Here is a 250,748-nt window from a genome sequence, read left to right on the forward strand (position 1 = left end):
ATTAAATTGACCTCATGAGCTGAGTTCTTTCTTCGGACTTCAAACTGGACTTTGGCAAGGAGAAGGCGATCAGTGGGGCTTGCTGTCTGATGATACCTTGGATTACTCAGGGGCAACTCAGAACAAAGAGAGGCTGCCGTGCCCTACTCACCATCCTGACTGCATGTATTCTGCCTTCCCTCCTTTAACTATAAATGAACTAACCGTGTTTATATTTAAGACCAACTCATCTACTTGTTAGCTAGAGGCTATCACCTCTCACCTATTCAAGGATGTTAGTCAGGCAAACTATACACTTTCAAGCCCCAGCAGCTCTACTGTTATCTTCATCCAAGCAAAACCATTGAACCACCTCTCAGTCTGATCACTGTACCAGCCTCTTAACTGTTCTCTTTGCTTCCACCCTTATCTTTCCTCACCTCTTCAGTTTATTCTCAACATAGCAGTCAGATCATGTAATTTTGTATAAATCATGTCATTCTTCCACTCAGAAGCCTCCAATGCTCCCATGTCACTCAAAGCAAAAGCCAAAGTTCTAATTGTGGTCTGCAAGAGCAGCCATGATCTGGCTCTGGCTTATTTCTCCTGCCTCATCTCCTTCTACTCTCACTTTGTGCCCTGTACTTTATTGTGCTTTTTGCTTTTGCCAACACACTCCCACCCTAGGGCTCTCGAGTTGCTATCTCCTCTGCACACCTTCACACAGATATTCATACAGCTTGCTCCCTCCTTTCTTTCCTTCAACATCTGCGCGATGTCACCTTCTCAGTGAGTCTCTGATGATTCTATGCACACTCTAACTCCTCTGTTCTGTTTTATTTTTTCTTATAATTGCACTTATTGCAGTTTAATGTTGCTTATTTTCTCTCTCCTTCCACTGGAATGTGGGCTCCATGAGAGCAGGGATGGTTTCTGTTTTGTCCCCTGTTGTGTTCTCAGTGCCTAGAGCAGTGCCTGGCACACAATAAGCACTTGATATATGTTGAATGAGTGAACAAATAAATGAAGGAAAATAACATTAATGAATGTACAAAGCACATTCAAAGAAATCATCCCATAGAATATGCATGACAAACCTATTAGATAGATATTATTTTCAGCATTTTGTTGATGAATAAACTGAGTCTCAGAGAGGTTAAATAGTCTATCAAACTGGGAATTCTCTGGCGGTCCAGGGGTTAGGACTCTGTGCTTTCACTGTAGGGACCTGGGTTCTATCTCTGTTTGGGGAACTAAGATCCTGCAAGCTGCGCAGCGCGGCCAAAAAAAAAAAAAAGTCTATCAAACCCAAGCCTTCATTTGCCCAATACCGTCTTTCTTCTGCCTCTATAAGTGTAACTGTACATTCCTTGGTACATTTTCCTATTCTTCTCCGAAGTCATCATCATTGAACTAACTCATCTTTACCACGTCTCATTAAATATGAATGTGCCCTGAGGCTCCCTGCTACATGGGGTTCTCAATGCACACTCTACACCTCTATTCACTCCCAAACTTTTGCACAAACCATGTTTTGTTTTTTTTTTAAACCAGGCCTATACTCAAGCTTTCAAACTCTTCATATTCTGAAAATGTTTCTGATCAGTTCTCTCTAGATATGGACCCTCCCCCGATTAAAGTGATGACCCATATGCAGAAGCAGGAGAGCCTCTTGCAGGCTGCCTGATAAAACCACCCCCCGCTTGTTGAGAGTTTTAAAGCCAATAAAATTTATTTTACCTTGATATGTTAAATTTTATCATAGTGCCTCTAGTTTTTAAACTCTATGTCTAAAAATTAAATTTGTTGCTTTCTGAGTCAAATATTTCATTTTTTTGACTCATAATTAGTCGGTCAGTCTCATTTTAAGTTCTAAATAAAGCTTTTCTCCGCTTTTAGAAAGAACTGTCTGCCAGTAGAGGAACAGACTGACCATTCACTGTGGAGTATTTTTTAAATTACAATGTGTATTATTTCATTTTTTAGGGGTTCTGTTTTTATTATTAATGAGAAGGTAGCCTCAGAAGGGGTTAGAAGTTCTGATACAAGAATCGTTGGTGATTCGTCTCACTTTTGAATCTTCTGTATAAGATGCAAACTCTCTTACCAAATAGTTTTTTGCATTTGTTAACAGCTTCAACACCAGAAAGAAAAAAAATTTTTTAAATTGAGTTAGCTTTACTTTCTTGTGACTTTTGGAGTTAGACAGAATCTATTTTCTCTTCCACAGGCCACCCTTCAAATATTTGAAGACAGGTGTGTCGGTGTTCAAGCTAAGCACCCCCGGTCCCCCCTTTGTTCTTACCAGACTTTGCCCCCAGACCCTTCTCCATCTCGCTTTCCTCTGCACATGCGCTCGTTGACAACTTCCTTTTGTACAATGTGACACCCTGAACTGATCATAGTGGTCCAGATTTGCTCTGAACCACACAGGGGGACTGCCCCGCCTTTGTCCTGCAGTGTACATCTGATAACGCAGCCCACGTTTGCACTTGCTTTCTTGGCAGCCACGTCCCACTTTTGATTCATTCTGAATTTTCAGTCTGATGTACTTACCCTCTGTAATGGGCCATGAGCTTCTAGAGGGCAGGAACTATAAGTCCAGGCCTGCGTGTGGCCTCCAAGGTGCCCCCCAATCTGACCCCCCCCTCATTTTTTGTTTTTTTGTTTTTTACTTTTTTTAATTTTGTTTTTATTTTATTTTACTTTTTTATTTTTTATTATTCTCTCTTTTTCCCCTTCTCATTTTTAACTGTGTGTCTCCCTCTCCTCCTTGGGTGAAGATCATCGCCCCAGCCCCGTGGTCAGCTCACCGTTCTCCTCCTTGCTGCTCCATCCTCCACCGTGCATCAGAATTACCTACATTTTCCATAAAACACAGATATGATTACGTCTCTCTAAGGCTTTAAAACATGTGACCCCTCCTATTGTGAAGGGCATACAGAGGTCTTCACAACATGGGTCCGATCTACCTTTCTGGCCCTAAGTCTCACCATCCTTCTCTTCCTCTCTTCCCAGCCCAGCCAGGAATAACTGCCTCTCCTCTAGTGTGTCACTCACCATGGTCTGGTTTAACGACAGGAGTATGTGTTCCCTGCTAGACTATAAATGTCTTTAGGGCGTGAAGCGTGTTTTATTCATCTTTGTATCTCAGCGTCAGGCCTGGCATAGAGTAGATCTCTGTGGGTGCTGGTGGAACGAAGGGGTGCATGGGTGGTTGATGGATGGATGCATGGGTGCCCTGTTTCCCACCTTGACTCTAAGACCTTGAGGGCAGAGCTGAGGTCCGAGCTGTACCACATCCCTGCTGCTTTCGGGGAGGCTTTCAGTCAATGCTGCCTCATCCCTGCCCGTTGTGAGAGGGTGTACCTGGGGAGACACGTACATGTGCACGCTATTTTCCAGTTTGTCTCATGATTCTGCCTTCTCTGTCTCTCCTCCCTCCCTCCTTGGTCTCCACTGCCTCTCCCCTAACACCTCCTGTCCCTTCCCTGGCGTCCGGGCTCTCCCCAGCTGGCGTCTGCTTCCCTGTGTGTGTGGAAGTGCCCTCGGAGACGGAGGCCGTTCAGGGCAATCCCATGAAGCTGCGCTGCATCTCCTGCATGAAGAGGGAGGACGTGGAGGCCACCACGGTGGTGGAATGGTTCTACAGGCCCGAGGGCGGTAAAGATTTCCTTGTATGTCTGACTGCTGACTCTGCCCTTTGTTTTGCTGGCCTCTGCCATTGTGTGCCTGGCTCCCGACAAGTCTGGGGAATGACATCTGACAAACACCGGCTCTTTCTCTCCAAAGCACTGACAGTTCCTCTGCAGATAACTGACAGCCTTAGTTTAGCCCAGCCTCTGGGAAAGGGAGGGCTCCAGGCCAGCTCTGGGCACTCCTGGTTACAAGCAGGGTAAGGAGGAGAAAGGCATAAATAGTATTTAGAGCCTGCTGTGTGCCAGTCACCCCACTAGGCACTGTGCAGGTGTTTTCATCGAATCTCTGCACCATCCTACTGGATGGATTAAATTCATAGAAACATTGAAATAACTCCAAGGGTCATTAAATGAGATAGCATAAGTTAACTCATTTAAGTCTCACAATCTCAGTGAAATAAGAATGTCAGGCACAACCAAAACTGATGTGGAACTGGTACACACACATCAGTGGGTAAAATATTCAAATAGTCCTATAGTGGTTACTTGTGCCAAATCTCCCAAGTGGCTTCATCACCATCCTTCCCACTAGGAACCTCCAGACCTCCCATGATGTAGGAACTAAGGGATCAGCCATGGCCAATGTCAGTTCTGATTGGTTGGTGCCAGTGCCAAAATGGTTGTTATATACTTTGAACAACAGCTTGGGGATGACCATTATTCACACTGTCGCTGTCTTTGGAGCCAGGCTGCCTGGGATTGATTCTTGACTCCACAACTTATTTTAACTCTGTGTCCTTGGACAAATTGCTTAACGTCTCTCTCTGTGCCTCAGTTTCCTCATCTCTGAAATGGGGATATAAGCCATAGCTACCTCACAAAGCTGTTACCAGGACTCATGTGCTATAATTTTTAATGCGTTGAGAATAGTTCCGGAATACAAGAAGTACTGTATAAGTGTTTGATAGAGAATACACACACACACACACACACACACACACACACACACACAAATGGGGCAACTAAGGATCAAAGAAATTAAGTTAGTAAGACAGCTTAGATTTGAACCAGGTCGTCTGACAGCGGATACAAAGCCCTTTTTACTGCACTGCCTCATCTTCCTGGGGGCAAGTTTTTCCCCACAAAGACCTAATGGAGACACAACATTAGGATGAAATTGAGTTTTGCCTGCTCTTCTGTCTAGCTCTCCTAAAGCTGGACTCATTTCTCACTCGAGGCTGGATGTGCCATTCTGATGTGGCTTTGCTGCACTCAGGTGCCAGGCCTGGGACAGTAGGCTTCCTAGTGCCTGGCTCAGGGCTGACCACAACTGAGGCTAGTGCGTAGGTTACAGGAGCCTGGACGTCTTGACCAGATGCAAAGGTCCCCACGAGCCTCAGGTCTGGTCATATGCCAGCCACCTGCTCTGCTTCCAGGCCTGCCCAAAGTGAGGAGAAGGTGGCTCAGATGGAGGAAAAGAAACTTAAAAAATTGTGCTGGAAATACAGAACAACACTAATAGAAATTTTTGTGACAATGAAAATGTTCCATATTCGTGCTGCACAATTCAGTAGCCACCAGCCACAGGTGGCACTGAACACTTGAAATGTGGCTAGTGCAACTGAGAAACTGAATTTTACATTTTATTTCATTCCTAGTAAGTTAAATTTTAATGTAAGTAGCCACACGTGGCAAGCAGAAACTAGATGGACTGCACAGCTGTAGAAGGAAGCAAAAAAAAAGCTATGTCAGAAGGTGGAAGTGTTTGAGAAGAGAAATGTAGAGACCAGATTTCAGATCTCATTTCGCCCAGAGTGGAAGAGCTGACGTGTGCACATTGCCTGGCAGCTCTCTGCTCACGTGGGCCACTTAAGCAGCCTGGGTCCCCTTCCTGTGGCCTGGCCCTGACTGCTCACATCCCCTCCAAGGGCACCAGCTCCAAGAGACACTTTTGGAGGCCAGAGCTCTCAGACGTCTTCATGACAAATGAAGCTGCCTCTCTGCTTAATCTCTCCCCGGCTGCCCCCATGACACACCTTTCTCTCTTGTTCTCTCTGCCTCTTTCCAATCCTTCCTTTCTCAATTTCCCTCTCCTGATCTCCTGTACACTTCACTCACCTTCCTCTGTCCTCTTTCTTTCCAGCCCTTTTTTCCTGCCCACCCCTTCCTGCCGTGTCCACGTGCCCTGACACCTGTGTGCCTTTGCCCGTCCTTCCCTGTCTTTGCTCTCTTCCCTGCCCTCCTCTGAGCCGCCCATCCCACTTCCACATTTGGGAGCTCCTGGTAACATTGTCTCCGTCCCCGCGTCCGAGCACCATTCTGGTCCTTTTCTCTGCCCTGTCCCCACCTCTACCCTGTCTTCTCTCCTACTCCCTCTGCTTCTCTACCTGCAGATCTATGAGTATCGGAACGGCCACCAGGAGGTGGAGAGCCCCTTCCAGGGACGCCTGCAGTGGAACGGGAGCAAAGACTTGCAGGACGTGTCCATCACTGTGCTCAATGTCACCCTGAACGACTCCGGCCTCTACACCTGCAACGTGTCCCGGGAGTTTGAGTTTGAGACACATCGCCCCTTCGTGAAGACCACCCGGCTGATCCCCCTCCGTGTCACCGAGGAGGGTAAGGCTAGGGCACAGGCTCCCTTGGGTGCGCTGCTCTCGGGGGAGGGAGGAGAGCGGGTTTCCACACAAATGAGCCCCTTGCAGAATCCAAAACCCCATGTATCTGGAGTGGTGATATCTAAAAATGTCACCACTGGCTTGTCTTCCTGGGGTGGCCAGCTTTCTGCAAGCTGCCCGAGAGCTTGCCTCTCTGTGTCTTTCCTCAAAGCAGAAAGGCTTGGAGATGATAGTGCAGTAATCTTGACCCGGTCCCTGGACTCTCACCCTTAGAGAAAGAGGACAGCCTCCCTGAAGCCTAAAACTGCCAAGACAGTTACACCTACTCTGGCCTGCGCTGAATCTCCGACTCAATGGGCTCAGAGAAATCTCCTGAGGTTCTCTAGAGGTCATCTACCCTCTTGTCTGTGACTCATACAAACCTCTAAACCAGCGGTGCTCAAACTTCAGCCAGCCTCAGATTCCCCTGCAGGACTTCTTAAACCCGGGCTTTCTGATTCCGTAGGTGGAGCCTGAGAATTTGCATGACTAACAAATTGTCAGGAGATGCTGATGCTGCCGGGGACGCACTTGGAGAACAACTGCTGTAAACCAAAGTCTGACAGTCTTTGTCTTCTGTCTCCCTCCACTGTAATCATACAAGCAACCCCCTCCCCATCCGTGGCGTCTCTCATTACATAACCTCACTTTCAGCTACGAGAAGGGGAAACGTGGTTTGCTCTCCAGTCTTTAAATTTTCCCCATTTCCTACAGCTGGTTCCTTGTTAGGCTGGGAAGTTCTTTCATCAACCTAACTCAAAAGTTTCTGTTGCGATCGAACCCAGAATCTTGCGGGTGAACTTAGAACTGTTCTTGTGCTGCTTTCAATGGACTCATTGTTCAGAGCACTGTGGCTCCTCGCCCCTTGCAAATGTCCCTTCATGCGGCAGAAGAGCGATATATGCATCTCCCTTTGTGTTTTCTCACCCAGGCTAAATGAGGACTCCAGTTTACGTAGCCCTTCCTAGACAATCTATTTCCAGCACGTTCTCAGCATCTGCATCTGCCTCAAGATGCAGGTCAGTGAACAGGCAAAAGGTGTGGGGCAGGAAAGAAAGGAGAGGTCAGATTAAAGCCAGGCTCTTCCTAGAAAAGGATGCCAGGAATCCCGACTTCCAGGTCACAAGTGTATTTATTTTTTTATCGTGTTATGGTGATAAAATTCATGAAGCAAACGAGAGTGCACAGCAGAGTGGGCGATGTCATGATGTAGACAAGACGAAAACGGAAGGTAGGTCCATCCAGATGGTGCACAGGGACTCTCAGGCCACTTGGCTCAGACCTGATGAGCCTCTTCCCCTCTTTGAGCCCGTCTCCTCTTGTGTGAATCGAAGGGGTTGGACTGGGAGCTCTCTAAGCTATATTTCTGTTCAGAAGTTCCATTATCCTCTTCTGTTTACACACCTGTGCCCCCGGGGGAAGGGAGCCTGGCGCCCTCTGCTGTTCACCCTCGGGACTGTCGGCTGGTGACAGCCAGGCCCTAGGAAGCTGCCTCTGTCTCCACCTTGTGCTCTCAAAGGCTTTTGCCTCCAGAGACCTTCGCGCAGCCAGTGGAAAGGGTGGCAAAGTGGAGCCAGTCCGCCTGCCTGCCGGGCACCAGAGCCAGACTTGGGTAAGAATAGAGGGGAAACAAGTTTGTCATCAGAGCCACAGAGCCCCTCGGGACGTTAGGGCTGGAAGGAAGCTTGGCTCTCTTTCAGTCCAGGGGTCTGAACAAAGAGCTGGCATCGGAATCACCCAGGGGGCTTTCCTTCAGTGCAGACGGCTCCATACCACTGCTGTGGTGTGAGTGCAGCAGGTTGGGGTGCGGTCTGGCGAACGTCAGTTGAAATGACTCCGCAGGTGGTGGGAGGGTGCAGCTCTGATGCCTCATGTTGTGGCTGGGAGACAGAACTCTGGAAGAGGAGGGCTTGCCCAGACATGAAGCACATTAGTGCCAGAAGCAGGACTGCGGTCCAGATCTTTGCCTCTATTAGCTGTGTTTCCACTGCCTCTATTCCCTCCACCACCGCCCACTCCCTGCCACTTTTTCTTTTTCTCTCTTCCCCACCCCCTGTGACGCCTTTGGCAGCCCCCTGCATCCCCACCCCCAGATATTCACTGCTCTCATACTGCTGCACGCTCCACCGTGATACGTTCCCCGTGTCTGCTCCATCCCTGTGGTCCCAGAGAATCTCCCTGCTTCTCTTTGCTCAAGCTGGACTGATCCTGGCATAGGCTCTCACCTCCTGGCTCTAAGACAGAAATCTGAGTTCTCTTCACCTAGAGGTAAATAAAGCTACTGAAGACAGCTTCCTGCGGTACTACTGCTGGCTACTGCATTTAAAAAGAAATAGGGGGCTTGAAGTTGAGCACACCGCAAACCAGCCCGTTGTCAGACCGTGAAAAGACATTTGATGTGTCCGGCATTCTCCTGTGCCTCAAGCTGCATCTGTGACCTCCAGCTCCAGTTAGGAAACCTGGGTGATCCTGGAGCCCTTGGACTGCTTCTCTGAGGTGAAGGTCATGGCTGTGCCTATATTGCGCTTTTAATGAGCAAGGCCTTGGGGATGACTTATGCCCTATGAATAACCATGAATCTAATTTGCTGCTGAGAGCTCGCAAAGGGAGATGTGGCTGCAGCCTTCCTTGCCACTAGGAAGGAATATATGTCAGGACATTTGCCATGTATTATGTTTCATTTATTTATTTATTTTAAATGAAAATAATTTTTTTTTTTTTTTGGCCGCACAGCACAGCTTGTGGGATCTTAGTTCCCCAACCTGGGATTGAACCTGGGCCACGGCTGTGGAAGTGCCGAGTCCTAACCACTGGACCGCCAGGGAATTCCTTATCATGTTTTATTTGTCATTTTTGTTGGTTAGGAAACAAGGAAGATCAATATTTATTTATATTCATTCATTCCACAAATACTTATTGAATACTTCAAGTATTCTAGGATTAGGCAACAGGCTGTTAATTCAGAAATAAATGTTCTTAGTAAGCACACAGTCAGTAGAGAAGAGAGATAAATACATCACAGTACAATCTGGGAAGTGTTATAATAGATGGATGGAAAAGTGCCTGGAGAAGAACGTGAATAATAACTGCACGAGAAGTTGAGGAAGGTTTCACAGAGGAGGTGACTTCAGTGGAGTCTAGAAAAATGGTTGGGAGATTGAAAAGCAGGAGGCGATGTTGGGACAGAGGTAGCACTGGGGTGTGAGATACAATCTAGGAAGAGGGAAGAGAAAGAAGAAACGTCCACAGATTCCAAAAGACCACAGCGTGTATGAGTAGAGAGGTTTTGCTGGCCAACCGAATGGAAATGAGGTGAGGAAGGCTGCACAGCGAGTGGCCTCCTGTGCCCTGTTAAGAGAGTCAGGTCTCTATGCTGAGGGCGGTGTGGAATACTGGAAGGTTTTCAGCAGGGATAAGGCAGGATCAGATCTGTGTTCGGAAGTAGAACTCTGAGGACAGCCTGGTTAGTATGTGGAGTTCTCCAACCCTCATTTCTGTTTGGGTTTGGGATGACCTGGAGGGAAGATGAGCTGGGAACGTCCTTGCTTCTCATCCAGACTTGCAGAAAACATGCTCAGGTCACTGGGCGGGCTGACGGCACTGTCCACATGGCCCTGTCCGTGTTTTCCGACGCCCTCTTCCTGGAGATACCACACTCCACCACCCTAAGCTCAGGGGACTGAGAGTCGGCTGAACTAAGACATGTGCCTCACATCTGTGCAGACTTTTACATCTCACAAGGTATCTTTAAATACATTAGGTAATGTATGGTATGAATTATTATCCTCACTTTACAAATTAAGAAACTGAGTCTCAAATCAGGGAAATTGACTGTTCACACACCAGGAAGTAGGAAAACTGGGACCCAGCTGTATGTATCTCACACAGCTCCAGGACTCCTTCCAGTGCTCTGTGACTTCTTCCTCCACCCATCATTCTCCCTCATCCCTCCCTCCAGAGCATCTGAAGAAAGTCAGTGAGAAAGCTGACAGACAGGAGAATTAGGGGATATTAAATCTCATTGATACCCTCTTGCGTTCCTTTAGACCGAGTGCTTATTTAAGACATACCTAAAAATAGGCCTCATATATCTCAGACCTCAGTGACAGCTCTGGGTTTGTTGGACATGCATACTGTGAGCCTCACTCTCCCCCTTGCAGCTGGAGAGGACTTCACCTCTGTGGTCTCAGAAATCATGATGTACATCCTCCTGGTCTTCCTCACTCTGTGGCTGCTCATCGAGATGATATATTGCTACAGGAAGGTCTCAAAGGCCGAAGAGGCAGCCCAAGAAAATGCGTAAGTCCAAAGATGCCAAAATAATGATAGCTCGCACCTTCCGAGCGCTTGCTCTCATAGTTGAGGTGGTGAGCAATTTACACAGTCCTCCACTTTCCTCACAACAACCTTTGAGGTAGGCAGCATGAATATACCCATTTTACAGATGCGAAAGCTGAGCCTGGGAAAGTTTGCCCAAGACCATTATAAGAGGCAAAGCAAGATTTGACTTCGTGCCTGCTAACTCATGCCCTGCACTCTTAACCAGTATGTAAAGCCCATCAGCTGCCACCACAATCCCATGACATTAGCATTATTATGACCATTTTATAGATGCTGAAGCAGTTCATAGAGCTTAAGTGGCTTGCTGGGGCCACACAGATAATGCGAAGAGAGGCTGGGATTTGAACTGAAGCCTGTCTCTTGTCCTTCCTGTTCCGGTCACATTCAGCTGTTTGCTGTAAACCACAGAGCTCATCAGGCCACCTGGGCTCTGCCATCTATTAGCTAAGGAGCTCCAAACATGTTCTTCCCCCTGGAGCTTGGCCGTGATTGAAAACCCAGAGAGGGGCTCTTCTGCTCCAACGTCCAGACTGTACCTTGGCCATTTTCGCCAAGGCCCTAGTCACTCGAGCACAGGTAACAGATGATGGGGTCTGAGAGTCTAAGGGGCCGTGTTGGCTTGTTATGTGGGGAGAGGAAAGATAGAAAATAACCCTCACAGATTTACACAGTGGAGGTGATAAGCTAAAAACCCTAGGCTGTTATCACCTAGAAATGCTTGATAAAGTATCATTTTTCATGATATCTATGATCTCAGGAAAGTAAAAAATTATAACTGACCAGATAGAAGGAAAGAAGGGATATGCTGGGGAGGTTGTCATTCCTGGTGACCTGGGTGATCAGGTTTCAGTGCTTGAGCACAGGAAGTGCCCACACTTGGACAGGAAGTGCCCACACTTGGACAGGAAGTGCCCACACTTGGACAGGAAGTGCCCACAGCTGGCCTTGCACAAGAAACAGAGTTGGAACTGAGGTCACCAGGAGAACCAGGATCCTCAGAGGGCTACAGCTCGTGCAAAAGATAGATCAGTAAATAATCATCAGTCCACCAGCCCAGAGAAAAGCCAAGGAAACATATCTACTTGGCCTGACTCCAAGTAGAAACATAAAAGATTCTTGAGAACTGGTAACCACAAGCCTGCTCTTACAATGTTTGGGATTTAAATTTATGCTACCCACATGATCCAGGAACCTCTAAGCTGAGAAAGTCAATAAAAAAAAAAATAGTCCCCAGACAGTGATAACCATGTAGACGCAAATGAAAAACTATTCTGAAGGGACCCGCTTTTAGCTGGGGCTTAACAGTGCTCCCCAGATAAAGCACTGCTGAATCTGATTCCACAGTCTCATCCAAAACTAAAAGACACAGCAGGAAATAATCCAGCGTGAGCAAGAGAAGTAACAAATGGCAGGATTAAACCCCAGGAGCTTCAGACACAAGAAGGACCTGGTGGAATATAGAAAATAAATTTGCTTAAAAGAGTTACAACAAGAGGAGGAACCAAAACATAAGAATACAATAAGTTATTAAGAAAAAAGAACAGGCAGATTTGAACAGGAATAAAGAAAAACCTGGAAATGAAAAATACAGTCAATAAAATTCAAAACTCAATGGATTGGTTCACCAGAGATTAGATACTGGTAACCAGAAGATAAACATAAGGAAGTTTCACAGAATGAAGCACAGAGATATTAAAAAAAATGGAATATCACAAAGAAATAGGAAGACGAAAATTGAGAAGATCGATTAGAATAGAAGAGAGAAAATGGAGGAGAGACAATATTCAGAGATACAGTGGCTAAGGAAAGGTATGACTCTTCAGATTCAGGTAGCACAATATGTCCTGAGCAAGATAAATACATATAAATCTAAACCTAAACACCAACCATCTTTAAACTGATTAATGGCAGCAACTAATATAACCTACAGCAAATATCATCTATGTTGTAACTTTAGAAGAACTGCCTATAATATTAGAAACATGTTAAGGATACCTGCTTCTATTCTATACTGGAGATCCTAGGTGGTGCACTAAGTAAATACAAAAAAAGAAAAAGAAAAAAAGAGTAAGAATTGTAAAGAAAGAAACTAAATTATCATTCACAGCCAATATGATTACCTATATAGAAAATCCAAGGGAATCTATGACAAACTATTAGAACTAGTAAGAACATTTCATAAGATTGTTGATACAAATCAAAATATTTATATTTATAAATATGAAAGCACCTATATTCCAGCCACAAAAATTTAGAGGAACATCTCAATATTTAAAACATTTTAAAAAATTCAATTACAATAGCAACAAATACTCTCCAGTACCTGGGAATAAATCTGATAAAAACGTGTAAGATATTTAAGGAGAAAATTACAAAATTTTACTGAAAGATTTGAGTTAAATAAATGAAGACTAAAACCTCACTGTTACAAACATGGCAATTCTCTTCCAAATTAATCTGCAAATTCAGTAAAATTCCCATCAAAATACCCATTGGATTGTTCAAGGAACTTGATAAGCTGATCTTAAAAGTCATACAGAAGCCCAAAGGCTAAAACTAGTCTAAGCCAGAGGATGGCCAGATAGTAAATATTTTAGGCTTTTCAGGCTACAGAGGGTCTCTGTCCCCTATTGTTCTTTAGTTTTGTTTGTGTGCAACCCTTTAAACAAGTAACAGCCTTTATTAGCTCATGGGCCATAGTTTGCCTATCTCAAAGAACAATAAGTTTGGGGGAGGTGGCTGGTAGGACTTTTCCTATCAGATATAAAGATTTCTTATACAACTATTAGAGTAAAGAGTTTATGATACTGGACTTCCCTGGTGGCGCAGTGGTTAAGAATCCGCCTGCCAATGCAGGGGACATGGGTTCGAGCCCTGGTCCAGGAAGATCCCACATGCCGCAGAGCAACTAAGCCTGTGCGCCACAACTACTGAGCCTGTGTTCTAGAACCCAAGAACCACAACTACTGAAGCCCACGTGCCACAACTACTGAAGCCCGCGCGCCTAGAGCCCATGCTCCGCCAACAAGAGAAGCCACCACAATGAGAAGCCCACGCACCGCAACGAAGAGTAGCCCCCGCTCGCCGCAACTAGAGAAAGCCCATGCGCAGCGACGAAGACCCGACGCAGCCAAAAATAAAATAAATAAATTTTGAAAGAAAAAAAAAAGATATTTTCAAGACGTGGAATCATCAAAGAAAAAGACAAATGTCTCAGAAGAAAAACTGGTAAACAAATGAAGTCATATTGCAGAAGTACAAACCCAAATTGCTTATAAACTTATGAAAAGATGCTCAACTTCACCAGTAATCAGGGAAAGGAAAATTAAAAGATCTATAAAATGTAATTTCCCGTCCATCAGTTTGGCTGATTTAATCTAACAGTACTAAGTCCTGAGAACAATGTGGATAAATGAGAAGACTCATACATTGCTGGTGGAAGGAAAAAACAAAAGTATTTATTTTTCTAGTCTGCTGAAAGGGCCATTCTCATTTTCTCTTGGGTAACATGGTGAGAAGGAAATGCAGAGGTGTTCTAGAGACATCCTTGTTCCTGTGGCCCTTGCTTCTTCCCTTTTCCTGTGTTCGCACCTCTGGGTACAAATGCACTGATTTTCTTCCCCTGTCTCTCCTTCAACAGGTCTGACTACCTGGCTATCCCATCGGAGAACAAAGAGAACTCTGCGGTACCAGTGGAGGAATAGAAGGGGGCAACCGGAGGTGATGTACAGGGAAGGGAGGGGCAGGTAGATAAGGAGGCAGGTTGTACAAGTGACCTTGACACCCACAAACCAAAATGACTTTAGATTTGGTCCTTTAGATTTCTACCCTACCCAGAGTCCCCACCCTCAGGGTACTTCTTTAAGTTGATGCCCAAGTAGTCATAAAGCTCTGTACGAGGTTCAAGTCCTTCAGAAGGTGAATTGCTTTGGCCTGAGTGTTGGGGCAACTTGAACTCCTTACCCACAGTGACAAAAAATAATTCCCCGTTCTCCCTCCTATGTAAGGATCGTGGATTAGGTCAGAGAGCCTTTGGCTGGGCTGGACTGGGCTGGCAATTCTCAGTGAGCTGTTTTATCGCTGGTAGGTGGCCTGAACACTGAAGCGCTGGCTATCCCATGTTCAGTGATGTCAACAGCGTCAGGAGGGTGCCCCAGGGGCCACATCACTTCCCTTCACGCGTCCATCCTTCAGTTCATTCATCATACATCCACTCACCTCTGAACTGTCACCTCTGACCTGTCACCTCTGACTTGCTAACTCCATCAGACCTCCACACACCACAAGACTTTGCCAGAACCAAGGAGCCAACATTTCTACACGACTCAACCTCAGCCTGCCCTTGCTTTCAAGCAAGCAGCTCCCATGCCAACTGGACCCCTCCCCTGTGCTCCACCCGACTTTGAACACGTGCTGGAGTCGGCAAATCCATGGGCCCCTTTCTTGCTGGAGCCGGCTCATTCTCCATTGCCGCAAGTGAATGGAGGTCTTAACGGAAGGAAGCTGGAGTGATTCGTTTGGGTTAAAGCAAAAGAGTGTCATGAAGTGGGATTCCTTGAAGTCAGTTTTTCTAAGTTCCTGGCCCACTTGGCTGGAGCATCAGAGCAAAGCATGCCTTTCTAGGCCCTCCAGTGATAGAAAGTTCACTAAGCATGGACTAAAAGATTCTCTGGATTATGGTGCTCCAGGGCTAGATCCCAAGAGGTCTCAAAGGCCTGGGTTAGTGTCAGTCCTTCAAGAAGCCGAGGGCAGGGGACTTGGGAAGTCATACAACATGTTCATGATGCTCCCGGGGCAACGTGTGTGTGCCTTGCCAGGGGAGCACACCACCGGAGATGGCTGGGTGCCATTGTTTTCCTGTGGGCACTGGGACTGAAATTCCCAAGTTCTTCCTCTCAAAATTTCTGTGGGTCAGTATTATTACTCATACAGGAGGCAACGGAGACTCAGACAGGACTCCACTGATAAGAGACTTCAAAGGATAAACTGGAGCAGATAGAAGCCTAAGGCGCTGTCCAGTTTACACTTCCCGAGATGGGATAATTTTGTTCTTGAAAAGACTTCGAAATTGAGTTTGGCCATGGCACAGAACTGAGTGGATTGCCTGGCTGAGGTTAGCGCTGATTCAGGTAATTAGAAATTGGCCAAAAAGGCAGAGAGAAGGATGGGAGGTAGATTTGAAGAATTTCTTTAGTGAAAAGATTTGTGAATCTGAGACGTCTTCCAGAAGAGGAACGTATCTGGGAATGGCATTTAACTAAGAAACATGTTTTTAGTCTGAGATAGATGATGGTAAACGAGTGACGTGATAGAGGAGGGACAGGCTAGGTGGCTTCCAAATATTTCACCTGTGAATTCATAATGTCCAGTTTGTTGTTTTTTTTTTTTTTCTCCCTAGATGTTAGGAGAGCGGATGAACACTGGAAACATTTTAGTCAGTATCTCATGTTTCACTTTGAGGCACTGGTGTAAGTGTGGTGTCCTTCCGCACCTTGTGATGAGAGGGGGAAGGATGCTTTACGGGATGTGAGAAGATGAACGGGATTGGGATTCGATGAGCAAGACGTCCCTCAGATCCAGGGGAATCTATGGGGAAAGATCCCACTCTCTTGGCTTTGGGCCTCACCTGACAAACTCAGTTCATCTCTGCCATCCCTGGGAAAGCACTTGAATTAGTCCTTGTTCACATATTCGAGAGTCTGATTTTATTGAAGAAAATACTTCCAATAAATTCAAGGCCGTTCTCATTGGTAATTTACCACACAATCTCTCTGAAATAGGGGACAGAATATAGATTTTCCTTACTTTCCTGTGAGGAAAACAGGCCTGGATTACTGTGAGGTTTTCCCAGTCACGTGGCTGGTGGATGACAAGCCTGCCGCAGAAACTACTTTCTACCACTCCACTGCCCTCTTGCTTCAGTAGACCACGCATCCAACTTGTGATCTAGAATGCACGTTTGCTTTTTTTTGCCTTTATAAAAGCCCAACTCAGATATTTCCTGAGTGATTTTTAATGAAGCTGAATGGTACCTCTCTTTTTTTCTTATCCTTTACAAGTAATCTTCTCTAGTCTTTTCCTCCTCCTAACTTCTCAACTCTTCTCATCTTTAATGCTTTCTTTATTAAGCTATATGATTTACCAAGCATTTTAATTATCTTATTTCTTCTCCACAACTAGCTCTGTGAGGTGGATATTGCTAATACGTTAACAAAGGAAGAAACACGCTGTCTGAGGCTAAGAAGCTTTACCAAATCATAAGTTCATATAGTTGGTAAATGGAGAGCTGGAATTCAGGTCTTCTGAGGCCTAGCCCAGCTCTCTTTCCACCGAGACCATAGCTGCTGCCTTTCCTCTCATTTTTTTTTTTTTTTTTAATTCCATCTAATCTTTGCCTCTCTTGCTTGTCCTGAGATGTTAAACATCTTCGCTCACCCCTAATCCCACTCGATTGCTCCTCTACCACTTTGCTTCTTGGTCCATGCTGAAAATGTGCTTTCAGAGTCTTAATCTCATGTTCGTTTCCCCTTTCTCGTTGGTTTGTACCTCATTATTTCTCCTGAATTGCAATTAAACTCCTTCCTGGGAGACTTGATCATGACTATAAATCCACAAGGTACTGTGGTCACCAGCCCACTTCAGATCCTCACTCACTCCCCGTTCCTCCGCATATTCCTACCAAGGACCCAGATAAACGTGCACTGCTCTGGAAGCTTTATCTGGCATGCTGTTCTTATTAAAGGGCTTAGAAATGTTCTCAAGGGCTATCATCACTCTAGGAACCCCACCTGTTGTCTTGGTGCTGGATATTTCCCCTGACTGATGCTTACTAATACAATTCACTCAAGGCCAGCTCGGCTGGGTCTGGTTTTCCCTTCCCTTGGGCTTAACAGCCATGACCTTCATTGCTCAACTCTGCTGGCCCTGTGAGCACCTTGCCCTACTGACCTTTGCCATCAGCTCAGCCCTGCATCGCAGCCCCAACGCCTGTCTGGAAATACCTTGACGGTCAGCACCTGTCCCAACACCAGCCTTTATTTTCAGGCCATCTAAAAGCACTGTCCTTTAGAGTCACCACCCCCAAACACCCACACACCCGGATTTCTGATTCTCTGAGTTTCCGGTTTCTCCTTAGATGTCAAACTAGAAATGTTAGTAGGACAGGAATTTTTCAAAGCAGGAATATGCTGGAAATATGTATAGAGCTATGAATGGTTAAGAGAAGAGATAGTAGCTCCTTTTCTTCCCCCAAAACTACGGGATCAAAAAGGAAAATATACCCATCTCAGAATCTGTGAACCCACCTGACATAAATCAGAGAGAAAAGGCCATGTAACTGCATCTTGGCAGGAAGAAGCAGCAAGGAGCTAGACCCATTTCAGAATATATCTTGGCTCCCCTTCCCAAGTGGAAATGGAAAAATAAAACAAAAAACACCTTCCTCTCCCCTCCTTTTGTAAATGAAAAGCCCCCAACCCAGTGAACCCTCCTAGTCACGGCAAATGTACCTGTGTGGTACTTGGTGTGTCATTAGTCGGATCATCCATTCATTCTGCATTGCAGCACCCTCTCTGCGTCAGGCACCAGTCTAGACCCTGAGTGTGCCCTGTGCTCTTAGGTTTTAAAAATATCATCATCCAAGCCTTTCCTAGTCTCTAAAACGCTACCATGGTAGACGACTCATGTTTGGCGCCCCTCCCCTTACTTGAGGCTGTAGTAGGACCCAGCAGATGCACACTTGAAGCGAGTCTGAGCTGTAGCTCAGACTCAACCCCTATCATAGGCCAGCTAAGCCTCAAAGCTGGTATTACTCTTTTTGGGGCAGAGTGACAGGGAGGGAGGCACTGAAGGACGAGTGCTTGTAGGTTTGTGAGGCACCAAACACAATCAGCAAACTCGTACAGCCATGGAACTCGTCACCACGTTGTCACCTTCATGTGGCTTCTTCTTGACTTTCCACAGCCAAGTTTTTTCTGAACTTTAGAAATGTTGTTCCTGACCACGCAAGCTCTCAACAACCTAATGCCTGTACGCGGTGTTTTTCAGTGAACTCCCTGTTCACGTCAATAAAGTGTCTCTGAACCCTGCTGGCTCTGGTTTCGCTCTGCTGTGTGTCTGCTACACACACCACGGCTTCTACCTCCCTCCCCAGCCCACATCCACCCCTCAACTCACAATCACTACTCACCTCCCCAGCCCACATCAATCCCTCAACTCACAATCACTGGGTATAGGCCCAGAGAATGAAAACTACATTTAACAGTCTAGAATTAAACATGCTGTCTCCCTTCTTTCCTTCCCTACCCAAATACAAAGGAATCCAAGAGCCAGCGGGTTCTCACCTGAATGACATCAAACAAGCTGGGGAGGGGCTCCCAGCAAGGAAGACGTAGTGAAGGGAGGGGCCCCACTCCCTTAACCAGGTTGGCTAACATGAAGGAAATAAAGCAACGCTGTCCCCCAATGTGTGTCTTCCTAGAAGTGCCAAGGCCCCAAAAGGGAAAAGTTACACAACAAATTGTCACTGGGATTCAGTCTACCATATACTCCTAGAATAACAATACTACTGATTAATAATGATATAAAATCATTAATAATGATTAGTAATGATATAAAATTATCTTCATATAGTAGTAGCCACTATACTAAGAAACACACACACACACACATATATTTTATGTTATCTCTAAAATAAACTGAGGCTGGCAGTAATGGTTGGGGCCCAAGGACACAGCTGGTAAATAGTGATGCTGCAATCTGGACTCAGATCTGATTCCCAAGCTTCTTATCCATTCCGCTTCATCAGGCTGCCGACCTCCCCTGGGAAGGAGGTCCTAGATGGCTGGCTGTGCATGTGTGTCTGTGTGTGCCTGTGAATGAACACATGCCTTCAGGGCTTGCTGTGATCACACCTGGGAAGAGCAAAACCATCTGGGACGATGAGGACTAACGAATCAAGCAATGAACACACACACCATTTATTATATGTAGTTCAATACTTTTTTTCTTTTAATTCATACTGTACTTCCATGGCTCTAGCTACTTTACATTAAGATTTGACCGGGAAGCCTGGTTTGTCTCTAGGTACTAGCAGTTAAGGTTTTAGACCTTGCGCACAGCGCCAGGCAAAGTACAGTTATAGCTCCAAAAACAGATGGCCAGACAACTCAACTGCAATCAACCTGTGTTCTTTCCCATATATGGCCCAGGGCAGGGGTTGGGGATGCTCCCTCTGCCTCACCCCACCACCCCCCCATGTCAGGATTCTCCAGGGGCCGCAATGGCCTCAGACCCATCCCTCCCCACCTTGGAGTCTAGGTTGAGTCGGGGGGAAAGCACCATGGGTTTGGGAAGATGATCTGGTCCATGCAGAGAGTGGTCTGGCCCTAGAGTGCAGGAGACAGAAATGCGGGGAGCCACACACTGTTGTTGGCAAAAATGCTTGCTTTTACTATGCCATCTCAGTGCGTGGCACCCAAGCCCAGGGCCAACTCCCCAGACACAGCCAGCTGTCTTGCCTGGAGCAGAGGCCACCATTTTTTTGCTTCTGCAGTGTCTCATCGTGTTGAGAGAAGCAAGGAGGGCCAAGGGGCAGAGGTGACAATGTTCTTTAATGCCTTCACATGTCGGGTACATCGCCTGGCATCAACTCCTCTTGGCAGGCAAGGTGCTTCTCGCCAGCAGCCAAGGCTCCAGTCCAGGCTTCCAGGCCTGCTGAGGACCTCAAGTTGCAACAGAAAACGATGGCCCAGACCCCTGAGCTTCCCCCGGAACGCCAAAACAGGGAGCTGGCTGGGTCCATCACAGCCACGGCTGGAGCAGGAGTGAGGTAACAAGGTGGGCAGAGAGGTGGGGAGGCGGGGCCAGCTCTCTACACCGTGGGCAAATTCCTGCTCCACATCAGGCAAGCAGGGCCTCTAAAAGATGGCCTTCCAGAAAGTGCTCCTCTCGGACCCAAAAATGCATCTTCTGGAAGAAAACCTAGAGGTGGAGGGGAGTGGGGCCAGCCTGCTGGAAGCTGGGGGATGAGGGTCGAGGATGTTAAGTGGTGGATGGGATGATTGTCCCACAGCCTAGAGACAAAGGTCGGAGGAGCAGAGAGTCAGGAAGAGAGGTTCTCAAGCTTCCTACTGGAGTGGGCAGGTGGAGTCAGGGGGTGCCCTACCACCTGGGGGAAGAGAGGGGAGTGCTATTTCTCCTGGGGGCCCCTAGGGAGGAAGGGCTGGCCTTGGCTGCCCTGAAGAGCTAAAGGCGCAGCATGGTATGGCGCAGAAAGGTTTCTTCTGAGACCACACAGACCAGAAAGATTCTCTCCCTAATCCCTCCTCCAAGACTTCACCCTAGACATGCTGCCTGCAAACGTATGGACATGGTCAAGCTTGGGTCACAGACAGGGCAATGGAGAGAATCCACTTCTATCAAAGCATTCCTCTTGCGCTTTCTTGGTCCTCCCCCTTCCTTGTAATCCCAAGTTCTTAGTGCCAGTGCTCTAAGGCAACCCAAGGATTTTAGCCAAAGCTTCACACTTAATCCAAACCCCAACAAAGTTGGAGACAAAAGAGAGGTGGCAGAAGCAGGAATGACTTCTCTCCACCATTTGCTCTAGCAAGGAGGAGGGAGGATGGATAGATGGATGGAAGGCTTCACAGCCCAGGGACGGAAGATGAGCTTAATCCAAGACGGTGTCCTTCTTGCCACCATCCTCCTCTTCCCAGCTTAGAGAAAGTCCAAAAGGACCCTTTCCAAAGTAAGACTAGGCCAACAAAGGAAGAAACACCCTCCTAGGTTAACACCAAGCAATACAGCAAGCTTCATCTTTCTCCCTCTCCCTCCCCTACCTGCCTCTCATTGGACCTCCCTGCCCCTCCTAGCGCGTAAAGAAGATTTAACTGCCCTGGATTTTCTGGGAACCCAGACTCTGCCTTATGACTCATCTAAACGCCAGGGAGGCTCTAGTCCAGAGGGCTTGTCCTCTCCTGGCAGGGCAACTTCCAAGTTTGAGAAAGCCCAGCCTCGCCAGTCTCTGACCCAGCCTCCAAGATCATGTCAAAGCTAGAATCCACCTTAGGGACAGTCTAGCTCAAGCCCCTCCTGTTACAGATGAGGCTCCAGAGGCTCAGAGACCGGGGCTGTGTGTGGGGGGGTGTGATCTGCCCAACAGCAGAGTCAGGACTCAGGCCCAGGTCCCCTGAACCCCTCAGCTCACTGCCCTTCCAGAGAGCTCTAAGTTGCTGATCTTGCTGTCCTGGAATGTTATCCCTTTGTCCCAGGGAGGGGGATGGGGGAAAGGAGAGAGTTACAGACATGACTGGCCTCTCCAACACCAGTCCCGTCAATTCCCCCCCAGTCAGCAGGAATAGAGTGCAGACCCGCTGCTGTTCTCACCTGTCTAGGAACGGCAAAATCTTTGAAACTGAGTGCTAGCTCTCAAATGTCTCACCACATGAATCCTCGCAGAAAGACTCCTATATGACTGAGTTCTTACATGAAAAAAGCCAAACAACAACAACAAAGAAAACAAAACAAAAAAATGCCCTGGCTGGAAGAAATAACATAAGAAATAGTGGTTTTAGTGCTCCCTTACAAGCCAGGGCTGCCAGCCACGAGTTACAATGTTATTTATGTGTTTCACTCCCAGACCAAGCTGCTAGGGCGAGGCCCCTTCTCTTTGACAGGTTCCTGAATAAAGGGGAAAAGCTTTTGTTTGGGAGTGAACACAGCTGTTGGTTTTCTCCTGGTTTGAAAATCAAAAAATTACTAGACTAGAAAGCTCCCACAAACGATCCCTGATTCTTAGAAATGAGGCAAGCCAAGAGATGCTCCCCATGTGTACACACTGTCTCCCGGGTTCAAAACCCCAGAAATCAAGAGGGTTCCTTGGACATCCCTCCCTGTCACCTACTCCTCCCTGAGAGGGGCCTGAGAGGTGAAGCAAAAGCCGAACGATTCCACGTAGCCAGGCCCACTATACCACTTTATTCCCAGCAAAGAGTCCTTTTAAAGTCATCCCAAAGGTCCCAATATGGTACCTTTAATAATTGAATAATTTAAATAAATAATTACGTATGGAATAAATTAGAGAATTTATCATTTGTCCTTTCCTTTCAAAAGTTTCGGGGAATAATTTTGACTTCTGGCTACTCCAACCGGAAAATTCCTAGCAGCCTGCACTGTTTCTCCTTCTTTGGCTCAGGGCCCATGAACCCTGACCCTCACCAGGGTCTCCCATTCAAAGTCCCAGACAGGGACAGAAATGATCTGGAGCCGCTGGCCTGTGGGCATATGCACACTTCACAAGGATTCCATTCAACTCCATTTGCTCATATCTCCTTTTCTCAAGAAGGGATATCAACAATTCTAGATGACCATTATGGGATCATCCATCTCATCCTACTCCCCCTGCGGGGGATGGCCTGGTAGTGTATCTTTCGGTCTTCTCATCCTGCCCTTTGGGCAATAATGAGGCCCTCTTCTCAGACAGACTGAAGAGTCAAAAACTTTCTTTAATTGCTAAAGTGGGATGCCCAGGCCAGTCCCAGAGAATACAACATGGTCTTCTTTTGGGCTAGATCAGTGATCAAATCTACCTTTCTTTCCTCTGTCCCTTCCACCAAGAGGTCCACTAGAACAAGCAATCTGGAAGAGCTCTCCTTGCCAAACTGGTTTAATCCTTTCCTGATCAAGAATCTCTACAAGCTCTGCCTGGGGCTGGCAGGATTCCTTGGGTCATCACAGGGAGAGATAGTAGTTAGTGTGTGAAGGATGGTAAGCATGCCCAGACGGGCCATCAGTTCTGTGAGCCAACCCCCAAACGGCCCTAGATGGCTCACTTTCCTAACCCATGGTCTTCTTTCTACTCCGTAGTGATCTCATACCTCTCTGGGGCCAGAGACCAGAGAAGGCGCTGGTTGCTCTCTCTGCCAGAACTCCCACTCCCAACTCTCAGAAACAGGGTTTGGAATGGCCCTCTGTGGGGTAGACTCGATCTGGCTTTTTCCTGCCCAAACCTAGGCACCTTTGCCAAATCCATTCCCTCCAAGGCTAAGGTCTTTTTTCATGTGCAAAGTGTCTCAGACGGTTGTCTCCCTTGACTAAGCTGGTTCCTCGCTGAGAGGAAATGAGGCTGGCCGCCAAAGAGTGCTTGGATATTGGTGCTCGCGACTCACAGTAGTTCTGTGGTTAGACCCTACAATTCTTCCATGGCTAGTGCATTCACTCTCTCAAACCCTGGAGGCCCTAGAACACCCTGATTCATCCTAGAAATCAAATGACAGCTCAAAGGGAAGGGGTTAGAGCCACAGACCTGACTTGCTTACAATCACTAAAAGAGGTTTAACAAGATCAAAAATGCTCCACCCTGACGAATAAACAATGTGCTCTTAGGGCACAGAGGAAAAATAGGGCTTTAGGCACTAAAAAGTGACACTTCACCCAGATCCAGCCTGGGAAAAGACCAGAGAGAAGGGGGGGGGGAGGGTGGGAAAGTAAGAAATCCCCAGCCCTTATTGGGTCCACACCCCACGCAGGGTAGGGGAAGGTACAGGGGGTGATGGAGGAGAATGCCCTTCAGAACACAAGCCCTCAGGAGCCTGTGGCTACAAAGCCCAAACCCTCCAGGGCGGCCTCCCCAGCTGTCCCGCGGTCCTCTGCACCCGACTTGTGGTGCGCGGTCCACATGCAGGGGGCGGCCTCATATGGTAGAGTTTAGCTTGCGCTCCTGCTTTTGATGCTTCCTTGTTCCCAAGAGAACACTTGGGGAAGTGTTGGGTAGGGAAAAAAAGATTCTCGTTTATTTTGGAAACAAATCAAAAGGGGATTAGGGAATGAAGCACCTTAAGCAATGCCCCCTTGAGACTTCTTTTCACGACCCCAGGGTCTTCACAGGCATAACTTTGGCTCAACGTTTCCCTTCTCAGAGCCAAGAATGGCCAGCGAGGGAAAGGGTGGGGACGAGAGGATGGGGAGGAGGAGGGTCAGGGGAGGTCGGTGCTGAGAGGTGGTCCCTGCCCTCCTCGGCCCCGCCGCCGGCCAGCACAGGGGGCGGTCCCGCTCCTTCTCCCTGGTACATAGGCATTATCTCTTTTTAAAATCTGTATATAATATATATATTTATATTCTCTCTCTATTTATACACATGTATTTATATGGTCTATGTACACGTATTGCACAGGCCTCCTGCAGCTGCCCCCGCTCCTGCCTGGTCAGTGATAGCGGTTCCTCTTCTCTTCACTTTCTGACGTGTAGTCACGGGCCCTGATGCCGTTCTGAAGATTGATGAGCGAGTCCTTCATCTGTAAGACAGGGAAGCCCACCCCAGCCCGGGTTTGTGCCCTCAGTGGGCTTCTCCATTCAGCAGCACCCACCACGCCCACGTATGGCAGGTCCCCCGCCAGGCCAAGGGAGCTAAAGGGAGCAGGCTCCTGAAACAAGGGTGGTTCTCAAGGGACACGGTCTCAGGCTGAAGGGGGACAGCCGATCGAGCACTGGGAACCCCTGGGGTAAGGGGTGCTGTGTCTCAGTGACTTGTGGTCCTTGCTTCACTGAATTAAGAATTCTCTCGAAGGTTCCATTGCTATCAGGACCCGTGTCCGATGCCACTGATCGGCCTTCTACTCACTCACCTTGGTTTCCCAGTGATCCTGAATACTCTGTCCTCCTCCCTTGGTACCTTTGCCACACTGTTCCCCCAGCTCGGACTCTTCTCTCTTGCCCATTCAACCTCACCCATCTACTATCAAGGCCCAGAACAGATCCAAACTTTCTCTGGCTCACAGCCATCTCTCCTTCTCCTGGCCTCTCATGGACCCCTCACTAGGGCTCTGCGCTGCAGTCATCTTTAACGGCTTTGTTTCAGCTGTGTTGGGACTGCACTGTCTTATCCTTCCCTTGTACACCCCAGGTGCCAAGCAAAAAACTGAGTAGGCTCCTAGCTGTACCCATATCACTGAATTAACCGAATCTTAATGGAATTTCTTAACCTTCTTTAAGAAACAGATACATCCCACATCACGGGATGGAGTTTACATGGGGCAATTCCAGCGGTAGAATCCTACCCTGGTTCTAGGTAAGCTGCCTTGTTAACACAGGACGGGTTAACATTTCACAGGTAAACAGTGATGGATTTTGAGAACCTCTGATCTCTCTGCCTAATCCATCACTTTCTTCTCTTTAGTTCTTCGATATCAGGAGGGATGAGGGGCCCATTAATGTTCTTTTAAAGGGAACAGAACGATGGGAATTCCCTGGCGGTCCAGTGGTTAGGACTACGGCGCTTTCACTGGCAGGACCTGGGTTTAATCCCTGGTCGGGGAACTAAGATCCCACAAACCATGCAGCGTGGCACGCCGCCCCCCACCCCCAACCCCAAAAAAGGGGGAAAAGAAAAACGAAAAACAAAATCAAGGGAACGGAATGAGACACCAATCTTAATGCTTGTACAGTCGAGTCTACGAGGCTACAGGTCTGCCTGCGCCAAGCTCCTTCTGAAGGAGACCCACCCTGAATAGAATTCCATAGCTGGAAGGGGACCGGGTCATCCAGTCCAACTGCCCCCCGCCTTTAATTCATAAGTCCCTCACCCCACATCATCGCATCACCCTCTGAGCACTTTCAGTCCTTCAAAGTAGCCCGTTCCATTGCTGGACTGCTCTACCCGTAAGGAGTCTGCTTTTCGTTGATGACTCAAAAATCCGATTCCCTATAACTTCTGGCCCTAGTTCAGTCCCCTGGAGGTTCACAAGCAGTGTAACCCTTCTTCTAGATGTTAGACCCCAACGTCTGAAGACTGTCCTGTGCTGCTCACCCACCCCAGTCTTCCCTGTTCCTGAGCACATCTTTAATTCTATCAAGCCTTCCTGATAGGCCAGAGCTTCCAAACTCCTTGCTGTGTTGTCTGCCCTCCTTTGGTTAAAAAAAAAATGCCCTCCTTAAACGTGGCTCCAATGTTATGCGTGATACTCTAAACCCATTAAACTGGATCATGATAGCTGCATTAAAATTCTCTCTCCTTAATTTAGAGCTAAGAGACCAAACCATGAAGGGGAAGTAAAGTCGAATATTCACGAGTCCCTCCCATGGGCCATCAGATCAAATGTGACAGCAATTTCACGAAGCAATGATTATAATTCCAATTTTATAAATGAAGAAACCGAAGGTTCCTAATACTAAATCCCTTGCTTGAGGTCACAAAACTAGTCAGTGGCAAGATTAGGATTCCACCTCAGTCTGATAAAATGAAGCTAACTATTGATTTTGCCCCAGAACGACTTTCTTAAATAGACGCATCTAGTTTTTCAGAAAGAAAACTGTACCAGGAAGAAGACGTTATGAAAAGGAGACACACTACCAGCCATCTTCCCAGACTCTCAGCACAGCCCCTAAGGAGGAGCCAGGGCCTGGGCGTTGGGTGTTGTGTGCATGTTTTGAGGGCAGGAGGTGGGGGAGGGGAGCACACATCAAAAGGAATTAGAAAGACACGCTCTCTGGGAAGATAAATCTCTGCAAAAAGGGGGCTATCTCTTTCAAGGCCTGTCAGATGGCTATGGGTTACCAAGAAAAAAAATTAGCTCTCCTTCCATCTAACCTACAGTTTTCCTACTGCAAATCCAGTGTGCTATTTCACTGATATAATTTTGGGGAATACACCGGTGTCTCCAACAGCTCACTCAAGGATGGCTTTAAAATTAGAACAGTGGATGGCCTGGGGGAAGAACGAATGGGAGGAGGGCATCTGGTGGACGGTGATGGAGATGGCGCTCTCAGAGCACAGGGTAGAAGTCCCATCTCCATAAGACCAGGGCCAAGAGGGACGGTGGGGGCATCTCACCTGGTCAAGAAGCATCACCGAGGATTTGATGATCTCCCTCCATTTTTGGAGCTCGGTATCGTGGTACTTTTGCTGGGACTCTAAGAGCTGGGCCCACTCTGTCTGAGACTGGGGTAACCTGTGGGGTAGAAGAAGGGGTACCCCAACAGCTGGAGTTATGGCCCGTCGACTGTCCTAGGCGCCCAGACCCCTGAAGGACAGAGAGCCACATCAGAGTGCTCTGTCCCTTGCTCAGTGCCCTGGTTCCCCTGTGCCCCAAATCAGAAGCAGACTGAAACTACAGGGACAGTTTTCAGAGCCTGCCTAGGGACTCATCCCAAAGGGTTATCCGCCCGCCAAGGGCAGCAGGGCCGTCCCAAGGAGACTGGGAAGCAGGAGCCGGGACACAGTACTGGCTGGGGTGAAGGTGGGAGCAAGGGGGAGAGGCCAGGATTACCTTTCCTGGAGCCTCAGACCCTGCCAGGCAGTGAGGGTCTGGGTGGTATATTCCAACATCCAGAGCTTGTAGAAGAGCATCATGTTGAGGATGACCAGCAGCACCAGACTAAGGAGGAGACAAGGGAAAAAGCAAGAGCCATGAGACGGGATCTGGGAGAGCGTCCGCCCTCTCAGAGCCAGGGCCCCCCTCCCCAGCGGCCGCTGTCCTTGACCACCGGGTCACCTGAAGCATCGCAGTGAGTGATTAAGTGAGCCGGAGGGATGCAGCAAGGTGGGGGGGGGCGGGGGGAAGAGAGGGAGAGAGAGAAGCAGTGTCATCGGGAGGGGCCAGGAAAGGGCTGTGGAGAGGTGTGTGGGGTGAACGCATCAGAAAGGAGAGACATACAAGTCACCCAGACACCTGGGTGCTGGGGGAAGCGAGGTAAGATGGAGAGGAAAAGAGATGAGGGGGTAAAAGAAGCAATCATAGAGCCAGCACCTGAAACAGATCCCAATGGGAGCAAGGAAGAAAAACAGAGAGGAGGCAGAGGTTAGAAACAGGCTCGTGTGGGGAAGGGGAAAGCCGCGCTCAACCCGAGGCAGAGAGAACGTGAGCGTCCGTGACAAAGAAACGCCAGGAGCAGAGACACAGCAGGATGGGGACATCTAGCAGGAAGCGGGGGGCGGGGAGCAACTGTAAAGAGACTCTTAGCACTTCAAGGGTGATCAGTCGAGACAAAGTTCCTCCTACAAACCCAAACCAGGGGAGGAATTCCAGTGGGATTCCCAGCTCTGCCCCTGATACGCCTCCCAGATGTTAGCACAACTGCCCAAGAGCTGCCATCTCCTCCGTGCACCTGCCACAGCCCTGCACGGGGCACGAGGACCAGCCGAGCCTTCTCAGGGATGGGCTGGAACTGCTCAGAGTCAGGGAGGTGGCAGGAAAACCAGGGGCCGGAGGACCCAGTGGGGAATGATGAAGAGTCACTGGGAATTCTCTTCTCTTGGCCTCAGTGGCCTAAAGATCATTTTATAACAGAGGTTCATGGGATGGAGAGATGAACGCTCCGGGAAAGAGAGGACGCAGACACGCAGAACTGGGTACAAAGCCTGGCTCACTACTTAAACATCTCAACTTTCAATCAAGTTTCCTAGCTTCACTGAAACCCAGTTCCCTCAACAGGCTAATAATACCTACCCTGCTGAGGTTGTTATGTGCATGGAAGGAATGTATGTGAAGCCCTCCACAAGGAGCAGTTATTTTCATTAAAGGAGGAAGTACAGACACACAGGAAAAAGAATGACAAAAATGGGAAGATAAAACAAATAGATGGAAAAAAGACCAACATAGAAAGAAAACCTATACTACGCCTCTGACCTTTCAAAGTGTGTGCTGCCTGTGGTGTGTGGTGTGTGGTGCGTGTGGTGTGTGTTACTGCGTTCCTCACCTGGGCTTCCAGCACTATGGACGGCGGCATTCCTTAAAGCCAGCGGCAAATCCCTGGGGCTACTCCGCTGTGTTCTTGGGGCTCTCTGAGTTTTCCATGAGAACTTCTAAATGTTGTATTGAATCTCAATGATACCACCTTTAATTGCATCAGTACGCCTGGACCACCTGAAGGCCGCGTCCTCAGAGTGTGCGGCACACAATCTTAGTACTCGCGTTTGGGTTTGTGTTTACAGTCCTGTCTGTGCTCAGTGGAGGTCAAGGGACACCCCTGCCCGCTTCCCGAGTGAAGGCTTGGGGGTGGTCTAAACAGAGAAGAGGTAGGAGGCTGGGGTCACCACAGGGCAGGCTTATGGCAGCCGGGGCCTCTAAGACGCAGGGCAACGTGCACTGTACCAGAAGGTTCCACTCACAGGCTGGGAGCAGACCCACCGCCTGGACCCTCTAGGGTTGAATGACGAGGCCTAATTATCCTAAACTAACAAAGCGCCAACGTTTGTTAATATGCTATACAATTTACTCAGGCCCCTGGCCTTCTCTACTAAATAATGACAAAACACAGAGAGAGCTTAAACAGAACTAACCCAAGGTTAGAGTTTTCTGTTGACCAAAACCAACATCAGAGATTTAGTTTTAACAATGGCATGAATCACATTAAAATGATGCTGCTAAACATGAATTCTACTGGTTTTACAGTTGTCTTTATATTTAATTTTGTAAAAATATGTTGGCTTCTTATGCCATAGTCAGAAGACTTTTGCATCTACTTTTATGTTACATATTCAGGTAAGGTTAGCAAAAGAGCCCCCCTCGTGACCCTCAAAGGCCCCTCTCCCTAGGTGGTCCCCAGATCTGTCCTCAGCCCATTTCCTTTCTCACGCTCCACACTCTCCTCCGATGATCATCTCATTCCCACCATGGCTTTAACGCTACCGACAACTAAATCTGCAACTGCAGCCTAAACTTCCCTCCTAAGCTCCAGGTCCACATCAAGAAATATCTATCTGTCACATCCGCCTGAACAATCTATGGCAGCGCAGAGACATCGGGACCTGACAGCATCTTCTGTGACAACTTTCCTCTAAGTTCCAGGTTTCTGTCCGTGACACAACCATCTACAGGCACGCAGATCAGGAAGTCCTCTTCCTTCGCTCCATAACCAGGTGGAACGAGCCTTCACCTTCTGGGCCCTCTCAGCCCCAGGAGGCCCTCATCTCAGCGTGACAGCCCCTCCCGCCGAGATCACTGCCTCCAGTCCGTTCTCGTCTAGCCCATGCGCCATATTGCCGTCAGAGTGATTTTTTTTTTTTTAAGTGCAAATCCAACCATGTCAGTCCAGGACTTCCTTCCCAGATTCCTGTGGGCAGAGCTGTGGACCTGCTTCTGCAATCCTGAAAAATGCTTTAGTGAAGGCATGAAGGGCTGGGGGTGGGGCGGGAGTCACAGAAGCAGGACAGAGCTACGCACAGTCTAATGCCTGGTGCACACCTGGTAGAGCCAGCGTCTGGGCAGCTCCTGAGCCCCCCCAAGCCGTGCCGCCATGTCTCACAGCACAGCCCAGGCAGGAAGGGCTGGGCGATCAGGCGGTGGGCCCAACCAAGCGGAAGAGCTGTCTGTACTTAGCTGTCCAAGCTGTTCCTGCTCAAGGTTTACACAAGTCCTGAGCAGGCTCTGGGCTCACACTTCAGAAAGCTGTGTCTTCCCATCTTACACCCTCAATTTTTTCAACGAACTTTCTCCCTGGCCCAGCATCTTTCTGTGCAAGTTACTGAGCCCACAGCTTTACAGCACTATGGCAGTGATTATACATTGCTTATATTAAAATAAGCATACACTTTTCCTGGACTCTAGTCATCGATTGTGTCTGGCCACCCTGCCAAAGGGTGGGCCCCATAAGTGCACAGTCCCGACGCCTGGCACAGAGCAGACACCCAGAACGTCTGTCACAAACAAATGAATGGGCTCCTAAAATGCTCTGTGGCATCTCTATGTTAGCATTTATCCAACAGTGTAGCAACTGTGAATTTCCTGTCTGTTTGACCCACTTGAAACTGAGCTCCTGAAGGGCATGAATGCTGCACGCAGCATCTTCTTCTGAATCCTGAAGGCCTAGCATACAGTAAGTGCTGAGTGAAACAGAGAAAAAGCAGCAAAGAGGCAAGGAAGGACAGACAGAGCAACCGATCTGGAGAGGTACTAGAGGAGAAAGCAAAAACCAGGGCAGCAGCGAGGGTGTTTGGATGCCTGAGGAAGACAGATGGGGAGGAGGTGGCAGGCGAGAAAGGAAGTGGCAGGCGAGAAAGGAAGGCGGCCGGGGCAGGGCGGGGGAGGAGAGCCGGAGTCCCTTACACACAGCTGATAACCAGCAGCAGCTTGGACACACTCTGCAGGTGGAAACCATTGGGGCCGTCCTCAGGGATGTGCCGTGTCTGCGTGGAACCTGTGGGGAGAAGGAAGAGGCCGTCACCATGTGGCCCGCCAGGCCACCAACGGCCGACGTGATGCTGGTCACGCACAGAACTGCCCGTGACACTGTTGCGGCAACGATGTGAGACGTGGACCCGGCCCTCAGGGAAGGGAAGCTCCTCGAGGGCGAGGGGGACAGGAAAGTGACCGAACAAATGAGAAAGTCACCTGACCTCTGTAGCTAGGACATGCAGAGGCAGGACACAGCGACCTGCAGCCGTGGAAGAGAAACAGCACTGGGCGGGGACCAGAGACAGCTTTCAGCTCTGGCTTTATCCATAACTGGCCATGTGACGTTGAGCAAGTCACGTAATCCACTGAGGGCCGGTTTATTCGAAAGCAAAGTTAGCCAGGAGTCCTGTATGTAAATCTCATGAACAAGACGGGAGTGCTCTGGCTGAAGCCAGGCGAGGGACAAGGAAGGCTGGCACCCTCCTCCTCCTCGTCCCCTGCCCCATCAAATCTGATGAACACCCGGGGAAGTGCAGAGCACAGCCTGAAAATCCCTTGCTGCACGTTTCCATGACCGAGCAAAGACGGGAGGTTGTGAATGGCTGGATGGGAGGAGGGAGCCCTACTGCCTGGCAGGGGCCAAGGAGGGGGCTGCCTTGTACTCCCTGACCTTTGTGTCATGAGGTAACCCTGGGGCCTGAGCTTCGGCTTCTCCCTGGGGCATGTCCCAAGAGCGCGGAAGCTGCAGGCTTGAGCCTAGACAAGCAGGGAGCCTCGGAGCTCAGGGAACATGGAGGCAGAAACCCAAAGGCAACTTCTGTTCTGCAGAGCACACAGAGGGGTTCAGCAGGGGCCGAGGAGCTTAAGGGCAAAGGGAAATGGCAGAGCATCCGGAGTCTCAGATTTAATGAGTCGTGAGCCAATTATACGCAGTCCACCCCACGCTGCAAACTGAGCATGCCTGTGTGCCTGGCGTAGGCACGCAGCTCCCGCCCACAGCCCTGAGCCACGCCTCCCCGGCCCCCACCCAGCACACACCTGCCACGTGCTTGATCCTGTGGCCCACATCTTCATCGGTGGGCGTGGTCACGGGGCTCATCGCCTCCTCCAGGTGGGGCACCCGCAGGTGGGCATGGGGACGTTTCCTCCTCCGCACCGACGGGGGCTTACTGGCCTTCTCCTTGGGAGACTGTCTGTGCAGCTCAGCCAGGTAGGTGCTCTCCGTTTTGGTCAGCTCGCTCTCTGTCAGGGTCAAAAGGCCACATCAGAGGACATCTGCCCCTACCTCCAATCCAGCACGCTGGCCTCCAGAAGCAGCGGTCTACTCCTAGTCGAACGTTCTCTAAGGGGTCCATCTTCCCCTACTGTACTCTGGGATGTTGCCTGGGAGGGCGGGGGTCCCTCAGGGATGCCCATGAGCCCCAGGAAATACTCCTGGGACCCAGCCCAGCCCAAAGCCCTCTCTGGGTCGTTCAACAGTGTGTAGAGACAAAGGCTCCCAACATGCATCCTCACGTATGCAATCTGGGGCACGTCACATTTCCCAATGGACGCCTTCACGGGTTACTTCCTTCTCATAACAGAATCACCACCAGTGTGCCTGGATCTCAGGCTCATTTTGGGGGGAGTCATGGATCCCTTCATGATGACGATCTCATAAAGGTTACAGTCAGAATCTCTTGAACGTGCGTATGTTCACATACGTGCTGAACTCTGTACCCATTTCTGGGGCAGACTCAGGGACCCCGTGAAGCCCGCTCACTGCCCCCGTCTCGCCCCGTGCCCCATGCCTCTCACTCCTGAACGGTGACAGCGGGACGGTTCGCCCAGCACCAGCGACGGTGCTCACCCAAGTGGCGGAAGTAGTCCTCCAGCCCACTCCAGAAGTTCTTCTCGATGAACGTTTTCACCAGCCCCCAGGGCTGTTTTCGATAGCGCAGCTCTGTGGAGACCCTGAGAAACAAGCCACAGACAAGATCAGCCGTTTGCTGGGCGGATCTTCCTCTGCCGGGAAAAGGAAACTTCAGGTTTAAGGCCGCAGCAGCTTCACATCTGTGCTGCCCTTTACAAGTTAAAAGAGCCCCTTCACATCCACATCACCTGACCTCCCTGGCCACCCCTTGGGGTAGGTGAAGCTAGTGGATTTACCCTCACTTCACAGAAGAGAAAACTGAGTCTTAGAATTTGTAAGCAGACCAAAGACTAGCAAGAAGGGCTCTGACTCCAAGCCCAGAGCTTGCTCACGATGCCACTCGGCCTCCTCCCAGGAGGGCTCCGGATGGCGGGCAGCCTGCCGGCCCCAGGGCCCTTCTCTCCTTCTCCAGCGACTTTTAGCGCAGGGCAGGCTCTCGGGCTTCATGGCGTCCACCTTTAAGAGCTTCATCAGCTCCTGGCCTGGCCCCTGCCCCCCCACCCTCCCGGGACCTCGCCAGCTCCGGCTCTGTCCCCAGCACTCTCTCCCCGCCGTGGGCGCCTCCGCTGCCCCGTCCCCTGCAGCATCACCTCCCTCTGCTCCTGCACGGTCACGCTGCTCTGCCTCTCCTGAAGGGGCGCTTTCATCGGTTACTAGATGCCCCCAGTTTACGCTCCCCACGCTCAAGGCTCCCTGCTCTGCCCTCAGGAGGAAGAAGGGACCTCACTCCCAGCCCCGGCCCGATGTGTGTGTGTGTCTACGGCCACCTCACCCCCACCCAGCAACTCTTCCCTGGATTGAGGGTGGGCACCTCTCTGTGAAGGTCTGTCTGGGGTCAACCAACTACCTCTGCGTGAGCTGGACAGAAGGGACATCCAACTGGAGGACCCTCCAAGGAAGCTGGAAGCGAGGAACACAGATGCTGCAGGGGAGGGACAGCGGGGCAGGGGGGAGAAGAGAGAAGGGAGGGGGTGGAGGGCGGGAGGAGAAAAGGAAGGAAGGGAGAGAGGGAAGGAGGGAGGAGGAGCGGGGGAGGGAGGGACGAGGAGTTGCTCAGAGAGAAGCACCGAAACCAAAAAAAATGTTTCAAAGATGAGAAAGCTTCAGGCCCTTTTCAAGGTATGGGTATTCAGATCTTCCTGATTCCCCAGAGACCTCTCGCAGCCTTTCACCAAACTCCTATTTTATTTGAACAATGTGAGTGAACTTCTGCTCCGTATAACCAGAAAAACTGGGTCTAAGGTACAGGTACACGATCGGTTGTTTTCAAATGGGTGTGTGTCTTGGCTTTTCGGTCAGACTACAAGCTTCGTGGAATGTCAGGGTCTAAATTTCTTCCTTCCTTGAAGTCACGTTACAGTGCCCAGGTCAGGACTCGAGCCACAAACAGCGTCTAACTAATCATTCAGTCAACCTTTTCTGACTCTGCTGTGTGCAGGCCCCGTGCTGGGTGCTGGGAATGCAGTGGTGTGTGGGCTGGGACTCCTGCTGGCCGGGATGGCCGGAGCTGCCACCATCAGGGAGACGCACGTGCGGGAACTCGCAATACGCCCAGCACCCAGCACCCAGCAGGGTGGGAAGGGCAGAGGTTTGCTTTTCTGAGACCTGGGTTTCAACACTTTTGACTCTTGGAAAAGTTACTTAACTTGTATGACCCTCAGCTTTCTTATCTGAAAAGTGAGGATAAACCCACCTCCTTGGGTTATTCTAAAGAATCCAGTTCTTGGAGGTGAAGTACCTACACAGTATTTTATAAACTGCAGACAATCACTAAAAAGCAGTGCTTGTGACAGGTTTACTAAAGAGACGCACAGAGGGGTAAAGGGAACACGTGGTGGAGAGAAGCATGAACGGTCAGGACGGGGAGGGGTGGGGTCTCGGAGGCTCCAGAGAGAAGACAGAATAAAGGCTGAGGCAGCAGCCAGTACACCCGGCCTCCCCTCCTCCCCAGGAGCACATCCACGCTTTCTGCTGCAGCTCCCCCAGGTGCACAAGGAACTTGCTCCGCACCCGCTCGGCCGTAGAGACAGCACCTGAGTCGACTCTTGTTCCGGGCCACGCGGGTGAGAGTGTAGCGGTTGATGGTGTAGAAGTAGTCGTGATACGGCACGTCGTGCGTGAGGACCTCGGCGTCGACCACGTAGCACTCGCTCTCCTGGCTCGCCTTGTACATGGTCTGTGGGGAGGAAAGTGTCGTGGGACGAGGCTGACGAGAAGCAAGATGGGAAAAGCACTTCCTTCCCAATCTCCCCAGCCCACCCCCAACTCCTGAACGGGGACCCGGAACCACGGGAAATGGCAGCATCTAAGCATGTCAAATGCCGCCGTGTCAAGGCTAAACAACACTGTCACCCAGACACTCCTTCCTGACGTCTCTCCTGAATCCTCCACGACAGAACAGAGGCTTTTCCAGCCCGCCCTTACTGGCCTCTGCCCGGGGCTCACCTGTGTCTCCCTGACAGTGGCAGTTTTGGGAGCCAGAGGGTTGGTAAGGGTGATGGTGTAAAGAATCACTCGGCTCTGGTTTCCATTGTCTTCCTTCTTCCACGGGTGGAAGATGATATCTGAGGGGAGAGATGAGCCGTGGGATGAGGGAGGGAGAGAGGCGCGCCATCCCCACATCTGAACGTCCCCCCCAGTGACCTTCTCTTGACTGTACCGACTGCCGACTGGCCCCCAACAGGAAGCCAACGGGAGCCTGAGGGCCGGGGTAGGAGGGTGAGAGGAGGGGGCGTCAAAGCAGAAAGCAGCTCATTGTAGCACGGCCGAAATCCTACACAGGGCTCCAGAATGCTGATTGTTCTGGGGCCACCTACGGGGCAGCTGGCAACACTGGGGTTACTGTGATGAGGGCCTGGGATCCTTGGGACCAAGTCTTCTGCTCCGAGGCATGACCTCCCCATGCCCTCGGCTCGCCCCTCCTCCTGGCAGAGGGCTTCGCCGATGCCCAAGGGCTCTTCCGCAGACTCGGACCCCAAGCAGCCCTGCCGGTCCCTGCGGTGCGGCCGAGCAGGGGCAAGGAGCACACAGGTGCAAAGCATCAACTCTGAGAGCTTGAGGTTTGAATCCCAGCTGGGCCCCTTCCTATTAGCTGCATGACCTTGGGCGTCTAGTAATGGTCTGAGTTTCAGCGTCCTCACTGGTACCGTGGGGATCACGATCCTGGCACACAGGGCAGACGGGAGGACTGAACGAGACAGTGTAATGCGCCTGGTGGACAGCACATGCCGACAGGACGTGGTAGCTGCTACTCTCTACTAGACGGTGAGCCCTGGAGGATCCTGTTCGCCGCCGAGCCTTTGGGGCCCGGCACCGAGGGTCTGGACACCGAGGGCGAGCGTACAGCCGCAGTGGTGCGGGGAGGAGTAGCCGGCAGGGCCCCGAGGAGCTCCGGCACCGCGTGAGGCCAGAGAGGGGGCGCCCCGGGCCATCAGGCGGCCTGGAAAAGGAGGGCGCTTGGGAGGAGAGGAAAGGAGAGTGGACAGAGAGGGAAGGGGTGGGAGGCACCAGCCCCGGGAGGGACGGACCTGAGAAGCGTCGTTGCTCCATGAAGTCCCGCTGGAAGGGCGAGTCGGTGAACAGGAGGTCGTACAGCTTGTCCACGCTGAAGTTGAAGACTTCGTTCACGTACTGCCGGCCACTCAGGTCCTCGTAGAAGGCCTGGACCTCCCCTGCAGAGAGGATGAGGAGGGAGACAGGGAAGGTGAGGGAGACCCCAGGGTCACCCCCCCAGAGCACTGATGTCTCCGTGGCTAATGTGGGAACGGCCACCAAGGCTCAAAGGAGGCCGCGGAGTGGGGCAGCGGGGCCCTGGCCTCCGCCGTTCGTGGCTTTGTGTCAGTCGGCCTCCTTCCTCAGCGGGCATGCACGCTACGGACTCTAGCTTTACAAAGAGTTTGGGAATGTGCTATTTGCCTTTACACTCTCAAGCCTTCCTAATTAAAGTGATCTTAGACCAAAGTTTAAATAAATGACTACTTCCTGGGCTTGCCGGAACCCAGAGGATCCGTTATCAAGAGTCTGTAAGTTAAACCACAATTGACAGCAAATGTCATCGCAACCCATGGCACCGGTGTGTCCAGGGACGCTGATGAATCTGTTTTTACAAAAGCTTCTGAGGCTGGTCTGGTCTGCAGGGCCGTGATCTCTGCGCAAGGTCTGCTCTCCTTCCATAAGGCAGCCTATACCCCTTTCAAAAAATTTAATTTTCTACAGGAGAGAGTTTCTGAGTACAGGTGAGTTGCTCAAACCCCAGCATTCCTCTTGAGCCCTCGGCACCCCACAGGCCCTAATTACTGCACCTGCAGGGGCTGTTATCTGATCTCAAGCAGAACGCTGCCATTTCTGGCATCCCTGTGACCCTGAGAAGGCCAAGGAGGAGTTCACGAGCATCCTGGAGGGTCCGTGCCCATGACTGTGCAGGATCAGGACCGTGGAGCACAGCTCGGGGGATACTCACTTCTCAGTTTACATGACGGCACCCCGGTTCTTAGGCAGTGCCCACCTGCGCAGTCCTTTGCACCGACCCTGCACCCTAGATGGCAGTGGGCAAGCCCACCACAGGTGAGAAAACCCCTACCAGTGACTCACAGGAGACCGTCCACAGATGGGTAAGTGAGCACTGTCTGCACAGCCTCGCCAGTCAGAACCCACCACCAACTCAAAGGAGGTAAGCCATCAACCATACTCGTGAACACTGAGGATCTGGCCTCCCGCCCTGGAATGTCAGAGGCAGCGTGTTCCCGAGGGAGGGCTAGACGCCAACCCTACGCAGGAGGGAAGTGAGAAGCTACCCACTTAGGAGTATGAGAGAGAAGGGCAGTCTCCTCAGTCTGTCTGACCAGGCAACAGTCTAGGTCCGAAATCCCCATGCTGGAGCCACCAAAGCAAGTGTCTGTTAAAATGTGTTTCCAGGGCCAGCTGCCTGGCACTTTGCTTGTGGCGTATACACGTAAACACTGTGAGGGGCAGAGCTGCAGGGCACGCCAGTGCCAACAGGGGGCACATGGAGTGACAGACTACATGGCAGACAACCTAACACAACACTGTAAAGCAATCATACTCCAAGAAAGATGTTTAAAAACAAACTGAGACAAAAACAAAGGAAAAAGACAAATATGAAACGACGAGGATACTACGGTGAGGACCTGTAAAAAGGGATGTTTGCTAATAACAAGTGCACCTTTTTTAAAAGAGCTGTTTTACCCACCCACCCTTCCGCCAGGAACCCAGACTGACTCCAGTCTCCATATGGGAACATCCGTTAAGACTTCAAAATGTTTGGAGACAGGAAGTGCCATTGTGCCCCCGCTGTCAGACGCCCACCTTCATCGTGGGTGTCGGAAGAGTCACTGAGCTCGGTGGGGATGTCCTCGTTGTCGTTGAAGTCTAGCGAAGGGGAGTTCACGGGCGCGATGATCTCAATCTTCTCCCCGATGATGCTGTCGATGGCGAGCTCCTTCTCCAGGGACCCGTCGCCCTCCAGCACCTCCTCCTCCAGGGGCAGGCCGTCAAACTGGGGTGGAGACAGAGCGGTCAGCCTGGTCTACTTTCCAAGAGGAAGTCAGAGAGCTGGCCGCGGGAGCCCGCGCGTTCAGAATGCAGCTGCTCAGGGGCTGGGCTGTGGGGGTCAGGGGTCTCCCCAGCTCTGCCGGGGAGGACAGAACACAGCACAGGGCCCTGCCCTTCTCCTGACACCAAGCCCCACACGAGGGCAGAGCCAGCTCCATAGTCCAACTCCTCTCCTGGGGCCAGGCCTCCACCGTCCTGTAACAACGTGGGCCTGCCTCCAACTAGTGCCCTGTTTTCTGAGAGGCTCAAAAGGCTTCCTAAGCAGTTTTTGATTCATTCTCCCATTAGCCCTGGGAGGGAATGGGTACAACTCTTTACATTTTAAAGTCAACCTCAGAGACAGAAAATGGAGACTAGGCATCAAATGCATGATGCTTTCACTCTAAGGCCAAGTGGTCCGACCCCTAAGCCACTGGAATACAAGGCTCCCTTTTCTGGGAACCCTTTCTTCTACCTGCCAGCTCACACCCAGACACTTCCCTCACCAAGCTTCTATCCCCTCTATAACCAAGTCCCAGAGGACAGAGTCCTTCTTACACATTTCTGTCTCTTCTGCAAAGTCTAGCACAGCAGGAAAATAAACCGGAGTGTCGACACTAGGAGCTTCATCACGATTTATGGAATGAATGAACAGATAGCAGTTCTGCAGTCCTCTATCCATGTACAACTTTGACTTTAGATCGAGGCAGTGAAAAAAAAGACCTGGAATAGTTCTCCACCAGTGGGCTGATCACAGCAGCCCACCAAGAGCAAAGCTCACACAGTGGACTTGAAATGGCTCTCACCTGCTCTGAAGCCAAACAAAATCTGGTACCCGAAGCACCAAGAACCCAGCTCTGGATTCTACGCTCATTTGAATGGAGAGCGCCCCTCTGCTCCAGGATGCCTCCCTGCATAAACCGAACACAGTGTAACCAACCTCCCCTCTACCTGCTCCCCAGGTTGGGGTCCTGTGGAGTCAACAAGGCTGGGAAACACTGCCGCCGGATTGGGTGGAAGCAAAGGGCTCCCTGCCCGTACCGAGACGGGCGCTTCGCTGCTCCCCGTGGACGTCAGTGTGCTGTTGGTGATGGACTTCTTGGGCAGCTGTGGGCTGGCATCCGGCCTGGTCTCTATGCTGCTTTTGGAAGAGCTGTCATTCACTTCATTCTCCTCTACAGGGATCTCCTCACAGTAGCTGAAAAGGGACAACGTGAGCCCACGTCAGCCTCAGTGGCCAAGACGGCTGGCCCACAAGAAACTCACACCCATCGATCCATCCCAAACTATGGGCTTTCCTGCTTCTTTGCTTTGTGCATGACCTTCCTCAAACCTCGCGCTGCCCCCGAACTGCTCTCCTAAAACCTCCTTCCCACCTGACACCCCCTCCCCATGGTAAAATTCTGTCCCCAAACTCACCTTTTCTAGGCACCCTCCTTAGATTTATCCCTACCTAAATACGAAAACTGTTTGTCTTAAACTTTCTTTTTCCATTGGCTTCCCATCCCACCCCAACCTGACCATGTGAATCAAACATCCGGGCTGCGAGCATACATCTGATTTCCCACAGTGACCAGGACAGGACTCTGGACGTGAGTGCCCTGCGGGGGCACTGCCCCGATTCTGGATCATGACTAGCAAGCTTCTCTGCATTGCACACCTGAGGGAAACCCTCCTCGAGATACAGGCAGGTGCCCTTCTGCGGACACTTCAGGGATGCCATCGGAGCCTCCCCCAAGGGAGAAATCATCATCACCGTGGTCATCAGCATCTAACTTATACTTTCCATGTTACCTCATCTGGATGCATAACAACTGAGTAAATCATTCCATGCGTTTTAGAGATAGTCAAGTAGATATTCACAGAGGCTAAGTGATACTACTAGTAAGTGTCAGAAGTGGTACCTGAGCCCTGGGCTACGCACCACACGTTTGACGTTCTTTCCTTGCTGTCTACTCCTCTTGCCTCTCACATGACCACGAAGCCTCTACCTTCCAACCTCAAGCATATTGTATCACTCTGCAGTCCCATCTGTCTTAGCCTGTCAACAGCACGTGGTACAGCGATAGCCCCTTCTCCTCACAACATCCTTCCCTTGGCTTCCAGGATACGAAAACTCTCCTAGCGTTCCTCCTACCTCACTGAATGTTCTTTTGTGATTTCTTTTGCTGCCTCTTTCTCTTGTTGAGTGTTCCCAGGCCCAGTCCCTGAGCTTCTTCTCATGTTAATTCAGTCACCTGGTGGTCTTAGCCACTAGTAACCCCCAAGGTTATGTCCCTAGCCCAGACCTCCTGGTGAACTCCACACTCATACACACAGATGCTTATGTGACATCTCCACGTGGCTAACAGTCATCTCAAACTCAACCTGCCTAGAATCAAGCTCCTGATCTTCCCCCACATCTGCTCTGCTTATAGTACTGTCCTCTCAGTTCAGAACAACTCTATCCTTCCTGCTGGTAAACCCTTAAAGCCACCGTTGGATCCTTTCTGACCCATCAGCAAATCCTTCAAAATATGTCTGGTTCTATCTTCCAAATATATTCAGAAACTAACCACTGACTGCTGTTTCTACTGCTACCTTCCTGGTCCAAACCACCATCACCTCTCATCTAAATGACCTAAATTATTCAGCAGCCTCTTAGCCAGTCTGCCCTGGCTCCCCTTCACTCTATCTTCAACCCAGGAGCCAGAGTGATGTTAAAATGTTATGTCAGATCTCATCAATTATCTATTCAAAGCCTTCCCTGGCTTCTCATCCCCCTCTGAGGAAAAGCCAATCATCACGCTGACCCAGCGGCCCTCAGAGTCCAGCCCGACCTCCCCAACCTCCCCGCTTCCCACCTGCCCTTTGCCACCTGCCCTTTGCTCGCCGGCCCAGCTGCCGCTTCCCCTCCCTCCGCCTGGGAGGGGCTTCCCGGGGCCTCCCTCACTCCCCCAGGGCCTTACTTAGACGCCATTCCCCAGCCGCCCTCACCCCTCTGGAAAGGCTTCCCAGGCAGCCTGCCCTCTGCCTCGCTCACCCCATCGTGTTGAAGTCATCATCAGGGGGCACGTAGTCCTCGTCATCGCTGGTCAGGCCCAGCTCATTCCCGTAGCACTGGTGAACGAAGTGCCAGAGCTCCTTGGGGCACAGGGGCTGCAGGGGACAGCAGACAGGCTCTGACCCTCCCTTCCTCAGGACCCCACTCTCCACAGAGGCACTGAGTTGAGCTGGACTCCCTCAAGGGTAGGAGAAGCCAAACTCCACCCGCCTGGGCTGGACTAAGTAGAGGGCAGCGCCTCCACGACAACCCCACCCCCTGCTCTTCCCTCCTCTCCGGATCTCAGCAAGACGCCCATCTTCCCCCGAAGAATATGGCTTTTAGTAAAGCCAGGAGCTTGGCCTGTTCCCTCAACTCAGGTTTGCACAGTGGGGCCAACAGGCCCTTGAGGATGGCAACCGCCTGCCTCTTGCTCCCGTGGGTGAGGCCCGGCATTAAGCGGCACAAACCAAAACTCCTCTGGGGCCAAAGTGATCACAGAGCTTCTGACTTGGACTCAGAATGAGTACCAGAGGCCCCTGGGCCGGTCTCGCCCACGCTGCGGAAACCTCCTCATACTAACAGTGGCCACGCAGGTCCTCACGGACCTGATCCAAGAGGGATCAGGTCCAAGAATGAGGTGTGACCTCAAAGGTGGCCCATTCCACAGTTGGGCAGTTCCTGTGCTTGGAAAGAAGTCTACATTCTCACAGTTTCGGGGGCCTCAAAGGTCATTGCATCCAGCCCTCTCTTCACTACTTGAATACTTCCTTCTTTATTCTTAATTACAATCAGTCTGCCTACGGTTCTATGTATTAGTTCCATAAACAGTTTTTCTCATTTCACTGGGTGTCTACATGTCCTCCTCAAAAGCACTGTCCTAAGAAAAGTTAGCTCTCGTTGAGGTTCAGAGTTTTGGAAAAGAGGCAACAGAATGTCAAAGAATGAAGGTCAAAGGTGGAGACCATGGATGAGTCCTGGGTTGGGAGGAGGGAGAGAAGGTGGGAGGGATAAGTATGTGAAAAAGAGAAGCATTAAGAAAAACAGAAGCAGGGACTTCCCGGTGGTGCAGCAGTGAAGAACCCGCCTGCCAATGCAGGGGACATGGGTTCGAGCCCTGGTCCGGGAAGATCCCACATGCCGCGGAGCAACTAAGCCCGTGCACCACAACTACTGAGCCTGCGCTCTAGAGCCCGCGAGCCACCACTACTGAGCCTGCGTGCCACAACTACTGAAGCCCACCTGCCTAGAGCCTGTGCTCTGCAACAAAGAGAAGCCACCGCAGTGAGAAGCCCTCGCACTGCAACGAAGAGTAGCCCCTGCTCGCGGCAACTAGAGAAAGCCTGCGCATAGCAACAAAGACCCAATGCAGCCAAAAATAAATAAATAAATAAATTTATATGAAAAAAGAAAATCAAACTTAAAGAATGTTCCCACCAACTGATTTGATAAGGAGTTTGAACTTTCTCTGACCCTATCCTTTTGAGGTGTGGCTTAAGAAGCATGCAGCTGGCAGGATGCCATGAGCCAGGTCTCCGGGTTCCCAGCTAAGCAGAACTGCCCAGAATGGCATAGTCGGGGCTCTCTGTGGCCCGGAAGGGCCTGGGGTGGCAGCTCTCTGTGCTGGCCGCCCCCGCCCCCCACCCAGTGCCAGAGGGAGGCACCTGCTTCTGTACCTGGACCTCCTCCCTCCTCCCAGCGGCCTTTACATACACCATCCACCCTGCCTAGGACACATCTGCGTCCCTGCCAATCCACGCCCTCCCCTTCTCCACAATTCACCTGCTCCACGCAGCCTTCCCTGACCAGCCCCACCAGGCTCAGCTTGTCTGACCACAGCCAGGACAAGCACAAAAAGCAGACCCTGCTCATCAGGCAGAATTCTGATGTGATTTTGTGAGAGTTTTTGCAAACCATATGGATGACCCTCTGTCTTAGTTAGAAATGACAGTGGTTGTGAGCTGAAAATTCAGACCTGCCAATGGAGACTCAAACACATTCTCATTTTACCATTATCCATGGCTAATAAAGGTAGACGATCAACTCAAAATAAGTTACCAGGTTTTATACGAAGGCTACAGACTTTCAGGTTAGAAGAAACTCTAAAGAATAAATCTATTCAATTTTCTTTAGACAGTAGTAAGTTTGGGCTAGAGTCAAGGTAGATACACACATAAATTTAAATACATACAAGCCATATATATAATTGTAATTACAATATTATATAATTATATTACATAATTGTTCCCCCAGGTCTCTTTCCCTGGCTGGGAGGCTGTTTCTCAACACCCCCGGCATCTGCGTGCACAGGATGCACAGCCACGTCTCCATCTGCATCTCCCACAGCGTCCCCTTCATCCAGGTGATCAACCGGTGGCTGTGTTAACTCTATCTTCCTATTCTCTGTATTTCTTTAAAACTTATTCCATTGAAGTATAGTTGGCTCACAATGTTGTGTTAATTTCTGCTGTACAGCAAAGTGATTCAGTTATACATATACATATGTATGTAGATTCAGTTATATACACATATACATATATATGCTTTCTTTTTCATATTCTTTTCTGCATGGTTTATCACAGGATATTGAATATAGTTCCCTGTGCTCTACAGTAGGACCTTGTTGTTCATCCATTCTATATACAAGACTTTGCATCTGCTAATCCCAAACTCCCAGTCCTATTTTCTGTATATTTGATGCTCTAGCATCTGAGGCCTTGCTGACTGGGGAAGGCCTGCCCCTTGCAGGATTAGCTAATTCCTAGAGAAAGAAGTCACCCTGCCAGGGAGACCACCTTCGCTATGTTACCCGGCCAAGCCAAAGCCCACACACCCAACCACCTCGTTTTTCTAGCTCTTACATTCCAGGCCAATACTCTCTTGCACTAATCACCCCGGGACAGTCTCTCTAGAGACAGTCTCTCTACCCTGAAGCCCAGCGAAATATTCAAATTAGCCAGTCCAGTGAGCTGCTTGGCCAGCTCACTCTCCTCACTCATCCTTTCCCATGAAAACCTGCAACGAGGGCTCTTGCCCCTGCTTCCCCCTCGCTCTCTCTGCCTCCTGACTGACCTCGAGCTTCCCCATGTGGCCCTGCCTGGCATGCTGGGCCTCTGCTTCTAGGGATCTGTGAGTATAAAAACCTCTTCCTTCATGACAGTCATTTCTGTGTCTGTGCGTCTTACCGCACCTGATTAAAACAAACCCCGGTGCCTTTTAAGACAGCGGGAATGCACTGCCCCGTCAACAGGGCCTTGCTCCAGGCAGCAGTGAAGCTGTTCACATAAGGGGATGTGCTCCTCTCAGCACCTGGGTCACCAGCAGTGGAGGATATGTTACCGCGAGCCTGGAGGACTTCCAGAACCAGGAGAGGCACGGGCTTCTTTGGAGCAGGCCAATGTCATGGTAAGAGCAATCACTCCAATGGACCCCCACCCAAGGAAAGAACGTTCCAGGTGGGTGCGCATCCCGAGGCTGAAGAGCTGGGCACGACTCACCTTTTCCAGGAGAGCGTTCTGCCAGAGGCGGAACATCATCATGTACGTCCTATCCCGGGCCCCAAAGGAAGTGAAAAAGTGCTGGATTGAAAGAGAACATGGCAAGAAATGTCTGTTAAGACTTACAATACAGTGACTGGAGACACGGTGCTCCTTCCTTTAGGAAAGGCTCCTGAGTCCGTCCTCAAATACTGCGGACTCTCAGTCACCTGTGATCACAGCACAGGGGCTCTGCAGTGAACGGGGTCAGCACACTGGGGACTGGGGACCAGGGACCTGGGACCTCTGAGTCCGCACTGTCTCCATGTCCTTCAATGTTCACCCACACTTTCGTCAGTGGTTCTCTTTCTGGTTTGAAGTTTCCACCTCCATAAAAAACTTCCTTCGCCTACGTACACGGACTGGGTGAGTGGTGAGCTGGGAACCAGCCCAAGGGAAGGAGAAGGCAAACCCACTAACCCACTCACCCTTTGATTCATCAATTCAGCAAATACTTGAATATTAGTGTGTGCACTCTTCTACATGTACACACAGTAATACACATGCACACACTCTTCTACATGCTTTGGGCACAATCACAAACAAAACAGAAAGCTCTCATGGAGCTTACACATTCGTGGGGACCTTTTATAATGTGCGGGAAGAAAGCGACAGAAAACCAGATTTTACTGAACACGTTCTAGGTGCTTCACAAATGCTCCTTCATTTGAACCACACAAAAGCTTTGCAAAATAAACATAACTGCTAATACTTAATAAAGAGAAACCGGCTGGTGAGGTTAGGTGACCTCTGTCATCACAAAGCTGCTTCGTGCCAGAAACAGAATTCAAAGCAAAGACTATCAGACCCCTAAGTCTCAGGGTTCTTGCCTCTGAAGTGCCTGAGTCCAAGGGCACTGTAGACCTGTGTTCAGTCCACCCCTTGCCCTGAAGCTATCAGTCTTCAGGCTCTGGTTAAAGGTCAAAGATCACAGTGTTCTCTCCACTCTAAATTTTATCCACCACATTTTCCCCATGCTGACGATATGGACAGTCTGTTTCCTATCAGACTCCTCTTCCCTCTTGACGGGCTGTCCTGATACACGATGATACAGCTTACATTTGTACAGCACTTTGCAATTTAGTGTTTTCAAGTGTGTGAGGTCATTTCAGACTGTTAAACAGGCATTGCTGGCTCTGTTTTACATTTACAAACTGGGGCTCAGAGAGGTTACATAACGTACCTACAGCCATGGGACTCTAATTCAGGTGTTCTGGCTCCAAGTCCAATGTTCTGCCACTCCATCTCGCCCCCTGCTCAGACCCCACGCACCCTGCCCACCACGGAGGTGGCTCCCGTAATCTGCATCACCTTACCACCTCTCACCCCAACCGTACTGGCCTCCATATTAGTGCAACTGAAGGGCAGAAATCCAGGAGTAGGGGCACTGGGGTTTGGGGGAATAGAAAGTCCAAGATCAGGCTCTACTTACCTTTTCCGAGTCAGTGCAAACTTGGATGGCATTGGGAATGAGGCGGGCTGTTTTTTCTTTAGTCATGGAGCAGATGTCTTTCAAACGAACGGTCAGCTGGCATCCGCACAGAAACAGAGAATGGATAACAAGCAAGAAGAGGCATATTAATAGAGTCGGGCAAGGAGTGTTCACACGGCACCAGTTCAGACAGAGGAAATCAGATCACAGGCTGCATACTTCTAAACCTGGAAGGGACCTCCTTAGAGATCACCTGGTGTGGCCCCTTATTTCAGAGGCCACACAGCGAGCCTCGCCCAAGGTTCTCTTGATTCTTGGTACAAGGAGCTTTGCTTTCTCATTTCTACACAGTCTGGTAAATGTGCAGAGGTCCCATCACGATTTGCCACTTACAGAAACACAGAACACTGGCACTGGATGGGACCTTAGAGTCATCTAGTCTGTCTTTTCTCACTTTACTTTATAAGATTAGGAAACAGAGGCAAATAAAGAATAAAGGACTAGCCTAAAATCACATAGCTAATTGGCTGCAGAACCCAGAAAGTACAAGCCCGTTCTCCTGAGTCCCAAGGCCAGTGCCCATTTTACCCTACTCTTCTGCCTCCGTGGTGACTCCTGCCAAATATTTACCTGCACTTCCCCAAAATCAAATGCTCACCCCAGGAGGAGGGAGGGGAAGGCATGGTAGAGAGATCTATCCTTCAAGATTCAGGCACGTGCTTTTGTGAATTATGCAAAGGCTTGGGCAGAGTATGAAGTCAACCAAAGGACAAAAGTGAGGGCAGCTTCCTCAGCCACAAGCCCCGGGTCTTTACCAGAGTTTCCCAGCGGAAGATGTTGCTGTAGAAGCAGATCCAGTTTTCAGAGAGGTAGAGTCGGCCCTGAAGAAGAATGTCTCTTTGGAGTGCGCAGGAGTAATCTGTGGTAGAACGGGGGACGCAGCTCAGGGACGGGGAGCGTTCTCGGCAAAGCAGTACAGTCAGGCACGCCATCCCCCAGCAGCCCCGGGAAGCCCAACTGCCCACCATGGACTAGGCGTGTGAAACCCTACCCTAGCGGCCAAGGGAGTCCCTAGCCTCTCCTGATCGGGCACGGGAAGGATGTGAACTACGTTAGAGGCCGAAAGGCCGATACAATTCAACCAATGCCCCTCCCCCTCCACAACTCCCCCAGCCCTTCCTCCGCCGGGCCATCTGCAGGGACAAGAGTGGCAGTGACACCTCCCAGGCCGGGCTCTCTGGAAGCCATCATGCAAGTGGGGCTCAGCCCTGAGTCCCCACCGCTGGGGCCAGCTCTCTGGGCATCCTCGCTCCCTATTCCCAGACAGATGCTCTTACTTGGGGAACCTGTACTCAGAAGCAGCCTGATTGCCTTCCTGCCCCCACATGCCAGGTCGCCCAGCTCACCAACGATGAGGCGCTCCGTGTCTGGAAGTTGCTTAAAGAGCTTTCTGAAGTCTTCATTTCTCTGCTTGTAAGTGGGGCTTAACACCTGCGTGACAATGGCCAAGGTTAGCAGGATGTTCCCAGGTTCGCGGGTTGGGGAGGAAGGTGCGCGAGGAGCACCTGCTTGCGTGTTTCAAGGCAAAGCTGAGGCTCTGTTATGCCAGAGACCCCAGGAGCTGGGCAAAGGGGGCTTGGTACGGGAAAACATGGTGGAGAGAATTTGATGCTGCAGAAGGCTTTATACCCAGCGTCCATCAGTGAGAAAATGTCAAACATACTAAGCAGGGCCCACACAACATCCCAAGTGGACAAAGGAAGGAGGGACGGCTCTGGGCTATTGCTGTTCTGCCTCTGACAGCAGGAAGCACCACTGTGACAGTGAAAAAGGCCCAAGGGGACCAAGGGGAGCCCCCCCGACCCCCCGGCAGGACCGAGGATATGACGGTGCCCAGTGTACCCCTCAGAACAAGCTGTCATCATGAGTAACACAGTTGGCACTTGGCTGTGTCTGAACTTCATGATTGGAAAAAAGAAATCATGAAACATAAGACTAGTACAATGTTATGTCCATTATAGCTCAATAAAACTGGTGGGCGTAGAGCGAGGAATTACACCTTTACAAAGAGTGGACTAAAAAAACCCATAAAACTAGTACTAAAAAAAAAAAAGCACACAAGTAGGGAATTTAAAAGCATATCTGGCGGGCTTCCCTGGTGGCGCAGTGGTTAAGAATCCGCCTGCCAATGCAGGGGACACGGGTTCGAGCCCTGGTCCGGGAAGATCCCACATGTCGCGGAGCAACAAAGCCCGTGCACCACAACTACTGAGCCTTCCCTCTAGAGCCCGTGAGCCACAACTACTGAGCCCGCGTGCCACAGCTACTGAAGCCCGCGCGCCTAGAGCCCGTGCTCCGCAACAAGAGAAGCCACCACAATGAGAAGCACGTGCACCACAACAAAGAGTAGCCCCCGCTCACCGCAGCTAGAGAAAGCCCGTGCGCAGCAACAAAGACCCAACGTAGCCAAAAAAAAAAAAAAACAACACACATATCTGGCAACTTGAGGTACCCAAACTTCACTCCCTCATCATCCCTTAGAAGACGATCTAATCCAAACCTTACGTTACCAATGAGGAAACTAAGCTCGGAGAGAAGTCCCTGCTCAAAGCCCTCTGGCTGGCCAGTTGGCAGAAGTCTCGATCCCTGGTTCTGTGCTCACCTCCCACCAACACCTGTGCTGCCAGACACCCCTGAACTCACCTAGCATTTTGGTGCCTCACTGAAAACTCAAACCCATCAACTGCCTTAGTGAATCCTTCTTGGAAATTCCATGAACCAGGTGAACAGACAGGAAAGGCACCCAAGGCTGATACGCGAAGACAAGCGCACAACCCGGGAAGGGTCAGGCCTCGTGACAGAGACATCTGCACTCCACCCAGGTGACTTGTTGACCTACTTATTTATGCCAGGAGCACACGCAGGTAGACAAACCATCCTGCTATTGCTGACAGATGGGTCTTGGCCATTTATGCTTTCTCGCCCACTTCCCTGGGAATCCACTGGCATACAGCTGTGGTGACAATGGAGTGAACTCTGCACTGTTCGTTTCTTGGCTTTCTGCAAAGCTAACGACCCGTGAGACAGCTGAGGCTGCGGCCTGACCACCCTGGCAGCAGGCACTGACTACCTGAGCCAGAGGGAACCGGAGGATTTCAGGAAGTTGGAGGAGAGAAAACAGCATGACTTCAGTTTGGGGAGGTTTTCCAGGTAAGAGAGGAAGAAGAGGAGTGTTTTCAACTACTTTGTCCATAGTTAATTTGAAATTTAAACTCTTGTTTTGGCTTATTTATAAAATGAGTTTTGTATGTGCAAGTGGACCCTCTGCTACCTTCCCCAAAGCAACAGATATGCTGTAGAATCTCAAACTTCACCGACCATATGTTTGAACCAAGTATCAGGGTCATTGGGAGGGAATGTCTGGAAGCCAGCCCACCCCGTGACTTCTACGGCTAGAAAAGACCTCAGAAGACAACATTCCTCGGACCCATCAAACTGATACTGAGGTATCCAATCTCATGGCCCCCTGGCCTCACAGAACAGAGCCCACACACTGAAAACCCTTGCCTGAGCACCTGATTGTCAGGAAGTTCCTAATTATGACTAACCGACCTTGCAGAGCTAACGTGGAGTGAGATATGACCCTGCACCAAACACTATCATAAGCCCTTCACAACATCCTCTCATCTGACCACAGGGTCGTTTTTATGATCCTGTTTTAGACGCGAGGAAGCTGAGGCACACAGAGGTTAAGCAACTTGCCCAAGGCACGTGGTTACTAAATGCGAGTGTGGAATATGAACCAGGGCGGGCAGTGTGGTCCACAGCTCTGGGTCTGAGCCATCACTCTGCACTGCCTCAGGATCCTTGCGTCAAGAAGGAGACAACAGGGATGCCCCAGCCGAGCACACCCTCTTGTGGATGAGGGGCTAACTTATGTGGGGGGCCCCCACTAGCCTTCCATGCCTGCAACTGGGGCTTTTTTGGGGCGGGGGTATAGTTTCAGTTTTGCAAGTTCTGGAAATTGGGTGTACAACAATGTGAACATACTTAACACTACTGAAATATGTATTTAGAAATATCTAAGATGGTAAATTTTATGTTACGTGTATTTTACCTTTTTTTTTTTTTTTTTTTTTTGGCCGCCCCATGCGGCTTATGGGATCTTAGTTCCCCGACCAGGGATCGAACCCAGGCCCTGGCAGAGTGAAAGCGCACATTTCTGACCACTGGACCGCCGGGGAAACCCCACAATTTTTTAAAAAACTGTATCAGTCAAGTCGGTCTTTAAATTTACAAAGTTCCAATATCAGCCTGAGGACCAGCCTACCAGGTGGCCCCGGACCCCCTTCAGTTGAAACTGGACATCAGGCATCCAATTGCCTGCAGCCTGGAAGTCCTCCCCTTTCTAAATGTTCCCTCCGTGGCGCTCTGTCACCCCTGCTTCTCTCACATCCAGTGGGGACTCAGACATGGACAGAGATGCAGGCGCAGGGAGTCTGGCCCTAATCTCCAAACCAGAGGCAAACGGAGGGAGCCGCCCTCTCCTCCCCTCGGAACAAAGCCATTGCTATGGGGAGGGGAGGGCCCATCCAGCCCTGACCTCAGAAGTCAGCCAGTTCTGCGAGGGCTGCCTCGGGGTGTAGGAACTCCTTAACCCAGGCCCGCAAGTCACTGCCCTGATTCGAGTAGGCTGCCAGCGTGGAAGGCAGGCAGGCTCACCTCCTGGAGTCTAAAGTACAGAGATCTCAGTTGGCCCACCACCATCTACCTTCTTGATGCGGGAGACCCTGACCCTCTCTCCCTGGCACCCTCGTGCTCTTAAAGCCGTCTCCTCCGAAGGGGAGGCACGGCTCACCTATTTCCATTTTACATGGCCAAAGACTTCTGGTCCAAGGCTTGTCAAACCCGGGGCCCTCTCAGGGAGCAGGGCCAGGTGGCGAGCGACAAGGGCGCGGCAGACCTGTCACCCGGCGCAGAGAAGCCAGGATGTGCACTCACGGCTGGGATTTCCTCAGACCCGGGCCGGCAGCAGAGCTCCGCGCCGGCAGGTCCGTCCGTCAGTTCCTCCAAGCGCCGCTGCAGAGGCTGGCTGTCCTGCTCCAGCAGGAGGCTCCAGAGGACCCCCGATTCCGTCAGAGATTCCATCCCGGTCGCCCAACTCCGACCCCCTACCGTCCCCACAGGATGCAAACAGGCAGCCTCGCCCGGGCTGGACGCAGACAGGCGGCCTCTGGCTCCTCAGCAGCGGGTCTGTGTGACCCTCGCTGGCCCCCTTGGCGCCCCTGGAGCCCCGTTCCCGGTGCAGAGCCTCACGGGTGGGAGGGTGTGGTCAGCAAGGTTCTCAGGCGGGCTGGCCGGTCTCCAGGGGCCGGGCTCTGCCTCATCGCACTCGGCTCCCAGCGTGGCAGGTCTCCAGGCTGCGGGTGACCCCGAGGGGACGTGAGGAGGCCCCTCCCCCGGGTCAGCGCGGACAGCCGCTCCGAGGGGCCGGCTGCGGCCAGGACGCGGAGGACGGGGCAGGTGCACGGGGCCGCCAGAGGCCCGCCCCCCGTTACTCACACACGGTAAGTACAGGGGCTCACAGCTGGTCTGAAACTCCAGGGAGGGCAGACGCCCAACTCCCCAGCTCCGTCTGGCCTGTCCCGTAAGGCAGCCTGTTCAACGTGCAGTCGCTGCCCTGGGCGGGCGCTGGGCGCTGTGACTCACGGTCCTCACCCAGGCAGCGCGGCCACCGCTGGCTGGGGCACCAGGGCCTGCCCCCCCCACCCCCCTTCCTCCCAGACCCGCTCCTCTCGGCTGACCAGCAAACAACTTCTTTGTTAGACTCGCCCATGGCAGGAGGGAGGGGTGGGGGAGGCAGGGCGGGTGGGCGGGCAGGGCCGGAGCCCTACACACGCTTCGAGTTACAGGATCTGGGTGATGGTACCGGCCAACGTCCTCCAGTAACCCCCGGCCTAGCCTGGCCTCCCCAGCAGATGTTTCCTGCAATGGAAAGTAGCTGGCCTAGGCTCCGCGTCGGGGAAGGGAGGGGAGGAGGTGCCAGGGGCACTGCTGCTGTGATGAAATCTGAAATGTGAGACCTGAACAGCCAGGGACTTCTTGGAGACACACTCTCCCCTCACTGGCCCATCCATCCACCAACACCCCCATAGCAGCAGCAGCAACAGGAGACTTGGAAGTTTAACACATCCCGTTTCAGATGTGCCGGTGGGGAGAAGCTGAGGTCAACAGCTCCCAGGTGCGTGGGAGGCATTGCCTTCCTTCCCAGGGATGCCGGGAGGGTACCCACGCAGCCTCTCAGACCTTGAGGGCCAAGGAGCCATGCTAAGAGCAGAGAATCTGGGCCAGCTCCAAAGGAGACAGACAGGCTGCAAGGAAGCTGAGACCTCTGGAGAGGAAAGAGAGCCAGGCCAATGAGGGCAAGAAGGGCTCCAGAAAGAGAAGCTGGGGGCAGAGGTCAGACATCACTGGGGCCGGGAAGATTGGATTCCCAGGAAAAGTCAGACTCTGGAGACAAACGGGGCACCTCCCTCGCCCTCCCCAGTTCTGCCCGCCTTGCCAGGAGGGTCTCCAGGCTGCACACGAGGGAGAACGCTGCCTTTGTCCTAGGAGTCTCAGCTATCGATATTTGATGCCGTAACGCTCAAACTGTACCGTACCTAAAAATGATCTAACCATCGTATTAAAAGTATAGATTCCTGACTCCCAAACCCCAAAATTGTGATTCAGAGGAACCTGGGGTCTCCCAGTTAAATCGCGTTGGAGGAAGAGCCTGAGTCCTTCCCCGAACTCCTGTTCGCGTCTCTCACTGTGCACACCCCGGACGCAGCCCCCTCCTCCGCCCGTCTATCACGCAGGGTGATTCCTCTCTCAGACTACCATCTTCTCCAGGAAGCAGCTAACGCCTCCAACCATCTTCTCCAGCACCTGGCATGGTGTGTTTCAAGTATCCGCCGCTCAGAAACTATCTACCAAATGAATGCATTCCTTTTGCACCTCTTACACTGTCCCTATTTACGCAGCATCTTGTGTGTACACATCCACACACATCCCACTCCTACAGGCATGGCTCCTCAGCACCCAGTCCCTGCCAACACTCTCCAAGCCACATATCCGAGCTTCTCTCTGCCCTGCATCAGCCCCATCGTCAGGAGTTGGGTAGGAGAACTCGGCAATCCCGTTTTCCAGGGTGACCGGAATGCTTCTCTCCTGGGCCTCACCAGACCCCACGATCTAGGCAGTACCAGGACCCAAGAGGGCTGAATCCTTACAGAAATTCCCTGGAAACATCTGAGTATTGCTGCGGCCAGATGAGGGGATGACCCTTTGGGGTCCAATGCGGTGAGTCAGGGGCAGGACACACCCAGAAAGATAAGCCCTGGGAGATGAGTCTCAGTGCTCTCAGCCTTTGTCTCCTACGCCCCCTCACAACTGCTGCCGGGCAGGGCAGCGGGGCAGCTTCCAGCCTGGGGAGAGGGAACTGGCCCCAGGCTAAACATTAACTCGAGGGCAAACACTGGGAGCTGGGACCGAGTGGTACCCCCGCCCTGGCTAGAGCAGCGGGAGGGAGAGGGTGGAGGAGTCCAGGAGAAAAACAGATGGATCTTGGTGGAGCAATGGCCTCACCTACGAAGAAAGCAATTAAGACCCTCAAAGGAGACGCTGGACTTTCAACCAGATCTGGGTAGGGAGGAGCCAGATGTGGGATAAGGGGCAGTGGAGACGGGGGAGGGAGGTGACCCAGCAAAGGAAGGAGAGAGGTGGGTGGGTGAGCGTGTAACAGAGAAAGACAGGAGCGGGACTGGGAGAAAGTTAAGACAGCTGTCGGGGGCACGGGGGTCCATGGGTAAACAACACAGGGGAGCCGGACGGAGGCACAGGAAGCAGAGGCCGTCCCCGAAAAAAAAAAAAACGGGCTGCCAAGGTGTCCTCAGCGATGCCTTTCAGCGCTCACTCCCACTTTCCTCACTGTCCCCCATCATTCGAATTTCATTCCTACAAAGCTTCGTCCTCTTGTTCAATAGTATGTCTGCCAGACCTGCCTGGTCATTCCACAGGGCCGGCACCATCTCTCTTCCCCACTGGACAGCCAGCATCCCCAACGGGGACCAGCAAGCCGCTTGGGCCCTAAAGTCTCAGGGCAGCCGCCAGGGTCTGGGCTCCCATCCTCTGACCTCAGAAACCTTCCTTCCCTAGGTTGCCACGGAGACGACTGACCCTCCAGGAAAGAGGTGAGGCAGGTGAGGAAGCACCTTTGTCCACCTGGAGCACCGGGGAAAAGACTTCTGTGACTTGCCTTCATCCAAGATGCGAGAGCCCACTGCGTCCAGTGGGGCCATCTTTGGGGGGCAGATTGCACCCCTCCTGCCCCTAACTCTCCCCTTGGTTCCCTGTTTCTGCTTTTCCTTCCACCTGTGTATCCCCCAAGCTGGGCGCCTTGACTAATAAAACGGGGATAGTCAAAGGGGGGTTCAGGGGCAGTAGATGTGATCAGGCCTGGCAGGGACTCAGGCAGATGGCCCAGCCTTCAAACCCCACTCTTGACCTGAATATCCCTGGCTGGAGACCAGAGGCACTTGCCTCAGTCTTTCCACGTGTCACTGGGGTCCAGCCACCTCCCTCCGTGGGACCCACGCTTTATAAAGGCCAAGATGGTCTGTCATCATGGTGACAGTTCCTCCCTGGCTAAATAGGTAAAAGTAAAATGCAGAAGAGAGGCAGATGGAGGGGGAGGCTGGGGAGGGACAGGGAGGGGTTGGGGGGGCTTCCTCTCACATCAGACCCAGGCTACTACTCCAGTGGGCCTGAGATGTTCTCGCAACGGTCGGCAAGCCTGTGCTGACCCTCCCTGCCCTGAATCCGGCCAGGCATTTCTAACTGTCCCTAGGGCTGGGGACGACAGAGCCTTTGCTTATCTGAAGGACGTCCAGTGCCAACGATGGAGCCTCAGGCAGCAGAATAGCTGGAGAGCCACCACCGGTGTCAGGAGAGGGATCAGAGAGGGCTGTCACAGAGCTGAGAAGGAGACCCGGGGTAGCCTTCCTGATGGCCAAAGTCCAACCCCCTAGGGCAACACAGTGGTGAAGTAGGAAGACCGAGCAGACCAAGGGAAAACAGAGAGCCAGGCCACAGCAACAGGGGCAGGGCAAGGGCCTCCTGAGAAACCAGGAATGGACTACGGGGGGCAGTGCTAGGGGGTGCGGGCGATGAACTGAAGTTTCCTGATGGGGCCTCTGCACACGAGCGCTGACACACACACACAGCATACCGCAGGAGCGCAGGCCCCAGAGGATGGGGGCACCGCACGCCCGTGTGCACGGACTCAGGTGGTTCTGAGCTCAGGCAGGGAAACTCCCAGGACCTGGCTTACCAGTGGAGCCAGAGCATCCAGCCTAGGAGCACAGCCACGCTCAGGCGGTGCCTACGGACAAGCGCACTGGTACTATCAGAGTGGGCATTCATGGGGGTGACACTTGTGTGAACATGCAGCATCTTGTTTCCTCCACAGACACCCAGGGGTGGACCAGCCCAGAGCCGGGGCATCAGCCTCAGGACGAGAGCAGGGTTTTACTTGGAAGAGGGGGGGGTCCCGGTGTTGCTTGAAGCGGGTCTCTCTAGAGCTCTACCCACTATGGCAGCTGATTACCCTCCGGACGTGAAAACACATAAAGAAGAAATGCCAAGATGCACTAGACACAGCCCCTGACATCCGTGGCTCAGGCCGGCTGGAGATCCCTTCGCCTCTCAGCTTCCCTCCATCTACTCAGCTTCTGCCGCTTCCTCCCAATGTCCACCGGCCATTTCTCTCTCCCTCCCCCACGCTGGTCCATTCTGCTCCCTGTCCGGACCACAAGTCAGGACGTCCGCAGTGGAAGTCCGGCAGGACCAGGAAGAAGGCAGCACCCAGGGGCCGGGTGGCAGGCACAAGGGGCCACGTCTGCCTGGCAACCCTGAATCGGGGAGCAGGGGAAGCAGGAAAGCAGCAGGAACACATTTGTGGATGGGCCCCACGTCTGGTAGGGCTGAGCTTCCAGAAGAAGCCCCCACGTGAGAGCGGGAGGCCCGGAGGGGATCTCTGAACGCTGCTCAGCAGAGCCCCTTGTGCACTTGGCCTCTGTGAGTTAATGATTTGTGCTGGGTGGAGAGTCAGTGTCTCTGGAATTCATTTGGGGTGAGGGGTGGAGGGTGAAGGGAGACAGCCTAGGATTAATGGAGGGTGAGGGCAGGAAAGGCCTGGGAACCGGGTGGGTTCTGGAGGACGACTGTATAAGGGGATTTACGGAGCGAGTGAGGGCGGGCTGCTCCGGCACATCTCCGCTGCAGGTGGAATCCACCAGGAAGCAGCGCTCGGCCACGCCGGGCTCCTTTGTCTGTCACTTATCTGCCATCAGAACGCCTGACCTCTGGGCCCCATATGGCAGCTGGCCTACCACCACCGTCCAGCCAAGCGGCGGCATCTATTTCTAGCCTGTTGCTCTGCTGAGGGCTCAGACACCAGTTCTCCTGTGCGGGGCTGAGGGAGAAATTAGGAGTGAAAGGAGGGGAGAAGCGGGGTGGGGAGGGGAGTAAAACCTGCTAGAACCAGAGAGGAAGAGAAAGCCAGCCAGGAGAAGGAAAGTTAGAAAGGAGAGCGGCAAACGGAGGTGGAGAAAAGAAAACGGGGGAGTCAGCGAGGAAAGGGTAGGCAAGGATTCAAGGGAAGGAAGCGTGAGACGGAGCAGAAAAGCTTGCTGGAAAGAGGAAAGGAAAGAAAGGAGTAGATAAGAGGGAGAGGGTGGAGACTAGCAGCAAGGATGAGGGTCTGCCCGTCCAAATCTGGTCGATTTAACCGTCTCCTGGGTCTGCAGCCACGTGTTTCCTGCTCCCCTTTGAGGCACTGATTCTACAGTACCCCTCGGGAGGGTGGAAGATGTCGTGATGACGGAAAGGATGCTGGAGGCCCCACCCACTCCCAGGAAAGCATTCTCCATCCCCTCTACCTCCTCCCACATGGAAGGAGCTCCTCTCCCCTCCAGGATGTCAGCTCTAAGCCACGGGGAGGCCACAAGCCCAGGTGAAGACCACTGTGGGTCCAAGGGGGGCTGAGGGGCTGAAGTCCGGCTTCTCCCACCCACAGGCCACCTCAGCGCTCAACTCCCCTCCTGCCGGCACAGCCCACCAACCTCCGCCTTGTCTGTGCTGGGTGAGGCTAAGGCTGGGATCCACCAACCCTGTCTCCGCTGGTCCCCTGAGCAGCAGGAGGTGGGAAGCCACAGGGCTGACTGACACGTGCTTGACTTTGGGGAACTGCGGAGCCCTGTGGGAAAACACCCTCCACACAGTGATCCTGGCCCAAGTCCCCACGTTCAACCCAAGCCTCTCCCCTCCTCCTCCTCCCGCTCCCCCTCGCCAGGGCGTCCCCAACGCCTGTCTCTCAGGCGCCCGCTCCGGCACCTTCTCCAAGTCCACGCGACCTGCCGCAGCGGGGCCTGGTGCTAGGGGAGCGGGGAAGGTGCGTCCACGTGACCACCAGGGTCAAGCACGGGCAACAGCAAGCTCAGGGATGAAAGACAGTGACCTGAGACCGGGCCACGGCTGCCCGTCCGTCCACTGCGCAGCCGCGGAGGTCGGAGCACGACCGGGCCGGCCGCTGAGACTCCAGCCAGCTGCTCTTCGCGGGAAAAGTTCGAAACCCTGTGGCCCCGGCTCTGTCACCCAGAGGATGTGGCCTCTGCAGGGACCACTTACTCCACGATCGGCTTCCGCGTAGGAGCGCCTGGCTGGACACGGCAGGGACGACCCCAGAGCCGGGGATGTGTTCTGGGAGGAGTGTGCCCATGGGGCTACTGCGGGGACCCAGGGGCAGAAGTCACATTCTGCCATATGAGACCGCCTCGCTACAAATGGGCAACTTGTCTGGCTGCTTTTTCCCCAAAATGTCTTGGTTAAGGGGAGGAAACCTTGGCCCTAAGTTTAGGCCCCAGGACTGTCCCATCCCAGAGTTCTGTCTGGCCTTGGGATGCCTCCCCAGCCTGGTCTCCTCCTTCAGGGCTGGAGGGCCCTTGTCGGGGATTCTGGGGGCAGGGGACGAGGCAGCCCGTCCCTGCTTGGTCTCCGGGAATCGAACCCTTCCTCACCAGCAGTCCTGTCCTGCTACAGAAGAGAACCATGGTGTCTGGTTTTTGAGGGAGGGGGTCTGGTCAGGCGAAAACCCCACCTTTCTAGGCCCCTAAGTTTGCCCGAGCCCACAGGGAAGCCACGCTGCGCCCCCCATGCCTCCATCCCCCAAGCACGGCCACCCCCCACCCACCTTACACGTACCCAACAAGCAGAGAAAAGGGATACTTACATTATACCAACTCTGGCTTTTCTGAAAAAAAAACAAAGTAAAAGAGAAGCAACGTTAGTCAGGGAGAGATGGTGGGAATGGCCAGAGCATCCCTGGCTCCAGAGGGAAGGTTACACAGACAGCGGAGGGCGGGTGGGGAGGAGGAATCCCAAGGCAGCTGAAGGCTTCCCGTGTTGTTGCTCGGGGTGGGGGTCCTCCTTTCTCAAGACAGCTCCCGAAAGGAGGCCCAGGGAGCGGTCCATGCTGGAAGCCCCCGCGGCTGGGATGGCAGGCAGCGCAGCACCAGCTAGAGCTCGACCGGAAGGGAGCAGACCCCATCACAAGGTTCTTCTGATGGGGGCGAGGGATGCACTGCAGGCATCCGAGACGCAGTCCCCAATGGGCCCTGATCAGAAGCAAAGTACCCACAGAGACCAACACAGCCGTCCACCTGAGTCGGCCCCCCTGAAAGGCAGGGCGGGACCCTCTGGTGTCGGGGAGTCAAGGGACTGCCTAGAAACTTCCCTCCAACTCAGTAAATTCCTCCTTCTGCCCAACTGGCTGATCACATAAGTGACAGTGGCCAAGGAGTGGTTGGGGGCTGTGTGTTGGGAGGAAGGCTGAAGCACATAATTGCTAAAGGTCCTTCCCGACTTCATGGGGTTAAAATTCAATACCAACAAACCCTGGTCCGTCCCGACTCCAGAATTCAGGTGCTCTCCATTCCCAGCCCTGAGCAAAGGTAACAAAGTTTTTTAGGGAAAGAGGAGGGATGGCTAAGAGGAGGGATGGCCTAGTCTACCTCCCATCTCACTGGCCAAGAGTCCTTTATACATACACATCCCACTTGGCAGACAGACAGAAAGACAAGCAGATAGAGACAGACACACACACACACACACACGCACACGCACACCCCTGCCCCATCCCTTCAGGGGCTGACCCAACAGGTTTAGATTGCGTAGACTGGGGCTGGGGTATTTTCAGTTTTAAAATGCTTGCCAAGGGTGTATAATTCAGGAGGAGAATCCCTGGGTAGAAGGAAGTTTTGCCTACGGGTCCACATCTTAACTATAGGCACACCTCGTTTTACTGCGCTTCATAGACATTGCATTTTTTACAAATCGAAGGTTTGTGGCAATCGGGCATCAAGCAAGTCTATTGACACCATTTGCCCAAGAGCATTCATTATTTTTTAGTTAATTTAAAATTGTATTTTTAATTATAATTAAATGTACACTGCTTTTTTTAGACATAATGCTATTGTATACTCGACAGACTACAGTACAGTGTAAACGTAACTTTCAGACGCACTGGGAAATCAAAATATCCACGTGACTTGCTTTATTGTAACATTTGCTTCACTGTGGTGGTCTGGAACCCAACCGCAGGCTCTCCGAGCTATGGCTGCACACGCAGAGGTGTGGATCGTGGGAACACTTAGCAACCTTTATCCCGCCCGCCTGGTCTTACGGGGTCCCTACTCCTAAGGGAAGAAGGCAGGTGTGGTCTCAGGAGGTCTGCTGTGCGGTGTCTGGAGAGGCGGGGGGGCAGAGGGTGAGGGTGACTGCAGTGGTGAAGGCCTGGGCGTGCGATCGCCCCCCTTGCTGGCTCTCCCATCCCACCGGAAGAACTCTGTAGAGACCTTCACCTTCGCTCTGAAGAGGAAGCGTGTCAGCAGACGAAGGACAGGCGTGGGTGGTGCTGCCTCTGAGTGGCTTTGTTTCAACCTCACACCCTATCTCACTGGCCAGGGGGCAGATGGCAAGGCAGGCGCTCAACCCTCCTCTGCAAGATGCTCTCCTTGGTCGTTTCCCAACAAAGGCTGTCACCACGGCCCCATCCGGAAGTCACGTATTCCTACCACAGCCTCATCTTCTCCTCCAATCCAGAGGGCTTAGCAGGTAAGGGGCCAAATCCAAATATTCAAAGCCAACTATTCCACCACTGAGGGTGAATGGGAATCGTGGACTGAAAATTCGCCTCTAGTCATTCTGGAGGAGAGTGGATGGGGCAAGGAGGCTGCATCGGACTCTACCCTGCACCTTAGAACATCTTAATTCTTGGGTCCTCATTCTGAGATCATAGGGCACGAGGCTGTGCAGGTATCCATGAAAACAGCTCTCTCAATAGTGGAAAAGCACGCTCTAGAAGCTGCTGGCCTCGAGCACCCGCAGTGTGCCTGCGTTTCATCAAACCAAAGCCAGGTCATCAGACCCCTGCTTCACGGCTGAGAAAACTCTCTGTACCCGCCCCCAGCTCCTCACCTCACTGTCCTGGCCTCCATGTGAGACCCTCGGAGGAAAGGGGGCAGTAGGAATTTGATCCTTTACTTAGGCTCCCCCTCCTAACTCGGGTGAATGGAAGAAGGAGAGTTTCGTGCACTGCCCCACAGATGCGTGGCCCTTCTGAATCTGTTTGGAAAAAGAGCTTCAGAGTGACAAAGAGCCTGCACCAGGGAACCTGGGCCCACCTCTGACTAGCTGTGTGATACCTTTGTGTGTGTTACCTGCTTGTGTAAATACGTGTTCACAAGTACTGCAACGTCAGACACACAGAGCGAGGACTTCTGTCCCTCAGCCTGAGACTCTGCCCTGACCCAGCGCTCTGTGGGCAGCTTGCTGCCAGTCACCACTGAGGGTGTCCACCCCTCCGGCCAAATCCACGGCAGCGCCTGGGAACAGCCATGTGGGTGTGAGTCTCCCTGAACTCAGTTTGATCTCCGTGGCTCCGCTTTCCAGGACTGAGTCCTGGAGGAGCTGCTGGACCAGGAGGGCCCAGCTCACGGGGCAGGGAGGCCAGGGAGCGGTGGCCCCGGAGGGTGAGAGGGGTGTCCAGTGGCACTCGTGAAGTCTCTGCCCTGGTGGGTTCTCGAAAATGTCCTCCTGTGCAGAGAGGGCCAGAGGCAAGGGAAGAACAGAACGAGGGAGTGGGGCGAGGGCTTTCTGACAGGTGATAAGTGGATTTGGGCAAAGCGGGAGGACGAGTCAGGAAAACTGCCCAAAGACAGAGCTGCTGGGGCGGGGCTGGGCTGAGCAGGTTTCTAAGCTCCTCCCCGAGGTCTGAGGAGCGAGCACCTTAGGGACTCCAAGGCCCCTGGAAACAGACAAGTTCCTTACACATCCCCCCAGCACAAAGGCCCGGGAGTCGGGAAGACGGGGCGTGGGCAGAGGAGGGACGGAGGAGCGCTAGCTAGAGGAGTTAGGGGGAAAGAACAATTTCTTACTTTGATCAGGTTAAGTCTGTCATACTGGAAAGGAAACCACAAAATTAGGACTGAACAACAGGGAAAGAGTCAAAGGGGGAAAGGCGTGCCAGAGCCACAGAGCCCGCGACACCGCACACCCAGCGCGGGGAGGCACAATGCGGGGGCCAAGCAAGGACCTGCCTGGGCTCCCGGCACCGCAGCGCCCGGTTCCGGAGTTGGCGGAGCAGGAAACGGCTGCGGGCTCCCCCTGGCGGCCACAAGCCAGCACTACAGAGCGGAAGCTGGGTGGTGGCACAAACTGAGGGGTCCTGGAATAGACCTGGGCCTTGACGTCTAGCCCAGGGCTCTGGGCAGGGCTGCCCCGGGGCAGGGCCCGCCTCAGCAGGACAGCTGCAGAGTCACAGGAGCGGGGCCTCGCCGGCTACCGTGTCCAACCCCAGTGTACTAACACAGGAGGAAATGGGGGCGCAAGAGAAGGGCAGGCGACACTGTGAGCGAGGCCTGGCTTCAGGGAGAAGTGGGGGCACTCTCCAGCCGGCCTGAAAAATATGAGGTCACCTCCTCTAGTGCACAGGACGCAGGGAGCAAGGTGGCCTGGCTGTGAGAATAGTGGCAGTAGCTCTGGCCACCAGACCCCTCGCTGTGGTTGCATTCGGTCAACCTGAGAAAACGCTCCACCGGGGGAGGGGTATCCCCACCACAAGACCCCCCTCCTCTCCTCACCTCACCCCTGCAGCTTTCCCTCGCTCCCTGCTCCGGGACCTGACTGCGCAGAGCCTAACTCCTACACTGGTCCTCGTGTGTCTTCTCTGTCCCGCACGCACATTTCCCAGACCAGCCACGGCTGCTACCACGTCCGCCTGGGGTGGCAGGCCGCCCTCCCCACCACAAGTCAGTCCTTGTTAACTGCTGTGGTGTCGGTCGGTGACGATGGTCACGACTGGGGAGAGGATGGGGTGGGGAGGCAGCTCTCCGAAGCAGGGGACCTCAGTCTGTGGCTGACAGGTTCAGGCACCGCCTCACCCAAGCTCTTCACGGGGAGAGAGAACCTGGACCCCATCAGTCACCTCCCTCTTCAGCTCCTTAGGAAAGGGGCTGAGATGCACTCTGGGTTCACGCTCAGCTCTTGGTCTCTTCATGATGCCTCGTTTTGCCCCTCCACAATCCCACTGGGAGGTCCAGCCTGGTTCCGGGCACCCGCTCCCCGCCTCAGACGTGAGCTCTCCTGCCTCCGACTTCATGAAGCATCCCAACCACTCATGTGGTTCCGAAGGTCAGGTTAGGTTTGTGGATAATCTGGGCACAAATAATCAGGATAATCTGTGTTTCTTATCTCCCTTCCCAGACTAGACGCTGCCTGGGGGTGGGAACCTGGTCTTCATACTCCTTTCTTAAGGAAGACCTACCATTTAGGGGTTTTTAAAAATCCTCATCATTGGCTACTCCCCTCAACCCATCACCTGACCAAAAGAGGCGCTCCGTTAAGTTCTGACTTAAGTGCTGTCGACCATAATTTAAGTATTGCTCTGCTCTCTGAGTGCCTTGCTAGGCACAGGGGTAAGAGGGTAAGGAAGCTTAGAGCTTGACCTTAGGATGGAAAAGTGTGCAAACACTGTGGGCAGAGGCAGAGAAGTAGAATAACTGGATGCCCTGTCCCGCTGCATCTGCCCTCTCCCCAGCCAGAGGCGTGAGGGGCTCAGGAGGGGCTGACGGAGGTCATCTCCAAACCCCGTCTCCAAAAGGCCTGCACCTGCTGAGCCCCCCGAACCCACAGGGGACTCCTGGGGGCCTCCTCGGGGCAGGCAGAGTTCCTCCTGCCCTGCCCACAGCCAGCAGCTGTGGTTTGAAATCCTCAGAGCTAAGATGAGTTTTTAGCCTGAAGGTCACAGACTAGGATTAGCCCTGTAGCCACTCGTTCATCCCTCAGGAACGAGAACAGCTGTTGAACCCTGCTCCTCCCCAAAACCCTTACAGAGGCTTGAGACTATGATTAAGTCATCCCTCAGCTCTCTCTTCTTCAGGCTGTAGCCACCCCCTTCCCCCGTGGGTATCATTTCCTGAGCCCCGCTGTTGTAAAACACCTATTATTCACCCTCCGTTCCCTCCAAGTTCTCCTCAGGCCTCTGAAATCCTGGGGTCCTGGGCAGACTCTGGCACGGGCTCCCTGACCTGGTTGCATCTGTGCAGGGCCTGAGCAGGGACAACTCTCAACGTCCACGACCTCCCGGGGCTGGTGCCACGCCCTCTGAGAGAAGACTTCTCCTCTGATCACCAGCCAGGATCCTAAGAACACCACGAGCCCCAGGCTGGATGGTGGGTGGAAGCATTAAGGGGCGCTCAGGTTGAGCAGCTCTCAGCGGGCAAGCGGAGGGAAGGAGCGGGCCAGGGTGAGCTCCTGGGGTCGCTCTACTGCACCAGGGAACTCGTGTAAGGGAATTCGTGACCCTCAATCAGCTTGCCTGGGGAATCAGGAAATCACCCACCAGAGCAGGTACAAAGGGGTATCAGGACCTGCAGCCCCACCAGATCGGGGATTGGGGGGCCTCCCTTCCCCAAAGGAATGAAACTAAGCCCTGGCAGGACTCTGCTTCTACATGGCACCAGGTAAGTAGGGAACAGACGCCCAGCCGAGGCAGTGTTTGGGGCGCAGGCAGAGACACGGGGGTGGGGGGGGCGGGTCTGGTCTCCGACTCCGGGTGCAGTGGGAATGGTCCGCTCAGTGACCTCAGCCAGCCTGCCAGGGGCAGTGGGGCCGGCCCTTCTGGGAAAGGGGCCAAGCCAGACGCATGGGCCAAGATGGGCGAGGGAAGAGGGAGGGGTGCGGAGCACTACAGACAATTCAACACCGGAGGGGAGACCAAAGACAGAGACAAAAGATGGCTTACTTTTGAGAGGCGCTTGTGAGACTAAGACCATGCATGCAAAGAAGGTATTTGGGAGATGGGGGGGGGAAGAAGAGGAAGAACAAGAAATCAAAAGACAAATTCAGGTGGGAAGCCAGCTCCCGAGCCTCCCGGCGTCCCCTCCCCTCCCCAGGGCCTGTGAGTCCAGCAGGTAAGAGAAGCTTTTGAAGGAGCATCTAGGCAAAGACATCTCCTGCTTCCCAAAGGACTAAGGGGGTGGGGGGTTGCGGAGAAGAACGTCTCTGGGGACCATAAGTAGCCCAGGCCCCCCAGGGCTTATTTTATGCCCCTCCTTAGGCAAAGGCCCAGGGCTCAGGTGGCAACTCGGACACACTTGGGAGGGATGGAGAGCCCTGTCACCGTCCTCTTGGCCGGATGAGTACCAAGTAGGTTATTACCAAAGGCCAGGCAGGGTGATGGCCAGGGTGGAGGTTAAAACGGCATTCCGCAACCTTCCCTGAGGACTCCCTTCCTGGCACTACAGTTGTCCCAAATAATGTTCCCTTCTACCCCAAATTTGGAAAAGGTAGCAGGGCTAAACAGATGACGCCTCCTGACCCCAGAGCACCTCTCCTCCAAGTCTCAAGGCACGTGAGGCTCCCTAGCCCCTAAAGAGAGATAACGGTCATTGCGGAGTCATTTTTCCAGCTCCCGGGGCCCTCTCGGAGTGCTTAGCTGAGATGATAAAATTTAACTAGGGTCTCCCCTGCCGGCCCCGCCTCGCCTCACTGAATCAAGGCTATCTCTGGGACACTAGGGGCCGGCCAATCACACCAGGTCCCTCGATGACGGGGTTCTCTGCCTCACCGTCCCCCCACTGCCAGCTTCCCTGCAGCCGGCTAATGAATTGCGAGGACAGAGTCCCCGGCGGGGTCGGGCTCACCTTGGAGTTCTTGCCAGCGCTGCGGCCCGACTGCGAGGAGCAGCTGCGCTGCACGCCCTGCTCCGGCGTGGACGGGGCCTTGTCCGAGGAGTGGTCTGAGCCCTTCTCCACCATGCTGTCTCCGTCCGGGCTCTGAGGGGGTGGCGAGCGAGACCGCTTCCGGAGGATGGGGGAGCAGGCCGGCGTGCTGCGGTTGGAGTTACTGGCAGTGCTGCAGGGGCAGACGGAGAGAGGGGGCGGGGTGGAGAGAGAGGAGGAGGAGAGACGAGCAGTCAGTGACTGAAGGCCAAAGACGGGTCCCAACGAGCCAGCTCGGGGAGCCAGGGTTCGGGGCTGGGGAGAAATAGGGAGCAAAGGGCCCAGCTACGGACTTGCTGCACCATAATACTGCTGCTGGCCAGGAGGGGGCGGTGGTGTCCACGTGAAATGGAAATAGCAATAGGAAGGGGTAAGTAGGGCAATTAGACATGGAGAGATTCGTTCACCCAGCCATCCATCCGACCATCTGTCTGTCCATCCATCCATCAGATATTGTTAGGACCCCCCCCCGCTCCCCCATTATATGCCAAGAACTGTCTAGGGAACATGGAATTTAAGATCTGAAAGGCTCATTAGAGATCATATCAATACTATCAGCTCATTTTATACATGCTGCAAAATCCAGTTTCTACATTTGGTTTTGGAGATATTTGCCCATAAAAATAACAAAAATAATCCCACTTTCCAAAGCATTCACAACATATTATTTCACTGGGTCCTTAAATCATTCCACCAAGGCAGTAATGACAAGTGCCATAAGTCCTATTTTTAAAATGAAGACCAGTGCATGGCAAAGAGGATCAAGTGTCCTCTGATTACAGGGGGCTTAGAAACAAAATCTGGGTCTTCTGACTTGTAACTCACCCGCACTATTCTATTTCCTTGTAAGCCAGACTGGTTCCTGTTCCCCTCGCCCAGGGCAAAGATGAATGCAGCGGAAGTTCTCACATGCCATGTCTCCTCCCCCAAATTCACTTGCAAAAGGTACCTTGTACATCCCACCGTACCAAATCCCCTCACGCCAAGGCTTATAAACTGTGTAAATATTTAGTTTGTGTTCTTAATGGACTAGAGGAGATGAAGAAAGGAAGAGGAGAGGAAAATTAAGTGCAGTTAAGTTCTAACAGGTGCTTGCTTTGCTCTGAGAGAAAGGGGGAAGGAAAGAGACGGGGGAAGGAAAGGTTATGGAGGAAAGAGACGGGAAACGGGAAACAAAGCCCACGTTGAGACTGGAAAGCCAGAGAAGCAAGAGGGGAGGGGGTGAAAAGCCCAGGGCCTGGCACAGGGCAGTCAGAGCAGGGTCGGGGCTCTGGGCACAGCCGGATGGATGCGAGGCTGTCAGGGCCCCAGGAAGCACCCTGGGAAGCTGCATCCCCGCCTTCCCTCAGCGAGTGGAGTGCAGGGCGGGGAACACTGCCATTTGCATGAAGATCCAGCTGCAACCTCAGATGTCCCATCGGACCCATCTGCAATGAAAACCACGCCCCGTTCAGCAGAACCTTCCACCTGGGGATCCTTGGCAGAGAGAAAAGGAAGGAAGCGCAAAAGCCCAAACCAGCAAGTGCGGGAGGAGGGCAGCAGTGGGGCGAGGGCAGGGCTCTGACTTTTGGAAGGAAACGGATGGAGAGAAGAAGCAAAAGGAGACCAGAGTAAAGGAAGCCAAACGTGACCAGAGGGCGTATGGGGACACATAAGGCCGAATGTTTTGCTTTATCCCCAAACAGAATTTGAATTTGGAAACTCAGTTATAATATCAACAACAACTGTGATTTAGAAAGCGGCTCTTCAAGTTCTCACCCCACCGCCAACATCCTTATCCTCTCCGACTTCTGAACTCATCCACTACCATCTCCAGCCAAACCCTGGACAAAGGAAATTACGTTCTTCTCCCTCGGTTGGAAGAGCTGGGCCTTACTTAGAATAGCAGCAAGTGGCTCCTCGGACCCGTCCTGGGGTGGGGGCTGGGGGCCTCGGGATGGTCCAAGAAGCAGGATCAGGCGCTCCTCTCTCTGGGGGCAGCCCCCCACCTTGGGCCAATCTCAGCCCACGGCCAAACACTCCAGGGCTGGAACCGTCTCCTGGCACGGCTTCACTGGAAAAACAGCAAGGACCGGACCTCTGCCCCTCACCTCAACTAGTTCGCTCAGAGAAGCGAGAGCAAGAGTGTGGATGACACCAAGTGCACGCCTGTCTCGGACACGCGGACCCACGGCTGGGCTCCTGTCTTTTCCCGAGATAAGGGACATCCTCACACAGGGTGATTCCAGACCCAGGAATAGAAAGGAGCTCCCTTTATCCTTCCTCAAACTCTGAATCCCTGAGAAAACTGCCAGTTGAGGGAAGATTCGAGCAAGGGGTGGGCAAAAAATTCCAACCGGGAGGAAACTCACCCCAACTATCCAAAACCGCATGAATCTCAGGCGTTCAAAGTCAACGTGTCTAGGAGATGTCCTCCGCCCCTAGTGACCCCACATCAGCTGACCCTCCATATGCCACCCGACGGGTACCAAAAACTCTGCTTTCAACACTTCAGTCAACCCTGAGAAAACCATAATTCAAAAAGAGTCATGTACCAAAATGTTCATTGCAGCTCTATTTACAATAGCCAGGACATGGAAGCAACCTAAGTGTCCATCATCGGATGAATGGATAAAGAAGATGTCGCACATATATACAATGGAATATTACTCAGCCATAAAAAGAAACGAAATTGAGTTATTTGTAGTGAGGTGGATGGAGTTAGAGTCTGTCATTCAGAGTGAACTAAGTCAGAAACAGATAAACAAATACAGTATGCTAACACATATATATGGAATCTAAGGAAAAAAAGAAAAAAAAAAAAAAAGGTCATGAAGAACCTAGTGGCAAGATGGGAATAAAGACACAGACCTACTAGAGAATGGACTTGAGGATATGGGGAGGGGGAAGGGTAAGCTGGGACAAAGTGAGAGAGTGGCATGGACATATGTACACTACCAAACGTAAAATAGATAGCTAGTGGGAAGCAGCCGCATAGCACAGGGAGATCAGCTCGGTGCTTTGTGACCACTTAGAGGGGTGGGATAGGGAGGGTGGGAGGGAGGGAGATGCAAGAGGGAAGAGATATGGGAACATATGTATATGTATAACTGATTCACTTTGTTATAAAGCAGAAACTAACACACCATTGTAAAGCAATTATACTCCGATAAAGATGTTAAAAAAAAAAAACAACACCTCAGTCAACAGACGAAGTACACTATCACGCGCCATTTTCCTCTCTGTGCTTATAAGGCTGTTGATTTGTGTTGCTCTTGAAAATCTCTCCCCGTCTCCCTGACGACGCACACCTCTCTCTTCCATTCCTCCTCCTGTCTCAGCAGCGGGCTCCCCCCTGGCTCCTCCACCTGAAATTCAGTCCTTCCCCAAAGGTGGGCCCTTCACCACCTGAGCCAGTTCCTGTTTTCCATGACTTCAACTATGCCCGGAAGCAGAGGACTCCCCTACCTGCTTCTGGCCCTGTTAGCTTCAGCCCAGCAACCTGGTGCCACCGTGACATTTCCTCCAAACGGACGTGTCTCACGAGCACCTCAGATTCAAAACGGAGCTTGCCGTCTTTCCTCCCAAGCCGCCTCCCACTACTGCCCAGCCTCGATGGCATCCTCATTTCCTGCTCTCTCAAGCTGCAGGCCCATCTCTTGCATCTCACCCCACAAAAAGTGAGCCACTGAATCCCATCAATTCCATTTCCCTAAAGCTCCCATAACCCATCCCCCTCCCTTCCACCCCCAGGGCTCTAGTTCAAGCTCTCAGTGCCTCCGGCCTAGACTTTTCTAATAACCTTCTAAGTAGTTTTCTCCTCTCCTTTCCTCTTTCGCGCCCATTCACACCTTTGTCCTTGAATCTTTCTAAATAAAAGCGTGATACTATCTTTCTGCCCCCTACTAGCGTTCCTATTAAAGTCCAAAATCCTCAGCATGGAATTCAAAGCTCTCTACTGAAAATAATTTGACACTTCCCTAGATCTCAATACTTTCTCCTTGTACTCGCTCAAAGGGTGCCCATCTTCTCGTCCTACTTATCTTCCCCTGGTTTTCTTAATACACATTCTTCTTCTCCTGCCCCCTACCTCCCCAACTCACCACTTCTGTGTGAAGCGCTCTCTCCCTTCATATGTACCCAATGGAGTCCTGTTCATCTTTTAAGACCCATTTCAAACCCCACCTTCTCCAAAAAGCTTTTGTAAATCTCCACCACTGAACTGACCAAAGCATTTAACACGTTCTGCCTGGTGTTAAAGTGAAGACCTGCACGCTCCTGGGCGCACACCTCTGAGCCTCCCTCCCTGCTCAACGGGAAGCTCTGTAAGTAGTATGAGCTCAGCTAACGCCTGAAGCGAGTCTCATTCTAGCGCACAGCCACGGCTTTAACAACCCCCAGGATCACGACAGCTCCCAAATCTGCACCTCCAACCTGCTAATACTAATACAAATAGCTAAAAGTTTATCAGTGCTTATGAATTCCTGGCACAGTGGCAAGCATTTATTAAGGCATTCTCTCATTTAATCTTCCCAACGAACCTGTGAAGTATTAATGGATATTACCAGTCCTGTTTTTCAGGTGCTAAATCGAACAACTGACAGATTAAGTAGTTTGCCCAGAGTCACACACATGGGTAAGTGGCTGGAGAGGCCTAATCAAACGTAGGCCTATCTGATTATAGAGCTTGTTCGCAGAACCAAGCATTCAGCAACGTCTGTTTGCTGGGTGACGAGACAGGAGGATAGATGAACAGCAATCGATGGGGAGCTGACGGATGGAAAGAAAGAAGGAATCAACTTTCTGCCTCTAGCCTTCAATCCGTTCTCTATTTCACTGTCAAAATGAACTTTCCACAAAAAGTAAATGGGTCATTTTTGGCCCTCCTCTGCCCCTGGTTAAAGCCCTCTGTGCTCTTCTATCTCCCTGGAATAAAATCTGAACTCCAAACTATGGTACAGAAGTTCCCCAACTGTCGACTCCAAGCTGCCTTTGAAAGCTCCGGCTTGGCTCCTCCTCCCAGGACACACTCGGCCTCAGCCATCAAGGCCTATTCACGGGTCCCCTGCCACGCTCCCTCACTCTTCCACATTGTATCAGTCTTTCCCACCCAACACTTACATTCAAGACTAAGCCCAAGTATCACCCTCACGCCCCACCCCATGCTCCACCTCCACTCTGATCCTTCGCTAAACAAGAAGAAATGTTAGGAGCTACTACAGTCCTAACTCGGCAAAATCACAGCTAGACTCGTTCGATTCCTAAAACTCTCTTACTTTTACTAAGCTTTTTTATTTATTATTTTTTCCTTTGGCCACGCTGTGCGGCTTGTGGGATCTTAGTTCCCCGACCAGGGATGGAACCCGGGCCCTCGGCAGTGAAAGTGCCGAGTACTAACCACTGGACCGCCAGGGAATTCCCCCTAAAACTCTTTTAAAAGGCACTCCATCATCCTACAGATTCGGATGTCCTGCTGAGCAAATAAAACCAATTCTTATGAATCTCATAACCTGTAATACTGTTTTTCCAACAAACTCTACGATGTGTGCCATTAATCTGATCCTGCCACCCTTATTAACAATAGTATTACATTATATTTCAAAATCCTTGGATTTTAAAGCTAAAAATGACCTTAGGTTTGCTGTAGAAAGAAAGGAAGACACGGATTTTGGAGGGGCTATTGGAGTAAGACCCCCCTTTCAGATTTCAGAATTAACATAGCCAACTCTTAACTTCACATATAAGAAACCTAATAGAGGTTAAAGGTTAAGTGCCTGGCCAAGGGGATAGGACTTCACATCTGGATCTTCTGTTCCACAAACACTTACTGAGCACCTGGAATAATACTAGACGTTCAAGTTCATACTGATGAGTCAAAAGGATCCTTGTGCTTGGGACATTACCATCGGGAAGAGCTAGACACGTATTCCTCTCATTTTAATATAAGCAACAAGTGGTGTGACAGGAGAGAGGAAAGGAACCTTAGAGGTCAAGAAAGGCTTCCTTGAAGATATGGCCCTTGAGACTTAAGCTGGGTCCTGAAAAATGTGTCAGAGTGAGCCAGGTGAAGGGCGTGGTAGTAGGAGGGAAGAGAACGTTCCTGAAAACAAAAAAAAAGACAACCCACAAAAACCAAAACAACAGCATGAACAAAGGTATGAAGGCCTAAAATAGCATGGAGTACACAGAGCAGTACAAGGAACTGTGTGTTTTTGAAGCATAACACACTTGAGCGAATACTTAAGAGATTCTTGTCCTCATCACCTCTCCCCAGTAACAGGTCAGCTGAGACCCCCCCAACCACCTTTAACCCCTGCGGGGGGTGGGGGGGGCCCAGAGGTCATTCATTCACTTCCCATCTCTCCTATTTTATGACTATTATTTTTTTTGATACGGACCATTTTTAAAGTCTTTATTGAATTTGTTACAATGTTGCTTCTGTTTTATGTTTTTTGGTTTTTTGGCCACGAGGCACGTGGGATCTTAGCTTCCCGACCAGGGATCGAACCCGCACCCCCTGCAGTGGAAGGCGAGGTCTTAACCACTGGAACGCCAGGGAAGTTCCCCATCTCTCCCATTTTAAAACCTCCATCAAAGACTATGTCACTCCTCCCCTGGTTACTTTGCTAACAAACAGTGCTTCCTTAAGTCTGACCACAGTACCTCATGCTACAGTTTGATCCTGCTTCCCATAGTTAGGTCTGGCTGAAGTCCCTGAGAAACAGGGGCACATGGAAAGAGGACCAAGGCTCTTGGGCCTTCTGTGGCGACCCTCCTGGCCGCATCTCCCACCCCCACTCGAGACGTGGGAGCCACGGCCCCGGTCTGCTTGGCCTTCTGTTTCCATCCTTCTGCCAGTGTAGTCCTGCAGGCCAGCTCCCTGATCAGCCACCCACACAGTTTCAGACCCCCGAGCAGAGCAGGATAGTCAGCTGGTGTCCCAGTGCTCCTCATGTTTTTAAAAAATATATTTTATTTATTTATTTATTTATTTTTGGCTCTGTGTCGGGTCTCTGTTGCCGCACGCGGGCTTTCTCTAGTTGCGGTGAGCGGGGGCTACTCTTCGTTTCGGTGCAAGGGCTTCTCATTGCGGTGGCTTCTCTTGCTGTGGAGCACGGGCTCTAGGCGCACGGGCTTCAGTAGTTGTGGCACGCGGGCTCAGTAGTTGCGGCTTGCGGGCTTAGTTGCTCCGTGGCATGTGGGATCTTCCCAGACCAGGAGTCGAACCCGTGTCCCCTGCATTGGCAGGCGGATTCTTAACCACTGCGCCACCAGGGAAGCCCCCCAGTGCTCCTCATTTAAGTTAACTTGTTTGCTTGCAGCAAAGGTAACTGTTTCTGCCCCAGGGATTGCAAGATATGTACCTGTCGCCCCACCCCCAGAGGCTCCTTTCTGGCTCTCAGGTCACTGTGCGTTCCGGCCCTGGCTCATTCCCAATCAGACCCCCTCCTTCCCACCCCTGGACACTTCATGTTCACTCTATGGTTCGCCCTGAGCCCAGCTCTGCCATGACCTGGATGATCAAACGTACGGCTGTCACAACTTCAGTGCCCCATACTGGTAATTTTTTAAAGACTGCCTAATACATTCCAGCGCACCCCACCCTAATAGAAAGAGCATTTAATTAGAAATCTAGAAAGCCAGTTTCAAATGAAACGTTTGTTTGCTGAAGGCCTGCTTGGGCTCTGCAGGGTCAGGATTAATTGCCAGTGTGCAGCGTAAGCAGGCTCAGAGTTGAGTCCCAGCTTTGCCACTTGCTGTGTGACCCTGGCCTCTAAGCCTTATTTTTCTCATTGGACCAATGAGAGATACCAATACCTATCTCAGAGGATTGTTGTGTTAAGTGAAATAACGTAAGTGAAATCTTTAGTGCAGTGCCCAATACATAATGAATGATCAATAACTATTTCTGAGCTGCTGTTATTAAGAAGGTTTTTGTTCCTCTCTGTAAAAAGTGGAATAATTATCCTTGCCCTTTTTCCTCAGAGGGTTATATGGACATGCTTTGAATGCTCCCAAACATTACTTCCCATAGGAGGGACCAAATCCACGTGGGGTGTTTCTTGAAGTGCAAAATCCCAGCCCCACCCCCACTCAATAAATGACAATTTCCAGGGGATGGGCTTATGAATCCGCATTTTAAACAAGCACCATAGCTCATTCTGATGCACCCCAAAATTTGAGAACCAGTGTTCCCAAGGACTAAACCCCATAAGGATCAAGGGATAAGTGACCGTATGTGCCCCAGATGACAGGAACCTGCTTGTAACTCTCTAGAGTGCATCAGCTGTTCAGTGTCCGGCGGGTGGGTGGACTCGCTGTAACAAAATCAGTTGAGCTTGTCAGAGGAAGTGCCAATGGAAGAGACCCCAGGGTTGCTGGGGAGTGGGCATGAAGGTGTGGTTCTCAAGGTAATACTACGACTCAGCACACCTTCTTTTGGTGCAGGAGCCTGACAATTATCATTAGATCCCACGCCCACAGCCATATTACAAACACCGCTCCCCTCCCTGCCTTTAGTAGCATCTAGTTAAAGCGGATTCCGATATCGAGGGCTTCCGAATTCCTAACAGCCGACTATTCTGTTATCTAGCTATGCCCCTCCCATCACCATGCCAATTCTGAAGTTTCATCAGTAATCCTCCTCAGCTCTTTATAATAGCACTGCAAATATCCATGCAAATTAGCCAGCTCCACTTTGAATTTTCCCATAGCACATGTTCCAGTGTCTGAGATAATATGGCCATAGGTGTATTTGCATAATAGTTGCATGAAATGTACATGCTTCCTGCAAATGCCTCCATTAGATCTGTCCACCTAAACTGGTTCCAAATTCAGAGTTGACGAGGATTCCCTGAAGATGGTTGTTTTTCAATCCCTCTCTGTATTCCTACTTGTCACTTAGTGTCTCTGTACCCATAAATCCACAGCACGGTAGATGGGAAGGGCAGACCCAACCAGAACTTTGCAGAGGAGGAAAAACAGCCCAGATCACAAATCCCAGCTGGGCCCCAAATTCCCCTTGGGCCCTCCTCCTTGGAGAGCAAAATACCAAGTCATTTAGAAAAAAAATTTCCCAGGCCTGCTTCAGTTCTTGTTATGATGTCCCGGAGCTCCAGGTCTTGGCCCCCTTTACCCATGAAAATAAAGCCACAGTCTCAGGTGCCCAAGGGATGACTGTTGCAGAGAAAGAGTCAGAGTCCTCTTACTGTTACGGATGGAAGCACAGGCCTGGGGAGACGATGCGACTGTCCACCAAGGGGTTAACAGGCAGCTGGAGAGGATGCTCAGCAGTGTAAGTCTCGGTAGCTTTTTCCCCCCATGCTTTTTAGGGTACTGGATGGGGTGGGGTCTTGAAAGGATGGAAAAATGTACTATTGTTCCTCCTAAGAGGAGCTCCTGGTGACTGTGTATAGAACTCACTCTTTGAGAGCCTATCACTTAGAATCTAAACCCCGCAACAACTCTGCCATTGGGTCCAACTCCTTCTCTTAGGGAGAAAAAGCCAAGTGTGCTTTTTGTGTCAAACTGTGATCACCTGCTTGAAGAAAGGGGCCAGACAGCTTCTGAAGAGATGCCTTTCTGTTGTTGCTGGGGTTTTTTGTTGGTTTGTTTGTTTATGGCATAGAGGTTCTCTTCCCAACTTATGCTAAAGCAGGTCTCTCTCAGCCTGGTCCCAGCATGCCACACTTTGGCCTGGATGTAGCCTCGTGTTGCATTTCAGCAAAGGGCAGGGAAGGAGAGGAATCCTGGGATGATGCCTTTCTTTCCTAACACAGCGCATACAGCGCAACTGCAGAGCCTGACGCTGAGCAGGCCTCCCTCCACTGCTGCAACAGCAAGGTTTACACAGAGATGAACATCTCGCTCCCTCTCTTCTGTTCTAGTAACTTGCTGAAATGCCCCGGGGGCTTTCCAAGTTGGGCCTTTGGGTGAAATATACACAGTGTTCAGGGAAAGGTTCTGTCTGAAATTTGGAACCAAGAAGGTGGAACTAGACTGTTGCCAGGTCAGACCATGGGCAGAGACACCTTACAAATGGAAGCCTGACAATTCTCCAGACTCACTATCTGGCCAGTGGTCATCCAAACATTGGTTCACAGGGTCCACGTGGCCCAGGCCCCACCCTCTCTCTGCACTCCGTCCCTCATTGGTCTCCATCTCTGTAGATATTGCGTAGATAATTCAGGGCACTTCTTATGGTCAATAAGTTCCACGGACCCATTCTTCCTTCCCTATCTTGCTCAAGTACCTATGGAAAGTTAATTTTTTTTTATCTTACAAAGGGAATGAAAGGTGGCAGAGCCCATCCAAAACATCTGCAGCCAGCTGGCTAATTTAATACCTTCTAGGTACATACTAGATACATTCTCATTAGGGAGCTACTTAAGCCTGGAAGGAACTACTTGTGGGGAAAGTCTTAGCATTGACTTCAGTTGTTGATGAACTTATTAACTGAGCAATTAATGAAAGGGCAAGGTACATGGAAAGTGTTTGGCCAAGGAGAAAGGCAGAAGAACATCAGTTACCCTACTACTGGTGTTCTTGGTCCAGAGAGGTGATGGGTGAAGACAGGGCTGGAGAGCGGGCAAAGGTTGTCTGACTTTCCAACACTAGCCAAGGAGAGATCGCTCATCACAATGGCTGCAGCCTCCATCCACCCTACTCCCCCACTCCCTGGCTTTCCTACAGCTTCTGTTCAGCCCAGAGTTTGGAATTCAATCCAGGAACAGGCATGACAAACACTATTTTTCATTTCCATGGAGACCAGGGCCCGCAATAGAACCAAGACTCCATGCCTGAAATGCCAAAACAGGCTGACCCACTTTTCCTCCTTCCTACAAAAACAAAATAAGTTTGTTTGGGTCCTGCCAGAGCTGAGGGAGAAGCCAGGGCTCCAGTTATCTCTACGGACATTTCGAAGAGGTACAAATGATGATAACCTTTGAAAACTCTGATGACGCTACAGAACCAGTGTCAGAAGTCAAAGTCAGACATGAATTCTTTTGCGCAAAGGGTTCACAGGCTGCACCAAATCCATCCTGTGTCCTTGTCGTAACCTTCTGGAGGGATGGACTTAATGACTTGCAATCCAACTCCTGGGATCTAAACTCAGGGATCTGTTTCCTCAACTTTCTCTTGTACCACTTTCTCCCTCAATCTATTCTGGCCTCCTTGGACCTTTCTGTTCCTCCAACACACCAAGTGCACCCCTGCCACAGAACTCTCACTCTAGAGTTTTGAATTTTGATTCCTTTTCAACTTTTAGATCAAAGTTCAAATGTCACCTCCCCCAAGCAGCCTGTCTTGAAGGACCACTGCATCTAATGCAGCCTCCCTGTCTCCAGGCAATCACTATCACATCGTGCCATTTCCCACCTTCACGGCACTTATCAGGAGCTGAAGTAGTCTTATTCTTTGTTGTTGAGTTGCTTACACTAGATTGAACACTCCATGGGGGCCGGGGCCTTGTCTATTGTGTGGTTCCCCAGTGCCTCTAGCTCAATGACTGGGGATCACAGATATGTATTGCATGAATAAAGGAATGCACTCATTTTAAAGCCACCGTTCAGCCACTCTGTTAGATATTTCTTTCTTAAGCCTGCCCCAAATCTGCCTTCTTTTAACAGCCCATTGGTTCTTGTTCTGACTTCTGTATCCATGAAAACTAAAATGTGACATCACTTCCAGACTTTGCTGGCCTGATCACTTTGTCTAGACGTAAGTGTACATGTTTGAGTTTAAATACTGAGCTGTTTTGTGCCCTTGAGAAAAGTCACTTTATCTTTCTGTGTACCTGTGTTCCCTGCCTACTGGACGATCACAATCTAGCTTACTAGGATGACTGGAAGAAGCTAAAAACAAACAAACAAACAAACAAAAAACCCAACTAATTAGACAGTGCATCCCCAAAGTAAAGGGCTTCCTATAATTTGCTCATGGAGGGAAAAAGGGGGTTAGAAGTAGGAAGTCAGTTTCCAGCTAAGGAACTGCATCCTGTTTCTAAATTCTGTCCTGTCCACGAGGCAAAGACAAGGGATGAGAATACAAATTGCTGGTATTCACATCTTCAGCTAGTCCCACTTCCACAGGGCTAGGAGGATAAAGACTTAACATGAAGCTGAAGATGCTGAAATTAAACATAGGAACTTACTGGTGGTGTACAATTTCCTTTCTCTGAGTTTGTTCACAACAGGACAAAACACCTAACATTTGGGAAACAGTCCTGCCGGATTCACAGGCAGTGTTGACCGAACTGCTCTCTGACAGTCTGTAGTCTGGAAGGGGTCTCAGTGGTCATGTAATCTCACCTCCCACTGGACACAGGAATTTCCTCTTTGAGGCCCTGTCAATAGCCACCTCCCCCCACCCCCACTTCAAGTTTCCTAGGAGAGAGCACCCATTAGGTGGTTAGGTTCCAACGCACATGTGTTGGAACAGCTCCAAAGGGACTTAATTTTAAGCGCCATGGTCCTTACTTCTCCACGATTCTCGGTGATCATTCTCCATCCAGCTCTCTCTGAGCTACACAGTTAAGCTGACCTTGTGGATTGGATGTCATTAAACAAGCATTTACTGAACACCTAGTATGTGTCTCCTACTGTGTGATACGTATTCATCCTGAGGGCCCCACAGGGCAGCGACTGTGCCGTTGTTCTTTGTAGATACGCAAGGATTACATACACAGTACTAAACATGCTGGGCACACAATAGGGTCTTTATACTTTTACACTTGACTCACTGTCAATCTCAGTCAAATCTAAGTACAATCTACCCAAAGTATTTCAGAAGCCTCAACACTCAGGAGAACGGGACCTTGTGAAAGTGGAAAGGTGCTAAGCTATTCCAGGAAGCCCCTTCCTTGAAGGAGATTTCCAATCCATTGGAGGCCACAAATCACCAGAACAAGGCAGGGAGGAGTTCAACTGAATAGAACGTCCAGCTTCTTCTAAGTTTGCTCCACAAGGGCCCCCTCCCCCATGCCGCGCAAGAGAAATGTTACTACTAAAACTGAAAGGAACTTGTGCAGGATCCATCCGTCCGTCCATCCATCCATCTAACAAACAGCTGAAGAGAACATACTCCGGATAATGCTCTAGGCATTAGGGAAACAGGCTCTACCTCTAAGGAGCCCACCGTCCATGAGAGAGACAGACATGTAATTAACCCTGCGGTTAAGACCTACTTGGATTCAGTCAAACAGTTCCCCTCATCACCTGTCAAGGGAGCTGGGCAGTCCCGACTCGGCCCCTTCGCTGTGTATGATCTGGGGGCAAACCCCTCCTCCCTGAGCTTCGGTTTTCGTTATGCAAGAAGAGCAAGTGTGAATATATCTTAGCCCCCCACAGAGACAGAGACGTGAGACGGGGTGACAAAGAGCGTATAAAGGACACACCGTGAACTCCTGAGAACAGCGGCTTCTCTGAGACACAGGGACCCCGATCTACATCAGGCAAAGGATCCAGAAACAAGATCCAGGCAGTCTGGGCCCCTAGTTAACTCAGCATCAGCAGCTCTCCCTCTCGTCAGGGCCACACCATCTCAGACACCAAAGGCCACTGCCGTGCTGTCAGGAGAAAGTTCCTAGCCAGGCAGGCAGGCTAAGGGGTGTGCAGGGTGTATATAGGTGGATGGGGTAAAGAGCAGCATTGGGTGCTCCCTTCCCTCCCGTCACTCCTCCCCAACCTCGCCGTCTGAGCCAAGCGTATGGCTCATCCCCTTCAGAACCTATGGATTCAAATCCAGTTCTGACTCACTTTCTGCCAGAGATCAAACAGAAGCAGGCTGAAGAATAACCATTATGTTAAAATCATAGAAATTTTAGAACAAAGAGGTCTGTAAGAGGGGTCGGCCAATCTGCCCGGTTGCAAGCAGATACCTATGTCACCCAAGAGAGGCTGTACCCTCACTTAAAATATATTCAGAGTACAAAATTCCAGGGCTTCCTCCTCTGATCCTTCTCATTGTCTTCTGCTACCATCAGCAAGTTCTTTATGATTAAAAAAAAAAAAACAAAAAAAAACCCTGTTATAATTCCTCTGGGTGGAATGAATCTAATGCCTCAACCCTATTTTTAGAAGTTTAAAATCATTTCTCCTACATCTCCACCTAATCTTTGTTTAGAGTCTACCTCAAGTGACAGAGAGATAATTAAATGATGATGTAACTCATTTCACCTTAGGACAACTCTTCTTATTTTAAGCTCAATCTGTTTCCTGTGGCTTCCCACCAAAGGTCCTATATCTATCTACCCGCGTGGCAGGTGTAGAATAAATCTCACTCCTCTTCCACATGGTGCTTTTGACGTGGCTCTCAGGCTCCCTCAGTCTTTTCTTCTCCAGACTTGCTGGTCCCTCTGGCCATCCCTCACACAGCACGACTATGGATCCCTTAGCCACTGGGTTCGCTCTCCTCTGAATGAATTCCAGTTCATCTCAATCGCCCTTAAACTGTGGAGCCCAGAAACGGCTGTAGGACAGAAAAGAAGTGCTCTGATGACCTCAGAATAGAGCAGAACCACCACTCCATGTGCTCTGGAAATCAGAGTGCACACATATATTTTTGGAGTCATATTCTGAATCAGAGGAATCTGGAATTAGTCACTCTTCTCTTATGAGTCTCTGGCTACAGCCTCTAGGCTAAGGAGAGCGCGGGCACGTGTAACGTATGTATGCATCCCTACAAGGGACACTCCCCGCCCCCACCATTCCTTCCCCCAACCAGACAAACCCAAGTTCCAGTGGGATGAAGAAGAACCCACTCAGTCCTCAGCCCAACTCAGGTGATACTACAATTCGGAACGTTTATATGCATATTTCCAGGCCAGATACAAAACCACAGCCCTTAAGAGATTCTGGAGATGTTATGTCCTTCGCAAATGCTTTCCCTCCTTCTTGTCCAAACATTTGCTCCTTGGACCCTTACTGCCTGACTTACAGAGAAGATGAGGTTTCGCCTGGCTGGCCGAGAGCAATGCTGTGAGGTTCTGTCTGAGGCCATTAGGAAAACTGAATCCAGCCCTGTCTCATCTGTCACCGGAATAGAAGGGTGCGTGTGTGCGAACACGTGCACAGTGAAGGCTGCACACACCCTTCACACTTTCCTAAGGAGGTCTCAGGTGATTATCAGGCCGTTCAAATCAGGACTACTTCATGGGTCAGCAAACTACGACCCACAAGCCAAATCCGGCCTACCACCCATTTTTGTGTGACCCACAAGCTAAAAATGGTTCTTACATTTTTAAACGGTTGGGGGAAAAAAAAAAAAAGAATATCTTGTGACGTGTGAAAATTATATGAAAGGGAAATTTCAGAGTCCATAAATAAAGTTTTATTGGGAAAACAGCCACATGCGTTCATCCTTATACGTCTGTGGCTGCTTCCGCTCTACAAAGCATTACAAGAGAGATGGCCTGGCCCACAAAGCCCAAAGTATTCACTCTCTGGCCCCTTACAGAAACAGCTAGCAAACCCTAGTCTCACAAAATGTGTGACCTTGAAAGGCCTGTTCTGTGAGTCTGCCTCTCCTCCGTCAAGCTGAAGAGGAGGGTACCTGTGTACCACCGACAAGGCACCTGTGCTTGGCGACTCCGCAGTGGAAGGAAGGGGCTGCAGGCTGGCTGCCGCCTGCAGAAGAAATGTGTAGGGCCAGGGAAGAGAGGAGGGGTTTTGTTCCAGGTAGGATGACAGAAGCTCCCACTCCTCCATTCTCTCCCAGTGGGGTACTACCATCCATGGCCTTGACACTGACACTCTCCTGCCAACGGCAGCTCCCCGAAACGTCCCTTTCTCTTCCCTTCTTCCAAAGCCAGCTCTTTCCAGCCCGTCCCGAACTTTGCTAACCTATGGAGTGCTATCCAAGGCAAAGGAGGAAAGCATGCCCACCTTAAGGCTGCCGGGAGAGAAGAGGCGGGAAGCAGAGGAGCCAGGCGGTGTCCACAGAAGCGATCTGCTAACAAGTGTCAGAGAAAGTAAAGAGGCAAAGATCCCTTTCCCCAGCCCTGGCTGGGCGCTTGGCTGAGTCCCCAGGGAGACAGAGCTTCAAGTCCTCCCCTACCCTCCACTTACCTAAATTAAGCAAATAACTAACAATACAAGGAGGCGTGGGGGAGTAAGGCCCCCGCCACTGGGTACCTATTTTCTGAAAACACATGGCAACTCTCTGAGCCAAATGCTGGCTAAGCCAAAGAATAAACAAATCCCTTTATTTCCCTGAGACGGGAGCTATCGACTTCCCCTCTGGTGCCCTCCCCCTGCTAGCCGGACCTATCCACCCGTCCCACGGCTCTTCCCCGCAGGAGGAGCCGGATCTGTCTACATCTGAGAGGGTGGCCTGCCTTCTAACCCTCCAGCCCGCCTCCCCTCCCTTGCCAACCACTGCTCTGGTCACCTCTCCCCCACCAGGGGCACCCCAGAGCTAAGTCGGTGGGTGGAGAACAGGAGCACATGGCCTGTCCACACCTCCCCCAGAAGCTCCGGCCAGCTCTCCGTGACGCACCGCTAATGCAATCCTCTGCCCTCTTTTCTCCGAGTTCGGGGACCCTGAATAAGTCTTGCTGGCCAAGGGGACCCCACCAGCCTCAACCCAACCCCTCCCTCCACCAGCCCCAGGCCCACCCCTCAGTGCTCCAAAGCTCAGCTCGGGCAGTGCTACTATGACAGAGGTGAGGAAGGGGGAGAGAAAAAAGCCAGGGAGGAAAAAGAATGTGGCATCTCTGCAGCATGATGTCACGCTGGCTGCTTTCAGATCCCCCAACACAGAACAGAAGCAAACAACATGGACTCCGGATTTACTGAGCCGGGAAAGGTTTGTGTTCTCGGCAGCTCCAGCCGCCTGCGCCAGCTGGAAAAAGCACGCAGCCAGATAAGACAGGTCCCCCACCCGACCCCTGCATAGGCGCCCCTTCCAAAAAAATGCCTGGAGAAGACAAAGATGGACTGACATATACACACACACAAGCGTCAGCACGAGTGAGCACTAACCTGGCAGCCATTGGGAAGGTAGTGGAGCGCAGGGCAGAGCTCATTCATTCATGCACTGGGCAGTGGGGGGAGGGGGCGGGGAGCGGGGGGCCCTGAGGATGCCGGAGGGCACGCACCTCCATGACCATCCCACAGCCCTGTGGCTAACGGCGGGGGCAGGGCTCTCACAAGCTGGGGGAGCTTCCTTTCTCTGCTGTTTCGAAACGCTCTGGAATTGTAAGCGTGACTCCCCTTGAATGTCTTCCCCCCACCTCCCCAGCGGCCGGCGCTTGGTGTGGTCGTGCGGCCACGCCGAGCCCCTCTCTCCCGGCCCTCACTCCCTTTCTCTCTCTCCCTCGGACTCCCTCCCAGACAGCTGTTCCCGAGCTCCTGCACGCACGCGCACAGCGCACAGACACACTCAGACACGCACCCCTCTGGCGCGCAGACACACTCGCACACACGCACGCAGACACGCGCACGCACACCCCGCCGCCTGTCGCTTTTCATAATGCAACTCTTTGGTGCACAGTCGGCTTGCCAGCTCTCAATTATTCATGCCGTCCTGGAGGACAGGGCCGCTGGGGCGACGAGCGTTATTTCCTCTCCATCCCCAAATCTGACAAAACACAAGATGATGCCCCTGAGAGATTCTGCTCCCTTCACTGCCACCAGTTATTTCCCAGGTGTCGCCTATTAGGTCAACCTGTATCAAGGAGGTGATACTAAATCAAAACACAAGTGCCTGGCTCAGAATAGAGCCTTGCACCTTTCAAAGGATGACAGCTGCTCTTACGGCCTGAGCCTCAGGAACAGGGGAAAGGAGGAAGGCGGCACTGGAGACCACAGTCTTTAACAGAAAATGGCAAGGGCCTCTTCAGGGCAGCCTCCCCGACTTCCAAGGCAGCAGACCGTGATACCTGCAGGTCAGACCCTTAACAAGTAAAACATTTACATTCATGACAAAGCACAGTCATCTGAGTTTTCAAACTCTAAGCAGCACCTCCAAAAATTGTTTTTTTTTTTCCTGTCCATTCACTGGAATGCAGCACTAGTATGGAAGCAGCCCCCAGACGAGTGTTCTTTCAGATGAGAGGTATTCTATTCAACAAGGATATTAATGAATACTTTGAAAGTCATTCACGGCTTACAAAGCACTTTCACTCACATTAATTCATTTGATTTCCACAACAATCGTATACATAGGCCTTGTTACGACAACTAACATAAGGATGCTGAGCCCTGGAAAGGTGGAGGGTCCCCACGGCAAGAAAGGTTGAGCTGGGAATCCAGATCACCTGACCTGAAATCCCATGACACCCCAAGTATGACTGTGAGAATTTTGAGTACCACTGTCATCCTTTGAGGGGAGGAGCAGAGAAACCCCAAACCTGGGCCCAAAACAACAAAAACAATGGTGACAGTTAGCTCAGCGTTTCTCGAACTTTATAATCAGTTGAGGATCTTGTCAAACCACAGATTCTGATGTAGTATCTGTGGGAGGGATAGAGGGCCCAAGAGTCGGCCTTTCTATCAAACTCCCAGGTGATGTCCATGTTGCTATTCCACGGACCACACTTTGAGTAGCAAAGTGTTGGTTTACGCATTCTCACTCTTTGGATGTTCCTAAAGGGCAGAGTTTTATCTGCCTGCTGCAGCTGCACAGGATAACATGCTGAAGGTGAATAATAACTATAATTCATCAACGCCACCTGTGTCCTGCTCACCAGACTCAGGCTGGGAGCTAATACTTCTTGGGCATCTGTTGGCAAAAAGTCTCACTCTGTGATTGCCAAGCCCTACAGGCTCATCAAGAAAGGTCTTTCTAGGATTGTTTCTACCTGCAACCAGTTGAGAGAATAGCAGCTTCATGGTGTTTAGGAAGCACCAGGGTTTGGTAACTGTCCCACCTCAGTTACCTAGAGGAATTTCAGCGCCACAGAAAGGTGTGCTGGCAACGCCCTGGGACACAAGCACTGCCCCAGTTCTACCCGCCCCCGCTTGTCTGGTCAAGTCCCACCTCTTCTGAAATGATGATCTCGCTGTGGACCACCCACCCACCTCCCCTTCTGTTACTCCAGGGAAAGATCTCGGACGTTGGGGGTCAGATCTGCATTCAAAGCTATGCTTTGCTGCTTTCTGGCTCTGTGGCTCCAAGTTGCCCTGCCACCCCCTTCTCAGACACAGTTTGTTCATCTGAAAAAGCCAAAAATAGGTATTTCCTCTCTTACAGGGCCGAAAAAAATGAAAGACTAAAATAAACGTATGAAAAAGCACCCAGGAGAAGCTGGCTACGTCCTCCACCTCTGAGCTTCTAACTGTAGTACAGAATTTAGAACTTAATTGTAGATTCTGTTGTTCATTCTGTTGGTTTTATCTCCCTAAGAAGATTGTAGGCAACTTCCTTCATGTCCCTCCAACTCGTAGGAGTACTGGGTACAGCACAGGTATCAGTAAATATCTTTGCACTGACTGTCCTGTCCTCCATTAAGACAGTAAACAAAAGGGTTGGTGGGCCCGAGCCCTTGTCTTGCCTTCTCCATTCACTTACTCTGTGACTTTGGACAAATCATACTGACTTTTTTTTGGAGGCTTTGCTTCTTCCGCTATAAAAGGCACAGATTTCACCTCTCTTCTGAAACAGCTCTACATAGCCCGATAGTATCAGTATCTTCATGATTTAGATTGATAGCAATGGGTTAAAAGGGCAGACACAGAGATCAGACAAACCTGACTTCAAAAGCTGGTTCTCTCAATTACACTAAGTCCCCTACATACAAACCTTCAAGTTGTGAACTTTCAAAGATGCAAAACGTGCCCATGTGTGCTAGCTGTTGTACTGTACTACGGTACCTTTCAAGGTACTGTACTGTTAAGATTAAAAATGTTTTCATTGTTGTGTTTGTTTTTTATGTATTATTTGTGTGAAAAGTAGTATAAACGTATTACAGTACAGTACTATATAGCCGATTGTGTTAGTTGGGTACCTAGGCTAACTTTGTTGCACTTACGAACAAATTGGACTTCGGAACATACTCTTGGAACAGAACTCGTTTGTATGTAGGGGACTTAATGTACTAATTTTGTGACCCTTGAAGTTAGCCTCTGGCTTCAGACTTTAAATTCTTTAAGTAGTCACAAAAATAACAGAATATTACTGGATTGTGTGAGGATTAAGAGAGGTAAATACAAATAACAAGCTTTTCACTGTATCTGACACAGTGTCTATCCAATAAATGAAAATTATTATCAGTACTGATTTTAAAAATAGCTATTTTTTAAAAACACAACAAAAGATATCTTCTAGTGGTGAGACAGGCATTCAGAAGCCTTCAGTTGAGTCTGGATCTAAGAAAGATCTCAGTTCCTAAAGATGCATGTGGTATGTGCATGATATTTCCTCAGTTTCCAAAATATTCTTTGCCTGCTCCTCCCAAATTGGACCTCATTAAATAATAAGAAAGTTACAGGGGCTTCCCTGGTGGCGCAGTGGTTAAGAATCCGCCTGCCAATTCAGGGGACACGGGTTCGAGCCCTGGTCCGGGAAGATCCCACGTGCCTCGGAGCAACTAAGCCCGTGCGTCACAACTACTGAGCCTGCGCTCTAGAGCCCATGAGCCACAACCACTGAAGCCCGCGAGCCTAGAGCCCGTGCTCCACAACAAGAGAAGCCACCGCAATGAGAAGCCCACGCACCGCAACGAAGAGTAGCCCCCGCTCGCCGCAACTAGAGAAAGCCCGCCCCCAGCAACGAAGGCCCAACGCAGCCAAAAATTAAACACAAAAAAACAAACAAGAAACAGAAATAGAGTACTTTCTACACACAGTGCAATTCGCTAAGTCTCTGATGTGAATGGTCTCATTTAATTCTACCAGCAATGGTAAGAAACAGGTACTCATCATCCCCGCTTTTCTGATGAACGAAAACCATGAGAAAGAGGGTTTAATAACCTTCCTATAGATGGTTAATAAACAGTAGAGCATGTTTCTGAAACCCAGACCCCCTTAGCCGAGTCCTACTCTTAACCATTAATTGTGTATGAAAAGAAGGCTACTGACTTGTCATGAGGAGGGAAGGGGCCTTTTCAAACTCACAGTGTTTACAGATTGCACTGTTCGCCTCATCCTTCCTGAAAGTCACAGCACAAACTCCGAAGAGGCTGGCTGAGCCTCAGAGCGCTTGCTGTGACCAGAACAGAGCCGACTGGACAGATGGAACTCCTGCTCCCGGACTCAATCTCCACGTTTCAACGGCTGAGCTATTTGCTGCCTAAATTCCCAAACTGCTTTCCTGTAAATGAATTTAGGAAATTGAGGTAAAAGTAGTTATCTTTTTCTGAATTAAACCTTTCCCGTAGAGATATGGAAAACTGATGTTAGTTTCTATTTTTGAAAGGAAAAGAGGTTTCTGAGAGTCTTGTGCAGTATCAAAAGCACTTTCCAAAGAGCACCCTGGAGGACTTGGGGAAGAAAAAGAAGTTAATGTATACCTGCAAATCCAATTGAACCAAATGGTCCCATTCAACCCAATCCCATTCAATCACATGCTATAAAAAGAAGGTCGGTGTCTACACAGTATCTTGTTCACCTCAAGTGCTTAACAACTGTTGTGGACAAGAATGGGAGGTAGGGATGATAAAAGATAAGGTCTTATCTTTGAATCCTACTCCCATCCCGACAAAAACAAAAGAATTTTTACATAGCAAATACTTCAAAGATTTTAACTAGATCTGAATTTGTTGAATTATGGGGAATGACAGGCAAAAGTGAACCTGACTCTATCACGACCATCATCCAAAGCACAAGTGCTTTTCTGAAGCATAAGCATCTAGGAGATTCCTGAAGTGTGTGGGGTAAGTCAAAGAAGGAAAAGGAACAAAGATCTAACACTTACTGAGACTCGACCATGTGCTAGTCACATATTTTACTTTATTATATATTTACTAGTAAAACTTTTATTTAATCAAATAAATGAAGAAACTGAGTATAGAAGCCTCTCCTTACCCAAGGTCACACTAGTATTTCTAAAATCCGTGTTTGCACCACACCATGTTATTTCCATAAATAAACACCTACTAAGGAAAAGGCACTTCCCAGGTCACTAGCATTTAATCATAACCAGTTACTATCATAATACCGCATCTAGTCCTCAACACAACCCTGCAAGGTAAGTTCTATCCCTCCTATTTACTTAGGCCAGTTATCCATTTATTGCCCCTCAGCTCCAAATCCACCCTTCTTTGCCTTGCCTTGTGATGCTGGAGCTGTGCCCTGTGAGCGTTTCACCAGCCTCCTGGTGAGCATCACCGGCATCCCATGGGTGGTTTTCGGTTTATGTGCCCCACCCTGCAGCGTCTCAGGAACTTTCTGTGCCATATACTGGGCAACAGCCACTGCCCTCCAGAATGAGCTCTGAATCTCAGCCCTGTGTGGGGACCACCCTTACAAATTTGTTCCTAGAGGCAGTGGCTGCTCCCTACCTCTGTTATTCCTGTGTTCCTTAGAGTCTGCTGCACTCGTTTACACTTGTTAATGATTCTTCATATTAAACTTTCCCTGTTCAACTTATTGGTGTGGTGTCAATCTCCTGACTGATGCTCCCTGATATATTACTACTCTACAGGGATGAGCAAAAAGCAGCTTAGAGGAGTAAGACACCATCCTTGCCCTTGAGTTATTCAGTAAGAAGAAAATGGCTAAAAGCATCTAGAGCACTCTATGAGCCAGACAGATTTTATACATTTAATATGCACTCCCTCATTTAATCCTCACATCAACCCTCCTTTACAGATGAGGAAACGGAGATATCTCAGAGATTAAATAATTTCCCCAGATCACACAGTGGACAGAGAAACCAGAGTTTCTGACCCCACAGTCCATTCTCAGCCATGCCATGCTACAATGCTGCCACCATCAGCTGGCTGCAGTCAAAGAGGGAAAGGGGTGCAGGGAGGCAGAAGTGGGACACAGAAACACAACAGTCTTTCACGAAATTTGGAAGAGCAAAAAAGAAGTTAAATTGTTGGCCAGAGGTCCACCTGTCTCCAAAGAATTTAAAATATGAGAAGGGACCATTAAAGGTCTTTTAAGTCAGTCTCTTAGTGTAAGAGACTTGGTGTACCGTGGTCATCAGGTACTCGGGAGACCGTATTAAATATCTCTTTCAGAATTAATGCTTGTCCATGTTTTATGAACCATTAATGTAGGAGAACTGATGGTCCACAGATTTCCACTCTGCCATCTCTGAGGTCCCAAACCCAGACTTTAATCCATGGAACCTGGGTCAGGGGTTCCGAATAGGTATATTGATTGCCTCTGACCCAGCTGTAACCCAAGACATCTCATGAATACTGCATCTCTCACATGAGGAGCAGTGATGTCTACATAATTAAAACCTGAAGCAAGAAATGGCCAGAAGGGTGGGGAGAGAGGGATGAGGATTCAGATAGCTCTAACACCAATCCCACCCTATGGTAAACCAACACTGCCACTAAAACAATGCCCACCCATTAGGTCAAACTTTAGCAGGATAAAACCTTTCCCTAGAGCCAAATGCAGCCCACTAGGATACAAAGACCTATCCCCTAGCCCACTGGGAAGAGAATTTGCTGGGGATGGGGATGCTTCTATATATTAGTCAAAGCCCGTGTCACCATGCCTGCCAACACTCTCTACCAATTTTCTTATAACTCTATCCAAATAGAATAACTGACTCCTGAGTATCTCCTTTTTCAAAAATGTTCCTGCCCATCAGTCCTAGATTTTCAGCCAGGATCAATTATAAATCCAATGAATGGTCTATGCCAGTGATTTCCAAACTTTACTACACCTAGTAGTTTTTACATATCCCAATGCCTGGTCACACCCTGTACCCGATTAAATCAGAGTGTCTGGGGGGGTGGGGGGGGTGAGAGCTAGGCTTCGGTTTTTTTTTTTTTTTTTTAACATTTATTTATTTTTGGCTGTGTTGGGTCTTCATTACTGCGTGTGGGCTTTCTCTAGTTGCAGCAAGCGGGGGCTACTCTTCATTGCGGTGCGTGGGCTTCTCATCGTGGTGGCTTCTCTTTGTTGCGGAGCATGCACTCGAGGCACGCGGGTTTCAGTAGTTGTGGCACATGGGCTCAGTAGCTGTGGTGCACGGGCTTAGTTGCTCCGCAGCATGTGGGATCTTAGTTTCCTGACCAGGGATCAAACCCACGCCCCCTGCAGTGGAAGCGCAGAGTCTTAACCACTAAACCGCCAGGGAAGTCCCTCATTTAATCTTATTATTCCAGTTTCACAGAAGAGAAATTGAGTCAAGACACTATAAGCACATCTACAAGTTTATTCAGGACACCTGTGAGACTTCAACAAATTTTAAAAGATCAAGTCATCCCATGTTATCTTTTCCCTGATCTTTGGGTTTTAATTTAACCCAATTACCTTTGATCTATTCTTTTGATTTAGAAAACTGCTCTCTCTACACGAAAAGACAACGTCATGTACGTGTTTGGTGACATTCTGAAACACACTGAAAAACAGAATGAAAATCCCTCCATTTCCTAGATCTTCAGAATGAGAGTGAGTGCTCAGGGGCCATGGCAAAAATCTACACAAGAAAGCAGGCACTAGAGATTGGTTCAAGATGGCAGAGTAGAAGGACGTGCTCTCACTCCCTCTTGCAAGAACACCAGAATCACAACTAACTGCTGAACAATCATCGACAGGAAGACACTGGAACTCACCAAAAAAGATACCCCACATCCAAAGACAAAGGAGAAGCCACAATGAGACGGTAGGAGGGGCCCAATCACAATAAAATCAAATCCCATAACTGCTGGGTGGGTGACTCACAAACTGGAGAACACTTATACCACAGAAGTACACCCACTGGAGTGAAGGTTCTGAGCCCCACATCAGGCTTCCCAATCTGGGGGTCCCGCAACGGGAGGAGGAATTCCTAGAGAATCAGACTTTGAAGGCTAGCGGGATTTGATTGCAGGACTTCAACAGGACTGGGGGAAACAGAGACTCCACTCTTGGAGGGCACACACAAAGCAGTGTGCACATCGGGACCCAGGGGAAGGAGCAGTGACCCCATAGGAGACTGAACCAGACCTACCTGCTGGTGTTGGAGGGTCTCCTGCAGAGGCGGGGGTGGCTGTGTGTCACCGTGAGGACAAGGACACTGGCAGCAGAAGTTCTGGGAAGTACTCCTTGGCGTGAGCCCTCCCAGAGTCTGCCATTAGCCCCACCAAAGAGCCCGGGTAGGCTCCAGTGTTGGGTCGCCTCAGGCCAAACTACCAACAGGGAGGGAACCCAGCCCCACCCATCAGCAGACAAGTGGATTAAAGTTTTACTGAGCTCTGCCCACCAAAGCAACAATCAGCTCTACCCACCACCAGTCCCTCCAATCAGGAAACTTGCACAAGCCTCTTAGATAGCCTCATCCACCAGAGGGCAGACAGCAGAAGCAAGAAGAACTACAATCCTGCAGCCTGTGGAACAAAAACCACATTCACAGAAAGATAGACAAGATGAAAAGGCAGAGGGCTATGTACCAGATGAAGGAACAAGATAAAACCCCAGAAAAACAACTAAAGGAAGTGGAGATAGGCAATCTTCAAGAAAAAGAATTCAGAATAATGATAGTGAAGATGATCCAGGACCTCGGAAAAAGAATGGAGGCAAAGATCCAGAATATCCAAGAAATGTTTAACAAAGATCCAGAAAAATTAAAGAACAAACAAACAGAGATGAACAACACAATAACTGAAATGAAAAATACACTAGAAGGAATCAATAGCAGAATAACTGAGGCAGAAGAACGGATAAGCGACCTGGAAGACAGAATGGTGGAATTCACTGCTGCAGAACAGAATAAAGTAAAAAGAATGAAAAGAAATGAAGACAGCCTAAGGGACCTCTGGGACAACATTAAACACAACAACATTCGCATTATAGGGGTCCCAGGAGGAGAAGAGAGAGAGAAAGAACCCAAGAAAATATTTGAAGAGATTACAGTTGAAAATTTCCTTAACATGGGAAAGGAAATAGCCACCCAAGTCCAGGAAGTGCAGAGAGTCCCATACAGGATAAAACCAAGGAGAAACACGCTGAGACACACAGTAATCAAACTGGCAGAAATTAAAGACAAGGAAAAATTATTGAAAGCAGCAAGGGAAAAATGACAAATAACATACAAGGGAACTCGCATAAGGTTAACAGCTGATTTCTCAGCAGGAACTCTACAAGCCAGAAGGGAGTGGCATGATATACTTAAAGTGATGAAAGGGAAGAACCTACAACCAAGATTACTCTACCTGGCAAGGATCTCATTCAGATTCGATGGAGAAATCAAAAGCTTTACAGGCAAGCAAAAGCTAAGAGAATTCAGGACCACCAAACCAGCTCTACAACAAATGCTAAAGGAACTTCTCTAAGTGGGAAACACAAGAGAAGAAAAGGACCTACAAAAACAAACCCAAAACAATTAAGAAAATGGTCATAGGAACATACATATCGATAATTACCTAAAACATGAATGGATTAAATGCTCCAACCAAAAGACACAGGCTTGCTGAATGGATACAAAAACAAGACCCATATATATGCTGTCTACAAGAGACCCACTTCAGACCTAGGGACACATACGGACTGAAAGTGAGGGGATGCAAAAAGATATTCCATGTAAATGGAAATCAAAAGAAAGCTGGAGTAGCAATACTCATAGCAGATAAAATAGACTGTAAAATAAAGAATGTTACAAGAGACAAGGAAGGACACTACATAATGATCAAGGGATCAATCCAGGAAGAAGATATAACAATTATAAATATATATGCACTCAACATAGGAGCACCTCAATACATAAGGCAACTGCTAACAGCTATAAAAGAGGAAATCGATAGTAATGCAATAATAGTGGGGGACCTTAAAACCTCACTTACACCAATGGACAGATCATCCAAACAGAAAATTAACAAGGAAATACAAGCTTTAAATGACACAACAGACCAGACAGATTTAATTGATATTTATAGGACATTCCATCCAAAAACAGCAGATTACACTTTCTTCTCAAGTGAGCACGGAACATTCTCCAGAATAGATCACATCTTGGGTCACAAATCAAGCCTCAGTAAATTTAAGAAAACTGAAATCATATCAAGCATCTTTTCTGACCACAATGCTATGAGATTAGAAATCAATTACAGGGAAAAAAAGGTAAAAAACACAAACACATGGAGGCTAAACAATACGTTACTAAATAACCAAGAAATCACTGAAGAAATCAAAGAGGAAATCAAAAAATACCTAGAAACAAATGGCAATGAAAACACGATGATCCAAAACCTATGGGAGGCAGCAAAAGCAGTTCTAAGAGGGAAGTTTATAGCTATACAAGCTTACCTCAGAAACAAGAAAAATCTCAAATAAACAATCTAACCTTACACCTAAAGGGACTAGAGAAAGAAGAACAAACAAAACCCAAAGTTAGCAGAAGGAAAGAAATCATAAAGATCAGAGCAGAAATAAATGAAATAGGAACAAAGAAAACAATAGCAAAGATCAATAAAACTAAAAGCTGTTTGAGAAGATAAACAAAATTGATAAACCATTAGCCAGACTGATCAAGAAAAAGAGGGAGAGGACTCAAATCAATAAAATTAGAAATGAAAAAGGAGAAGTTACAACAGACACCGCAGAAATACAAAGCATCCTAAGAGACTACTACAAGCAACTCTATGCCAATAAAATGGACAACCTGGAAGAGGTGGACAAATTCTTAGAAAGGTATAACCTTCCAAGACTGAAAAAGGAAGAAACAGAAAATATGAACAGACCAATCACAAGTAATGAAAGTGAAACTGTGATTAGAAATCTTCCAACAAACAAAAGTCCAGGACCAGATGGCTTCACAGGTGAATTCTATCAAACATTTAGAGAAGAGCTAACACCCATCCTTCTCAAACTCTTCCAAAAAATTGCAGAGGAAGGAAAACTCCCAAACTCATTCTATGAGGTCACCATCACCCTGATACCAAAACCGGACAAAGATACTACAAAAAAAGAAAATTACAGACCAATATCACTGATGAATATAGATGCAAAAATCCTCAACAAAATACTAGCAAACAGAATCCAACAACACATTAAAAGGATCATACACCATAATCAAGTGGGACTTATCCCAGGGATGCAAGGATTCTTCAATATACGCAAATCAATCAATGTGATACACCATATTAACAAATTGAAGAAGAAAAACCATATGATCATCTCAATAGATGCAGAAAAAGCTTTTGACAAAATTCAACACCCGTTTATGATAAAAACTCTCCAGAAAGTGGGCATAGAGGGAACCTACCTCAACATAATAAAGGCCATATACGACAAACCCACAGCAAACATCATTCTCAATGGTGAAAAACTGAAAGCATTTCCTCTAAGATCAGAAAGAAGACAAGGATGTCCACTCTCGCCACTATTATTCAACATAGTTTTGGAAGTCCTAGCCACGGCAATCAGAGAAGAAAAAGAAATAAAAGGAATACAAATTGGAAAAGAAGAAGTAAAGCTATCACTGTTTGCAGATGACATGATACTATACACAGAGAATCCTAAAGATGCCACCAGAAAACTACTCGAGCTAATCAGTGAATTTGGTAAAGTTGCAGGATACAAAATTAATGCACAGAAATCTCTTGCATTCCTATACATTAATGATGAAAAATCTGAAAGAGAAATTAAGGAAACACTCCCATTTACCACTGCAACAAAAAGAATAAAATACCTAGGAATAAACCTACCTAGGAAGACAAAAGACCTGTATGCAGAAAACTATAAGACACTGTTGAAAGAAATTAAAGATGATACCAACAGATGGAGAGATATACCATGTTCTTCTTGGATTGGAAGAATCAATATTGTGAAAATGACTCTACTACCCCAAGCAATCTACAGATTCAATGCAATCCCTATCAAATTACCAATGGCATTTTTTTACAGAATTAGAACCAAAAAAATCTTAAAATTTGTATGGAGACACAAAAGACCCCAAATAGCCAAAGCAGTCTTGAGGGAAAAAAATGGAGCTGGAGGAATCAGACTCCCTGACTTCAGACTATACTACCAAGCTACAGTAATCAAGACAATATGGTATTGGCACAAAAACAGGAATACAGATCAAAGGAACAGGATAGAAAGCCCAGAGATAAACCCACGCACCCGTGGTCAACTAATCTATGACAAAGGAGGCAAGGATATACAATGGAGAAAAGACAGTCTCTTCAATAAGTGGTGCTGGGAAAACTGGACAGCTACATGTAAAAGAATGAAATTAGAACACTCCTTAACACAATACACACACACAAAAAAACTCAAAATTGATTAGAGACCTAAATGTAAGACCGGACACTATAAAACTCTTAGAGGAAAACATAGGAAGAACACTCTTTGACATAAATCACAGCAAGATCTTTTTTGATCCCCCTCCTAAAGTAATGGAAATAAAAACAAAAATAAACAAATGGGACCTAATGAAACTTAAAAGCTTTTGTAAAGCAAAGGAAACTACAAACAAGACAAAAAGACAACCCTCAGAATGGGAGAAAATATTTGCAAATGAATCAACGGACAAAGGATTAATCTCCAAAATATATAAACAGCTCATGCAGCTCAATATTTAAAAAACAAACAACCCAATCCAAAAATGGGCAGAAGACCTAGATAGACATTTCTCCAAAGAGGACATACAGATGGCCAAGAAGCACAAGAAAAGCTGCTCAACATCACTAATGATTAGAGAAATGCAAATCCAAGCTACAATGAGGTATCACCTCACACCAGTTAGAATGGGCATCATCAGAAAAGCTACAAACAACAAATGCTGGAGAGGGTGTGGAGAAGAGGGAACCCTCTTGCACTGTTGGTGGGAATGTAAATTGATACAGCCACTATAGAGAACAGTATGGAGGTTCCTTAAAAAACTAAAAATAGAATTACCATATGACCCAGCAATCCCACTCACTACTGGGCATATACCCAGAGAAAACCATAATTCAAAAAGACACATGCACCCCAATGTTTACTGTGGCACTATTTACAATAGCCAGGTCATGGAAGCAACCTAAATGCCCATCGACAGACGAATGGATAAAGAAGATGTGGTACATATATACAATGGAATATTACTCAGCCATAAAAAGGAACGAAATTGGGTCATTTGTAGAGACCTGGATGGATCTAGAGACTGTCATACAGAGTGAAGTAAGTCAGAAAGAGAAAAACAAATATCGTATGTTAACGCATGTTATGTGGAACCTAGAGAAATGGTACAGATGAACCGGTTTGCAGGGCAGAAATTGAGACACAGATGCAGAGAACAAACGTGTGGACACCAAGGGGGGAAGCGGCGGGGGGTGGGGGTGGTGGTGTGCTGAATTGGGCGATTGGGATTGACATGTATACACTGATGTGTATAAAATGGATGACTAATGAGAACCTGCTGTATCAAAAAAGAAAGAAAATTAAAAAAAAAAAAAAGAAGAAAGCAGGCACTAAAGTGCTCTACCCCAGAGAGAAAGCCCAGACCCCCACATGTACCAGAACATTACACCTCACATGTGGAAAGGATCGGAGGCAAGGATCTGGAGTTGATGCCTGGGACGAAAAAATGGGATTGAGGAAAATGAAGATAATCTATGGTCCTGATTCAGTGGGGGAAGCAGGTGGTAAGAGGAGTCTGTGTGGAGCCCAGGGAGCGCTAAGGAGTTAAAGTAGAGAAAGAAAAAGTGAGGAGGCTGACAAATGGGATCCGCAACTCAAGGAAAGGACTCAGTCTCACTGAAAAGGGACCATCCTCAGGCAAGTCTGTCCTCTCTCCAGGCGATCATAACGGCCCAAGCAGGAAGGCCCTGAATGGAGAAACTGCCAGCAGGGGAGCTACAAGTGTGGCTGGAGACCTTGAAAACCTGGGCACAGAGCTAAGCTAATTACTTCATTATGCAAATGAAAGTAGTTTTAAATTGCCCACAACCCAGCGTTAACACGGAAGAGGATTAAATAATAATACACCTGCTCTATGAGAGGGTGATTGTGAGGAAGAAGAGATGTAAGGCCAAGTGCAACGTCCTTGACTCTGAGACATGTGCAAGGACATTACAGTGAAGCTGTTACCTCAGTGCGCTGCTCCCTTCCATAGAGAGGCACTCATCTCCCTGTAGTAAGAGCTGCTGATGGGTCACACCCTAGCTCCTCTTGGGGCCCTGCCCTTGACCAAAGCGAGCAGCCTCACAGGAGAGTATGCCCCCTCCCTGAGGACAGACCACCCCTAATGGCTAGTCCCTCAGGAATACGAAACCTACCCCTTTGAGGATAACTTTTTTGGGAACCTTGCCTCAATTTGGGGTAACTCTGCAGGGGCATCCAGAACCAGAGCTGTCCATGGGATTGGCCCAAGTGCATCAAAGTTTAACTTCTCCCTCTGCCCAATCCTGATTCCCTCACTCACTTCTAGGCTTGTTCCCAAGAGCACTTCCCAATAAACCTCCTGCAGGCAAATCCGTCTCCATGTCTTTCCCAGGGTCTCTTTCCAAACTACGACACACACCAATTACCGCGAAGGAGTGTGTGAATAGGGAGGTGACAGGACACACGGCTGAAGTTTAAGAAAAACGCCAAATTTCAGCCTCAAGAAATCAGTACCAGCCTGGAATTTCTAGAGAGACACCTGGTCCCCTGGGACAGGTGGATGACCACGCTATGGCTTCTACCTCTGTCCACCTCCGGATATTAGGGGAGACTCAGCCCCCCTCCAAATCACCTCTTTGCAGAGGTAACTGACCTCTCCTTAATCCTGGATTAAGGTTTTAGAGAGGGACGCCTGCTTGCTGGTGCCCCAGTTAAGATGTTGACACACTGTACTTAAGGACAGACTTCAAGTCCTTCCGGCTACTGGCCTGAGGCTTGGGCCGCATGACTACCCCCTCCATCTCCCTCTGCCCCCTGCCCACTCTTCCTTTAACGGAGAGAGAAGCAGCCAGCTGTGGCAGCTAATAGAGCTCACGTCATGAAAACACCATGGTTAGGCCCCTGCACCGCACTGGAGCTGGTGAGGAAGAGAGGGGGTCATGATGAGTGAGTTAGGAAGGATCCTCGTCACAGCAATGACCCTGCCCCAGCTGGGGGTCCCCGGTGTGTTCCGGGGAGGCCGCTGTTGCCTCCTGGCCCCACTGCACACACCCCCGCATCTCAGGAGTTTAGTTGGTCAGTGGAGCCGGGACAGAAAACCCAGGTGGAAAGAAAGCACCAGAGCTCACTGGTCACGCACACCCTGACCCAGCTCTTCTTTAATTCACCCCAGACTCTCCAGAGGATAACTGGGAGTGCTCTCACACGGGCACTGAGAGACCTTCCACCATCTCTCTTTCCTTAGGATGGCACAGTGGTCCGGACCCTGTAAGTGCTGCCTCGAGTCTGGCTTCTGCAGACGTGTCCAAGCTGTTCTGTGCGGCTGCCAGACCCTGTTTGGGCTCCCCTATGATGTGAGTTGTTCATATTTATGAACACCTCTTCTCAGTGTCCATTTCTCCATACATGTCCAGCCATGGCAGTTAGTCTGCTCAGCCACCCTTCCCAAGGGCAGCACCTGGGCTGCTTTGGCCATTGTCCCCAGTACAGGCCTCCTCCTAGTTGGGGACAGAGTATACACTTGACTCTCGATGAGGACAATGCAGGCTATGGAAGGAGTTACTAACAAGCCCCAGTCCCAAACTCACTATATAAGACAGCGTCCACCTTCATGAAGTACAGGCACCCAGATGACACTGGTGGTGACCTTGGATGTGTCCCACCTTTTCTCCGGGCCTCAGTTTCCCCCTCTTTTATAAGAAGGGGTTGGTCTAGATGACCCCCATGAAGACCTGTGACCATTCTTCACCCTCACACATCTCCAAGTGCTAATAATGAGAAAAAAAAAAAAAAGAGCTCTGTGGCCACAGACTGAGGTAGAACAAAGCAGCAATGCTGACCACAGGAGACAGGGCCAGTGCCCGGCCATGAGGCTGCTCTCTTTACACTTTCTCTCTTCTGAACACATCGTTGCCTTGAACTACCTGCCTCTCCTCTCCCTTCCTCTGTATCTCCTGTCTCTCCAGAGAAGAAGAGCTAAAACGCTGTGAGGGCACTTGTGCTGGGCATCTGGGAGCCAATGCTCATTAAAGAGTTTGGGCCTGGCCTGACTCTCCATTCCAAGCCTGACGGGGGCTGGAAAGGAACAGGCAGGGACAGATGCGACTAAGGAAGTAAGTAGCCATGTGGCAAGCTGGGGACACCAACTCACCACGTGCATATGCTGTGACACCCTGGCGGTACCATGCGCTCCAACCAAAATCAAATCTAAGCAAAACCAACTTCCTTTCTCATAGCCCACAGGCTGTTAACCAACCATTCAGCCACGCACCCCCGATGCTGGAGGCTCCCTGATGTCAGGGGTACTGCAGAATAAGCCCTGACTTATGGTAAGGGCCTTTTTTCTACAAAGCCTGAAGGAATATAAAGGTAGAGCGGGCAAAGATCACAGTGCTCGGCAAGGGCCAAAACTACAGGGTGGCTGTGAGAATAACCAAAATACACCTGGGCCTCGCCAACAGCAGCCAGTCAAGGTGGGTAATAAACCCCCTGCAAATGATACCTAGAGAGGGCACCGCTCTTTACGAGGTCTATTGCTCAGATAAGATAAATAAGACAGTGTGGGTCTGGACAGCCTGCCCTATGCAAAACTGTAAAGCAACTGGGAATGTTTAGACTAAAGGAGAAATGCCTTAAAGTAAGCAGGATATCAAGTAATTGAAAAGAGGAAGAGAGAGAGAAAGCCAAAGGAGAGAAGAGTCCTTTTTTGTTTCTCTAGAGAGAAGTTATCAGATTACATAATTGGGTTCGAAGTAATATGGAATATTCTAAGAGTTTAGGGTGTGCTTCTAGTCAAGAGGCTGGCTTCACATCTCGATCTCCAGGCTGGTCCAGATGATCTTACAAAACCTCCTGACTCTGAGACATCCCCTGTGCTGAGCAGTGCCCAGTCACAGATGACACCCAGTGAGCCTACAGGGTAGGAGTGAGCACAGCGCCTTCTGATCTTCGTATTGGGAACCAGTAGGGAATCTCCACCTGCTCCTATTCCATGGATCCTTCTTCTCTAGATTGAGAGGGAAGGGCTTCCCTCTATTGTTAGGGGCCAGAGATACATCCACAGACTCCACGGATCTCCAAAGTGGAAACGCCTTTTGATCTCACTCAGCCTAATTTTTCACCCAAAGCAGTGCTTTCCTCTGCAGCTTCCCTGAAGGAGAAGGAAAAGAAACCAAAGGATCTCTTCCATTAGCTTCCAAAATAATGAATCAATATTCTTAGCTAATGGGGCAGGTGAGCCAAACCCTTCTCCCAAGAGAGGTTGACACGTGTCCCTCAATCCACTGAGGTCCTCCTTCTGCCCATCACTGTGGGTCTCAGAACCACCAGAAGTACCAAAATCCCCCCCCCCCCGCCACCAAGAACAGAAATGCACCTGTGAAGCTTCCTGGAAATCTTGTGAAATATGCTCAAGAGGAAGTGAGTGGATGCTAGGAAAGCTCTGCCCACTGCTGGGTTCCCTGTGCACTGACATTTGTGATCAAGATGGAAAATATCCACGAGACATGCCCTGGAGACTGGCTTATTTTCTTCTAAATAATCTTGCATTCGACTCACCAAAAACTCTTGTAACAGGATCTATAAAATACCACCGCCTGGGTGTACGGCATTAGAATGCTCTACTAGACCAATGGCCTTTTGTCCAGCCTTGATTATTTCCCAGAACACCCTGGGGGGAAGGTAGAAAGGAATAGCTCAATCCTCCCAGGTTGGGTGTCTCTCTCCCACCCTCCTCCAGCCACATGCCATGCCCATAAGCAGCCGGATCAATGTGACTCCTGAGTAACGAATGCAAAGAGAAATTAGAAGGCACAGGAAGAAAAAGAAGCCTTGAGCTGGATACTAAACATGGAAAATTTTAGTCCAACAGAATCATTTTCAGAAAAGTAGTGGTTGAGCAAAACCAAAAAGTTATAATAAAAACTTGGATGCATGCTGAACTGTAGCAGTGCCCACTCTGGCTCAGCGGTGCTCCTGAGGGTAGCACCACCCACATACCCCTGGTTACACACACTCCCGAGCCCCCATGGATGCTTGTGTGCTTGTGTCCCTTCTCCTTCCCTGAGGTCAGCAAGGCTATGCAGAGGGCTCAATTTAACTCAGGGGATGGAGCTGGGTGTGGGTAGTAATTAGGATACCTTGTATTTATGTCTAGCTATTTCTGGCCTGCGGCTTGTTTTCTCCTCCTTCAATTCCCTCTGAAGAGGTCAGTCAGCCTTACAGATGTGGATTCTGGCCTTCCTGTGCCAGCGTTCCAGTGCTCATCAGCATCACCTCGCCCAGAGGTGGCAATTAGGCCAGGATTTTTGTCCTCACTCTACTGGCCAAGTGACAGGGAGAGCAGATGGTAGGGCCACCTTCTCAGAGCGAGTCACACAGACGTACTTGAGAACTGCTGCTCATTTACTAAAGCATATAAGGCTTCCCTTCCCAAGGCCAGCTTAGCCAGGGCACACCGCCACTAAAAGACTATTCAAATCGTGATCTCCTGGATGCAACCTGGATGACCAGTTTACCAAAAAAAAAAAAAAGGTTTCACAAAAAAGTCTATAGTACTACTGATGTGTTAGTTCTGTTGTGCTAACTTTATAAATATCAGCTCCTTTCATCCTCATAACCACCCTATACTGTAGGGACTAAATTATCCCTATTTTAACGGGTGAGACAACTGAGGCACACAGAGGTTGAGAAACTTACCCAAGATCACAGAGATAGTAGCTGGTGGGGCCAGGATTCAAGCCCAGCGGACCAGCCCCAGGGTATACGCTCGTAACCACTGAAGAGAAGCCGCCTTGCTTAAATTCGTGGGCCCCGTGCAGATATTCTGATTCAGCACGTCCCCACATGATCCTGAGGACCAACCAGGTTTGGAGATCGCTAATGAAGTCGGTGGCTCTCAAACTACGGTGTGCTTGTGGGTATTCAGATTCCTGGGCCCCAGAAGTTCTAGAATTGGAACCAAGGATCTATAGTTTTAACAGGCGCCCAAGATGAGGCCAGTGCAGGTGGTTCACAGAAGGCCCGTGTAGAGAACTAGTCCCATCGCCTCACCCGGCTCACCTGGGACAAGGAAACAGCTCACTGGGGCACCTCAAGGCTGCCTGCGTTGACTGTCCCTTCTTCACTGGAGCAGCCCTGGGGGAGGGGAGCTGATGGCTGTGTGAGGGCTGCTCTGTTCTTTGGCCTTGGTGACAGGCTGCGTTCAGATGGTGGAGGAGGGGGAGGGGGGCCTGAAGGGAGCTCACCGTCCCTCCACCCTCGACAGGCTGCACATCAGAGCGGCACACGCAGTGGGGAGCGGGAAAAGGAGAAAAGACTGGGTGGCCTGGGCCCCCGTCTCCCGTCACCAGAACAATGGCCTCTTCAAATCCCTGGCATCTGAACTGGCAGTCAGCCACCAGGGAAGAAAAGAGCCTGCTGTCCCTTTAAGGACGCCCTCTCTCCACAAAGGTCAGAAATGCCAGCTCAGCCGGCCCAGCGGCTGCCATTTTGCCGCTTTGGTGCCCTGGGGCCCCGGGGCCGTAAGCCCCGTTCCAGCTGGTTCTCCCGGCACCTGCTGTCTTCGGGAGAAGGCAGAGCACCTGCGTGACAGCTGCGGCTCCAGGCGAGGTTCAGGGATCAGGCAGGAAGGGCCGGTGCAGAGGAAACCCAAGACCTCATTTGTTTCTCAAACTCATCCTCCTAGGGAGAGTTAGCCCCAAGGAAGCGGGACTTGGGGGGGCCAGGTCAAAGATGACCACGGGAGGGGTGGGGGTCAAAAAGAAAACGGACCAAGGAATGGGCGCTCCAAGAAAAACATTTCATCCAAGAGAGCAAAGGCTGACAGATGACAGATCCAGAAACCACAAAGAGAACGGGGCAGGGAGTGGAGGTCGGCAGGAAATACAGGGGAGTGGTCAGGGTTTTCTCCTACAGACTGAGTTCAAATCCTGCCACTTTATGTAATCTGGGGCACCGTTCCTAACTTCGCTGAGCCGCAGTTTCTCTGCAATATTGGCATATATTGAGCAGTGAATAAACATTAGAAACTAATACTGTCTATTATTAGAGTACTAGCCCCTCAGTGTGTTCCTCAAGAGGCCTGAATCCCAGACCACACCACTGGTCCCATCATCCTGCAAATGATGCATAAGTCTTCCTGCAAATATGTGCCGTGAGAAAAGGGGGGGCGCTCATTTAGGAAACTACACGGTGAGGCAAATCATGATTCTCATGAGAAAACAACTGAAAATAAGTCATCTATTCATAATATAATGCAAGGGTTGGTGAACTCTTTCTGTAAAGAGCCAGGTAGTAAGATCACAAAGTCTGACCATCCTACTGAACTCTGCTGCTGCAGGGTTAAAGCAGCCATAGACAACGTGCACGTGAAAGAACATGGCTGTGTCCCAATAAAACTTTATTTACAGAACAGGCAGCAGGCTGAAGCTGGCTGGCCCCTGAAATAAAGGATGGCATTAATAGAGGAAATGACGAGTCCTTATGGTGGCAGAGGCCCATTTCTTGCTCTTCTCATGGGACTGAGAGTATTTTACCCAATTACTTGACGTCCAGGAAGAGATTTTAGCCAACACCAGCTACCTGAAATGACTCCTGTATGCTGGTTTCCTCAGCATCTATGTCTGGAGTTCGCCCAGTACCTCTCTGCACTTCAGAGGGTTCTTTTCCTTGTTCTTCTGCACTTCCTCTAATGCTTGAGATTGGGAGCTCACAGGGCAGGGTCTCCTCCTCCTCCAGCAAGCACGGTGAGAAACTGGCTGAACTGGCCACCCCTCAAGATGTCCTCCTTGAAATCCCTCATTGCAAAAATGCCCGCCCCTCCCCCACTTTCCCAGGCCACAGTGGGTTGGATCCTACAAGTCTGTCCTTCAGCAGCTTCCTGAACAGCTGCGCATCTCAGGGAACCCAAGCAGATTTTCACTCATTCACTGATTTATTTAAATAGGGGAGTGCCCACTGTGTGCTAGGTAAATCTTAGAAAACACAAATTTCCCCTCCACTTTGAGTGGAGTTGGAGAGAGGCTGCTATGGCTGGAATCTTCTCAAAAGGCTGCTCTGAAGTGTATTTATTTCCTGCTCCCGGGTGTCTTTCTACCTGAGAGCTCAAACACTTCGAAAACAACTTTCTCAACACTACTAACAACTTTTAACATGATGATTTCTAAATGGCACTAAAAGCAGGAAGGGGCTTCCCTGGTGGCGCAGTGGTTAAGAATCCGCCTGCCAATACAGGAGACACGGGTTCCAGCCCTGGTCCAGGAAGATCCCACATGCCGCGGAGCAACTAAGCCCAAATGCACAACTACTGAGCCTGAGCTCTAGAGCCTGCAAGCCACAACTACTGAACCTGCGTGCCACAACTACTGAAGCCCGAGCACCTAGAGCCCATGCTCCACAACAAGAGAAGCCACCACAATGAGAAGCCTGCACACCTCAACAAAAGAGTACCCGCTTGCCGCAACTAGAGAAAGCCCGTGCACAGCAATGAAGACCTAACACAGCCAAAAATAAATAAATAATATAAATAAATAAATAAATAAATAAAAATAAAAGCGGGAAGGATAAGAAAAGCTGAGAATGAGGAAACAGTGAGATCCAAAGCAACAAAGGTAGAAAGGAAAGGAAAAAAAAAAAATCACCATTTCAGATTGAAAAAAATACTGCTTACTTACATCATTCTCTCTGCATCAAATGACCTCATTCCACAAGTCCAACCTGTATGGTCCCAGCCTTCCTTCAAAGCTCTGCTTCCAATGCGTCTTCCCCAGGGAGACTCTCAAACTCTCCAGCATCCCTTGGAATTCTCCAGCACGCCTCCCACTTGCTTATGTACCTTAAGTGTGGTGTATGAGAGCCTATGGGCTCTGTCTTAACCCTTGGACTATCACTTCTCAAAACCCCTATCAGGATTTTTCCTTCTTCCACATTCCCCATGGCACACTGTAATTGGCAAACGCTCTCCCTACACTGTTGCTTGGCCAAGGCCCTGCTTCAACGGAAGAGCTGCTGCTATCTTAAAGTATCCTCAGCGACCTGCCATCACTTCTCATACCACCATTTACTCATTCATTCATTCATTCATTCAGTTATTCACTCAACAAAACTGATGCAGACTGATTGTGTGCCAAGCAGTGTGCTGAAGGTTGTCTTATATCTCATTTGCAAATTTATTTAATCCTCAAACCAGCCTATTTAGATAGATATTGTTAATATGTAACTGGCACACAATAACACAGGTGATTTCAGAAAGGATGATGGAAAGTACGGGCGACTGATGGGAAGGGGTAGACTATCATACTCTGGAAAAGAGGTACCCATCTACCTGGGCTGCTGCTCTGATGCTAGGAAAATGAACATGACTTATGATAGTCCCTTCTCGTCCCATGACTGAAAATGTAGTCACCTGAGTTTTATAAAAGTATCAACTGATACAATTTTATATCAAATGGACCAATGCATTAAATTTAAAAACAAACCACAGAAGAACTCAAAGCTTAAGTGAATATGTATACTGATAAGGCTGGGAGGAACTTTCTATGAATAATACCCAACAGGGGAAGGGAGACTGACCTGATCACATTCAAACAAACAAGCTTCAATGTGCTGAAAATCAGCCTGACATTAAAAGACAAAAAATCCAGGGAAAGTAGTTAAAACATGTATGACTAAGGGTTACTAGCCTTATTATGTTGAAGAGTTGTGAGCAAGAAGAAAGACAAACACCTCAACAGGAAGGTGGGCAGAGAACAAAAAAGGCAATTCGCAGAAGAAATATACATGAGTAATAAGGAAATTAAAAGCATGTAGTCAATGATCAAAGAAATGCAAATTAATGCAACTCTGAGACACCGCTTGTGGAGTATCAGATTGGCAAAGACTAAAAAGAATGGTAATGCCAGGCAGGCAAAGACAAGGGGAACAAACACTCTCATAACTTGGGGGTGGGCGGGTAAACTGGAACAACCTTTCCAAGGACAACTTGGCACATGTGTTAAAAGCTGTTGACCTAGAAATCTGGCTTCTAAATTTTTATCTGAAGAACGTTACTATGACATTATTTTTAATCTTGAAGAATTAGAAATAAGCTAAATGTCAAATAAGAGGAGACTGGACAAATACTTGCATATTTGCACTGCTACCCTTAAAAGTAATTAGGTAAATCAATGTTAGTTGATTACAGAGAGATCAGATATTAAAGAACTTAAGAACAGCATATAGAATGAATTATCAATTTCAGCTATTTATATCTTCCTATGAAAAAATAGCTCAAAGGATATAAAGTAAAATGTTAATAGTGATTATCTCTGAAGGGTGGTATTATGATTGATTTTTTAAAAAAATATTTTCTAATTTTTCTACAATGCCCACAATTTTTGTTGCCAAAAAAATCAAACAAGTTAAAAGTACTGATAATTTTTTTCTTCAAAAATTTCTTTAATTTTGATTTTCAAAAGACAAGAAATCTATAAAAGAACTTTGAAAAGCAAAATATAAATACAAGAATACAATCAATTATCCAGCAAATATTTCTTTGAGCACCAACTGTGTGTAAAGCCTTGAAGAAAGTACAGTGAGGGGACTTCCCTGGTGGTGCAGTGGTTAAGACTCCGTGCTCCCAGTGAAGGGGACCCGGGTTCGATCCCTGGTCAGGGAACTAGATCCCACATGCATGCCGCAACTAAAGAGCCCACGAGCCGCAACTAAGACCCAGCACAACCAAATAAATATATATTAGAAATAAATAAAGTCTTAAAAAAAAAAACCAAAAACAAAGTACAGTGAGAATCAACAAGGACCTACTGTATAACACAGGGAACTTTACTCAGTATTCTGTAATAACCTATATGGGAAAAGAATCTGAAAAAGAATGGATATGTGTATACGTATAAGTGAATCACTTTGCTGTACACCTGAAACTAATACAACGTTGTAAATCAACTATACTCCAATATAAAATAAAAATTAAATTAAGGGACTTCCCTGGTGGTCCACTGGGTAGGACTCCGAGCTCCCAGTGCAGGGGGCCCGGGTTCGATCCCCAGTCGGTAAACTAGATCCCACACGTATGCTGCAACTAAGAAGTCCACATGCCACAACTAAAGATCCCGTGTGCCGCAACTAAGACCTGGCACAGCCTAAATAAATAAATAAATAGTAAATAGTAAATAGTAAAAAAAATTAAATTATAAAAAGAAAGTACAATGAGAAAATAAAACAAAAATTAGAATAACTCTCTACTCTCAGAGAAGGCTTAATGTTATAAAGATAGAATGACACCTAATCCAACACAATGTAATTATGGGAATCCAAGCAAAGTGCTCCTATTTGGGGATAAGATAAATCTGGGAAGACTTTTTCAAGGCGGTGACAGTAAAGCTAAATTTGAAGGATAAATAGGATTTCCATAGGCGGAGAAGAGAGAAGCATGAACAAAAGAGCAGCATTTAACTATGACTGTAGTTCTAGGAAAAGGTATGTGAGATGCTCTGCAGAGGATAGGTCTGTTAGGGTGGCGGGGACAGCAGAGGTCATAGAAGGATGGAGTGGATGACGAGGCTGGACAGTCAGGATGGAGCCAGACTGGAAAAGGCCCTGAGTGACACGCCAGGCTGTCAACTGCATTTTGTAGGCGACACGAAGCCAAATTCAGGTTTTGAAGAAGGGTTGGAAATCTGACCTACATGACAGCTGAATGAAAAATGGACCCAAGAGTTACAGAAGAGATTAGATTATTCAGCCACAAAAAAGGAATGAAGTACTGATACATGCTACAACTTGGATGAACCTTAAAAACATAATACTAAGTGGAAGAAGCCAGTCACCAAAGTATATGCATGTGTCTGTGTATATATACACACACACATATATTTCATAAATGGAAAATATGTATGTATATATGTATATGCATGTGTGTATGTATATATACACATGCATATATTACATGAAGTCCAGATTAGGGCAATCTATAGAGACAGAAAGTAGATTAGTAGCTGCCCAGGGCTGGGCTGGGAGGGTTGGGATGTGCCAGCTAAAAGGTATAGGGTCTCTTTTTGAGGTGAAGAAAATGTTCTAAAATTGGCTGTCGTGATGATTGTGCATATCTGTGAATATACTAAAAACTGAATGGTACACTTTATTTATTTATTTATTTTCATTTATTTATTTTTGGCCGCATTGGGTCTTAGTTGCGGCATGTGGGATCTTTTGTTGCAGCGCACGGGCTCAGTAGTTGCAGTGCTCGGGCTTAGTTGCCCCACGGTATATGGGATCTTAGTTCCCCAACCAGGGATCGAACCCGTGTCCTCTGCACTGGAAGGCGGATTCTCAACCACTGGACCACCAGGGAAGTCCCTGAATGGTACACTTTAAATGAGTTAATTGTATGGTATGCGAATTATGTCTCAATAAAGCTGTTCCAAAAAAAAAAAAAGAGGGAGGAGATCAGCCAGGTGGCTATTGCAACAGGCCAAGTAAGACATTCAAAGGTTATGAATTAAATCAGTGGCAGCAGTCATGGGAAAGAGTGGAGGATGATCAGAGACACTGCAACGACGGAAGTAACCATGTGGGGAGTGAGGGAGAACAAGTAAAAAAAAACAGCTCAGAAGTTTCCAATGTGAATGACTAAGAGAGGATGTGAGGGGAAGGCTGGATGGGAGACTATTATAAATTTGCTTTTTACATGAAAAAGCAAAAGTGAGTTTGAGGAGCTTAAGCCCATTCCCGGAAGTAAGGGAACAGAGAGAGAGGTGCAGATCTGGAGTTGACAGCCCTTCTCCTGGCAATGGAGACTAAGAGTCTTTTGTGACTGGTGATGACAATTATTAATTATATTTAGCACTAATGACCCGTTTAAAGTGGTCCTAACTTATGCCTAGAAATATGCTTAGGAGAATTTAGCCAGAGAAAGAAGTTAAGATTGCAGCAAGCAAGGAAAACCAATTCTATAGCTGTACACACAATATTCCAAGCATTGAAAAGAGCTGAGTATTTACTGCTCCAAGTAGGGATTTTTGTAAAAAGGAGTATTATCATTGCAGCTATAAATGTAATGGTTTATACAAAGACTGCTCAATAGCTGAATGGCAGTAGTTAGCTCCTATTACTAGAGGGCCTCACAAGAGCACAAATTTTGCTTGTTTATATCAAAGAAGGAAAGAACATGGAGTAGAAACCTCGGTTCATAAAATCAGAGAGTTTAAAAAAAATCATTTAGACCAAAAAGATGACTAAGGAAAATAAGGTGCAATGAGCAAAGCAGATCACCTTCAAAAGCCCAATGGTCACAGTTCCCAGAATTTTTATCCCGAGGCTTGTCAAGTTAAGCCTCTGGAAGACAAAGGGGTTTTGCATGTCATGTCATAATGCCACCGGATACACACCATGACCATTCAGTCAGGATAAAAAGTTGAAGTCGCTGCAGGGAAGCTATTATGAAAAAATGAAGCTCCCAGTCTCAGGAGAAAGGGTCCAAAAAAAGATCTTAACTGAAAGATAAATCTATTTGCACTACAGCAGGAGAGACATCTGAGTCCCCCTGGAATTTTCCTATACTATGCAGCATCAGTGAGACCCTACAGGGAAGGGAGTCCAAGTCCGGCTCCCCCTCTACTGAAGCCTCACTCCAGGGCAAGGACCAATTCTTCTCATCTTTGTGTTCCTACCACCTAGCCCAATGGGCGCTCAAGAAACGTTCGTCCAGTAAACAGATGAATAAATGAATTAAAGGGAAGATAGGAAGAATCCAGCAGGAACTTGGGAAGAATATTAAAGGGTCTTGTACTCCAGAGATCCTAGCCCGAAGTCCATGGGGATCCAAAAGAGATAAAATCTGCTGCTCTAATCTCGCCTATCATCTTAGAGATGAGGGCACTGGTGCCTTGCCGAAGGTCACACACCCAGTGAGCGGTAGGACAAGTTCTAGCTCCCAGTTAAGTAACCACGTGACCATATCCATGTGGGACAGGAGACAGAAGAGCTCCAGCAATGAGACTCAAACACATGATATTGGAGGTTGTTAACTTGAAAGGAGGGGTGAAACTGACTGATAGTGGCCTAAGTCTACTGTCCCTGGCTATCAGGGAAGAGAAGGATCAGAGTTCTCGGTATCCAGCTAGGGCATGAGAAACAATCTTGGATTTTAGGTGTGGAGAGCAAGGACCATGACCATCCTCTCTCTGAATGATGCCAAACACAAAACAATAAAGATTTTAATAGCAGCTTAACATTTTATAAGGTGGTTACAATGTGCCAGGTCTCCTCCTAAACGCATTAACAGGAATGATCTCATTTAATCCTCCCAATCTTTACAACAGCCCTCCAAGGTAGGTGTGATTAGCCCCATTTTATAGATGAGAAAATCAAGGCTTGGGGAGAGTAAGTACCTTGCCTAGAGTCATACAACTAGAAAGCAGCAGAACCATCTGCATCCGTCCCTCGGGGTCCACATTTACCGAGCAGCCATTTATGCCAGTGTCAGAACAAAGAGGCGCCTGCTGAGAAGCAGAGCCTGCTTCCTCTAGGAAGGAAAGTTCCAAATCCAGATTCAGGAAAGCAGTCAGTGCTCAGTTCCCAAGATTTGCATTTTCTGAGGCTTGACCTCCCAGCCTTTGAATATTTCCATAAATCTTACAAAAGAAACACATAAAAACTGAATGGCTTTCAAAGGTTTACGTAACATTCTAAGCTTAACTGGACGGTGACAATGTTTAGGTATTCTTCTTTAAGCTGTACAGATACATTATACACTTTCTTTTGCATGCATGACATACTTCATACATTAAAAAAAAATTTTTTTTTAAATAAACCCTGACGCAGCCCTGAAGTGACAGCCACCAGAACATCGATGACTAGGGTCATGGCTCACCATGGTGGGGGTGAGTGCACTGGAAAAACTATTCTACTGCATGACTGAAGGACAAAGGGAGCACCACCGCCTAGAAAGGTCGCCCCACCTCCTCAGCAAACCTCTGCTGAAATGCAAAGTTTAAAGCATTTCTACCAAATAAACACTCTTCACACTGTACGCAAGACCTAGAGTATACAGGTTAAGGGCACAGGGCTAAACATCTTCGGTTTTATCCCAGTTCTGCCACTTACCACACGGTCTCGAGCCTGTTACTTAAAACCTCTTTGAGACTCAGTTTCCTTACCTGTAAAATGGGATGAATACCACCTTTCCTGAAGGGTTGCGTGAGGGTTATATGAGATTTTTTTTTTTCACGGAAAGCTCAGAGAAGCATTGTTATTATAATTTCTAACGCTAGTCTTCACACATGCTCCCAAACTTATTCCAGTTCTCGGCCCCAGAGCAGCCTGACCTCCAAGTTGGGAAATGCATCCCCACGCTCTTCAGTCATCCTGAGCCTGAGGGCTTCTCACGGCTGAGCAGAGCAAGCCCACAGCCTCTGCCTCACTTTGGATGCTGTCGGCAGGTGAGCCCCGACTTGCCTCTGAACTTTCTGCTCTGTTCTGATCTCTTCATCCACTAGGCCCTCATCCGGTTTCTGTGGCTCAGTTCTTGCTTCTTCCCTGCCTGAGAGACCCACTAAACCCTCCTGACACCTCAATGGCCTCCACGCTTCAAGGACCAGCCCGCAGCCCACCTCCTCCATTCAGCCCTTCTCCACTGATTTTTGCCCATTACTACTCTTCCCCTGTCTCTGTTCTTGCACATCGTTGGTGCTTATAATTCATATCATTAAATGTCTTCATAAATTACCTTAGAATATTTCTCTAACTTTTCTCAGGTATCAGTCTTCTCTCTTTTCATGGGCAAAGACCTGTCTTCCAACTGCTTTGTAACTGTAGTGGTTAAGAGCACGGGCTCTGGAGTCAGACTGCCAGCTTGAACAATTCTGGGCTGTGTGATCTTGGGCCAATCACTTAACCTCTCGGTGCCTTAGTTACTAATTTGTAAAACCTACATAATAATAGTACAGAGCCCAAATAACTGCTATGAGTTAATATATAGAAAACATTTATAATATGTCATATAGTCAATTGTTATGTAAGTACTAGCTATAATTATTACTATCTTTATCGTCATCACTATTACTATTAAGGTGCCTAGAACAAGACTGCTAGCTAGGAGGTAGCCAGTAAGAACATATCACTTTGTTGCACTTGAGAGGCATCTCTATTTGCCTAAACTAGGGGGCAGCAAACTTTGTGTAAAGGGCCAGACAACAATTATTTTATCTTTGGGGGCCAAAGCTCCGTGTCACAACTACTCACCTCTGATGCCGTGGCATGAAAGCAGCCACAGACAATGCGTAAACAAAACTTCATTCATGGATACTGAAATCTGAATTTCATACAATTTTCACATGTCATGAAATGTGACTCGATTTTTTTCCAACCATTTAAAAATGTAAAAAAAAAACATTCTTAGCTTGCCTTAGCTTGCATAAAAACAGGCGGCAAGCTGAGCACAGCCCTCGGCTGGGCGTGCTGACACCTGGACTAAGGTCACACAAGGTCCCCCTGATATCACAAATTAAGGCCCTTGTTCTCCAGGCGGTAAGAATACATTGCGGGATTTTAAGTAGGGGAGTGCGCCCACACCCACACCTCCATAAAAGCAGCTGTGGTGGGCATTACTGGTGCTCAACAATACTTCTCTTCCTGCCATCAGAAGTCTACATCTCCCAGCTTTCTGGCTGTCAGGCAGGGCCACGTGACTAGTCCTGGCCAATGTGTTAAAAGGGCAATGACAGTGTATTTGCTTCCAAGGAGAAGCATTTAAGAGGCATGCTCTCCTCCCCCTGTAATGATTGTGGAGGAGATGCCAGGAGATTCTACAGCCTGGACCACTGAGCTACCACACGGAGGATGGCATCCCTGGAGAGTTTTCCAGAGTCTCAGAGGGACTTGGAGTGGTCAGAAACTAACTTTCAATGAGTTAAGCTGTTGAGTTTGCGGGCGGGGGTCGTCATCACAGCATAACCTAGCCTATCCAGTTTAATTCAACATCCTTCTGCAAATACAAACCAAAGAACAGCGTGAAGGATAAGTAAACACAAAAACATCTAGCCAATACCTACTTTATCATATGCTTTCACCATAACAACTCATTTAGGAGACCAATGCCCGGCCTTCTGGACAATTTAGCAAGAGATCAGAAGCATTCTTCTCTTCCTCAAGTTCTGTCATGAGAAGCCCTAAATCATCTCTTCCAGCAGTAAACTGCAATGACAAGAAGTCTCATAATAGCCAAGAAGAAGCATTTCTAGCCAGCAGCAAAAAACCTGGAGCGCTCATCATCTCATTTGTTTGACACCATCTCTGCACTCCAGAAGCTTACATTTTAATAAGAGTAAATCTCTTTCTTCTTAAGTAATAATAATGATGACAACAACAACAAAGCAAGGCAAATAATGTTTAGCGTTGCTTATTTCAAGCCAGATGCAGTTTCCCAAAGGAGAAAAAAACCTGGGTAAGAGGTAGGAAAGGCCTATCCTTTTAAGAAACCTGCAGAGTCAGAAGATTTGGTCATTGCCCTAAGCTGTCCTGATACTCAAGGGATTTAAATGCTTAGATGACCAGCACTCAGTGCCCTGGATTTACCAAACCATGGGAAATCGCCAATTCCCATCCCACCAAGTCATAAAGTAAATCTCACACTGTTAGCAAGAGGTGTGCCTGCTGGGGGATGATGGTAAATGAATATTGACTATTTTTAAATGAAGTTTTATTTTTAGTGTCTCCTGCTGGCTAAAGAAGTGCACCAATGGCCCACATCACAAGGGACCCGCTCTGTCGGGACTGCGGCCTTTGTTTAAACCACTGGCGAAAGGAAAGTTGAGAGACCCACTCATCTGCCCAGCACTGTTATTTAACCCCACTTTCAAGACGGCTACCACCCAAGGCAAACGGAAGTTACCTAACACGGCCACACGGCAGGTCAAAAGGCGATGACAAGATTCAGACTCAAGAGCTGGTTTTCCAGAATCTCGAGCCTTCACCGTAGCTCACCTTCTGGTAAACGTGTGAAGAGCTAGGAAGCTTGGGGCTAAAGGGGGTGTGCAGAGGCCATGCCCAAGGTTTCCTCCTCCTCCACTGTAAACCTCACAGAAAGGGCCTCGAGAGATAGATACACGTCCTGAGCTTAATGCTCCAGAAAGTCCAAACTCTTTCCTTACGTCTAGTTTAAATCCTCCCTGCTGCAACCCAACCGTTTCTTCTTTCTTGGGTCTAAACCAGAGCTGAAGAAGGAACAGCACTCCATTTGTTAATAGATTTAAAGAGAAGAAGTACACTGGACCAGTGACCTTGTATGAGATAAAATATGGCTGGCCATCAATCTCCATGAAAGATGGAGGTGTGCAAAACGGACTCTTGTCCCAGTTACCCAGTAAGAACGTAAGTGACTGGGTTCTCTCACACGGCGTTCACATTCCTAAATAAACAGTGTGAAGTCGCACGACTGCTCTCTCACCCGCTCAAACACAGAGACAGACTCGAAATTCCCCTCATCTGTGGACCAAGACTTGGCCACAGAAATGCTTCCCCTGCTATGTGTCTTTACTCTGTTTTTTTTTCACCAAATGAAATTCTTCTGGTACGCTGACTTTCCTGAAGGTCTGTCACAGCCCCCAACAGACGTGAGGACCAGGAACGTGAGGACAGAGAACCGAGACAGATGTCACGACAGGCTGTCAAGTCCTTTGGGGTCAAAACAGTCTGTACAGGGAGCAGCCCCACGGGACTGGAGGCTTCCTAGTGGCTGGGTTTCTGAAGCTCTACAGGAATTAGGAACAGCTTTACATCACACACACATACAAAAAAAATTAACCATGTAGAAGCTAAGGAGGCCTAGTGAAGTGTCCTTTAAAAAACTTACTTGGCTTCTAAACTACGCGTGCCACGCTTCTGCTTGGACACAGCCCTGTCTGCATAGGGACCTCCTTCCACGATCTCCTCCCCGCCGCCTTCACCTTGCTCACCAAGTTGTCAGGAGATGGAATCACAGAAGCATCTTTTGAGAGAGCCTAAAGCCCCTGAACCAGTGAGGGGGAGGTTGGATTGGGGGGGGAGGATTTCTCGCTCACAATCCAGCCACCTGTCAATCACAGACACGTATCTTGATCAGCTTCATCCAAAAGCATCCCCTGTGATAACCTTATAACTCCGAAAGGTGGGGTATCAATGTTGTACACAGTACAGCCTCCACTCACCTGACGCTGTCCAGGCTTCACACCCCCCCCCCATCAAGTGCCAATTACTTCAAGAAGCTTCTCTGCCACCCAAGCAGAAATAAATTCCAACCTCCTCTGGATTTCTAGAGTGCTTGTTGTTCATTGCCCTAACATTTACTGACTTGTGTGTGTGTGTGGTGTGTGTGTGTGTGTGTTTTGTGTGTGTGTGTGTTGTGTGTGTGTGTGTGTGTTGTGTGTGTGTGTGTGTGTGTGGTCGGGTCTCATTCTGCCCAGGAGGCTACCAGTCTCTAGAAGTGGGAGGCGATGTCCTTTACATTTTTTTACCCCCTACAATGCCTAAGCACAGGGCTGTGAAAACAATAATTACTTGGTCAACATTTGTAGAATGAAGGGATGGATGAATAATGAATTTATAGACCTTGACCGTGCTCTCTGGAGAAGTAGGTCTAACCTTGTTGTTGCTGTGATAGTTGCGAAACTGAAATAATGGTCAAGTAATAAGAGTGTGCATCCTGGCCTTCCACTAACTAGTTGCAAGAATCCAAGTCATCCAAGTCAAAACCCTTTATCACTCTGTAGGTCAGTTTCCCTAGCTCTAAAATGGAGATACCACTTGATGGAATTATAGTGAGGATTGGGATGACACATTTCCATACACTTTTAGAAGCCTAATTGGACTTCCCTGGTGGCACAGTGGTTAAGAATCTGCCAGCCAATGCAGGGACACGGGTTCGAGCCCTGGTCCGGCAAGATCCCACATTGCCACGGAGCAGCTAAGCCTGTGAGCCACAACTACTGAGCCCTCATGCCACAACTACTGAAGCCCTCGCGCTTAGGGCCCGTGCTCCGCAACAAGAGAAGCCACCGCAACGAGAAGCCCACGCACGGCAACGAAGAGTAGCCCCCGCTCGCCCCAACTAGAGAAAGCCTGTGCGCAGCGACGAAGACCCAACGCAGCCAAAGATAAAATATAAATAAATAAATTTAAAAATAAATAAATAAAATAAAAGCCTAATCAACTAACAACAACAACAAAAAAAGTAAGGCAAAGAGACAGCAAAAAACAAAACAGCCAATATGTACTAGACGTATATATTCACTTGTATATACATGTAATACAGATGAAAGTGAACAAGTGAATCACTGGGAAAAATTCCCTGCAAACCCAAAGCCAGATTCCTATCTGTACACCTTCAAGCAGGTTACTTAACCTCTCTGTTTCCTCGCTCTGTAAAGTGGGGACCTTAATCGTAACACTGTGGGCACTACGTGACTTAATACATGTAAACGGTGCTCGACACATGGTAAGCACTCAAATGTTAGTTGCCATTATTATTATTATTATCATTATTATTGTCAGCATTTTTTATATCACTAACGCATAGTAGGCATTCTGGAAATGTTTCTAGAAATGATTCAAAGGTTAGAAAGTTAATTCATTCCATCCACTTCCATACGCAGACAGTTTTATCCAGAACAAAACAGCCAGTGTACTTGTCACCTTGTTTCCAGCAAGTCTCCCTGTTGGGAGAGTAGAGGGTGCCCTGACATGGGATCCCAGCAAAGGGAGCCGCATTTCCAGCCCAAACATCCACATCACAACTACAAGGTCTGGCCCCTGGGCCAAAATGGACTGATAAATCTGTACCTAATGACATGGTGAATCACGGGATCTGACAGTACCCAGGCAGACCACATATACAATTTCCCCATCCTGGTAGCATTTTACTTGGCTGAAAAGGACAAGGTTACCCCAATTACAGTTCCCAGCCTAACACTGCTCTCACGTGGAAATGCATCAGGAGGTGCTCAAGGCAGATTTTTAAAGGCGAACATCTCGGCACGTCCCTGAGGGATCAGCCCGGGCTGTGCAGGGAAGCACTCTGCGTTAAAGGGATGCCTCATCCTGCATGACAGCCAAGCACCCCTCAGCTCCAACCCGGGTGCGCTGACAGCAGGGGCGCAGAGGAAGGCAGAGTGATTTCTGATGATGAGGCAGTATCCCCATTCTCCCAGCAGCACCTGGGCTCTCCTTGGAGGCCTCATCCAAGTCACAGACCCAGCTCGGCTCTGCTGAGGAATAAAGGGGCAGCTTTGGATGCTGACCGGGCCTGCTAACGGCTTCCAACCCAGGAGGAACAGGGAAGCTGGCCCCAAGAAAGCAAGGGCAGGGATGGCACCATAGTACCTCTGCCACCCTTTCTCAAACTCAGAGGGGGCTTCAGCACAAGAGTCGATACAAGAGGCAGTGATACCAAATCCTGAGGAGCAGAAGCTAGAGGCTGGGCGGTCACTGACGTGCACCACCGCTCGGGACCTCGCAGTTATGAAGAGTTAAGCTTGCAGGAACTAAGCTCCTCCCCTTCCCTTCCACAAAGTATCTTTTCTAAAGTGCCTTTTCACTAAAGGACCCTCTTGCCTAAGGGAGGAGGGCTGGCGTAGACTGATTCTGTCAGGGTTTACCCTGGCGTACCGGGGTTCTGCAAAGCCAGAGGTGGCCGAGAGCCAGGCTAGGACTCCCTGCATTAAACTGCTCAATACCCACCCGGCCTCTGACAAGCACCCTCCAATCCAGAGAGGTGACCCAACTACCACCCCACCCACGACTGCCGGCCGCAGGGAAGGCGGGACGCAGCCCTGCAGGGAGCGCTCTCACGCTTTTGCCTCCTCCCACCCTCCACTGCCTTCAAGGAGAGGAAGCTCCATCTCCAGCCCAAGGAGCCTTTCTCCTCTGAGCTGCACACGCCACCCTGCAGACAGTGGCAAAGTTTTCCAAGCAAAATCTCCAGTTGCTCAACCAGATAAAAAGCCAATTCACCCACCCATCTGATTCAAAGGAGAAGAGGGAGAGGTAAGGGTTTTACTTTTAAAATGGAAGGTAAAAATGTTCTGACGACTTCTGCGGCTACAATACAGATACCCCACACCCCAAGCAAGAGGAAGAGGGGCTTGCAAAGCCCCAAGGTGCGTCCATGTGGTGGGCAGGGGGGCGGTCCACTCTCCTCTGGACACCAGGCATGCTAGAGGTTGGAGCCTGGCCCCCCGGGACTCTCTCCTCAGAGAGAAGCCTCCAAGAGCTCAGGGACTGTCCACCGGGGGGGGAGGGAGGGTGCCCTAAGCAGCAGGGTGACGAGGGCCCCTCTGGATGTCTGTCGGGACAAGAAAGTTCGCACCGCCAGCTTAATGCGGACGTGCAGGACCTTGTGAAAGGTTTCTTTCTTTAACCAGTGCCCTCAGTGTTTGGCACCCCTCAGCCCCCTCAGAGTCGGAGCCTCTTTTCAGCTGCAGTTTGATTCTCTCCACGGCCACCCAACTTCCACAAAACCCCTCCCCCAGGAAGATGCTGGCAGAAAAAATACTGCAGCGGTGCAGAAGCTGGGGGGAGCCAGAGAGGGCAACCCAACTTTGTAGAGTGTGTGGACCCCACCTTAACCCCTTGATACCCAGCTAGGGAGAGGGGCCTATCTGAGGGAGACCTCTCTTGAGGACGCTGAGGTGCTGGGGGGCGCACAGGGGTGAAGGAAGACAGCGGCAGGGGAAGGTGCCTTATCCCTTCTCTACTCACCAGGACAGCTTGAATCCTTTCATTAGTACAGTCACGATAATCCACTGACCGTGTCCTTAGCATCCCGGGCACAGCTCCGGAGGACCCAGGACATATTTGAAAAGATGGTGAAGTCCCAAAAGAACAGAATCCCATGTAATGTGACTTGAACCCAGAGAGAGAAAGAAAAGAGAGAGAGAGACAGAGAGAGACAGAGAGAGAGGGGCAACCCCAGCCAGAAGAAGTGCTCCGCTGCTTTCCCTCCTTCCCCGTTCCCAGCTGAAAGCTGGGCGAAGAGGCAAGGGACAGCTTCTGCAAACCCAGCCCGGGGCTGGAGCTGCCTGCCTGAGCGGCTGCTGCCACTACCAGTTTCTGATGAGGATGGGTAATGCTGGCAAGGCTGCAAAACAAGCCCTGGAGTTGCCGTCAACAGGCGGGCTGGCCGGCCACCCACCTACCCTCACCTCACGCCGGCTCAGCACAGCCTTGGTAAAGGAACCCAGGGAGAGCCCGGCAGGAGAGCAAAAACCTGGCGGAACCTGCACCTCTCTTCCCCCAGGCGGCAGCTCCCGCAGCTCCATATAATCTCCTAATCAATGCAGTACCCAGGCAAAGCACTGCCAGCCACTTCCGCCCATTTAAAGACACAGCACATGTTTTGTCCCAGGATGGGACAGACAGTCGGGGAGAGGGTGGGTGAGCAACGTGGGCGCTGGAGAAGGAAGAGGAGAGGGGCAGAAGTACCTGAAGGCGAGCACCTCCCTGGGCATCACCAAAGGGTTAAAAATGCCCCACCCCTAGAGGCGGAGGGGAGCCTTGCCCCCAGGCCCTCTGCCAGCCCCGAATCTGAAGCTGAGCCGACCTGAGAGGTCGGATGCCTAGGTGTCCGGAGGCAGGCGAGCTGCGCGGGACCACCTTAAACAGAGTCCTGGCCCTTTCCCAGCGAGGCGGGGCGAGCTCGGGGCTGCGGCTGCAAGCTCCCGGCTGCGAGCTCCCCGAGCTCCCCAGCAGTTCACAGCCCACGGAACACACAGCTCTCCTCCCTGCTGGGGAAGTCGCCTGCCGTGACTTCTGGGGCTCGTGGTGAGGCAGCAGCTTACGGTGGCCCAGCAGTGCCCCCAGTCACCCGGAGCCAGGGAACTCTTAAGGTGGCCACAAAGGCCTGGCGTAGGATTTAAACAACATTTTATCACCAATGCAGGGTGCCGCGAAGATTCAGACCCAGCAGAGCATCGAGATTTTCAACATCAGCTCGGAACACGCAGTTCCCAGGAAAAGGGGAAAAGGCTCTTCTTACAATCCTCCAAGCTGGGGCCTGGGAGTTCCAGCACCAGCAACTTCCCTGGCTAGGTCATTCCTTTTTGTCCTCCCCTAGATTACTGACTATCTGGGTCAGTAATGCGGATGGGTGAGAATGAACAAAGAGGAGATTAATTATGACATGGCAACCTTCAACTGAACCATAATAAGCCTTTACCCTGTAACTTGCCCCAAAGCAATCTAGATACTCATTTGCGTTGTATGCACACCATCTACACTTGACCCTCTAAGGCAATGCTCTTAAGAAAAACTGGAGTGCAGATCCCCGTTGGTAGCACTCATTGTACTTGTAATACTTGTTTATTATCTGCCTTCCTCCTTTTACATGGTCAGCTCCATGAAGGCAGGGGCTGTGTATGGGTTCAGCTCGATCTCCCTGGTGAGTAGGAGGGCTTGCACAGTAGGGGTCTGATGAGCAAGTGTTTAATTGAAGTGACCTCATTCAAACCTAAATGAAACACTGTAGTCTCTCTCTCTAGTGTCCAGATGGTTCTGCAGAAATACTCTTAAACATATCCTTGGGTGATGGAATTTCCCTCCACCCATAGCCCCCATGCCAGACAACAATGAAATGCTTTCAGGACTTCTGAACACATCTGGAATTATGTTTTTAAAGCTCCTCGAGCCTGTACCCAGGCCATAGTGTCAGCCTAGGTATTGTAGGGACGCAACAGATTCCAGAAGTGCATAGAGTTCTCCTTTACAAACTAGATAAGTCACTCGAAGGGCTTCCCCAGGACACGTGACCCAGCCCCTAGACTAACGTCACTTAGAGTACTCCAGGTAGATGAGAATATTCTCATTCTGCTCCATCAACTGCTCTGATCACAAGTGACACATAAAACCTGGACCAAAGCTTTCCAAGTATTACATTAGAGACACATTATTGTAATGTTAAAATTCTTCAGCTTTTACCATTTACGTGTTTTTTTGGTTTGTTTTCTTTTTAACTCTCCTTTGCTTCGCAACTATTAGTATGAATTTATTGAGGGCAAGCATTATCTCATTTAATCCTCACACACATAATGAAGCAGTTAACTATCGTTACTTTCCAGGTAATGCAGCAGAAAACTAGAGTGTAGTATCTTGATTTGTCTAATGCCAGCCAACAAGCTGCAAGCTTGGGATTTGAATGCAGGCACATCCAACTCCAAAATCCACTCTCAGTCATAATGTATGTTTATTAAAAAAAACTTCTCTATCAGACAAGCTGATTATAAGTGCTAACATGCTCCCAGAACAAAAAGAACCCAGGTAACAGGTAAAAAAAGGAGACTAAATCAAGGCAGCTTCCTCTTTCTCTTACTGATGAGTTAGCTGGCTTGCATGTCACTGTACATATGTGATGTGAGAAGCACCCTGAGCTTCCTCATTTAATATATTTTCCCTGTTTTATCTTCTCATAGAGGACAGTGTGTTTTGTATGGTTTGAAAAGTTCCCTGATCAGTAAATTGTCAGCACTGACATAATTCTACGTTACTCTGTATATGATCAGGCAGGTGCATTAGACTCTCCTGCTTCTGCCTGACTCTGCAGTCTGGCTGGCTGCTCCCTGACATCCGTATTTCAGGAAGGGCAATAATTAAAAAAAAAAAACTAAATTCAGAAGACTTCCATTTCTGGCAATATGGCAGACTAGATATCGTGGTAATCCTTCCTGTTAACAACAACTAAGAATGCTACATAAAATAAGATATTAACAAAGGGGGGGGGGAAAAAGAAATTCTTTTAAAAAGCTTGATGAACTATCAAAACAGTATGGAATATTTAGAGACACAAATGTAGCGAGGGCAGAAACCCAGAAAATCAAGGACCGCCTTGAGGATGCATTTTCTAGAAGGCATTTGCAGAAGCTGTGAAATTGGGCTTTGGTTTTTATGGCCTCACAAAGCACAGTGGAGAAGAGACGACTTCTCCAAAAGCCCACTAATGTGAAAGGTGTAAGGGGAGATCTGGTAAAGCAGGCCCTGCTGGCCACACCCTCACCCTAAGGGTGAACTTGAAAGACACAGTCCAGCTGAGGATATAAAAGGAAAACTGTCTGTCTTCAACCTTGACAGTGAGTGAATGAAGAAGGAAGGAAAAACCATCTCCCCTGGTAAGTCATGATTACAAACAGATCCTCACACAGATTGTTGCCTGAGGATTTCCTAAGCAAGTCACCAAAAACCATGTCCAGAAAGAAGACTGTAACCACAGTAAAATTAAGAACATCTGATCGTCAACATTGGTCATAGAAAAGACAAGATTTTTCTGGGAGAAGATATGTGTGACAAATGTAACTGGAAAAGGAGTTGTTCACAGAGTTTATCTTAAAAATTTTACAAATCAATAAGAAAAAGTAACACAATTAGAAAAATAGACATGATTTGAACAAGCACTTTCAGAAGAGGAAATGATCAATAAATATATGAAAAGGTGCTCAACTTCATTAGTACTTAGGAAAATGCAAATTTAAACTTCAGTGAGATACCATCTCATACCCATCTGACTGGCAAAAATTAAAAAGTCTAACAATATCAAGGTTGGAAGGGAGCTAGTGCAGGTGTATATTGGTTTGATTCCCTAAGGAAACTATTTGGTACTATGTAGCCAGGTTGAAGAAATGCGTCCCCTCACACCTAACGGTTCTACCCCACTGACTGAAGAAACTCACATCAGAAACTTCACACGGGGGACTTCCCTGGTGGCGCGGTGGTTAAGAATCCGCCTGCCAAGGCAGGGGACACGGGTTCGAGCCCTGGTCCGGGCATGTCACGGAGCAACTAAGCCCGTGAGCCACAACTACTGAGCCCGCGTGCCACAACTACTGAAGCCCGCGTGCCTAGAGCCCGTGCTCCACAACAAGAGAAGCCACCGCAATGAGAAGCCCGCGCACCGCAACGAAGAGTGGCCCCCGCTCGCCGCAACTAGAGAAAGCCCGCACGCAGCAACGAAGACCTAACGCACCCAAAAATAAATAAATAAATAAATAAATAAATGTATTAAAAAAGAAACTTCACACGGTACTGGATGTAATAACATGGTTTGCAGAAACCAACCAAAAAACTGGGGGGAAAAAATTTCTATCAATAACAGAAAGGAAAAATACCTGTTGTATTTTCTTAATGTGGGATGGTATATAACAAGAGCATACAGAAAATGTATAAATTACTGTCACATGCAACAAGGTGGATGCATCTCAGAAACAATGTGAACAGAGGAAGCAAATCAATGAAGAATGCCTACAGTATGATTTTATATGTATTTTATGTATGTATATAGCTAAAGAACACATAAAATAGATAGACAGATAGATAGATATTTTATATCCATATAGATACAGAATCTGTATAGATATTCTGTATCCTTAAAATGAAAAGTCAAGAGAATGACACACTCAGCATTCAGGGAGGCGGTCACGCCTGGAGCGGGGGGAAGACAATGTGGTCAGCAGGACAGGTAAAAGGTACAGCTGTGTTCACCTGACACCAACCTTCTCCTATGGGTTTTTGTGAGCAGACCTGATGAAAGGGCAGGATGGTAGTGAGGGAAGGATTGACAATGACAATGTTTTGTGTTATCTGCATTTTCAAAAATCTAAGTTCAAAAAATTGATCTTCCCAGCCTCACAAACATTCACAAGTTGGTTGTGTTTACAAGGTGTGGTTCACAGAAGGTTGGTTTGTAACACTCTAAGCTTCTCGCTACAACGGTTCCTTCCAAACGGGTTTGGAATGAAGGCTGGAAAAAGTTCCTTTCTGATTTTAGCTGCTTTGACTTCCTCCTGGCCCCCAGGAGCCTGAAGGTCTCACTCACCCTGGTGCTGTTCCTTTCTTAGTCCAACAAAACCACGACTGGCCTTTCTTGTCTCATCCGTGAGTAGGGGCCAGAATGGTGAGAGAGGTCTTTCAGCCAGAGCACACTGCTGGTGATGTGTAAGCAGACACCCAAGGCCCCCAGCCAAGGGACACCTAGCAGCTGTGAGCCCCCGGGAGGACTCAGCCTCCGTGACTCCCACCTCCCCACCAGCAGCTCTTTCCAGCACCAGACACCAGAAGCGCACGCCTCCTCATGACCTTGGGAAGTCACGGGGAGCGTATCTGGAGCAGAAAATAGATGGACAACGTGGTCCCTGAGGCTCGGCTTCTCTCTCGTTCTTGGATGTGTGCTGCCCTCCCTCTGCCCCTGCTCCTAAGGAGAGGAGAGCTGCAGTACCAGGGCAGAGCCGCATGCCTCCAGGAGCTGGCAAAACTGGGGCAGAGCAGTGCTGCAGTCACACGTTGGGGAATCAAAGCTCCAAGCTCAGGCAGGGGAGTCAACAGGCGCCGAGAGTGTTATATTTAAGGAGCATTTTGGAGGTCAGGAAGCTAGCGAGATCAGCAGCGGGGGAGGGAGCAGCCTCCTGAACATTTCAACAACAAGCCTCCTCCTCGGGCTCCAGCCAGAATCCTCTTCCACGTTCCAACTGCAGCCAACAGAGGCTGTGTGAGGGGACGGCAGATGGCCAGAGCTGCGCCCATCAGGTGCTCCCCGCTACTTCCCTGTCCCCTCCTGCCCCCCCTCCCACCCTCTGCCACTATTAGTCACTGGCTCTGGGGTGACGGCCTGGGCCGCAGGCACTGGCCTGGCCTTCTGGTCTGTTCACCTGTGCCAGCACCCAGCCCGGAGCCTCCTGAGCCTGCCCCACCCCTCCTGTGGTGGGACCTGCACACAGCCCGCCCTCCAGCCCCACCGGCCACTGCAGGGAGAAGCCGGGAGGGGCGGCACAGGCCACAGAGCCGCTGAGGCGGAGAGGCTTGTGGGGAAAGCAAGGCAGGCTCTGTTCACTTGAAGAATGCTTCCTTCTGCCTCTGTGACCCCACGGATTTGCTTAGGGTACTGGACAGACTTACTTCCCCCATTCTTCTTTGCCTCTCCTTCACGATCTGCTAATCCAGAAGGTTCCTTTAGGCAACCAACAGGATGGACAAGGTCAAAGCCAAGCTCCGGTAGGCTTCATCCTGCCCCCAGGTGCTTCACCGACACGGTTGACTGGAGAGGGAGGCAGACAGGATGGAGGCAGCCAGGGCTTCCACCGGGGGTCTGCCCACTCGAGAGTTTAAGCTGGCCTCCCACACGCTGTGTCTGGGGTTCTCACAATAACCCAGTGAGGTGTTACTAAACCACACTGGATGGAAGAAGAAACTGAGGCCCTGGGAGGCCTAGTTCTCATCCTACTCCCAGCCGTGAGATAAGGTGGGAGTTGGTGAAAAGAGCGAGAAAGCTACAAAGCAAAGCCCTACGCCCAGGAACCACAAAGCGCCCGCTCTCTCTAGCCCAGGCACCTCCCCCCTCAGCCAGGCCAGGAGAACTGCCTCCCCTGCCCACCCGGGTACAGATGCCCGCTGAGCCCTCCCTCCCTGCCTGCTGAAGCACTGCTGGACATCCCTTCTCCACGGAGACCCCCTGGCTTGATGCAAGGAGACAGGAGTGTCCCGGGCCCCCCTCTCTGCGACAGTGGAAATCCCAAAGAGGACCCCCTCTCTCTACCCTACCGTTCCCCCCTTCCCTTCCAAAATCACTGCCCGCTTCCCGAACGCCTCTGCCGGACTCAGGTCTCCTTCATTAGTGTGCCCTGGATGACAACTCCTCCTGACAATAGACAGAAGGGCGGCCTCTGGACGTGAAGCCCTCCTGTCAGGAAAGACAGCACGCCTTGGAGAAACACCCCCCAGGAGAAGGGAATGCGGCCTGCTTTCACTCCTCACTCTAATTACGTTCGTCATAAAAGAAAACACGTCTCCTGCCAGATGGAAGAAACAAGGCAGATTTCTAATTACGCCCCCTGCTCCTCCTGGTTTATTCTCTAGAGGAATTCGGGGTGACTGATGGTGTCAGGGACCCTGGAGGGTGTTTATAAACTCAGCTTTTCTCAGGAAGGGAGCACCCATATATCCACAGCCAGCTGCTTCCTGCTCTCCTCCCACCAAATGGAGATTTCTCTTTTCTCAACTAAGCTACATATGAGAATTACCATTAACAGACAGCTGAATCGAGTGTTAACTCATGTTCACAGAGAAAGTCTCCAGGCCAAGGACAAGACCAGAATCTGTTGTTGGCAGAGAAGCTGTTTGCCGATAGGACAAGCCTAGAAAAGCCGCATTCTTAACTGACAGGGGCCTGACACCAGTCCCAGAGCTGCGCTCTGTGGTCTAGCACAAGGATTCTGAAACTAGACTTGAGTTCAAATCCGTACTGAACAAGCTGTGTGACCTTGAGCGACTTACTTCATTTCTCTACGCCTCGGCGCTATCTATAAAAAGGTGATGACAACGATCCATGAAGCTGTTGTCAATGACACAACACGTGACGTAGTATTGAGTAAGGGCTCAATACCTTTTCACCCTTGTTATGATTATTCCCAACCAGTGTCCACAGACCACCACTACCCACTGCAAGAACCAGAGGGCTCCATTTCTATGCTTCCTGGTCTACTTTTTCTCCTTTACCTAAACAAAGTTTCTCATTTTTCCTATTGTGTTGGGGATATTTTTGTATTTTTATTTTGTGATACTTCTGTCAGGTCAGTCAGCTACTTATTTATTTATTCAACAATAACTATACTTATCGAGTGCCTAATGTGTTCATGACCTAGGCAAACCAAGATGCTATTTCAATGATCCATCCAATATCGTCCTTGATCTCTAGAAGCTTATAATCTAAAAAGGAACACAAGGCATGGGCATTAAGTAGTTATATTAAATAATTCTCACATAAAGTTTAAAGCAATAAGTCCCATAAGAGAGACACAGCTAATCAGAAGGGCAGAGTACTTCTGTTTTCCAAAATGAGGATGGGTTTGTAATCATTATGCCAGTTTTTCAATCAACTGATGAGTAATGGTGAATGTTCTCAGCTAACCTATATTAAATCTGTGATAATCATTTCTCGATTAGTATGGTCTTAACTCAAAAGAGTTAGCCAGAAAAAGGATCCAATATTTGTCATCATCCTTTAAGGAGACCAGAACTTCCTATTTGCATGACAGGTGTCCAGAAATAGTGCCTTTGGAACATATTGCTACAATCGCTGCCAATAAACACAGGTTTATTTGGATGGAGTAGGCTGTATCTAATGGGGTGGATTTTGAAGTTTCATTTCCTCCATCAGGATATTTTCTCATCAGCACCATAAAGCTGCAAACGAAACGCTCAAAGATGTTTCAGGCCCCCATACCCACGATATTCTCTTAATATCACAACAGACATGAGACTGGCATAATCATGAGTAAATGTAAGAGCCCAGGTTCCAGAGCTACTCCGTAAATGCACCTGTGTCCTTCCATACTCAGCCACTGGCTACCGCTGCTGCTTCAGGGGCACCCAAGCGCTGGCGTGTACCATGATGAAGTTTTTACGTGGATCCACAGACAAGTGAGAAAAATAAGGGCAACGTGGTAAGTTTCTAAAAACTAAAGATACTGAATCTTTAATTTTTGATAATTCATCCTTTTAAATTTTGTGTTTAAATATTCTCTAAATACAGACAATGGGGGTGGTAGTTTTATATTTTAGTTCAGTTTAGTTCTGTTGTTACCTTTTACAGGTGAAATAAATATCTGGCAATTCTGTGTCAGTCCACCAACATTTTTCAATTTCTCTACAAAATCCACAAGTGCAGACTCTCCTATGACGAAGCCCTTCTCAGTTCCAAGATCTCACATTCTACTATAAGGAGAGCCTCCGCCTCTTAACTGCTGTGATGGGAGATCTGAAAAGTTTCTCCTGTCAACTCGCTAGTCCTTGGGTGGCCATCTAGGTCACAGAGGTTCCTAATCTAGTCTTTCTTTTTTTTTTTTTTACTTGAGATATAATTGACATATAACATTATAGTAATTTCGGGAGTACAGCATAATGATTCCATATATGTACATACTGCAAAATGATCACCAAAATAAGTCTAGTTAACATCCATCCCCACATGATTACAATTTTTTTCTTATAATGACCTAATCTAGTCTTGACTGTTTGAACAATGCCTTGGAGATAAGACTGTGCCTCCCAAATATATATGTGTACAACTATGACCACTCCCCTGACCTCAGATACAGATTCGCGATTGTTCCTGAACACCTTCACCTCGATGTCTCATGGGCACCTCAGAGCCAGCACGAATAAATGAAACTCCGCATTGTCCCTCTACCTCTCCTTCTGACCCTGACCTCCCATGCCTATCCCAATAGATGGCACCACCAACTATGAAGTCACCAAGTCAGACACCTGGAATTCATCCTGCATGCCTCCTCTCCCACCTCCCGTTTAATTAGGCACAAAGGCATGTCAATTCTAGCTCCCTACTTACAACTAGCGTTTGTCTCCTGCTCTCAGTTATTACCTGCCCTTCAATCCTCATCTTTAGGTTTGCAGTTGTACTTACCCTCTCCTACTTGTTTGTTCATTCACCAAATATTTATTGAGCATCTATCATACACCAAGTAATATGCCAGGTGCTAGGGGTTTTGTGGCTTAAAAAGCAAAAATGCACAATCCCTGCCCTTAAAAAGCTTATAGTCTAGTGGGGGGAAGACAAACATGTGAAAAATGAAGTGTCAGAGATGGCGCAAAATGAGGAAAATCTTAACAATCTGTCTACCTTGCAGTCTTGTAGTCAAAAGCAGACCTGAGGATATCTTAAAGTCCTTCGATTGTTCCCAGTATCTACATGGATAAGGCTGTCATAGGGTGTCAACTCCCGCTTCCTTCTCCAGTTTCACCATCTGCCTCCCATCTTCCACATGTGTCCCGCGCTCCAATCAGGCCCAAGTACTTGCAGTGACCTGGGCTTTGCCACATGCGTGCTGCCTCCCTCTCCTGCCTCACTAGTGTCCAGTGAACACCTACGATGTGCAGGCATTTTACCTAAGTTATCTCATTTAACCCTCACAACAATCCTGTAGGGTGGATGGTATCACCCTCATTTACAAAGGAAGAAACTGAGACTAGGAAAAGCCAGGATAACTCGCTCAGGTTCACTGAGCCAGAAAGCGGCAGTGCCAGCGTTTGGACCCAGACATGCCCAGCTCCAAATCATAACTAGATCACCTCTCTTGCCTCGTCCGCCCGACAAACTCCCACCCATGCTTCAAATCAAATGTCACTCCCTTAGAAAGCCCTTATGCCTGCCCAGGCAACATCAAATAGTTCTTTTGTGCTTCCCTGGTGACTTGAACTTCTATTACAACCCTTATTACCTTTGGGCCATCATAATTTGTTTACTCATCTGTCTTCCCCAAGAGCCCATGAGCAGCTAACTGCTCACAGGGATCGTGTGTTATTCATCGAAAACCTCCACATTGAATCTCTGCTGGCGTGTAAGCGGCATTTAATAAACATTTGTTGAGTGAATGGATTAATGAATGCTTACCGACCTCTTTTCTCAAGGCTGAAATAGAAACTCTCAGGACACAATTTATCATCTACTTATCTTAACACAGTCATGTCAGGACATCAGATGGCCCCAGTCTGAAACTGCAACCTTAAAAAAAAAAGAGTAGCGCCACAGCAGTGCAATAATCCAGACTCCAGGAGATGAAGTCACACCTCCAAGAGCCCTCCTCCAGGAACTGAACACAGTCTAAATAGGCAGGGCTGTCATCAAGAGTGGCCACACCTCCAACCAAAACTATTTCATTTGGGGGTAACTGAACCCAATACACTGGGGAGCTAAAGGGATCCAGGGAATAGGACCTCAGGTATTACAGGGGAAAGATAAGGTAAGGGGGATGCATTTACATGTATTTAGACTTTTAAAAATGATACCCACATCATCTTAAATCAGTTACCAGTGAGTCACGTTATGAATTTTTACTCCACGGTTCCTGCTCGTGCACGGCATTCTTCAATGTCAGTGTGTCAACCACAATGTATAGGTTTTCTTTGTACCTGGGTTGCAAAATGCAAACAGGCTCTTTATGGGAGCATCTTGATCAGTTAAAGAGTCTTGAACTTTTTTGAGTCATAAGCCCTCTGGAGATCTGATGAGAGCCATGGATACTCTTCCCAGAAAAATACAGAGATACAAAATTCTGCCTACACGTGGTAGAGGCTCATGGACCCTCTCCTAAAGTCCATCGAAGGACCTTAATGGTTCATGGGCCCAGACTGAAAACACTTGAACTAAACTCCCTCCAAAAGGTTTGGGCTAGAGAAGGTTAAAGAAAACGAATCCCAGAGCCAGTGTTAAATGTCGCCTGTTTCTATGACCAATCAGATTCACTCCTGTGGCCAAGGTCCTGATCGCAAATGCTAGCCTCAGGAATGGTCCAGCTCCAAGGTCTGATTCTTTGCCTGATTAGATAATCTGCAATCTGGGCGAAGGGATGGCAAGAGCCTGAGAAAAATGAAGCTGACTCTGTTTCTACCTCCATATGCAAATGGAAACATAAATGCACATCTCCAAACTAACTGCAGAATAACTCCCCGATGCCCCCAAAGCACACCTTTCCCAGAGCAATCACCACCACCACCCCTGGAGGGCCAGCTGATTGATCCCAAACCACTTACAACTTTAAGAGCTAGAGGACTAGCAGGCTGGTGAGCCTGGCAAGAGATGACACTTGACATCACAGAGAGAAGAAGCATTACAGCCAGACAGCAAACTGCTTGCAGCAAACTGTTTTGGATCCAAACACAGCTGCAGATGCCTTGCTCCCATGGCTGCCACTGCACACGGCCAAGGCGGGTACAGCACCTTGACCAGCCATGCTCAATGTGGCTACTCAAATGTTTGTGGAAGGAGGTGAAGAGAGAGGAAGGGTGGGGGCACTGAAGAGTGATGTGGTCCAGGGATCCAGGGAGGCCTGTTCTCATTTAGTTTTGCTCTCCCTAGCTCCTTTCTGCAAGGAAAAGGAAGTATTCGACAGACCTAAGCTGGTTAAAACAACATATGCATGTAATTCTCACCACTATACAGACTAGGCAATGAAAGCCCAGAGAGGTTAAGTAACTTGGATCAGATCACACAGCATGTGGGAGTGGGAAAAAGGGGCTGAGAATCCAGTTCTGCAATTGTCCTAATCACTTTAACACATTACTGCCCGCAGCACGGTTGCTGCTTGGACCTCCTACCTCATTCTCTCTTCCATACACACATGGGGTACTCAACCTGCTCCGGAAGTCTGAGCCTCGTCCAGTCTTCCATCTTTGAGAGAAAGGAGACCCTGCCATCTGGCCAGAGAGGAAGGCCCCCAAACCAAGCACTGAGATATTGTGGAAGGACCACAGGTCTCTCTCCCTGTACACAGGGGCTGCGGCTTACAAACTCAGCCTCCTTGGCTCCCCAATCCACTCTCAATGGCTCTAGCTCCTCGTTTGGAAAAATGCACAGAAAAACAAATTTCAAATTGCAAGCAGGAGTCAGGAGACATCAGAAACCTATCTCAGGTACGCCCTCTAGCGTGCCTACAGGGTGCGTGCGACACAGCACCCGGGCACCGTTCCCTAGAGGTGCCCAGACCCGCACTTCCATTGGGGCATCAGATGAGCGGTGGGAGGGGACAGCAGCCGCATCTGCTACTCAGAGCCAAATCCCAAGGCCACCTCACCAATCCCAAGGCCAACATCTGCTGCAGGATGAGAGGCAGTCTCTGCTCTCAAGGCTGTCCAGCCCACACCGACCCCACCCATTCCTTATACAGCAGGCAGAGGGAAAAGAGAAGCAAACAGAGGGTGAAAGTGTGGAGATGGCAGAGATGGGTTAAGAGAGCACTGCAGTGTGGGGAGGAGGCAGAGGAAGAAGACAGAGAGGATAAGGGAGGGGGCGGCTGAAAAGAGACAGGATAAAGAGAAAGGAAAACCCAGGCAAAGCTAAGAGAAAGACAGACACACGGGTCAGCCCAGACAAAGCTACAGGTCACCGCCCCGCCGACCAGGCTTCCAGGCACACAGAGCTGAGGAGTGTGCCCAGGAGGGCCCGGCCTTCCTCCCCTCCCCTGAGGTCCTCATTCTCGCACCGTTTCCCTCCACTCTGGCACAGCCCCGGGACGCTCCGGAGTGGTGGGCTGAGGGAGAGGAGGGGAGAGAAAAGTGAACCAAAGGCAGAACTTGCCAAGCGAAGCCACTTACGCACAGTGCGGCCGGCAGCATTTCCATCCTACCTTTGCTGTCACCATATCAGCTGGCTCCATGGTCTCGGCTTGGCCTAAGGAGCAGCGGTACCATCCAGAGAGAAAAGGCAGAGTCACAAAGGTCCACCCGGAAAGAACCAACCACCCCTCTGGAAGACTGGGGAAAATGAGAGACCTATTTCTAAGCTTTGGCCCCAGGACCTCCTCTGCTGTGGGGGAGAGCAAAGGGCCTCGGGGTCCCCAGCGAGTCAGGGGCCTGCCTGTGTTCCCACAGATGCCCACATCAGGCTGAGTCAGGGGGCGTCTCCCCTTCCCTGGTACTTCTTCCCAGGAGGCAAGTGCGGGTCTCGCCAGGGCTCCCCCTGCTGGGGGAGAGCGCACAGAGGTGGAGGCCCTGCCCTCCCATCACCGGGCCAACTGGTACCCACGGGTCAGAGAGAGGGGAGCTTGTGGAAAGGGGCCGGCTGGCGGGTGCTGAGCAAGTGCTGGGGGGAGCAGGAGGGGAGGAGGCTAGGGGTCGGTGCAGAGGCGGGTGTGAGAACCTCAAGAAGAAGGTACAGGCACTCAGATGGAAGCAGAAGGTGCTGTGCAAGGAGGTGCCGGAGCCACAAAGCCAGAGCCCGCCAGGCAAGGCCGAGAACGCAGAGGGAGAGGAATGTGCCCGGTGAAGCCACTCACCTTCCAATAACATTCAGACTGACTGAGGCCTACACAGGAGCCAGAGCGGGCGGTTCACACCCCCCCACTCCACTCCCAGAGACTCACAGCCTCTGTCTAAAGGTACATGAGAGCAGCCGGCAGCCCGGCTGGATCTGCAGAGGCCCCTGGCTCTCTCGGAGCAGCCTGATTGGAGGAGCAGGATGACTTCATCCGGCCCCATTCATCACTCTAGGTTTCCTGCCCAGCAGGGACAGGCCGCTCTGTTGCAGTGACTGCCGCTTCCTCTGTGGCCCATTCTACTCGGGCAGCCTGCGAGAGGCTGTGGCGGTCGGGGGCGGCCAGGGACAGGGGTCAGAGCACGTCGGGCCCTAGGAGAAGGCGGGAACAGCCTGCTCACATTTCTAGGCAAGTGCAGAACCTCTACTTAAAGCACAGCGCACACATCCATTCCTCCGTGCGTCTGCCAGTACCAGCACCAGCAAGAATGCGAAAGAGCAACTCCCCTCCTTGAGACCAGCAAGGAAACAAGGTTGTGTGCTCTGGTGGACCACCAGTCTTCCTGTCAAAGAGTTCAATCAGACACATTCGAATCTTTAGATATTTCTCCCAATCACTGAGAACAACCTATGGACAGGCAGGTCGATATCCTCGGGCATCCCTGAGTACCTCCTTCCATCAGTTCTCCCTGTCAGCTCTCCTAACGTGCTAACCTGGGCTTGCTGTTAAGGACATGCATTCCTTCAAGCCCATGATTTCAGACCCACAAAAAGTTGCAGGTGGATGAGACCTTAAAGCTTCGGCTCCTTTTTACAGAGAAGGAAACCAAGGCCCAGCAAAAAGCAAAAGGGTCAAAGAAAGGTCTCCCAGCACTTGTTCCCCAATTCCACATAGATTTTCCCTCAGAGATGGTGAGCTCCTGAGAGAAATGATGCCCTCATTTCCCCCCTACCTTCTGATCCCCACCCGCCTCCAATCCAGCTCCCAGAGCACAGAAAACCCAGCAAAGCAAGGGTTAAAGGGAGAGATTAAAATATAAGGGAATAAAAAAAGACGGCAGTGACCGTGAGGTCTCATCCACTACCGCCTGCACTGGCCCTCATTCTTCCTATTACCTGCTTCTGTTCAAGCCTGACTTCACACCGAATCCATGCAGTCAGGTAACCAGCACACCAAGGAAAGAGTTTTCCAAAAGAATGACGACATCAACAATTCTACCAGTTTATTTTGCCAGTGTCCTAGGGTCTGGCAGGAACAATAATAGTAGCAACTCCTATTGGTACAGGGCTCCATAATTTACATGTTTTCAAATCCATTACCTCATTTGATACTCACAGGCATCCACTGAGGTAAGTATTGTTTCCCCCATTTCACAGATAATGAAACTTATATTCAGAGACTTGAAGGGACTTGCCCAAAGGTCACACAGACAGCACAGCAGAGCTGGGACTCAAACCCATGTTCACTGACTCCAAATCCCCTTCAACTAAATGTCATACTATCAAATTTCCCACCCCTCAATCCACCCCCAGCTCCGGCTCCCCATGACTGTAGACTAAAAGAACATAAAACCTCAATGAATTTACAATTTCCCTCTGGCATTCCCTTTTTGTGGAAGATGGCAAATTAGAAAATACACTATCAAACACTAGGAAAAAAAAATCTTAGGCCTGCCTAGAGGTTACTGTATACATTTAGCAAATCTCCCGTGTCCGATGGAAACTGCTTTTAAAAAGAATCACCAAAGATTCATTCATGATCGCTTTATTTAAGCAGAAAAGTGGACCAAGACACCTGACCAAATTGGTCAACCATCAAGATTGAAATTAAGGAGGAAAAAATGATGTGTATCCTGGTTCCTGGAGGTACATTATTTTCCAGCCATCATAAACACCGAATGTATCACTTCCCCCTTCCCTTTCCCATCTTAACTCTATCAGCCAAGGGCCGCCAAGTTCCATAAACCTAGATGAAAAAGGACGAGGATGAGAGTAACAGAAAATCATTTAGGCCCATGGATCGTTTTTCATTAACTCACTGCCTAGTTTCTGTAAGCCCTAGACTGTGGTCACAGATACAGTCAACCTGAAGTGGGTAAGAGGCTTTGCTAGTACCGCAGTGGCGATATTCCACCACACGCCCACAAAAATAACAAAGGTGTAGGGCCGTGCCAGACCCGCACGTGTCAGCTCTGCTCAGAGGCCTGGAATGTGCCTTCTGGCTATCGCTGTGGCCTTCTGTCCTCTCTGTTCCTGGGCTGACAGTCAAATGTACAAACAGATGGAGAGCAGGAGGCTAGTACCCACGAACGGGGACGTTCTGCTTCATCAGATTCACACAGAGATCGGACCCACGTTAACGGGACTCCGCCCGGTCTCCCAAAGGACCAAACACATTCACCTCCTCAGTTCTTAAAGGCATCCAGCTGTCACACAGCCCTGATGGTGAACGCGGAGGACGGCATTTAGAAGACCTGCTCCGTCAGAAGCATCCAAGTCTCTTTCACAAAGCAATGCATACGTCCTGAACTCAAAGCAGCACAGAGAGTGCTATTAGCTATAGAACAGACAGCCTAGAAGATGGGGCGGGGCGGGAGGTGGGGGACAGTGCTAAGCTTTAATGAGAAGGAAGAGGAGGACTATGTCCCGGAGTCCAAAGATAACTCCAGGAAGAAAGACGGGAAAGAGAAGGACACTGAAGGAGAAAAGGAAAGAGAAGCTAATGCAGGGTATCTAAGAAGCCATCGAATCTGCACCTCTGCTACTTCCCAGCAAGAAACTGATCTAGATGATTCCTCACAGGATAAATCACTCCTCTATTCCATGCATTTGCCTTCTGAACTAGAGACCAGAAGCTCTCTCTTCTACAACTGCTATAATCTTCCATTTTGCCTAACATTTAGTGAAAAGACAGACAGACAGGCAGGCAGGCAGGCAGGCAGAGAAAGGGGGGGGCGGGGCGGGGAGAGCCCCTTTATAACATCATCATACCATTTTCTCTCCAGGGCAATTATTCGAACTAATTACTTTACCCTACGTATTACATTCTAACTCCTTAATCACTATACTTAGGTATAAAGTTAAGAAAGTGGGGGGAAAAAAAAAACCCCAAGATCCTTGAAAAGAGGCTAGAGTGACTATGGGCTGGGGCCAGTCAAGCTGTGGTGGGGAGTCCGGGCACCCAGTTCCCGGAGGACAGCTCAGAGGCTGACGCTGCACCTTTAGGAAGCCCTTCCTCTGGCAGCTGTGGGTGGGAAGCGCTGCCAGGAAAGCAGGCAAGGCTGTTTCGAAGCCTGGTCGGATCAGCCTTGCCTGCTGCACTGTGGCGTGTGCGGCTCTCTGAGTGAGGGGCAGTGGGATGGCCTCACCTGCACTGCTTATAAAATGTGCAGCCCGGTCACCCTGCCGTCCTGAGACCACAAACACAGTCCGGGTGCCTTTTTGCCAAAAAAGGTGAAATCCCTTCTCTCTAGAGTCTGACTGATGCCTGTAAACCGAAAAGACAGTGATGAAGCAGGGAGAGTCTCCCAGCACAACAGACCTTGAGAGGTCACTTGATGTCTTCTCTCCCCGAACACAGAAAACGGCAGTTTCTTTTGAGAGAAGAGACAGACAAAGAAAGAGGGAGGCAGGGTGAAAGTGAACAGGGGCAGAGTGTGTGAGTTCCCACGATCCTGACCGTGTGACTGTGCGTGTCTGAGGGGTTGGAAGGTGCCGTCTCCTCTGTTGTGCTTGTTGACCTTCAACTCTTTAGAGGCAGTCGATCCTGATGGACAGCCTGCCTCTCAAGTCATCCTGCTTAGGTCTGAATTCTGACTCAACTACGCCTGTGTAACCTTGGGCATGTTACTTGGCCTCTCTGTGCCCCCATTTCCTCATCTGTAAGACAGGGGATGCTATTCCTCAACTCATTGGCGTCTATGAGGATTAAATGTGATAACATACAGAAAGGGCTTAGAATTGTGTCTGGCACACAGTAAATACTACTTAAACATTGAGCTTTTTTTTTTTTTTAAATTCAGTGGTTCACCTCCTGTCTTCCCTCAGCCATGTGACCTCTCCCCCCAGAACATGAAATTTTAAGACCCCGTTGATGACGGTAGAGGTAGACTGGACAGAAAACAAACCCACCTGCTTTTTTCAGGTGAATAAAGGCGTTAGAACAGCGGGGTGAGAGCGTCATTATAACAAGGCAAAGGCAGAAAAGGAATCAGGGAAAGACCAAGGGGAGACACTTCCAGGTAATGCTGAAGGGTAGTGGACACTGTGGGGGCATGTAGGGGAGTTTTGGGGGAAAAAGCCATCAAAGAACAATGAAAGAGTCCAAATGAAAATAAGAAGGGAAAGAAAGATGCACAAAGAAAATCAGGAAACCGATCAAGTTGGAAGTGGGAGGAGAAAGGAGACCAGGCAATTACAAACTCAAAGTGGAAATTTCCATGACAGCGTTTGACCGAAGCATCTGAGAGGAATTGTGGCTGGAGAGAAACAGCCAAGCACAAGGGAAACTAGGGAGATGGCAGCTAACCCTGCAAGGTTCAAGTCTGACTTGGTCTCACACAGCTAAACTGCTCTCTGGTGATATCAGGTGGGGGAGGGCTGGGGTGCAAGAGCTTCTGACGAGTCAGGGCAAGGAGAGAAGGAGATTCAGGTTCTAGGTGGAAAGGAAACAGCCAGGGGCCAGTCACCTCCAGGAATGCACCCTCTGCTGGCCGGAAGGGACAGTGTCAGGCTGCCCGCCTCCCCCCATTGGCGCCCCTAGGGAAGCCCACAGCTCAGGCCAGACTCGGAGGTCTCTGCCTCGGTTCACACTGTAGTTCCTCAGGGGATACCCACCTCCCTCAGCCGCTAGCGCTTCCTGGGACCTCACAAGCAACAGGAATATCAGTGATAGCGCCTGGACATCAGCCTCTAGAACTGGACAGGGCAGTGCTGTATAGTGCTTAAAACCTAGAGTCAGATTACCTGGGTTCCAATTCCAGCCCATCATTTAGCAGCTCTGTGCTCTTATGCAAGTTACGACACCTCTCTAAGCCTCAGTTTTCTTGTCTATAAAATGGAGGCAATAGTTATACTACTGGATAGGAAAATGGGGAAATTTAAACAAGAGCACAGTGACTGACACATAATAGGCACAGTCAACAAATGTTAACTAAAATAATGTCGCCTTTATGGTTGCTATCTTAAGGGTACTCAGGGGGCTGGGAACAATGGGAACTCTCTGAGTTCCCCCAAACCTCCGAGCCATCTGCACTTGGCGCCAATGCAAAGCTGGCACTGGTCTGGTTACACAACTCCTGCCCTCCCCCCGCCCCAGTCACACCACCTCCAGCCAGCAGCTGGTCCCTGAACTAGACTTCCACATGACAGATTTGTGCAAGTGCTTCAAAAATGGAAAGGCTCATAAATGCCTAAGGTGGATAATCCTCCCACGCCCTGCCCTGGAGGTTTACTCCCATGCCTGTACCAATTTTCACAAAAGACCTACAGCCGGGGCGGCAGAGGATGTCAGAGACTTTTGCATCGGGGTCAGGGTGAGAACAGATGAGAAGCCACAGGATTAACTGAGCAGGGGGTCAGCAGGGAGGGGAGCGCGGAGAAAGCCAGTCACACTGCCTGACCTTTTTACGGTACATGGTAAACGGGAGCCACACACGTTTCCATTGTACAACCAAAGACTCTACTGCAGACGGAGGCGGGCGCTGGTGGAAGAGCCGGTGCGGGAGAGGTGGGGACCGTCTGAATGCCACTGGGACATCAGTGGATGCTGGACTCGGGACCGCTAGTGACTACTGTTGAAACTGAGCGGAAAAACAAGATAAGGTGACAGACAGAGGTCACAGACCCTTGGGCAGTCCAGTGAGCGGCAGCAGCCTTGGGGGTCGGGGCTGGGAGCTGTAGGGGCGCTGCTGAGGAGTGTTTCACTCCCCCGTTGTTCTTCTCTGCAGCTGCCAGACCAGGCGCGTGGGAGAGATAAGGGGGAAGCTGAGCGGAAGTCTCCAAGTGTCCTCCTCTGCGTCCCAGGTTTCTCCCAGAGGACTGGGAACGAACTTGAAAGATGCAGATACAGATCTGCACCAATTCCTGGGCCAGGGGCTGGGGAGGAGATGCGAGCCAGCAGCACACGAGGGCAAACGTGGAGGGGAATGCTTCCAGAGCCTACCACCCTCTCCAGACTGTCCTCAGCTTGTCTTCTGAAGGTCACTGGCTCCAATGTATCCTTGGAGCTGCCACTGCAGCGCTTACATCCAGAAAACAAACAGACCATGAAGCTATGGAAGCTCGTGGGGTGGGAAAGAAAAGAATGACCAAGGAACATGCTACTTAAATGTCCAAGGAAGAACTCATGGGTCCCAGAGGAATCTGAGCAGAGGGTCTAAGAACATACAAACCCGTTTGCACAGCAACGCCAACCAGCAATTCTTCCTTTGCACTGGCAGTTCCCTTCACCCCGCCAGTGTCCTCTCTTCCTATGAGGTGGGAGCTGTCCTGCCAGGCAGACACCCCTGCCCTCCACAACTGAAGAAGTGGAGTCCAGGCCACTCCCTTAGCCTTCTCTGCCTGCTGACTCACGGCCGATCTCATTACTGAGGGATCAGATGACCACTCCCTCCTCTCCTGGCAAAGCCACCACCAGCAGGGGGTGCTGGCGAGCCCAGAGGGAAGGGGAATTTTTGCAGGTCCTGCAGATGCCTACAGGGGCTTCACCTGGTACCTGCAGAGAGGTTAAGAGTAACAATGGCTCTGTTCTGCAGTTTAGGCATAACAGTGAAACCGAAAGCAAGTTTCAGAAAGAGATACTGTCAAACAAAGAGGTGCACTGGAGCTTTTGTACATATAAAATCCTAAGGCACTTCTCAAAATGAACAAGGCATAGGAAACATACTCAAAAAAGATTAAAAAAGAAAAAACCTATTTGGCCTTCAGGCACATTTAACTGCATCATTCAGAATCACTGGGGTCTATCCTCTCCCTGTTTGTTTCCTGTTCTGTCTGGTTTTGAAGCTTTTCGAGAGACAATCTTCATTAATAGACTGGCTCATACACCTCCACATCTGGAGCTTCAATTCTAGCAAGCTGGTAAAGATAGACCCATCAGATATAAGGAAAAGCAGAAGGTCCCGCACTGGATCCCCACATGTATCCTTTCTCAACAGGAAGTCCTAAAGCACTGCAAATAAAAACTGGAGCTCTGGAGTCAAATCTCAGCTCTGCCACATTACAAGGAAAGGCAATGGACTTTGCCTTATCTAGAAAATGGGTAGAGCAGTAACTTCCCTTCCTGGGTCGCTAATATGATAAAATAAGAACAGCACATGAAAAGCACAGCATCGAGCACAGAATAAGCTCTCAAAATAGAAGCTATTCTTAGTAATAACAAATAATACCTCAGAACTGATATTGTGCCCACAAACTAAGTACAAAGACATTCTGTGTTGTCTTGCGTTTGCTCTTCTCATTTGTAGATTTGCAGTAGTTTCTTATAATTATAGATTTCTTTACTGAAAAAGACCCCAATTAATTTCCTTAGTCAATTTCCCATTATGGAAGTTATTCATAGAGAGGCAGAAAACCACTTGACATAGATAGTGAAGAAGAAATTCATCAATTAGGAAGGAGTAGAGAGTGTTTGGCCCCTTAAGTTCCTTCTTAAGGGCTCCTTCTGTAGATCTCTGTTCTGTACCCTTATTTACAAGGACAACTGATGTAAACTCTCAGCCAGAAGCGAATCCACCCGTTGTTTAAGATCCCAGGAAAAGGAAACATGGATAATAGTTGTTTCACTTCCAGAGGGAAAGGAGTTGAGCAGGTGAAATTGTCCACTTTGTGGAGCCCAAAGCAAGTCTAAGGCATGGAGCCAAACTAATAAACTAAGAGTTTCTAAAGTCCAACCCCAAATTCTACTTACTAACTCACCCACCACGCTCACACAAAGAATGACCAAGGGAACTTCTGTGTTTATGTATGGGCAGGCGGGGGATACTCAGACTGCCTCCACTCCCTCAGCCCCTTCCCTGCAGCCCGGAGGAGGAGGATTGTTTTGAACCAGGGTTGCAATGGGTTTCTCTGCATCTCAGTGGAAGAGTTGCCCCTTCGGATTAAGGAGGACTGGCAAAGAGAGGGAGGGAGCCCAGACAGTTAACTGCTTGTGGCTCCCCTGCTTGAGGACAAGAAGAAAAGAGGCACTGAGCAACCTGAAAAGTGATGACAGATAAGATGAAATGATTAACTACACAGTCCAACCCACCCACCTTTCTCCTTACTGCACAAATTCTTGGGCTGTGCAGAAGCTAAGGGAAAAACAGAAGCCATGCACTGACACCAGCAGCCCAGGCTGGGTAAAAAGGCACCGAGGGTCTGCCAGAGGTTCCCTAAAACTGATGTCACAAGCCAGGACTGGGACAGCTAGGCTCTCCCTGGCCCAGGCCTATTAAATTGGGCGCTTGATACCAGCTAGAAGGTTTCAGGCTACAAAGTGTGTTTCTCAAACACCACCGACATGGAAATCACTTGGGGTATGTGTTATCTGTGCAAATTCCTAGAGGCTCAGAATCAGAGAGAGGGGCCCAGAAATGTGCATGCTGAACTAGTTCTGCAAGTGATTCTGACACCTGTTAAAAGGTTGAGGACCACTGCCTTAGAACCTTGGTCTCCCAAGCTGGCTGCTCATTATCAAGGGGGTATGAACACTTACTCATGCAGTGCAGGAAGAAAATATTAGAACTTTTATTTATACTTCTTTTTAGCTCATCCTTTAAAAATGTCTACTTAATTATATAATATACAAAATACTTCATACAGTAGTGCACGCATACAACTTATGTAAATACATTTACACATGACATTGGTGGTACCGCTCAAAAAATGTTTACTGATGGGGATTTGCAACCAAGCTGGAGTATCAACTTCTGGTACAGCGATTGCTTCAAAGCAAGGAGTGGCCTCTGTAAATACCTGCTCTGAGCTTACATTATTCCTCAGTGACCAGTTAAGAAGAGAACCCAGGGTTTTGGGCCTCCGACTGCATCTCAGTCCTGGTGTAAGACGGAGGAAAGAATGCAGTGCAGAGCAGAGCAAGCCTGCAGGCGGAGTCTGGGCCTGAGCCCCGAGCTGTCACCCACTCACATTCCTTCTTCACCCTGGCTGGTAGGAGGATACTATTTCTCCCAGTAGGAAGTGGAGACGCTGGGGAATGAAATTTACCGTCCATCCTGCCAGTTGCCCCAATCTAAATCCCAACTATGGCATCCGCAGAGAGAGAGTGGTTTGCTGAGCTATAATTAATAACCCCGCTTTCTCAGGCAGAAAGGGAGAAATGCTGGAGGAGGAGAAACGCAGAGCAGGTGATGGTTACACCTGCAGACAGTTCTGCTGACAGCAACAGGAGCAGCCGGAGCGAAGCTACAAACTGAGAACTCGGGCAGGAGGGGAAGGCAGAAGCGCCCTGCCCCCCAAAGTCAGAGCTTGGCCCAGACCTAAAATAAGTTCTCCTCTACTATCCAAACGCCTATGTGCTGTCTGCCACAAGACCGCACCATCCTCTAAGCACACGTGTATGTGAATCGGACAAAGGGGCACACAGATCAAACCATTTCCAGGACCATGAAACTGTCACAACGGTTAATAGATGCATTAGGGCTACAGCGGCCCTTCTTCTGGGCCATAGTCACAGAATCCCATGATCATAGGACATTAGAGCTAGCAAAGCCTTAGACACATATTCATGGAACAGATATTTACTGAGCACCTACCATGTGTCAGGCTCCGTGCTGAGTGCTGGGTACACACTAGCAAATAAAACAAAGGCGGTCCCTGCTCTCATGGAGTTTAGGATGAGCGGGGGAGACAGACAACAACCAAGTCAACAAATAAATACAATTATGACACCATTCGTGCTAAGACGGAAAGGAAGCTGGGGGGGCAGTGAGGACCGGAGTTGATGTGACTGGCCTTCCCGGGCGACTGAGGAGTCATCAAACGTCACCTCTCCTGGACTCACTCGAACCAAATCTCCAACTACGGTTCTCTGAGAACTTACCTTCCACTCACCTCCCAGGCGTGGCCCGAGCCAACAGTTTGCCGACAGTAACTCTAACAGAAGCTACCATTTACTGTGCGTCAGACACAGTGCCAAGTGTTTTTCCCCTTTTTTCTCATTTTGATCCCCCCAACCTCCACAAAGTAGGTACAATTATCTCCATTTTCAAAGAAGGAAGCAGGCTTGGAGAGGATAAAATGCTGTGAAAGCACCACAGCCCACAGCCAGTAAGCGGTAGAGCCAGGATTTAACCTGAGGTCATTCCTTCACCTTCAAAGCAGGGTCCTGAGCCCCACGTGACCACTGCACAGAGATTCCTGTCCCTGACGCCAGCACTGCAGGATCAGAGCCTCTCCGGTGCTGCCATACCCTGCTGGGGGCCGGCTGCAGGGCCACAGCGCGGGGTAGTCGGAGCCGAGGAGCCACCTCCTAAGGGTGCGGACTGGGCTTTTGTTCCCCACCCTCACCCTCCGCCTGAGAGCGCCCTGGGGAGAGAACCCTCGTCAACGAAGGCTGCACGCTCGTGGGCGGCTGCGCCTGGGCGTGTGTGCGTGTGAGAGAATCGCGATCGTCACCGACCACCTCGAGCCCCTACCTACCTTCGCGATCCACTGAGCCTCTCACTGCCTTTCTTCCTCCTCTCCTCACCCCAGCTGTCCCATCTGTCCTTTTCCTCACTGCTGCTTCTCTTCAAAACAAAACAAAACTGCCCATAAGTTTACGTGCACCTCTCTCTCCAATGCCTGCCAGCCCCTGAATTTAACTCTGATCCTAGAGGTTGCAACCTCCTTCTCCTCCAGAAAACCCCCTCCCCTCTGCCTGTCACAAAGGCCAAGGCACAGCGTGTCTGGCAAGGAAACACTGCCCCACGATTCTGCCAGGTTCAGGGCCCACATTAGGGAAAAGAGCCCCACACCTGGTTTATGCCTAGATCTCCCTGGCAGCTGCTCAAGCAAAGTCCCAAATGAGTGGATATGAGATGTGAACACACAAAGGCAACACCCCCAAAGGTCCCTATCCATAGGTCCCTATCACTGGAAGGGAATTAACACCCACAAAGACACCAGAGAACCCTAAATCAGGCAGAACACACCATTCTCTTCAGCACCTTTCTCTTGGGACCTCCAAGTTCTTTACCAACTGAAGTAATTTACCATCAGAGAGGAAAATAGTGCCCCCTGGTATGAAGAACCCAGAGAGCCAAGGAAGCTCCTTGGAGACGACTCGGCGAGGCCCAGTCAAGCATGCCATCCACTGAGGAGCACGCAGCCTCATTCACTGCCCCCCGCCTTCCCCTTTACCTTCAGTCTCTGGCAACAAGCACTCTCCCTCTTGGGGGCCGGTCACTAGCAAGAAACTGCAATATCCCCAAACGTGGGAGACACCCCAAAGCACTCCCACCTCCGTGAACAGCCCCGGGTCACCCCAAACCAGCCAAGGGCCAAGTCCTCGTGCCCTGATCTCCAGGGCCCCCTGCCACCTACTTGGCTCGTAGAAAGGACAGCTTCTTCCTTAGGGAGGAGACGTGGTGATGGCAGGCCTGCTTCACAGCTGTGCTGCAAGAGACCGTCGGGGAGCGCAGGTTGTGGACCATGCTGGGCTCACGGGGGGGGCCTGCCACATGGCCGCAGGGACCTGAGGGGCCAGAGGCTCACTCTGGGGCTGCTGGCCGGGCAGCTCCTTCAGCTGTCGACCTGGCCCCTGCACCTGAGCTCTCCCTGCCCTAGTGTTCACACAGAACACAGGCGGGTGGAGGGCCCGGCCTCAGGCTCCGTGCTCCGGGGATGCCCCCTGCCTGTGACCCGGGCTCCGCACAGAGCCCTCCCCCATCCTCCCGCATCTGGCCACGGGCTCTGGGCACTCAGTCTCCTCTCCTCCTTTGTCCTCAGACAGGGAGGATGGAGCTGTACCTGCATGTGATGTCAGCTGCTGGAAGGAGGGGAGGGCCACGGGCACTGCTCCCAGAGGGTTTGCTACTCCTGGCTCCTTCCTCCTGGTGAGGCAGCTGACCCGAGCCGTCACCTCAGTGTCCACGGGGCCACGGGGAATTTGGCGGCCAGGCAGGTAGACGGGGCTAGAGTGCCCTGGAAATATGCGACTTGGGGACAATTTCTGGGACAGAATTGAAAACATCTTTCCTTCTAGTAGGAAGCTATCTATTCCAGTGGCCAGACCTGAGTTGGAAGGAGTGGGTCTGCTTTCTGGCCTTGCTCCAACTCCGGGGGTTCAAATTCCATTGCCTTGGTTTCTGCGTTTGTTCGCTCATAAATTCCACACACATCTGCTGCAGAGCACTTATTCTGTGCCTGATATAAGAGATACAGTTTCTGTTCTCCAGGGTTTCATGGGCTAGTGGGGAGATGGATAAGTAAACCAAAGAGTGCACAGCATGGGGCAAGTGTCCGGCAGAATTAACCACAGCCCGCTACTACACCTAGAAAATAGACGTGATGAAACTTAAACTTGCCTTCCCTACCTTATCTGGGAGAAATGAGGGTGCGTTCCAGTAAGACATGTAAGATGTGAACGTCTTTTGAGCTAGTCAGAGAAGAGGTGATACAAGAAATCCCCAAATTAATGACGCCCCAGCCTCGTACTGTTCCCATTCACCTTCCTTGATCTTTGGAGATGATCCTTTTTCCTATTACACAGAGAAAATAGGTGCTGCTGCGATTAACCTCCTCACTGTCCTACCAGATCACCTGTGAACGCACCTGCACTCACATCCACTATTCTCTCCTATTCAAGGCTAATCCGTTCACCTGTGATCTAGGTCCAGCTTTTCTTGCCTCCTCCAAACCCGTTTCCTTATCTTTCAGCAGAGGCACTCCCCAGCAGGGCAAGATGGAATCCCAGGACCAACTCTGGAGACCTCCCTTCTCTCTTACACCCTTCGTCTGGTGCATCACCACGTTGTGGGCATTTTATCCCCAACATGTATCTGGAATTCATCTACTTTTTTTTTTTTTTTAAGTCCAAGCTACCAATACTCAGTCCTTTGCCTGGACTATTGTAACAGCCTCCCAACTGCCCCAGCTGATCCTCTGCATCCTTTCTCCGAGCTGCAATCTTTACAGAATGCAAATCTGACCCTGTCAGCTCCCTTCTGAAGACTTCCAATGAAAATTAAAAATTAAAAAAAATAAAAAATAAAGACTTCTAGTGACTTCCTAGTGCTCTGAGCATAAAGACTCAAGTCCTGGGCTTCCCTGGTGGCGCAGTGGTTGAGAGTCTACCTGCCAATGCAGGGGACACGGGTTCGAGCCCTGGTCTGGGAGGATCCCATATGCCGCGGAGCAACTGGGCCCGTGAGCCACAACTACTGAGCCTGCGCGTCTGGAGCCTGCGCCCCGCAACAAGAGAGGCCGCGACGGTGAAAGCCTCGCGCACCGCGATGAAGAGTGGCCCCGCTTGCCGCAACTAGAGAAAGCCCTCGCACAGAAATGAAGACCCAACACAGCCAAAAATAAATAAATAAATAAAATGCTGGCTTAACTCCTAGAGAGTTTCATTAAAAAAAAAAAAAGACTCAAGTCCTTATTGTGGCCAATCAAGCTCCTCTCATCTTACCTCATCTCATCTGTCTCGTCTCACTGCTTCCCTCCCATCTCAGGCTCATCCTTCTGGCTTTAGATCAACCACCATGCTCTCATCCCACCCCCACTTCAGTCCAGGCCCTATTTATTTGATACACTCCCTCATGGCACCATGTTCCCATCCTTCAGTACACACATCCGAGTTTGTATTTTCTTTGTTATACACTCAGTTATGTTAACACTGTCTCCTCAACAAGACTGGGAACTTGATGAGTGGAGCACATAGTACATAACTGATAAGTGTTCATTGAGTGAATGAATGAATGATGTCCTCTTTAAAATTATCATCCCTGACCTACCGGTTTCTACTTGAGATTAAAAATGTGCTGTGTCTCCGTATATTAAAATAAACATTCTCCCCAAACACCCCTACGTACCATCTCTATTTCTCTTCTTCCCAAGCAAATGTCTAGAATGAATTCCCCATGTTCAGACTCTCCTTCCTCCCCTCATATATTCTCTTCTAAAACTGCTCTATGGTTATCAACGACCTCCTAATTACCACTGCAGAAGATCCTTTTTAGTTCTTACCTATCTCTACCCTCTTTGTCTCTTCTTCCTTGCTTCTACGATATTTCTGTCCCCTAGTTCTCCTAGCTTCAGTGGGCAATCTTTTGCAAATTCCTCCTTCCCTTATCTTCTGCTTAAACTCTGCTCATTCTAAGACTCTTGGCCTCAACTATATTCTCATTTCCAAACAAGAAGTTTTAGTCCTGTCTCCTGAGCTTCAAACAGGTGTGGCCAACGACACAGTGTATCTCTCCACCTGCACACTCCATGCTCAAACTCCACACATCTAAATGAAACTCACTACCACCCCTGCTCCTCAAATCTTCCCGCTTTACCCAGTATTTTGGTAACAATAGCATTATTATTAATAACAATAATAGCAAGCACATATATAACGCTAGCCATGTGCCAGGCACCATTCCTGTTCTAATCATCACACATATACACATTCAATCTTCTCAACAACCCTATGAGGTAGGACCTATTATTATACCCATTTTATAGATGAGGAGAGTGAGGTACAGAGAAGTCCTCTTTTCTATTCTTCTACCATAATTCAGAAATGTGCCCATCTGGTCTCACCTTAAATGTCACCACATCAGTAAGCCGCCCCTCCCACCCAACTCACAGGAGTCCCAAAAAGCCTTGGTCCACCACCTCACCTTGCCTCATCTTCTCTATAGCACTTATTACTACTTGACGTTTTCTTGTTTATTAACTATCTTCCCTCACTAGAAAGTAAGCACCGTGAAAGGAGAAACAATGGTTATCTTGTTTATAGCTGTAGCCACCAACGCCCAGAAGAGTAGCTAGCGTACAGTATGTGCTCAATAAATCTCTTATTCAATGAGGGAACGAATGGGTGGACAATTGCCACAGTATCCTTCCTTGTTTATCTGCTTCCAGTGTTTTTTACTTGAATCCATCTCTCACACTAGGATGAAAAGGATTTTTCTCACAAGAATATCTGGGAGAGACTTGGGTGCCCCTTCCTCCAAATCCCTCACTCACTTCCCCCATCTATAAATACGGGCCATTCTATCATGGCAGGATGTGACACGATCAGGCACCTGCTTACCTGTACAAAGATGATTTCCAGCCGCTCGCTAGCTACCCCTGCTCCTGGGACATCCTCGGCAGCAGTACTGAAGTATTTGCCGTTCCTGAACATGCCTTGCTTTCTCACGCCTCCATGCTTATGTACATCTTGTTCCCTCGCCTGGGAATGCTGTCCATGTGACGGACTCCTACTCACCTTGCAGCTCTCAGATGACGCACAGCCCTCTCCCCCTCTCCATGGAGTCTTTCTGGATACCACTGCCCTCTCCCTCCCTCCTCCCCAATCCTCGCCCCAAGCAAAGTACCTGCATTACTTGGGCAAATTTCTTAACTCCACTGAGCCTCAGTTTCCTGAACTCTAATATGAGGATAATAACAGCATCTATTTGATAGGGCTGTTGAGAGGTTTTATTTAAAAGTATATGTAAGATTCACCACACAGATTAGGTGCATTAGTAAACAAATTCTTTAGTTCTACTACGACGAAATTCTATTAGACAAAATTCCATCTGTCAATTATTACACTACGTTATACTTGCTTACTTATAGGTATGTCTCACCATAAGACAAGAAGGCTCTTGAGGGCAAATACCATGCCTTAATCTGTTTATCCTCAGGGTCAATATCTGATATTTTGCAGATGATCAATATTCTACACATTCTTTCTGTCTCTGCTTCTTCAAGGACAGAACACAGATCTGCTAAGATAGTGAGAGTAAAAACTCAAGATAGCCAAAACCCATCAGAGTACTAGCAGCCACCATACTAAGCACCTACTAAGTACCAGGCATTCTACACATGTTATCTCATGTACTCTTTACAAGAAAAGACTTTTGCAAATGAGGAAACTAAGGTTCAGTAAAGCTGAGGAAAATGCTTTTAAAAATGTACAGTCAATATGGAAGAAGGCAGACAAAACCAGGTCTGCTGAGACTCTCATTCTTTCCTGCACACCACAGGGCCCAGTGGCAGAGGGCAAGCCTCTTATTCATGCTGCAGCCTGGACTCAGGCAGGCTCCAGCATGTTGAAGACATTTAATAAAGGTTTGTGGCACACATGCCCGCATGCAGGAATGAGTACGTGAATGCATGGAGCCCTGCCTTGGTCCTCAGTTACACTCCAGCCCTCTCCATGTCTCATTTTCCTACCACGAAAAGGCTTCCTGTTCAACTGAGACCACGTTCTGTTGAAACTAACATCCTGTACATAAACGGTCCTTAGTAAAAATAGCTCCTTTTTCTACACTCCTGGCTTTGTATAAAAGGTCCTGCCACTGGGTGAATGTACTAAATAAATAAAGACCTGGGGACCTCAGAAACCTTACCAACAGTTCCAGTTTGGGCTGAACCTGGGAACTAGTGCTTTGTAAGTGTACCCGTGACTTCACCTCGAAGCATGAAAATGGATTAGTGTCCCAAATTCCATTGCACACACATACACACTTTGGGGAAGTTATATCTATTTTGTTTTCAACCAGAAACCTGAGGGAATTATTCCTATCTCTGAGACAATCCCTGCTTCCCAATAAACTGATTCTTTTCCCAAAATTGCCCCTTCTCCCTGATGCACACCTGCCCAGGAAATGGCCGCCTCCTGCACTCACCTACCCAAAGACTTTTTTTCCTTCGGGACAGAAATTGATGTGAAAGAGGAAAAATACAATTCTTAGAAGCCCTTAAGTTTGGATATCTTATTGAGGCATTTCCCTCTTTGCTGTAACGTGGACTCTTCTTCCTTTTTTTGGTCGCACTGGGTCTTTGTTGCCGTGCCCGGGCTTTCTCTAGTTGTGGTGAGCGGGGGCTACTCTTTCTTGCGGTGCACAGGCTTCTCATTGCGGTGGCTTCTCTTGTTGCAGAGCACTGGCTCTAGGCTCACAGGCTTCAGTAGTTGCAGCAGATAGGCTCAGTAGTTGCAGCTCGTGGGGTCTAGGGCGTGCGGGCTTCAGTAGTTGTGGCGCATTGGGCTTAGCTGCTCCACTGAATGTGGGATATTCCCGGACCAGGGCTCGAACCCATGTACCCTGCACTGGCAGGCAGATTCTTAACCACTGAGCCACCAGGGAAGTCCTGTGGACTGTTTTTAGACTACAGTAGAGTAGCTATTTGTCTCTAAATATTATATCCATTCTGAACCTTGTACAAGAAAAAAGAAAAATCAATGTTTTATTTAACCAGTTGAAAGTTATCTCGTACTAAAGGGTTATAATTTTGATCTTTAAAACAGAAGAAATAGGGACTTCCCTGGTGGCACAGTGGTTAAGAATCTGCCTGCCAATGCAGGGGACACAGGTTCGATCCCTGGCCCGGGAAGATCCCACATGCCGCGGAGCAACTAAGCCCGTGTGCCACAACTACTGAGCCTGTGCTCTAGAGCCCGCAAGCCACAACTACCGAGCCCACGTGCCACAACTACTGAGCCTGTGCTCTAGAGCCCGCAAGCCACAACTACCGAGCCCACGTGCCACAACTACCGAAGCCCGCACGCCTAGAGCCCGAGCTCCGCAATGAAAGAAACCACCACAATGAGAAGCCGGCGCGCTGCAACTAGAGAAAGCCCCTGTGCAGCAATGAAGACCCAATGCAGCCAAAAATCAAATAAATACAATAAATACATTTTTTTAAAAAACAAAACCAAAAACAAACCGGAAGAAATCAAACTTTTTTTTTTTTTTTTTTGCCTGCTCTATGAAACGATCCTTCATTCTGTAATTGACCACATGGTTTGGAGAATTAGGAGGAGCCACAGAAAAGGGTCCATATTACCCATTTCATACTTGACCATTTTCAACCCTGCTCTACCTGCTTCCCAGGGGAGGAGCAAAGAGTAAATGAGATGATCTGTTTGTCCAGGAAGGCCTGGCCAGTGTGGGGAATGCCGCTGTAACCAGCAGGGTGTGCTGTCCATCAAATTGGGCCCAGAGCAAAGGGCACAAACCAGATTTCCCCACCCCCGCAGAAAATCTCCCCAGGGTTCAGATTTCAAACTTGCTCTAGGTCAGGATATCACAGAGTAATATCCAAAATGCCCCAGAGAGTCTCTTAATTGGGTGGAAACATGTTAGAGGAAGGATTAGGTGCAGGGTGTAAAGGTTTGTGCTGAGCTGGGGCTGAGTGATTAATTAGCATTCTGAGGACTTGCTCTCTCCAGGAGAACCCACTGGCTGAGAAGCGAAAAAAGAATTCATTCAGAAAGGCCATGGTGAACACACATCAGTCCTGAGCTTCGAGGGGAGGGGTCCACAGGGACCGCCGCAAGAAGCATCCTTCTGAGCCCAGCCCTCTCTGTTTCCCATACTGCCCAAGGTGAGCTAGTGCAAAACTATCCAACATCCACCACGAAGAGTTCAGGGGGCTGTCAGTGGGCCAGGGAGAAGAAAGGACCAGGGAAGACATTTAGAGGATTTTTCTGGGCAGAGGTTTGGAAGGGGACTCTCCATAACATTTTACTTGGTTGGGGGAGTGGGCAGAGAAGGAGCTAGAATATAATTTTTATCAGCATACAATCCCAAATACTGAACAAAAAGGCAGGGCTCTCTCCAGTTAGCAAGCAGCCTTGGGAAAAATGCATTGCAGAGTATGTACAATTTGGCACTTATTCATCTCTCCCAGGAATGCCCTAAGCAGCAGGGATAAAATAGAGGGAACTGAGGAGCTGCCAATCATAGAGCAGACAGACGAGGGGCAGCTGAAGGTATGATGATCAGAAATGGACGGAACGCTTCCAGAGATGTTTGGCGCACAAGCACAGGGAAGGGAGTTCTGCTGGGGAACTCTACGGACCCTTCCAATTTTGAAAGTATGGTTGTCGAAATCCAGACAGCACTGAAAAGAGAGTGAAGGCCACTCTAGAGACTGAGGGCACTGCCATCAGATCATAACTGATGAAAGTATCTTTACAAGAGTGATTAATCTTTGCCCCTTGGAGGCCCCGTGCCTCCGCCTAAATTGATGAGCTGAACTGTTAATTTTGGTTAGTAATAAGCACAAAACTGAGAACTAGGGCAGAACTCATAAAACTTTATAAAGGGAAGGTCCCACCCTCCTGCCCAGGATGAAATCCTTTTCATGACATACCATCTAGCTTTTGCCCGAACACTTGTATGGAGGAGATAGTTCATTACTTTACAAGGCCTGTTCCATTGCAGTACAGCTCTCATCATGGAAAAGTTCTTTCTTATCCTGAGCTGAAATCCTTCTCGCTGTAACTCCTACCCCTCTAGTTCTATTTCTTAGGCTTTCAGATATTTAAAGAGTGCTGCTATAGTCATTCTAAACCTTCTCTTTTCCAGGCTAAACCCCTTTCCTTCAACCATTCCTTATAATGACATAGTTATCGTCTTGATCATTCTTTTCTGAACTCTAATTTATCAATATCCATTTCCAAAGAACGGAGAATAATACATCAGATATGGTCAAACTAGTGCAGACTACAGTGAAACCTTTTTTTTTTTTTTAAATCCATGCTCCATCCTTCCAGTAATGAATTCAGACTTTTAAAGATCATTTGGTACTTGCTTCATGTTACTGGCTCATATTTGGCTGGTTAAAAAGTAACCCTTAAGTTCTTTTCCACATGAAATCCTGTCAAGTTAGGCTCCTTGTGGTAACCCTACACTTAAGAAACTATTCTAATATAAATGTATAAATATATAATAGCACATTTCCTTTTTAAAAATACTCCGTGTTGTTTCCACCTACTGTTCTGTTTGAAATAATACTAAGTCTCGGTTCTATCATCCTTGGTGTTCTCTCTACTCCCTCTCAGCTGAGCAGCCACCGTAAGTTTGATAAATGAGGTAAAAGTACCTTCTGCATTTTCATCCGGTTTGTTGATAAAAATGATAAACAGAGCTAGACCAAAAGCAGAGCCCTGTGGCATGCCTGCTGAGACCCCCTTTCCGTTAAGGTCAGTACGGTCCACCTTCGCTGGGCACAGACGCTTAACTTGCTGCAACAGACCGCTCCCTCTGTCTACCGCTCAGAGGCGCTACCTGCAACAGATGCCACCTGGGGCCCACAGCCTGCGCGTTTAGCCAGTCCCACCTCAGAGCCTCAAACGAGCGTCCCGGAGCCTCCGTATCCTCAGGGCCCCCTGTACACCCCACCTCATTCTCCGTTAACCTCTGACACCTACCATCCACTCCAATCCTGGTGTTCTGCTGTCATCTTGCAAACAGACAGTGATACTGAGCAGGACCCTGTGGGGCTCCTGGGCACAAAAGCCTTTCTGTGCCCCCCACTTCTTGATTACAGGAAATAGGCTTCATTCAGCCTCCATGACCCTCCCTGAGTTCCAGCGGGCAGGTTCAAACAGTTGCTAATCAGGGAAGGGAGGGGATACGGAGGAGACAGGAGAGGAACAGTCAAGAAACAATAGTGCAGCCTTGGGGCAGGGTCCTGGATCCCCCCTCCAGGGATACACACAACAGTATCCTTGAGCTGTTTTGCAGATACAGAAACCCCAACCAGGTGGGAGAAGTTAACAGGTTGATGATGCTGACTCCCACGTGCCCCCACCCAGGTGGAGGACGGAAGGATGATGGTGACCCTCCTCACGTCAATCAACTAACGCTTGAACTCCGTCGACCTCTGTCCCAATTCCATGCTGAATTCTCGGCTCAAGCCCCTTCATGAATACGCATGAATACCCTTAGCTTAAAACTTCCCCAGTTTTGCTGTTGGGGAAACACTGCCTTGGGATAACTCCTTCCTTCTTCCGATCTTTGGCTTGGTTGTATCTTTTGGTTGACACCCACCAAGAGGCGAACCCACCTTTCAGGTACCACTCTGATGCCACACACGCATGCCCGGCCATGCTGATTTCCTCGGACACAAAATACCCTTTCCCCTCCCGCTCCACACCGTACCCAACCTTTTAGAGTGTGCCTCAGGTCCCAAGTCCACTCTGACATCTTCCCAACGGACTTGGTTTCCACACACTGACTTCTCCCCCTGCTGAACACCAAAAGCCTTTAGAATCGGTCCCCTCTCGGGTCGAGGGGAAGTATCCTCTTTCCAATCCGTGTTTGAGCACACAGAGGTCTGGCGGGCCCCTTTTTCTCTGCAGTTTCCCACAGTTCTCGCTCGCCGCAGAAGCACTATCTTCCTCAAACATTTTCCGCACCCCCTGTAATCACTGCTCCCATCCTCTCCCTCCTCATGTGATCTTACCTTTCTTCCCGCACCCGAGGACTCAGGAACCTGCTAGAGCCATCGTCATGGCTGCTCTGCTGGCTGCTGAGAAAAGACAGGATGTGAACCGTTAACGTTCGGCTTCTTTCTCAACCCTGGAGGAGAGCATCTAGACTTCAGCTCAATGGAGAAGCGGGGTTACAACATCTTAAAGGTAGACGTTCCCCGGGTAAGTTTACACAGAGGGTATACTGCCAGACGGTGGAACTGAGACACACATTTGGTGAAAACCCCACCCATCACACCTAAAGCACAAGAGGAAGATCCTGACCTATCACCTTTTTCTTCCCAGGCCACAGTCTCTGTGAGTGAATGCCTCTGGCATTCTCTGTACCTGGGCCTCTAGATCTGTAGGTCAGGATAATAATCCCATTCTTCCACCTCCCCTGAGACACTCAAGGTGCTGGCTTGCAGTCTTGTGGGCAGGAAGGGGAGGGGTGCGGGCGGGAGGGAATTCCAGCAGGAGAAAGACTTGAGACTTGATGGAGTCTGGGGCCACCTGGCCTGCTTCCCCGCCTCCAGGGCAGGCTGAAGAGGGTGAGGGACAAAAGAGGGATTAGAAGGTGGAGTCCCTCCACTCCTTAAAGCCCTGTAGGCACGAAGATTATAGAGCTTCAGCTCACAAGATTTCTTGAAGTGCTTACTTTAAATGACTGTGGAATTCAACAGTCATTCATCTTACTCAAGAGAAAGAAAAGCTGTTCAGACACCTTATGACACTAACTGAACATAAAGCTGGTGAACAAATAATTTTTGTTAATTGCTAATTATTAAGTACTCCAGGTTTCTAATCAAGAGTCGTAAAGCCACAGCCCCGTGGCCAAATCTGGAGCCCCCGTGGGCTAAGAATGGTGTTTGCTTTTTTAAATGGCTGGGAATAAACATTTTTTAAATGATAATAATATTTCATGACATGTGAAAATTATATGAAATTCAAAATTACGTCATAAATAAAGTTTTATTGAAACACAGCCACATCCATTCATTTACATACTAACCAGGGCTGCCTTTTTGCTACAATGGCAGAGCTGTGCAGTTAAGGCAGAACTGAATAAGTGCAGTAGTGAGGCCATTAGACCCACAAAGCCTAAATATTTACTGTATGGCCCCTTACAGAAAAAGTTAGCAAACCCCTGTTTGGCATAGATTCCATTAATAGTAAATTCCTATTACCATAAATGTCACTATAACCCAGGCCCAGTACAACCAAACTTGTTCCCTTGTTCTGGTGGATTGTCCACAGCCATAAAAAGCACTGATCTCTACAGAGTACACTCCTTAGACTAGATCCCCAGAAGATGGCAAACTGTGAACAATCTTGTAGGGTAAGTGCCCGCCCCAGTGACTGTACACTCGCCACCAAAGAAGCACGTGACTTTACAACCATGGTCTCATGTTCTGATTTTTCAGCAAGAAGTAAATGAACTTAGAAGCAATTTACGTCAAATTTTCAAATACACAAACATGCACCTACACACACACACACACACACGCCAGAAATCAGAACAGCACCACACACAAAGCTTCCACTTGCTTGGCAGAACCAAGTGTGCACACAATCCTGTGTTCTTTCTTTTACTCTACACAAAGCACTTTTTTTTTTGCCGCTCATTTCCTGTGGAGAACATGCGGCTACTCATCATTCCCTCTTTGCAAGGTCTCATAGACTTGCCTTTTAAAAACTCCTTATAACAAAATTATACTGCTGTGTTGCTAACCCATGGGATTTCTTACATTGGGACTGACCTGTCATATGTATCAAGTACCCTCTTCTATACAACTTGGAATAGGTGTTAAGACTACAGTAGGCAACCCACAGATGACTGGAACTCAAATTCCACAGCAGACTCAGCTCCAGAGACAAGCATCAAGAGAGGAAGACCAAAATAACAATAATAATAATAATTTAAAAAGAAAAAAAAAGAGAGAGGAATACCAGTCTACACTGTTGGCAGTACCTGTGAGGAGAAGTAGGAGGGAGGGCTGTCTGGAACCCAGTGTTTTACACTATCTAACACCCAAAGGGGCTCAACCAACCCAATGACCACAATCAGCATTACAGCCTCTTCACGGAAGAGATCAAACTGGACTCCATTTAAGCTATCTATAATGGGGCTGTGCTTCCTTCTCACCCTACCCTCACTCTGGCAATCAAAGCTTAAAGTAAAGCTAATAGAGGGGCTCCCAGAACTAAATGAGAAGTACCAGAGTTTCAGAAAAATAATTCTGAGCTGTTTTTAGCAAGTTATCTCACTAGATGGCACTGCTGACTTCCAAACCAGAACCTGAATGAGGCCAACCCACCCAGCTTCTGAAACCAAAACTAGAACCAACTTTTGGCGCCCCCTTCTGGCCTTCCCATTGCTTAGAAAACCGTTCAGAGGGTGGAGATGAAAGTTAACAATGGATCACCTTCAAATGATTTATTGGTTCTAAATAACTAAGAAATATCAACGTGCATGCATTCAACAAATATTTCTACAATGCCCTCTATGTGCACATATGTCAAAAAGCAGCATCCAAGTTAAGTCAAGACTTTGGAATATGCTGCCTCAGGTTATATCCAAGCTCCTCCACTTCCTACTTAATACGACCCTGAGCAAATTATTAGTCATTTTCCTTACCTACAAAATGGAGATAGATGTTATGATAGTTCTTACTGTTGTAGGGATTAAAGAATGTAAAGCTGTTGTAAGAATTAAAGAATGAACATATGTGAAGTATGGAGAATACTGCTTGGCACATACTAACTGTTGTACAAATGCTATTATTACGTGCAAGTCATCATTTTGTGGGTCATGGAAAATAAAGCCATGAATCAGACAGGGATCCTGCTCTCAAGGTGTTTACAATCTGAAAGTAAGAGTCAATATAAACTATAATTTTAAACTACATTTAAAAGTAGAAAATGATACCTCTTAGAAGTAAATATTAAAAGCTACAGAAACATAAACCAGAGAAAGATCGCTTCCTTCTGGGGCTGGTAAGAGAAGACCATCTCAACAGCAAGGGTTTTTTTGCTGACACTTGAAATTTGAACAGATTCAGGATGAGCAGAACTGAGAAAATAGGGCTTTTTTTTTTTTTTTTTAAATTTATTTGGCCACTCTGCGTGGCTTGTGGGATTTTAGTTTCCCAACCAGGGACTGAACCCGGGGCCCCCAGCAGTGAGAACGCAGAGTCCTAACCACTGGACCGGAAGGGAATCCTGAGAGGGCATTCTGGTTCAGCTCAGCTCACCAAACATTTACCACATACCAGGCACTGTGCTAGAAGGCTGGGACCTAAAGAGCCCCGGCCTAGGAGGCACAAGTGTTCCCTGAGCACTGCGATGCAGCAACACCGGAAGGATGAAGGGGCGCAGGTCGCAGACACTTCTGCTGGGGGATTTCAGACAACATATTGGAGAGGAGAACGTGTAACAGGAGGAACTTTGGGTAACTCCACAGCAGCAACAGCTGCAGCACGCATGGGCTCCTTCCTCCTCTAGACACCCCCCTGCCTCCTCATCCCCCAAAGGAGCCTGGTCCTCTCTCCTTCCATTTTCAGAACTTTTTTTCCCACCGTCTTTAAAGGTGAGATAGACGCCAACCACTCCCGCTCCACCCAACCCCATGAAATGATCATTGTTGAGCAGAATTTCCAGAGATTCAGACATGGCCTTGCTCTCTCGCAAAAACTCTCAGTTCCTCTCTTATATGAGCCTTTTCACACGATACAGACCACCTGGACACTGGGCAGCTCACCCTGCTCCCTAAATGAATCTGCCGGTCTTCTGAGGTCACGCAGAAAAGCCATCACCACGGTAGGGTGCTTGTAGAGGGCTGTGGGAGGCCAGAAGGTCAGGGTCCACGTCCACAACCACTCCATTTCAGCCAAGGCCTTGGAGGGACAGGTGGCCAGTGCGGGCTCTACAGCTTAAGGAAGTTGAGAAGAACTTGAAGGAAGTCCGGCAGAGGGCGCTCACGGATGGAAACGTCTCTTAGAAAGTCTGAAAAGAAACTCCAAACACCGATTTGGAATGACTTAGCCTGGGCGCCAGATGACTGAAAGTCACTTAACACTGCAAGGAAGGGAAGTTGTATAAGCAACCGTTTGCCTTTCCCCCAAAAGAGCTCTAGAAAACGCATGAGGATGACTAAAATCCCTCCTGCTGCAAATTCAAGCTGCTGATAAAAACCACTGTCGAAATTAAATTTTGAAACAGCACACTGTGTTACTAAATAAGGTGGGGAAGCGCTTCTGTGCATCCCGGAATGTTCCGGAGGGAAACCAGCTGAAGCGAACCAAATCTGGAGTCCTGGTTTTGTTCTCTGCCAGCAAGCTAGTGCTGGGAGCTTATCCTAGAAGGTCACACTGAACCAGTTACCCTGGCTGGGAAAAATCCATTGTAATCTGAGGCAGAGCACACTCCAGAGGCAGAAATTCACAGGCTACCGAGCTAGCAAGAAGCTCCGCAAGGCAGGCTGGGTAAATTCCCATGATTCCACTGGTCTCCCTTCCTCCCTCCCCCACCCCCGGGCACTGGCAGGAAGTTCGGCCTAAACCCACAAGCCACCAGGAAGGTGTCCGCCTGCTCTCTGCAAAGTACAGCTTCACTCCTAGGCAAACTAAATTTGGCACTTTTTCTGAGCTGGTGCTTCCTAAGTAGAAACAGTTCTTTCTCGCCCAGACAACACTAATGGGGTCTCCTAAGCCCGGAAGGGGTTTTGAGAGATTCAGGGGATTCCAAGCAGTTATGGGGCTATGCGAGATGTCATTTAGTATTTCCAGAGCCTAATGGAACCTGTACATTTACCCACACTAAGGCTGTGCACTCATTTTTCACATTTCTTTGTTTTTGGCTCTAATCACAGAGCAATCTAGTGTGTTAATACCAATTATCTTATGCTAATTAGAAGCTCTGAAAAGCTTAGAGTGGCTTTAATTGATAAATATCTGATTAATAAAAGTGGGGGATATGTATACATATGACTGATTCACTTTGCTGTACAGCAAGAAACTAATAACACGACGTTGTAAAGCAACTATACTCCAATAAAAATTAATAAAAATTTTTTTTAAAAGTGGGGGAAGAAATTAATTCAAGTAGTGGATGTGGTAGAATAGCACGGAGACAGACAAACCAAGGTTCGCCCTGGCTTTGTTTCTTATTGGCCCTATAACTTTGACCAAGTCCCTTACCCTCTCTCAGCCTATTTCCCAATATCTGAGTTCAAGATTTGGAGTCAGGAAGACACAAGTTCTGCCGCTTAGCACAGTGATACTGGGCAAATTATTTAACTTTTCTAAGTGTCAGACATGGGTATACACCACATGCCTTTAAGAACTGCAGTGGGGATTAGAAATGGTAGAAATCATCTATAGGAAAGCGTCTAGGGCCACGTTTGGGCCTTGGTAGGTGTACCAGACATGCTGGACATCAATTTTACTTAATATTCAGTTAGTTTGGCAGATAAATACTTTGAAACATCCAATACATGGGAGGAAATTAACAGAAGAGAAACTTATGATAAAAAATGTTGAGAGCCACTGACTTGAAAAGTAGAGTCGCACTGTCACTGATAAAAGGCTGGGTTTTCATGTTGAATTATATCCGCCTGAGAAATGACTCTAGCATCTACCATTTCAGTTTAAAGAGGAAGGGCATCTGGGGGAAGAAAGGCAGGTAGCCTGTAAGTAGAGAATAAAAGAGAATAGTTTCTGTTTGTCATCTGGCAAGCGGGTATAAGAAAGTCTAATAATAGAAGATAAGTAAACAGATGTGATTTGGGACACTGCCAATGACTGCCAGCTTCTTACACAACATACCTGAATATTCTCTAATACTACTTAGAAAATAACATGCTCTGCGTGAAGATAAATGATCTGTCTACAAAGGTAGCAGGACTGCTTCTGCTTAATGCCTCCCCTGGGAACAAGTAGCAAGGTGGGTAGCTGGTCAAAGATTGAGGGATTCAGAATCCAGCTAAATATCTTTTAGCTCATTACAACTCACTAATGTTTCTCTATTTAATAGTTCTTCTGCCTCTAAACATACCCATGTCTCTGTCTTTAAAAAAAAAAAAAATCTCTCCCTCAACTCCTTTATGTTTCCTTCCTTCCCTTCAGGGCCATATTTTATTGAAAGAATGCACTATTTGGTGACTGCCAAACTTCCATCAAAACTCTATCAGAGATTTGCATATAATGTGTTGTGATAATTAAGCAGTTATTAATAAACAAAGAAGAAATCCTTATCTCCCTATTTCAGGCATGTCTCATTTATTGGTTTTTCTATGCAATTTAAAATCATTCATCTTTAAAACATTTTAATGCTCCTAAGGCAATCAATAAACTAAATTACTTAAAAAAAAAAAAAACTGTATCAGAATAAGCTAGGAGCTTTTCTATGCAGATTCCTTGGCCCCCTCCCGAAATTTACCAAGTCAGAGTCTGAGCCTGTCCAGGAATGCGTATTTTTTAAAAGCTTCCCAGTGATTCTGGGGGGCAACCAGGATTGAGACCCACTGGACATCACACTCACTGCCTCTGCTTCCTCACCATTGATTTCATGAATTAGTCACTGTAACCTGGACCACACCCCTACCCCTCCTTGGTTTGGTCAACCAGGACCTCTGTTACTGCCAAAGCCAATGACAATAGTTACATCCTAACCTCATTTGACCACCCAGGCAGGTCTGGCATTGATGATTATTCCCATTCTTTAAACTTCACCCTTCTTACCTTCTATGACAAAACCCTCTGCTCTTTCTTGGATTTTATCCTACTTTTGTTTTTCTCTTCTTTTTTAGGGAACTTCATGGACTCTTCTTCTGGTTGGTCCTAAAATGTTTCCCAGGACTCATTCAGCCACTCATTTAATAAATTATCTGATACCAACTATAGGCCAGGCATTGTTCGAGAATCTAGATACCAAATACAAAGTAGTAAATGAAACAGATGAAAAATCCATGCTCAAGGAGTTCACATTTTATTGGGTTTCTTGCTCTTCCAGCTTTATACCTGGGGAGCCTAGGTTTTGTGGATCTCTGAAATTGTTATATTACACATGCAGGGGAGAGGATTTATAGCCCTCATCCGATTCTCAAATAGAGAATATAACCCACAGAAGATTAAAATCCACTGCAATATATCTCTGGGGAATCATGTCCACATGCAAGGCTTCAATTATGATGGATAAGTTAATGACCCCCAAAGACAGCACAGCACTGAGCTGTCACTAGTCACATGTGGCTACTTAAATTCATTAAAAATTCAGTTCCTTAGTCGTACTAGCTACATTTCAAGAACCTGATAACCACATGTGGCTATTAACTTCCATATTAGTGCAGCTAGAGAACGTCTCCATCACCGGAGAAAGCTTTATTGAACAGCGTAGAGGTTTCCAGATCAAACCCAGGATTTGAGTTCCAGCTCTGCCACTTGTTATCTGAGTAACTCAGAGCAGTTTGTTAACCTCTCTCTACATTCCTGCCCCCTTGTCTTTTAAAATGTAAGTCACTTCACAGACCTGTTTGGAGGATTGAGCAAGTTAACTGATATGAAGCACTTAACAGAAGTCTTGGCAAGTAATAAGTACCCCAAAAATGTTAATAATACTTATTTTTATTATCATACATTTGCCATGGTGAATGGGTCCAACAGGAATCTCAAACTGAACATGCCCAGTACTGATTTCACCATCTTTTTGTCCTCTCCTTGGACTCCGCAACTAAGGATGCATGCAAACTAGAAATGCACCTCCATGTCAATTTCACACCAGGTCCTGCAGATGCTACCTTACTATCCCTCAAAGGCATCCCATCCTCCCTTCAACACTCTGACTGCCACTGCGTGAGGTCAAGCTCTCATCACTCCCTGCGGGGATTACTTTAATAGGCTCCTAACTGCTTTGCCTGTTGCCAACCCGGCCCTGCTCCAGTCTATCCTTGACACTGATACAACAGTGTTCTTCCTGATATGCAGATTTGATCACGGCTCTCCCTGGCTTACTACTTTTTTTTTTTTTTTTTTGACCGCGTGGTTTGAGGGATCTTAGTTCCCTGACCAGGGATTGAGTCCGGGCCCTTGGCAGTGAAAGTTAGGAGTCCTAACCACTGGACTGCCAGGGAATTCCCCTCTTCCTGGCTTAAAATCCTTTAGGCGTCTCCTAATTTCAGAACAAAGTTCAAAAACTCCTTAGTTTAGCCTAAAACTAAGCTATAAAAGCCCAGTAAGCTGACTGCCATCTACCTTCCTAGCGTCCACATCTCCCACATCTCCCTCACCGGCTCCAGAATTTCACTCTCCACTCCGGTCATTCTGCTTGTCCCTGGCTTTGACTTTGCTCTTCTCCCGCCTGGTTTATCCTTTTCTCCACTCCCCTCTTCGTTTCACTCATTCCCATCGCTGAGGCAGGATCTTCAGGGATTAAGCCTGAGGGCTCTAGCTTTAGACGGTCAGCACTCAAATCTCGATTCTTCCACCTACTCAATTTCACCCTCCATAAACTGGGGATGATAAAAGTATCTTCTTCACTGGGGTGTTGTGAAAATTAAATAAATTAGTACCCACGAAATACTTAGAAAGGTATCTGGCATTGAGTAGATACTCAATATTATAGCTATTATCATCCTCCAAAAGTTGTACCTTCTCAGGGAAATCTTCCTCGATGGCCACCACCCACACTGTGGTCCCTATATCACCCTGCCCTGTACTTCCCTTTATCATAACACTTATCATACTCCTTGGGATACAGTAATTACTGATTCAGTTCCGTATACCTTCTACCACGCTGTAAGTTATTTGAGAACAAAGATCCCATTTTATGTCATTTCTTTGCATCCCCAGTGCCCAGCACTGTACTTAGCACATATTAGATGTACAACATGACAAATTAATGTACAACTATCTAGCCTTGTCCTCCCTCTGAGGTCTCCACTTTCTGCTGAATACTCCCCGGCCAGACCAGAAAGACACTTTGCTGAGTACAGATTACATGCTCCCTCTAGATTACAATGTGCTTCCAAAATGTTCATCAACCTTTTCTGGACACCTGTGTTCAAAGTATCCTGCTAGGCCTTACTGAATTTGTAAGGCCTGGTCTGTGACCTCAAGGAGCCCACCAGTCTGTATGAATTCCTGATGGCCCATTCATTCATCCATGTTTCCAGCAGACTAAGCTTCAGGGTTTGGTGCTCTAGAGATGCCAACTTGAATTAGATGTGAACCTTCTAAATAAAGCCACCACTGTAAGCAAACCCATGAGGGCTGGCATGGCCCTCCTAACACCAGCCCTCCTCTGCCCCACCCCTATGCCAGAGTTGTGGCCCAACTCTCAGTTATCCAACATGAGGAAGCCGTACCTCATGCTTGACAGAGCCTCCATTGGAGGGCGAACAGGAAAGAAGGTGGCCCTCCAATTAGACATCACAGGTATTCGTCAGTGGGAAAAGATTCTGAAGCCCAAGGCTGCAACTTTGTTTTTTCTTTCTTTCTTTCTAAAATGCCTATGAGTATTAAATTTTCTCTTTTGTTAATTTAAAAAATTTTTAATTTTTACTTATTTATTTGATTGAGGTATAATTGACATAAACCATTGTATTAGTTTCAGGTGTACAACATAATGATTCGATATTTGTATATACTGCAAAATGATCACCACAATAAGTCTAACATCTGTCACCATACATAGTTACTTTTTTTTTTTTGGCCGTACCACAAGGCCTGCGGGATCTTAGTTCCCCAACCAGGGATTGAACCCGGGCCCCAGCAGTGAAAGCGCCAAGTCCTAACCACTGGACCGCCATGGAAGTCCCACGGTTTTTTTCCTTGTGATGAGAGCTTTTAAGATTCACTCTCTCAGCAACTTTCAAATATGCAACATCATATTATTAACTATTGTCACCATGCTGAACATTACATCCCCAGGACTTATGTATTTTATAGCTGGAAGTTTGTACCTTTTTTTTTTTGGTGACATTGGTATTCCTTTTTTTTTTCTTTTTTTACTGAAGTATAGTTGATTTACAATTTGTGTTAGTTTCGGGTGTAGAGCAAAGTGATTTGGTTATACACACACACATATATATATATGTGTGTGTGTATATATATATCTATATATATCTCTTCTTTTTCAGATTCTTTTCCATTATAGTTTATTACAAGATATTGAATATAGTTCCCTATGCTATACAGTAGGACCTAGTTATTTACCTATTTTATATATAGCAGTTTGTACCTACTAATCCCAAACAATGAGTTTTAAATTTTCATGCTAATCCCTGGCTCTCAAGAATACAGATAATCAAGCTTCGGTTGGAAAAAAAAATTATTTTCTCGAATGCCCTGTTCTGAGATAGTTTTCACAAAGGGTAAAGCATCCCTCACCCACGACAAAATTCTAGGCCTCTCACCTCACACAATTAAAAGACGTACACCTACCCCATTACATCCCTCCAATGGGGCCTGAAGGCGGGGGGCGGGGGGGGGGGGAAGCAAGGAGAATTGTGCCAGCTTATCTCTCTTCAATTGCGCTTAGCTAAAGGAACACACTGCCTTTTTCTAGTTTCCCACATCCCAGTAGCTTCCTTGGCCTCAATCACTACTCAGCGTCACACTGAAATCTTACACCATCTGAAGAGAGTAAATACAACTTCACCAGGTCTCCTGGTGGTAAACCCTTACTCAGGACGGAACGGGGCCGACAAGTTGTTTCCCAGGACCTGAAGTCTGTGAGAATTCGCCAAGGCCCTGGGCAGCAGAGTCTCAGAGGCCAGCCTCCTCCCACCCTCCCTCGCCTTCCTCCCTCCCCAGCCCCCTAGGGCCCCTCCTGCCTTTAGAAAATCCCTTCCTTCCCAATCCAGAGCCTTCACATTGGAGAAGGAAGGAAGTGCCAGGAAGCTGCAAAGAGCTCTCAAACCCCAGAAGAGCCAGAAGCCACTTTGTCCACAGATAACCTCAAAACCTGATCTTGGACAATCATCTTTTTTTGGGGGGCTGCACCACGTGGCTTGTGGGATCTTAGTTCCCCGACCAGGGATCGAACCCAGGTCCCTGGCAGTAGAAGTGTGGAGTCCTAACCACTGGACCGCCAGGGATGTCCCTTGGACAATCATCTTGATCCTGGTCACTTTATCTAAACGACTCAAAATGGGTTAAAGTTCCTTCTCCGTCGATTTCCCCTCACAGGAACAAGTCAGGAGACTTTCCCAGGACACACCAAGAGCCCCTGCTTGTGCTCCCCACACATCCCTACTTCCTCCACACCAAGAACCCTTAAATTATATTCCCAACTATCAGGTTTTGAAAGAGATAACTGACAACACACTATCTGTCTCCTGGTTAATTTGTGAGCTGTTTTTAGTCAAAGGCACACAGCTACCATCAGGTCAGCATCCAATAACATGCCTCATCACACTGGGTTGATAGAATTCAAATGAAACAATGTGTGGTTTCTATTAAGCCTTTGGAAATTTTGTTAATACCTAAAGGAACCCCACCCTCCAAGGAACCATTGAGTTTGGTAGTCAAAATACAAACTGGTGTTTGCTGGATCTCCTCTTGGCTCCTCTTCTACCAACCTCTGCATGGTTAGAGCTTTGCCCACAGTCACCTTCTTTTCACTACACATTCTCCCCCGATAATCTCGTGCAAGTCCACGGCCTCAACGACCCCCATGTTGACTCCCAAACCTGTACCACCAGCTTGGACCGTTCCACCAAGCATCAGTTCTCCGGACCCAGCTGCTTACAGGACATGACCAAGACCCCGCGTCCATGGGCTCCTCAAGCAGCATGTCCAAAACTGCCTGCTCCCTCCCACACTCTCACCTCTTCTACCAAACCACTTGTGTCTGCTTTCCTTCGCTCAGCCACCTGCATCACCATCCATCCACTTAGCTATCCAAACAAGGAAACTCAGAAATAGTTTTAGCGGTTCCCTCTCCTCTGCTCCCCACCTCCAATCTGTCGCGGAGTTGTGTTGCTCCTACCTTTGAAACATCTTTTATATCCATCCCCTCCTCCCTACTCCTCTGTCCCTGCCCCGGTCATACCAGACTGGCTGCACAAGAACTGACCGAAAACTTTTTAAAAAATAGGTTCCTACACCCTCACTTGCCCTGGATTCTGATTCTGGGTGTCTGGGTGGAGCCTGAAGGATTTTTAAGGCATATCCCAAGTCTGCAAACTATTGTACTAAAGTCCTACCCTACTGAAATGGCCCCTTAACTGTGCTGGATAATTTTTTTTTTAATAAATAAAAATAAATTTTTTTAAAATAAATTTATTTATTTATTTTTGGCTGCTGTTGGGTCTTCATTGCTCCGCGCGGGCTTTCTCTAGCTGCGGCGAGCGGGGGATACTCTTCGTCGCAGTGCACGGGCTTCTCATTGCGGTGGCTTCTCTTGTTGCGGAGCATGGGCTCTAGGCGCGCGGGCTTCGGTAGTTGTGGGGCGCGGGCTCAGTCGTTGTGGCTCGCGGGGTCTAGAGCGCAGGCTCAGTAGTTGTGGCGCACGGGCGTAGTTGCTCCGCGGCATGTGGGATCTTCCCGGCCCAGGGCTCGAACCCTGTGTTGGCAGGCGGATTCTTAACCACTGCGCCACCAGGGAAGTCCCTGGATAAATTTTTAACAACCAGCTTGAAGGGGAGAGGGGAATGACTTGTATCACTTGTTGACTTCTGTGCTGTAAATTCTCCCACCATGTGTGATTTCAAGCACCAACGTGATGTCACTAAAAATATCACAACTGGGAAGCTATGTGCACAACTGGCGGATGCAAGCCGGTCCAGCAAGGAATTCGCCTAGACCACCGCCTTTATCTTCTAAAACAGAGCTAGACATGCCTCTTCCCAAGTCCTCTGAAGGTTTCCCCTAATGTCACAGATGACAGTCCAGAGACCTTTGCCTTATAACACGAAACCAACTTCTCAACTTCCCCCCACAGGAAGTTCCGCCTAAGTTCTGCTGACACTGAGCCAACTGTGCTCCCCAAATACACCACGTCCACTCATTCCTCCAAGCTTTGTCCATATCGTCCCCTAAATGTCTCTTCTACAGGATCCCACAGACCCCACCTCAATAACTGCATCTCCCACCTTGGCCAGTCGAGCCCCATGTCACACAGAAGCGTGGCTGTCTCTCCAGGGCCTCACTGATTTTCTCTTCCTACCTGACCCTTCGCGCTGCAGAGCTACGACAAATCCAAGCCTGAGCAGCTATCGCCAGTGTTGATGGTGGCCCTGCCCGAGCCTTGGAGATAACCTGTTGGCTGCATCAGAGAAACCCGCCTTTAGCGCAAGTACTGGCTGCTTTTTTCAGTGTAGTCAAGCTATTGCATACTAATATGTTTAATACTAACAGTAATCCTTCACATTTAAACAGTGCTCTCCAGTCTACAAAGTGCTTTCTTGTACATTCTTCCATCTGATATTTCCAACCCTATAAAGTAGATAAAATATATGTGTGTATATATATACTCTGATCCTCATTTTATTGTTTTTTTTTGTTTTGTTTTGTTTTGTTTCGTTTTTGGTCGCACCGTGCGGCTTGTGGGATTTTAGTTCCCCGACCAGCCGACCAGGGATCAAACCAGGGCCCTCGGCAGTGAGAGCGCCAAGTCCAAACCACTGGACCACGAGGGAATTCCTGATCCTCATTTTAAAGATGAAGAAAATAAGGATTCAGGGGAATATATGACATGTCTAAGAGCGAATGGTTGGTAAGCTAAGGAATGAGGATTTCAACCCAGGCTTTCTACTCCAGAATTCTTGATTCTTTCACCTTGAGCACATGACCACGCTGGGCCATAGCCTTCACTTAAGACTGGGAAGGGCTGGGCGGCAGGAATGACCTCAATGATGAGACAGGGGGAGATGTGAGCTTGGGGTGGGGGAACTGGGAAGAGCCTGAATGTTCATTCTGCTGAAATTGCCAATGTCTCTGCCCTGCAGGAGGCAGCCCTTAGCCAGAAAGCAAGAACATCTGGGAGGTCCAAGGCCGCAAAAACCTTGAAACGAGAAGTGACAAGCGTTTGCCCGCACCAGTCAACAGGCACTGACGTGAGATGGGACCAATAATGCAACCTGCCACGAGGTCTCAAGGCCACAGGTGAAATCACAGAAATAAACAAGTGTTTGATGATAACTGAAAAAAATAACTTATGGCTCAGAGTAGAGCTGTTTCATCAACCAGCTGGTGAAAAAGCCACAGGCACACCAAATAAACCAGAGCACTGTGCCCAGCAAGAGCGTAGGACTTCCTAGAGCCAGAGCCAGGCCTCGAGGGACTTCCAGGAAGCCAGGGGAGGGTTGGCCTGAGCCCAAGGGGGAGGCTTTGAAGACCAGGGAGCCCAGGACCATCTCATTTAGGTCTGAGAGCAGGACTCAGGAAGGGCAGGCCAGCCGCAGAGCAGAAATGCAAGTGCCCTGAGGGCCTCTTCACAGAAATAAGCGTAGGAAACACTTGGCAGTGCCAACTTGATTCTACTGCCAGCCGAGGTAGGAGCGGCTTGATATAGGAGCCAGCCTGGAGTAGACTGGGCAGCTGATGCTCCAGAAACAACTGGTGATTTCCCACAGGAATGTTCCAGATTCACCCCCCCGCCCCCCCAAAAAAGTGGCAAGAGTCTATTTTACAGCTGATTGAAGATCCAACTCAATTAAAAATAAATGTTTTCAAGACATTTTATGACTCTGGCTTTCCAACTGGCAGTTAATTTTGTCATTACCTGTTTCCCTCTAGTTAACAGAATTCAAATCCCTTAAGCTGAAAGTGTATGAGTCCTAAAGGTTAAGGTAGGCAAGATACAAAAAGCCTTGTGTTCTGCCCCAGGGGCCAAGGACAGAGGCACCCAAGGAGAGGAGAAGCTGATGCATCTAGAAAGAAGGACGAATTCTTGAGTCGTACAGGACAAAGGACACATGGGGGAGGAGGGTTGTTTATGCAGAAATCCTAATATAGACAAATGGCCAGATACCATGGAGGGACCATGGAGTTCAAGGACAGACTGCAGGCTGTGCTGTTTTCCAGAAAGAGGCCTTTCAGCCTCCTTGCCTCCCCTTCCCTGCCCCCACTCCCGTCCCCATCCCCATCCATCCCCCATCCAACTTTGCCCTTAGCCCCAGGAAAAACTGGTTTATGGTAAAACTGTTACCATGGGTTTTTTTTTTTTTTTTTTCCAATTACAAGAAATAAAAACAGTTCTAACCAAGAACTTTGGTCATTTACCAACTCACAGAGAGCCCCTCAGGGGCCTAGGAAGAAACAGTATAGACTGGGCCTAGAGTGAGGATGTCAGGGTCTAACAGCCTGATCTGTTTCCACAAATGATTTTCCACACAGGAGTAAATGCCTATCTTTTCAGCCAAGCACTTTGACAACTTTCTGATAAGGTATACGCCACTCATTGTCTTTTTTTTTTTTTTTTGGCCGTGCCATGCGGCATGCAGGATCTTAGTTCCCTGACCAGGGAATCAAACCCACGCCCCCTGCAGTGGAAGCACATAGTCCTAACCACTGGACCAGGAAATTTCCTCATTGTCCACTTTTTACTAGCAAGAAGGCAACAGGTACTGGAACACCTGTTATGAGAATAGTGAACAAAAGAAAACAGAAGTTGAATAAACCACAAATCATTAATTTTTGGTTTGAGAATGTTAATGAAACAACCTCTCACCCCTCCCATTGCATCCTGTCCTATATTCAATTAACCCTCTTCAAGTTCTGCTCTGGGATTCACCCACATGAACAAGGGCATAAAATAGATTTTGATGATCTACAAAATGGATCATTCATTCACTTAAAATTCATTTAAAGAACTCTTTGAATGGCAGCCTGTAAACAGGGAAAAGATGAGAAAGCAAACTTTGGGTGGGCCAGGTACTGTGCTAGAAAGCAGCAGACACAAAAGTATCCGAAGACCTTACCCTCAAGAACCTTAATGTGTGTTGAGAAATGAAGCTGAAAGGCTAAAGACAATTAATTATGAAGAACCGGGGCTTCCCTGGTGGCGCAGTGGTTGAGAATCTGCCTGCCAATGCAGGGGACACGGGTTCGAGCCCTGGTCTGGGAAGATCCCACATGCCGCGGAGCAACTGGGCCCGTGAGCCACAATTACTGAGCCTGCGCGTCTGGAGCCTGTGCTCCGCAACAAGAGAGGCCGCAACAGTGAGAGGCCCGCGCACCGCGATGAAGAGTGGCCCCCGCTTGCCACAACTAGAGAAAGCCCTCGCACAGAAACGAAGACCCAACACAGCCATAAATAAAACAAATAAATAAAATTAAAAAAAAAAAAGAAAATGCTCCCTATTAAAAAAAAAAAAAAATTATGAAGAACCAAAAGTTTGTTTCATAGAGGAAAGGGAAACTAACATGTACTGAGTGCCTACTCTATGCATTTTTCACATTATCTCACTTAGAAGTCAGTATTTGAAGAAATATTTTTTACTCAAATTCTGTTCCATTCTTCTTGATTTATTTAGAGCAAGACTACAAGTGTCCCATTTAATGTAACCAAGTCCCTTCATCTGCCCTAACTCCACTGTAACTATAACTCATCTACGATGTTCTTTCTGACCAACACAGAGCCCCCCCCCCACAACAATGTCCTTTAAATGCTTTTCCAAGCTCAGGACTAGGCCGGCGATTGTGCTGGAAGATGACTGAAGCCCGCAAGAGTGTTGAGTCCTCTAGGTCTGAGTCCTCTATGTAACTGCTGGGCTAAGAGCATATACATTATATGGGAGCAGAATTTGCCACCCTAAGATATGTCTCTTTGGCACATCGATTGTTTTAAGCTGGTTATTTTCTGAGAAAACAGCAGACCTGGGAAGGGCTCTAAAAACCAAGTAGGAGTTGCCCTTCTGTAAGAGACTTTTGCATTTGTAAGGGAAATCTCCATCTATCAGGCTGTCTCCCTCTCCACCTGGAAGAAGAGGAGGACCAAATCTCTAGCAACTCTTACCAGTGGAGAAGGGAACAACTGAAATCTGAATCACAATCACCCTTGTTCACTGTGCCTTTCCTGGTCACCTCCCAGAACTGACTCTCCCCACCCTCAGCATCCTCTTCTGTCTTTAGCTGAGGATGGTGTTTAAGGAGAGGGCTTGGGCCATTACGGCAAATTACTCAGATTTCCTGGGTCTCTCCCATGTGCACATGTTATTAAACTTCTGTTTGATTTTCTCCTGTTCATCTGTCTCAGGTCAATTTCATTCTTAGACCAGCCAGAAGAACCTAGAAGGATACAGGAAATTTTTCTTCCTCCCCAACAACATGCATCACTGGCTAAGGGGATCCGACTCAGAGTTGAGGGGAAATTATAGGAGCACAGAGAGCTAGTCCAGAAGCTCTACTTCCATTCTGTAATTGCCTATCTGCAGAGTTGACACTTAAAAAGTATTCCACGTGTACATACATACCCTACACATTCTTGTCACTCAAAATGCTCCTGTTCTCCTCTCTCTTTGCTGCTCATCACTCACATTTCAGCAGTAAATGAGTGGGGGGGTTACAACAAGCAGGGGAAACCCTAGCCCTTCCCTGTTTCTTTAGCTAGGATTCTTTAGATCAAAAAAGCCATCTGCTTCAGACTCTTCTTTACATCCAGTTCCTTCTCTGGGCAATTTGAGTGAGAAGGTAATGAATGACACTGCATGGGCAGGCTCCATTCCTGAGCTGACAGAGTCTCATTTGGATGAGACAAGTTGGTATTTGTGATGCCCAGTTGCCCCAAGAGGGCGAATATTCGCTCCAAATGGGTCAGACTGTTTTGGTTGCATCATACTTCTTGAAGCTACCCACCTTTTTCCCTTTCATTACCCACCTCCCCGAACTGGTGATCCCCACCAGCTGCATCCACTCCCTCTCTATTCACTTCACCCCCTACAATCAAGCTTCCAATTCTACTGCCTGATACAAACTGTTCGTTTATCAAAGGTCACCAGTGACTGCCTAATGGCCTTTTTTCCTATCTCAATTCTTTCTGACATTTCTACAGCATTTGGAATAACTCTTCCTGCTTGGGGTAAAAAGTATTCCATCCTTGACTTAGTTTCAATAGTACTTAATGAAATCACATCTTTCATTCAAACCAGCATTTCCGGAGCACTTACTATGTGCCAGGCTCCATTTGAGGGAACACAAAGAGAAAGATACATTCCACCCTTAAGGAGTTTACTGCCTAGTGGAGAAAGAGACAGTCCATCGAACAATGAGATCACACACAATAAGGTAACTGCTTCACAGAGGGCACGATGGGGAAATGTATGTACAAAGTTCAGTACCCATACCAGTGAAAGAACACCTGGGTTGCATGGGAACACAGATAGCACTCCACAGAGGAGGAAGCATTTGAGCTGACATTTAAAAGATGAGTAAAATTTGACTAGCAGACCACATTCCAAGTGGAGAGATTGGTACATGGCAAGAAACAGATGCAAGCTCAGTCAAGGACCTCGACCTTACCACAAAGCCCACACTGCTGGAGATGAAGGAGGACGTGGGAATGGCAAGAGATGAATGTGCGCAAGTAAGCAGGGTCTGCATCACAAAGGGCCTTGTGTGTTCCAGAAACAGGAGGAAATTTCATCCTGTAGAGGACAAGGAGGCATTGAAGAAATCTGGAGAGGGGAGTGATTTGTTTATTAGAAGAAAGTAAAGGGTTAAGTGGGAGGCCTATAAGGAAGCCCTCTCAGTAAAGCAGAGGGGATGAAGGCTCAAGCTAAGGAGATGAGGATGGAGAGAACCGATGAGCGGGGAAAGAGGTAGGAGGTGCCTGACTGCAGGTGATGGGAGCAGGCGAGGGAGAAATCTGGAAGGTCCTGCTTCCTCTGCCTGCCTGCGCTTGAGGGCAGTTCTAGCTCCTTCTTTGGCATTCCCACCACTTTAGCACAGTGCAAAACAAATGTGCGGCAAGCAATAAATACCTGCTGACTACTTAATTATTACCACCTTCATCAACTAATGGTAAGATAAGTCTGTAGCAAATCTTCAGTGAGCCTTGTATCTGCAGCGAGAGCAGGAGGGCTGCTAAAGCGGGTTATGAAAAGACTTCAGGGCACCCAGCTGGGTTCTCTATAGCACCCATATACACTCATTTTGGAGTCGTGCGTAAAGCAACACTCACCTATTAAGAATAAAAACATATGGAAAACAGAGCACAAGTACGGTGCAGCAATAGTGCTGGAGCTGGGCTCTGAAGTCTGGGTCCAGCTCTGGCTCTGCCACTAACTCGGCAGCACACAGAGCAAGTAGCCTCACCGTTCTGAACCTCAGTTTGCTGGGTGTGCTGGAGGACCACAAAGGCCCCTTCTGGCCTTAAACATGCAAGGAAGCTGAGGAAGGTTTAAGTAAGTAAGGATATCTGCGGGGAAAATCAGTTTGAAAGCTCAGTGATTGGCGGAAAAGGGAGTTGCATGAACTGAACCAGGAGGGCGAGGTGGCCTTGGCTGCACAGCAGGGAGTGGAGGACCAGTGTCACTCAGATACCTGGAGAGGCGTTTCACGGGCAGAGACAGAAACCGTGCTGGCTCACTGCTGCAGGCTCCTGTTGAGCCCTGCTTCCTTTCACTGTTACTCTGTCTGCAGCTTATCATTTTATCATCGTCTATAATTCTACTAATAAAGTCATGGACCAACCCTGACAGCAAAAAGAGGCCTAAAAGATGATCTTGTCTGGACTTCCCTCGTGGTCCAGTGGGTAAGACTCTGCGCTCCCAATGCAGGGGGCCCGGGTTCGATCCCTGGTCAGGGAACTAGATACCGTATGCATACCGCAACGAAGATCCCGCATGCTGCAACAAAGACCCTGCGCAGCCAAAATAAATAAATAAATAAATATTTTAAAAGGGGGGGAAAAAAAAAAGATCTTGTCTACTTCATTCCCCTTCAGAACAGGAAACCAAAGGCCAAAGAAGAGACACGTATAAAGCCACAGAGGTATTTAATAGCATTGCAAAAAATAAAACTCTAGTCAGCACACTCTTAGAGCAGAGTTCTGCCCATAGCTGCCCTTCCGGTCCGAGAATATAAACTCTTAGAGCAAAGAGGAGGTATTTTACATTTTTTTCCTAGCCCTTTGGTGCACTCACTCATAATGAGGATAACTACTAACCACGGTTCATTCCATAAAATGTATGCGGTCTGTGCTGTCGTTGAGTGTTTTCTAGGTACCAGCTCTGTTCTAACCAGAGACATAGTAGCGGCCAAGGCCCCTGCTCCTAAAGACCTCAAATTCTTGTGGCTTGGCAGTAGAGTTGCAGAGATGGGATACGGATCATCAACAAAGACAACTTAAAAAATAGGATAATTTCAAAAGTGAAAAATATAATGAAGATAATAAAATTGGGTGGTGAGAAGAGGAATCTCAAAAAAGAAAAACGTATGTCAAGTTCACATCAGTATTAAGTGGCAGATTCTACCAAAGCAGACTTAAATGTTTGCTTTCCTATTTTCCTAAATATTAAACATGTCTCTTACACAGTACATATTCAAACCATATTTATCATTGATGTTGATGGGGATAAAACAGATCACAATATTCCTACTAATATAAGACTAAGTGCTCATAGCTGGTTCCACAGACGTTCCAGGGAGGGGGAGCTCCTGGCCGAGGCCAGGCCGAGGGAGGGGCTGTGGGCTCTGCCACTGGAATCTGGAACCCGAGGACTTTAACACCCCCGCCCTGGAGGCAGAGTGCCAACGGGCACCGGCGCACCTCCAGTCCAACCAGCACGCAAGTCCCGAGGGTGGGCCGGCACGCCTGAGCCCGCCTTCAGGTGCTTTTCAGGCCGCGAGAATGATTTCTGTTTGTTTGTGATGCATGTTTGCTGAAAGATTAATAAATCATTTCTGTGCCTTTAGCAAAAAAAAAAAAAAAAAAAAAGACTAAGTGCTCATAAAATATTCAGACATAACAAGTTAAAGCGTTTCTCAAACTATAAGTTCCCCAAATAAGTCTCATGAAAGATGGCAGAAGCATCACAGAGCACACACAAAACCAATCCTAATCTCACAAATGCTTCATATGTTTTTAAATTTAATTTTTAATTTTTTATGTAATTTTTAAAGGTAACTTTCATTGAGTTATTACAAAATATTGGCTGTATTCCCCATGTTGTACAATACATCCTTGAGCCTATCTTACACCTAACAGTTTGTACCTCCCGCTCCCCCCCTCATCTCTCTCTTAAAGACTGTCTTTAAATCTTACCTTGGCTCTTTCTTACAACTTCTCATTTTTCTAAAAGTTCTCTTTCTGCATCTTCTCCCTAGCACCAAAAGCATCTTCTCTCCTTATTATCCTGCATATCAAAGAATGTCACTCATCTCAATCTCAGAAGACAATCCTGCCCTCCAGCATTTAGTCCACCAACAGAGCCTTACGGCAGCACTGATTAAGCTGAAATCAAAGATTCATGAAGCCACATCACAGGAAATTCAGCACGGGCAAAATACGTGTAACACCTTCAGCGCTGGTTACTTGGGCCCCTCCCTTTCCCGTGAGAAGGGGTATCAGGTTCCAGAAGTGCACGGGGAAATACTGAGACGGGACAGGCTGCCTTAGCTGATCACACACTGCGCTAACCACCCTCTGGACCACTATTTTTTCCAGGTCTGCCAACCCCAAGTGACTCAGCAAAGATGGTGCAATGACAAAGAACCACAAGTCCCAGGGCCTGTCCTTCAGATCAGATAAGCTTGGCCCCAAAGGACACCAATATGAAAACACCTCTTTCCCTTGAATTTGAAGGGGAGGGAGATAAAAGGAAACGATCAGAAAGTGAGCACGTACTGTGCACAGACACTTTAGAGAGATGCCTTACCTTTCTTAGTTCATCTTCAAACCAACCTACAAGGTGGGGATTATCATGATCCTCTGTTTATGCAGGAGGAAACGGATGATGCAAAGCAGCCCGAGGGAAGAAAACTCTGCTCCAGGCTGGAATTTTACCCCATGGAAGCAGGCTGGAAATTGCTACTGGACTAAAAGTCAAAGGCAGCCCCTGGGAAGTCATCTGTGTAGACAGAGTGAGGAACAGAGTCGGCTTGGGAAGTTATGGACAGTATTTTGCAGAGGAACAGCCTTGGGAGAGGTAGAAACATTCTCTTCCTCAGCTGCCCCCATCACTCTCTAATTCACAATCAGTTGCCACCTGTGACTCCAGACCCTTCATCACTCAGCCACAGGTGGGCTTATCCTGTCCTCAACCAGAACAGAGCAGGCCAAGTCTCTAAGTCTCTCTGACGTGGATGGATCTAACCCAACTGCCGACATCAAGACAAGAATCATATTCAATACGCAAATTAAAATTTCTTGCTGGTAAATGTGAGTCACCATCCCACGGCCAATGGGACCTCACTTGCCCTATGGGACACCCAGGGTTTAAAAATATATGTATATGTATATATACATATGTGTATAAATACACGCATACATATGTAATATTTATATGTATTAAATACACAATATATTTATTTTTAAAGGTTCGTTCATTCATTCATTCAATCATTCTCCATTACCTATCCACTTAACCTGAATGAGTGGGGTTTGGAGTTCCCTGCATGGTGCCAACTATTTTGGGTTTTTTTGTTTGTTTTTTTGCCAACTCCATGGGGAGCTTTGAGCTAGGATGCCTTTTTGGTATTACCCCGGTTGAGGCAAAGGTGCTGAGACTTTGGATTCCCGTATCAGCTCACCACTGGCCACAGCTTGTCTCTTTTTTTTTTTGAATTTTATTTTATTTATTTTTTATACAGCAGGTTGTTATTAGTTACCTTTTTACACATATTAGTGTATATATGTCAATCCCAATCTCCCAATTCATCCCACCACCACCACCCCCCGCCAGTTTCCCGCCTTGGTGTCCATAAGTTTGTTTTCTACATCTGTGTCTCTATTTCTGCCCTGCAAACCAGTTCATCTGTACCATTTTTCTAGGTTCCACATATATGCATTAATATACGATATTTTGTTTTTCTCTTTCTTACTTCACTCTGTATGACAGTCTCTAGATCCATCCACATCTCTAAAAATGACCCAATTTCGTTCCTTTTTATGGCTGAGTAATATTCCATTGTATATATGTACCACATCTTTTTCCATTCATCTGTCGACAGACATTTAGGTTGCTTCCATGACCTGGCTATTGTAAATAGTGCTGCAATGAACATTGAGGTGCATGTGTCTTTTTGAATTATGGTTTTCTCTGGGTATATGCCCAGTAGTGGGATTGCTGGGTCATATGGTAATTCTATTTTTAGGTTTTTAAGGAACCTCCATACTGTTCTCCATAGTGGCTGTATCAATTTACATTCCCACCAACAGTGCAAGAGGGTTCCCTCTTCTCCACACCCTCTCCAGCATTTGTTGTTTGTAGATTTTCTGATGATGCCCATTCTAACTGGTGTGAGGTGAGACCTCATTGTAGTTTGGAATTGCATTTCTCGAATAATTAGTGATGTTGAGCAGCTTTTCATGTGCTTCTTGGCCATCTGTATGTCTTCTTTGGAGAAATGTCTATTTAGATCTTCTGCCCATTTTCTGATTGGGTTGTTTGTTTTTTTAATATTGAGCTGCATGAACTGTTTATGTATTTTGGAGATTTATCCTTTGCCCATTGCTTCGTTTGCAAATATTTTCTCCCATTCTGAGGGCTGTCTTTTTGACTTGTTTGCAGTTTCCTTTGTTTTGCAAAAGCTTTTAAGTTTCATTAGGTCCCATTTGTTTATTTTTGTTTTTATTTCCATTACTCTAGGTGGTGGATCAAAAAAGACCTTGTTGTGATTTATGTCATAGAGTGTTCTTCCTATGTTTTCCTCTAAGAGTTTTATAGTGTCCAGCCTTACATTTAGGTCTCTAATCCAGTTTGAGTTTATTTTTGTGTATGGTGTTAGGGAGTGTTCTAATTTCATCCTTTTACATGTAGCTGTCCAGTTCTCCCAGCACCACTTATTGAAGAGACTGTCTTTTCTCCATTGCATATCCTTGCCTCCTTTGTCATAGATTAGTTGACCACAGGTGCGTGGGTTTATATCTGGGCTTTCTATCCTGTTCTATTGATCTATATTTCTGTTTCTGTGCCAGTACCATACTGTCTTGATTACTGCAGCTTTGTAGTATAGTCTGAAGTCAGAGAGTCTGACTCCTCCAGCTCCGTTTTGTTCCCTCGAGATTGCTTTGGCTATTCGGGGTCTTTTGTGTCTCCATACAAATTTTAAGAATTTTTATTCTAGTTCTGTAAAAAATGCAACGGGTAATTTGATACGGATTGTACTGAATCTGCAGATGGCTTTGGGGAGTATAGTCATCTTCACAATATTGATTCTTCCAATCCAAGAACATGGTATATCTCTCCATCTGTTTGTATCATCTTTGATTTCTTTCATCAGTGTCTTATAGTTTTCTGAGTACAGGTCTTTTACCTCCTTAGGTAGGTTTATTCCTAGGTACTTTATTTTTGTTGCAATGGTGAATGGGATTGTTTCCTTAATTTCTCTTTCTGATCTTTCGCTGTTAGTGTATAGGATAGCAAGAGATTTCTGTGCATTAATTTTGTATCCTGCAACTTTACTAAATTCATTGATTAGCTCTAGTACGTTGCAGGTGGCATCTTTAGGATTCTCTATGTATAGTATCATGTCATCTGCAAACAGTGACAGTTTTACTTCTTCTTTTCCAATTTGTATTCCTTCTATTTCTTTTTCTTCTCTGACTGCCATGACTAGGACTTCCAAAACTATGTTGAATAATAGTGGCGAGAGTGGACATCCTTGTCTTCTTTCTGATCTTAGAGGAAATGTTTTCAGTTTTTCACCATTGAGAATGATGTTTGCTGTGGGTTTGTCATATATGGTCTTTATTATGTTGAGGTAGGTTCCCTCTATGCCCACTTTCCGGAGAGTTTTTATCATAAATGGGTGTTGAATTTTGTCAAAAGCTTTTTCTGCATCTATTGAGATGATCATATGGTTTTTCTTCTTCAATTTGTTAATATGGTGTATCACATTGATTGATTTGCATATATTGAAGAATCCTTGCATCCCTGGGATAAATCCCACTTGATTATGGTGTATGATCCTTTTAATGTGTTGCTGGATTCTGTTTGCTAGTATTTTGTTGAGGATTTTTGCATCTATATTCATCGGTGATATTGGTCTGTACTTTTCTGTTTTTGTAGCATCTTTGTCTGGTTTTGGTATCAGGGTGATGGTGGCCTCATAGAATGAGTTTGGGAGTGTTCCTTCCTCTGCAATTTTTTGGAAGAGTTTGAGAAGGATGGGTGTTAGCTCTTCTCTAAATGTTTGATAGAATTCACCTGTGAAGCCATCTGGTCCTGGACTTTTGTTTGTTGGAAGATTTTTAATCAGTTTCAATTTCATTACTTGTGATTGGTCTGTTCATATTTTCTATTTCTTCCTGGTTCAGTCTTAGAAGGTTATACCTTTCTAAGAATTTGTCCACTTCTTCCAGATTGTCCATTCTATTGGCATAGAGTTGCTTGTAGTAGTCTTTTATGATGCTTTGTATTTCTGCGGTGTCTGTTGTAACTTCTCCTTTTTCATTTCTAATTTCATTGATTTGAGTTCTCACCCTCTTTTTCTTGATGAGTCTGGCTAAAGGTTTATCAATTTTGTTTATCTTCTCAAAGAACCAGCTTTTAGTTTTATTGATCTTTGCTATTGTTTTCTTTGTTTCTATTTCATTTATTTCTGCTCTGATCTTTATGATTTCTTTCCTTCTCCTAACTTTGGGTTTTGTTTGTTCTTCTTTCTCTAGTTCCTTCAGGTGTAAGGTTAGATTGTTTACTTGAGATTTTTCTTGTTTCTTGAGGTAGGCTTGTATAGCTATAAACTTCCCCCTTAGAACTGCTTTTGCTGCATCCCATAAGTTTTGGATCATCGTGTTTTCATTGTAATTTGTCTCTAGGTATTTATTGATTTCCTCTTTGATTTCTTCAGTGATCTGTTGGTTACTTAGTGACATATTATTTAGGCTCCATGTGTTTGTGTTTTTTACGTTTTTTTCCATGTAATTGATTTCTAATCTCATAGCATTGTGGTTGGAAAAGGTGCTTGGTATGACTTCAATTTTCTTAAATTTACCAAGGCTTGATTTGTGACCCAAGATGTGATCTATCCTGGAGAATGCTCCATGTGCACTTCAGAAGAAAGTGTAATCTGCTGTTTTTGGATGGAATGTCTTATAAATATCAATTATATCTATCTGGTCTATTGTGTAATTTAAAGCTTGTGTTTCCTTATTAATTTGCTGTCTGGATGGTCTGTCCATTGGTGTAAGTGAGGTGTTAAAGTCTCCCACTATTGTGTTACTGTCGATTTCCTCTTTTAGAGCTGTTAGCAGTTGCCTTATGTATTGAGATGCTCCTATGTTGGGTGCATATATATTTATAATTGTTATATTTTCTTCTTGGATTGATCCCTTGATCATTATGTAGTGTCCTTCCTTGTCTCTTGTAACATTCTTTATTTTAAAATCTATTTTATCTGAGTATTGCTACTCCAGCTTTCTTTTGATTTCCATTTGCATGGAATATCTTTTTCCATCCCCTCACTTTCAGTCTGTATGTGTCCATAGGTCTGAAATTGGTCTCTTGTAGACAGCATATATACGGGTCTTGTTTTTGTATCCATTTAGAGAGCCTGTGTCTTTTGGTTGGAGCATTTAATGCATTCACATTTAAGGTAATTATCGATATGTATGTTCCTGTTACCATTTTCTTAATTGTTATGGGTTTGTTTTTGTAGGTCCTTTTCTTCTCTTGTGTTTCCCACTTAGAGATGTTCCTTTAGCATTTGTTGTAGAGCTGGTTTGGTGGTGCTGAATTCTCTTAGCTTTTGCTTGTCTCTAAAGTTTTTGATTTCTCCATCAAATCTGAATGAGATCCTTGCTGGGTAGAGAAATCTTGGTTGTAGGTTCTTCCCTTTCATCACTTTAAATATATCGTGGCACTCCCTTCTGGTTTGTAGAGTTTCTGCTGAGAAATCAGCCGTTAACCTTATGGGAGTTCCCTTGTATGTTATTTGTCATTTTTCCCTTGTTGCTTTCAATCATTTTTCTTTGTCTTTAATTTTTGTCAATTTGATTACTACGTGTCTTGGCATGTTTCTCCTTGGGTTTATCCTGCCTGAGACTCTCTGCACTTCCTGGACTTGGGTGGCTATTTCCTTTCCCATGTTAGTGAAGTTTTCGACTATAATCTCTTCAAATATTTTCCCAGGTCCTTTCTCTCTCTCTTCTCCTTCTGGGACCCCTATAACGCGAATGTTGTTGCATTTAATGTTGTCCCAGAGGTCTCTTAGGCTGTCTTCATTTCTTTTCATTCTTTATTCTGTTCCGCAGCAGTGAATTCTACCCTTCTGTCTTCCAGGTCACTTATCCGTTCTTCTGCCTCAGTTATTCTGCTACTGATTCCTTCTAGTGTATTTTTCATTTCAGTTATTGTATTGTTCATCTCTGTTTGTTTCTTCTTTAATTCTTCTAGGTGTTTGTTCTTTAATTCTTCTAGGTCTTTGTTAAACATTTCTTGTATCTTCTCAATCTTTGCCTCCATTCTTTTTCCGAGGTCCTGGATCATCTTCACTATCATTATTCTGAATTCTTTTTCTGGAAGGTTGCCTATCTCCACTTCATTTAGTTGTTTTTCTGGGGTTTTATCTGGTCCCTTCATCTGGTATGAAGTCCTCTGCCTTTTCATTTTGTCTATTTTTCTGTGAATGTGGTTTTCGTTCCACAGGCTGCAGAATTGTAGTTCTTCTTGCTTCCGTTGTCTGCCCTCTGGTGGATGAGGCTATTGGTGCCAACTATTTCTTATTAACCTTCTGAGGATACTACTGAGCTGATTAAGACAGTGAAAGTGAATTATTTGCAAATAGCACCTGTCAAGCAAAGGGGCCTTAATCTAGCAGGCAACTGCGGGTAGAGGCTCTAGGACTCTAGATTCTCTGTGGCTATGAGGGAGAAAAATGCAGTTAACAAGCCCAAAATACCTAAATTCTGAATCACTGCATCAACGATGTTTGTGAGAAACAGAATTTTTGTTTTTCCTGCCCATCCTCTGCTGGAGAAACCAAAGGAACGTTCAATGGTTCTACATCCAGCAGAAAGTGGAAGGAGCAGAAAAAGCCCTGGTTACCCCCATGTTCACAGCTGGGATTCTCCAGCCAACAAAACATGAGCCATCTTTGCCTATTCTGTGAAATGAATGAGCTAGGCCCTATGCTGTGAGGAAATTGCTTCTGCTCTCCTAAAACAAAATGTCCATGCAACTCCACTTCCTCAGGAAGATCTTCTACAGAGAGGATGTCCTTCACAACAAAGGCTGGCCAATCACCAGGACCACCAAATGTTAACGGCTACTGGTGTCCCCTCTGTGGAAGCACTGGCCACATCTTCAAATTTTACATTTATTTGTATGATTTGCATTGACTGCCTAATAGACACTCAATTAAAATCTGTTGTTGAACAAATGAGTGGATGAATAATAAATATACTAGACTAAACCCTTCAAGGGCACAGGCCAGTCAGAGCTCAGTGGCAGGCACAGAGCAACCAAGCTGTCAGATTTTGCGGAATCTGGACTCGCCTCGCTGTGACAGCCTGAAGGTTTAATGTGTCCCTCCAAATGGGAAGGGAATGGAGGGGAAGTAAAATCCAATCAAAGCTTTTCACAGGGTGAGGCATGCTGAAACAGCCACTTCTAATATTTGGTCTTTACTTACCATTTCCTGTGGATTTTAATGACCCACATCATCAGCACACAAACATCAGCCTTGGTATAATGCCAGATGTATACATGTTTGTACAATACAGAAAAAGGCCTAAATTATAGGTGACAGGACACAATCTTTTTGAGTCAGGTTTCCATCATTACTCAGTTGTATGGATGTGGGCGTGTTTCAGAGTTTCAATTCCCTTAAATCCAAGTGGACATACTCATTACATCCACCCCGTAGGATGCGGGAACAAATGAAGTGGTGGAGCATCGTGCCAGAAGCATGTTACTGGAAGGCTCGGTGTGTGCCAGGCACTGTGGTAAGTGCTGGGGCAAATACAAAGAATAATTATACTCTGCGCCGGCTTCCGGAGCCCAGGGCCTTGTAAATCACGGAGAAAAGGATCAAATCCTCCCCACATTAAGAGATTATCACATTGCTATTGCCAGCACTGCATTCATTTGAATCCAAGCGGGCACCATTCTCTGCCGCTATGACCGGAATCTCCCAACAGCAGGTGTCAGCATCCCCTCGCTCCTCTGCACCTCCCCCCAGGCTCCCAGTTCAAGGCTCCATACTCTATAGTCCCCCAGTTAATGGCATTCCCAACCTGCCTTCAAGGCTCTCATTACACGACATAAAGAAGGGCCATTTGTATTGGCAGCCCTTTGGCTCTTGGCTTCCACTGGAGCAAAGAGGAAGAAAGAAGCAAAACACCAGGAGAACAACTGCCCTGGCACCTGACAGCTGCAGAGAGAGGCCCAGCTTAATACCATGTCTCCCTAGGTCTTGGGAGAGGTCAGAGCAACAGGTGCATCCGCATTCCAGAACTGAATGAAGTCCTACTATCGGTGGGACGGGAGTCAGCTCCCAGCTCCACGCCCAACATATCTCTCTCCAGCGCAGCGTGGAAGGCATTCCTTTTACAACTCCTGATTTCCCAATTTTAGAAAACACACTAATTCCCTTTCAGTGATGTGCTCAAGTAACTTGTTTTTAAATAAGTAGGGATCAATGTTGCATTGTTAATTTGTTTACTGTCTTTCTCCCCTCTCTAGGATGTAAGCTCTCTAGGGCAGAAACTATTTTGTTCACTGTTGGTTCTGGTGTCTAGAACAGTACCTGGCACGTAATACGTGTTCAATAAATATTGGTTGGATTAAGTAGGAGGGAAAAAGGGTAGGAGGAAGGGTGCATCTATCACAAAATCCTTCTCTCCTGCAAGAGGAACAACTGTTGTCCTGACCTGGAATCAGAAGACTAGGGAAAAATGTACTGTGTTACCATGGCAACTACAGCTCCAAAAATAAAAATAGCCTTCAAAGCTGCCACAGGTCTTTGGTGGGAAAAGGCTAACCACTATTTGTAGACTGTACCTGGGCCCCGGGTTGACTACAAGCCAAAATATTGCCCCCCATGTGCTTTGCTCTCTGGAGCCTCGTTTTGGGAGAGGTCAACCACTCTTCACCTGGTGATGCCAAAGTTGTCTCCCCAAATAGAGAACACCCTTAGAAGAGCAGCCATGTCTGGTCTCTGGGCACCTGCAGTCTGAGGGAAGACACAGTACAAAGGAAAAACCATAAAAGAAACCAAAAGACTTAAAACAGACAAACAATACATAGTAATCCAGATTTACATAAATGGCCCACGAGGGCATAATTATTCAACTTCAACAGGACTTCCTGCTTTGTAAAATGATTTCCAATAGAATTCCATGAAAATCAAATTTCCTTCGAGTCCTTCATCCATCTGATTATTTATTCACTCCCTAAGTGTATGTTTACTACATTCCACGCAAAGAGCTCAGCAAGCACTGAATAAAACAAACACTGCACACAATTAACTCTGCCCTCACAGCTTCTGATCCAGTGAAAGATACAATGTGACCAAGTAGCCACAACTTAAGAACACAGATGTAATAAATACGTGAGTCAGGAAATACTTGCTAGAGCAACAATAACTAAGCTAAGGTCCAAATGAGAAGAAGGGCAGGGTGGCCAAGGGGGCCAGTGTTACAAAAGAGGAATTCCGCACAAAGGAACAATGTCTGTGAAGACCTAGAAATAAAAGGAAGCATCCATCCAAGGCACTGAACGGTAACTCTGGCTGCAGGGTGAGCGGCATCAGGGAGACCAGTTAGGAGGACGCTTGAGTAACATATGTGAGAGATGGTGATGGCCCAGGGAGCCGAGATGGTGGTGGAGATGAGAAGACAGACTTCCTCCAAAGGAGGGAAACCGTGCAAAACTGAAGGGTACCAACCCTCACCTCAAGGAACAGAGTGAGAGGAACTGGTTTAGAGGGAAAGGTGAAGAGTTCAGTTATGGACCGTTTTGAAGAACATTCCAATGGAAATGCCCATCAGCCAGTTGGAGAGATGAGCTTAAGGCTCAGGAAAGAGATGAGGTCTGAGATGTAAGTGTGAGAATCATCACCATGCAGGAATAATTAAATTCAAGAGAGTGAATAAAATAGTCCAAGGATAGTATGTAGATTCAGCAGAAGGAAAGGGGGTGGGGTGAGGGAGAGGGAGGGGAGACGGAGAAGGAGAAATAAGCCTGGATTCAGAACCTGAAGCAGACCAACACTGAAGAGACAGCCAGCCAAGAGCAGCCCACAAAGTATAAACTCATTTTCACCACGTATCAACGTATCAGAAAAGTGACATCTCATCAAAGCAACAACAAACCACTGTTCAGCTTATACTAACCAGAGCAGCAGACTCAAAAGCCTCACAGACCACCAAAGAAATCTCAGTTTTATTAACTAATGATAACATGAGCATAATTCTTCAGACACATCTACTGAATTCTGTCTTACAAGATGAAGAAGAGATGTATACTCTCCATTTTACCAAGGAGAAAGACACTGAGGCCCAGAGAGACTGAGTAACCTGCCCAGGACCACACAGCAAAAAATAAATAAATAAATAACAGAACCAGAGCCTCTACCTCCGATGCTGCCTCAGACAGCCCCCTGGACTGGTACAAAGGCAGTCGTCCTAGGACAACCATCACCCTGCCCCTAACAATGGATGAGGCCTGTCTGAGCTTCTTGGGTTTGCTGATGAAGATATGGCTCCATCCTGGGTCAAGATAGGCTCCTAGGGACATGGGGTGGGCAGAATACGATAGTTAGGTTGCAGGAGATCAGTATTCTAGAGCCATCTCTGCCACTGACCAGCTTTGTCCACTGACCTTGGACTTCTCAGTTTGCTCAAAGGTGAAATGACCACACAAATCTCATCTACCATGAAGACTAGATTCTCTGAGCGAGATGCAGACCAGAACTGCAGGTACTAAGGGGTGGCAGCTGAGTGCGAGAAAAGTAAGGCTATTCGGGGGTGAAATCTAGTCCCAGGACCCTCCTCCCATCCCCCTCCCAGCAGATCTTTTCCTCAGACCTTTTTTTTTTTTTTTTTATGTTTTAGTCCAAATTCCATATTCTACTGAAATTATCTTTTGCACACTAGTCTCCCCCACAGGCTGTGAGCTCCTCAAGGAAGGGCCACTTGTATCCATCTTTGTGCCCCAAGCACCTAGGACAGCACCTGATTCTCTGTAAGTGCCCAAAAAATGTTTGTTGAACTTGAGAATTACTTCTCCTGAGTTATCTACATTTTCAGCCTAATCTCTCTGGCTGCTAAACAAAAGGCGTGTCAACTAATAGAGGTATTTTGGGAAGGAGTCCAAGCATGGAGAAGGCACTTCAGAGGAACTGTCCAGTGTCCCTAAGAACTTTCTGAATGGGCGGGCCACTTCCTACTCTGCTCACCTCTGAGACTGGCTCTGTCTTCTAACGTGTGTGGTTGCCAGTTCCTCCACTGTGTCTGCAGGGCTCCACAGCATAATCAATGAGCACCAAGTAACTGGCAGACCAAATCAAGGCTTCTCTTACAATCTGGAAGCAACAGCCCAAGTTACTAACAATAAGTCTCTGAAGGAATATTCTCAAAGGATAATGACTTGATAGTCTCTCATCTTCACTGAGGACAAAACAAGAGAGAATGAGTTTGCATTATACCATGGGGGATTTCAGTTGGATCTTCAGCAGAACTTTCTCAATAGTAGGACTCGAAAACATAGAAAGAAGTAACCAAGAGAGGAGAGGTGGTGCAATCTCTTTCCTGGGGCCTTTTTTTTTTTTTTTTTTTAAATGAGATCTTCACATGTCGAGAAGATGTGCTTCATCATAGACAGAGAAAACACATGGTATCACCCACGCTAAGGGCAAACTGTTCTCTGGAGAAGCTCCACCCTGTTCAGAGTAACCTTTATTACTGCCATTCCATCCAATCCCAAGAATACAGAAAGGTCAGGAAGAGCTTCCCAGTGTAATGACCCAGCTGGGAAACAAATGCTTGCCGGGTCAAGGCAGGCTGCTTTGAGGGGTCAGACTGGCACTCACGCCAAGCTTGGATTACAGAGAACAGGAGAACGAGGCTAAGAGGCATCTTCTTTGATGAGAGGGCTCGTATCCCCCCCTTTGGAGAAATGTCTCATTCTGATGGCTCCTCCAGAAACAATGCTTCAGAAATCCTTTTATTTTCCTTATTTCACAGACTTACCTGCCCTTAACCTTTGGATTTATGTTCTCCCTTACTTTATACAGGTACAAGGTGCAGAAGAGCTGATGAAAAAGGAAAGTCTCAATTAGAAAGAAACTCTGGGGAATTCCCTGGCAGTCCAGTGGTTAGGACTCCATGCTTCCACTGCAGGGGGCAAGGGTTTGATCCCAGGTCGGGGAACTAAGATCTCACAAGCCACATGGCATGGCCAAAAAAAACCTCTGAATGAGAAAAAAATACTAGGGGATAATGCACCAAGCATGCTACTAATGTTTGGGTTAGCATAATAAAATGATGAGCTCTTTTCCTTTTCCCTACTGTCCAAAAGTTTTACATTAACTAGCTATTTGATCACACATACAATATTCATTGACTTTTATCATGTAAAAATTTCTTTTAAGACAAGCCGGGGAGACTTCCCTGGTGGCGCAGTGGTTAAGAATCCGCCTGCCAATGCAGGGGACACAGATTCGATCCCTGGTCCGGGAAGATCCCACGTGCTGCGGAGCAACTAAGCCCTTGAGCCACAACTACTGAGCCCGCGTGCTGCAACTACTGAAGCCCGAGCACCTAGAAGCCCGTGCTCCACAACAAGAGAAGCCACTGCAATGAGAAGCCCGCGCACCGCAACGAAGAGTAGCTTCTGCTCGCGGCAACTAGAGACAGCCTGCATGCAGCAACGAAGACCCAACACGGCCAATAAATAAATACATACATAAATAAAAACAGTAAACTGAGTTAAAAAAAAAAAAAAAACAGACAACAAGTTGGAAAACTCTTGGAGAGACTCAAAAATGTATTGCTACGTATATCCCCATATCCCCTCCCTCTTGTGTCTCCCTCCCACCCTCCTTATCCCACCCCTCTAGGTGGTCTCAAAGCACCGAGCTGATCTCCCTGTGCTACGCAGCTGCTTCAAAAAAAAAAAAAACAAAAACAGTATTGCTAAACTAACCATCCATCATCTTTCTGTATTTTCCTAATTGCTGGAGTAAATAATACATGGGTTACCACACTCACCCCTGCCCAAACGGGGCCCCAAGGCAAGTTCTTTTTGCATAGTTGCAAAAGAAAGTGGAAAAACCAAGTGGGTTGTGGATTATTTTTTTCAGTCCCCTCACTCAGCCCCCTCATTTCCTGACTAAACTTGTGAACCAGAAGCAGCAAAGACCAAAAAACCTCTGTGGTCAGACCATGGAGGAAGGAGGCACCAGGCTGGCAGAAGCTCCAGAGACGTGACAGATAGAAATTAGCCCAGACTTTAGGTCAGAGGCCTGAGTTCCAGACTGTAACCCAGATCTGCCACTGAGACGTGCCTAATCACCCGTTTCCTTTATCTTATCCACAAAATCAGGGTGGAACAACCAAAGCCAGTTAGAATACGTACAAAGGATGCAGAAGAAAGGGCTTCACAGCATCTGACCCAAAAGGTGTATCAGGGCCTCAAATGAAAAAGCCTTGGGTGTCCTCCTCTGTCTCCTCTTTACCACTGGTCTTAGCTAAGGAACAGCCACACCTTCTTAGTGATGATTTTGATGAGATTACCCAGACACATGGTCTGAAAACAGGGAAGAATATTTGACACCAGGGCTATCTTCAGGAGGTGGCACCCGGCTGCCCGCAGTGGCATGGAGGCTGGCGGGGGCAGGCCATGGCCTGACATCTCTGTGCCCCAGCTTGAGGCATCTCCATCCTGCCTTCCTTCCACATTTGATTTTCCATTATGCATCCCTGAAGGAAGCCTCACCAACTCCTCCTAGAGAAGGAAGGTTCCTTAGGCTCCAAAGTCACAGGACAAGAGCTCATAGACCTCCCCCACCCCCAAAAGATGTTGAAAAGCATCTCCCTTCACACCAGGTACAACTGCCCCTTAGCGAGTCACTGCACTGATATGGGCTATGGAGGAAAGAACCCCAAGAGGCCAAAGCCTCCATGAAAAGCCTGCAGACTTTGTAAAGCTCTTGTACACACAGCGACCCGGCAACCACACCTGGGCTCTCAGGCCAGCTGGGCTCTGTATCTGAACGCCCGCTTCAGGGCCCAGCGGCTCACCCACTGGGGTCAAGAAGGAAATTCCCCACCGGCAGCTCAGCCATTCACGCGCCCTAAGGAAAACTCCGGAGTTACCCTAGAAGCAGTTATCAGTGACCAGCACAGCAACTGGCGTACAGACGGTACCTGGGAGAAACTAACCAAGCGGGGCAGAGTTATCACCTGCTAATCTGCCCCATGACAATCCCAGTCTCTCCCCTGACATGGAACTGGCACTTCCTGAGTGCATAACCACCACGGAAACTCTCGAAATACCAACTGCCATGGAGGAAACTGGCCAGTGTGAATCAGCCCACGGGGCTTGGATCTACCTTCTCCGTTTCCACAGACTCTTTGAATCTGGAAACCACATCTACAGCCCAAGGTTGGCTGTTTCTCACGTAGCAGTTCACCTACGACAGGTAGCACCGCCCTCACACATCCCTGTGCTGACCTCTGACCTCTGACACCTACACACTTATCCTCAGTGGCCTTCCCATCCTCCCGACCTCCTTCAGAACCTCCCCTTCCACGTGGATGTGATCTCAAACAGGCAAGGGCCAACTATTCCCAGGCCCCAGGGAGATGGTTCAGTGTAGCTGTGAAGAGCACGGGCTCTGGAATCAGAAGAACGTGATTCCGATCTCACCCTTGCTTCTGTGCGACCAGGAGCAAGTGAATCTCTGAACTTCAGGTTCCTCAGCTGTAAAACCCACCTGGGGGTTTGTTGTGAGGATTAAATGTCTATTTAAGGCGCTTAGCAGAAAGTAAGATGCAGTCCCCGCCCTCAAGGAAACAAGGGTCCGGGAGAGAAGTTTTTCCTAGTTTAACCTTATCCAGCACCAATTACTTATTTAATCTGCTGACAAATCACAGGTCTCCTGTTTGATGCTTTGGGTGAAGAAAGACATGAATTACCTCCCTCCCACACCCTCTGTGCTTCTCCTAGATGTCAGGGTCCGCACCGAGCTGATGGGTGCAGCACACATCAGCCTGCTCCCTGGAAACTGAGCTGAAACCGAAAGCAAGACTCCCTCCAAAGGTCAGAGGAAGGGGATGAAGACTTATGATAAATATACCAATGATGAATAATCATTACGTGCAAATCCACATGCCCGCTAGACTGGCAACAGTTAGATAACCAGGCTCACCAGGCTGGCAGAATCAGTGAGAGGCGCCACCTGAGGTCAGGTGTGCAGCCGAGCAGAAATCATGACAGGGTAGATGTGTCACACAGAAGAGGGGACAGAACTGCCACGGGAAAGTGGTGCAAGAGGTGATAATAAGGAGGGCGTCCTGGGGAGACAGAACAGAGAAGCGCTTCTGTGTCCCCCAGAAAGACAGCCTGCCGTCGGGCAGCCACACCTACACCCTTGCCCCTTGTCAGCTCTCCTTTCCCCCTCCAGAGAATGTCAGGATGCCATCACAAAAGTTGTGTCTCTGTCCAATTCTGACCTCTTGCCGTAATCCAGCGGGTGAGAGAGGGACCCTAATCCTCAATTTGGGTTTTGAACAATCACCACAACCAGTTATGGCCAAGGGATTTGGGCAGACATGCAGGTACTAATCTAAAAGCCTGCCCCATCAACTTCAGACTACGTTATCCGTGGAGCTCACAGGGCAACGTGGCCAGCAAAAAACGGTGCCACCTTATGTTAAACAGTGGCTAAGATGACAATTCCCAGCTGTAACAGTAAGTGCCGGAAGAACAGTGCAAGGCTCAGGCCTCTACCTCACACCCGGTTCACACAGAACAGCAAGAATTCGTTGCCTCCAATACCACTCTGAGCATGTCTCTCCTGGGTTCCGGAACCTACAGTGGCTCCCCGTTGAGTTGAATCCTCTTTGCAGACAAAGCACACTGTCCATAGGATCTCAATACATCTTTGTTTACTGACTGACTAATTGAAATTCAAACTCTTCAGCATAAATCATAGTCTGCTGGCCCATCACCTCACCACCCTCATTTTTCCACATCCCTCATCAAGACCACACTTGGTCATCCATCCCCATCTTCAAGCCAACACACCCAAACTGCCTTCACCAGAGGCTTCTGGTTCCCATTCAAAACTCAGCTCTCCACAGAAAGTAGATTCGTGATTGCCTAGGGCTGGGGGCGAGGAGTAGAGGGGGATTGAAGGTGATATACAAAGGGTATGGGTTTCTTTTCGAGGTTATGAAAATGTTCTAAAATTGACTGTGGTGATAGTTACACCTATTTGTGAATATACTAAAAACCACTGAATTATGTACTTTAAAACTGACTGAATCGTATGGCATGTAAATTATATCTTATTAAAGCTGTCACACATCAAAAAACCCAGTTCTGGACTCATGTCCTCCAGGAAATTTTCCCTCATTCATGAATAAGGCTAATTTCACTCCAAAGAGGAGAGAAAAAGGAATCATTCACTCAATTGTTATTAATTTACACATCAATAAACATCTATTGATCATGACGAAAAGGCCAAGTACAGTGCTAGACAGTGAAGATCCAAGGGTGAAACAGACAAAATTGGACTCAGAGTACTGGCCCCCAAGGTCTTTGCTAACTTCACCATTTTCTCTACTTCTTTCTTCCCAGGATTAAGGAAAAGAAAGGGGTCTCCTGATTCTCTTTATATTTTCATCTTTGTGCAGTTAAAATCCACAAGCTGAGGCCCTCTTGACCCCGTGCCTTCTACCACATCAGACAGAATTGCATCGCAGGCCTGAAAGGGGCTTTTCTCTGTTGCGGAGAGGTAGACTTGGGGTGGGGACAGTGAAGAGGAAGGACGCTGTGCTGGGCCTGGTGTGCTAATCCCCCTAATCCAAGCCTGAGCTGGGTCACTTTCCAATCACTATATCCAAAACGTGGAACATGTGAGGAGTCCCAGGTCCTGCTCCAGGACACGTGAGTATGTAACCTATACTCTCAAGCACACATCCACTCCATGTGAGCCACTCACAGAATGATGACAATAATCCTTCCCCCTTGCACAGCAAGAGGACGTTCACAAAACAGTTCCATGTGTATCACTTGAGACCGCCCACTAATCCACAGATGGAGAAGATGAAAAGCAGAGGTAAAGGGAGGTGCCCAAGGTTCCACAGCGAAGAAATGACAGAACTTAAATTTAAACCCAGGTCTCCTGACTTGAGTTCCAATTCTCTTTGTGCCCTGTTGCCTCTAAATGTCAATTCCTCCTCAGGGAATCATCTTGGCCATTTACAAGCATCCCTTCACTTGACTGCTTCTTTTCTTTCCAAGAAGCCTTCTATTTCCAAGGCCTAAAAGAGATGGGTTTTTGTTTTGGCCACAGTCGAGATAGAGTCCAACAGGAGGCAGTTTAACAGGGGTTAAGAGTAGAGATCTGGGCTTCCCTGGTGGCGCAGTGGTTGGGAATCCGCCTGCCAATGCGGGGGACACGGGTTCGAGCCCTGGTCCGGGAGGATCCCGCATGCCGCGGAGCAACTGGGCCCGTGCGCCACAACTGCTGAGCCTGCGCGTCTGGAGCTTGTGCTCCGCAACAAGAGAGGCCACGACGGTGAGAGGCCCGCGCACCGCGATGAAGAGTGGCCCCCGCTCGCCGCAGCTAGAGAAAGCCCTCGCACAGAAACGAAGACCCAACACAGCCAAAAATAAATATAAATAAATAAATAAATTAAAAAAAAAAAAAAAAAAAGAGTAGAGATCTGAGTCAGACAAATTTGGGTTTGAATCCAGAGGTTGTCTTTTTATACATATGTACATATATTCTTCTAATCCAGCAAGCCGCCACTGAAAACAACTGCCATCTGGGGGTGTGCTGTGCCACGCGGCTTGTGGGATTTTAGTTCCCCCACCAGGGATCGAACCTGGGCCTTGGCAGTGAGAGTGTGGAGTCCTAACCACTGGACCACCAGGGAATTCCCCAACTGCCAGTTTTTAAACTACTCCTCGAAGGTGAAAACCTTTCCTGATTTAAAAGTATGTTTCCTGCTCCAACAAAAATGAAGATTCCACTAAAATTTTTTTTTGGCCACACGGCTTGCAGAGATCTTAGTTCCCGGAACAGGAATCGAACCCATGCCCTTGGCAGTGAAAGTGCAGAGTCCTAACCACTGGACGGCCAGGGAAGTCCCTCCACTGCACCTTTAGACAACTCTCAAAACCAAGACAGACTTCCCTAAATCTAACCAAACCCTCCCCTATCCCCTCCCTGGCTACCAGCGTACGAGTCTTCCCCATATTCTGTCCTCAGTATACATGGCAGAATCTCAGGATCAAAATGGGCCTCTTTTAGGGTTTCTCACATTTGAGGGGAAAGCTGACAAACCCGGATGAACTATTTTAGTTCAAGATTAGCTCCCACCAAGCTTGCCCCATTTCCCTCTACTCTCTGGAAAAGGTGACAGGATGAAGTAAGAGTACAGAAAGAATTGTTATCCTCAGGTCCCCAAAAAGCCCCAGAACAAAGCTTTACATCTGCGCCTGCAGGGATAACCACATCCAGTCATTACAACCAAAAAAGAGAAAGGAAGCCTGGCAGGCTTAAAATGCTCATCATCTGTGTAACCCAGCCCAATTCCTCAGCGTCCCCTCAACGACACATCTCACCCTGTTCTTATGCCTTCATCTGTACTGTTCCCCTTTCCTGATCTCATGCCCCTGACATTATATTCTTCCTGTTTTCTACTACCTTTCTGTACGTGTTGTGGTTTGAGCCTCTTCCTTCCAGAAGTCTTCTTCCTCTCTTTGCCTTACAGTCAGTACCACATGGCACACACAGTATATGTCTTCCAAAGATTCCATCTCCTCAATACCAGGGAAACTCACAGGCTGTAATTTCTTATCCAAGTCTCCTCCCATCCTCCTTCTCAACTTCCACATCCCCACACTCTACCCAGCTCTACCCACCCTCCCTCCCTGCCTCCTGGCCATAGCACCATTAGCTGGTACCAGACTGAACTCACAAGAACATCCAATAAATACTTGTTGAACTGAAATGAATGGAATTGACTAGACTGGGAGGAGGAGTCCCGGGGAAGGTGGCCAATCACTTGTCTGCCCCAGGCAAAGGCACAGACCACTGTTAGGAGACAGGACCCTAGAGTCTGAAGGTAAATGGGTAGGGTCCAAGACATCAATGAGCCACTGAGGACTGCCCCCCCTCCTCCACCAGGCAATGGCCTTGGCTCAAACACAACCCCTGGCCAAGGTTGTGTGGAGCTGCCCTATGGTCTTCTACACCATTTCTCCACCTAGGGAAAGCAAACTTCCCGACTACTCAGATGCCACATTTATCCAGACAAAAAGTAGCCGGCACAAACCATAATGGTGTGGACCAGGCCTAGATGTCTAAAGATTCTGTGTGATAAGAAATGTGACTCACTCAATGTGAACACTCCGCCACCTCCTCTACACATGGGGGCCAGGAAAGGCAACCGGGGGTGGCCAAAAATAAAATAATAAAAATTGAAATGGAGCTTAGAAACTGAAGTCTGAGTGGAGGAGCCACTTAACGTCTCTCCTACGATCTCCGTCTGTACAATGGGACTGACAGGAGTACCCACCTCAAAGAGGTTTCGTGGGGATTAAATGTGGAGATGCACTACGAAGTGCTCAACATACTGACCGAGAATGATAAGGGTTCAATAAACATCAGCTGCTATGGTTGTTACTATTCATGTTGCTGTGAGGATCCAATGGGAGGGAACGCAGCATGAAGCCCCGAGTACCCGTGTAATGGAAAGTCACCAGCCCCCCCCACCCCGGCCTGGACTGGGGAGATGGGTGACACGTGGGGAAGCCGTCCACCCTGGCGAAGGGCTCCTGCAATCCTCGGCGAAGTTCCCCGGGGTGCCCTGGGCACTCCCCCCACCCCACCTTCCCGACGGCTGTGTGGAGGCCGGGGGAGGAAAAGGGAAGAAGGCTGGGGCGGGACAGGCACGTACCTGCTTTCGCTGCACTCCTTCCGCTCACTCACCCGCAGCCACTTGCGGAGGAGGAAGCGTTTGCGGCGCGGGGAAGCGCTGGGCGTGGAGCAGTTGGACCACGGGGTGTCCTCGTCGCTGGAGGGCGTGATCTCGATGGACGGCAGCTGCAGAAACTCCTTGGCCGGGGCCAAGACGCCGGGCAGGTCCCGGCTCAGCCCGGCCTCCAGGCTCGACTCCTGCACATTCTTGGTGCGGCGCATCTTGAAGCGCCGGCGGCGGAGCGTGGGGGTCGACGAGCTGGACCAGACCCGGCTGCCCTCGGGCGCGCCCCGCGGCTCGGGCACCTGCAGGGCGGGCGGCTGCAGGCTCTCCATCATGTTGGCCGCCGGCATGGGGCCCGCCGCCTCCGCCTGGCGCCTCGCCGCCCGCCGGCCGCGCTCCCCGCCCCTCGCCCGCGGCGCCCGGCCTCTCACGTTAGGAAACGCTCGCCGCTCGAGCCGCGAGCGGAGCAAGTTCGTCTCCCGGAGCGCCGCGCGGAAGCGGGGAGCGCGGGGGAGCGCGGGAGAGCGCGGGGGCTCGCGGCGCGACCGCCCCGGAGTCTAACTCGGCCGCCCGGCCGCCCTCCGGGGCTCCCCTCGCGCGCCCGCTGCTTCTCCTTCGGCGGCGCTCCCTCGCCGGCTGGCGGCGGCCGTGCCCGAGCGGGACTCGGCGGCCCGGGCCCCAGGGGGGGGGCGGCTCGGCAAACTCTCAGCGGTTTGCGTTCGGCGGACTAGGCTTGGGGAGCCGTCTTGGCGCTGCAGGGAGGCAGAGAGCGGGAGGAAGAGGCAGAGGGAGAGAGAGAAAGGAAGCAGACGCTGGATGAAAACAAAAGAGGAGGAGCAGGGGCCGAGGAGCGGGGGGTCACTGCTGTCCAGAAAGGGCGTGCACAGGCGGCGACAGCTAGCGTAACTGTACCCGGGATCCCTGGGGAGGGACTCTACCTCCGAGCCAAGGCTGCTCCAATCAGCCGAATGAAATAGGATCACAGCCCAAACTTTCTCAAAGCGACGGCTGGCCAGGCAGCTCTCATTAATCTAACTGCCTGCTCTTTCTTTGAGGGGGAGCAGGGGAAGGGAGGAACCAAGGAATTCAGTCCTGACTCGCCAAGGCCACCCAGGATACAGGGTTGAGGGAAAACTAGGGACTCGTGGGCTGGATCTCCTCTCCTGAGAAAGGTGCTTTCTCTGAATAACTTGGGGTGCAGGGGGGTGGGCACAGGAAGCCTGGGAGGGAGAGGGAGACAGCAAGGTTCTGGAGACTGCTTCCAAAATGACAGGCTGAGAAGAGAGGACAGCTCTGTGGAATAAGCCGAGGACAGCAGACATGACATATGGAGGAAGGACAGACAGTAGGACCTGAGAGACACAGGACCAGTCAGGAAACGGGAGTGATCTCCGTGCATCTGGAGTGACCCCGTCAATACCAGAGCTCCATCCCAAGCACAGAATGAAATGAGAGGAAGGTGAGCACCCAGAAGGCGAAGCATCCAGCAAAGTGAGTCTCAGGGAGCTAAGGGTACTCCCTTTACGTTCCTGGGGGCTGGATCCAGTCTGCTTCAACCTGCAAGGGGCATGGACTGGGTCACAGAAAGTCTGTATGTCCCCAGGTCATGGAACCTAGAAAGTGTGGATCAGTCCTGTAATGTCCCAAGCTATGCTGAACCCCTCACTCTCTAGACCCAGGTACCACCCCAAGAGATCGGCCCTAGAAATGATCCACCTTACCGAGGAGCCCTCTGTCAGGACTGAGTCTAAAGCAGCCCAGCTCCTAGATCATAGACTGTTACCGCCCATCTTTCCTCCCAGCCCAGCGCATGTGCCTCTCCAGTAAGTCCTGCACGTGAGAACCAAAGTAGAGATGATGCCTTTCAAAGAGACCAGTAGGAGTACAAATAATGCACCATTAAGTCCACAATGCAATTCACCCAGTCCTCTCTGCCCCTCTCCGTGAGTCCAGTAGGGAAACAATGCCCAGCTTCTGTGCCAGCATGAAGGTCATGAGAACATTTCACAAGTGTCCCAAAGCTGAGGAAAAAATCACATTCCTAAAGACCACCAGAACTCACTGTAAGAAAATACGTTCCTGCAGTTCAAGTGTGACAGCTGGCCATGGGTCCACCATGCCCTGCAATGACACATGGGGAGAGCTCAAGGCATCGTGACCCTGCGCAACCTCCACGAGGCCAGGAATCTGAGGGAGTATGTTTTGCTCAGGGAGAGAGAGAGACTGAAGCCGAAAAGCCAGAGCCAGACCCACCTGTAAATGACTCCCTGGAACAGCGGGCCTGTCTTATTTCTGAGTCTTCTCCACATCCGGCCACTAGCTCTCTCAAGGGTGGCTTGGAATCACTCTATTTTAACTCCTGGATGTGTCCCGGAAAGGATAAACTCCTTCCCATCAGGTGTCAGGCCTGGCAAGCGGCAGGATACTGCCTCCGGCTCCGGGAATGCCTAGGAAGCCAAGCTGTCCCTCCAAACTTCAGGGTCCGGAGCTAAGCCACAGAGCTGCTCACTGCCTTGGATTTCCTCCAAAGACGAGCGGGTTGCCGGGGATCTGGTAACTTTTCAGTTCAAGGAACCTGCTTGTTAAGGGGGGCTGTTGAACTAAGAGAGCGGCGTCTCAGGTGTCTAAGGGGCAAAAGGAAGGTGGGTGGGCTCACTAGCGTTCACTGGGAAGCCAAAAAACAAAACAAGACAGAACAAAACAGGAGGGTGCACAGACAGGGGCCAGAAGGTTCCATGGGTATTTTGGGGAGAGGGAGATTCAGCAAGGGGAGAGGCCCCCTTAAGGGGACCGTGCGCCCTTTGAATTTAAATGTACGCCCCTTGAAAGGAAGAAAAGCAAGGAGCTTCCTCCTCCCACACACTTCAGCCCCTTTTCCGCCCACAAGAGATGCTGGACCTAAAATCTAAAACCCTGTGAGGTTTAATTTAAGCCTTGTGCCCAGCAGTAGTTGAGAGTGATCATTTACACGTCTCCTGGCCTGAGGGAAAACCTCCTCCACGCTAAGTCTGCAACGGTTTCACTTAGGAAGCAGATACCCAGAGTACCCGAACCCCCAGCCACTGTCCTAGCTCACCTCCACCTGCAGTCTCGGCTTAGAGAAAAGAAGGTACTTGTCACCCAATAAAACCCTACTCAAAACACATCCACCAGAAACTAACACAACATTGCAAATAACTCTTTCAATAAAAAAAAAATTTTTTTTTAAAACACATCCCCATCCCACCACCCTCAGCTGTTTCCTTTCCACTGTGGCACTGTCAAGGAAGATGATAAATGGGACACTAGTTTGAAAATGAAATGCCCTCCAGCTGCAAGTCATCACTGCTGTGAAAACTACACACATTGAAGGAAGGACCAAGTTTGTCCTTCCTTTGATTCTGTCCAGTGTCCTGTGTGTTTTGTTTGTAAAGCAACCTTTACACTGTCACAAAGGCTTTCATATGTAATATTTTATCTTCCCAGTGACCCTAGCAGTGAGAAGGACAGATGTTATTACCCTCATTTTATAATTTGTTGAAGTGAGGCACAGAAAGATATCCAAGGTCAGAGATAAAAACACAATAACTGATCCATGACAAAGCCAGAACTTGAACCTGGGTCATCTGAAGCCACTTAGAGGCCACCCAAATCTCACCAAATGCATCAGCTCTGGAAAGCAGGTCCCTTGGAGCACCAGCATTTTACCAGCCCTGATTTTAGTTGGGTATGTCACGAAACGACGTGTAGCTATTCAGTTCCATCCGTTATTTTTACAAGTGTGGAAAGGGAAGTGCAAAGTTCTGCAAAACAATTTCTCAAAGGAGCTGGTGTCAGGGGGTCAGGACTAAAGAGCTTCAGAATCTGAGCCACTGCATTCCTCCCAAGTCCCCCCACCCTACCACTTCTCTCCCATATTTCACTCTCAGCTGACTGGGCGGTTCCCTGGGAAACTGCCCTCACCTCTGGCCCTCCAGACAGGTGGTGCCAGACCAACCAGGCCTCCCTGCCCCCAGCTCACAGCCAGGCCTCTGACTTTAATGAAAGGAGCTCATATTACCAAGCAACTGTTGTTTATTCTCAACTGTTCAGGCTCCCTTTTCCTGCAGACACAAGACATCCAACACCTGTCTATTACTTCTGCAGCCCCGCAAACTCCGAAGTCCATTATTCAGCAGAAACTTCCAGGAGGGAAATTAAGTGAAAAATAGCAGCTGAGAAGCTAGATTTCTCCTGGGTGCCCACCCAAGTGAACGGGAGGCAGAAGGGGCAGGTCACCACCCACCCACATCCCTCCAGCCCCAGGGATGCCAAGGGCAGGCAGCTCCCAATAGCATGGACAGGTGTGTCCCCTCCAATGCGGCTGCCACAGGACAGTCAGTCCCCCCCCCTCAAGGTGAGGACACAGACTCTCTCTCCCTCATGACATCAGAATAGCCAGACCCATGGGCTGGCTCACGGGCCAGAGAAAGAAGTGGGCAGTGGGCATTCACGAAGAGGAACTTGTTGCTGTCAGAGAAACTGGAAATCCTGATAGAAATGTGGACGAGGCCATAAGAGCAGTGTAATGAACTGTCTTCAAATACAAAATGAAGCACGGCCGGATCATATACTGAAATGCTTCTTCCGTTGCCAACCAAGAGGAAATGAGTTTGTGTAGTACTCTGTGTGGGAGATTCAGGTTAGATGATAAACATTTCCCGAGAGAAAGGCCAATTAAGGGCTGGAATGGATGACCAAAGATGGTTAGAGGGCGGCTTTCTCTGCACATCTTTAAAGGTAACTGGAGCCCAGTTAGAGGCAGAAAAGAATAATCTCGTAAAGGCCCAACCATCGTGGGTCTGTGGGCCCCAGATCCTCTCTCTTTTAAATAAGAGCAATTCACATATGCCTAAAACAAAGTCCATTTGAACTGATGCATTTCTGGCCCAAGTCGTTTTGATTACTGGATACTAAATACCTCCCTGAAACCCACAGACAGCGTTAATATCTTGCACCGTGAAACAGAAATCCGAGGGTGGTGAAGGACAAGGAGCCAGGAGCGGGGACTGCGGGGGGCCGGTGAAATTGGAGGGAGTGAGCGTCAAGCCCTCCCCTGGGAGCCTGAGTCTGCTCCTTGCTCTAATCCCTCCCTCATCACCCTATGCAGGGGCTCGTGACTGAAGCCATCAGTGCGGTTTCTGCGCTCAGCTTGTGTGATTAGAGGACGCTGGAGGATACTGGCTAAGCACGATCTAAACAAAACCACAATGGACCAGCCTCCACGTCCAGCTTCTCCTTCTGAGAAAAAGGAAGAAAGAGCTGCAAGACTTTCCTTGGGTCTCAGTTCCCAAGGATGGTGCGCTGGCGAGGTCTCTCAGCCTTGGGAAACGCGCAAGGTTGGCAGCACGCTTCCGCCAGCCTTCGGGGGCCGATGCCAGGGTGAGCCATGACGTCACCCCGGGAGGACTGTCACCAGATAAGCCTCCCTGGTTTAATTGCTCATCGAAAGGCTTCGGAGTCAATCCAGACTATTCTGCACAACATTTGGCTGACCCTGATTTTTGCGGACAGACATCATCACTTGTCCTCTAAATCTTCCAAAGGACATCAGGGCTGGGAAAGACTTCCTGCGGTCACCCCACCCGTCTCCTTGTCGTCCATTCCAGAGGAGGCAGGTGGCCTGCTCTGGGTTACCTGCTGCTTTCCTCGGAAGGGTCCAAATACTATGGGCACTGTAAACCAGTGACTGCGTGCACAGGCCCACAGGCCTGTTCTCTGAGCTTCTGACCCTTTCCACCACTTACCAGCTATTGGATTTGGTGATGAGTTATTTCTCTTTGTGTCTCTGTCTCCACACCTAAAAAAAATCAGGATAATTAATAGTGTCTACGGGACTTCCCTGGTGGTCCAGTGGTTAAGACTCTGCACTCCCAATGCAGGGGGCCTGGGTTCGATCCCTGGTCAGGGAACTAGATTCCGCGTGCTACAACTAAGACCTGGCACAGCCAAATAAATAAATAAATAAATATTTTAAAAAAATAGTGTCTCCCTCCTGCAGCTGTTGTGAGAGCATCTGAACAGCATAGGGCACTTAGAATAGCGCTTGGCACCTAGGAAGTGCTCTATAAATGTTGGCCTTTTTGTACCTAATTAAGTCTCCATTATAAGACCTGTGTTAGGAAACATGACTACTCGCGTTGATTTTCCATTCAGTTTAATTCTAAGAGTATATGTTAAGCTACAGCAGTGTGTGAGGCTCCTTACTAAGCACTGGGGAGACAGCAAGACAAGCATGACACGGGATGTGCGTTGGAGCATACAGCCTAGCAGGGCAGAATTAATTAAGTGCAAAATGTAAGCACTAACAGGTGTGAGTGGAAAATCGATAAATTTTAACCAGAGGGAAAGAGGTGGTCTAGGAAGGCTCCATGGAGGAATTAGTATTTAAGTGAAGACTTAACGTATGAATTTCAGTAGAAAAGAGGAATGGAGCATTCTGGAGTAAAGGAAACATTTGAGTAAAGGCACTGAAGAGAAAAAAACCCATGGAGAGTTTTTGAAAATAGGGAGAAAGAAGTCAGGGCTTATGGAAGGACATAGAGGAGATGAGGATGGACAAACAAGAGGGTCATATTGGTGAGTATTTAAAGTTTAGTTTACTCTTTAAACAAAGGGATGCTATTCAAGTTTTGCTGGGGTTTTTTTCTTGAGGGGGGGCAGTGACATTATCAACCTGTATTTGAGGAACAGCAGTTCTGGTGACAGTGTGAAATATATACTGGAGAAGCAAAAGATGGGACACACAGAGGCCAATCCAGAGACTGTCATTCAATCGGTCCATATTTTTGGAGTACCAACTATATACATGGCAAATAGTGCAGGTAAGTGATGGAGAAAATGTGAAATAGGGCGGGAGAAAAATGTAAGATGAGAGGAGGTGGGCAAGGGAAAGAAAAGTCCTATGAAGATTTATTCAGAGGCACAGATTGGAAGAAAACCAAGAATGTGGGATGATTCGGAAGTCAAGGGAAGGAAGGAGCCAGTGTTTGTTGAATAACTACTGCAAGCCAGACACCGGGCAAAGTGCTTCACACACAAAATCCCATTCAACCCTCCCAACCACCCTGAGAAACAGACATCGAAAGTCCCATGTTAGGATGAGGAGAGATTTTAAAAGGTGCCTGACTTGCCCAAGTTCACACAGCAAGTGGAAGAGGAGCACAAATTTAAACCAGGGTCTCCCTTCTTTAAACCTCATGCTTTTTCAATTACACCACATTTCAGAAAGCTAAGTGATGCCCAATGCTGTAATGAAGTCAGGCAGGAGGAAGACTGAGATAATCCCATTAGATTTTGTAATTGGGTTGTTGGTGACCTCTGAGGGAACAGCAGTGGTGAGGGCAGGAGATGGAATGCGACTGCTTTAGGTGGAAGAGCACGGAGCGAAGTAATACATGGAGGCTGCAAGAGACCGTGCTTTCCAGAAACCAGGCAGTGGAAGGAGTGCCTTTCATTCCTATTAGTTCTTAAATAGTTACTGAGCATCTTCTGTGTGTTAAACACTCTTCGAGGATCTGGAGTTAGACTGGGAAAAGTAGTGTGTGTGTGTGTGTGTGTGTGTGTGTGTGTGTGTGTGTGATTGTTGGCAGATGTTATGTTTCAGAGGAACAAAATGTGACTGTATGATTATGCCTTTTAAAATGGAGCTCTGCCTATATCTGCTAAGAAAATTGAAGCTTGGGGGTGTACCTGGTAATCTAGCAAATCAATCAAAAAGTATTTAATATGCCCAGACTCTAAGCATACCATAATACTGGGTACTGTAAAAGGTTTCTGAAAAGTTTCTGCAAAACTATTTATTTATTCCTCAAAATAATTTTTGAATGTTTATCAAAGATGACCCTGGCCTCAATTGCTTCAAATCTTGAGGCAGGGGGGAGAGCAGAAAACCAATCCAAGAACTACAGTTTGGTAAGAAAATCCACTTCAATAGAGGCATGTATCAAATGCAGTGTGAGCCCACAGGAGAGAGAGCTTGATCCAGAAAGAACTTCATGGAGGAGACAGTACCTACCCAAGGTGGAAGGTTAGCAGAGGAGTTTTCCAGCTAGACCAAGGGGGGCATGCTTCCAGGCTGAAGGACCACTTGTGCAAAGGCACTGAGGTGTAAAAGAGAGCAGGGTATATTCTTGGAATCACAAAAAGAACAGCCTGGATCATAATGTTCCATTAGGTGAGGGATGAGAGCAAGAGATTACATCTACTATAAATCTTCCTTCATTCACCCATTTAAACACAAATTGATTGAGCACGCTATGTTCTGAGTGCTAGAAAACAAGGTGGGGGAGTGTCTGTGCACATAATGAAGTCTGTGCCCTGGAGGAGTTTACATCCTGGTGATCACAAAATTCCAGAATGATGGAACAGAGATTTCAAAGATCTGACCCAACCATCACTTTATCTCCACTGTTCGTTCTGTTTCAGAGATTAGAGAAGGAGGCACAGGGAGGTTACAGACATTTACTAAAGTCACATGTCAAACAGCCAAGGATTCACAGATGATAAAGTGCTTTGCATGCAAAGACCAAGACAAAGACCTGGAGGCTTAACTCACTCAAAGAGAAGGGCCCCAAAGCTCTAGGAAATGATTCCTTTCAAGCACTAAAGCAACCACCTAAGGCTTTTATTTCTGACAGAAACTTGGGCTATTCCACCTCCCTTAAATCAGAAAAGTAGCCCCCTTTTACAAAGACGCAAACCCGGATCCAGAGCAGTAGAGATGTTGGAACAGTGCTTCCAGGGTTGACCAGAACCCTGGTAACTTCTTGCCCTGGGGTATGACGCTGAAACTGTAAAAGCTGCCCAGTTTGTTCTGATGGATACAACGGCATGTTTGCCAAGCATGACAGGGGCAATAGCCTTTACATACCACTTCAAACCAAAAATTCGAGTTATTTTGTTGTGACACAGGAAGGAGCTAAAGAAGGCTGGGCTCAGGAGAGGCTTTTCAGCCACAGCCCCTGTAATCCACATCTGGACAAAGATTCCCACTGCAACCTGAGTTGTTTATCCTTCTGCAAGGAACACATCTGGAGGGAGTAAGTGTAGATAATTCATTCCTGTAAAATTCTGCATTTAGTGTGAGCTCTTGCCTTGAAATGAAAGTCACACTGTCAGATGTTCCCACTTTTCAGGAATAAATAGTCCACCACCCTCTACCCTGGCTGTACTCCGCCAGCAACTGCCCCCTAGTGGCAACGCCGGTGCTTGCATTCCCCCACCCCTCCTCTAGGAGCTGAGACCCTGGACCACTGCCCACAAAATTCACAATTCAGTGACTGCTTGGTATTTTAAACACTCTGAAATTGGGATTTGGGGGTTGGTTATGCTGGGTGATCTCTGAAGTCTCCATTGTAGCTCTCACAGTCTATGAACTGGAAAGGTCTACTTTGCTTTAAGCAATCCCGGTGTATGAAAACACAGATTTTAAAAATGTATGCATTGGGGGTGGGCTTCTCTGGTGGCGCAGTGGTTAAGAATCCCCCTGCCAATGCAGGGGACACGGGTTCGAGCCCTGGTCCGGGAAGATCCCACATGCCGCAGAGCAACTAAGCCCGTGCACCACAACTACTGAGCCTGTGCTCGAGAGCCCGTGAGCCACAACTACTGAGCCCAAGTGCCACAACTACTGAAGCCCGTGTGCCTAGAGCCCGAGCTCCGCAACAAGAGAAGCCACCACAATGAGAAGCCCGTGCACCACAACGAAGAGTAGCCCCCGCTCGCCACAACTAGAGAAAGACCATGTGCAGCAACGAAGACCCAACACAGCCAAAAATAAATAAAATAAAATAAATTAATTTTTTAAAAAATAATAAAAAAATTAAAAGGTATGCACTGGGGGGACTTCCCTGGTGGTGCAGTGGTTAAGACTCCACGCTCCCAATGCAGGGGGCCCGGGTTTGATACCTGGTCAGGGCACTAGATCCTACATGCATGCTGCAACTAAGAGTTCACGTGCCACAACTGAGGAGCCCACCTGCCGCAACTAAGACCTGGCATAACCAAATAAAAATAAATAAATAAATAAATACTTTAAAAAAATGTATGCATTGTAATGATCACCTAATAATACAAAGCATTTGTTTTACAAAAAGGATTCATTAAAATAGATTGTTTCTTTAGGTGTAGGAACATTTTTATTCAATTAATCGACTTGAATACGGCACACTCTATGAGGAGACCACCCACTGAATACCAGATGTCCACATGAACCTGAAACATCACTGAATGCTGAGTGATCTTGTTTCTTCATAGTTCCAGGAAAAGAAAGAGCTCCGTTTCCCATACCCTCAACCACTCCCCTGATGTAAGTTAGTACTTTGGGAAGAGATATTAACTCTGTCTGACAGTCGGAAAGTTTTAGGAGCAATAGAATTTCCTTAGGCAATAGAATTATAGGCCTGGAAGACACATCAGATATTTAGTCCAATTTCATTAGCTATTTGGTCCATTCTTCCTCTGCCCTGTCCCACCCAAGGTCACAGATGAGAAACTGAGGCACTGGTAAACTCAATCTTGGACCAAGGTCATAAGGCTGAAATGGAAATTGCTTTCTGTAAGTCAAATATCTTTTGGTCAATTTCCACCTTAATTACTTCCAGTGTTGTTTTGGAGGTAGTATTTTGACCTCAAAGGGATAATTAAAAAACAAATGGTACTAAGGAATCCAGATACTCATTCTGCTTTTGCCCACACACATTGTGTGCATCTAATTCCCTCATAAACCCCCAGAGAGCAAGAGGTTAATGAAACACAAGCACCTCACTCGAACTGATCCCAACACGTGAACGTTCGGATCTGCACAAAAGACATCACAGTGTTTATTGCTTTTGCAAAGGCCTTTGGCTTTACACAAACAGAATTCCTTTATGTGGGAAATTCCCCTCATGCATTTCAAATATTGCTCAATTGATACACAATTTTGCAACACTACTACTACTTAATGAACGTATGTCTGTGAATGATCAACTTACATGCTCATATCCTTTCATTTCAAAGCAAATATATGATAATGATGGCTTGAACCAAATGAAAAATCTGTTTCAGCCAAGCATAGATTAGAAATGTTCCAATGGCCTAAAAATTTGCAGATTCATCTAAAATTTCTCAAGCCAGGCACTGTATTTTCTCATTTAAGCCTCACGAAAATCCTGAGGTCGTGCCAATTTTCCCATTTTAGAGATGAAGAAAACGAAGCCCAGAGAGATCAACTTTAGGTGCTAAGATGCGATTCAAACCCAAGTAGTCTGAATCCCAAACCAGTGTTTTCTGCACTCCTCCATATTACTCTATTTCAACTTCCTGTAAAAAATATATTGTCAGTCACTATTCAACTGGTTCTCCCTGCCATTTTTTGTGAAGACTTTGATTTGCAATTTGGTAAATAAATTGATACTTGCGATTGTGATTCTGCAAACTGAGACACTGTTTTCCTGTCTAATTCGGTCAGTTTCTATTTGTTCCCTATCTAAAACACACCACAAAGTTAATACCAATTTCCTTGGGTCTTCCTATTGAATTCTAAATACTCTGAAAAGAAACTCTATCCCAAACATTTAGTAGAATTCACTTGGTAGAAGTGCTTGCAAGAAATACTTTATTTATTTATTTATTTATTTTTGGCTGCTGTTGGGTCTTCGTTGCTGCAAGCGGGGCCACTCTTGTTGCGGTGCGCGGGCTTCTCATTGCAGTGGCTTCTCTCGTTGTGGAGCACGGGCTCTAGGCACACGGGCTCAGTAGTTGTGGCACGCGGGCTCAGTCGTTGTGGCTCACGGGCTCTAGAGCGCAGGCTCAGTAGTTGTGGCGCACGGGCTTAATTGCTCCGCCGCATGTGGGATCTTCCCAGACCAGGGCTCGAACCGTGTCCCCTGCATTGGCAGGTGGACTCCCAACCACTGCGCCACCAGGGAAGTCCAAGAAATACTTTTTATTGGCACGTTCTGGTCACGTAAGCAGTTTCTCATTTGCAACTAAAGAAGTCAGTGAAGCCCTAATTCCTAATTTGTACCCAAGTGTCTCTAACACCTCTTACCTGTTAAGAAGTCCACCTGTAGATCTCAGGTGAGTCAGCAGGGCTCTGCAGGTGCTGGTGCCTGGAGGCTTCCGTTACTGAGATTTTTCCACACAATGCTCCAAGCAGGGCCTGTGCACAAACAGGGCAGCTCGAGGCTCCACTAAGTTGGTTTGCTTAAAACGAGGCTTGCCACCGTCTGCTGAAATGGTAGCTTAGTAAACACTAAAGACTTTTAAAAGTATCTTCTCTGTGGTCTTCGGGTTCTAATTTAGCTTCCACAGGTAGATCTAACTTGTTTCCAGGACTTAGGAAGGCAGTAGCTTCAATCTTGCTAGCCAGGGCAGAGTCTCTGTTCTTGAAGGCTGGCTCACATGATCTCACTCTGTGCAAGTTCACCCTTGCATCCTTGGACCTTGGAATCAGGACATTAGACTCCATCCCCACCGAAATAAAATCTCCCAGCTTAACCAAAGAGCGACTAGTCAGCACTCACTGGTCCCACTGTCCTTCAGGCAGGGCCCCACCAGGATACTGAAAACCTAGGTTACTGCCCTGCCTCTTTCTCACTCTCCTCTTCTCTTTCTTCCCTCTGTCTCTGTCTCTTTTTCTCTCTGTGTGTCTCTCTCTTTCGCGCGCACACACACACACACACACACCCCATTCTTAGAGATTCTCCCCCCTTCCTTCAATGACCAGACACTGTTCATCCAAAAATAAATGGTGGGTTCCCCATGGGGGAGGTGTCCAAGCAGAGACTGAACGCGTGGAGGACATTCTCACATTGAGGTTGAGACCAGATGATTTCCAGGTCGAAGGCTGATAGTATCCCAGAGGTTCCAACGTACTGGAACAAGTCCACAATAGCTTCTAATTGTCCTTTTATGACTTCTCCTTCTTTTCTTTTTTGAGAATGTCCTCCACATTCATTTAAATCAATCCTTACTTGTATAAAAAGACCTTGGCGCACTTTACCCACACTGCTTTGCAACACATCCTTTTCCACCCTGTATCATAATTACTCGTGTGCCTTTCCCACATCCCCTCAGACTGCAATGCCACCAAGGCAAGATTTCTGTCCCATTCATCTGTGTCATCCTGTTACGGAGCTCACCGCCCCACATGGTGTATCTGCTCAGTGAACGTCTGTGAGTGAAGAAATGGTGGGTGGGGCAGTGTTGGTGGAGGGGAGTCAGGAGGATTGAAGAGGCACCCAGGGCAGTTAGCTTCCCAGCCCCATGCTCTCTGGGGGTTGCCTGCCCTTCTGGAGAGACGAAGGCTGAAGAACACGGCCCATCTCAGCCCTGCAGTGTCCCTTGGGACAGCTCTGACCATGGTCATACTTTCCCTCAGATCATCACGACACACTCATGCTACATCGCATAGGAGGTCTCAGGAGAAGTCACCTGGGACTCTAATGCTCTTTGCCCAGAACAGCCATTCCTGATTAACTAAAAGCTCAGGTTTCTTAGGTAAGGGTGTTCGGACTATGAATCTTTGGGGAGCGATTAAAGGAAGGAACAAGAATGCATTTGGAAACAGCTGCTTACCTATCAGCTCTTAAGAAAACACCCTGAAATGGAGTTTAGTCAATTCTCCCTCAGGGACTGGTGAGGGCCTCAGTTTAACCACTCCTGTGAGAAAGGATTTCATCCTACTCTCTGGCGAAGATCTCCAGATAGGCCCAGCTCCCAGCTTCCCCTTGTGGGAAGCCCAGGCCCACTTGAGTTCTGCGGCTGCCCTGCACTCCAGAAAATCACCACCCTCTTCCGTGGTTTCCTGTCCCAAGGATGTTTGCCAATCTTGATTATAAGGCCAATGTTAAGTCACGACTTAGTTCCACAATTAAATGACTGTTCATTCCGTCTGAGTTGCAAAGGGGAAAAAATACCTTAGAGGAAGCCACCCGCCACATTTTATAGTTAAGGAACTCAGCTCAAGAAGTGCCTCTCTGTTGGCTGCCTTTGTTAGCCTGTTTGCTGCAGTACAAAGACGAAGTTAATCCATTAATTACGGAGGAGCTGAGTCCAGAAACACAGTAGCATATACTTTGTAAAAAATAAACTTTAAGAACAGTTTTTGATTTACTGAAGTTACCACATACCTCTACACGTTAAACTGCTTCATCCTGTCTGTTACTGTTTTACTAACAGTGCTCTCTACAGCACGCTGTCAAAATAATTTGTTTTCCATTTTATGGGCACTAAGTGCCTTATAAGGGTAAGGGTTTGGCCCAGGTTCCAGGAACAATTTGCTTGTTTTCTGAAGGGAAATGTTACAAAGAGCTACTGACGTACACAGGTTCTATGCTGAAGGTGGGAAGGGAATTTTATTTAAACTAGACTAACCCAAACACAATCATAGTAGGACTAGCTAACATTTACTGCACACTTACTGTGAACCAGGCATGATCTCAATGAATCCTCAAATCACCCCAATGAGGTAGTTGTTACCCCATTTTCAAATGAGAAAAAATGAGGCTTGGAAAGGTCATGTAAAGACACACAGCTAATCAGCAGCTCGGCTGGGGTTCAAACTGCACAACTGAAATGGAGCAGGACCCTGTGGGGCTCCTGGGCACGAAGCCTTTCTGTGTCCCCCGTTTCTTGTTTGTAGGGAATAGACTCCAGCCTCCATGACCTTCTCTGAGTGTCAAAGGGCAGATGCGAGCAATTGCTAATCAGGGAAGGGAGGGGATGCAGAGACAAAGGAGGAGACTACCTGAGGCCAGATTAAAGGGACTAGAGAAGCTCATCAGGAGACCACCTGCGGCCAGATTAAAGCAGTGCAGGCCCTGCACACACCCTGATTCTTATTAGCAACTCCGTCCTTGAACCGTTGCTATAAAATGCCTCACCAAATCCCCCCAGGTTGGGATGCAGAGTTTTTGAGGGGCAGGAGCCTGCTGTGTCCGCCTTAGCCTGGCAAAGCAATAAAGCTATTCTTTTCTACTTCACCCAAAACTCTGTCTCCAAGATTCAATTCAGCACCAGTGCACAGAGGCCGAGTTTTCGGCATCACAATCTGATGCCAGAGTTTGTGCTCTCCCATGGTTAGCTTGGTCTCTCCTCTGGTGTGGAATGATCTCTGTCTTCAGTGTCAGCATCTTGGTCCTAAACTGGTACCTGATTTGATAACTCGTTCATACACCTATCCTACACAGTTATGGCACATGCCTTGTAAAAATATGCATTCTCAATATCCATCACATGACCTGTTTGAGATAAATGTCAGTACTGGTACGTGCAGATCCGAATTCCCAAAGCTGGCAGACATATCTGCATATCCTTGACATTTACAGCATACTTTCCAGTTACATTGAGCTTATAATACTCCTTTATTTCCTCACGTATGGTTGACAGTATGACCTAGCAGTTACGTGCAAGTTCTGAATTAGAATGGCTGGGTTCAAAGCCTGGATCCACCATTTATTAACTAATGTCTCAGTGCCTCAGTTAACCCACGTGAAAAATCAGACTGTTAACCACAGTGCCTGTGTTATGGGCTTGTTGTAAGAGATAAACAAGATCATACACATAAAGCTCTTGGCACAATCCCTAGCACATAGTAAATGCTAAGAAAAGCCCATGGAGGTATAACTTTTGCACCCGCCATCGTGTGTATAAGCATTGCACACTCATCGCTAATGTAATAAGGGACATCGACAGCAAGGGATGTCTGGTTGCACAGACACATCATACATACACCAGGGAGCCCTATAAAAATCCACTTCGCACAGTGCTACACAGGCTGCATGTATGAAATCCACTTATCATTTCAGTAGTTCCCCACTTACAGAAAAAGAGATGGATAAAGACGGAGGTCAACTAAATAGCTTAAAATACAGGATTTTTATTTTAAGGCCTGTGGAGAAGGGGGGAGGTGGAAAATGGTAACAATTGGAACGATTATGACCATGATCATTATCACTAGTATGAATAGAACTTCAGCGTCCAGCATCTCAGATTTCCGTACTTGCCTTTTCTAAGGGAGCGAGAGAATGCTTGATTGCTTCCTAACAATGGAATGGGTTTTGCCCGTTCAATTATCAGCTCCATCACACTCCACAGAAGTTAAAAGACGGCATTTGGGTCTTCTATTCAAGCGGGTGATCTTTCTATCCCTTTCATTACAGGAGAGGCAACTGGTAAAGTTAATGCAATGTACTGTAACTAATGCCTTGGAAATGCCCCGAGCACGACAATCTTAATCCACTTTGAAGGCTAACTGTATTCAGAATGTGAGGCTTTATAGTAAGCTATATATTATAGTAAAATCAGCTGCAGGGGAAAATCCTCTTTGAACCAAAGAGAAACCATTGTTATTTATTTCTATAACTTACAAGACACTGATGCCAGAGGAAAAAACCCCAAACAAACCTCAACAATAAGATACCAATTTAACCCTTGGCTGGGCTACAGCAATGGCAGCTGTGTGGATTTTGCACAAAGTCCATGTATGTGTGCATGATATCTGGAACCCTTATGGGCATCACGGAGTCAACAATTAACAGGGGTTCTTAATAGGAAACACTTAAAACAAAACTCAAAGTCCAGTTTTACCAACAAAGCAAAATGGCAGAAGTTAGCGATTAAATGGTGACTAACAAAAAAGGACTCTTGCTCATCGTGCAAGTTCTAAGCTCCTCAGAGAGGACCCAGCAGAGGGAGAGCCCCACGCTTTCCCTCTGATCCCTCCTCATGTGCTTCGTGGAACGTTCCATTCATTCCCGAATTTCAACAGACAAAACGGGATGTGCAAATGGTCCCTGAGTTCTTGTGGACATTTTCCAATGCCTCCTCGCCCCCCCATCCCATAATTATGTTTCCTCATGTTGGTTGATCAGTTCTCTATTCCAGACACATTCCCCCAGCACAGCCACCAATGTGATGAGGGAAAGGCAGGAAAGATCACAGCAGAGTGCCCTATAGCTCTCATTTTGACAGTATATGTGCTTCGCTGCATTTCTCAAAGGTATAAGGGGTGATACCGAATAAAGAAGGAAGTGGAACTTTTCTCCATTGCTGGTTTGGAGGGCAGGAAACCACATGTGTCCCACCTTCCAGTAAGGATGAGAGTCCTTACCCTTAGGTGAACTCAGGGCAGACTGTGATATAATTGATGCTCCTTTGCAAGCAGGTAATACTCAAACTCAAGATGGATTCTGTCTAAAAACAATACTTATAAGGTAAGGAAGAGAATGGATACAGGTCTTTGAGTTTCTTGGCTTAAAAAATGAAGTCAGACAAAGTTATGGGGAAAACAGTATACTTAGGGAGTGGGGCTTTATATAATAGCACCAAGCTTTTGGAAAGCAACATGGAAAATTTTAGTTAGAGCCTAACACCTTTGCCCTTACATTCCTGCACTTACGAGCTTTGTTATTTGGAGGAATAGGGTTTGGGAGTTAGGAAGACCTGAATATAAATCCTAGCTCTATATTCACTGCCTACGTGACTTAGCCAAGCTACTTACTTTTCTAGGTTTCACTTTCTTTTCTGTGCAAAAGGAGAAAAATAATACACACTTCCTGGGTTGTGAAATTAAGTGATACACTACAAGTAAAGTGCCTGGCACATAATAGACACTCAACAAATTGCTTTAGGTTTTGTTTCTCTTTTTTCAACAGTAATAATAATTATTTCTTATGTAAGAGAGAATGTTTATTTAACAGTGAAAAGTTGCCAACAACCAAAATATTAAAAACAGAATGACTAAGGAAATCATGGTATTTTCACTCAAAGGAGAAATGCAACTATTTAAAAATATAAACATACATCTACTATATATTTAATCACTAATGGTTATTTGTATAGATTTGTATGTATTTGCTGGAAGTGGAAATATATTGCACATACACTAAAATTACAACATCGTGTTTGTGTGTGTGATTTTCTATATTGTACTATGTGGTGTCATGATAGATTTCACTTGCTCATAATAATTGATTGTTTTTAAGGTAATAAAATATTTTTAATCTAAAAAATGTCAAAATTAAATTCATTCCTTAATTTAAAGAGAAGAAAATTAGGGATGTGCAGATGGTCCCTAGGTAGTTCTCAATCTCTGGCGAAATATAACTTAAGCCAGTAACACCAAGCCCACACCTGCCACATCAAGACTAAATAATAGCAGATCAGTTCCAGAGCTGACATGATTTCTAGAGATCTACCTGCTGGATTCCTAAAAGGAAACCATCATCTGCCTTGTTTATTTGATTATTAGATGCCTGTTGCAGATATTTGTTATGCCTGCTGTACTCTAGGTACCATGCTAGGTGATAAATCTGTAAGTATCCTGCCCTTGAGGAGAACATAACCTACTAAAGAAGGTAAACTATCCAAATATTTAAACAGAAGGCCCTGGGAAAGTGCCCCAAGAGGTAGGCAAGGCACTTTAGGGATAGCATCCATTGTCTTAATAAACCACAGGGAGGCATGAAGGTGGAGATGTGTTTCACAGGTTAAAAAAAAAAAAAAAAAATTAAACCTTGCCTGGAAGCCATTTAGCAACTAAGGGGCAGAGCAGGGGAACTTGAACTCTTGTCTTCCAACGACACACTCTCTGCTCTCATCACTTCTCACAGCCTCTCCCTACAGACAGTGATCTGGGAGTTCTCTTCGCCAGCATCTTCTCTCCAGGTCTTCCTTGTCCTCCTCAAACCCTGAGAAAGCATGTGATGTTCCAGCTCTCAAGAAGAGGCGATGGCTATGCTGCCTTTTAGGGATGTGGGATGCAGCTGCCACTGCCTGTTAGATCAAGGACGAGCAGCAGGGTGTTCCTGGGTCGGTGGAGACCTGGGCACTCAAGAGGCTTGAATCCCTGACGGTCTTAGAAGCGCAGATGGCGCATCTCAGGGACATCTGGGCACAGCTGATTTAGCTCTAAAGTATTTGTTTCTGCTCTGTCTCAGTAGGAGGTTGGAGCAAAGAAGTCTCCTAGACCCTCATCTTCCTCCTTTTACTCCATCCTGATTCCCTCACTCCCCTTTTCCTCCTCATTTCTTTCGTTTCTCCCTTACTCAGGAAGATTTCTTCCCCTCTCTTTTTACCCATTTCTTCTTCTGCTTCTATAAACTCCTTTTTTCCTTGTCCTCGAAGCTTCCGAAGGGTCTGGTCCCTGTCCTCATAATCACAGTTCTCCCACCTTGGCCTCCCTGAGCTTATTAGAATCAGAGATGTCCCGTGGGCTATGGACATGGAGAACCCATTTCTAAAATCTCATCTTGAGACTCAATAATGCTAACTCCACCACAGTTCGAAACTAATCGAAACTCAGTGAGGGTAAGTCACGCACCTGTTATTGACCTCGAAAGACAGGGAAGAAGGCTAACTACCTATGGAGAAAAAAAGACTGTACATGCTCTAAATGTTTGTTGTGAGTTTTGTTGTTGTTGTTAATTTGTTCCTTGTGAACTCTATTTTCAGGCACCTAAGTCACCAACTTTGAAGGTGGAAATAAGGCCCATTTCTCACAAGTAGATGTTAACAGGAAGCCATGCTAGTTGCAGGCAAAGGTCCTTGAGTTTGGAGCCAGCAGGTAATTAGGCTGTGTTATGGTAACTCAGCACGGACAGCCTGGACAAAGGGCATATTCTAAAAACCAAAGACAAATAAACAATTGACCATCAAGTCTCCTTCTCAGAAACTCCGGTCTGGGTGTCAGGGCAAGAAAGGGCAGGCAAAACAGATAAGATCAGACGACACCCTGAGGGCCAGGTAACAAAATAAAAACCCACATCTGTATAGCCCTTTGTAATTGAAACACTTCCACACAAATAAGCAATATGATTTTTACAACACCCCAATAAAGGAAGTAGAATAGGTATAATGTTACTCTATAGACGAGAGGGCAGGATCAGAGAAATTATAGGACTTGCATGAGTCCCACAGTAAGAGGCAAAGGCGGGATTTCCAGCCAGGTGCGCCCTTTCCAAATAACCATAATTATGGAAAGTGCTTACCTGGTACTTAGGTGGTAAGACAATGACAGGTTGGGGCTTCTTGATTCCCCTTCAAAGGTCTTTTCACTACCTAAAAATGCCTACGTCATCAAATTATGTAATCAAATTTCTTTTTCTCTGGCTTTTGGTAAAAATTATTCTAATCAGTGCTGCCTCCAGGCAAATAACAGATAAAATTAAAAAGAGGACAAAGACTATAGACCAGTTCAATCCTTATGCTATTACTTCTAGTCTTCTGAAACAGTAACTATTGCACTTTATCTGGAGGTTATAGAAGCAGCGTTCTACTTTCGCCTGCAGTGGGCTTTCAACTAAAGAGGACCTCTAGTCTTCAGAGGTCTGGCCTAGAAGAAGCCCAAGAATCTAAACTTGACCCGCTGTATCAGTGTTAGTATTAGGAGGCAGGGTTATCCCTGCATGAATTCATGCTCAGCCATTTAGAGACAGTCCAAATCAACCTAGCAGATTCCCTGTACACCCCAGTTATTGCACCTAATTATAAATGCTCATTACCCATCAGTGCCTTCATGCATTGGTAATGCTGCCAAACTTTTTCAACATGACCTATGGGCAATACCCACCCAAAAAAAAAGTCTGGGAGAAGTGCGTCCCAGAATTCTTCCCTTGTTCCATTCTATTTTTAAGAAAGTAGTGAGCTATAACATGTCATCCATTTACACACTCAACTCATCCAAGTTATTGTGAAAAATAAAATAAAATCTGATCCCTTGGTTGGATAATTATTGACTTCTGGGTTCCAATACTATAGTTTTAACATAACCTAGACCCTGTGTCTACACCAAATAAGAGAGGTGGCAGGGAAGCTACCAACCACACAAACAAACAACCAGCTGTAAACACATAGCAAAGGGGCTAGCAAAATCCCCGTGGGGATTCTAGACCGGTGTAATGCCCCACAATATCATTCTCTTCCATCTCACTTAGTTTTCTATTAGTGTCCTGGCCTTTTCTGAGAGCAGCTGGGAAAACTTGGGTCCAGAAGGATTGATCAGTCCTGCAAGTTTACAACAGCAAAACAGTGATTCCTGACTTAGGATTCACGATGAGCCTATACAGTCTGCTCCAACTGGTGTTTGAAAATTTAGCTATAATACCAAAGGCATTTCCTAAATCTCATTGACAGAGATCTATATTCCCTCATTTGAAAATGTCAAGATTATGATCCGCACGCCTAGAAACTTCACCTCACTATAAGAAAACAGCCTTATAACCTTGGATTCAGGACCATGTGAAACCACCTTGGGGGCAACAAGCCCTTTGTCATTTATGGAAAAACCTAGCCTGTGAGGTCCTGGAGAGCAGAGGCTTTGCCTTGATGAAGGTTGGATCGCACAGTCTAGCTCAGTACTTGATACATAAAAGGATTCAATAGATACCTTTTGAATCAGTGAATGGACCTGCACGTTTAATTTTGGGAGATGAGAGAGAGGAGAATCAGCCCACTGACTGCTTATAGCCCTGGCGTTCAGGGGCTCTGAGGTGGCCAGGCATATTTTGAAAAGGTCATTTTACCAGCCTATAACTGCAGGCTAAAGTAGACGGGAAAGGCGATCATTGGTGCTGTGGAAAAACAAGTTCTTACTGCCCCCTGGTGGTCAGGATGATTTCAGATTCCAAAGTCCTCTAGCACTCCTAACACTGAATTTAAGCATCCTGGTACCCAGGAGTCTGCAGGTTTCCTTTACCCAACCCCTTCTCCAAACAATAGAGTTCTCGGCTTAAAGGCCAGAAAGATGCTACCCCAATCCCAAAGTCCTCGAAGGAGGCTTTTCATCTCTATACTGAGAGAAGATGAATATGTCAAGGAGCTGAAATTGAACATTTTAAAGTGAATTGCCTTTCAGTGAATGGTCTGTGGTTTCAAGAGCTCCTAGAAAAAAAGGAAAATATTCAAGGAAAATAATAATTTCCTGTCTGGAACATTCAGATGTCTATCTATTTAAGATTATCAGGTCAGGTCACCCTTCTGAGCAAAAAAGACATTCCAGAACCCTTTCAGACTTTGAATTGTTAGCATTCCATGATTGCATTCCCACTTCATCGAAGGAGAAACTGAGGGTCCAAACCAATTTTTGGAAAGATGATACCTATCCTCTCAAGTCTACAGAAGGTTTTCAGTTTTATTTTATTTTAAATGTATGGTAAGTGAAAAAAAAAAAAAAAAAAACCATAAACTGCTACAGAGGTTTCTAAGGCAGCATCACATGTGCAGGGATTTTTGTGTTTTATCCCACTTGTTGCCTCTCCAGGACCTAGGGCAGTGTCTGACTCATCAATACATATTTGGTGAATGAATGAATGAATGAAGCCTAAAGAGAAAGCTGTTTTTTAATGGAAATTATTGCTTATTGGAGAGGATGTCATCTCCTTCCTTGAGAATCTTTAAAAACAGGTTGAATTCTCATTTACCCTAAAAATTATAGAATCTGACGCTGGAAGGAACCTTAGAAATCATCAGTTTAATCTCCTCATTTGGTTTCATTCATTCACTTCACAGATGAGGAAAATGAAGGTCAGAGAGGTTAAACAACTCACCATAGGTCACACAGCAATTTCATGGCAGACCCTACAGTGACTCCAAGTCTTCATTCCTGACACTTTCTAAAAGAGCAACGATGTTCAAAGTTTTTGGCTGTGACTTACAGTAAGAAATACATTGTGACCCAGTACACACCCACACAATTACACACACACAACACTAAAAAGAGTTTCATGAAACAATACTCACCTTCTCCATGTAATAACGTACCCTGGTCTACTGTCTACTCTATTTCATTTTTTTAATAATATTCTGATCACAACTCACTAATTTCACAACTTAAAATTTTAAAACATTATAACCTCTCAGGCTGAAGTCCTCCAGAATCTTCTTCCAAGGAGAAAAGAACTAGAGTGATCAGCTTCTTGGGACTCCTTGGCCCAAAGATCCCAGTTTTATGACTCAGTAGAGGCAGTAGTATCTCCCACCGTCAAGTTTCATTTCACTTCCAAGAATGCGGTCCAAGCAACCCTGCTCTCCAGCCAGGGTGAGTAACCACACTACTGTGTTTCAGGACGCAGACCAGGGCCATTGGTAGCAGCCTTGTCCTTGTCCTTGACTGGCTCTCTAACCCACAAGTTAGCAGGGATTTGCATCCTTACATAAAAGAGCATGTCCTTATCTCTGCTGCCATCACCCTCCCCTAGCCTGGGAGCCTGGGGGGAGGGGGCGGAGAGGGGAGCAGGAAAAAGAGGAGCAGGGAGGGGGAAGGGCAGGACAAGTAGGTGGGTCCGAGGTCATCAGCTATGTAAGTAGGTGTGAACAGACGGAGTGCTCAACAGTCTCCAGGAGCCAGGCAGCCTCCCCCGCCCCCGCACAGGGTTACACAGAGCCTCCTTCTCCTAACCCCATTTGATCACTTCCCCCCATCTCTTCCCCTGACGCCCTCTACCAAATATTCTCCCTCTCTCTCTCTCACACACACACACTAAGATGCTAAGATCGTTAACATGGTGGGGAGATGGTTTCTCAGCTATTTCCCTTCTGACAGGTTGGAACTTTCTCCTCTGACTTCCCACTTTCCCGCTGAGAATCAGCAAGACGGGATTTGGCAGGGGGCTGCTTTGCGGCAGCCAGGACGGAAAGCCTCCCCATAGCAACCTGGGCACATTCCCATGACTCCCTGACACAGGTGGCATTTCCAGGGCTGGCAACTCACCCCCTCTCAGAAGCAGTGCACAAGCTGCAAGCTACCCACCTCCCTTCCCAGTGAGTCTCAACCTGGCTGCGGGGGCCGGCCCAGTAGTGAAGGCAATGAGCCAGGAAGGGAGCTGGACAATGCTTCGAATATTTATTGGCCCTTTCAGATATCCTCAGACAGCTTTGGAGTCTAGGGCTCCAGGTCTTGGGGTTCTGCTCGTGAAAGGGGAAGATTAGAATGAACTGGGAGGCAGGAGAGCACTACCCAGCTCTGCCATCAATGTGTTGTGTGATGTTAAGTCAGTTACTTAACCTCTCTGGCTCTCAGTTACCTCATTTTTAACATGAGAGATTCAGTTTTTTAAAAAACGACTTCTCAACGTTTCTTTATTATATCGCTATGCTTAAATAAAATTGTATCATCACTCTCATAGTATACAAATCCCAGATTCACAATGAAGACATGCATCTTTACCAAAATAAGTACAACATAATTAAAAGTCTGTTTCTGGAATTGGGCATTTTCCCCCATAATGAGATTTTTTTAATTTAACCATTAAAAAAAAAATTGAAGTCTAGTTAATTTACAATGTTGTTTAGTTTCAAGTTACAGAAAAGTGATTCAATTATATATATTTATATACACACACACACACACACACACACATATATACGTATATTCTTTTTTTTTTGATTTTAACATTTACTCTGTATTGTGTAGTATGAAGTACCATGTACTGCAAGTATGTACTGTACTAAAATACCCATATTTCCAAATAACATTATGTGGTGTAGCCCACAGTCTCTGCAGAAGCATTGTGAGTAACCTGTGCCTTTACACTTTACAATCCATTGTTGGCTGCTGTGAAAAGTATGATAACAGATGAAGAAAAAAAAAATAAAGCTAAGTATGAATACCTTTTTCCAAACATACACATACACAGCTTACAATGGAACCCCAATGGAAAGTCAAATGACCGTATTTGATGTAGTACCTATAAAATGTAGACTCTGCAATCAAAAGCCAAAGGCACATAAAAATATATTTTAACTTTAAAAGCAACTTAGTTACAGTAATACTTTGCTTGTGTCTTACCAACATGTAGCTGACAGTCAAAATTTTGCAATGTAGATATAATATATAGGGATATCTAAGAGCTACAAGCAAATCCCCGAAACCCATAAAGTTGTTCAAATGTGAAAACAGAGAAAAGTTTTAACACTGAAGAATTTGCTATGGTGAGCCCAAACAATATAATATAGAAAACAGTCTAGAAAAAAGGCGTGGGTGTTAAATAAATTTTGACTTCCTCGTGCTCAGAAAATGCGAGTACTGTAAAGGTCCTTAATGTGACCAGCACAGCCCTTCATAAGCAGTGCCAGTCCTGGCCAAGCCAGGTTTCTTACATGTCTGAAGGTCTGAAAACAAAAAATGTGAGCTGTACATCAGCAATGCTCGCCGAAAGTGGGTTCTGACTCACTTGCTCTCTTTGCCAGGATAGGTTTTTTTGTTTCTTTCGCTGTTTTTGCAAACAGGGCCTACCAGGTAAAAAAATATTCTGTAGGAACGTCATTTTAGAAAACCCATCACATGACAGCAAGTATAGCCAGCGAAGCTCTTCTCTTTGACTGTGGTTAGTTTTGTTTTGTTCTGTTTTTTGATACCTTTTATCCCAAAGGAAAAGAGCCGGCGGTGTCCTGTTACTTACTTTTATCCATGACATTGAGCACCTCATCCAGAAATGAGGGCCCAAGATCGAGCTGCAGGGAGAGGAGGGAACCCGTGAGATCAGAGAGGGACTCCTCTGATTTAGTCTTTTCCTTGACAAGCTCGCACGGGGCGGAATGGTCAAACACGTCCTCGGCCGCCCAGCCGGGTACTGTTCGGAGAGGCGGCAGGAGTGGCTGCCCCTGCCCTGGCTGGACTGAGATGCAGACCCACTGGACCCCCACGAGACGTCCCCCTGGTGGACCGTCCCGTTCTCCAACAGACTGCTTTCCTCCGGAGCCTTCTCCTCCATGACCGGCTCACAGCTAAGCCGGGGCAGCCTTCCCGGCCCTAAGGACTCCTGTTTGGAACTGAATGTCACCGGTGACAACAAGGGCAACATGAGTGCTTGGGACCCTGCGATGGTTGGGAGGGAGATGGCGTTTTTGAGCACCTGGGAGGGCATTTCTGTGAACATGGAGTCAGAGGTACTGTTGGCCTGGAAAAACTCGTTATGCCCAGGGAACTGGCCCGTGCGTGCTTTCTCCTGGTTTCCAGGTAGAAGCTCATTTCCTTGAAGAAAGGAAATGTCTCCAAAGATGTCGTGCTGGCCCTCTTTGCCGATGTGAATGGTGTGGCGGAGGTCTCCAAGGGGAGGGCTGATCATATCCGGAGACAGGATGTCCCTCAGTTTAAATTTCTTTCCTTTCTTGTTATTGGCAGCTTTCAGGTAAATTGGGATCTTGGCTGGCATTTTGGAGTTTGAGGATGTCGATTTTGCAAAAGGGAAAATGGGCCACTTTCTTCACAGATGTTATAGGTTTCCCAATATCCTTTTTGATAGGAGCGGTCACATCATTTTTCTCAAGTAGCTTCAGAAGTGGCTCTGAAACGAGATGGAGGTCTAAGAGGCCTTCCTGGACTTACAGCCAAGCAGGGGTTTCTGGAGAGCCAGTTACATCCACCAATCCCTTCCACAGCATGGAGAAACCAGCGGCACCAAGGATCCCAGCCGCTGACCCCGGGGCCGGGCGCCCGGCACCAACAGTCCCCAAAGGCGCACGCAGTCCCTGCCCGCCACGCGCAGATCCAGCCGGGTCAGCCGGTGCGGCGCCTGCTCACAGCATTATGCGCTCTGAGACGGCGTGAAGGCGCCCAAGGCCGGGGTCTCCGGACTCCTATACGTATATTCTTTTTCAGATTTTTTTCCATTAGAGGTTGTTACAAGATATTGAGTATAGTTCCCTGTGCTATACAGTAAGTCCTTGCTGTTTATCTGTTTTATATATAATAGTGTGTATATGTTAATCCCAAACTCTTAATTTAGAGAGATTCAATTTTTTTTTGAATTTTATTTTATATATATATTTTATACAGCAGGTTCTTATTAGTTATCTATTTTATACATATTAGTGTATATATGTCAATCCCAATCTCCCAATTCATCCCACCACCACCACCCCCCGCCGCTTTCCCCCCTTGGTGTCCATACATTTGTTCTCTACGTCTGTGTCTCTATTTCTGCCCTGCAAACCGGTTCATCTGTACCATTTTTCTAGATTCCACATATATGCGTTAATATACAGTATTTGTTTTTAGAGAGATTCAATTTTTAAAACAACAAAAATTAATTGGTCACCTTCAGTGGTCCCTTCAGTAGTTCAGGGAATTAATTCATTATCTTGAAAACTAGCAAATAAATGAAACAGTCAACATTTATTGTTTTTTTTTTCCCCCTATATCAACTACAACACTAGATAATCAAATCGTTGCCAAGGGGAAGCACCTCCTTTTTAAAGTATTCCAAAAATACATAAAAAATAAATGATGGGGCTTCCCTGGTGGCGCAGTGGTTGAGAATCTGCCTGCCAATGCAGGGGACGCGGGTTTGAGCCCTGGTCTGGGAAGATCCCACATGCCGCGGAGCAGCTGGGCCCGTGAGTCACAATTACTGAGCCTGCGCGTCTGGAGCCTGTGCTCCGCAAAAAGAGAGGCCGCGATAGTGAGAGGCCCGCGCACCGCGATGAAGAGTGGCCCCCGCTTGCCACAACTAGGGGAAGCCCTCGTACAGAAACGAAGACCCAACACAGCCATACATACATACATACATAAAATAAATAAAGTATAAAGTGTTAAAAATAAATAAATAAATAAATTTTAAAAATAAATAAATAAATAAATAAAATAAATGATGGGACATCACCATTTTGCAACATCTGATGAATTGATGAATCTAGACAACGAGCATCAATGATCACTAAGGTCAATAAAAGAGAGACAGATGTTATGTGCTTCCCACCCATGAACTTGCCGAAAAGATCTACTCAGATCAAACCTAATCAGGTCAAACTTCTGGGTCCAGCAAGAAATTTGCAGGCAAAAAAGTGGACAGAGAACTGTTGAACTGCATTGTGAGTGTGCAGGCAGCACAATCCAGACTGCGAGAAACTCCACAGGCCATGTGCCCCGAGTTCCTCACAAAATAAAGTGTAAGGAAAAGAAACTGATGAAAAGTGAACCTGGAGAGGAACAGGGACTCAGAAGACATGTCGACTTTTTAAAATGGAAAAGACTACACTAGCATGTCGAGAGAGTTGTGGTCAAACGATAAAACTAAAAGGAAACACCAGAAAATTATGACAACAGGAGTCAGCAGGGCGATTACTTTCAGGGCGGGGAGAGTCTATGGTTGGATCAGGAGACAGAACTGAGGTGGGTGATGGAGTTTTATTGCTTGGCTGTCCTCCCCTGCATTTGTATTTTAATTCATAATAAGGTGATTTTTTAAAATGAGAGAGTAGAAAAATCACCTTTACTTCCTGACAGAGCTAGAAGGCTGGGTTCTGGAATTCTAAATCTGAAAAGTGACAGGTGTTGCGATGACGAGGTTGGTTGTGGGACCGCTAAGCGGCAGGAGGTGGGGGGCAGGAAGGCCAAGGATGTTCTGGCTGCAGAGCTGCGGAGACTTGGCCTTGACTCCTGACTGCCACTTCCTGGCTGGGACACCAGAAAACTCAGCTAACCTCTCTCATCTCATTTTCCTCATCTACTAAGTAAAGATAATAGTTCTTGCCTTGTCATTGTGACAATCAAATAAGGTAACTCATCAGAGTTCATAGTGCAGAATCTGGCACACAGTAAGTACTCAATACGATCATCCTATTATTATTATTATTACTAGTACTACTACTACTATTGTTATTATCTATCTGATTATTAGGATGCCCCTAACGTGGATAGAAGTAAACCAGAAGGTGGATGTCTCCTTCAAAAAGGGAATACGAGAACATGGCCCCTTTGGGACACTAGTGACCGGGGCGGTTGTAGAAGGTGCAGCTTCGCAAGCCTTCCGCTGGCTCTCCCCAGTGTGATGTGTCCCCAGTGGACATGCTCCCTACTTGATCCACTCATCCTCCTCCCCATTAAGCACTCAACCAGGCTTCCACTCGAAGCCACTCTCATCAGAAGCCACGCTCATCAGTCTGATGGCTTCCTGTTCTTGCCTCTTCTGCTCTCCGGGGGGTGCGGAAACCTCAGGGCACCACTCACCGCGTCCACTGGTCACTGGAGCCACTTTGTGTGACGAAGCCTCCGGGACAAGCAAACACCGTGAGAGGCAGGAGAGCCTGGTGGCTAAGGGCATGAGCTCTGCACAGGGCTGATGACCCACAGGCGCCCCCAGGTTACCTTAAGCATGAAGATCTGAGTGGGGACACACAGCCTTTGGAATCAGGAGCACCAGACCCTTGTCAGGAATTGCTGTGATGCCTCTGGCATCAGAATGGCCACATGTTCTTCTGCTCTCCTTACTTTAACTTCTTGGGCAGGGAAAGTAATAGACTCCTGTGCCATTTGGGGCTAAGCTTAGTCAGTCTTCCTTCAAGTTATTATTCAGACAATTTCCTCATATCCGTGAGACCATGGGCAAGTTATTTAACCTCACTGTGCCCTCATTTCTTCATCTATAAAATCTACATAAGAGAATCTGCTTCATACGGTTGTCATGGAGATTAACTGAATTAAAAAAGACAAATTGCTTTAAACAATGCCTGGCACGTTGTCTGTTAAAAAAAGGCTCGGTTTCACAGTTTTCTGGACTCAAGTACTAGCTCTTTCCCTTATTAGTTCAATGACACCGGAGAAGTTGCCTCACTTCTCTACGTCTCTGCTTGTTCATCTATCAAATGCGGATAATAATAGTGCCATGCTTGCTGGATTGGCGTGAATATGAAATAGATAATGCAAAAAAGATCCTGGCTTACACAAAACATTTAATAAACATTAGATATTAGTATCCCTATAATACCAGATAATAAGCCAAGTTTTGTTTTTTCCTCGCTATCCAAAGAGAGCAAAATGCACAAAATACTCCAACAAGATACTGGGTAGAGATCCTCCAAAGCAAAGTCCTCATCTCCAGGCACTGAGATATTCTCGCAGACCATGAAGTGGCACCGCTGGGATCAAGGATAGGCAGGTCTCTCAGGATCCATCACATCTCGGGGGACAGTAGAGCAGTGAGACACATGGTGTGGCACCTCTAAGCCACAGGAAAAGGGGATGGATAAAGGGGAACCAGCAAGCAGATTTTTCCACGGAAGGATGGTGAGTAAAGGGAGGAGGAAGGCGTGGCAAAGAGGAGAGAGGCTTCCTTTCCACCATATGAGGTGCATTCATCAACCCAGCCTCATTGTTCCAAAGAACGACCGAGCCATTATTACTGCGAAACAACAACTAGAGCCTACTGGGGTAACAGGATTCTCAGAGTCTTGATCTCTAGTTGCCTTTTCGTTCTGATACTTCATTTGATTCTCTCAACAGTTCAGCAGGACAAAAAAAATGTGAACGGGAAACCCTATTTCACAGATGGACTGCAGACAGAAGAGAGAGAGAAACTTATCCAAGGTCATGAACAACTTGGGTCTCTTCACCCGCTAGCCAGCGCTCTCTGGCTGAGCACAGGTGTTCTCATCCTGGGCTACTCGTTGGAACCACCTGAGAAGCTCTGAAAAGTACTGGTACCCGGGTCTCCCTGATGGAGATTCTGATGAATTTGGTTGGATGCATTTGGTCTGGACATTGGGATTTCTAGACACTCCTCCTTCAGTTCTAATGCACAGCCAAGGTTGAAAATTACTACTTGAACATATTTGATTTCGTGGATAATAAGTTAAATCCACACTTCACCCAGGGCAGCTCTGATATCTCCTTTGTCCTTTTGGGTAAGGCAGGCAGATAGGGAAAAGAAACAATGTAAAAATTAATTCCTTCCTTGAAAAATGAATCCAGGCATCTTTTGGTTATATACCAAGAGGGGTGGTGTATCTGAAAACTTCAAAGGAGGGAAGGGTCTACTGCTTCCCTCTATACATTTCCAAATTTCTACTACTTAATTTCATTTGTGTTTCAGCTGAAAAAGAAAAACACTTTTAATAGAATAGCCCGTCCTTAGTATGAAAATCAAGATTGTCTTTCCAGAAACTTTCTTTTCCAGAACCTGTTTGATTTCAATAAACTAAAATTTATTAAGGATCTACAATGGCTCATGCAACATTTAATGAGATTTTGCTAAATGAGTGTGACATAGTTCTACACTCAAGGGATTATAAACTTGTAGGGGGGACAGGAAAGGTACACAGATAACTACCAGCAGAAAGTTATGCCAACTGCATGGAAGTAATTAGGACAGTGTTTATCACACATAAGGTGCTCAGCCATTATATGGGAAAAGAAGAACAGGAGGGGTGGTGGGAGGAATTGGGAGATTGGGATTCACATAAATACAGAGATTGGGATTCACATATATACACTATTGATACTATGTATAAAATAGATAACTAAGGAGAACCTACTGTACAGTACAGGGAACTCTACTCAGTGCTCGTGGGGACCTAAATGGGAAGGAAATCCAAAAAAGAGGGGATATTTGTATACGTATAGCTGATTCACTTTGCAGTACAGTAGAAACTAACACAACATTGTAAAGCAACTATACTCCAATAAAAATTAATTAAAAAAAAAAAAGAAGACAAGGAGAAAAGAAGAGAGGTGGGAAGAAGGGCTGGAAGGATGGGAGAAGTAAAAATTTACTATGGAGTTTTTGAGATGAAAGCCCATAATGTGTTGGGAGGGAGTTGCAATGGCAGCTTTGAGAAGAGGTTGGAGTCACGAGGTTTGGGAGTGGAGAGGCAATTCCGTTTGGAGGGAACAGTACACACAAAAGCAGGAATGTGCAAAGGCACGACTATGTTTTTGTTTTTGTTTTTTTAAAATATGTATTTATTTATTTATGTGGCTGTGCTGGGTCTTAGTTGCAGCACACGGGATCCAGTTCCCTGACCAGTGATCAAACCCAGGCCCCCTGCATTGGGAGCGCGGAATCTTAACCACTGGACCACCAGGGAAGGAAGGCATGACTATGTTTGGGAAACACAAAACGGTATGACTGGAGAGAGCAGGAGTATCAACACTGAGAGTAAGAGAGGAAGTGATGAAGGAGAAAGCTGCTGCCGGTATGAAAGCAATGGACAGAACACTGAGAGTAAGAGAGGAAGTGATGAAGGAGAAAGCTGCTGCCGGTATGAAAGCAATGGACAGAACACTGAGAGTAAGAGAGGAAGTGATGAAGGAGAAAGCTGCTGCCAGTATGAAAGCAATGGACAGAATAAGGTTCTTATTCCTAACTGGGAGGCAACAGGATGACAGCAAGTCCTGGTTTTCTCAAGACAGTATTCATTTACATCTCTGGTTCATGCATAATTACTAAGAACACCCTGCTTCACTCTCAAAAGTGCTATGGTTTGGATAATAAATTATATGATCATCTTAGCAACAAGAAACCTTTAAACTCCTTTAAAAAACAGAGGGCAGAGAGATTGGTTCAAGATGGCAGAGTGGGGGGGCGTGTACTTGCTCCCTCTTGCGAGAGCACCGCAACCGCAACTGACTGCTGGACAGTCATTGATGGGAAGACACTGGAACTCACCAGAGAGGATACCCCGCGTCCAGGGACAAAGGAGAGGCCATGGTGGGATGGTAGGAGGGGAGCAATCACAATAAAATCGAGTCCCACGACTGCTGGGTGGGTGGCTCACAAAGTGGAAAACGCTTATACCACAGAAGTCCACCCAGTGGAGTGAAGATTCTGAGCCCCACGTCGGGCTGCCCAACCTGGGGGTCTGGCGACAGGAGGAGTTCCTAGAGAGCCAGACTTGGGGGCTGGTGGGATTTGATTGCAGGACTTCGACAGGACTGGGGGGAGGCACAGACTCCACTCTTGGAGGGCACACACAGGGTAGTGTGCGCATTGGGACCCAGGGGAAGGAGCAGTGACCCTAGGGGAGACTGAGCCAGACCTGCCTGCTGATGTTGGAGGGTCTCCTGCAGAGGCAGGGGTGGCTGTGGCTCACCGTGGGGACAGGGACACTGGCAGCAGAGGTTCTGGGAAGTACTCCTAGGCGGGAGCCCTCCCAGAGTCCACCATTAGTCCCACCAAAGAGCCGGGTAGGCTCCAGTGCTGGGTCGCCTCAGGCCAAACAACCAACGGAGAGGGAACCCAGCCCCACCTATCAGCACACATGCAGATTAAAGTTTTACTGAGCTCTGCCCACCAGAGCAACACCCTTCTTTCTCTAGAAGAAAAGGTGGGCATAGAGGGAACCTAACTCAACATAATTAAGACCATATACGACAAACCCACAGCATATATCATTCTCAATGGTGAAAAACTGAAAGCATTTCCTCTAAGATCAGGAACAAGACAAGGATGTCCACTCTTGCCACTATTATTCAACATAGTTTTGGAAGTCCTGGCCACAGCAATCAGAGAAGAAAAAGAAATAAAAGGAATACAAATTGGAAAAGAAGAAGTAAAACGGTCACTGTTTGCAGATGACATGATACTATACACAGAGGATCCTAAAGATGCCACCAGAAAACTACTTGAGCTAATCAATGAATTTGGTAAAGTTGCAGGATACAAAATTAATGCACAGAAATTTCTTGCATTCCTATACACTAACAACAAAAGATCAGAAAGAGAAATTAAGGAAACAATCCCATTCACCAATGCAAGAAAAAGAATAAAATACCTAGGAATAAACCTACCTAAGGAGGTAAAAGACCTGTACTCAGAAAACTATAAGACACTGATGAAAGAAATCAAAGATGACACAAACAGATGGAAAGATATACCATGTTCTTGGATTGGAAGAATCAATATTGTGAAGATGACTATACTACCCAAAGCAATCTACAGATTCAGTGCAATCCCTATCAAATTACCAGTGGCAATTTTTACAGAACTAGAATAAAAAATCTTAAAATTTGTATGGAGACACAAAAGACCCTGAATAGCCAAAGCAGTCTTGAGGGAAAAAAACGGAGCTGGAGGAATCAGACTCCCTGACTTCAGACTATAATACAAAGCTACAGTAATCAAGACAGTATGGTACTGGCACAAAAACAGAAATATAGATCAATGGAACAGGATAGAAAGCCCAGAGATAAACCCACGCACCTATGGTCAACTAACCTATGACAAAGGAGGCAAGGATATACAATGGAGAAAAGATAGTCTCTTCAATAGGTGGTGCTGGGAAAACTGGACAGCTACATGTAAAAGAATGAAATTAGAACACTCCCTAACACCATACACAAAAATAAACTCAAAATGGATTAGAGACCTAAATGTAAGACCGGACACTATAAAACTCAGAGGAAAACATAGGAAGAACACTCTATGACATAAATCACAGCAAGATCTTTTTTGATCCACCTCCTAGAGTAATGGAAATAAAAACAAAAATAAACAAATGGGACCTAATGAAACTTAAAAGCTTTTGCAAAGCAAAGGAAACTACAAACAAGACGAAAAGACAACCCTCAGAATGGGAGAAAATATTTGCAAACAAATCAACGGGCAAAGGATTAATCTCCAAAATATATAAACAGCTCATGCAGCTCAATATTAAAAAAACAAACAGCCCAATCCAAAAATGGGCAGAAGACCTAAACAGACATTTCTCCAAAGAAGACATACAGATGGCCAAGAAGCACATGGAAAGCTGCTCAACGTCACTAATTATTAGAGAAATGCAAATCCAAACTACAATGAGGTAACATCTCACACTAGTTAGAAGGGGCATCATCAGAAAATCTACCAACAAAAATGCTGGAGAGGGCATGGAGAAAAGGGAACCCTCTTGTACTGTTGGTGGGAATGTAAATTGATACAGCCACTATGGAGAACAGTATGGAGGGTCCTTAAAAAACTAAAAATAGAATTACCATATGACCCAGCAATCCCACTCACTACTGGGCATATACCCAGAGAAAACCGTAATTCAAAAAGACACATGCACCCGAATGTTCATTGCAGCACTATTTACAATAGCCAGGTCATGGAAGCAACCTAAATGCCCATCAACAGACAAATGGATAAAGAAGATGTGGTACATATATACAATGGAATATTACTCAGCCATAAAAAGGAACGAAATTGGGTCATTTGTAGAAACGTGGATGGATCTAGAGACTGTCATACAGAGTGAAGTAAGTCAGAAAAAGAAAAACAAATATCGTATATTAACGCATATATGTGGAACCTGGAAAAATGGTACAGATGAACCAGTTTGCAGGGCAGAAATAGAGACACAGATGTAGGAAACAAACGTATGGACACCAAGGGGGGAAATGGCGGGGGGGCGTGGTGGTGGTGGGATGAATTGGGAGATGGGGATTGACATGTATACACTAATATGTATCAAATAGATAACTAATAAGAACCTGCGGTATAAAAAATAAATAAAATAAAATTTAAAAATTAAAAAAAACACAAACAACAACAACAAAAAACAGAGGGCAAAGGAGTTGAATAGGGATGATATTATCAGAGTTGTATTTTACCAAGACTCATCAGGCACTTCTATGGGATTTATGCTCAGTAGGGAAAGAAATAAGATAGGGATGGGACGATCATTCAGGGGCAATAGCTTTATTCTACGCAAAAGTTAAAAGAGCCTCAACTGAGGTGCTGGCCAAATGTGGAAGGCAGCCTCTGAGCTAGCCCCAGTGAGCCCCATCCTTCTGCCTGAATAGGGCTGACCTGTGTAACTAACAGGGTATCACAGAAATGACGGAGTATGACTTCTGAGGCCAGCTCATAAAACACACTGTGGCTTCCTCCTTGTTCTCTTCTTCTCGGATCACTTGGTCTGGGAGAAGCCAGCTGCCATGTTGTAAAGACCCTCCAACAGCCCCATGAAAGGTTCATGTGATAAGGAATTGAGATCTGTCACCTCCAGCACAAATTCACAAATCTGCCAGCCCTCTGTGTGAGCCAGCTTGGAACTGAACCCTCCAGCCCCAGCCAACACTTCAGATGACTACGGCCCCAGGTGCCATCTAAGTACAAACTCACGAGAGCTCCTCAGCCAAACCACCCTGCCAAGCTTCTCCTGATTTCCCGACCCACAGAAACTGTGAGATGAAAAATGTTTATTACCATTCTAACCTGCTAGGTTTTGGGTAATTTGTTATGCAGCAACAAACACTAGATCGTAAAAATAAAAAGGAAAGGGTAAACTTGAATTGCATATGGAAACCTAGAGCAACTGGCATGTGAGTCCTCCTCCCAGTTCCTCCTTCAATTAACTGTGTGATGTTGGTGAAATTACTTAACATAGAAGAGTCCTGGTTTCTTCATCTGCAAAATAAGCAGGCCTGACCAGTTACCTTCAGTGTCCCTTCCAACATCCAAATTAAATGATCCCATTATTCTAAAAGCACACTTATTAGTCGTTGAGCAGGGATTAGAAATTATCCCATTATCTGGAGGGCTCTCCGTGTCTCTGACCTCATCCTGTTCAACCATCTTATCAACAACTGAATTGAAAATACAAAAGGCATTCTTGTCAAAATCAAAGATGATGGGAAACTCTGAGGGAAAGCGATCACTCTGCTGAAGCAATATGCTTAAAAATCTTGAAATTCAGGAACAATGAACCAAGCATAACAAGACAAAAAATGTAACAGACTCACAGGCAGCCTGTGAAGGTCTGAAAATTCATCCCTACGAGCATAAGAGTGTGGTAAGAGTGACATTCACTCTCAGTCAATCATGTGAACCGGTTGCCAAGGAATGAATATGCCTTTCTTTTGCTGAATTTATTCAATAATCATCCAGGCACGGTACTAGGCATTAGGGCTACAGCAATGACTAAGACACAAAGTTAGACTACATTTATAGAATTATAGAACCTAAAAGTAAGGGAGAAGAGAACCCTATGTTCATCCTTGCTTGGTCAGATCATATTTGATCTACAGAAAAATTAGAGTTTGGTCTGAGAAGAGTTAACCAGAATGGATATGGAACGCAAAGTAATCAGAATCAAACAACCTTTATTCAGTGGCTGCTCTGTGTATCCTGTCCAGGAACAGTCTGTCCAGAGAGAAGAAAGGGTGGCTTAGGATAGAATCTTGCCAAACGCCAATACATAAAGGACACACAGAAGAGGAGGATCTGCAAGGGGCTGAGTAGGAGCAGCAAGAGAAGCAGGAGAAAAATCTGGAAGCTAAAACAAGAATGTGTTTCCAAGGTCACAGGCATTTGACCTGGTACTTCCCTCTTCGTCCAGTCTCCTCTTCTACCCTTGTAAGTCATTCATTCTAGCCCAACCACATGGGTCTTCCACTTGGTTCTCAAATACCCGACACTCTTTCCTAACTCTGGGTCACTCGTTGTCTTCGCCATTCCCACTGTTTGGCATGTTCTTCCCCCAGATCCAAGAATGGTCCAGTCTCTCACTTCATTCAGATCTCAGCTCACATGCCACCTCCTCAGAGGGCTGACCCTGATTCTATCTTACCCTGTCTCAGCCTGATTCATTTCTCTTCTCAGCATTTATCACTTACCTCCTAACATTTTATAAATTTGCTTGCTCCTTTATTTATTATCTCCTCATCTCCCCCAGCCCCCTATATACACGTTGATTCCACCTGCCTCTTTCCCTGGTGGATCCACACTGCACAGTACATACAGTGTCTGGTATATTGTAGGCGCTTTGCGAATATTTGATATGAGAATTAAGTAAAATCAAGATGCCAAGGAGGACTCCAGTAATCTTGACAAGAACAATTTCAGTGCAGGAACAAAAGGTCAGATATATAAGGGACAACAGATTAAACAAGGTCTGAGAAAGCAAGAGGAGATGAGATATGAAATACCAATGGTGGAATTAGCCTGAGATGGGAGATGGGAACCTTAAGAGGGGAGGAAAAAAAGGATGAGTACAGTTCCTTGGTATGGGGTTAAGAAGGTGAAGGATTCCTCACTTCATGACTGTTGTTCTGTTTTTAAAGTAGTATTAAGGATTCATCCGCTGAGATAAAGTGGGGCAAGTGGTGGGACCATGGGTTTGAGGAAAGTGGAGTAAAGGAAATTTGAAATATTCACTGTGAGAGAAGCCAGATGGCAAGGTGGGTTCAATGAAAGGGCAATGAGCATGGGAAGACAGTGACCGAGTAAAGGCTCATAGAATTAAGTGGGGAAGGAGGTGAAGCCAGGAGGGAGTTTATAGATGGGGGCATACAAAGTGGTCAAGAGACTGGCCTCTATGGGGTCAAAGAACAATGGCCACCCTGTCACTAACAACCAGTTGAAGGGACAGGGAGTATCTATCCTGTCAAGAAATGAGTCATGGGGTGGGGGAGAGGAAAAAGCACCTGTCTTGAAAGAATGGAAAAATCACCATGGAAAAACTGTATTTGACATGAATTCTGCATGGGACTAAAGCCAACAGATAGAAATTATAAATAGATTTGACCCAATGTGACAAAAAAAAAATGCTGAGAATCATAGCAGTCAGTAAAAAGTCATAAAAAGATACAAGCTGTCTTTCGGGTGGGGGGATACTCATTTCTAGAGGTGTTCAAGGACAGATTAGGGTGTTACGGGGAGGGAGGACCCAAGGAGAGCAGATGGTGCCATGGAGAGGCTGGCCATCCTCGGGGCTGCCTCAGAGGCAGGCAGGCGGGGAGGAAGCGGGCCCAGCAGGCACAAGCAGGTGAGGGCAGGGGCTCACCACTTCAGCCAGAGCAAATCAGCTCTGCTCCACTTCAGCCAGAGCAAATCAACATTTACTCGTATATAATTGGACATCACCTAATATTTTGTTTAAATAAACTGTTTTGTGTAAATAAGTATTAAAAAGCACTGGACTAGAGGCCTCACTTAGTTTAATGAATTGATTTGAGCATAGCTATTATTTAAATAAACTTTTAAATTTTAGAATAGTTTTACATTTACAGAAAAATTGTGAAGATAATACAGAGAGTTCTTATAAACTCCATACCCACTTCCTCCCATTTTTTTTTTTTCTGGCCTCGCCACAAAGCTTGTGGGATCTTAGTTCCCCAACCAGGGATGGAACCCAGGCCCTCAGCAGTGAAAGTATCGAGTCCTAACCACTGGACCGCCAGGGAATTCCCCCACTCCCCCCCCCCCCCATTAACTGCTTACATTCATAGGGTATATTTGTCACAATTACCAATATTGATACATTATTATTATTAACTAAAACCCGTACTTCATTCAGGTTTTCTTAGTTTTTATCTCATGTCCTTTTTCCATTCCAGGATTCCATCTAGGACACCACGTTACATTTATTCATCATGTTTCCTTAGGCTCCTCTTGACTGAGAGTTTCTTAGATGTTCCTTAGTTTTGATGACCTTGACAGTTTTGAGGAGTTCTGGTCAGGTGCCTTGTAGAGTGTCTCTCAATTGGGATCTTTCACTGATGTTCTTCTCATGATTAGACTGGTGTTATGGGTTTGGGGGAGGAAGACCACAGAGGTAAAGCACCATTCTCCACACACCATATCAAGAAGACACACTATCAACATGACTTTTTACTGTTGACATTGCCCTTGATCATCTGATTGAGGTCCTGTCTGTCAGCCTTCTCCACTGTAAAGTTACTGTTTTTCCCCCTTTCCATGCAAACCATAGTTTGTTTTGTTTTGTTTTTATCATGTATAATCTGCATTTGTGAGTCTGGTTATTTCAAAGAAAAAACGTTGCAGATTGTGATGGTTAATTTTTTTTTTTGGCCGCACCTCACAGCATACAGGATCTTAGTTCCCTGACCAGGGATCGAACTCGTGCCCCCTGCAGTGGAAGCGTGGAGTCAGCCACTGGACCGCCAGGGAAGTCCTGTGATAGTTAATTTTTATGTGTCAACTTGACTGGACTAACAGATGCCCAAATAGCTGGTAAAACATTATTTCTGGGTGTGTCTGGGAGGGTGCTTCTGAAGGAGATCAGCATTTGAATCAGTACACTGAGTAAACAAAGATCACCTTCTCCCATGTGAGAGATCATCATCCAATCAGTTGACTGGCTGAATAGAACAAAGAGCAGAAGAAGGGTGAATTTGCTCTCTCCCTGAGCTGGGACATCCACCTTTCACTGCCCTTGGACATTGGCACTCCTGATTCTTAGGCTTTTTGACTTCAACCAGGAGTTACATCATCGGCTCCCCTGGTTCTCACGCCTTCAGATGAGGACTGAATTACACCACCAGCTTTCCTCGTTCTCCAGCTTGTAGACGGAAGAACCATCTGTAAACCAGGCCTGAGTCTTTTCTTCCTCTGTCAACTGATCATAGGTAACTCCTCATGAGGCCACAGGTGAAGGCTGGGGGAGAGAAGGCAGTCTAGCAGGAATGGGGACCATGGCCCTTTGGGCCACTTCTTCATGTAACTTACTTGCGCCTTAGGGCCTGCTCTGGCCCAATCACATAAATTCCACTTCCATTTGATGATGGAGAATGGTCACGCATGCCCACTTTTACGGCTTGATGGGTCAGATAATACGCATTTTGTGAAGACCAGCCCGGGTCTCATGATAAGTTGGTGGCCCATGGTCAAGTATTCAGTCTCTGCTAAGGACCAGCAGAAAGTGAACGGCTGTTTCTTAAAAGGAGAGCGGTTATCGGTAGAGGATGGCAGGGCCTTGCTCCAAAATCTCAAGGACATGTGTTGCAGTTCACCTACAGAAACCTGCCAAAGGCTCCCAACAGCACCCCTATCTGCCTCTGACACTTCAGGCACCACTGGATCTGCCGGCTCATAAGGCCCAAGTGGCAGAGCAGCCTGCACAGCAGCCTGGACCTGTTGGAGAACCTTCTCTTGTTCTGGGCCCCACTCAAAACTAGCAGCTTTCCAGGTCACTCAGTCAATGGGCCAGAGCAATACACCCAGCTGAGGGGTATGTTGCCTCTAAAATCCAGAGAGGCCACCAGGCCTTGTGCCTCTTTCTCGTCGGAGGAGGAACTTGAGGCAGCAACTCATCCTTCATCTTAGAGGGGATACCGCAACATGCCCCATTCCTGCTGCCAATTCGTCTTAATCCATTCGGGCTGCTAAAACAAAAATACCATAGACAGGGTGGCTTATGAACAACAGAAATTTATTTCTCATGGTTCTGGGGGCTGGGAAGTCCAAGGTCAAGGCGCCTAAAGGTTCAGTGTCTAGTGAGAGTGTCCTTCCTAGGTCATAGATGGCTGCCTTCTCCCTGTGTCCTCACAAGGTAGAAGGGACATGGGAGCTCTCTGGGGTCTTTTTTATAAGGACACGAATCCCATTCATGAGGGCTTTGGCTTCATGACCTAATCTCCTCCCAAAGGTCCCACCTCCAAACACCGTTACACTGGGGATTAGGTTTCAGCATATGAATGGGGGTGGGGGGAAAATGCATGTATTCCATCTACAGCACGAGGCCATATAGGGTACTTTGGGGGTCCGAGCAGACCGATGCTTGTTTGTATGCATACTGAGAGCCAAAAAACAAAACTCTGAGACCTCTGGGGATTCTAGAGCCTGAATCTAAGAAGTCAAGGACTCTGTCATCCTGTGCTTTGTGAAGCCCTAAGTGGAGAGCGGAAGCTGGCAGGGGTGCTCTGTCCTTCCAAGCCTTCAAAACCCACTCACCTTGGTACAAGACCTCACACCCCCCAAAATGACCATCTTTAATTTGCCATGCAAAGAATGCTAATTCAGTGTCTTCGGGGACTTTCTGGTTCCTCCCTTCCTTCCAAGTCGTCTGTCTGTGATGATAAACAGTGGGTCTCATGTGCGTGTGCGTAGGCCTGTGTGTCAGCAAACATGCTGCCTTTCTGAAGGGCGGGGCAGGCCGCTGTGAGCCGTGACTCCACCCACCAGAGGACTGTGACAAATTAATCCTTTTCTGAAAAATCTTCCCGGGGATACTTCGCATCCAGCCATTACTCATGAAACCAGACGATGCCTCCTAAAATGCCAGCATCTTGGTACTCAACAGATTCGCACACCCCAACTGGGGTGACCTGTAATTCTTCCGAGAGGCACAGAGACTGCCTCTGGCAGCCTGGGACTCTCTCATCCCAACTGCCTCCTAAAAGGAACCCAAACACAAACGACGGCCAGAAGGCCCTCTGAGTAAACAAATGCCTACAACCTTGGTCAGCCGGCACTCAGCAAATGCACGGTGCACTCATTCAATGCACGCAAAATGGACTAGGCATCCCTCTCTGCTCCCTTCCCACACATCTAAGGTGGGGGCTGATGTTACCACCTCCACTTACAGATGAGCCAGAGGGCTTAAAAGATCTGCTAAACATCTTGTAGCCGATGCAAGGGGTTCGTCTGGTGAACATTTTCTGGCTAGCTGCTGCTACTTCCCATCCGTCCAGGCCAGGAGACACCTGGCAGCTTTCTGTGTTTTAAGACAGAAGTACATTGTGAGTCACATTCAAAGTGAAATTCTAAGAATCTGGGGTTGGAGGAAGTTGAGTGCCTTGAAAGCACAAAGAGAGGGATCCCCTTTGGGATAGAAGGCCCCTGGATTCCACTCAGGAGTCTCCTGTATAGAATGCTAGAAGTGAACCCTACAAACGAGTCTAAAACTCTTTAGAAATAACAGAGAAAAAAATATGACAGAGGGAAGGCAGATAGGGATGGGGAAAATATGTATATAAAACCTAATTTCATCCTCATAGCAACACTATAAAGTTACTAGGATCTCACTTAACAGATGGGAACACTTAGAAGCAGAGAGGTTTAATAACCTGTCCAAGGTCAACAGCTAGGTCAGAAACTAGAACTCCAAAACTAGGTCAAAAACTAGAATTCCAACTCAGGTCTGTCAAACTTCAAAGCCTATATAATTTTCTGATATTTCAGGATGTTTTCCTGACAGAGGTGGACCAAGAAACCAAGACAGTATTTTCCCAGACCTACTTTGGCCCCATTACAAAGCATAATGGTGAATCCCAGGAAGAAACCAAAAGAGGCAGATGCAGGAAGAAGTGTAATTGCACAAGGACACAGACATACAGTGATACAGTCAAGGATCAAGGATCTCCACCAACCAATGGGACTCATCCCACAACCCCAGTAAAGGGTCTTTTGGTTAAAGATGTATTCAGTTCAACAAACAATACCTCCAAGTGCAAGGCCTAAAATTAAATGTGAATCTATAAGGATGAATAGCCCTGCCCTTGAGAAGCTTGCCACACTAAGGAATGTTGCCAAAAAAAACTCCTGGGCAGGAATATTGAGATAGGCCACTAGAAAACCAAGAAAGTACACCAGCCCAGAAACCAAAACTAAGGAGGGGAAGAGAGGCGTAAACAACCAATCAACCACACCACAAGGCAGAATGGGAGCAGCAAAACGTGATTCACTCAGGCTTGGGAGGCTGGGGAGGGCCTCCAAGTAAGTAGGATTTGATCTGGGTCCTAAAGCACAAAGATTTTCGTGGGCAGTGGAGACAGGAAGGGTATTCCAGAATGAAAGGAGAGAAAGAACAAAGGCATGAAGAAATGAATGGACGCCAAGGAGAGGGTGAAGAGGCTGGAAACTCTGTTAAAGGATTTAAGCTGGGGACTTCCCTGGTGGCGCAGTGGTTAAGACTCTGTGCTCCCAATGCAGGGGTCCTGGGTTTGATCACTGGTCAGGGAACTAGATCCCACATGCATGCCACAACTAAGAGTTCGCATGCCACAACTAGGGAGCCCATGAGCCACAACTAAGGAACCCACGTGTTGCATCTAAGGAGACAGCAAGCTGCAACTAAGGAGCCTGCCTGCTGCAACTAAGACCTGGCGCAACCAAATCAAATCAATCAATCAATCAATATTTTTAAAAATTTATTTATTTTATTTTATTTTCGTCTGCGTTGGGTCTTCATTGCTGCGCGCGGGCCTTCTCTAGTTGTGGCGAGTGAGGGCTACTCTTTATTGTGGTGCGCAGGTTTCTCATTGCGGTGGCTTCTCTTGTTGCGGAGCTCGGGCTCTAGGCGTGCAGGCTTCAGTAGTTGTGGCACGTGGGCTCAGTAGTTGTGGCACGTGGGCTCAGTACTTGTGGCTCGCGGGCTCTAAAACGCAGGCTCAGTAGTTGTGGCGCATGGCCTTAGTTGCTCCGTGGCATGTGGGATCTTCCAGGACCAGGGCTCGAACCCGTGTCTCCTGCATTGGTAGGTGGATTCTTAACCACTGTGCCACCAGGGAAGCCCAATAAATATTTTTAAAAATTAAAACTGACAAAAGCACAAGCAAACCTGATAAATTATTAAAAAAAAAAAAAGGAATTTAAACTGCAGTTGGCAGGTAACAGCAAACTGGGAAAGGTGTGAGAGGAGTGAGTCAAATGGCTCAGTCAGACCTGTTCAAGAACAACAGGGATAAGTGATTAGGAGGCAATGCAGTCATCAAGGCAGAGTTAATGAGAGCTTGAGCAACAGCGGTGACTGAGTGAGAAAAATTACAGAAATAAAAGGGTCAGAATTTAGTTGTTGATTGGCTTGGGGGAAAGAAAGGGTAAAGATAAAGCTAACTCGGGTTTCCATCCTGGATGACCAGAAAAGTAGAGATGATAGAAACTGAGCAGAAGTATCACAGCAAGTGGAGGGGCTTTTGGAGAATGAAGAAAGAGAGAGTAATAATTTCAGGTCAGACAAATTGAATTTGAGGTGCCATTAAGTCAATCATGTGACAATACCCACTGACTGGAAACATGAGCTAGTGAAAGGGTCTGCCAGTTCTGGCCCGGGAGCAACGTGTTTTTGTAAATAAAGTTTTATTGGAACACAGCCACACCCATAAGTTTATTGCCTGTGGCCACTTTCGCTCTACAACAGCAGAGCTGAGTAGTCATGACAGAGACTGGGTGGCCTGAAAGCCTGAAATGTTTACTATCAAGCCCTTTAAGAAAAAGTTTGCTGACCTCTGATCTAGAGTTCAAAAAAAAGAGGTCAGAAATGTTTATTTGGGGAGCATGTAGTTGAGAAGAAGGCTAAGAAAGAAACACTGGAGGAATATTATAATCCATTCTCCATTCAAATAGTATTTTTAAAAAACTTTTTATTGGAGTATAGTTGATTTACAATATTATGTTAGTTTCTCTGTACAGCAAAGTGAATCAGTTATACATATACATATATCCACTCTTTTTTAGATTCTTTTCCCATATAGGTCATTACAGAGTATTGAGTAGACTTCCCTGTGCTCTACAGCAGGTCCTTAACAAATAGTGTTTGTTGATCACTTACTCTAGATCCAGCACTGGGACACTGGGCTAAGGTGATGGGAATAACACAATAAGCAAGACACACAAGGCCCCCACCCCCTGAACTTTACAAGAGAAGCAACAGGAGGAAACAATCAGATAGCAACCAGTTATTAGTTATTTTAATAACTATATTTTTAATAACCGACATCTATATTTTGCGGGTGAGAAAGAAAAAGAGAAGTGAATGGGAGGGAACACATCTGGGCAGGACTACTGAGATAGGCCAGCAGGAAACCAAGAACATACATCAATCAGCACAGAAACCAAAGACGAAGCATCTTTCAAGAGGAAAAATGGGACTGGGCACGTCAGATGCTGTAGACCGAGGTCAAGAAAGAGGCCATCGGGGCTTCCCCGGTGGCGCAGTGGTTGAGAATTTGCCTGCTAATGCAGGGGACACGGGTTCGAGCCCTGGTCTGGGAAGATCCCACATGCCGCGGAGCAACTAAGCCCGTGAGCCACAACTACTGAGCCTGCGCGTCTGGAGCCTGTGCTCCACAACAAGAGAGGCCGCGACAGTGAGAGGCCCACGCACCGCGATGAAGAGTGGCCCCCGCTTGCCACAACTAGAGAAAGCCCTCGCACAGAAACGAAGACCCAACACAGCCATAAATAAATAAATTAATTAATCAATTAAAAAAAAAAAAAGAGGCCATCGGATTTGGCATTTGGGAGTTAATTAGAGAGTTGTGAGATGATTTTTGGCGCAATGGTGGAAAACAAACAAGTCTGCAAGAAGTTAAGTCAAGGGGGCAGTGAGGAACTTGGGGAAATGAGTGTGTGATGATTTTTAAAGAAAATCAGAATAGAAGGAGAGAATAGTAGCCAAGCTATGGCAGGTTAGAGAGGCACTAAATGTGAGAGAGAGGTTTCTTTGTGAGTATATTTATAAAGAGGAAAGAAGCACTAAACAGCAAGAGATGGAAGATTTAGGAAATAATTCATTACCCAGAGCACAGGCAGAGGATTTATGAGAAAACCAGCCAGCATTTACTGGACACTTAGCATGAGCCAACCACCACACTGGGAGATCTAGATATTGATACAGATAGTTAAGAGATAAGTAGTCTTTAGATCTCAGATCAACCATGAAGGTTTAGTATTACCCACCTCGTACAGATGAGGAAACTGGAAGCTTAGAAACTCTCCCAAAGCCCACATTCAGTAAGGAGCAGACATGGGATTTCAAGCTACTATTATTTAGCTCTTGAGCCCATGTACTTTCCACTTCATCGAGATGCCACATTTTGGAAACAAGGTTCCTCCCTGCCATGGGAGGAAAGAAACAGAATGCGTGAAAAGAGAGATTCTGAAATAGAAACACTTATTTTTTTTAATTTTTCTTTTTTCTTTTATATTGGACTATAGTTGAGTAACAATGATGTGTTAGTTACAGGTGTACAGCAAAGTGATTCAGTTATACTCATACAAGTATCCATTCTTTTTCAAATTCTTTTCCCATTTAGGTTATTACAGATAATGGAGCCGAGTTCCCTGTGCTATACAGTAGGTCCTTGTTGGTTATCTATTTTACATACAGTAGTGTGTAGATGTCAATCCCAAACTCCCAATCTATCCCTGCCCCCCCTTCCCCCTAGTAACCATAAGTTCACTCTCTAAGTCTATGAGTGTAGAAACACTCCTAAGTGCAAATCCAGGTGAGCCTTGGTGGACACCTCAGTGTTCTCAGAAGACAATCTCACCTTACCTGCAATTACACATTTGACTCTGGCCAAGTGCTGGAAATTTTCCATGTGCGCTCCAGATCTACTGTCTCTGTCTCACCATCTTGCTCTGTGACCCTGGAGGCTGACTTTTAGGAACAATATAACTGGCTCCCTTGCCTTCTGGCTTCTGATTGAGTCCTGCCAAGGGAGGGCAATGGCTGGAGACAGGAGAACAGGGGATGGGGACATGGATTGGACCCCAGCTTCCTCCTTGCCATGTCACCAGGGATTGATCACATCCTTGTACTAAAGGCCACAGCTCTGGTCAGGCAGCCCTCTCCTATAGCGGTTGCCACCCTGCAGGGTGCTTTGTTATCCTTTGCCAATTTCCCTTAACTCCCCCTACATATCTAAAAGAATCTCTTTATTAAACTCTCCGCCATTACCCTGTCCAAGTGCGCCATCTCTGTCCTGCTGAGCCCTGACAAGCCACCGGGTCACATACACTCCTGGATGCTCCCTCACAGTGGATAATGTAGTCACTCCGACATGCATCCGTTTCCCACACACTTAAACATCACGTTCATATGTGTACATCAACCAACTGCAAGGTCTTCAGAATGGAAAAATTGAGACATTTTTCACAATATAAGCTGAACCTTGGAGTTCAATATCAGTTTAAAACTCACACCCCAAATAATGTAAGAACCAATGATGTTTAATCATGGACCTTAGTATTCTCAACACGTCTAAAAATCCCCTAAAGAAACGAATCCTGGATTTGACTGACTCAGGTTCTGAAGCGGAGAGAAATGTATCAGATCTGAAGCTACAATTAGATTCAAGTTCAAAGCTCTTCCCAGTTCTGGCCTTGAAAGGGAGGCTAGCCAATCTTTCTCTTATGATTCACACTCTGTGATAGAAACTTAATTTAAAATATTAATTTGCGTCATGCTGAGTGAAGTTAAGTCAAAGAGAAATATTTTAAGATAACGCTTATATGCGGAATCTAAAAAGAAATGATACAAATGAACTTATTTACAAAACAGAAACAGACTCACAGACTCAGAGAGCAAATTTATGGTTAGCAGGGGCGAAGGCAGGGGGGAAGAGATAGTTAGGGAGTTTGGGATTGACATGTACACACTGCTATATTTAAAATGGATAACCTGGTACTTCCCTGGTGGTCCAGTGGTTAAGACTCCGTGCTCCCAATGCAGGGGGCCCGGGTTCCATCCCTGGCTGGGGAACTAGATCCCACATGCCGCAACTAAGATCCCGCACATGGCAACGAACAACCGCGTGCTGCAACTAAGACCTGGCGCAGCCAAAATAAATAAATAAATAAATATTTTTTAAAATAATAAAAAAATAAAATGGATAACCAACAAGGACCTACTGTATAGCACAGAGAACTCTGCTCAATGTTATGTAACAACCTAAATGGGAAAAGAATTTGAAAAAGAATAGATACATGTATATGTATAACTGAATCACTTTGCTGTACACCTGAAACTATCACAACATTGTTAATCAACTATACTCCAATATAAAATAAAAAGTTTAAAAAGAAAAGAAAAAAATATTAATTTGCTTTTCAAAAGGGTAACGAAAAACTGGATGCCCTCAGAATTGCTGCTTCTTTGTCCACCCCTCTTCCCCCACCACCAGCAGCAAAAAAAAAGACCCTTAGGTTTTTTTATTGATGTCATTCACTTATTCTGGGAAGGTGAAACCACCCAAGCTTTACTTTTTTATTTTTTTAATAAATTTATTTATTTATTTATTTTTGACTGCCTTGGGTCTTCGTTGCTGCACGCAGGCTTTCTCTAGTTGCAGCGAGTGGGGGCTACCCTTCGTTGTGGTGCACGGGCTTCTCATTGCGGTGGCTTCTCTTGTTGCGGAGCACGGGCTCTAGGCATGCGGGCTTCAGTAGTTGTGGCACGCAGGCTCAGTAGTTGTGGCTCGCGGGTTTAGTAGTTGTGGCTCGCGGGCTCTAGAGCACAGGCTCAGTAGTTGTGGCACACAGGCTTAGTTGCTCCGCAGCATGTGAGATCTTCCTGGCCCAGGGCTCGAACCCGTGTCCCCTGCATTGGCAGGCAGATTCTTAACCACTGCACCACGAGGGAAGTCCCCAAGCTTTACTTTCAATGTGTCATTTCCTTCTCGGGCTCTGAGCGAGCACTGCCAGGCTGGTCAGAGGAGCCCCCTTTGCACCAGGGATGGCATTTCCCACAGTGTGGGCGTGCAGAGCAGTGGCTCCTGACACCAGCACTGACCCTGCCCCAAGCCTCCAGGTCTAGCTTGTGACTTCAGTCCAGTCACCATCTCACTCTTTCTTTCTCTCTGAGCCTCCGGTACTTCATTTGTAAACTAACAGGTTTACATTAAATCAGTAGTTCACAATTTTTTCAAGTATGGAGGGTTGCTTTTTATCATTAAAGAAATAGAGAGATGGTGGCTGCGTTTATGGGCCTGGTCCGCAGGTCCAGTGTGGGCATGGCTTTGTAGTAATTCCACAGCCCTCTGGGAACATTTAATACATGTTTAACACATCTTAGCCACATGTTAGAACCTCTGGACTCCAAAATCTCCTCCAGTTCCAGCACACTGCGTTTTTTGTGAATGCCTAAGACCGGGCATTCATATAAAGAGCTGGCACTCGAGAATCTCAACATCTTCCCATGCCAGGCTTGGCCCAGGACACTAAAAGGAACGGCCCTAAATCTCAGGGGTGTAAGTCTCTAGTTAGAGGCAGACTTAATCTACTCAAGGATTGGGTTAGGTTTCCCCCAACTCTGGACCTCATATCTAACCAAAGCTTAGATTTGCATCTCCAAGGCAGTCAGAGATTTCAGAGGGAAGCAGTGTAGACATTCTCTAGGGAAGGGCTATTTAATGCCAAGGAGGAGGCCCCACCACAGGCCACAGCCCACACATCTATCTGGATTTGCCCTAGATCTCTGGGAGGACAGTGAGGGTTGACCTATATGGCTCCCACTCAAAATAACCCAATTAAAAAAAAAAAAAATCCCCATTGTATGGGACTAGATTCTTAATCCCAGTTCAAGGTTTGATCAACCCAGGTGTCAGCCTCCACACCCTAAATTCCCCTTAGGATTTCAAGAAGAGCTTAGCCCACATAGAGAGAGGCACCTAGATAAATTAGCTTAAGCATCAGATTAAATGCAGTGCCATCAAGAGGTGCAGGAATGGCTGTGATGACTTCCATCTCTGTGCAATAACATGAACACAATGGTGGTAATCTGGGACCCAATTCTTCTAACCGGGACTTGCCTCATGACACAATAGGGAGAGCTTGGACTGTCACTAAGAACCTGCCCTTTTCCTGTGAAACACACCAGATTCAAGTTTTTCTTTTTTTTTTAAATTTATTTATTTATTTACTTCTGGCTGCTTTGGCTCTTTGTTGCTGCACGTGGGCTTTCTCTAGTTGCAGTGAGCGGGGGCTACTCTTCGTTGCAGTGCGTGGGCTCCTCATTGCAGTGGCTTCTCTTGTTGTGGAGCATGGGATCTAGGTGCGCGGGCTTCAATAGCTGAGGCGTGTGGGCTCAGTAGTTGTGGCTTGTGGGCTCTAGAGCGCAGGCTCAGTAGTTGTGGCGCACAGGCTTAGTTGCTCCGCAGCATGTGGAATCTTCCCGGACCAGGGCTCGAACCCATGTCCCCTGCATTGGCAGGCAGATTCTTAACCACTGCACCACCAGGGAAGCCCAGATTCAAGTTTTTCTGAAGCTGCCAGACAACCACCAGCAGCAGCCTCCTCCTAGAGCTGCAACTTTCAGGGCCATTGTCACCACCATCTGTTCAGTCCTAAGACACAAGTCTCCGGGCTTCTAGAGCATCATACAAAAACAGATCCAAGAGCTGCCCAGGGAAGAGTTGGGGAGGGAGAGGAGACAGGAGTGAGGGAGACATTCTCAGAGCCCCACAGAAAGGAGTAAAGCTCTATCATCTCACCCCTGTTCAAAAGTCCCCTACCTCTGGCCAGGAGTTTCCATGGAAACCTCGTAAGTCCTATCTATAGGAAAAAAAAAAAAATCTATAGAAAAAGAAAAAGCATCCTGAGGTATGTATGAATGAGCTCCAAGGAAGGCAGGCAGAGGAGGAGGGAGCGGGGGGTTCACGTGGGAAGAAGCAGAGCTGATCATTACCCTGATACATAAAAAAGGCTCTGTGAAAACCAGGCTGCCTTCAGTCACAGAATCAGGAGGGAGGTGGGGTAGACACGTAGGTATGAGGCACTAGGAGGTTGAGGCGGGGAGCACTAGCATGTGAAAGTAACTACGAGGAAAGGAGGGGACTGAGAGTCAACTCATGAAGGATCTCAGGCCAAAGGTTCTTTCCAGAGGAGGAAGGACAGGACAGCAGGCGGAGAGCAGAGCCGGTGGTATGTTTAGATGGCGACAGACAGCAGCCTCCCATACTCTTCATCACCTCAGGCCACCTGCAGAGTCAATCAGTCTAGCACCCTAATTTCCATGTTTGAACACCTTAAAATAATAATAAAGTGTCTGGAGGTGTCCTGTACATCTTTGTCTTATAAAATTGCAATGCTTTGGGTCACTTGTAAAGAAGAACTCTGTTAAACTCTTTTTCTCCTAATCTTGATTTTAAGATGAAATTTGGGGCTTCCCTGGTGGCGCAGTGGTTGGGAGTCTGCCTGCCAATGCAGGGGACATGGGTTCGAGCCCTGGTCTGGGAGGATCCCACATGCCGCGGAGCAACTAAGCCCGTGAGCCACAACTACTGAGCCTGCGCGTCTGGAGCCTGTGCTCCGCCAACGGGAGAGGCCGCGACAGCGAGAGGCCCGCGCACCGCGATGAAGAGTGGCCCCCGCTCGCCGCAACTGGAGAAAGCCCTCGCACAGAAACGAAGACCCAACACAGCCAAAAATAAATAAATAAATTAAAAAAAAAAAAAAGATGAAATTTGAGTGAGGAGGGAGTCTCTGAGTCTTAAATGTCATGCATGTCATGCAATTTGCTTTTTAAAAATAGACCATGAGGAGCAAAGAAATAAATGTAATAGCTAAAACTTTTAAACTCTCAGAAGAAAACATAAATAGGCATAAATCTTTGTGACACTGAACTAGGCAATGGTTTCTTAGACATGACACCAAAAGCACGAGCAATAAAAGACAAATAAATTGGACACCATAAAAATTTAAAACTTTTGTGCTTTAAAAGACACTCTCAAGAAAGTAAAAAGACAACTCAAAGAATTTGAGAAAGTTTTTATAAATCGTATGCCTGATAAGGGACTTGTATCTAGAATATATATATATAAAGAGCTCCTACAACTCAATAATTTTAAAATAAGCAAAGGATCTGAATAGACATATCTCCAAACAAGATATACAAAAGGCCAATAATTACATTAAAAAGTATTCAACATCATAAGCCATCAGGGAAATACAAATCAAAAACACAATGAGGACTCCCCTGGTGGCGCAGTGGTTAAGAATACACCTGCCAATGCCGGGGACATGGGTTTGAGCCCTGGTCCAGGAAGATCCCACGTGCTACGGAGCAACTAAGCCCGTGCACCACAACTACTGAGCCTGCGCTCTAGAGCCCGCAAGCCACAACTACTGAGCCCAAGTGCCACAACTACTGAAGCCCATGCGCCTAGAGCTCATGCTCTGCAACAAAGAGAAGCCACTACAATGAGAAGCCCACGCACCACAACGAAGAGTAGCCCCCGCTCACTGCAACTAGAGAAAGCCCACGCGCAGCAACCCAACACAGCCATAAATAAATAAATAAATAAGTGAATTTATTTAAAAAAAAAAAAAACACAATGAGGTATCACTTCATATCCACTAGGATGATAGTTATAAAAATGATGATAACAAGTATTGGTAAGAATGTGGAGAAACTGGAACCCTCATACATTCCTGGTGGGAACATAAAATGATGCAGCCACTTTAGAAAACAGTCTAGCAGTTCCTAAAGAGCTTTTACATAGTTACCATATGATCCACCAATTACCCAAGTATATACCTAAGAGAAATGAAAACATATCCGCACAAAAACTTCATAACAGCCAAAAAGCAGAAACAACCCAAATGTTTACCAGCTTAAGATTAGATAAGTAAAATGTAGCATAACCATACAATAGAACATTATCCAGCCATAAAAAGGAATGAAGTACCGATACACATGCCACAACATGGATGAACCTTGAACACATTATGCCAAGTGAAAGAAGCCAACACAAATGACCACATATTGTATGATTCCATTTATAAGAAATGCCCAGAATAAGCAAATTCAGTCCATAGAGACAGAAGGTAAATTAGTGGCTGTCTAGGACTGGGGAGATTGGGGGGAAATAGGGAGTGACAGTTAATGGGTACAGGGCTTCTTTTAGGGGTGATGAAACGTTCTAAAATTGATTGTGGTGACGGTTGCACAACTCAGTGAATATACTAAAAACTGGAGTCTACACTTTAAATGGGTGAAGTGTATGGTCTGTGAATTAGAGTTCAACAAAGCTGTTATTAAGAAAAATAGACCAGGAGAAACTGTAATATACTGATCTTGTCATTTAGAGTTTTGATATTCAGGATTTTTTTGCATCATTATTATTTCAAAAAATATATTGCACTAATATTTTATCTTGATAACTGAGTTTTGTTACCTTCTTAGATTTTGTGCTCGAGGCCAGTGCTTCACTTGCATCACCCTAGCGCAGCCCTGAACTGGGTGTGGTAGCAAAGCCATCACCCTTTAAAGAGCCTTTTCTGATCCCCGAAGGGGTCTGTTGGAGGCTTCCTTCCACATTCCTCAGTTTTCTCCCTCTGCCTCCCAACCTGAGTTGTCAGATGCATGCTTCACCATTAACCCTCCTGATGTCCTTTTGCTGCTCCTTCATATACACTTTCTCCCACTGGCTTTATGTGTGCATATGTACGTGTGTGTGTGTGTGTGTAATTATGAAGAATAAAAACGATTATGTAAAACTGAAAGTGGGCAACTACCCCAATTTTTTAAAAATGAGAAGAAAAGAAAGCACATTCTACAAAGTATAGACCAGTGAGCATGAGCTGGATCTCTAGCAGAATTCCAAAACTAGATTATTTCACAAGATGAGTTTAAAAACCTTCAGAAAGCGTAGCTGTTTCCAATAGCAGCCAGGAAAGTTTCGCTAAAACCAAGGAATGTCAAATGAACCTCACTGCCTTTTTTGACACAGTTATTAGACTACAATAATAGATTAGGGAATTGCAAAACACAGCGAATATTTAGACTTTAATAATGCATGCAGGGGCTTCCCTGGTGGCGCAGTGGTTGACAGTCTGCCTGCCAATGCGGGGGACACAGGTTCGAGCCCTGGTCTGGAAGGACCCCACATGCCGTGGAGCAGCTGGGCCCGTGAGCCACAATTACTGAGCCTGCGCGTCTGGAGCCTGTGCTCCTCAACAAGAGAGGCCGCGATAATGAGAGGCCCACGCACCGCGATGAAGAGTGGCCCCCACTTGCCGCAACTAGAGAAAGCCCTCACACAGAAACGAAGACCCAACACAGCCATAAATAAATTAATTAATTTAAAAAATTAAAAAAAAAATAATGATGCATGCAGCAGTATCTTTACATCATTGCTAATAAGATAAAGAAATGTAGGTAAGATGATTGCATATTCGGAAGAGTTGTAGCCATTTGATTGATGGTAGGCAAATTTAGTTCACTATAAGCTCACTATATGTCAAAAGCGTAAAGCAGCTGCAAAAAAAATTTAAGTTGACCTTGGGCTACATCCATGTCCAAACGTCTGAATGCCTGCTCTACTCTCCAACTGATTTCCCAGGAATACTGTGCTCATTTCTGGGGGTTCTACTTTTTAAGGGGACACCAACCAAGTGAAGTGCTTCCAGAGGACAATGAGGCTGGAGTAGAGAATCAAAAGATTACAAAACATGTTTAATAAAAAAAATCAAGGTCAGGTCTTTCCTGTGTAGTAGT

The 250,748-nt window shown here is 47.6% G+C and overlaps 2 protein-coding genes, 1 long non-coding RNA gene, 1 other non-coding gene and 1 pseudogene across 8 annotated transcripts in view; 3 read left to right on the top strand and 2 right to left on the bottom strand.

Moving 5' to 3' along the window:
- SCN3B (sodium voltage-gated channel beta subunit 3) overlaps nt 1-14,319 on the top strand; it is a 17,642-nt gene extending 3,323 nt beyond the window's left edge. Inside the window, exons 2-5 of the mRNA XM_061202544.1 lie at nt 3,493-3,656; nt 6,011-6,236; nt 10,435-10,573; nt 14,256-14,319. Coding sequence (XP_061058527.1) covers nt 3,493-3,656; nt 6,011-6,236; nt 10,435-10,573; nt 14,256-14,319 — 593 coding nt within the window. The remainder of the gene's footprint in view (nt 1-3,492; nt 3,657-6,010; nt 6,237-10,434; nt 10,574-14,255) is intronic.
- A 10,064-nt stretch (nt 14,320-24,383) lies between these two features.
- GRAMD1B (GRAM domain containing 1B) lies at nt 24,384-196,501 on the bottom strand. 5 transcript variants are annotated; one of them, XM_061203281.1, is made up of 20 exons: nt 196,062-196,482; nt 154,811-154,876; nt 66,479-66,689; nt 59,506-59,526; nt 48,581-48,665; nt 47,990-48,093; nt 47,175-47,270; nt 45,704-45,784; nt 42,207-42,322; nt 40,226-40,382; nt 38,960-39,149; nt 37,162-37,305; nt 36,080-36,198; nt 35,668-35,810; nt 33,572-33,675; nt 32,761-32,964; nt 31,654-31,744; nt 27,877-27,984; nt 27,441-27,558; nt 24,384-24,906 (listed from the first exon to the last, which is right to left on the bottom strand). In XM_061203281.1, exons 1-20 carry the CDS (start codon nt 196,433-196,435, stop codon nt 24,817-24,819), a joined length of 2,622 nt encoding a protein of 873 aa, XP_061059264.1. In that variant the 5' UTR covers nt 196,436-196,482; the 3' UTR covers nt 24,384-24,816. The 5 variants fall into 5 exon arrangements, with proteins under 5 accessions (XP_061059264.1, XP_061059265.1, XP_061059266.1 ...); XM_061203282.1 differs by lacking the exon at nt 45,704-45,784; XM_061203283.1 differs by lacking the exons at nt 24,384-24,906; nt 27,441-27,558; nt 27,877-27,984; ... (12 more) ...; nt 48,581-48,665; nt 59,506-59,526 and adding an exon at nt 62,257-63,988 and having other exon boundaries at nt 196,062-196,496.
- Nucleotides 196,502-201,942: 5,441 nt separating this feature from the next.
- On the top strand, nt 201,943-202,015 carry TRNAG-CCC (transfer RNA glycine (anticodon CCC)). Its single transcript has one exon. It is a non-coding gene; the product is annotated as a tRNA-Gly (tRNA).
- Nucleotides 202,016-202,534: 519 nt separating this feature from the next.
- On the top strand, nt 202,535-205,139 carry LOC133099551 (uncharacterized). The gene is made up of 3 exons (XR_009702353.1): nt 202,535-202,682; nt 202,797-202,927; nt 205,017-205,139. It is a non-coding gene; the product is annotated as an uncharacterized LOC133099551 (long non-coding RNA).
- Nucleotides 205,140-221,480: 16,341 nt separating this feature from the next.
- On the bottom strand, nt 221,481-222,241 carry LOC133099087 (cdc42 effector protein 3-like; annotated as a pseudogene).
- Between the last annotated feature and the right edge of the window lie 28,507 nt (nt 222,242-250,748).

This window comes from Eubalaena glacialis, chromosome 10, assembly GCF_028564815.1.
Source record: "Eubalaena glacialis isolate mEubGla1 chromosome 10, mEubGla1.1.hap2.+ XY, whole genome shotgun sequence".
Taxonomy (NCBI): Eukaryota; Metazoa; Chordata; class Mammalia; order Artiodactyla; family Balaenidae; genus Eubalaena; species Eubalaena glacialis.

Bases quoted from the DNA above. Each gene is read 5' to 3' on its own strand.
- GRAMD1B (XM_061203281.1), bottom strand. From the start codon at position 196,435: ATGCCGGCGGCCAACATGATGGAGAGCCTGCAGCCGCCCGCCCTGCAG. The intron at 39,150-40,225 runs GTACGGGCAGGG...TCTCCACCCCAG, and splicing joins GCAGCGAAGCGCCCGTCTCG to TTTGACGGCCTGCCCCTGGA. The intron at 35,811-36,079 runs GTGAGCCCCGGG...TCCTCCCCACAG, and splicing joins CCACTGTCAGGGAGACACAG to ACCATGTACAAGGCGAGCCA.